The sequence below is a fragment of the Schistocerca cancellata genome, chromosome 4, assembly GCF_023864275.1.
Source record: "Schistocerca cancellata isolate TAMUIC-IGC-003103 chromosome 4, iqSchCanc2.1, whole genome shotgun sequence".
In the NCBI taxonomy this organism is placed as follows: Eukaryota; Metazoa; Arthropoda; class Insecta; order Orthoptera; family Acrididae; genus Schistocerca; species Schistocerca cancellata.
Genome location: NC_064629.1, coordinates 836,958,272 through 837,238,476, shown reverse-complemented (window position 1 = coordinate 837,238,476; position 280,205 = coordinate 836,958,272). Strand labels below are relative to the sequence as shown.

Below are 280,205 nucleotides of genomic sequence, written 5' to 3'. Positions count from 1 at the left end.
TTATAAATATTTATTGTGTATTCTTGTTTTTTGGACACCATCGAGGGTCTCCTTACTATGGATCTATTGGAATTAAAAGTACATCTAATCTAATCTACTCTCTGACCATCAGGGTACCTTGTTACACCTTAGTTTAGGTCAAACACATGACAAGTTGTCATCTACTTTGATCTACAGAAGGCTCATCAAAGACCCTAGCAGTACTGACATGTTTAAAAATCTACTTCAGTCTTAGTCCTGGGATATTGTTTACAAGTAAGATCACACAGACAAAGAAACATCACTATTTCTTGACATACATGGTCATCATTTTAATATTGCCTTCCCATAAAAATGAATCAAAGTACAACACTCAGCTGGGAAAGCTCATAACCGGTGGATCACAAATACTATAAGAATGTCATGTAAAACCAAGAGATCACTTTATGAGTAAAGTGTAAATACATATGATCCAGATTTATGAAGTTTTTTTAAAGAAAGGTTCTTTGTAAAGTAAAAGCTAAACAAAATTATTAGGAAATAAAGCTTACATAAATCATTCAAGTAACAAATGTAAAGCCATGTGGGGTATTGTCAGAAAAACTTTATGAATTGATGACGAGAAGAAAACATCAGAATCTCTTCAACATAATAGCCAACAAATAACACACACCAAACACATTTTTGATACATTACAAAACATTTTCTGGAATAGCTAGCAGTGTTTCAGTTAGTCACTCTCCACCAACAAAATCTTTGCCTCCAAAGTGTATAAGATCTGACAAATCACGTTTCCAATTCTTACAACTACGAATATTACTTCTCCCAAGCATATACAGCCTGGAGACTGCCTCATTTTGTAAATAAGAATATGCATCTCTTTTAAAAAGATGTAATTATTATACGAGGTGCATTCAAGTTCTAAGGCCTCCGATTTTTTTTCTAATTAACTACTCACCTGAAATCCATGAAACTGGCGTTACTTCTCGACGTAATCGCCCTGCAGATGTACACATTTTTCACAACGCTAATGCCATGATTCCATGGCAGCGGCGAAGGCTTCTTTAGGAGTCTGTTTTGACCACTGGAAAATCGCTGAGGCAATAGCAGCACGGCTGGTGAATGTGCGGCCACGGAGAGTGTCTTTCATTGTTGGAAAAAGCCAAAAGTCACTAGGAGCCAGGTCAGGTGAGTAGGTAGCATGAGGAATCACTTCAAAGTTGTTATCACGAAGAAACTGTTGTGTAACGTTAGCTCAATGTGCGGGTGAAACAGCACAAGGATTATGATTTGCCAAAAGTGAAACAGCACACGCGCAGCCCTTCCCGGATGTTTTTGTTGCAGTGCAGGAAGGAATTTGTTCTTCAAAACATTTTCGTAGGATGCACCTGTTACCGTAGTGCCCTTTGGAACGCAATGGGTAAGGATTACGCCCTCGCTGTCCCAGAACATGGACACCATCATTTTTTCAGCACTGGCGGTTACCCGAAATTTTTTTGGTGGCGGTGAATCTGTGTGCTTCCATTGAGCTGACTGGCGCTTTGTTTCTGAATTGAAAAATGGCATCCACGTCTCATTCATTGTCACAACCGACGAAAAGAAAGTCCCATTCTTGCTGTCGTTGCGCGTCAACATTGCTTGGCAACATGCCACACGGGCAGCCATGTGGTCGTCCGTCAGCATTCGTGGCACCCACCTGGATGACACTTTTTGCATTTTCAGATCGTCATGCAGGATTGTGTGCACAGAACCCACAGAAATGCCAACTCTGGAGGCGATCTGTTCAACAGTCATTCGGCGATCCCCCAAAACAATTCTCTCCACTTTTTCGATCATGTCATCAGACCGGCTTGTGCAAGCCCGAGGTTGTTTCGGTTTGTTGTCACACGATGTTCTGCCTTCATTAAACTGTCGCACCCATGAACGCACTTTCGACACATCCATAACTCCATCACCACATGTCTCCTTCAACTGTCGATGAATTTTAATTGGTTTCACACCACACAAATTCAGAAAATGAATGATTGCACGCTGTTCAAGTAAGGAAAACGTCGCCATTTTAAGTATTTAAAACAGCTCTCATTCTCGCCGCTGGCAGTAAAATTCCATTTGCCGTACGGTGCTGCCATCTCTGGGACGTATTGACAATGAACGAAACAATGCGCATGATTCTATCTCTTTCCAGTCCGGAGAAAAAAAATCGGAGGCCTTAGAACTTGAATGCACCTCGTATGATCATTACGCCTGTGACATTCATCTTAGAAACTGTTTAACAAAAATATGCAATGCATATTCTGTCCTTTGTAGTGCATGTTTATTTAAAAATCAATGTAATAAAAAATTATATGCTCTTTGAACAATTACCATAACTAGTATACCATATTGTGAACATGATTTCATGGGTAAAGAAATAAATAAATTTTGAAGCTTATGCTGTGCAAGTAGAAACAAATTTTATTTCCATTTTTTATCAAGCTTTAGGTGGATGCTCAGGTGAGATACACCAAACAACACCTTATAATCAGGAGTTCATTTATTCACATCTTAACACTAGTGGGGCTTACACAGAACTGAATGGCAGAACTACACAAAGATAATGTTTTGCTCAGTTCAAAGATGATGCTCAGATCCATACTGGTGTCGATCTCATCGGCGCCACATAGCACCACCACCACCACGACCCCCCCCCCCCCTCCCCAGTAAGGAATACTTAATCCTGAGAGGTTGGGGGGGGGGGGTGATTATGGCGTCGGCAGGGCTGGTCCACAGGAGCCGGACCACGGTCAGCACGACAGCGCCATTGGGGAGCTGTGTGGGTAGATGTCGTGAAGGAAGCTCTGGCCACCAAAGCTGGAAGTCGTTCAACTGCACAGGGTGTCATACTGGGCGTGCTGGTCATGCGGCGGCAGGTAGGCCTGCAGATTGCGGGAGGAACGGAGCAACGACAACGATGTCTCCGGTGGGCGTGGCGAACAAACGTAGCATGTCCAGGTTGACGTCGGGCGAGAGGGGAACTCATTTCACCAGGTGGCAAGGAATGGCGGAGGTTGTGTCATGAGCACTGGATGAAGGGAAACACATGATAAACGGTGTGTCATCATGTAGTATTATAGAGGTTTCATGGATTATGTCCAGGGGGGACACGTTCAAGTTGGGGGGGACATGAGAAACCTCGACAGGGCAAGGCAGGCGACAGGGGAGAGGTCGAAGGGACCGCAGAAGGGCCCAGCGGCGAGGGCGTGATTGTAGGTAAGCTCAACATGGGGAGCATGTGATCACTCAATGGAGTGCGTGTGACCAGAGTAGAGGGCGAGGTCGGAGAAGAGCTTGACTATTGGAGCTGGAAGTCACTCGACTGAGTGAGTAAGTCCGACGTGGAGGGAGTGGTCGGAGCGTCGTGAGCCACGACCGTGAGTGGCATGGTCGTGGCCTGGGATCGACATGAGCAGGCTTAAGTCCATTGAGAGAGACTGTGACAGCTGAATCTTTCACCTGGATGTCATAGGTGTTGGCTGAGCGCCGGAGAACTCAGTACAGGCTGGTATGTGGAGGTTGGAGGAGAGCACGGACAGTATCATCTCGAAGCATAACGTACTCGCAATTGTTCACAGATTTCGGACCGTGAACCTTAGGACAGGAATCGCTGGCAGGCAGAGGGATGTGGAGGTTGATGAAGTGGCGTCTGACGCGGTCCATGAAGGAAAATAAGTCAGACTGAGGGAAAGAAGCGGAAGGGCTCACAAGTTCGCCAGGGAGAACAATGTTCTGGCCGTATACAAACTCGGCTAGTGTGCCTTTGAGGTCTTCATTATAGATCGCACAAATGCTGAGTAGCACAAGGGGAAGGGCCTCTGTCCATACAGAGGTGTGGCATCAAAGAGCCGCCTTGAAAGTGTGGTGCCAGCACTCAACTAGCCTGTTAATTTGCGGGTGATATGCTGTGGTATGGATGCGCCGGATGCTGCAAATGTTACAAATCTCGTTGAACAGATCTGACTCAAACTGTCTGCCCTGGTCAGTCGTGATGATAGCTGGACATCCAAAACGCGATACCCATGACTCGACAAAAGCTCGAGCAACAGTTTCTGCCGTAATATTGGGGAGGAGGACAGCATCGACCCAGCGAATTGTTCGGTCGATAGACAAGAGAAGATAACGAAACCTGTAAGAGGGGAGGAGAGAACCGACAATGTCAATATGAATATGATGGAAACGCCCCGGAGGAATCGGAAAGGCGCCGAGGGGGGGTGAAGTATGCTTGTGTACTTTGCAGCATTGCCATGTGACGCAGGAGTGTGCCCATTGCTGGCAATCCTTCTTGACATTTCTCCACACAAAGCACTCTGCTACAAGACGGGCGGACGCACGAACACCGGGGTGGGCTAAATTAAGCTGCGCATTGAAGACAGCTCAACGGAGTGTGGTCGGAATGAGGGGGCATAACGTGCCCGTACTGTCGTCACTCCAGATCTCACCAGAAATGCCAGGAAAGGTGGTGCGGATGAAGTGTAGTGAAGAGGTAGAGTCTGAAATCAGGTTTTGTGTGTCCTCGTCAGTGGGTTGGAGGTTAGGCAGTTCAGAGAGGTCTAACAGTGAATGAACGGCGTCAACTCATGAAAGGAAATCAGAAACTATATTGTCAGCACCCTTTATGTGTCTGACATCGGTGGTGAACTAAGATATGAAGTCCATGTATCTGAAACAGCGAGGAGGTGGGTCAGCTGGCAGGTTTGAAATGGCCGCAGCCAGGGGTTTGTGGTCTGTTAAAACATAGAAAGGGCATCCCTCAACATCGTTCTTAAAATGAATGATTGCGAGCAATTCCCTGTCAAACGCGGAATATTTCCATTGTGCATTGGTGAGCTTGCGCAAGAAGAACTGCAGAGGCGAAGTTTGGCTGTCGACTGTCTGGCTAAGGACTGCGCCGATGGCAGTATTGCTCACATCTGTGGTGATGGAAAGCTGTGCATTGGCATGAGGATGCACGATGGTGCAGGCCTGGGTAAAAACATTTTTGAGGGCAGTGAAAGAGTCAGTCATAGCAGGGGTCCATGGAACAGGCAGAGATTCAGAAGTGTTGGTGCCTGCCAAGGCGTGCATCAGTGGAGCCTGAATCTCCGCAGCCCAAGGTAGATGACGGCAATAATAATTAACCGTCCCCAGAAAGTGCTGGAGCTCTTTGAATGATGAAGGTCTGGGTAAGTTTAGTATTGTTTGTACTTTCTCAGGGGGCGGTGAAATTCCATTGCCAGAGACCCGAAAACCAAGAGAAGTGACAGCGGGTTGATGTAGCTGCAATTTGTACTGGTTGGTCTAGATAACTGCTGCCGCAAGTGTGTCCATAACAATTTGCACATGTCGAATGTTGTCCTCAATGGAGGAGCTGAACACAAGAATGTCATCAAGATATCGAAAGCAGAATTTTAGTTTGAATAGCACTTCATTGATGAAGCGTTGCCAGGTCTGGGTTGCATTTTTCAGACTGAAGGGCATGAATCGAAACTGAAATAACCCGATTCGGGTGGTGATTGCTGTCTTCTCGATGTCTTCAGGAGCCATAGGGATCTGGTGGTAGGTCCTATTGCAATCCATGATAGAGAACGTGGTCGCACCTGCGAGGGAACTGGTAAAGTCGGCAATGTTGGGTATTGGGTAGGTGTCCATAATTGTTCGTACTTTTAGTCGACGGTAGTCTCTGCACATGTGCCAGGACCCATCTTTCTTGGGTGTCATATGAATGGGCATAGACCAGCTGCTCACAGAGGGTTCGATGATGCCAGAGCTTAGAAGTTCATAAATCTGCTTTTTAAGGTCGGAGAGGCGCTCGGGTCAAAGTCGACATGGTTTACTGGAGATCAGGGGGCCTGGCGTGAGGCGAAGCTTGTGAACCGTGCCATTGGTGACGACAGAAATGTTGCCCGCAGCACGGGAGGCGGTTTGTTTGCAATGTGAGGCGGGCGAGGCGAAGTCGTGGTGTTCGGAGCCACTTGGCGGATCCCACCGGAGCCGAGGTGGCAAAGTATCCCAGGAGTCAACGTGACAAGATGGCCGCTGGCCCGAAGCAGTGGCACCGTGGTCAGGTGAGCTCGGTAGAGCTTGGGAAGCATTAGTGAGTCCATTGCCCGGGGACGCAGCCTGTGGCCGTGCTGTCGCGGTCGAAGCGCTAGGCACGAGTGCACTGTTCGTGTTGTCAGTGGGGGTCGCACGGCGGCGTGCAGGAGCCGAAGTTGCATAGTTTGAGGAGCTGTCCGTGAGGGGAGCGGTAGGAGCTGTCAGTACGAGAACACATGACGGTCGTTGCACATGCGCACTTGTGTCTGGCCGAGTGTCAAATGCTGCCGTGTTAGGTGGGTGTGTGGTGCTGTGGAACTGTCAGTACACGTTATGGTAGACTTGATAGCACAGTTGTGAGGGGTAGAGGGAGGTAAGCAAATGGAGGCTCGATTGCTGGGACTGCAAGCAGATTCGGCATACTTATTGACCTTGCTCTGTCCTTACTGCAGTGTCTGTAATTCCTTTGCTGCATCGGATAGCTGGAGCTGAGTTTCGTGGAGCCGGAGGGAGAGCTCAAATTTTCCCTTGGGTAGGCGAGCAATGTTTTCAAGCTCAACAAGGCACTTGTGCATTGTTTCTTGTAACGTCATCGACAGAGCCGAGCATGTACGGATAGGATGAGGCCGGACCGACGGGTCACGGGAGGGGGTTTGCTCGACGGAGCACAGGGGAAGTGAGTATTGGACGGTTGATGAAACACGGTGTTTCACATTAGCTCTGGTGAAATTTTGTGGTGTTGCAAGAAGTCAATGCCTAGAATAGGTTCCTCAATATTGCACACTAAAAAAGTCCACTCGAGTTTACAGTTTGCGGAGAGTGAGACAACGTGGGAGGTTGAACCCGAGCATTGTAGTTTAGTAGAATTCACAGCTTGCAGTGAAGTATGATGAGGGCGGATGTTCGACAACACTAAGGATGTAGGCAGCAGCGAAACATCAGCGCCTGTGTCCACTAGGAAAAAGTATCCCGACGAAATGTCTTTAATATAAAGTCGTCCGTAATTATCCGATTGTTCCCGGACAGATTGGTGCACTGGGAGGTGCCTGTCATGTTGTGTGCAGGAGGTGGCACCTGGACCTACTTGCGATTGGCATTTGGGAAGCAGCAGGGTGGTCTGCAGTTCTGTGCCGCCTCACCAAACTGTGTGTGGAAGTAACAGTATGGGTAGTGGGGCTGCATTTCCTACGGAAAGTTCGTTGCTGGAGGCTGTGGGTGAGGTTCAGTGGCCGCAGCCGGTTTGGTTGCAGGCGGGGGCATGACTGAGGGCAGAGGCGGTGACATCCCACCTGTTTGTATACTGCGTCCCGGAGCAAACGGAACAGTCAGTACAGTGCGGCCCTGGCCACGGGACGAGGAGCCTGAACCTGAGAGTTGCCAGATAGGCAGTGGCTGGCGAAATAGAGCAGTGATGCATCATGTAGTTTGTCGGCAATTGTCATTCATTGCTCAACAGGTACAGGAGACCTCTGAGCCATAGCAAAGTAGTTTATCTGTCCAGATGGCGAGGAGAGCTGTGTCAGAGAGTAGATCGTCGCTGACCAGGGCCCGTAGCCGTCTCCAAACTTGTGAAGGTTTGTCATTGCCTAGCTGCTCGATGTGGAGCACTTGCCGTATTGCTGTCTCAGTTGAGTGCACAAGCCGACGTACAACTGTCTTTTTGGCTAGAGTGTACCGGGTAGCTGAGTCTGGGGCGTTGACCAGGTCAGCAATCAAGTCCTCCTGGCCGTGCAGGTGGGTGATAAGGCACAGAAATCTGGATGATTCGTCGAGTTTGAAATGGTCAAACACTTCATCCACAATTTTGAACCAGGTTGTTGCCCTGTTGGGATTAAGCAGTGGCAGCATCAGTAAGTGTTGTAGAACGTTCGGAAGAACAGGGTGAGTGGAATTCATCGGGGCACTGCCTGAAACGAGCTGTTGTTGCTGCAGTATTCCAGGAGAGTGTGTCTCCAGGGTATGTGGCGATGACGGCTGGTCAGGTGGCAGCGTGAAGGTGACGTGTTGTGGTTGAGTGCGATCTGTCGCAAAGCGGAAGGCCGACGCGGGTGAGACACCATAGTGTGTCAATTGCGGTTGTGGAAGTTTGACACGTTGCGGGTGTGTTCGGATTGACATTTCGTGGAAGACCAACGTGGATGAGGCACCTAGATGTGCCGAGAATGGGAGCAGAAGCTCGACTGGAGCCGGTGCGTGGGCGACAGGTGAGAAAAAGTTCAAAGTTTGAGAACGCGTGCCAGTCCACAGAAAACTCGACATGTGATCAGAGTTGGAGCCCCCTGCGTTGCAGGGAGGCTGCAGATGTGCAGGCTGACCAGAAGCACAGTGAGGAAAATGATGTCGAATGTTTGGCGGAATGTGTGAATGCTCACTGTTCATAGACACTTCACTCAAAACGGTGTGTGGTTAAGGTGAATGTCGTGGCACAAAACACTGAGGCATAACAGTAGGATGGAGATGGAGGTCAGGAACAGATAACAAGCCATTGTTCCTGTTGCAGGCCGAGGCATTGAAGCAGGAGGGCATGTGATGATGCTGAACCGAGGCAGGCACGGGCATGGTCGGATGCTGAGGAGGTTGACCTGTGGACAAAGCAGTTCCGGCCATGTGGCAGGAATCCGCATGGTTCTGCACAGATTGTGGCATGGCAAACTGTTGTCCTGGTGGTGGTAGGTTATCCAACGAAGCATTTTCAGAAACTGGCATTGATCCCGCACTGCACGGAGATCCGTAAAAGGTAATTGCACCATCGACGAGGGAGGGCACATGTGGTGGGAACAAAGGCATCTGATAGCCAGAGTCATGCACACTCCTAACCTCACTTATTGTTGCAAGCACGCAAACGTCTGGCGAAATTGGCGTAATTGTTGAGTGAGAGGCATTGTGTTGCAGTCCTGGCGGATGAACATCACCCACAACATGATGCATGTTGATCACAAAATCCAGCATTAGGCATTGGGCCGAAGCCATTGTTCGGATGTTGTGTTGATGTAATACACGTGAAAATAATGGACATGGAGGCCGCGGACACAGTAAAATGGTGAAAACGGAAGACGTTACAACTCGGGGTCACCAGTGAGGTGGATGCTCAGGTGAGATACACCAAACAACTCCTTATAATCAGGAGTTCATTAATTCACATCTTCACACTAGTGAGGCTTACACATAACTGAATGGCGGAACTACACAAAGATAATGTTTTGCTCAATTCCAAGATGATGCTCAGATCAATACTGGTGTCAATCTCATCGGTGCCACAAGCTCATTTATCTTACTGTTGTTTAATATTATGTTGCATCACATCAGTAATAATAAGAAGTTAGGGAATCAAAAGTTTAATAAACAAAAAATAAATTCAGAAATGCTAGGATTATTTCTGAAATACAAATTGTAAATGTCTACAGAACACATCTATAGTAAATATATCATATATCTAGATTCTAGGTTATGAACAAGATCAGAATATGATGCAGAACTAAGACAACACTAATGCTTACAGCATTAAATCACATTTCAAATTGAATTGTAGAAGTCTCATTGAAGTCATCAGAACATCAAAATATGTATACAAAAAACTCCTCTAACAACAAAATAAAAATAATTTGACAGGCACTATGAAAGAAAAGTAAAAAGAAAGATCCACAAACAAAATTAGTACTGTGCAGAAGTTACTTTAGATGTAAATAATAAACTTTTCACAGATATTTCACAAATAACAGATGCTTTTAATAATCTTTTTTTCATTAGCAACACATAATTTAGGTTTGATTGTTCCTTAATGGAGATCCCACAGTTTACAAGAAGCAATGAACTCCAGTTCAAAAAAATATTTGTCCAAAAGCTAGCAAAGTTTTTGGTCTTGTTCACGTGCCTGTCACTGACTCAGCACCTCTGCTGTCTGGTGAGTTGTTGCCTTTACTCCTAAATTATTTTCAGACAGATAGTGTGTCGGAATTAATAAATCAGAAATTACTACCACTGTAAATATTTTGTAGCTTATCTAAGTTTTTTATTTGTATGTTGTTTTGATTTTATTTAATCAGAGAGCCAAAAGAACAGTGGTTTAGCCCCCTTTTGCCCACACCAAAACTAAGTTTATTGTGCAATTTCTATCCTTGTCATCCTAGTAAAGCCAGCCAGTACCCTTGAAGCAGAGTAGGAGAGCATTTATTAGGTCTTTGTTAAACACAATCTCTTCAGGAATTAATGATACATATATTTTGTTGCTTTTGCCTCCATTGCTTCACATTTGAAGATTAAATGTTGCGCAGTTTCGTCCAACACACCACATAGTTTGCACTTAGGAGCTTCTTTTTCTGTACTCATTGTGTGTAAGTGATACCTGAAGTTCTCATGGCCATTCATTAGAATTCATCATCATCATCATCATCATCATCTTGAACATATTCCAGCCCCAGGCTGGGTCTGTTTGGAACATAAGCCTCCCCATCTAGTCCAGCTTTCCCACCATATTTCTGTGTGCACTCTGGTCTAGTCCTCACCTCTTTTTTTCAACAGATTCCTCTACATCTTTCAGCCATCTACCCTGTGCCCTGGGACTGGTACAGCAGCTATGAATGCCCTGTAGGATAGGGTGACTAGACATACCCTTTTTAACACAGCTGTTCTTTTTTTTCTGTGCCCCGTTGTCCCACAAAATATTCAACAGGACACCAAATGTGACATTTTTTTTTCATAATCAGGAATAACCTTATCTATTTTCTGCTTCATTTTGGGTTTTTATTTATTTTTAAGCCAATTTAGTGCCATAGACATAGTTTTTAACATTTTCTTGAATCTTGCTTCGTTCTGAGTGCAAAGATATGAGGGGAGTTGTGAACAAAAGATTTTCCATCAGCATGCTCAGTGCCAGTGACTGAAGCAACAGCTTCACGATTTGTATCGATTATTTGCTACTGCAGAAATGAAGGATGGATGTAATAAGTTTTAATTAAAGAATGTTAGGAGCTATCAATGTTCAATTGTGTTTGAAGTTATGAATTAGCTATTCATGTTAGATGACATAAATTTGCAGTAGATGCAACCAACATGATGTCTTTGGACTGTTAGGCTTTTACAGACAACACTGAGAAGTAGGAGGCAGTTTCAACACTGGATTCAGCAAGCTTCAGTGTGTGCCATTGTCTGTTGTTTGCTGTGTGTGAAACTAACTTTGTGCCCATGAACATGGGGAAGAGAAAGTGTTTTTTCTTGGAATCCTTGAAAGAAGAGTTCCTTTTCTTAAAGGAAACCAAGAGTATGAAGGTAGAATGTACATTGTGTTGTTCAGTTTTTTCCATTGAACATAGAGGACCTGACGATATAATGCAGCACATAAGGAAAAGGAAGTACCTGTTGGCAGTTTCTGCAAGAACTTCTATCAGCATAACTTCCTCTGTAAGTATGAATAAACTAAAAACATAGGAGGATAAACATTTTGCTGCAAAAGCTGGGCTGTTTGCGTTCCATACCGCAAAACACAATCATTCTTTCTGTTCAATGGACTGCTCAACTCTTCTCATCGAGACCTATTTGAGAAGAAATTCGCATGTTCTAGCACAAAATGTGAGTCAATTTTAGTGAACATTTTAATACCGTACACAATGCGTGAAGTTCAGTCAGAACATAAAGATGCTGAATATGTGTCTGTGATGATTAATGCATCAAATCACAAAAGCTTATAGCTAGTGCCAATTTCTGATAGGTACTTGATTCCTACCAAAGGTGTTGAGTGCAAAGTAATATGTCTTCAAAACACTGATGGAGAAACAACTGAATTATAAGCTAACTATATTCTGGATATTTTAAAAAATATAATTGACAGCACTGTCATATTTTGTGCAGATAACTGTAATACCAAGTTTGAGGGGTACAAGATGGCAGGAACAAACAATGTTTATTCCAAACCGAACAGTGTTCTCAAGATTAACATTCAAGGGATTGGTTGTGTAGCTCATGTAGTACACAATGGAGTTTAAACAAGTGTAGACATTCTTCCCATTGACATGGAAACAACAGAGAATAACATTTTAAATTATTTTCACATTTACATTTTGCATGTGGAGGAAATGAAATCATTCTGTGATTTCTTTTATACTGAATACAAGCAAGTTCTAGGTAGTGTTAAAACTAGATAGTTGTCATTATTGCTAGGAGTTTAAAGAGTTATTGATATGGATGAACCACTGAAATCTTATTTTCTGTCTCAGGATAGGTGTCCTACATTGCTGAAACAGTTTTTTGAGAGCCCACAGTTACTTCTTTGGCTTCATTTCACGCAAAGCCAGTTGAACATGTTTTCAAATTTAATCCAGAAGTTAGAAAGCATCATGATTTCAGCTACAGAATCAGCTGAGGAGTTAGAGCTGCTTAAAGAAAAAACCAGTAACAGGAAATTTAGTAAATTTCAAACTTCGGTTATTTCTTCAGTTTTAATTAACTTGGTACAAGAAGGTATTTTCACTCAACAAAATACGAGTTGATTACCACCTACAGGAAAATTAAAGAGACCTTTGGAGAAAAGAGAACCACTTGCATGAATATCAAGAGCTCAGATGGAAACCCAGTTCTAAGCAAAGAAGGGAAAGCAGAAAGGTGGAGGGATTATGTAGAGTGTCTGTACAAGGGTGATGTATGTCAGGGCAATATTAGGGAAATGGAAGAGGATGTAGATGAAGATGAAATGGGAGATATGATACTGCGTGAAGAGTTTGATAGAGCACTGAAAGACCTAAGTCGAAACAAGGCCCTGGGAGTAGACAACGTTCCATTAGAACTACTGACAGCCTTGGGAGAGCCAGTCCTGACAAAACTATACCATCTGGTGAGCAAAATGTATGAGACAGGTGAAATACCCCCAGACTTCAAGAAGAATATAATAAATCCAATACCAAAGAAAGCAGGTGTTGACAGATGTGAAAATTACCGAACTGTCAGTTTAATAAGTCACAGCAGCAAAATACCAACACGAATTCTTTACAGATGAATGGAAAAACTGGCAGAAGCCAACCTTGGGGAAGATCAGTTTGGATTCCGTAGAAATATTGGAACACGTGAGGCAATACTGACCCTACGACTTATCTTAGAAGCTAGATTAAGAATAGGCAAACCTACGTTTCTAGCATTTGTAGACTTAGAGAAAGCTTTTGACAATGTTGACTGGAATACTCTCTTTCAAATTCTGAAGGTGGCAGGGGTAAAATACAGGAAGCAAAAGGCTATTTACAATTTGTACAGAAACCAGATGGCAGTTATAAGAGTCGAGGGGCACGAAAGGGAAGCAGCGATTGGTAAGGGAGTGAGACAGGGTTGTAGCCTCTCCCCAATGTTATTCAATCTGTATATTGAGCAAGCAGTAAAGGTAACAAAAGAAAAATTAGAAGTAGGTATTAAAATCCATGGAGAAGAAATAAAAACTTTGAAGTTCGCCGCTGACATTGTAATTCTGTCAGAGACAGCAAAGAACTTGGAAGTGCAGTTGAAAGGAATGGACAGTGTCTTGAAAGGAGGGTATAAGATGAACATCAACATGAAGTAAATGAACTATTAAGTGTATGGAATATGTCTCACCATCTCTTATCAGATCCAAATTAGCTTTTTCCATTCCTCAAGTTTCTTGGATACAATGTTATTCACACATCCTATCTCATTAAATAATATATTACCAATCTGAAATGTTGCATCTGAATTTACTGACTTAAGAATTTTCTGACAATTTAAAAGTTCAGCCAAAAAAACAGAATTTTTCAGTGCTATTCAATGAAATGATTTCAGAGGTTGAAATGGAGAAGTCCACTTTTCTAAATAAGTCTCAAAAATGTCATAAAATAAATTGGTATGTTGTTGTTGTTGTTGTGGTGGTCTTCAGTCCTGAGGCTGGTTTGATGCAGCTCTCCATGCTACTCTATCCCGTGCAAGCTTCTTCATCTCCCAGTACGTACTGCAGCCTACATCCTTCTGAATCTGTTTAGTGTATTCATCTCTTGGTCTTCCTCTATGATTTTTACTCTCCACGCTGCCCTCCAATACTAAATTGGTGATCCGTTGATGCCTCAGAACATGTCCTACCAACCGATCCTTTCTTCTAGTCAAGTTGTGCCACAAACTCCTCTTTTCCCCAATTCTATTCAATACCTCATCATTAGTTATGTGATCTACCCATCTAATTTTCAGAATTCTTCTGTAGCACTACATTTCAAAAGGTTCTATTCTCTTCTTGTCTAAACTATTTATCGTCCATGTTTCACTTCCATACATGGCTACACTCCATACAAATACTTTCTAAATCAATACTCAATGTTAACAAATATCTCTACTTCAGAAACGCTTTCCTTGCCATTGCCAGTCTACATTTTATATCCTTTCTACTTCGACCATCATCAGTTATTTTGTTCCCCAAATAGCAAAACTCCTTTACTACTTTAAGTGTCTCATTTCCTAATCTAATTCCCTCAGCAACACCCGACTTAATTCGACTACATTCCATTATCTTCGTTTTGCTTTTGTTGATGTTCATCTTATACCCTCTTTTCAAGACACTGTCCATTCCGTTCAACTGCTCTTCCAAGTCCTTTGCTGTCTCTGACAGAATTACAATGTCAGCGGCGAACCTCAAAGTTTTTATTTCTTCTTCATGGATTTTAATACCTACTCCAAATTTTTCTTTTGTTTCCTTTACTGCTTGCTCAATATACAGATTGAATAGCATCAGGGAGAGGCTACAACCCTGTCTCACTCCCTTCCCAACAACTGCTTCCCTTTCATGTCCCTCAACTCTTATAACGGCCATCTGATTTCTGTACAAATTGTAAATAGCCTTTCGCTCCCTGTATTTTACCCCTGCCACCTTCAGAATTTGAAAGAGAGTATTCCAGTCAACATTGTCAAAAGCTTTCTCTAAGTCTACAAATGCTAGAAACATAGGTTTGCCTTTCCTTAATCTTTCTTCTAAGATAAGTCATAGGGTCAGTATTGCCTCATGTGTTCCAACATTTCTACGGAATCCAAACTGATCTTCCCCAAGGTCAGCTTCTACCAGTTTTTCCATTCGTCTGTAAAGAATTCGCGTTAGTATTTTGCAGCTGTGACTTATTAAACTGATAGTTTGGTAATTTTCACATCTGTCAACACCTGCTTTCTTTGGTATTGGAATTATTATATTCTTCTTGAAGTCTGAGGGAATTTCGCCTGCCTCATACATCTTGCTCACCAGATGATAGAGTTTTGTCAGGAATGGCTCTCCCAAGGCTGTCAGTAGTTCTAATGGAATATTGTCTACTCCCAGGGCCTTATTTTGACTTAGGTCTTTCAGTGCTCTGTCAAACTCTTCACGCAGTATCATATCTCCCATTTCATCTTCATCTACCTCCTCTTCCATTTCCATAATATTGTCCTCAAGAACATCGCCCCTGTATAGACCCTCTATATACTCCGTCCACCTTTCTGCTTTCCCTTCTTTGCTTAGAACTGGGTTTCCATCTGAGTTCTTGATATTCATGCAAGTGGTTCTCTTTTCTCCAAAGGTCTCTTTAATTTTCCTGTAGGCAGTATCTATCTTTCCCCTTGTGAGATAAGTCTGTCCTTCCTTACATTTGTCCTCTAGCCATCCCTGCTTAGCCATTTTGCACTTCCTGTCGATCTCATTTTTGAGACGTTTGTATTCCTTTTTGCCTGCTTCACTTACTGCATTTTTGTATTTTCTCCTTTCATCAATTAAATTCAGTATCTCTTCTGTTACCCAAGGATTTCTACTAGCCCTCATCTTTTTACCTACTTGATCCTCTGCTGCCTTCACTATTTCATTCCTCAAAGCTACCCATTCTTCTTCTACTGTATTTCTTTCCCTCATTCCTGTCAATTGTTCCCTTATGCTCTCCCTGAAACTCTGTACAACTTCCTGCCACGACCCGATAAGCTTATCACTATGATGTCAGGAGACTGTTTATCTCTCTCGTGAGGCAACAGCATGCTCGTTCGACTCGAGGCAGCCGCACACTGCACACAGCCGTGCCGTACGGGAGGAGAAGATACAGTCGTCGGGCCAGGATCCCAGGATCCCAGTTTGTAGGTTGTAAGATTAATTTTTCTTGTACTACAAATGAGGTTGTGACTGGTAATTCATGGATGACCTTGGCTATAGTAACAGGTAATTGTAGGCATTTGTAGGTTGTAAGATTGATTTTTCTTGTAGTACAAATGAGGTTGTGACTGGTAATTCATGGATGACCTCGGCTATAGTAAGAGGTAATTGTAGGCATTTGTAGGTTGTAAGATTGATTTTTCTTGTACTACAAATGAGGTTGTGACTGGTAATTTATGGATGACCTTGGCTATAGCAAGAGGTAATGAGAAGCCTCTTGCTGGGCTTGAGTCATACTATGACAGAGACATTATTGCATTCAGAACTTTTGCAATTGGAGTTGTTAGAGACAGGAATTATGGTACATGTGTTGTGACCACAGACAAGCCATTTTCATTGTACACCAGGAATAGGAGGAGGATTAATGCTAATGAAAGAGTGAATATTTGGTGCAAGATTGAAACGCTCCATGTGTTTACCAAATAATCAGTTTGTGGATGATGCAAGCAAGCCAGTAACATGAACAATAAATGCTTGGGCGCTTTGTTGTCCTAAATGTCAGGTTTTTGGGCGTCTAGGAACATGCAATCCACAGAATCATAATAGGTCAAGTTGTGGTCATGGTGGTCATCCCCATGGCTGAGGAAATGTACAATTTAGTGAGGGAAATGGCAGGGGAGCAGGCGCAGCCACCCAACCCCACCCCCAGTAAGGGCAGTCAACCCTACAAATTACTGAGGTTTGAATGAGGTGGCAAATGTGATTGTGAAGGGAGAAATGCAAGGAAAACTGGCCTGAATTTCAGTGTATACAGGTGTCCAGATATGTTTAGTGTTTCTTTCTCCTGGTGACAAGTGGCCATTAAAACCATCCCATTGTTGTATTAGCAGTTTGGGTACTGAAATAATAAATCCTGCAGGTGCACCAACAGTTAAGTTGACAATTAATGGCACCACTTACAAGTCAGAGACGGAAGCTATGTATAAGGCACAGAAGGCCTGAGTTTGGCATCATACTGGGAAATGATTTCCTGCACCAGCTTGAAGACATGACCGATGTCTGGTCACTCACTGCAAAATTTGGTAAAGTAATTCATAGTAGTTGTGGTGATACCACGTCATGGACATGAGAAAATCTTGGGAAGGTGTCCATTCCCCAAAATTCCAATACCATGTTTATACTGGTTTCAAAGTCAACCACCCCTCTAGCAAGTTCTCTGGCTGAGAGTCATAATGAAAGAGCATGAAGGGGCTATCTTTTAGGTTGATCTGCCCACCTATAATGAAATTCTCGACAGAGTACAGGTGCATGTGAAAAAAGGCCTGTGTAGAGCAGAAACCTTGGGAGAGAAAATAATAATTCCTGTGTGTCTAAACAATTTTGGGATACGAGACATAGCATTACAGAGAGGAACCATTCTGCCCAGTATGCAAGAAGTAACTGAGATTGAAGAATCCTTTCCCAAAAAGGGAGTTAAGAAAAGAAGAAAATTATTACCAGCTTGAGAAGTGTACACTATCACGCCACTCCTTATGCAGAAATTGCAGAATAGTTTGTTCCATTTGACTGAGTCTGAGCAAAGTTTGTTATAACCAGTTTTAGAAGAGTATTCATTGTTATTTGAAGAGATGTAATGCTTACCAGGAAATCCCTACCAGAAATATAGGGCCAGTTTCCCAGAAACTGTACTGAATTCCATATCAGTTAAAAGGTGTTGAGGGAGAAACAACCCAGCAACAACTTGTTGCAAGAACTATTCAGCCATAAGCCACCCCTGGTCAAGTACAATTGTAGTTATACCTAATAAATCAATCAATTGCAAAAAGACCTATAACTACTGCTATGTATTGACAAAACATTGAACAGATTACAGAACTGTAAGATTTCACTAGCCTTGATATGCACTCTAGCCATCATCAGATTCTGATAGTTCCTCAGAACCAGCCAAAAACAGCTTTTATTTACTTTCTGGCTTGGACAATCCTGGCTTAAGGTATGCACCTGCCACATTCTGTGATTTTCTGTTAAGAGGTCTGAAACTCGCTACCCGTTTGGTCTATTCAGGAAATATTACAGTGTTCTCTCAAACCACTGAAGAACACACAGAATGATTGAGAAATGTATTTGCCAACTTACAGAACATTCATTTAAGTTTGAATATTGAAATAATTATTTATTGGAAGCAAGGGGAAATTACAAAAATTCAGCACCTAAATTACAAAACTATACATGATTATAGAGTGATGCTGTTATTGTGGTCTTCACTTTAAAGACTGGTTCTATGGAACTCTCCACACTAGTCTATCTTGTTAAAACTTTTCAATACCAGCACAGCTACTGCATCTTACATCCATTTGAAATTGTTTTTACTGTATTCAGCAGTGGCAACTTGTGCAAACTTTTAACAATGTGCTACAATGTGGTGGCCTATAGCCTTTTGACTTATGCGGGTAGAAATTGTAACTAAATTGAATATATTAATTTAACATACATAAATTGAACTGTTTAAATATATTAAAATTTTACAGTTAATCATTTAACATTGTGAGGAATAAAATTAAATGGGGAAAATAATGGAAGGCAGAGGGAATCATATCCATGCCAACATATCACCTGTCATTGCTTTTAACCACTTTCCTTCTTTTTTCAGTATTAAAAGATTTATTTACATTCTAGGATATAAACACAGCTATTAGTTCATAAAAAGTTACAGGTGTAAGATAACCATAGAATCATATGTGAATCGTGAAAACAGGACCACTAAGGGTCTACCGCAAGGTCTATGATTAAACATTTGAACACCCACACTACATATCTGTTTGGCCACTAAACTAACAAATATATTTTAAGAATAGAGGTTGATAGCATGTCTTAATACTTTAAATGTTCATGCCATTATTTGTAGATGCATTAAAAATGTTGCATCAAGAGCTTGTACATAATTACACAAATAAAAAAAGATTTAGCAGTCAGAAACATCAAAACAAATTGCGCATCCAGTCAGTCATAAAAGGGCTCCTCAGATGCAATGTGATATTCTCAAAACATTTCATTACCTATCACTTACAGTCACTACTGAAGCTGTAGTGCTTAATAGAAAAGTCCACCTGTAATGCAAGTATTTACTCACTTTCCACTCCTTTCAGTGTACAATACAAAGCCATTGCAAAATCTTTCATATACTTTTTCTCTTATTTTTGTTCACATATTAAAACATTTTTTTTTCATTTCAGGAGATATATGCAGCTATTAATGCATACAACATTTGCAAATGTCAGAAAAACCTACAGCGATGGGTAAAGTGCTTATGTTTAGGCCTCTTATGGAATCAGCACCACAAAACTGTACCATAGGTCTATGATCAAACATCTGAGCATCTCTTAACATATCTGTTTGTCTACTGAGCAAATAAATATTGTTAAGGAAAGTCACTGATGGCATATTTTAGTCTTTAAATGTTCGTGCTGTTCTCTGGAAGTACATTTAAACAGTGGGGCATCCCTAGTTTGCAAGCTACTGCAATCAAAATGTGGACCAGGGAACACTCAGTTTATGTTAGAATTAACTGAAGAATGCAAGCCTTTGGAATTGTTAAGACTTCTTTTAGGATAATACACTCTCTTAGAAATTGAAAAAAAATGAAAAATCATGTTTAACAATCAAAAACAACAGAACAAAGTTTATTTCCACTCAGTCACAAAAGGGAACTGAAATTAAGTATGATGTTTTTGAAACAGTTCATTACTCAAACTTAGAGTCGCCCCTGGAGTAGTCACATTAAATAGAATATGAGTGTCCATATTTCACATGTTCACTTGAGTTCCATTTCTCTCAGCTAATAACACAAGCCATTTCATATCATCTATATCATTCTGCAAGCCAATACCCCCCATGCCTTATTGAAATTGTGCTAACAGATTCATCGCTATGCCTATATTTCATGCTGTCATTGGTAATCCAGATTGTCTGTTCACAAATGCTGTTATTTTTATATGTTTTGCATATACACTATTCACAATATTATCCATTTGAATACGAAGAACATTGAGTATTGTTACTTTCTATTGCAACAGTCAGAGTTAGGCTTCATCTGGTGGGTCTGGTGGTTAATCTCCTAAGGAAACATTAGTTTCTTCATCAGTCTTTTTCTTGCAGCTCGTGAAATTCCTTGGGATGTAACACAGAGATTGATGCAATATCATTGCCCATCTTTCCCTTTTCATGTTTCTTGATAGTGGAGACTGGAGTTTGGGTTTATCTTCTCTGCTTCTTCGCTGCTTGTTTTGGACAAGGTGCTGTTATTTGTTTGTGCTTTCACCAGGAATATTAAGAAGACTGTTACAATATAGAAGGGGTTCTGGTAGCATGTCCATTTTGCATTGATTTTTCCAACATGGTGACTTCATCGCACGTTGATGTGTCATGGCATTCACTTTGTGTGTGAGGAGGAAGTTCAGGTCGGTTACACCAAACAACTCTCCCATTTTTCAGTAGTTTGTTTATTCACCTAAACACAAGAACTGACATGGCAGAACAAAGCAAAGATAATCTTAGCTTAGTGTCCATAGACGATGCTCGGAGTCTAGAGACAAACGTATATCGATGCTGGTGTCGACCTCATCGGTGCCACATAGACACCCCCCCCTCCCCCCATAGTAAAGAGTACTCTTTAGAGGCCGGGGGGTTGTGGGGGGGGGGGGGGTGACTAAGGTGTCAGCAGGGGTGGTCCGCGGGAGCTGGACCACGGTCAGCTCGACAGCGTCGTCGGGGAGCTGCGTGGGTAGATGTTGTGAAGGAAGGTTCGGCCACCGAACCTGGAAGTCGTTGAAGCACGCTGGGTGTCGTACTGGGCATGCTGGTCGTCAGGCGGCAGGTAGGCCGGCGGTTTGTGGGTGGAACGGAGCAACGACGACGATGTCTCCAGTGGGCGTGGCGACTACACGAAGCCTGTCCAGGTTGATGACAGGTGAGAGGGGAACACACTTCACCAGGTGGCAGGGAATGGTGGAGGTTGTATCATGAGCACCGGATGAAGGGAAACACATGACAAACAGTGTGTCATCATTTAGTATTATACAGATGTCGTGGATTATGTCCGGGGGGACAGGCACAAACACCTCGAGCGAGGGCACGTTCAAGGTGGGGCAGGTGGGGGGCGTGAGAAACCTCGACAGGGCGTGGCAGGTGACGGGGGAGAGGTCGAAGGGACCGCAGAAGGGCCTGGTGGCGAGGGCGTGATCGTAGGTAAGCTTGACACGGAGAGCATGTAATGACTCGATGGAGTGCATGAGACCAGAGTAGAGAGCGAGGTCGGAGAAGAGCTCGACGATTGGAGCTGGAAGTCACTCAACTGAGTAAGTCCGAAATGGAGGGAGTGGTCGGAGTGTCGTGAGCCACAACAGTGAGTGGTGTGGTCATGGCCTGAAAGGGGGGCAGAAGCGGGCTTGACATGAGCAGGCTTAAGTCCATTGAGAGAGACTGTGACAGCTGAATCTTTCACCTGGATGTCATAGGTGTTGGCTGAGTGCCGGAGAACTCAGTACAGGCTGGTATATGGAGGTTGGAGGGGAGCATAGACAGTGTCATCTTGGAGCATGACGTACTCGCAATTGTCCAGAGATTTCGGGACGTGACCCTTAGGGCGGAAATGGCTGGTGGGTGGAGGGATGTGGAGATTGATAAAGTGGCGTCTGACGTGGTCCATGAAGGAAGGTAAGTCAGACTGAGGGAGAAAAGCAGAAGAGCTCACGAGTCCGCCAGGGAGAACAATGTTCTGGCCGTATACGAACTCGGCTATTGTGCCTTTGAGGTCTTCCTTATAGATTGCACGAATGCCAAGTAGCACAAGGGGAAGGGCCTACATCCAAAGAGAGTCGTGGCATCAAAGAGCCGCCTTGAATGTGCGGTGCCAGCACTCAGCTAGTCCGTTAATTTGCGGGTGATATGCTGTGGTATGAATGCGCCAGATGCCGCAAATATTACAAATCTCGTTGAACAGGGCTGACTCCAATTGTCTCCCCTGGTCAGTAGTGATGATAGATGGACATCTGAAACGCGATACCCATGACTCGACGAAAGCTCGAGCAACAGTTTCTGCCGTAATATTGGGGAGGGGGATAGCCTCGACCCAGCGAGTTGTTCGGTCGATAGATGAGAGAACATAACGAAAGCCATTAGAGGGGGTAGAGGGCCGACAATGTCAATATGAATATGCTGGAAACGCCCAGGAGGGATCGAAAACGTGCCGAGGGGGCGGGGTGAAGTGTGCTTGTGTACTTTCCAGCGTTGGCACGCGATGCATGAGTGTGCCCATTGCTGGCAATGCTTGTTGATATTTCTCCACACAAAGTGCTCCGCCATGAGGCGGGCAGACGTACAAACACCGGGGTGGGCTAAATTATGCAATGCGTTGAAGACAGCTCGACGGAGCGTGGTTGGGATGAGGGGGCATAACGTTCCCATACTGTCGTCGCACCAGATCTCACCAGAAATGCCAGGGAAGGTGGTGCGGATGAAGTGTAGTGAAGAGGTAGAGTCTGAAATCAGGTTTTGTGTCTCCTCGTCAGCGGGTTGGAGGTTAGGCAGTTCAGAGAGGTCTAACAGCGAATGGACGGCGTCAACCCATGAAAGGAAATCAGAAACTATATTGTCAGCACCCTTTATGTGTCTGACATCGGTGGTGAACTGAGATATGAAGTCCATGTATCTGAAGCAGCGAGGAGGCGGGTCAGCAGGCAGGTTTGTAATGGCCGCAGCCAGGGGTTTGTGGTCTATTAAAACATAGAAAGGGTGTCCTTCTACGTCAGTCTTAAAATGCTTGATTGCTTCGTAGACTGCGAGCAACTCCCTGTCAAACGCAGAATATTTCCGTTGCGCATTGGTGAGCTTGCGCGAGAAGAACTGCAGAGGCGAAGTTTGGCCGTCGATTGTCTGGCTAAGGACAGCGCCAATGCAGTATCGCTCGCATCTGTGGCGATGAAAAGCTGCGCATTGGGATGAGGATGCATGATGGTGCAAGCCTCGGCAAGAAGATTTTTGTGGGCAGTGAAAGAGTCAGTCATAGCAGGGGTCCATGGAACGGGCCGAGATCCAGAAGTTTTGGTGCCTGCCAAGGCGTCCGTCACTGGAGCCTGAATCTCCACAGCCCAAGATAGATGTCGGCGATAATAATTAACCATCCCCAGAAAGCGCTGGAGCTCTTTGAATGACAAAGGTCTGGGTAGGTTTAGTATTGTTTGTACTTTCTCAGGGGGCAGTGAAATGCCGTCGGCATAGACCCGAAAACCAAGAAAAGTGACAGTAGGTTGATGTAGCTGCAATTTGCTTGGTTGGTCTCGATGCCTGCTGCTGCAAGAGTGTTCATAACAGTTTGCACATGTTGAATGTTGTCCTCAACGGAGGAGCTGAACACAAGAATGTCATCAAGATATGCAAAGCACAATTTTAGTTTGAATAGCACTTCGTTGATGAAGCGTTGCCAGGTCTGGGTTGCATTTTTCAGACCGAAGGGCATGAATCGAAACTGAAATAACCCGATTGAGGTGGTGATAGCTGTCTTCTCGATGTCTTCAGGTGGCATGGGGATCTGGTGGTAGGCCCTTTTGCAATCAATGACAGAGAACGTGGTCGCATATGCGAGGGAACTGGTAAAGTCGGCAATGTTGGGTATGGGGTAGGAGTCCATAATTGTTCGTACGTTTAGTCGACGGTAGTCTCCGCACATGTGCCATGACCCATCTTTCTTGGGTGTCATATGTATGGGCGTAGACCAGCTTCTGGCAGAGGGTTCAATGATGCCGGAGCTGTTCAGAAATCTGTTTTTTAAAGTCGGAGAGATCCTCAGGACAAAGTCAATGTGGTTTACTGGAGATCAGGGGGCCTGGCTTGAGGCAAAGCTTGTGAACCGTGCCATTGGTGGTGACAGAAATGTTGCCGGCGGCACAGGAGGCGGTTTGTTTACAATGTGTGGCGGGCGGGGCAGGTGAGGCGGAGTCGTGGTGTTTGGAGCCACTCGGCAGATCCAATGGGAGCTGAAGCGGCGAAATGTCCCAGGAGTCAACGAGACAAGATGGCCGCCTGCCCGAAGCAGTGGCACCGTGGTCGGGGGAGCTCGGTAGAGCTCGGGAGCCGTTAGTGGGTCCGTTAGTGGCAGCACGGTCGCTGTTGAGACGCTTGGCGTGAGTGCACTGTTTGTGTTGTCAGTGGCGGTCACACGGCAGTGTGCAGGAGCTGAAGTTTCATAGCTTGAGGTGCTGTCCATGAGGGGGCAGGGAGGAGCCGTGAGTTCGGGAACAGGTGATGGTTGTCGCGCATGCGCACTTGTGTCTGGCCACGTGTCAAACGCTGCCATGTTAGGAGGGTGTGGTCTTGCGGAGCTGTCAGTACATGTTATGGCAGTCTTGATAGCACAGTTGCGAGGGGTAGCGGGAGGTAAACACATGGAGGCTCGATTGCTGGGATTGCAAGCAGTTTCGGCGCACTTACTGACCTTGCTTTGTCCTTGATGTAGTGTCTGCAATTCCTTTGCTGCATCAGAGAGCTGGAACTGTGTTTCGTGGAGCCGGAGGGAGAGCTCGAAGTTTTCCTTATGTAGGCGAACAACGTGTTCGAGCTCGACAAGGCACTTATGCGTGGTTTCTTGTAACATTGTTGACAGAGACAAGCATGTAATGAAATGTGTCACTGGGCAGGGGGGTTGTTCAATGGAGCACAGGGGAAGTGAGTCTTGGATGGATGGTGAAACACGGTGTTTTGCACTAAGTCCAGTGAAAGTTTGTGGTGCCGCAAGAAGTCAATGGCTAGTATAGGTTCGTCAATTTTGAACACTAAAAAAGTCCACCCGAGTTTGCAGTTTGTGGAGAGTGAGACGACGTGTGAAGTTGAACCCGAGCATTGTAGTTTAGTTGAATTCACGGCTTGCAGCGTAGTATGATGAGGGTGGATGTTCGACGACGCTAAGGACATGGGCACCAGTGAAACTTTGGTGCCTGTGTCCACTAGGAAAAGGTATCCCGACGAAATGTCTTTAATGGAAAGTCATCCACAATTATCCGGTCGTACCCGGACAGAATGGAGCACTGGGGGGTGCTTGTCATGTTGTGTGCAGGAGACAGCACCCGAACCTACCTGCAATTGGTGTTTGGGAAGTAGCAGGGTGGTCTGCAGTTCCGTGCCGCCTCACCAAACCGTGTGTGGAAGTAACAGTATGGGTAGTGTGATTGCATTTCCTGTGGAAAGTTCGTTGCCAGTGGTGGTGGCCGAGGTTCAGTGGCCGCAGCAGTTTCGGTTGCAGGAGGGGGCATGACCGCGGGAAGAGCCGGTGACGTCCCAGTTCTTGTTTACTGCTTCCCGGAGCGAGCGGAACGGTTGGCACAGTACGGCCCCGGCCGTGTCCAGCCACAGGGCAATGAGCCTGAACCTGAGACTTGTCAGGTAGGCAGTGGCTGACGAAGTGGAGCAGTGATGCATTGTGTAGCTTGTCAGCAATCGTCATTCTTTGCTCGACAGGTTTGGAGGTCTTTGAGCCAGATCAAAGCGGATGTGAGGAGATAGTTTATCTGACCAGATGGCGAGGAGAGCTTTGTCAGAGAATAGACTGGCACTGATCAGGGCACGTAGCCATCTCCAGAGCTGGGAAGGTTTGTCGTTGCCTAGTTGCTCGATGTGGAGCACTTGCCGTATTGCTGCCTCAGTTGAGCGTGCAAGCCAACGTAGATGTGTCTCTTTGGCTAGAGTGTACCAGGTAGATGAGTCCGGGGCATCGAACAGGTCAGCAATCAAGTCCTCCTGATCATGCAAGTGCGTGATGAGGCACAGAAACCTGGTTGACTTGTCGAGATTGTAATGGTTGAACACTTCATCTGCAATTTTGAACCAGGTTGTAGCTCTGTCGGGAGTAAATGGCAGCAGCGTCAGTAAGCGTTGTAGAATGTTCGGAAGAACAGGTTGAGTTGAGTTCGTCGGGGCACTTTCTGAAATGGGGCTGTTGTTGCTGTAGCAGGGTGTATACGGGGACAAGGAAAAAAAATTCCCGGATTATTTCCGGATTTCTCCCGGATATCCCGTTTAAAAAATACGCTTTTTCCCGGGCGAAAATACACTTTTTCTGTGTTAACTGACAGATTTTCCGTAGATTTTCCCTCGGAACTGCAAAACTTATCAATTCTTTGAATGGTTAACGTTTTATACAATCGCGTAGAACTTCCCGAAAAAAAAAAAAGACGGGCAGAGAAGTTTTGGAGAGACTTATAACAAAAAAAGAGACCTTTGATTTGCAGCAACATATACGTTGCATATTTTCGTATTACGAAAGTATAAATTCGAATTGCACCAAACACAGCGCGTTAGTTTCCGGAGCGTTGCAACTGAGGTTGTGATGTCCTTTTGTAAGCGAGTCATATCTCAAGCCACGAGGTCTCGCCAGCTGATGACAGCAGCTATTCAGAGCATAGGACACGTGTTATAGTCAGCCAATAGCAAGATCACTGGTTACATAGCGCGAACACGCAAGAGGAAAAGTTAACAGTTTACATTAATGTACACAGTACCGTATATCTACAATAAAAGCTAAGCTTTCACATATAATATTAGTCTCTAAGATTAACACGCTACAACAGAAGCTTAGCTTTCACATGTAATATTGATCTTTTTTGCGTGTGTTATACTTTAAGATACATCACACACATGTGCCAGTAAATTTAATATTATGACATAAATGTCTCGGCTCGAAACTCTTGTAAGTGGCTGGTCCTCAAACTGTTCAGTTTCGAACGCTCTGTGGTTTAGATATCCATCCCACTTTCTCACACGTAACATAATTCATCTTGCGTAAAAAGAAATTTACTTTGAAAGTAACGTTTTTCTAACCACCGTTCGCAATACTATCCGAAGACTGTTAGAAATAGGTTCGATTTACCAGTTTCCAGAGAGCACCAGAAAACAGGCATTATTGTGCGTGTGCAACTGCAGTGGTGTAGGAAGCCAGTATGTTCGTGTTTATAAAGCACTAAAAGAGCTTATATTACACCATAAAAGAAACAGGGCATCAGAGGGTACTCCAAAGAGCATCGGAATTTCGTAAACCATACTAAAATGCATAATTCGGCTTGAAGTGCGAATTGCCTTTTGCCAGATTCACAATGAAGTATGTCCCATCTGATATTAAGCTTTTCAGTGTGGTTTTTGGGATGTAAGTTTTCTCGGAGTACCAGTACTCTACGATCTCATTTTTGGTTCTTTATTATGGCATAATGCCATATATGGCAGAAAATGATAACGTGCACTTGAAATTCAGCGAAAAGTTGGAACTAGCCAATACTGTAGAATGAAACACTTCGTTTCAAGTAAAATGATTGCCTCAGCGGAAAGATTAATAAAGCCAAATTTCTTTAGCAAACTTGCTAAAATAACTTCACTGTTCTGCAAGGCGATTAATGCTTGACTGCTACTAACTTGGAAATAAAATAAAATCAGAAAACTGAAATTAATAATATATTTTTGCTCTCCATAATTATGTGAATGTATTTTAATTCACTTGATAGCTCCCCCGCCACAGAAATCCGTTTGGTTTTCATTTGACTTGGGAGCTGTACACGAAGAGAAGCAGCGAAATCACTTAACGTAAACACGCGTCACGTGGAGGTTAACCCCCTCCCCACTACAACTCAGACAACTCTGTGCAAGTGTGAATCTGGCAGCTAGGGCGCGTGAGAAAAATTTTTCTCGTTTGCATCTGGCTGCTTGCTACTGCTACAGACACAGCTAACAGCCAAACTTCAAGTAGAAGGAGAAGGTACTGCTTATACGGGAGTCAAATGCGCATGCGCAACAGACCGCTGGCAATTGGTCAAACGAACCTAATGTGAACAGTTGTGACGTCATGCTCATGCCAAGCAGTTTATTGTTACGAAGAATTACAGTCTGCGCCCTACGGCCTTTGACATATTTTTGCTATTTGCAAACGCTTGTGCGTGCACGGTTTTTTGTTGTAAATTGCACATTTCCTTTGTCACTAAAGTTTTATTTTTTTCCCTCTCGTTTATATTTTATTGCTGCAGTATCATTCTCCAGTAGCAGGATACAATAACATTCTATGCTAGAGAATCAATTCTGCAGCCAAAATTTAAAAAAATTAACTGAATGCTAAAACAATGAAAAATTCCCGGAATTCCGAAAAATTCCCGGGTTTATCCCGGTTTTCTCCCGGATGAAAAAATTCCCGGGTTTTTCCCGGATTTCCCGGTTGTCCCGGGTCGTATACACCCTGTGTAGTATTCCAGGAGAGTGTGCCTCCAGGGGATGTGGCAATGATGGCTGTTCGGGAGGCAGCGTGAAGGTGACACATTGTGGTTGAGCGCGATCCGTCACGACGCGGAAGGCCGATGCGGGTGAGACACCATAATGCGTCGATTGCGGTTGCGGAAGTTCAATACGTTGTGGGTGTGTTCGGATTGATGCGTCGCAGCAGACCAACGCGGATGAGGCACCGAGAGATGCCAAGCACGGTAGCGGAAGCTCGACTGGAGCCGGCGCGTGGGTGACAGGTGAGAAAAAGTTCAAAGTTTGAGAACGCGTGTTAGTCTGCGGAAAGCTTGATTTATGATCAGAGCTGGGGCCACCTGTGTTGCAGGAAGGCTGTGTAGGTGCGGGCCGTCCAGAAGCACAGTGTGGGAAATGATGTCGAACGTGGGATGGAATGTGTGAAAGTTCACTCTTCATGGTCACTCCACTCAAAACATTGTGTGGATAAGGTGAATGTCACGGCACAAAACACTGAGGTGTAGCAGTGGGACAGAGGTGGAGGTCAGGCACAGATAACAAGCCATTGTTCCTGTTGCAGGCCAAGGTATCGAAGTAGGAAGGCAAGTGCTGATGCAGAACCAAGGCAGGCACGGGCGTGGTCCGATGCTGAGTAGGTTGACCTGTGAACAAAGCAGTTCCAGCCACATGACAGGTATCCGCGTGGTACTGCACGGATTGCGGCATGGCAAATGGTTGTCCTGGCGGTGGTAGGTTGTCCAACAAAGCATTTGCAGAAATCGGCATTGGTCCCGTACTGCACGGAGATCCATAAGACTTAAGTGCACAGTTGATGAGGGAGGGCACATGTGGTGGGAACAAAGGCATTTGATAGCCGGAGTCATGCACGAAAACATCCGGTGAAATCGGCGTAATTGTTGAGTGAGAGGCATCGTGTTGCAGTCCTGGCAGGGGTACAACGCCCGCAACATGATGCATGTCGATCACAAAATCCAGCGTAAGGCGTTGGGCCGAAGTCATTGTTCGAATGCTGTGTCGATGTAATAAACGCGAAAATAACCAACGCGGAGGTCGCGGACACAGTAAAACGGCGAAAACGGAAGACGATACAACTCGGGGTCACCAGTGAGCAGGAAGTTCAGTCGGTTACATCTAACAACACTCCCATTTTTCAGTAGTCCATTTATAAACACATTCATAAACACATCAAAGGCTTACAAAGAACTGACATGGTGGAACAAAGCAAAGATAATCTTAGCTTAGCGTCCAAAGACGATGCTCGGAGTCTATAGACAAACGTATATTGATGCTGGTGTTGACCTCATTGGCGCCACATGTGTAATCGGAGTACCTGTATTCAGTGTTTTTACAGTCACCACCACTTGCACTTCTAGAGGCACATCCTGATGTTCCTCTTGCCGTACAAGGGCAGTGACAATGATAGAAGTTTCATCTGTTAATTTACTTTTATTGTTTGCTATGCAGTGAAACTTTGTTGTAATATATATCAGACTGAAAATATATCAATCTGCAAGTTCTTCTGGGTAGATTCTGAGGGCTAACATTGTTTCTGAAACACAAAAATAACTTTCCAGGCATTAGAGGCTATGGGGAACAAAATTATCTTTGCTGATGATAAAAAACACTATAATCAAAGATGGAGAAATCAAATGAAACTATCAAGGATGAATTAAATTGGTTAATATTCAATAAACTAACACTGAAGAAAAAGTAACAAAAAGGATGAATTTCAGGTTAAAAAGGGACAATAATATTGTCACATTAAATTTAAATGATAATGAAATAGACAGTATAACAACCACAAACTTCTTTGAGATGAATATTGACAGTATGAAGAGGAATGAATGTACAAATATACTGACAAAGAGAATGTCATCAAAATATGGACATAATTTTCAAACTGCAGGGAAGGGACATGAGTAGAAAAACTACAAATAATTGTCTCACTTCAAAGGTCTGTTTAAATACACACACTATGAGAATACCTAGATACTGATCAGGAATGTTAAGAAAAACACTAGTAATTATTAAACTAACTGCTATATCAGCACTCACATAAAAAGCAGAAGACTCAACTTACATTAAATGAAACCAGCACATTTAAAATCACAATTGAAGTGTACCTTTCAAATAATACACAGTCAACAATTATTTAGACAACACACACAGCAGGAGTTGGTCATAATGCAACAAATTCATAATAAAACATGTGTAACATTTTATAATGCAGTTCCAGAGTATAAAGCATCTTGATGGAAATGTTCACAACAAAATTATGTGATGGGTGATACCAACTCATCTTAAACCTCTGGGCTCTTTCTCTCACACATTATGGTGGGGTGTTTCACCCAATTTGTAAGACAGATAAATGGGATAGTATCAAAAATGTATTGGAAACAACGCCATTTCGTTATTATCTTTATTTTATTGTTTTTAAACTGTGAGGCATTGGTGGCATTAATATAACTCAAAATATTAATCATGTGTTTAATAATATTGGAATACTACAAATAGTACTTTTATGCAGAACAGGTATTAGCTCTGGCCATGGTGTGATGGTCAGGTTTGATTTTTAAAATTTGCAACAATATAAGAAATGAGTACATTTAAACTTCAATGAGTTTGTAAATGTAACAGATTCAGAGAATAAAGAGAAGCCTCCCTAATTGTGAGATGAGAGAATGAGTGTAATTTGGCAGTAGCTGTAACAACTAAGTGAATGTGATGTTGATTGTTAGATTTACGAATGAAAGCTATATATTGTCATACAAATATTAAAACAATGGATATGCATATTTTTGAGAATGATGTTATAAAATATGCTCTGCTATTAAATACATCTAGTCTCAATTCTTTGGTTATGTTTAAGCACACACATTGGTTATTTGACATCATTATCATCATCATCAACTACAACAGCAATAGCTTGAGAAAAGGCAGTTGTTTGTTGCACTTTTCTATGTCATATGTGTGTTTGCATACTTTTACATTTTTAGTTGTGTTACTAGTTTTGTTTTGTGTATAGTGTTATTGACTTGTTTATGCTATGATGCTCAATAGCCTGTGAATAGTTATCATGAAATATGCTAATGAAGACATCAATTCTCCTTTATATTCTTTTATAAAATCAGCAGGTGTAATTGAAACTAAGATTGTAAGACAAATTATGCATGTAATCAAAATAACAACTCTTAAGTGGAAATGGATGTGAATACTGCATTTTACACTGATGTCAGATGTCTTTCAAATATAGGCTATTGCAGAGCATGTGTTCTTTCTCTTAGATTTACAAAATCTCGACTTTTTTATTATAAACAAAGCAGGAAAAGGAACTGAGTTTTATTAAGAATGCTAAGCAACCCAGAAGCACTGCTGAACAACTGTGCGTATCGATCTTCATCATCTGTGGTGATAATCTGGAAAATGTCTTTCAACTCGTCACATTTAAGATATACTGTCTGAACAGTTCATGAACTGAAATTCCAGAGTGTAGTACATGTTTGAGGCAACCTGAATCCTTTATTTTCTGAGTTGTGTTCTCTTTGAGGACTTGCTAACTGTTCTGATACTTTTAGAACAATGTAACAGTGCCAGATTAAGTTTATAAGTGTAACCACACAAAAATCCATCTCATGGATGCTTCTGTTTGACAAAATTACTCAGGCTCCATCATATGTTTGGCTCACTATTTTTTCAATAACTCCCCACACATCAGGTGCATTGAGTGCAATTTCTGATAAAACCCTGAGGAATTTTGTCACCAGAAACATTGTTGAAACCAATAAACCATAATTGTGGTCACCTTATGTACAAAACCTGAGAGTAATACTCATTTGTGACTTACAACAAACATTAGGTGTTTCATCTACTTGCACTCAAACAAACTCACGACTGTAACTCTTCTTTAATGTGACCATTAATGACATCGGTATTCATTTTGAATTATGCTTGATGCTTTTTTGACAGAGAAGTGCTCTGCAAGTGTCCATGAATGAACTGTTCCTGTGTAGGCATAAGTTCTAATAATTAAAGGTAATTCCCTTTGTTGTCAGAATTATCTTCAAAGTGTCCTCCAAATGCAAGCTCTTGCTTTCCTAAGAAGCAAACATCAATAAATATCTTGATTATGAATCTATTTTGTCTGAGTCACATTATGTTTCATGGCTAGAAGTTTGGCTCCTTCAGAAATTGAATTTTCAATTTGCCCATGACCCGACAACTGAAAACTCTCTTGATTCTGAAGGTCCTTTCTTCAGTTTTGGTGTTCCTTGTCTTGTCTGTCAATTTTTTTTAACCCCGGACCCACCTAACAAAATATATGTGCGGCAATACAATTTATTTGTTAGAGCAAACTTTAAGCCAAAGATACTTTTTATACCCATAAAATTGAAATGTTCTGTTTTGCTTCCCGTCAAGTGTCTAAATGTGGTGCGAATTGCTTGTATAAGCACATTTTGTTTTGTAATTCCAGCTTGAAAATGGTTTGTCATCTAATTCACAAAATAAAGACACAAGTGTTTCCCCTGAACAAGCCATAATATAATCACTTACATTCACTTATGAACTATTAAAACAAATTTTGTTAAACCAGAACTGAACAGTGTGCGAAATAACCTAGAGCTGAAGCAAGCTTAAATACCACGTCCTTATGAAATACGTGACTGCCTGCCGCCCTGTCAGCTGCCGCATAGGAAGGAAAGGCTATTTCTAGAAGCCTCCAGTGAACTGTTAAACTGGATAGCATGCATAACACAGGAAATTCTGATCTGATGGATAACATACAAAACAAACTTACACTGTTTTCAATGGATTGTTATGATCTAACTCTAATAGTAAGTTTCCTTCAAATTTTTGTTTAGGCTCAGCCTCAGAATCATCTGAAGAACTTTGCCACTACTCACCTCTCTTGTAAGGGTCCAGACTGACGAGCCATACTTACATATCAGGTGAACAAGGGCTTTATAAGGTACCTCCTTCATAGCCTCATCTCTTAATATAATCGGATGACCTGCTGACCTATTTAACCATTGACACTTACATGACAAATAAATTTAATGGATTGCCTTTGATATGTATAAAATTCTCATCTTTGAGACAAAAGGTTACAAATATTCTAATTAGTTTTGTAACATCATACTCATAAGACAAATGGTACTCTGTTTTGGCTACTATTAAATGAAATTAATGGTCACAGTTAAATACAGGGAGATTATTAACAAGGGAACCTCCCCATCACACCCCCCTCAGATTTAGTTATAAGTTGGCACAGTGGATAGGCCTTGAAAAACTGAACACAGATCAGTCGAGAAAACAGGAACAAGTTGTGTGGAACTATGTAAAAAATAAGCAAAATATACAAACTGAGTAGTCCATGTGCAAGATAGGCAATATCAAGGACATTATGAGCTAATGAGCGCCGTGGTCCCGTGGTTAGGGTGAGCAGCTGCGGTGTGAGAGGTCCTTGGTTCAAGTCTTCCCTCAGGTGAAAAGTTTTCTCTCTTTATTTTTGCAAAGTTATGATTTGTCCGTTCGTTCATTGACGTCTCTGTTTACTGTAATAAGTTTAATGTCTGTGTTTTGCGACCGCACCGCAAAACCGTGCGATTAGTAGACGAAAGGACGTGCCTCTCCAATGGGAACTGAAAACATTTGATCGCAAGGTCATAGGTCAACCGATTCCTCCACAGGAAAACACGTCTGATATATTCCATACGACACTGGTGACAGCATGTGCGTCACATGACAGGAATATGTTGTCGACCCACCTAACTTGTAAACTTGGCGAATGGGTAAAAAGATTATTCTACCCTGCCCAATTTAGGTTTTCTTGTGGATGTGAGAATCACTCCCAAAAAAGTGATGAAAACATAAGAGTTTGTCACATAAACTGCAACAAATGAATGCAACAGTTTCACAGTCGCACAATTTTCCCTGTGCTCTGTCAAAACATATGTTTTGTTTCGATGTTTGTTTAGGTGTAGCGTCCCCATACTACGGCACAGTTCCTCGCATCGGACAGACGGACGGACAGATAATAATTGTCTGAAAATAAAAAAAATTAAACTTTTCACTCGAGGGAAGACTTGAACCAAAGACCTCTCATTCCGCAGCTGCTCACGCTAACCACGGGACCACGGCACTCCTGAGCTAACACTAACCTTGATGTTACCTATCTTGCTTATGGACTACTCAGTTTGTATATTTCACTTATTTTTTTCATAGTTACACACAACTTCTTCCTGTTTTCTTGATTGATCTGTGTTCAGTTTTTCAAGGCCTATCGACTACGCCCACTTATAACTAAATCTGAGGGGGGTGCGATGGGGAGGTTCCCTTGTTAGTTTTAATTTGTGCTGATGTTTTGGTCAGATGATAACTGTTGTCAGTAATTATATCTGTTGACAGCAGCTATCATCTGACTAGTGTCTATAACAGTACTGAAAGTTTTATTAATTAGTGTAATTATCTATTTATTTTATACACCATAACTTTGCCAGTGTTAATCATAAAGAATCTTATGAGTGCTGGTAAACTCGTCTCATCAATGTGAGCAAAAATGTGTGCTCGTACTTTTCCTAACATTAAAGCATCAATCGTAGCTCTTTCCTCTCTGAATGCAATGGACAGCATTTTCTGAAACTGCAGCCACTAATGAACAAACAAAGTTATCCGACAGTTTTTCCATAAAATGTAACTTCACCCAGAAAGGCACTGCTTGGCACACAAGTGTCGAACTCCAACTAAGGTAACCACTTTCATTCACGCTGAGCCCCTTTCTTCATTCACGCTGAGCCCCTTTCTTCTGCCGGGTGATCGTTTGCCATGCTCCTCCTGTAGGTACCACAAGCTTTCTACCAGTGTTATGACATCCATATTAAGTTCTCAGTGTAACTGCTACCTCTGGCTGTCTCATCACATGTGCATTTTCCAAATAAGATTGTAATCTTTCTGTAATACTATACTTGCAAGTGTAATTATTTAGTGTATCAGACCATATTTTGCTAAACTCTTTTTGGATATGATTTTGCAATACAATAAAAAAGATTTCAATGAAACTTCCTGGCAGATTAAAACTGTGTGCCGGGTCGAGACTCAAACTCGGGACCTTTGCCTTTCGTGGGCAAGTGCTCTAACAACTGAGCTACCCAAGCACGACTCACGCCCCATCCTCACAGCTTTACTTCTGCCAGTACCTCGACTCCTACCTTCCAAACTGTACAGAAGGAGAGCTTCTGTAAAGTTTGGAAGGTAGGAGACGAGGTACTGGCAGAAGTAAAGCTGTGAGGACAGGGCATGAGTCGTGCTTCGGTAGCTCAGTTGGTAGAGCACTTGCCCACGAAAGGCAAAGGTCCCGAGTTCGAGTCTCGGCCCGGCACACAGTTTTAATCTGCCAGGAAGTTTCATATCAGCGCACACTTCGCTGCAGAGTAAAAAATCTCATTCTGAAGATTTAAATGACTTATCATCATTCCATTCTCATATATATTTGTTTTACAGTTGAGAACTGAACTGCCAATAAAATGTTTGTAATAACAAACAATGGAAGATCCAGTATGCGATAAGGACAATATTATGAAATGGACTGATTGCTATTCACCATATGGTGGAGATGTTTAGTCGCAGACAGGTACAACATAAAGACTGCTAAACAAACAAGCCTTCAGTCTTCTGCAGTAGAAAACACACATTTACACATACACAACTCACAAACGCACATGACCACTGTCTCTGGCTGGCAAGGCGAGGCAGTCTGGCCTTGGCAGTTAGAGACAGTGGTCGTGGTCGTGTGTGTGTGTGGGGGGGGGGGGGGGGAGGGGGGGGGGCTCACGGGTGTCCTCCCTCCTCCTGACCCCTACTCCACAAGAAGGCCTTTTGGCTGAAAGCTTATTTATTTAACAGTCTTATTGTTATGCCTGTCTGCAACTCAACATCTCCACTATATGGTGAGTAGTAATCTATACTTTTAATAATATTGTCAAATGTTTGTAATGTTTTTAGTTGTCCTCTACATTATAAAACTGTTTCTATACAATTGCAATTGAAGTGATTAAAGCAAATCTTAAAAAGAAACCTCGTAATTCATTTTTTATAGTAAAATATGTTTACATCTTTTAATTTTCAATTTTTTTGTGATCTGTTGTTCTCAAAATATTCAGATGTTAATTTTGTAACAAATCAAGGCAGAAAACATATGGTTTGTCCTACATTTGGGAATTGCCATCTTAAATGGTTGTTGTATAGAAGTGTAGTACAACACACACGTGAATTTCATGCATGCAAACAAAATTTCAGTTTCATCAAATAACAGGAAATGGTGGAAATACTGAGTAAAAACTTTGAACAATGAAGACATTATTACACATATGTGCAATTAATAAATGGTTTAAGAAACAAAAAGGGGTTGAAATTATTGTCTACTGAGTAAAAAGGGTGTGGGGGGGGGGGGGGGGGAGGAGGCTGTTGTAAATGTTGTATAATTCATATCAAACTAATGGAAATATATAATTTATGACTCTGACATGTATATGTACTCTTTTTTTCCAGCAATATAATATTAATGTACCATTCATGTAAAACATGTACATATGCCTACATAGTCAACATATTTAATGCAGTATTAAGTCTGATACAGCCAAAATATTTGCAAAATGCAAGAAGATTCACTTCACGTGGATCCTTTAAATATCTCAAATAACAGGTATGCATAAACTACATATTCAGTTTAATCAGTATCAGAAATATAATTTTGTCCCAAGAAATATATTAAGGGACTGTCTTTAATATCAGAACCCAAGTAGAAGTATCAATAATAATAATAATAATAATAATAACAACAATAACAACAACAATATTATTATTAATAATAATCATCATCACAATAATATAATAATGGGTTTTAAGCCCACAATTTAAGTATTCAGGAGAATTTAGAAGGGGGGAAAAAAAGGACAATTACTCATTAAATTGTGAGTACATGCTTTTGTAATTTACTAAGGAAACAAATGCGGTACAAATACAGAAAACATATTCATTCAGAAAATAACTACTTCCACACATATTTGTAATTTACAAACAATAAATCATCTCTTCACGATTTGAAGTTACACAATCCTTTCAGTGCTTAACACAGTGATGTGCGTTTCTATTGATTCACAAGCATATTTTCACTCAGTGTACAGAAATTTCAGAATCTGAGTAAAAGAAATGTGAAGATGCAGCAAAAGTAGTCAGGTCATTATCGTGCAGGCAGCACCATGTAAAGTGGACTGTTGACCCTAATATATCACAAGCAGTAAGCTCAATATTTTTGCACACTTCCAGTAAATCTTTGGAGCACAACTGATAATTACTACATGAAAATTTATGACAACAGAGCCATATTCTCACACATTTGTGTATTGTTCTTCGCAATATTAATTTGTTATGAAGCAACTGTTAATCGTATCCAAGAAAAGGGCACAAAAATTGAGTACACAACTACACTGAAACTGATTCCACACATCTGACACTGAGCATTAAAAATATGTGTCACCAACCAAGTTAAATGAGAATGAAAACTTTATTAATGTTTTATGTCTTGATTTGTAAGTACGACTTCTCCTTTATATTTGAGGTAATTTCTCATGAAAAATAACAAAATAAAATACAAGATGTGATACATTAGTAGTAGCAGTACAACAGCAACAATAAAAATTACAACAAATCATAAACCTTTTATACTTTGATGAATAGCCACATGTAATACTGTTATGTAACTGCTTAAATCACATGAGATGAGAGAGAGACAGAGAGAGAGAGAGAGAGAGAGAGAGAGAGAGAGAGAGAGATGGGTACAATTTTAGGAGAAAAGAAATGTTAAAGCTTATATTCCCCCTTAATTAGCACCTTGTCAGAAAAAAAAAAAAGTTGGACATCCGCAGACCCCAGACACAACAGTAAAAATAATGATATTAATAGTAACACTAGCAGCCACAATAAAGATAAATTTAAGAAGTTAGTTTTAGCTGTCTGCACAAAGTCTTTGAATTATCTTTCTTCGTTCCGTTTCTCTTCTCCGAACCACCAATAACAACGACTAGGCATCTTTCTTCATTCCTTCACCTTATACATTAATGAGCACACTTTAAGGCCATCATGTTTATCCGCATAAACACAATATTACACCACATTTTAGTGGTCACTGAACCCATTACCTGAAACACATATGAATGTAAATAGTATGGCAACCTTAAATCAAAAATGAAACTGCTCCTTAGTCATCTGTTAATAGAACAGTCACACAAAGAAGGTATATATGGTAAAACTAGAACAAACTGTGAAAATCCAGTGAACTCGTAAATCATCAGTGGTACTGGTTTAGGGGCATCAGGGAAAATCTAAATCAGTGATGTATGGATATTTCAACCATGCTTCACCTGGGCACAAGTTCAGCAGCTTAACATTGTTTTACATTACTGGACAGAAGAAGAGGAGGCAACTGCCAAGGACTGATGCTCACCAAATGTATGAACTCGACTACAATGTTACTGGACTGATTATCAGTGAAATACAGATATGATAGCTGAATTAAATAATGATGAGAGCACAGACGGGGAAACTGAAAATGCTGAATGGTTGGAGAAGACTGCCCAGTTTAATGCACATGGATACTTTAGTTTATAAAGTGCTGAAATGCATACTTTAAAGGTTGTTGTAAGTGTAAAATGGAACACAAATTTTACAGTAAAGGTTACGACTGCTGTCCAGATGGCACTAGAACATTTTGCCTAATTAAAAATGCAGGCTCTCCTCAGATCTCTCATCAATATTACCATTATGTTGTCTTATCCTGCCCCACTTAACTATCTCAATGCAAGTCAAGTGTAGTGGGAGGAAAAAGGAGCACAACTGTCTAGCTTTTTCTTACACACCTCTTAAGTTAGGTTTCTGACTGTGTAAAGTTCCATAATTTCAAAATTCATACAGAAAAGCTGTAATGATCATAAAAAAGGTTACATACTTTTAGGAACTGGGCATAATGTTCGATGCTGCATTGTACATGCATAATTGAGTACATTCTAGTCACATTGTCTTGGCAATAAAATTCCAAGGACAGACATTTCATTCAGGACAGTTTGAATGGATGCTGAAAATTTTGAGTGAGAATCATAAAGGAAGAGTAAATACAATGAGGTAATACAAAAATTTGTTTAGCATTATGAGAAGCTGATATTACAGTGGTGATTACTGTGACGTATTCAAGCCTGATACACATTTTGCAGCCTACAATACCAATAGGTCTTGATAATTGAGTGGCTCACGGGAACATAGCGGTAAATTCCACTGCTACGTGTTTTGTGTTGTAAGGCAATCAGCACTACCTATGAGCAGCAGAATTTAATATACCAGGAAAAAGTTGTAATGCCAGTGGCTGCCTGCCATGGGAACATGACGCTAAGCAACAGGTAAAACTGCTGGTGCTAAGAGGGATATGTGTACGTCTTCTCGATTATAGCCACATTTGATGAGTTACAACGAAACGAAGATGTTCTTAGCGATCCTGATATTTCCAACGAGGATCCTGAGTACATTCCCCATGACTCAGATGACTCATACGTACACTATGTGATCGAAAGTATCCAGACACCCCCCAAAACATACATTTTTCATATTAGGTGCATTGTGCTGCCACTTACTGCCAGCTACTCCATTTCAGCGACCTCAGTAGTCATTAGACATCGTGAGAGAGCAGAATGAGGCACTACGCGGAACTCAAGGACTTTAAATGTGGTCAGGTGATTGGGTGTCACTTGTGTCATATGTCTGTACGCGAAGATTTCCACACTCCTAAACATCCCTAGGACCACTGTTTCCAATGTGATAGTGAAGTGGAAACATGAAGGGACACGTACAGTACAAAAGCATACAGGCCGACCTCGTCTGTTGATTGACAGAGACTGCTGACACTTGAAGAGGGTCGTAACGTGTAATAGGCAGACATCTATCCAGACCATCACACAGGAATTCCAAACCACATCAGGATCCACTGCAAGTACTATGACAGTTAGGTTGGAGGTGAGAAAACTTGGATTTCGTGGTTGAGTGGCTTCTCATAAGCCACATATCAGGTTGGTAAATGCCAAACAAAGCCTCGCTTGGTGTAAGAAGCGTAAACATTGGACGACTGTGCAGTGGAAAAATGTTGTGGGGAGTGACGAATCACGGTACACAATGTGGCAATCCGATGGCAGGGTGTGGGTATGGCAAATGACCGGTGAACATCATCTGCTAGCGTGTGTAGTGCTACCAGTAAAATTTGCAGGCGATGGTGTTATGGTGTGGTTGTGTTTTTCACGGAGGGGGCTTGCACCCCTTGTTGTTTTGCATGGCACTATTACAGCACAGGCCTACCTTGATGTTTTAAGCACCTTCTTGCTTCCCACTATTGATGAGAAATTCAGGGATGGTGACTGCATCTTTCAACATGATCGAGCACCTGTTCATAATGCACAGCCTGTGGCAGAGTGGTTACACGACAACAACATCCCTGTAATGGACTGGCCTGCACAGAGTCCTGAGCTGAATCCTACAGAACACCTTTGGGATGTTTGGAACGCCGACTTCATGCCAGGTCTCACTGACTGACATCGATACCTCTCCTCCGTGCAGCACTCCATGAAGAATGGACAGCCATTCCCAAAGAAACCTTCCAACACCTGATTGAACGTGTGCCTGCGAGAGTGGAAGCTGTCATCAAGACTAAGGTTGGGCCAACACCACATTGAATTCCAGCATTACCGATGGAGGACACCACGAACTTGTTAGTCATTTTCAGCCAGGTGTCCACATACTTTTGATCACATAGTGTATGTAAATTTGCAAAACCGTTGAACAAAATAGCAAGCGCATGTACATACCATTGTGTTCCTGAAATGCATGAAATACACAGTTATTGTTAAATGGGTGCTGTGGAAGGCTTGATGGATTGTGTATATGCATATTTTTTTTATCATTTATATTTGTACCAATGATAATAGTAACAACAGTGAAGGAGATCGAACTGACCTTAACATTGAGCAGTCTGTCACTGTCTCAGACGCCTCTCATGAGAGGGCAGAACAGGTGAATACCTTCTCTAAAGACTGAGATGCACCTTACAATGGGAGTTTAAGCAGAAGAGTCACAATACAGGTGAAGAATATGTACCTTATTGTGGAAAAACTGTAGATAAAAGGGATGTAAGACCTGACTGCCACTGTCTTCTTAGATTTTTGGAGAAAGTAGGAGGAATTTCTTTCAAATAAGACACTTGAAAGAAACTTTTGTCTCCAGAAAGAAGACTTTTGTTGACCTGGCTATCAACCCAAGGAATGTATGTATGTGGAAGGTGACTTCTGAATAATAATTATCTTTATTTATCAGTGACACATTTGGTCATGGCATCTCGTGCAAAGAAAGTTTCACGAAATGTGGGAGGCAAAGCCCAGTTCCTATTCTTTGATTAAAATACTACAGACCCAGACTCACTGAAGAGAAGAAAGCTGTCACTAAAACCAACACATTTGGACAATGGCTACATGAGTAATGTGAGTCATGAGAGATTAAGTACTTTCCAGTAATGAGCTATACAGTTACGTCTTGTAGTAACTCCGTGTAAATATTATCATAGAAAAGTTTGTCTAAAATAAGATTCTCTAAAATTCATATTATCTTGAATAACTATTTAAAATTTATATAATTATGATAATTTTGAAGCTTTAACATGAAATTCCATGAACTATTTTTTACTAAGGTTTACTAAATTATTTTATTACTACTTGTTGGCACTTGGGAATTAGTTGTGTAATGGAGTCGTCACACATTGTGATGCTGTAGAAAGGAGACAGGGATTCCCATTTAGTTCACAAAGCATCTCTGTAATACTTGGGTGCTGACTGAATGTACCGGTAACAAATGTCACAGCACACTTCTGAATGGCTTCGATGCCTTGCTTTAATTCAACCTGGTGGAGATCTGAAACACTTTAGCAGTACACAATGTGAAGGACAATCAAACAATTTAAAATGAAAGATGGTAAAATAGTCATTTTAAACTGAGTGAAAGTCCAAATCCACAATAGCAGTACTCAAGAATGGGTTCCACTAGTGTTCTACTTGTCATATCCTTTATGGATGAGCTACACTTTTCCAAAATTCTCCCAGTAAAATGAAGTTTGGAATTTGCCTTCCCTACTACCAACCAGATGTGCTTATTCCATTTCATATGTTACGTCTAGATATTTAATTGATGTGACTGTGTCGAGCAGCACACTACTACTTGTGTGGATTCTGTGCTCTATAAGTGTTGGAAATGGCAGATTTATAGCATACTGCTGTCCTGACCAAGGCTCTACAGGATGTACTTTACCACTTTTTCCCACCAATCTATAGTTGCTTTTTCTGACATGTGACTGCATTTTGTTGGCATCTGTGCTGACTGCTTTTTAGAGTTTTCTGTTAATATGAAATCCATTGTGATAACAGAAAAGCAAAACTTTTGAGTTTGAGTTAAAATTGGAACTTATTTCTATAGTGAACACAATTTCTGCAAATGATCCTAAGTGTTATAGTTTCAAGAAAGTGTTTTATCTATCTTGCAGTCTAAGAATTTTAAATTTTATATTTCAGCAATTATTTGATCATCAATGAAAGACATTTCTATCAAACAGTTTGGTTAAATAACATTACCAAGCACTACAGCCAGTTTCAAGTTCTGCCACTTGCGTAGTACACGATAGCTTCTCACATTTTGTTCATGTTTGCGCTCATACAGTTAAACCATAATTGGTACAATGAAGGACAGTATATCACATTACAAGAGGGGAGCACTAAAATTCTGTTGGTGTGCAGAGATTTATTGTAATCTGAATATGTAAAAAGCTACAGTACCTAGAAGTTTTTGTAAATGTCATCAGCAAATGTTTAATAATTTTTTGTTATTTAATATACAATGGAGACTAAGCACTCATACTGTAGCTCTTGGTGAGGTGCTTTGATTGATAGATTCACATGATTTGTAGCATGACTAATTCAACTGTGAGACACAGTTTAATTGGATTTTCATTGAAAATTAATATAAATTATCACAGAAGACGAATATACATCCAGCAAGGCGGTATGCATTGTCAGAGAGCATTACACACAATAGTCAACTTTTAGCTTTTAAGATTTACATTTTTTATTGTGTGTTTTAACTATTTGTTTATAAATTTGCACAGTCTTGCCCATAACTCGTGAACTATCACAGATATCTTACTTCTGAATAGTGCATTGGAAAGTGGAGTAAAAATTGAATCAGGAAGTGTTGCCACATCGAACATTGTTGTAATATTTAATGGCAGAAAGAGTATTAACTGTTTCCAAGCACTGCAATGAAGTTTTGGAATTCTTAAATCTTAAATGTTGGGTGAATTATTGCACTTAGAATTAAATACAATATATTGATTTGGAATAGAATTTTAGCATGCCTCTAATGGCACATACCAAATCAGAATGTTACCTATGTATGTAGGCAGGTAAAACTGCAAAACTCATTAAAGTAAAGTACATTTGAGATTTTCGGTGGAGGTGTGGAGCGACGCTATTTATGGTGACAGCCATCTTGCCTTAGGAGAGTGGTGTAAACTGGTTGAGGCAGGACCTGTGATGGTCAGGAGAGTGTTCAAAATAAGTTCATGTGAGACTCAGCTAGCCACGTTTGTTTCGAAAGATAGAAGTTTTTTGGGTTGTCAGTAGTGGAACTTAGAACAGTTCAGCACCAGACTGGATTTTGGATATATTTCTGCTAGCAGATTGGCAGAACTTGTGATTTTTGTGTACAGACTCTGATTCTGTACACTGATCTTGGACTTTGACTCAGTTTGCCTAAACTGGACTTAGAATATTTCAATTAGACATAGTTTAGGTATGAGTTGGTACACGATTTATTTTCATTTAACGTTTAGCTGAGAACACAGAGTGCTTTTTCCAGCTGTTTTAATTCATTTAATTTTACATAGCAATTTAACTAAATGCAATATTGGGTTCAAATGGCTCTGAGCACTATGGGACTTAACATCTTAGGTCATCAGTACCCTAGAACTTAGAACTACTTAAACCTAACTACCCTAAGGACATCACACACATCCATGCCTGAGGCAGGATTCGAACCTGCGACCGTAGCAGTCCCGTGGCTCCGGACTGCAGCGCCTAGAACCGCACGGCTACTGCGGCCGGCTGCAATATTGGGGGCTCAAGCCACTGTTAGTTGGTTTCACCAGTATGCGAATTAAAGAATATTTCTAAGACAATAAACATTATTTACTGAAAATTTAAATATTATGTTGTAGATAGTTATTTTGGAGGTTTTGTACCTTGATAAAATCTAGTTACATTTGTCTTGCTGATTAATAACATCAGGTGCAAATTTATTTGTCTATTTTTAAATTAAAGTGCACATAGAGGGCAACACAAGTATCACCTCCAGGAATAGACAATGAGAGCCAGTGTAAATTCATTCATAATAACAGCCATCACTCTTCTTGTGTCACAATTACGGGCTCATCTGGGACAATTAGGGGCCAATCTGAAATTCAGTTTGCTAGGCAACTAGAGCGGAAGGCTAGGTTGACTAGGTGCAAACTGTAAGTAAAGAGTTAGGATTGTGAGTTCACTTTGTTTTCATCAGGAACACACATCCAACACTGGTAAGTAGCAGCGGGATGTTCGTGGCAACACAATGCAGTCCATGCTCCGAGGGTCGTGGCTCCAGTGCGCTACAACACAACATGACGCCACGAGGTCACCAGCTCCACATCGGCCCAGTGCAGTGCAGCTCATGCACTGAGGGCCCATCTCCTGTGCAACATTCATTCATCAGCTTCACGCAGATCCAGTGTAGCACCCTGCACGATGCACACAGCCATCAACGTCACACCAGCAGCAGCACGACAGTGGCAGACAAAAGTTAAGTGTGGGCAGCATTCGCTACTGTACTTACTTTATGGTTTGCAACTTGTTAGCCATGGCAGACAGTATCCAGTAATCACCCAGAGAGTGTGACTGCAATTGAGTAGGTAGTATGCGAAACCCTACTAGGTCTGTGGGAAAAGAATGTAAATTCTTGGTGGAAAATGTTAACTTGGGAGCAGGAAATTGGCAGGAGCACATGCTACTTATTATGCAGAAACTAGGAGTATTTGAGGAAATTAACACTAAAATTGAGGTATTAAAAAAATCAAAATGGGGAAATTATTCGCAAACTGGAGGGAATTAGTATGCAGGTTAGCAATGTTGAAAAAAAGCTGGCAGATTTACTTACTGCTGTGGAGAATGATTTGGGACAGAGAACACATTCTGTGCAGACAGAGTGTATGAATAAGGCAAAAGAAATGGAGTCTGTGGTGAAATTAATGTCCGACAGCATAGGCTGTGTGGTTCAGTGCTAGACAGAGGCAAAAGCAGAGCTACACTCAGCGAAATGTGAGACAAGTGGTCTGCATAGTGCTGTGCTTAAAGAGGCAGAGAAAAGCGAGAGGGAGCTCGTGTCCATTAAGGTCATGCTGAGTAATATTGCTATGAGTCAGGGAGAGGTTACACACATCATTGTTAGCTCCGAACTGAAGTATTTTAATGGGGAAGGTAAATACCATGTGGTGGATTTTTTAGTCTCCTGTAACAACTGTTTTGTCAAAGGAATGTTTGATGAGGTGAACAGCATTTATTAGTTACATTGCCTTTGAGATGCTACTTCTTAAGAAGTATTGGGCTGTAGGAAAACAAATGCAACAGCAGAACAGGTTCCTGAATAGGATGTATTACAGCAGAAACCAATGGAGCATGTGAGACTTTTACGAGTGTGAGCTGTTGAAATTAGTGCACTTACACATATTGTTGGGTACGTTCACAGAGATTTCAACTCTGAAAAGGAACCTGCCAGATTATTTGCAGTGGGATTTGGTCCACAGCTCTACGAAAATGATAGCATTCTTGAATCTGCAGAGTGGATGGACAGTGCAATGTATTACCAGAACACTGGGACCTGTAATGCAAGGATTAATGGGAACAGCTGGAGAGATAGGAACTGGCGGTATGCTGACCAGGAGCACTTCCAACATGATATTAATAATTTCCAGCTGAATTCCCACAACCGTGGAAATCAGCCAAGCATAGAGGGCCAGAAAATAATAGAAAATGCAATAATGGGCAGAAAAATGGGAATAATCAGTGGCAGCAGCCAGGAAACTAGATTGTGGTCCATGAAGGGAGGACTTGATATGACAGAAACAGGATCAAAGATGAGTTCATGAGAAGGCTCAATGATATTAATGATCATAGGGAAATCAGTGTTCAACATGGATACAGTATAGGGATGTGAAGTATTGTGGAGACACTGGAGGCAGCACAATTGTAAATTTAGAAAGAGATGGAGGCGGAGAACTGAATCTGTACATGTTGATTCAAATGTTTTATTGAACTGGGAATCTTGAGATGATGATGATGATGATGATGATGATGATGTCAGTTCAGCAGCACTAGAGCTGGACAGTAAGAGTGAAGAAACATTAACAGCAACAAACAGTAAAGACAATGTTAATTTGTTTGTGTACTGGGCTGAAACAGTTCTGCTGTTAGATGTTTGTGCTACCAGCATACAGTTAAAGGAACCTGTCTTGGCAAAGGAAGCAGTGGTCAAGATTGCAAAGAGCCTTGCGTGTGCTGATGTTTTATTTGCTGAACAGCAAGGAGCTGCAGTAACTATTATTACAGACAGGGTGAGCGGCACAATGGGGTCTGACGAGTGCAAATTTAATAGTAATTTAAGCACTGCAGACAGCCAGGATGAGGTTAAAATAAGTTATTATTGATGATTTGTGTTCTGATTGGCTCAGTAAAGAAGAGTGCAAGATCCAGATGAGTGATTATATTCCACAGACCAGATTTGAAAGTAGGTTGTTACCAAATAAGTGGGAAACTAAAAATTTAAAGTAGCAATAAAACTGTGGATTGAGCAAAAGTCAGCCAGAGTTTTTTTGCTGCTTTCGATGAGATATATAATGATGATGATGACGATGATGATGATGATGATGATGATGATGTTGCACGTCTGCTTGTGTCTGTGTATATGCGGATGGATATGTGTGTGTGTGCGAGTGTATACCTGTCCTTTTTTCCCCCCTAAGGTAACTCTTTCCGCTCCCGGGATTGGAATGACTCCTTACCCTCTCCCTTAAAACCCAAATCCTTTTGTCTTTCCCTCTCCTTCCCTCTTTCCTGACGAGGCAACCATTGGTTGCGAAAGCTAGAATTTTGTGTGTATGTTTGTGTTTGTTTGTGTGTCTATCGACCTGCCAGCGCTTTTGTTTGGTAAGTCTCATCATCTTTCTTTTTAGATATGATTTTATTGTAATTGAGAGAGAGAGAGAGAGGGGGGGGGGGGGGAGGGGGCAGGGAGAGAGAGGGGGAGGGGGGAGAGAGGGGGGGCAGGCAGCTGCACATGTGTTTGTCTCTGTCCTGATTAGTTTTCTGTTGTGTGAGATTGGTCTGCCAAGGATGGGTTTTCATAACCTCACCTATGGGGATGTGTTTAGATTTCAGGATCAGATAGCTCGTGGGATGTGTTGGGTTCTTTGGTAAAGAATGGTCTGGCTGAGAAGGTCCATGGGCATCGAAGAAATGCTGGGTGCACTGAGCTTGGACTTTGACACAGTTTGCCTGAGTCTGATTCAGAATATTTTGGTTAGACTGAATTTAGGTATGAGTTGGTACATGATTTATTTTCGTTTAACGTTTGGCTCATAACACAGTGTGTTTCTTCCAGCAGTTTTAGTTTAATATTTACATAGCAAGTTAACTAAATGTTACATTGGGGGCACAAGCCACTTTCTAAAGCACTTAACGGAGTACTTGGTTTCACCAGTCTGTGAATTCACAGGCTACGACAGTAAATATTATTTACTGAAAATTTAAATATTACACTGTGGATAGTTATTTTACATATTTTCCACCTACATTACAACCTAGTTACAATTGTCTTGCTGGTTAATAGTATTGGGTGCAAATTTATTTATCATTTTTAATTTAAAGTGCACATAGAGGGCAATCCAAAAGTACCATCTCCAGGAATAGACACTGAGAGCAAGTGCAAATTCATTCATAATAACAATCATCACCCTTATTATGTCACGAAGTACTTATTTTACCACGCAGCCTGGTGTAGGTGATGTCTTTCTTTGGACTAACTGTGGCTGTGGTTCTCATACAGAATAAATCAATATCTGATCAGCCTGTGACAAATGTTTACTTTCACTGGACATCAGTATCAGAAACTGCACGCACTGCATTTTGTTGCTATTAAACAATACTCTATTTCCTGTACACCATAACCTCATGTTCTGTAGTACCCATTTCCTAAGTTGTTTACACCACACTCACCACATTTCACAATGGTGTTTACGTCATTTGCAAATAAGAAAGTTTTTGAAACATCTGTCATATTTAGTAGCAGATCACTGTATGCATAAAGATGGCAATGGAGCTACAACAGAAGCCTGTAGTTGCAGCAGAATAACCTATTACATGATGAAGTATTTTGCATTATTTTACATGTATAACTGAAACATAATTTAACAGACACATAGATGTATAATTTTTATGTTGAAATTGTAAAACTGTTTCCGGTAATGAGGTCTCTTGTCTTGAGCTGAATAGAGGTCAAAACTTGAGGCTTCATCAGTTATGTGACAAGTTTGCCTGCCACCTCACAGACCTGCAGTACATGGTGGAATCTTGTAGAGTTGTTAAGAATAAAACAGCCGTGCTATATCTAAATGTATATGTAGATGTAGATCAGCTGCAGAAATCAGCCCTGTATCATTTAACATCAGATGCAACTGCTCAAAAAGCATATTACCTGTTGAATGCAAATGGAGGAGACTTTTTAAGGTTAGGTGAAACTCACAATTTCCTGATGAAAACCCAACATCTCTAGTAATAGCACTGCCTGACAAAAAAAGCTGAAACACACAGGAGATGTGGCCAGATGTCAATGCAAGTTCATACACCTACCCAGTCAACCACATCTTACCACCACAAGGTAGAATCACCGTATTATGCACCAAACACATTGTAACCCCTTCACATCTGCAACTGTCACCTGAAAACAAGTAATGAACTTCCTGCACCATAGGTCAGAGACTAGCACCAGCCAGACTAAGAAATTAACAATCCATATGTAGGTTTCCATTAACAACAAAACACAAATGGCTGTGTCTGGACTGATGCCATGACCGGGAAGCATGAACTGCTGCAAATGGTGTCGCATTGTATTCCGTGATGAATTGTGGTTCTGCAATATTCCAGATGACCCTTATCGGTGAGTATAGTGTCGACCCGAGGTCCGATTCTTCCAATGTTTTGGAGAGGCACTGTGATGTTACTTCTGGTGTTGTTGTGTGGGGAACAATTGAGTAAGACTTCAGGTTGTGGCTGGCAGTGAGTGAGGGAACTCTGACAGCACAACACTATATCACCTGTCTCCGAGAAAACAGCTGTCCTCATGTAACATTAGAAGCTGAGAGAGGGTTAAAACTCACATTAGCATACAGGGAAAATTTTAATGACATGTGGAACTTTCAAATTAGATTAGATTGCCCTGAAGATGGAGTATTTATGGTAAGAAGCAGAAAAATTAGGTTTACTTATGTCCAACATGAATTTGGCTGAAAACTCATATGGACAACAGAAAATGGCAGTGGTGGACTTAGATTAATAATCCAATGTTTCTAATAGCCACTTAACCAAAACACATCAGTCACAGAGTCATTCAGAGATAGCCTAAATTTGATAGGCTGGAAATATCCCAACCATAGTTACCTTCAATCACTTCTTTACTTTTGTTAGCCTGGATATGATCTATCATCTGCAAAACTCTCAAACGCCACTTGACTTGCAGCATCATGTTAAACAACTCCAGCAAATCAGGAGATGGACACATTCTAAATGCATAAAATACATACTTCAGATAGATATTTCTGGAGCTGCCACTATGTTTTGGAATAGGCAGGTGCCACCAACATTAAAATAAAACAAGAACAAAATTTCAAAAGTTGCTGACTTTGGAGACTGAGAGATTACAGACCCCAAAAGTACAACACATGGAAAAGAGAAAGTACATGCTGTTCAGATTGCAATAACAAGTTGCATCTGGAAGGTAGGTTGCAGTTTCTTTGCTACAGCAGAAATGCTTCAAAAACAGGTCATTTTATCAAAGCATATGCATCAAAACTGGGAGGACATAATTTATTTCCATACTCATTCTCAGATCTACAAATTAGATTTGCAATGCAAATTTAAAAGCGAAAGAGTATGGTAAAAAAAAAAAAAAAAAAGAAATCATAAAACAGCAATTTTTCAGCATCTGACAGAAATTGTGCTTTGCAGATTTAGATCCATGGTATATAAAAAAAAAGTTTTGAAATTAACTGGTTTCTACTTCCCTGGTCAGAATGAGTACACAGTGTCTAAGATAATCATGTACCACTGGCTATTAAAATTGCAACACTGTGAAGGTGCCATGCAACAAATGTCAAATTGGCATGAAGTACTTCGTGCTCAGACATGCAAATTATTAGGATTTCAGTGCAACCGCATCAGGTTAAGTAAGAGTTGTGGTGTCTATATTCTGTGTATAAGGAATGATTAAACTGTGAGTTTTCCGGTCAGAAATCACATTTGAATGTTGGCTGTTTGTTAGGAACACCATGTTATCATCTGTATAAGACAAACAAACTTCGACCAACATACGTCAGAATTCAACAGCAGCAGTATTACAGCATATTAAGAGTGCAGCTTTTAGTTCCATGATATTGCTGCTTGCATTGCTTGACATCTATGACTGTCATGTAACAATGGAGTCTATGTATTCAGGAGGGACCGCAAAAAAATGACAATGTTCACTCGGCTATTCCGGACTGTACAGCTGTTGAAGGAAATGTGATTGTTTGCAGCGAGACAAATATCTGGTTGAACAGTGTGACTACATCTGGAACACAGTGGACTGCAAACATGGTGACAGGGGAGAGGAGGAGGGGGGGGGGATGTTTGCCAACAACAGGATTGGCAGCAAAGTTTTCAGATGAGTCCCAATGCTATCTACAGCAACAGGATGGACGTATCGATGTTCAGTGCCTCTGAGGAGAACTAATGTTGCCAGACTGCATCTGTCATCATCATTTGAAGCCAACACTTAGCAGATGGTATGGGGTACCACTGGGTACACAATGCTATCACCTGCTTTTGAATAGCCCTTTAATTTGGACAGCATCCATAACATTTCTGATGAGTTAATGCCAGAGGTCTTGCTCTATCTTCAATGTCTCTGTTACATTATCTTTCAAAAAGATAACGCAAGACAGCATATTGTCCTTGCTATCTGATCTGCTTTCATACAAAGGGTGTGCAACTGTTATTGTGGCCAGCATGTTCTACAAATGTCACCCACTGAAAATATCTTGTCACAGTTTGCCGAGACAATGGAATGCCACCATTTACCTGTTTACTTTTTCTTGTCCAGATTTATAAAACACTTCTGAACTTGTTAAGCAGTGTATATAATTATTTTTGGTGATAACGACTAATAAGGTTGAAATGATCTAATGCTAAAGTGTAATTAGAATTAAAGAATTGAATATATGCAGCAAATATGTTTTCTTGCAAAATGCTTGACAGAAAAGTGGAGCATATCAGTGGCCATACAGAGAATGTGGAGTGTTATTCCAGACAGACATAAACAAAAAAATTTTTTAATCTTTCTTGAAGGTAAATTAAGACATTCTGAAAAATAATTAATAAACAGTTTGAGAGGTTTCTATAACTTTTTGGGATTATGTTATGAAAGAAAACAAAAAATTTACTTTCCCATTCTGAAGAAACTCACGTTTCAAACTTAAATTTAAACACTTTAAAGGCAATTTCTTATCTGTTACTCGGTGTATACTAAATACTTGTTTAATTGTGCTTTGGCAACTCTTTACCTGAGAGTAGACAGATCTAGTCTCATTAACAATTGTTCTTCAAAATGGCTGAACAAAAATTAATGTTCAAATGTCAAATTGAAAGCTAGTATGTTAAAAGCCATTACCAATTCAGTAACAAGTGAGATTAATACAGAGTTTCCTACAGTCCATGGATACATAACAGACACACTTTATCTCCCACTGAAGATTATGAGAAACAATATGCCATAATGGGTAAAGAATAGTGGAACTGAGGACGTGTGCAAAAAAGAATGTGTTTACATTCTATGCACCCTGTTATCAACAGTTTCACATTTCAAACTTGGGTAGTTTAAACAGCTTACTTAAATGCAACAGTATATTTTCAATGCCTGAAAACTGATGCACACAGAAATTTTAACAAAAAACTCTTTCCCTGTCAAAAATTCAAGTCTATCGCAGAGTGCAATGCATTTAATACAGGCAGTTATCCCTTCTTTCTAAATTTGTTTCCATACCACAACACAAGATCTCATATGACACATAAATATATCCAGTACACACACATGCAATTCACAATAACATTTCAGTACTTCTAAGAGAACTGAGAACAATTAGCCTGGCACTCTTAAATATAAAGAAATACAAAGTGTGTTACCTGTGCTAAATGTGGATCAACTGTAGAAGCCTGCACAGAAGTATCAATGAAAGGAAGCCAATATGACCACAAAAATATAGAGATGAGTACACATCAAACCACCGACCAAATGAAAGTAGGGCGAATGGCACTAAGGAGTAACCCATAAAAACGGATGTATATAATTTAAGTATAACCCACACAAAGGGATACACTGTCGGTGACAGAAGTACTGTTTTTACTTTTTCATGTCGCCGAAGCAAACTTGTCACCTGAAAATAAATAGGACTGTTTTAATTTTGAGCACACAACCACAGAAAAAATATGCCTTACAATGCTACATAAACAGTCAATCAATAAGTGACACTTTCACAGCAAACTAAGAAGAAAAGCACAGATTCAGATTCTTTATTTGCCACTGACCACATACAGCAGAATGGGATTCCTCAGCAATACCTAGTTACAGTTGCAATCAAAGTATTAAAATTAATGTTCATATTACATGTACAAATGAAGTATCTTTTGCTCATATCATAGAATTCTTTTATACTGTAACACAGATTTTTTGTTAGCCAGTCACATAATTTGAATTTGAATTTTTTATATGGCAAGGATCGAGCAGTGACAGGAAATTCGTTAAAAATTTTGAGACTCTTCACTTTACAGGAGTTTCCTGTTATTGCTAGGCTGTGCCTTGGGATGTCAATGGATGACTTATTTCTAGTGTTATGTTTGTGAATTGTTTCCCTGATAACAAATTCTTTAATGTTGTTCTTGACAAAGAGTGAAGACTCACAGATGTACAGATTCACCACTGTTAGTATGCTAAGCCTGATACAAAGCTAGCAACAGTGCTCTTGAGGATCAATCTTGCATATTACAAGGACAGTTTTTTTTTCTTTTAAAATCTTACTGATATGAGGAGAATCTACCTACATGAGTAGACCATATGATATATGTGATTGAAAGAGTATGAAATATGACATATGGAGATAAATCCTCCTGACCTTATCTCTCTGTTTCCACATGATGTAGGACACTTGTGAGATCTTTTTACAGATTTGGTTGATATGCTCGTCCCAAATGAATTTGACATCAATATCTACATTCTTAGACAGTCCTAACATAAGCATTTGGGTTTTGTCTGGATTATAAACAAGTTAACTGACTGCAAACCAATTTAATGTAGAGCCAAGAGTTTCTTGCATATTCTTATCAAGAGCTGGGATGTCGTGATGCAAAGTAAGTGCAGTTGTATCATCAGCATAGAGATGACAGGCTGTGATACAAAATGGGACAGGTCATTGACAGTCACAATGAAAAAGAAGGGGCCAAGGACAGCACTCCATGTAACACTTGTACAAATTTCTACTAACAAAGGAAACTCCCCATCACACCCCTCTCACATTTAATGGTAAGATGGCCCAGTGGACAGCCCATCAAAAACCGAATGCAAATCAAGCATGGAGGGGAAAAAAGGGGGGTTACGGGGTTGGACTGCCAAGCGACAAGTTGGCAAACTGTGTTCAAACTTTCCTCATGCCAATGCCCCCCCCCCCCCCCCCCTCTTGGCATTATTCAAATTTGTATCTGCATCCTGTGTGTAACATCCGTTTGCAAGAGTGAGGTGTAGGGAAGGGACCTGTTGTTCAATCCTAAATTGAAGAACATAACATTCAATATGCTTTAGCCATGTTTGAAGGAAATCAAAACAATCAAGGAATTGCTGACAGCTGCTGAAACATACACTGAAGAGCCAAAGGAACTGGTACACCTGCCTAATATCATGTAGGGTCCCTGCAAGCACCCAGAAGTGCCACAACACAACTTGGCATGGACTCAACTAATGTCTGAAGTAGTGCTGGAGGGAACTGACACCATGAATCCTGTAGGGCTGTGCCTAAATCCTTAATAGTATGAGAGGGTTGAGATATCTTCTGAATAGCATGTGGCAAGGCATCCCAAATATGCTCAATAATGTTCATGTCTGGGGAGTTTGGTGGCCAGTGGAAGTGTTTAAACTCAGAGGTGTGTTCATGGAGCCACTCTGCAGCAATTCTGAATGTGTGGGATGTCACATTGTCCTGTTGGAATTGCCCAAGTTCATCAGAATGCACACTGGACATGAATGGATGCAGGTGATCAGACAGGATGCTTGCGTATGTGTCACCTGTCAGAGTTGTATCTAAATGTATCAGGGGTTCCATATCATTCCAACTGCACATGCCCCACATCATTACAGAGCCTCCACCAGCTTGAATAGTCCCCTGCTGACTTGCTCGGTCCATGGATTCAAGAGGTTGTCTCCATACCCGTGAACATCTATCAGCTTGATACAATTTGAAACGAGACTTGTCCAACCGGGCAACATGTTTCCAGTCAGCAACAGTCCAATGTCGGTGTTGACAGGCCCAGGCGAGGCGTGAAGCTTTGTGTCATGCAGTCAACAAGGGTACACGAGTATGCCTTCGGCTCCGAAAGCCCATATCGATAATGTTTTGTTGAATGGTTCACACACTGACACTTGTTGATAGCCGAGCATTGAAATCTGCAGCTATTTGTGGAAGGATTGCTCTTCTGTCACCCTGAACAATTCACTTCAGTTGCCGTTGGTCCCATTCTTGCAGGATTTTTATCTAGCCGTAGCGATATCAGAGATTTGATTTTACCGGATTTCTGATATTCATGGTACTCTTGTGAAATGGTCGTAAGGGAAAATCCTCACTTCATCGCTACCTCGGAGATGCTGTGCCCCATTGTTTGTGTGCCGACTGTAACACCATGTTCAAACTCACTTAAATCTTGATAACCTGCCATTGTAGCAGCAATAACCGATCTAACAACTGCACCAGACTCTTGTTGTCTTGTGTAGGCATTGCCGACTGCAGTGCCATATTCTGCCTGTTTACATATCTCTGTATTTGAATACGTGTGCCTGTGCCAATTTCTTTGGCGCTTCAGTGTATGTTGGTGAGGATGGCAACACACTGTTACATTATAGGAGTTGTGGAGTTAACATTATAAAATAGCACAAGAAAACAATAATTTGCAAACTACAGCAAAAATGAACGTACCATCACAGTTCAGTTATTATCTGATAGAGCACTTTATACATCTTAAATATATTAGATGTAGGAAATCCCCTCATCAGTGCTACCTATTCGAAGCTACAAAAAAATTCAGTGTAGTGCTTGAGATGTATAGCTATAATGACAGCTTCTGAAATAATGTTCACAAAATCTAAACACGCTTTCTTGCAACAAGGCTACATAGACTGCAGGGGGAACTTCTCTCAAAAATGGTATTTTTACAGGCTGTGTAGAAAAAGTTGTGGGACATGTAATTTTAATAAGTGTTGTATTTACTGATCAACCCTTTTGCTGCTACAGATTTGCTCTCTGCATTCTGCACTGAGGCATCTTTTGTTATGGCTGTACAGCTCACAGAATGCTGGTGCCTGAGCTGAGAGATGACGTTCCAGCTGGTATGAAATACTTAACACTTGATTTTTCTAAAATTGTTAAGTGAAGAAATTTGATTTTTGCACATCTTACAGCCTTATATCTTGCCTTGACAAAGAACTGATTTCTTTTTGTTATCCATCATAGCTACTGTGCTGAATTAAATTAAATAAACATTGTGTGAAGTTTTAAAGGTTTTGCAGATGTAAAAATGTATTGTGTAGAATTTGCATATGGTTGACCTTAGCTCATACATTGCAGGGAATGAAATGTAGATAAGATATCGAAATTTCATTTAAAACAGAGAGCAGAATGATATCTCATTTTGGTTTTTATATTCGATGGTTTGTCACCCGTGACATGCTCAGTTCTGTCCATACGAACTTACTGGCTACTATGAAATACTTATAATCTGATTTTAAAAACCTATTAGATGAAAAATTTGATTTTGCACATTTTACAGTCTGACTTCTTTGCTTGATAAAGGACTGAATTTCTTTTTATTATACACCATAGTTTCTGTGCTGCATAAAATTAAGTAAAACATTGCATTACATTTTAAAGATTTTGCAGAGAAAGAGTTAATAAATGTGTTGACATCTGTACCTCGCAAGTCAGCTTACAGTGTGTAATAGAGGGTACTTCCTGCACCACATTTATTTACCCCCTTTCCTGTTCCTTCCACGAACGGTGTGCAGGAAGAATGATGTTGCTATTGCCCAATTTTGTGATGAAAGCTCTGTTACATCTAAGTCTATTTATTATTTAACTGGATGTTTTTTCTTTCTCACTTTTTATTCCTGTCAACATGTTATTTTTGTTTTCCTCTATTAGACATCTGATTTCCTCTGCTGTTAGCTCTGTTATTAGTCCTGCATTGAAATTAGAGCTGTTGTTCCTCTCTTGTAGTTTCATTATGTACTCATTTCCTGTTATCAGATTCTCCACTGCTTGCATGCAACTTGTGTGTTGACATTGTATTTAGGTCCTCTTTCTAGCATCTTTAGTTCTTGTTTTCTGACTTGTATATCAGTGTGGTTGACCAGTCATATCTGGAATGTGTGGTTTGTTTGCCTACCATTTCCAACATTAGCTGGTGTGTTATTTTTTATAAGTGGGAGTAGTTTTTGTTGTTATTTTCCCTACTTTATTTCCATTAGAGTTTCTGTGTGGCATTGGATTGTATTAATGATGTCTATAAATATTTCTGAGATATTTATATCATTCGCTAGTTCACGACGAAAGTGCAAGGATGAGCATGTCCATCTTGAAAAATAGATATTTAATTTCATGTTTTAGCCAGCCCACTTCTGCTCTAAGCTTAGCATGTTGTGTTGCAGGTGTCATACTGTTTACAGTGACATGTACATATTTAGGTATTACTTTATGAGAGAGAGAGAGAGAGAGAGAGAGAGAGAGAGAGAGAGAGAGAGAGAGACACACATACACATTTCATATCATGATTCATCAACCTCACTGACGGATACGCAACTGAGTGCACAACGATTCTACTGCCGCCAATGTACATTTCATCTACGGGCCACAAACATAAGATAAGAGAAATTTTTCATAAGAGGTTGCTAGATTTTATAGAAAAGTGCAACATATTTATCAACAGTCCAACAAGGTTTTTGAAAAAGGCGATCAACAGAAACAGCAATTTTTGAATTTCTAAGTGAATTGCTCCAAACATCTTGATAGTGGAGAAAAAGTAACTGGCATATGCCTTGTTCTGTCAAGGCCTTTGGCATCATAGACCATATCCTATTGCTGCAGAAATTTGATAGTATTAGTATCAGAGGTGGAGAGTGTAACTAATATTTCATACAGTATCTTGTTTCCTGTGGGACACTTTCTCCCAATACTTATTTTGATACATTGTTTGGTAACCTTGCTGGACTGCGATGGGGAAGCTAACATAGATCCGACTATCACAGACTATGTTAGCTGGGCAAGGCACTTGTTTGACACACCTCACCCTGGTAGATGCCTCCGCCACAGGCCATGTCAGTGGGCAGTGAATAAAGCTGTTTCTGTTCCTGTGAGAGAAGTGTTCAGTCATGGGATGTGCACAGTCTTACTACAATCACCATGTTGTGTTTCTGGATTTCTGGTGGTTTACTACTGGACTGTTATTCTTAGGCCCACAATAAACTTGGCTCCAGTTTCAGTTCGTATATTGGCTAGCAAAGTGTATAAGATTATTTGTTTGTTCCTGACAATTGTACAAAACTCAGGCTTGTGAAAGTTCACAGCATGCCTGTTCTTCTGTCACTCATGTGAGGCTAGTAACACTCATGTGTCACTAGTGAAGACACCATGTAATATTAAAATTGTGATGGGGCTTAAACCCCCGTATGGATGATCAATTACTTTGTTACGGTTCCTGGGATTTTGGAGCTGTGGTAGTAGGAATTAACACTGCAACAACAGCAGGAACAGCAAAAACAGGAGTATGAGCTCCTGTTGAAGCACCTAAAGCAGCAGAACGTGGCACCTGTTCCACCATCACCTTTGTTTGCAAGCTCTGACAACTCAAAGATTTTCGGTGTCCTCTAGTTGTGATTTGTTTGACATAATGGTCAAGTTAAAGCTTCTTATAGACTCCAGTAGCCTAACATTCACTGATAATTGCAGTTTGCCAATCTTACATTGTCATCATTAGATATCAATTCAATCACTGCCGTAAAGACAGTGGGTCAATCCTATTCAGCCTAGGTATGCCATCTACAAGAATTCAAATGGCCATCCAATTTTAAATGTCAGTCTTTTGAAATATCTTATGAGGAATGACAGATATAAGATGTGTTGGTGTGTTTGGCACAAGATCATGAAGTCCGTGCTAAAGTATGAAGCACTTCAGGTCCACAACTAAGTGACATTTTTAAATGAGTTCAATCTTTGGAAACAGAATCGGCAGCACAAAGAGCAATAATTCTGAAATATACAAGAATCACCAACATCTTATCCCTTACACACTGACAACAGCTCATTATTGTCTTCTGTAGTAGACATTCAGTCATGGGAAAATATGCTGACAGCATTTAAAAAAGTATTTGGTGATTTGATCTCACCAGCATCAATAGTTACTCACAACAAAGAGTACACAGTTTGCCATCAGTTGCAGTCAAGAGATAAACCAGATGTCAGTGATCACCTTGTGGATACATTTTCAACAAGTGCTCCTTACAGCACATGGATATGTTTCTCGGAAAGTTCTCATCTTCACAAGCACAGGCAATGCCCACACCGTGACATTACGTGTTCATCTTGCAAGAAGTATAAGCAGATGGCAACAGTAGATTTCAGCCTCCCAACAGTATTGGCAGATGATGCCAGCATTCAAGACAGCAGAGAAAAATCTAAGCAACCTTTGCATTAATGGAGAGAATAAGGAATTTCAAGCTGACATGTGAAATACTGTGTAATTAATTAATGCCGACACATTGATTCTCCAACTCACTATAAAATGCTGCAATGAGTGGTGTCATACGGCTATTATGCTATTTCACTGTGGGGTCAAATCACCCTCTTGGGTAGGTAAACGCATATTTGTAGAAAACTAATATTTATTATTGTAGCTTTGCCAGTAGAAATAAACTGTTTTCCCTAGATATCTTTACAGTGTTTGGTTTCCAGATTGAGGCCTGCATTAAAGTGGTGTCCAGAGAATCCCATGTTACATTTTTGCCCTTGTTTCTCTACAGTCGTCCATATAGCCAGTTAAGGTGGAGTTGGGTAGGCTACATGGCATGGTGGGGGGAGAGGGGGGGGGGGGTTATATCACATATTTATTCCAGCCAGTGCGTTGTGCTGGTGGTAATAAAAGACTAAACAGTGCAATAAGAATTTGTGGTGATTTCAAAGCTGCTATAGACAATTAGTCCAACACTGATCTGCAACTGACACCTTGCATGGAAGAATTTCCAAACAAATCAATTGGACTGATCCATATTTACAACTGCCCCCTGATGTGAAGATAAAGCAAATACAAAAGAAACCATCTCAAATGTATCGATGTAATCATTTGCATTTTGGGTTGCAAGAGCTCCTCTCAACATATTTTACATATTTTAAAATTATGTGGAGCAATTAATAAAGGATACCATTTACTGTGCTGACTACCTTGACAACATTACTGTAACAGGCACTGCAAGTCAAGAATAGTATTTCAGTGGCTGTAAACCAGTGGCTTATGCTGCAAGCTGGATAAATGCAGTTTCTTTAAGCTGAGTGTTAAACACATAGGCCACATATAAAGCAAGGAGAGGCTTAAGCCCATACCCTAGCATGTTACAGCAATAGACAACTTATCAGCAACCAAGAACTTAAAATAAATTCAAATTCTCCTCAGTCAAGGTAAATTATTACAATAAATTTATTACAAATAAAAGTCTCAAATCTTCTTCCTGACAGGCCACACTTGCACCTGATCAATGGGTCACAATTCCTACTGGTAACTCACAGCATGACTTCAGTGCTGACTATCACATAAAAATTCTGATGGCACATGCTAGCTAACTACTTTCGATTAAAATATGTTACTACTGACTCAAATTAATTTTAGAGAAGAAAGCATCAGGATGATAAGAGGGTTAAGAAATTTCACATATACTGAATCTCTATAGAATGAAATTTCAAATAATTATGGATCACAAACTGCTCATTTCTCTCTTCAGACTACAGCCTATGCTTTCGGTAAAGATAGCACAATGGTTCAATTGATAGACTTTATTCTTGAGCAACCTCCAGTAGAACATCCATTTCAAGACCACCTCTCAACATGGAAATATTGACTGGACTGTATATCCTATGGCCCCAATAGTGAGTCTGGCAAGCAGCTGGTAGTCTGTCTTTAACAGACATCAGCATATGGTGTACTATAGAAGAATTCTCTATTACTGCTCAAAAAGTAGCCTAGTCTACAGAGTGAGACCCACTACACTGCAATGTACTACTGCCTGTTAAGTATGGGCGCCTGGAGCAGCTACCAAAGAGATCAAAGCCAAGTTTTGAAACATACTTTTCACTGTACTGAAGGTTCAATGCAGGCATCCTGTTATTGCCTATGGAGTATGAGGAACACAAGACTGTCATCCTACAACCGCTTCGGGCACAGATCCTTCAGTGATTGCAGAGGTCACATTGAGGAATCTACAATTACATCTACACTGGTCCGTCAGAACATTATGACCACCTACATAATAGCTCGTATGTACACCTTTGGCACAGATAACAACGATGATGCATTGTGGCATGGAGGCAATGAGGCCTTGGTAGTTCGCTGGAGGGAGTTGACACTGCACACACAAGTCACCTAATTTTCATAAGTTCCTGGGACGGGGACGATGAGCTCTAATGTCACATTCAACTGGGCTCAGATCTGGTGAATTGGGGGGCCAGCAGATCAAATGGAATTCGCCAATGTGTTCCTCAAACCACTCCATCATACACTTGTGACATGGTGCATTATCTTTCCAGAAAATGCCATTGCCATTGGGAAACATGATCATAGCGAAGAGTTGTACGTGGTTTGCAACCAGTGTACAACACTTCTTGGCCATCATGGTCCCTTGCACGAACTCCACTGGATCCATGGATGCCCACGTGAATGTTCCCCAGAGCATAATGTAGCTGCTGGCAGCTTGTCTACGTTCCGCAGTATATGCGTCATAGAGCTGTTCTCCTGCAGGAAGACAGATTCATGCCATCCCATCAGTATGATGATGAAGGTATTGAGATTCATCAGATCATGCAATGCTCTGCCACTCTGCCAATGTCCAGTCCCGATGGACATGTGCCTACTTCAACCATAGTTGCCAATGTCATGGTGTTAACATTGGTACATGCACTGATTGTCAGCTGCGGAGGCCCATTGTTAGAAGTCTTCAGTGCACTGTGTGTTGAGACACACTTGCACTCTGCCCAGCATTAAAGTATGATGTTAGACCACAGTTCGCCGCCTATCCTGTTTTACCGGTCTGCCCAGCATATGTCAGACATCTGTAATGAGGGGTGCCCGCCCAACCCCACAATGTCTGGACATGGTTTCAGCACATGTTGAAGACACTCATCACAGCACTACTTGAACACATGACAACTCATGCAGTTTCTGATGTGCTTGTGCCAAGCTTCCGGGCCATCACAATCTCCCCTCAGTCAAACTCAGATACATTGCACGCCTTCCTCATTCTACACATGGAAGGTACGCTTACTGATACTACTTGCCCTCTACGTGTGTGTGTGTGTGTGTGTGTGTGTGTGTGTGTGTGTGTGTGTGTGTGTGTCTGACTAGTCATATCTTGCCAGGTGATCCTGCTATCACCTGGATGGATTTATAGTAATGGTAGGTTGGTGGTCATCACGTTCTGGCTGATCAGCGTACATCTTCTATCATTTTCACCCTTCCCTGTTCCATTTGTAAATAATGTACAAGAAGAACGATTATAGTAAACTTCCATATGAGTTCTAATTTCTCTGATTTTCTTGTCATGGTTATTTTGCAAAACACATGTGGGATGAATTAATGTGCTGCCAGACTTTTCCTCAAATGTACACTCTCAGTACTTTAACAAATCTCTCATAGTGGCTGCCACTAGAATTTGTTGAAATCTGTAATGCTTTCGTGCTATCTAAATGATCCTATGATGAAGTGTGCCACACTTCATTGGATCTTCTCTATATTACCTTTAAATCTGTTGATTTTGTCCCATTCAGAATAACATAATGCATTTTATCTCCTAGAAAGTCCTGAATCAAGTCACAAATCTGGTACTATAAGCTGTTAAGCTCATACTTCATTCACTAAATGACAGTGCAAAACTGTACTGAACGGAGCCAAGGAACACCACATCAGACAAACAGAGCGAGCTGTGATTTGCGAGATCTCTGTGTATGAAATCAGTGTTGGGTTTCATAAAGGAGATTTTCGTTCTCCAGAAATGTTATGATTTGTGACCACAGAACATGTTAAACAATTCTACAACAGACTGACGTCACTGATACATGCCTATAATTATGTGCATCATTTCAATGACTGCTCTTGAAAACAGGAATGTGTTGTGTACATAGTTCCGCGTAGTCAGCGCATACACAACTTTCCCACTAGAGCGCGCCCCGCTAAGCACAACAGTGCAGGCGCAGCGCTCGTCCGTCTCCGCACTACGAGATGGCGCTGTCAGAGAGACGGACCAAATTCTTCTTCTGCTGATACGCGTATTAATATGTAATGCAGCCAATGAGATTGCTGCTAATGCAGAACCTTTTCTCCTCGCAGATCACACTCGCGCAGTGATACCTGAACGTGCGAGGTATTATAATGAGTGTACAGACCTCCGATTAGTCAGTCTGCATTAGTCTGTACCAGTCTATAGTCAAGTTTCAGTCTGTGCCTAATAAGATTATCATATTCCAGTACATAGCCATGAAGATAAATGTATAGACACTTTGTCAAGTATCAGAGTTATGTGAGAATAAGATTAATGTACCAAGACCAAAGGAACTTCAGATTGTCGATTGTAAATAGCATCCAGAATCAAGTTAAGTCATTTTATGCTTGTTAATATTTTAATAAATATGTGTGAAAATTAATCAAGTTCTGTTTAATGTTGGTCACCGTCAATCTGCTACTCTAAGCGTGCAAGTGGCATTTCTATCGTCTGACCTAACGGCAGAAGATAAACACGCCACCATAAGACCACGAGACATTTTGCTGACACTCGCCTACTTCGTTAGAGCGACAAGTCAAATAATCTGATGGTGTGTGTACCAAAGGTCTTACAGTACGCACACCACAGAATGACTTGTGGTTTTTTCCAATCGCTTGGTCCCCTTCATTGCTGCAGCGGAAAAATGCACTTGCTCATCATCAAGTTTATTGGCCAGAAGTTGACGGTAAAAAAGAAATAACAGTGTAGGCCTTCAATTCATGTGCTCTGAATAATGCTGCCTCGGGGAAGAATTTTTTCCCTCGGCCCGAACTCGAACAGCCTCAGAAGCAGGTGCCTACAGACTTCACACATCCATTTGCAGGAACAGAGTGGCTGTTGATGATTGACACTCTTCTCAATTTTCTGTATGTGTGACAATGTGGCTGTACCACCACACATCCTACAAGATGGTTCCTAATCAACATTTTTACCACTGGGGAATCCCCCACACAATAGTTTCTAATTATGAGCTGCACTTCACCTGTTCAGACTGAAAAATTCTGTACATATGATACAGCCTTCAGTACCCGACCAAAACATTCAGAGTCCAAATAAGCAATATGCTGTTACTGAAAACAGCTGTGGAACTGTGACAAGCTTCCTTGTATTGTATCAGTCAATCTCCAGTAAATGTCACAGACCTGCAGAGCTGCTGCATAGGTAAAGGCATTGTTCTTGTTTCAAGTTGCTGCACCTGATCCAGTTAGCCCAGAGAACAACACAATGCATATATTATTGTTTAGACTCACATATTTGACGAGAAACCAGAGCAGGCATAGGGTCATGGCGTCTCAAGGATCTCACATGTATGAAATCACAGCTAACTAGAATCACCTGACCCATCACCATAATCAGTTGCAGCTATACAGGACGATTTTGTTTATTGGGGACAAACTGCTGGAAATGATCCCTGAGATGATAAGGAGCAAAAAAAGCTCATATAGACATGAGACCAGAAATGTGTTCCACAGAAGGTACACTCACTTGAAGGTGTTGAACACCACAGAATATGCCTTCGGTATTAGCACCAGGCAGGTGGCCTGCCAGCAAGAGGTAAGGCAGATGATCGTGTGGGACATTTTTCAGGACAACTGCCACTATCACTTACAACTTGTGCAAGCCTTTTCATCAATGGACTTGCCTCCGTGAAGACAGTTTTGTTGCCAGTTCACCACACAGGCCGCCACGGTGTAGGGATTTCTGTTATCCACACTATTCACAGATGAAGCTATTTTTACAATGGATGGTATTGTCATCTTTCACGACACCCACCAGTGGGCAACAGAGAATCCACACAAAATAGTGGCACCAGTTTAGCCCCAATATGATTATTCGTGACCATTTATTGAGTGTGGAGCTAAAACATTACTACAGATAGAAGATTCCCACTTGCCTGGTATGGTCTCATGTGTGCTCTAAATCACTGAACCTACAATGTCAAGGATCTTTTATATCCACCTTCAAGTGGGTGTATTTTCCTTGGAATGCATTCCTGCCCAATATGCACAATGAAGCAGACAGTGCAGCAAGTGACAGTCTATTCACTCTTTATGATGGCTTTAGTTACAACCTGTGTGCAGTCCAACCTGCTATAATTTTGCATTTCTATTTGTTTATAATAAGACTTATTTTCAAGCTCATGAAGAACTTTGGCCTTAATTTCTGATTGTGTTGAGTCACAAAATGTTTGGAACACTTTTTCTCTCTCCTGACACTCTTTCCTAGACTGGTTTGTGATTGATTGCAGCACAGCTGCCCTCTTCAGTCACACACATGACTAACAACTGAAGAATTCCGTAGGATTCAAAACACTGTACATTATTCAGTAATTAACATTTCAGCTGCTAATAAAATGCATGTTCTTTTAAATAGAAATGTGAAAAAGCAAGATTTGTGATGTATATTATAAGACACAATAACTTTTAAAAAGGCACGCTAATGCTGAGTCGCTCATTTACGGAAGCTATTTAAAAGTGCACTGAAAACTATTACTATATTTGTGCACAATCAAGAGGAAAGTCACATGCAAATGTTTTAGTCAAACACAATAATAGTAATACATTAAACATTTTGGTTATGACTTATCAGTCAGTATCAAGCAGTAAGTCAATTTTTATTTATTTTCTTAGATTCTTTTCAATAATGATTACCACATAGCTTGAAATGCTTAATAGGGAGCTCATACAAGAATTACCATTTCCATATTACATCTTAACCACTGACATCTTTCAAGACAGCAAGAATATAAAATCATTAAATTATAGATATATATCAATGAAAACATAATGTAACTGGAAAGGTAAAAAATCTACTCACCAACTGGCCACAGGAGCACACACACCTACAAAGTTTATGGAAATTTGCAAGCTTACAGAGCTAGTGGGTCCTTCTCCTGGTGGAGGGTCTGAAAGGAAAGGAAGAGGGATGAAGCAAAAGGATTGGTGAGGTTTATGAAATGGGAGGAGTTACAGAAAGTTGGAGAAAAAGAAAAAACGCTGAGTTAGAGGAGTCCATTTCCTAAGCCTCACCAGTCCTTTTCCTTCATACCTCTTCCTTTCCCTTAACCCTTCCATCAGAAGGAGGAGCCACTGGCTCTGAAAGCCTGTTTATTTCCAAATCTTTTATATATGTTTTCTCCTGCTGCTGCTTTGCAAGAAGATTTTTCATCCATCAAATTATATTTTATTTTCAAACACTGATTATTTTTATTGTTAAATTATAGGTGTGTTATTTGTGCACACAGCAGAATATATGAAATCAGATAAACATGCTGTAGTATCAGATTTATAAATTTAAAGGGGAGATTATGGAACATAAGTTACAGAATTCCTATTAATTTTATGAAGAGCAAGAGGTTCATCAAAGTCTAAACTTATTGACTTCTGAAACCATATTACAAATAAATCAAAGTAATTCTCTGAGTCATGACCTAATCCTATAGATAAAATGAGAACACAGTTTTAAAACAACACCATATAAACATACAGTACATGTACACATACATAAGTGTGTGTGTGTGTGTGTGTGTGTGTGTGTGTGTGTGTTTTTAAGTAAGTAAGTGAGTGAGTGCGCAAGGGTCTTACTTCTCTTTCAAACTGCATGATGACAAATTCCATAAAGAAGCAGGCATAATATCCTGAGTGCAAACCATGCCAAACAGCTAGGAATGTAAGCGTTATGGCGTAAGAAATTGCACGGCTGCCAAGGAACTTCAGGCGCCTAAATATGTACCTGAGCACAAAAAGCAAAAAGGAAAAATGTTTTAGAAAAGCAAAAGAATATGAAATAAAAAATGCTGACTATTTTCTAGTATGTGTAATAAGTACAAATAACAAGAAATTTATATTTCAGCTCAGTGAAATACACTACATGACCTCATTAAATAAAAGGTGTCAAAAATGTAATCTACCGACACTAATTACACTACTGTTATACTGACCAACAATTAAAACTAAAATACCTACTTAAAATTTACTCACGTTCCAACCCATAAATTTGTGTTAATGTTGAAAGAGGCTATGAAATCACCGAATTTAGTTGCGTTTTCATACACACTCAAGCTAACATTTTGACATCCATCCCATTTTACTATACCTTCTGGAGTTTTACCATTGAAAGTCAGTCCTAAAACAAAGCAAAAATGGGTGGAAATAAAAGACAGTGAAAAAATTTTAATACAATGAAAACATCTTTTCTTGCCCTTTTTTAAAAATACAGGTAAAGTAGCTGGATGACTTGTTTCTAAAACTGGAATATAACAAAAACTAGTAGAATTCTTGCATATCTACAATAATATAAAACAAGTATAAACTGCATTATTCAGCCAGATAATATTAGGGTATGCAGTTCACATATGAAATAACTTGCATGTAAATACAATGGGATTTTGTTGTTGTACAAAGGGCTCAGATGTACTGTAGTAATACAATATTTGAAGGTATGGATTAAACTGTTTTATTCAGATATATTTGTGGGGTCGAGTTGTAATCACCAGTATGTTGTTTCAAAATACTAAGAGGATATAACGTAGTGCAGTATTATTTCTGATATGAGAGCATTCCCTTGACTCAACCTGAATTAAAGAGAAACCTTTATGATAAATTCTTTTAAGATACATTAAAAATGACAGATAAAATGTGAAGCCAGACACAATCATTCATTGAGATTCTTTCCCATTCAACAGTGCAGCTGGCACTGTCGAGTGTGCAGCTCTATCACCGGCAAAGTTTCAGTTTGAGGTCATACTGGGACTATAATTTTTTGCCAGCTCCAATGTAGATGTGTTCTCACTTGAAGGTTTACATTGTAGGCAATAATGCAAAACACTCTGTGCAGTACAAATCTCCAACACACAAAACTGCCCGACAAATTAAAACTGTGTGCTAAACTGGGAATCAAAACCAAACCTTGCCTTTTACGGGCAATGCTCGTACTGACCGAGAATAGTTAGTGATCGGCCCCCACAGCTTCAATTTTGCCAATAGCTCTCTCCTACTTTCCAAACCACATGGGTTGTACAAGGTAGCTCAGTATGTGGTTCAAATGGCTCTGAGCACTATGGGACTTAATGTCTGAGGTCATTAGTCCCCTAGAAACTAGAACTACTTAACCTAACTAACCTAAGGACACCACACACATCCATGCCCGAGGCAGAATTCGAACCTGCGACCGTAGCGGCCGCACGGTTCCAGACTGTAGCACCTAGAAGCGTTCGGCCACCACGGCCAGCGGTAGCTCAGTAGCACAGTTGCCTGCGATAGGCAAGATTACAACTGTCCAGCGCACAATTTTAATCTGCCACAAAGGTTTTAAAACAGCACACACTCTACTGCAGAGTGAAGTATTACTTCTAGAAACAAACTGCAGGCTGTGGTTAAACCATTTATCCACAATATCTCCACTTCAGGAGTGTTAGTCCACCAACTGCAAACACCAGTTTTTGCTTCCAAGCTATGCTTTACACACAAGCACACATGCTGCCTCTGCCGCCCCCCCCCCCCCCAATCACAATGATCACAATGTATTTGCGTATATATCGCAAAAGAGAGAAAACTGCCAAGATAATAAAAGGTCTACAAATAAAACTTCTTCAATGTCACTTGCTGATCTCCATTAAAAAAAAGATGACATGGAAATCTAAATTTTAACACTTGTTTTTTCTCTCACAAATATAGGGACACACTCACAAATAAAGCAGGACTGAAATGTACCCCACATGTATCCATAAATATGTGGCACCATGGAATCAGTGCTGCACATGGCACCATGGAATCAGTAGTGCACAAACTCCATGTGGTGGTATAGTGGTATACCTCCAAATATGGAGAAAGCTACACGTAATGATACTGAACTGTATGGAGGTGAGACAAATATAACTTCATCATGACACATGGAGTGAGAAGAATCCCACACAGCTCCAGCTCACGTAACTGACCCTCTGCTTAAGCAGCTCATACTGACACATGTCTGTTCTGTTATAGTTTGAGCACCAGAATATTGTACTAGATGTGGTACTACTGCAAGTGAAATACCATTGCTGCCATCCAACCCAGCTCATCCCGTCTACAACAGAAAAGGGGGGAAGATTGGAAAAGGAGATCAGCTGTGTTTTTTTAATGGTGTTACCTTGGTATTTGCCTATAAGCAATTTAGGGAAAAGATGGTGAACTGAAGTATTTTAAGGAGTGTAGGCAATAATTCACCAAACAGTAAAAGTGTTGAGTTGCTGAAAAGCAGATAGATGAGATTAAAAACTCTGCTAGATTCCAGAAGCTATCAAATACACCTACAAACACAAACACGCACATGTGTGTGCTACCAGCCACCAGAAAACACACACGCGCGCGCGCGCGCGCGCGCACACACACACACACACACACACACACACACACACACACACACACACACATGCAGGCACACATGCCTGTACGTTTACACTGTATCACCACAATTATTTTATAAATGAACGACACAAGGTGGTACAGTTCAGCTGAGGTGACTCCACAAACAAGTCACAAACCTCCATGTTTCAGCCTTTGTTCATGAAGATTTACTACATGCTATTATGGCAGCATAATTTCACAGTGTTTCATTTAAATGAAAGGATATTTTACATTATGCATCTAATGTGTTTAGTAGAACATAATGATACAGACGCTGTTAATGAACTGTTATTTCAATTGCAACACTCTGCTTTATTCCACGTTCATTACTGCTGTTGTTGATACGTACATGCAAAAAAAAAGTGACTGCTACTACACTAGACCCATCCAGCCACATCATGATACCATATACATTGCCATAATGGAGGAAGATATTTCACGTAATATCGTGCAGTTATGTGAAGGGGCATATCACACATTCACTTCTCCAACCAAAAGAAAATGTTTCTTACGAGAACAAAACCCCAATATGACCTGAAGCAGGATTTGAGATTCTCTGCATGGATGCTAGGACCTTACCCATTTGGCAACAAGGACTATATGCAGGCTTCTCCTTTCCATACTCTCTGGTTGTGATTTATGCTGAGCAATCTTTTGCTTCTACCAGTTCACTGTAAATATTCTCTCTCTCAAATTTTTAGGGCAACCACACAAAGTATTTACGAGTAATGGCATCTACATTGTCTATATGAGTGAAGATTACCTGATTCTCAATCAGAAATTGCATTTGACTGTTGTTTGTAAGAAGATCATGTTGTTGTAGTAGTTGTGGTCTGCAGTCCAAAGACTGATATGATGCAGCTCTGCCAGCTAGTCTATGTTTTGTAAGCCTCTTCATCTCGAATAACTACTGCAACCCACATCCCTTTGAAACTGCTAACTGTATTCATGTGCTTTACAATTTTTAAATCTCACAGTTCCTTCCATTACCAAGCTGACCATTCCGAGATGCCTCAGGACATGTCATATCAGACAATCCTTTCTTTTAGTCAAGTTGCGCCATAAATTTCTTTTCTCCCCAGTTCAGGTCAGTATCTCCTCAATAATTATTCAATCTACCCATCTAATCTTCAGCACTCTTCTACAGCAGGGGTAGTCAACCTTTCTTACTTACCGCTCACTTTTATGTCTCTGTTAATAACAAAATTTTCTAACTGCCCACTAGCTCCATGGTAATTGCGATTTATAAAGTTGGGAAGTGACTTTATTTCATACAGGTTATAAAAAGAATTACAGCTAATTAAAGTATATAATAATAGTTAGTTATCAAATACTTTATGTCAAATTCTTATGAAAACCTAATGAAAATACTTTTAAAACCCCAGCCACGTACTGCTCACCATGAAAGCTGCAATGCCCACTAGTGGGTGGTTGGAGCCAGGCTGACCACCACTGTTCTACAGCAACACATTTCAAAAGTTTGTATTCTCTTCCCATTTGAACTGCTTCTTATCCACATTTCATATCGATATAAGGCTACCCTCTGCACAAATAACCTCGGGAAAGACATGCTAAGACTTACATTTACAAGAGATTTAAAAATTTTCTATTCTTCAAAACTGCTTTTCTTACTATTGCCACCCTTTATTTTGTACCCTCTCTACTTTGTACTTTGCCCTTCATCAGTTATTTTTCTGTCCAAATACCAAAAATCATCTACTACTTTCTAATTTCCTAACCTTCTTCAACTCTTATGATTGCAATCTGGTTTATGTACATGTTGCAAATAATTTTTCACTCCCTGTATTTTATTGCTGCTACCTTCAAAATTTTGAAGAGTGTAGTCCCATCAATCTTTTCAAAGGCTTTCTCTAAATCCACTAATGCTACAAACGTTGGTTTGCCTTTCTCCAACCTATATTCAAAGATGAGACACAGGGTCAAACATTGCCTCGCTTGTTTCTATATTTCTACGGAACCCAAACTCATGATTGCTGAGCTCAGCTTCTATCAGGTTTTCCATTCTTCTATGTAATAATTTGTGTCAATATTTTGTAATCATGACTTATTAAAATATAGTTTGTTAGTATTCACACCTGTCAGCACATACTTTCTTTGTAATTGGAATATTAAATTCTTCCTGAAGTCTGAGGATACTTCCCCTGTCTTATATATCCTGCACACCAGGCTGGCCCTCCCACGGATCGCAATAAATCTGAGGCAATGCTGTCTACTCCAAGGGTCTTGTTTCCACTTCATCTTTCAGTGCTCTGTCGAATTCTTCTCACAGTATTATATCTTACCTCTCATCTTCACCTACTTCCTTTCTCTTTCTACAATGTTGCCCTCAAGTTTGTTTCCTTTATACAAGCACTCTACACAAGGTGTCACAGAAATGTTGCGACAAATTTTGAGGGGCTGTAGAGAGTGTCTTGAGGAACAAACTGGGGATCTGAATCTGTGTCCGGAATTGTCATCCAATGACGCTATAGAATGTCGAAGTTATAGGCACTGGTGCCTCAAACAAAGCTATCCCTTTGTCAACAAATGTGACTTTGAACAATGACAGACTATAGTTGGAACATCTCATAATTCTGTCTGTTATTAAGTGATTGTGACCGATTGTCACAATCACCAGTGGAGAAGATGGAACTAGCTGCTGCAGAGAGGCCTTGTATCCTACGAATGTGATGATCTGTTGCCTTGGTGGATGTTGGTTTGAGACACAGGTTTCCATCAATAGTTTATTTTTCTCCTGGAACCCTCTACAACCTCCAGTTTTATTATGGTATACAGTTTATTTTCCTCCTGGAACCCTCTACAACCTCCATTTTTATTATGGTATACAGGAGAAAAATAAACTGTAGATGTAAACCCACATCCAAAACCATCATCCATCGAGGCAACAGAGCATCACATTCATAGGAGACTAGGCCTGTCTAAAAGTATCTAGCTCCATTTTCTCCACTGGCAATTGTGGCAATCACTCGTGAACACTGAAAAATAAACAACATTGCAAGATGTTCCACGTATGGTTCATCAGTGAACAAAGTCATGGTTGCTGCTGAAGGTGTGGCTTAGTGGAAGACGTCAGCACCTATGACTTTGAATCTCTGTAGCATCATTGGATGACATTTCCAGACACGGGTTCCTATCCTCAATTTGACCCTCAAGACCCCCACTACAACCCCTCAAAGTTTATCGCAACACTTCTGGGACATCCTGTAAATGTGTTTCCCTTCTCTGCTTAGAACTGGCTTGCCATCTGAGTCCTTGATATTCATACAGCTGCTTCTCTTTTCTCCAAAGGTTTCTTTCATTTGCTTGTAGGTGGCCTTATTTTTCCCCTAGTCATGCACGTTTCTACAGCTTTGCGTTTGTCATCTAGTCATTTCTGCTCACCCATTTTGAAGCTTCTGTCAATCTCACATTTTAAATGTTCGTATTCACTTTCATCTGCTTCATTTTTATATTTTCTTCTTTCATCAATTAAATTCAATACCTCCTATGTTAAGCAAGAATTTCTACTAGGCCTTGTCTCTTGACCTATACTGCCTCCACTACTTCATCTCTCAAAGCTACTCATATGTCTTCTATCGCATTTCTTTCCCCTGTTTCAGTCCAGTATTGCCCCACACTCCCTCAAAAACAACCTCTGATTCTTTAAATTTATCCAGGTCCTATCTTTTTAATTTCCTACCTTTCTGCAATTCTTTCAGTTTTAATCTGAAGTTCATAATCAGTACATCATGGTCAGAATCAAAATCTGCTATAGGAAGTGTGTTACAGTCTAAATTTTTTTTTAAATTTGTATCTCACCATTATATAATCAATCTGAAACCACTCAGTGCTCCCAAGTCCCTTTCAGTTATACAGTCTTCTTTTCTGATTCTTAAACCAAGTATCAGAAATGATTAAATTAGGTTCTGTGAAAAAAATTCAACCATTTGGCTTCCTCTTTCCTTCCTTTTTCCTAAGTCCATGTTCTCCTACTATTTTTCCTTCTGTCCCTTTTCCTACTATCAAATAGTGGGGGATATTTTACCCAAGACGACACCATCATCAATAAGCCACATAGTAGAGATCTATAGCCTGAGGGAAAAAATAATGGCTTTAGTTTTTCTTTGCTTGCAGCTGTTTGCAGTAGCAGCACAGCAAGGCCATGTTTGCTAATGTTACAAGGCCAGATCAGTCAATCATCCCGACTGTTGCCTCTGCAACTGGTTTTCAGTTATACCAGTTTTTCCATCTCTAGTTTCAATTGAGCATAAAAACCGCTCAAAATAACTGGTTTCTGAAACAACCAATTTCCAGATTTTTTAATTGTTATTATTTCCAGCAACAAAATGTAGGCATTGAACAACGACTGAAAAATTCTAAGACTCCCTCAGACTTTTGCACCATACTTTTCAAGGTACAAAGACCTAAAATATCACATAAAATAGGTAAATATAAAACTTAGTCCATCCATTGTTCTCTGCTGTTTTTGAAACATAGTGAGGGCTTGAATACTACAAAAAATTCACCAGTATTCTCCTACTGATTTTAAATTTTTAAATCTCTGTTTGTAAGCAAAGATCGTACAACTAACTGGGCATTGCAAATAGACAATGCTAAAGGGTGAAAACTGAGGTTGGAGAACTCTATTTTTTGTATTAAGATAAGCAGATAAATGCAGATTATCTATACACAGGCAACAGATCAGCTACTTTCTATTTTTATTGAAAACTACGGTTGAATTGTTAAGTTTTTAATCTATTATTGTTGCCCTAGCTACCTTCTCTTTTACTATTTCATAGAAATGGAAGTCAAATAACAAGATTAAGTGTTAAATTTATTGTGTTCTATTTCTTTTATTATTTTGAATTAAAAACCAGTTTTTTAGTCAAACATATGTTTTTACTTTTTAATGGGACTTTGAATACAATAGATTTTTTTGCTGACAAAACCAAAAATGTTCTTTCAAGAAATTCAAGTGAACAATTTAGATAGTAGGCAAAAATAACATTTACCAAGAAACATTACATGGCAAAAGTTAAAATTTCTCAATAATGAGTGTCCAATATGTCCATAAATATTTGTTTTATAATGTACTTATCTGGAAGTTGAGTCCCTTCATCAGAAACAATATCATCCAAAGACGACACCGATCTTTCAGAAGCCACGGAATGTCCAACCAAACTCATTTGTTAAAAAAATGTTTAAAAAAAATTAGCACTACTAATATGGCAAATTGCTATACTGGTTTTATATACCCATTATCAGTAAAAAATAAAACAATGTTATAACTTAGACCAAACAAATACCAAAAAATACCTGCCATTCAGACCTAAAATACAGGTATTGGTTTATCCTATCCTCACTTTGCTACCTTCTAAAGGAACCACAGGTTAGTCTGGTCTCCTCACAGATACTCACCCATCTGCACCACTGCCCTTGCACCTACAGTATGGCTACCTGTATTGGTGAGGGATGCAAGCCACCTCAACCTGGAAGGTCTATGGTTCATTGGGGGAAGATCAAGTTATTCCTCATCTAAAAGGAGACATATCTGCCAGGTCATAATTTGACAGCAGCAAAATCTTGTGTCATTGACACTGCAGTTTATCGATATTGCTGCCTTCATTGATTAGCATACCACAACTGTTAACCACAGATTCATGAGGGCTACACTCAAAGCCAAACAGGGTCTCAATAACTCCAACTGATTAGTGCCAGAGAGGACAGAAATATTTTTTGTTCAGCTGTGCAGGATTGTTCAGCCACATCACATACCTACAGCCTAGAAATGGACTTCTTTATAGTGAGACAAGTACCCATATGGACAGTACGAATACATCTAAGTACCACAGACTGTCAGCACAGTAGCCATTGTAACAGCAGAGAGAGATGTGTGCCAACAGTGGTGCACCCAATGACAACACTGGGCATAGAAGTGGCACCACAACGTCTTTTCAGATGAGTGCTGGTACTGCGTACATCATCACGGTGGATGTATCAATGTGTGGAGGTGAACACTGCCACATTGCATTCAGCATCACCACATGGGGCCAGCATCTGGTGTGTTGGTATGGAGGGTCATTGGATACACAGCATGTTTTCTCTGGTTTGCATAGTCCTCTGAATTGGACAGCAGGCACCACATTTCTGATGTGTTAAGGCTGATGCCTAACCCTAGGCTCGAGGTCTGAATCATGCTACCTCTTGACAGGATAATGCAATACGGCATGCTGCTTGTGCTGTTATGACCTACCTCAGTACAGACAGCTTTAAGACTGTTGCCCCATATAGCACAATTTCCATATCTATTACTGACTGAAAAATTGGGTTATCAACAGACTGGCACACTAACACTCACCAGCAACTACAATGGATGAACTCTGGCATACAGTTGAAGTTGTATGGAATGAAATACCCAAAGCTGTCGTCCAAGCTCAGTTTGACTTGATGCCCAGCAACTGTTACTGACAGAGGTGGCAGCTGGGCATACTCAATTTTGCACCCCGCAACTTACTGGCCGTGTGTGTGTGTGTGTGTGTGTGTGTGTGTGTGTGTGTGTGTGTGTGTGTGCGTGGTCCGGGGGGGGGGGCAATCTTACCTTATTTACAGAATGTAGAGTACATTAAACTTAGCTACTACTTTCTGTGTTTGTGATGCGCTTATCATTTGAGAGGGAGGGGGGGGGGGGGGGGGAGAAGGGGAGTGTGGGAAGGAGAGAGGAGAATAATAATAAAAGATTTAGAATACTCAAATAGCAGCAAAAGATTTGTCAGTCTTTCCTTTACTTTATGGACAACTAGGATATTCATATACTACATAAAGACAACTCTGTCAGTATTGTAGATCTATAGTCAAAAGAGACTACACCTTTACTGAAACTGGAAGATGCCACTACTAAAAGTAGATACCATACAACAGTTTATGAACAGATGATGATGTTTGGTTTGTGGGGCGCTCAACTGCGTGGTTATCAGCGCCCGTACAATTACCCAATCTTTTGCACAGTCCAATTTCGCCACTTTCCTGGATGATGATGAAATGATGAGGACAACACAAACACCCAGTCATCTCGAGTTTATGAACAGTGGAAGCATGCGGGTAGTCCTTGTAGCTAAGTAAGTAAAGTGTAAGCCTTCATACAGAGAATCTCAAATCCAATTCCAGGTCAGAGAGAGGGTTTCGTTGTTGTAAGAAACATTGTCTTAATTCCTTTTCATTGGAAAGGAAAAAAAAAAAATATTTCCAGTCATATTTAATAAAATTTAGATGACGGGATGCTTTTCCATTTCACGTAATACAATTACCCTGACCTAAATCTGGAACCAGATTAGAATCATTTTGCTAAATTAATGGTGAAATGCATTTGAGAGGTCTCAGAGTAAGTAGCGACACACTGCCAATCTTAGTTTTGGATTAGGGTGTTCCATAGTCACTTTCACTGTGATTTGGGTTTCTTCTTTTGCAGATCAAGCTGGAATTTCCATTTCTTCCTAGTGTGTGTGTGTGTGTGTGTGTGTGTGTGTGTGTGTGTGTGTGTGTGTGTGTATGTCCGTCCGTCCCTACATGCATGCATCCCCCCCTCTCCCTCTCCCTCCCTCCCTCTCTCTCTCTCTCTCTCTCTCTCTCTCTCTCTCACACACACACACACACACACACACACACACACACGCAAACACACACACACATTGCTTGCACCTAAAATTGCAACGTTAGGAAGGATAGTTCAAAAGTAGAGTGGCATGCACATAAAGAAGCTGCAGCGTGAAACACTCTGCGTAGAGAGATAGAGAGAATACTTTGTGGCATTGGCAGTGTGCCCTCTGTCCCTGTCCCACGTTCCATTGTCTAACCTGGTATCTCATAATGCTATTATGAGTGCTACGCTGGGCCATTGTTTCCACTTCTGACACTATTTAGCAGAATTTATATGCTTGGTAAACTATTGCTGTTACTTATTAATATAATATTGGTCTTGTCTGCTTTATGCCATCCATAATGAACACTATAGTGGCTAAGTAACATCACCATACCTAAACTACTATTAAAATCAATGCTAAATGTCCTATGCTTGCAGACAGACATGGCAGACTGTCATTATTGGCTGAGGCATAACTTGGTACACTCGCCTTGCCACTGCACATCACCCCACCATCAATTTTCCTATATGCACACTACTATAAGATAGATAGGGTGTCACTACTTGTTCCTAGACCTCTCCAATGCAGTTTATGACTAAATACCCAAATAATATCCCAATCCAGTTCCAGACTGTAGGTCAAGATAATCACACTATGTGAAATGGAAAAGCATCCCATCATCTAAATTTTATTAAACAGGATCCAAATATTTCTTTTCTTTGACTGAATATTGCAATATGGAGCCAATTGTTGCAAAACACTCTGGGTTATGTTTCTAAATATCATTTGCAGATGCCCTTACTCTACCACAGGATTTACAAAAGCCACCTCTCTGATATTCTAAAGGTTCTCCACAAGTTTGCACGATTAATAATATCATTTACAAACATTTGGGCAATTTTACTGTGATTGTTCTTGATCTCATTTACAATAAAATGATAGTTTTTCCTCCAAAGTTGAAAAGCCGTACAATCGTTTGTGACCAGTTTGCACTTGAACAATCGTAGTGCTGACAGATTTCTCCTGTGGCGTTGTTCATTTCAACCTGCTCCAATGTTTAAATGTGTAAACCTAACTGTAACAGTTAACCCCATTCGGATTCTGCTTAACATGATAGATGTATCTAGTATGTAAACTAGTTACTTTTGTGAGATCTGTTTATTTTTCATTGGAGAGTGAATGGATAGAGTTAGTGAAGGGTTACTTGAAATGTGTTAAGAGGTGTAATGTTATTAAGATGTTTCCTCACTAACACACTTTCATTCATCTTGTGGCAGAAATCACATCACATTATTCACACAAAATTTGCTAAGAAAGACAATGAAATGTGATAATTCTTGAATCCTATCAAACAGACATCAATAAATACACTTCCTACTAAGCAAGACGAGTTTATTCTCAACACGAACTGTGTGTCTACAGAACTTCCAATATTTTGACAGGAACCAGTGGTGAGAATTACACTTGCAAATGACATATGGCCTTAACCGGCTCTTTAACATCTTCACAAACGAAGTCATCACATTATGTAAATTGTGTTTCATGGAGACTTGTGTACACATGCTTAACCATTGCTAAAAGTATTACATTTGTGAGACTCACCATTCTTACTGTAATGAGTTACTGAATTAGAGACACCTTCCTAATTGAGAATAGTGCTCACTTGAGCCTCAGTGAAGGTGACTAATCATGGCATACACTGTAATCAGGGCAAAGTGCTTCATAACTAAGTGCCAGCTACAATTAATAGAAGATGGTAAGTGCTTATCCTTCTAGGTGGAATTAAAGATGAGTTCAACAACAATGAGGATGAATAATCTCAGGACTAGGTTTCCTTTCTTGTAGTGTTCACAAAAACCATTCTTGACACAAATCTGGAGATGACATAGTGGTATTTTGTTCTGCTGAACATACAGGTCTCCAGACTGAACAAATGAAATACTTGTACACAATCCACAAGCAGATAATTGTATCATTTGTCGACGAGGTACATTGGCAAGTGTACCAGCTGTGCACGAAGCCACATTTCAGGATTGCTTCTATTTTCCATTACCAGAAATGCTTTTATTTTCCTCCCATTTTCCATAATGATGGAGAATTGTGAAGAATACTTGGAAGAGTTAAGATATTTTCTGGTTTCTTCAAATAAAACTAATTCCTTAAGATAAAAGTTAATGCAGTATGAGAATTTTGTTATGTATTGCGTACACACTACTCAATCTGTCTTCTGGAGGAGAACAGTCAGTCTTAAGATGTTTGCTCTGTCTAGAGCTGTAGTTTTCAAAGGTGACAATAGTATTTACTGTGTGTGTGTGTGTGTGTGTGTGTGTGTGTGTGTCAGTTATATTTCTGCACTGCAGCACAGATGCAGGATAGCATGGATTACATACACTTAGTATTGTGGAACAGAGATGAATGAAAGAGATTGAAAACTGTGGCATTAAACTGGAAAAAACTGTGTGCACACTTTTCCTTGGCTGATATTACTGAGGTGTGCAGAGTTTTGAAGTGCAGTGGGAGTAATTTCTGCCTTTCTTACACAGTCATGGTACTGATATCTATGCTTTGTGCTGAACATCTATAATGATCAGTCAGAACATTACGTCAACAGGCTTATTATCCACATAAGCCCATCCAGGCAATAGCAGCATCACCTGGTGAGAAATGACTCACAAGTCACACACATGCATGGTGCATGTACTATCAGTGAGTGTGCTGTCCATGTGTAGAATGGGGAAGGCATGCAATCTGTTTGAGTTTAACCAAGGGCATATTGTGATGGCCTGGAGGCTTGGCATGAACGTTTCGGAAACTGCATGACTTGTCGGCTGTTCGAGAAGTGCTGTAGTGAGTGTATTAAACATGTGGCAAAAGAAATACCAATAAAGTTTAGTCCAACTTCATCTTAGACAAAATTTTAGCAAATATTATGTATAAATGGCTTCTTAACCATTTTCCCATAAATATTACATTATTCAAGTCACAGGTTGGATTTCTGATAGTGACGAGGTCATCTGCACCTAATAGTATTTTTTCTTTCAATGTAGTCATGGACAACACTATAAGGGAAGTTCACTGACAGTCAACAGTGGACGATATGAAAATCTCAGTGAATGCAGATGGTGTGATAATATCAGAAGACAATGAGCAGAAACCAGAGGAACAACTAAATATGTGGCACAGCATGATCGAAGAATCAGTCAAGGAAATATGCTTCACAAAATGTGAGATAGTGAAAATCAGCATGGAAAATAAATAAACGGAGGCTGTAAGTTTCAATGACAAAATTATTAAAGAAGTATATCCTTCTAATATCTAGGAAGTAAGCTATCCAGGAAAGGGGACAGCAAAGAAGAAATTTCGGAGAGGATAGAAAATTGCTCAAAATTTTATTGTTTCAGACATAACTGAAATTTGAAAATACCTACCACAGAAAAGACCATAATACAGAAATCATGTTATTGACCAATTTTGACATATGAATCAGAATGTTGGACCTGGAGACAGAAATATGTGAGTAGAGTACAAGCAACAGAGATGTGCTTTCTATAAGGGATCCTGGGTATGACAATAAGGGGCAAGATAAGAAATAAAGCAATATGAAATAATCCTCATACCAGTCCTTTAAAAGAAAATATGCACAGAAATAGGACGCAAGGATTCAGTCGTGATAAAAGAATGGGAAAAGAAAGAGTACCAACAAGAGCTCTGGAATGGACAGAACCTGGAAGAAGACCAACTGCAAGACCACAAACAAGAGAGAGAGAGAGAGAGAGAGACCAGGTGAAGGATGATGTGAACTCAAGAGGATGGCAATGGGAGGAAATGATGAACGGCAGACTGTGGGAGAAAAGAGAAGCTTGGAAGAGGCTTTGTGAGAGATGAGCATAAGCAGAAATGTTTATGCATAAGCAGAAACGTTTCAGGAAGAAGTAGTATTTTCCATGACTGTCAAAAACATTTGAATGTGCGAATCATAACATTCTTTTTAGCAAATTATATTACATTATCATGGCATCACAGACCATTTCTTAGCATAATTAATGGGTGTGTGTATTAATGATATTAGACTATGCTTGTGCTATGAAATGTTAAACTCCTGTCCATCTTCAGTGCAATAATATGGTCAATATAAATAAGAATTCCTAGAAGTGACTTGATGTTATTGAAGCCAAAATTATAGCTCATCAAACTTAAAATTATAACAAAAGTTTGAAAAGCAACTGCAACATATTAATCTAATATCAATTTCCATGTAAGGATTTCTCAGTGTTCATATAACAGACTCTGTTTACAAAACTATGTTGTGATATGACTATTATATTAAGACAGTACTGACAATTTTGCTTTTCTCAATCCAAAAACATTTACACAATACAGTTTCTTTAGCAAGGCAAGTGTTTTGCAATTCTTGCATGTACATATCTGCAGTGACACTAGAAGTAAAGAGGGAAGAGAAAAATGTTAAGAGTGTTTCACATTCTACTGATATGGGGTCATTAGAAGTTGAGTAGGACAAGGATGGGTATGGAAAATCAGTGACGCCTATTCAAAAGAAAGATCTAGGTCATCACATGATTTAGACAAACCATGGAAAACTATACCTAGATATTCAGGCAGGAGTTTGAATGATACTCCCGCTGGAACTAAATCCAGTGTTTCAATTTTCAATTGGTTACATTCCATTAGGCATCCTGTTTATCATGCATGTAAGAGTGTATATTCATTTTCATAGCTTATGAGATTGGCACGTAACTTTAACTGGACAAGTTGAGATCATTTGCAATACATTATACACTATTATGCAAGTTGTTCTCATTTGTGAGACACACCTACACACAATATTTAACTCGCTCATCACTGTCACAGACAATGTAGAAAATTAAATAAAAACCTATACTTTGGCTCTGTAACATTCCTCCCCTATAAAGCGCCACAAATCAGATTGTCCAATACTGATTCAATAGCTCTGATAACTTTATGTCCCATCTTATAAATTCCCTCTACCTCGCACGCAATAATATCAAATCTCATCGATGAATATAGGCCTATTACAAACCTTGTTTTAGATACAGCAAACTGTAATAAACATTAGATGTATAATGCACCCTTATAATCTTACTCATAAAAGGCAGTTGGATTCTGATATAAACACAAAAATAGATAATGTTAGGTACTACTATAAAATGTAAGGGCATTTGGTTTCTTATCATTGCTGTCTAGTAAAACCTTCTTGAAACATTGCTCAACAGCAAATTACGGTGCTCCTCAATGTTTAAATTAAATATTACCTACTTCTATAAAGCAACTAATAAATCCTGAGCTTTACTCACCGAATGAAATGCAGACACCTTCTGATATCAACCAACAGCAGATATATTTACAAAGCAGTATTTTTCCCCATATTCCAATGATTACACATTTCTTCCAAAATGTGTGACCCTGCAGGCACATGGACATGTTTTATCAGATACAAAAAAACACAATATCTATTATTTTATTTATTGATCATTACCTTTCTTCTCTTAATGGTGTAAATTACAACAGATTTACAATAAATGCAATCAACACAGGGAACACTGGATTTTATAACTTTTCTGAAGGTGTGTGTGTGTGTGTGTGTGTGTGTGTGTGTGTGTGTGTGTGTGTGTGTGTGTGTGTTTAGGAGGGGTGGCATGAGGAGGAATGGGGGGGGGGGGGTACAGGAGGGGAGGTTACAACATCTAATGAATCTCTTAATATAGTAGCCTCCTCCTAATGAAAGATTCACATGGAAAACAGATACCACAAGAGACGAAGCTAGCACTGGACTGGATTTGGTGGTGGTTGGGGGGGGGGGGGGGGGGGGGGCAAAACTGTGGAAAAAAAGGTTGGGGGGGGGGGGGGCAAGTCCGAGCTATCTCCTGTTATACTCCAGCACAACAGCAAGTTATGTATTTAGAAATTTCTGTGTTTGATTCACAGTTAATTCTTGAATTCTGTGACTGATTTTCTATTTAAGAGGTGTAATCTCATGTTTTTTAGCCATGAAGTGTAGATTCGGGCAGTCTGTAATACAGCTGTCATTTCTTTTGGACAGTCAGCTACATAGCTCAGTAAGGCATCAGGCTACATTGGTGACACCTCACGAGGGTAGGAAGTTGCATATTTAGCAGCAGGGTTTGAGCAGGGACAGGGAAACAGCAGTTTGTTAGCTATCAGGAGTGTCAACATTAGGCATGTTATGGAGCCTCTTAAGGAAATAGCGTTCAGGGCTGTAAAGAAAACCAGCTTGCACTCGGTATATCATAGTTGCAGATTTTGGACCTGCTTTATCAAGTGCTACCTGGGTAGCAGAGTACTTGTTGAGTAAACATGGTTTTTTTAAGGCTAGACAGTAGTTTGAGGTACTCTGATGAACACTCACCAGTCAACACACAAGACAGTGTTCAGAGTAAAGACACTTCGATTGCCAAAATTTTATCGGTAAATTGTTGAAGTATTCGTAACAAAGTTCACAAATTTCCTGCTCTACTAGAATTTTCTCACACTCAAATTATTGTTGGAACTGAGAGCTGGATGAAACCCAAAGTAGAAAGCCTAGAAATATTTAACAAATCATGAGACGTATATTGGAAGGACAGATTGGATGCAACAGGAGGGCAAGTATTCACTGCAGTCAATGAAAATATTGTTTCTATTGAAGTCGAATTTGAGTTTGACTGTGAAGTTACCTGGATGCGTGTAACAGGTTTAGGTGAAATCAAGTTAACTGTTGAATGTTTCTACTGGCCTCCTGATTCCAGTATGATAGTCTTAGAGCCATTCCACGGAAGTCTAGGCTCAGTAGCACTGAAATATTGAGATCATGCAATATTGGTTGGAAGTGACATTAGCCTGCTGAGTATAGACTGGGTCATCTACGAATTCATTACAGGGGTAAGGACAGACCATCTTGTGAAGTACTTTTGAGTATGTTTCCCGAAAAATGTCTTGTGCAGCTAGTTTGAGAACGCACACACAATGGAAATACTTTAGACCTTGCAGCTATAAACAGGCCTGACCATATCGACGGAGTCAGTATAAAGGCAGGTATTAGTGATCATGATATTAAAGTGATGATGGTTACTACAGTTAATAAATCAGTCAAGAAGTCTAGGAAAGTATTTCTATTGTCTGTTGTGAAGCCAAAATACAACTGTTTTGTGGATTGGCACACACAATGTTACACTCTCAGTTGTCAAATGTATGGTATTTTTACCACAACATGTCTCAGGATTAAATTATCCCACTATCAAGTGCTTAAAGCTTCTATGCCATCTGGCACCACCAAAAGTAAAACCCCAGCAGCAAAAAACCACTGTCAAACACAAAACTCTTCCTAGAACATCTCTTGTTAGCATGTTATACTCTCAAGGTACAATCGTCAAATGGGTGTGTTTGCTGCTAGTACTTTACTTTTGATGGTGCCTAATAGCATAGAAGTTTTAAGCACCTGACAATGGAATAATGTAGATCTGAAACATGTTGGGTAAAAATATCACACATTTGACAAATGGTGGCGTAAAATTCTTTGTATCGAGAGCATTTTCACTAGACACAGCAGGTAAACAGTTACTAGAAATTCACTTAGACAATGTTGACGGATTGCAAATAGTGCTGTGGAGAAGTACGTACCGAGTAAGTTGATTAAGGACCAAAAACACCCACTGTGGTTTTTTAATCAAATTTGGAAAATCGTGAAGAAGTGAAGACTGTTGCAATCTCAGTTCAAAAGAGAATGTGCAAGTGATGACAGGCAAAAGTTAGTGGAGACTCATGTGTCTGTAAAAAGATCAGTGCAAGAAGCATGAAAGATCTACCACCATCATACCTTAGCAAAGGATCTTCCTGAGAACCCTATCTAAAATCGCTCAGCAGGTCAAAGACTTCTATACAGTCACTCACTGACCAGTCTGGTGCAGCAACAGAGGATAGCAAAAGAAAAGCTGAAGTTTTACATTTTGGATTGAAGAAATCGCTCACACAGGAGGATCATACAAACATACCTTCATTTGACCATCGCACATACTCCTGTATATGGAGGACATGGTAATAGGCAACCTTGGTATACAGATGCAACTGAAAGTGTTGGAAACAAATAAGTCACCACGTTCTGATGGAATCCCAATTCAGTTTGACAAAGAGAACTATATGGCACTGGCCCCTTAATTAGCTTGGATTTATCACTTATCTCTCGCCCAGCACAAGCGAATGGAAAAAGCACAGGTGACTCATGTATACAAGAAGGATAACAGGGCAGATCCACAAAGTTACAGACCAATATCCTTTACATTGGTTTGCAGCAGAATACTTGAACATACCCTCAGTTTGAAGATAAGTAATTTCCTTGTGACGGTAAAGCTTCTGTTCACAAATCAGCACAGTTTTAGAGGCAGATTCCATATTCCTAGATTTCCAAAAAGCATTTGACATGGTACCCATAACAGACTGTTAACAGAGGTATGAGCATTAGGGATAGGCTCCCAGATACGTAAGTGGTTCAAAAACTTCTTACGTAATAGAAGCCAGTACGTGTCCTCAACGGTGAGAGTTCATCAGAGACATGGGTATCATCAGGAGTGCCCCAGGGAAGTATCACAGGACTGCCATTTTTCTCTAGATACATAAATGATCTGATGAACAGGGTGAGCAGCAACCTACGGTTGTTTGCTGATGATATTGTGCTGTATGGGAAGGTGTTGAAGATGAGTGACTGTAAGAGGATACAAGATGACCTACACAAAATTTCTAGTTGGTGTGATGACTAGCAGCTTGCTCTAGATGTAGCAAAATTAAGTTAATACAAATGAGACAGAAAAACAATGCCATAATGTTTGAATACAGCATTAGTAGTGTGGTGCTAGATGCAGTCGTGTCGATTACATATTTAGGCGTAACACTGCAAAGTGATATGAAATTGAACGAGCACGTATGAGTTGTAATAGAGAAGGGAAATGGTTGATGTCTGTTGAAGGTGAATGGTCAACTTCAATTTACTGGGAGAATTTTAGGCAGGTGTGGTTCATCCATAAAGGAGACCGCATATAGAATACTAGTGCAAGACATTCTCGAGTACTGCTCGAATGTTGGGGGTTTTGCACAAAGTCTAATTAGAGGAAGACATCGAAGCAATTCAGAGTGGACTGCTAGATCTGTTACCAGTAGGTTTGTTCAACACACAACTACTATGTAGGTGTTTAAGGAACTCAAATGGGAATCCCTAGAGGGAAGACGATGTTTGCTTTGAGGAACATTATTCACAAAGTTTGGAGAACTAACATAGGAAGCTGACTGCACAATGATTCTACTGTTGCCAATGTACATTTTGTGTAAGGACCATGAAAATAACATAAGAGAAATTAGGCCCCTTTTGTGGAGGCATATAGACATAAAATTTTCCCTCACTATATTTGCGAGTGGAACAGTATAGGAAACGACTAGTGGTGGTACAAGGAATGATCTACCACACACTGTGCAGTGTCTTCCAGAGTATGTATTTAGAAGAATATGATAAAATCAGTTACTATCCCCATCACTTTCTTTCTGCCCCAGTTGTGAAGCCAAAATGTTGATTTATTTGATATATATGTTTAGCCAATTCTTCAAAAGACATGCGAGTGCTGATCTACTTAAAACACCTCCCTTAATAATTCATGGAGATGTTTGCAGATCAAACCCTGCTTTACAGTAAGCATAAAACACCAAACTTGCCATTAGCTAAAACAATAGCAAAAGCACAACAAAAACTGAGTTCTTAGTTCTTGGCAAAAAAATAAAACATTCTTAACTATAAAAAGGTATGCTAAGGCCAGTACAGTGTAAGCACTGTTTATTGGTCTGTCATCCCCATGATACAAAAGTCATGTGCTGTACAAGCCTGCCCTGTAAGAGGTATAGTAAGGGTACTTACTTTTGATTCACTGCCCGGGATGCAATAATGCACAGCCAGGCTGATTCTTTCAGTAACTGTATACCATGCTTTATGTTTGGGAACAAAAATGCTTGACACAAAATCAGGGCTGTAAAATGGGCGGAACAGTCATTCCTGGACCTACTGAGGAATTTTGATGCTTATCGCTGTGAGATACAGGAATTGTCACCATGCTCTATGACAGTAGGCACGTTGTGTCTAATCCCTGCTTCAACCTGAATACACGGATAGAGAAATTGACTCGGTAACACTATCAATGGTGAGCATACAAACATGTTATTAATAAAAGTCCCCTGCCACATTTTCTGTCTCTATGCACAGGCTAATTTCAAGAACTACTACATGGATTTTGATACAGTTTTCACCAACAGGCAGACTTATTCATGAGGAAGGCTTGCATAGGAAATTTATTACTGCTAAACGAGAGGAGTCATCTGGCCATAGTTAATTAGTGCTCCCATTGTGAAGTCGGGGCAGGTCACAACTTATTCATCAGCAGGATGAGAACCAGAAGCTGCTACTCAACACCCTCTAACCACTTCTTCAAAGCTTACTACAGACACAAGCAACACAGTAATTGCCAGTTTTTCCTTCCTTGGATGACGCTGTAGAGGATTGAGAAGCCAATGAATCAAGACTACTGAAGTATTTACACACATTCAAGGTAACTGATGCCAGTCTCATAAAATCTTTGTTTTTGTCTTCATCAAAACATGACATTTACAGACTACTGAGCAAATTGGACCCCTTATATAAGCCTTCAGACCTCACATTTTCAAATATTCATTTGTTGCTGACTAAATATTACCATTGGCATATCCATGCAATTTCCTCCTGGGTAGCATTTTACCCATGCAAGAAACAGCCAAACCAGACTCATCAAGAATGGGCCTCAGAGTTGGAAGGCTTCGGGCGAAAACATTATTTTGTTACCCCTAAAGTAAGGAATCATATCTACATCTACATGATTACTCTGCAATTCACATTTAAGTGCTTGGCAGAGGGTTCATCGAACCACAATCATACTATCTCTCTACCATTCCACTCCCGAACAGCGCACGGTAAAAACGAACACCTAAACCTTTCTGTTCGAGCTCTGATTTCTCTTATTTTATTTTGATGATCATTCCTACCTATGTAGGGTGGGCTCAACAAAATATTTTCGCATTCGGAAGAGAAAGTTGCAGAAGAAATGATCAGGGACATGATCATCTGGGGCACTCCATCAGGGATTTCCAGCAGGAGGCACTTCAACTCAAAGAACCATCATTAGGACTTAGCACAAAGCTTTGAAGTGACCAAAGCAACAGGCAAGAGAAACTGGAGTCGAGGATCAACATAGCAGCTATAACATCCACGACAGCAGTCAAAGGCCACACTAGTGGGGATTTGGACGTAGCAACAGTACAGGAGGGATGCTGTACTATTAACCAAAAACGTCCTCCACCCCACTCAAGCTGATCAAACTGGTCTTTGGTACCGAAACAACTGCCATCATGTCTGGATTGTTTTAAGAAACATCAACATGAAGGCTGTCCTGACAGATGGGCCTACTGCCAAAACTGTTCTATCAACTGCCATTTAGCTTATGTATGTCCTAAGTTCTGTTAGGCAAGACAGCCTCCTGCACAACGGATGGATGTTAACTGGTGGTCACTGTCGACCATCAAGAGACCTCCAACAAGCTTTTCGAACTGTACGCAGAGCTAGAGACAGTTTGCCGGGTTTCTCAGGACCTGTTCACCCCAGAATTCGATACCGCAAAGGATTTTGACATGCATATAACACTGAAACACAATAGACAGCCTCGATACTTCTGAGCACACACCATTCCTTTAGCTCTCAGAGACCAAGTAAAGGAAGAATTGGATCGCCTAACTGCAATTGGAGTTCTGGAACCTATTCTTTCTAGTCAATGGGCTACCTCATTAGTCACAGTGTGAAAACCATCAGAGACGATCTGCCGGTGTGACAATTTCAAAGTAACTTTCAACGCCCAATCAGAGACTGAGACATATCCTATTCTGAAGCCGGAAGAATTACTGACGAAATTAAAAAGTGGAAACTTCTTCTCTAAAATAGACCTAGCAGATGCATATCTCCACCATCCCCTTGATGCAGAATCTCAACAGCTGCTTACACTTAAAATGCCACACAGGCTTTATTATTTGAAATGCCTAATGTTTGGTACAGCAAGTGCACCTGCTATTTTCCAATAGTTTTTGCAACTATTAGTACGAAAAGTGGATGGATACATTAACTATTTACATAACATCATTATAACAGGGAGAACAATGGGCAATACCTTCGCAGTCTGAAATCTTTATTCAGCATGTTAAAGGAGGCTGGCCTAAAATGCAGAAAAGAAAAATGTTGTTTTTTTCAGCCTGACATTCAGTAAGTCAGCCACATCATTTCCAGCTTGGACATTTGTTCTCTGGATAAACATGTCAAAGCCATAATCAAACTTCCCAGACCAACAATGCTTATGCAACTTCGTTCCTTTCTGGAAAAGATATTGTATTACTGAAAGTCCTTACCCGCAGTAGCAACAGAAACTGCCCCCTTGTCTCAGTTATGCAAAAAAGTGGACACCAGCTTGCGAGCGCACCTTCTACAGGTTGAAATCCCAGTTTTTAATGGCCCTGTGCCCTGCACGTATTGATCCAACAAAGCAGACAGTTAATGCAGTGGCTTCATCTCATACGGGCGTTGTAGCAGTCCTGGCACACAGGGAGGCTGTGAACGTACAAGCTGTTGGTTGGTTTGGGGGATGAAAGGGACCAGACTGCTACGGTCATCGGTCCCTTTTTCCAAATACAAAGAACACCCACAGAGAATAAAAACGAGGAACAGAATAGATCACAGACGATACAGAACAAGAGAAACTGAGACAAAGACAAGACAAAACGAACTAAAACCACACAGAGTGTGACAGTGGTTGGCTGACCATAGAAATAAAAAAGGGAAAGCCAACCACTTAGAAACACATTAAAAATCAGTTTAAAATCATAGGCCAAAGGCCAGAATCAACACAAAACAATAAAATAAAACAGAAACACTCAGATTAAATGATAAAATCCCCCTGCCCGAATAAAACGTAAAACTAAGTCAGCCATAGTGGAGTCGTCTGTTAGAAGGGCAGGGAGTGTATCAGGCAGCGCGGGGGCAGGCCATCAAAATGTGGGCCACTGTCAAAGCTGCCCCAAATCGACATAGAGGAGGGTCCTCCCGGCGCAGTAAATAACTGTGTGTCAGCCGGGAGTGGCCAATGCGGAGCCGGCAAAGAACTACTGAGTCCCTGCGAGTGGCTCGCAGGGATGACCGCCACACAACTGTCGTCTCCTTGACATCACGGAGTTTATTGCGCGTTGTCAGTTCGCGCCATTCATCGTCCCATAGCGCCAAGATTTTGCGGTGGAAGACTGCCCGCAAATCAGTCTCTGGGAGGCCAACGTCCAGAGATGGCTTACTGGTGGCCTCTTTCGCCAGGCGGTCAACATGTTCGTTACCCGGGATACCGACATGACCGGGGGTCCACACAAAGACCACAGAGCGGCCGCAACGGGCAAGAGTATGCAGAGACTCTTGGATAGCCATCACCAGACGAGAACGAGGGAAACACTGGTCGATAACTCGTAAACCGCTCAGGGAATCGCTACAGATAACGAAGGACTCACCTGAGCAGGAGCGGATATACTCTAGGGCACGAGAGATGGCGACCAGCTCAGCAGTGTAAACGCTGCAGCCATCCTGCAAGGAACGTTGTTCGGAACGGTCCCCTAGAGTGAGCACATACCCGACACGACCAGCAACCATCGAACCGTCAGTGTAAACAATGCCAGAGCCCTGATACGTGGCCAGGATGGAATAAAAGCGGCGGCGGAAGGCCTCTGGAGGGACTGAGTCATTCGGGCCCTGTGCCAAGTCGAGCCGAAGGCAAGGGCGACGAACACACCATGGGTGTGTATGCAAAGTAGCCCGGAAAGGAGGTGGAACAGTGAAAACCTGAAGCCCAGAGAGAAGCTCTTTGAGGCGGACTGCTATTGTACAACCAGACCGGGGCCGACGTTCTGGCAGATGGACGACCGATCGCGGGAACAGGAGACGATAGTTTGGATGCCCGGGCGAGCTTAGAACATGGGCAGCATAAGTGGCCAGCAAACGTTGGCGCCGGAACCACAGTGGAGGTACACCTGCCTCCACTAGTACGCTGTCCACAGGGCTGGTGCGGAAAGCACCAGTGGCAAGGCGTATCCCGCTGTGCATAATTGGGTCCAGCACCCGTAACGCAGATGGGGATGCTGAGCCATAAGCCAGGCCCCCATAATCCAGACGGGACTGGATTAACGCCTGGTAGAGCCGCAACAGGGTAGAGCGGTCGGTGCCCCAGGGGGTGTGGCTCAAGCATCTCAGAGCGTTTAGATGCCGCCAACACGTCTGTTGAAGCTGCCGGATATGAGGCAGCCAAGTCAACCGGGCATTGAAAACCACCCCCAAAAACCTGTGGGTCTCCACCACAGCAAGGAGTTCATCGGCAAGATAAAGCCGCGGCTCAGGATGGACTGTTCGGCGCCAGCAGAAATGCATAACGCGGGTCTTGGCTGCCGAAAACTGAAACCTACGCGCTACAGCCCAAGACTGCGCCTTACGGATAGCGCCCTGTAGCTGACGTTCAACAGCTGCAATGCCAGTAGAGCTGTAGTAAAGGCAGAAGTCGTCAGCATACAGGGAAGCGAAGACAGAATTTCCCACGGCCGCAGCAAGCCCGTTAATGGCTATTAAAAACAGACAGACACTTAAAACAGAACCCTGTGGCACACCGTTCTCCTGGACGTGGGAGGAACTATACGAGGCCGCGACTTGCACGCGGAAGGTACGACACGACAGAAAATTGCGGATAAAAATCGGCAGAGGACCCCGAAGACCCCATCCATGAAGCGTAGAAAGGATGTGATGACGCCATGTCGTATCGTACGCCTTCCGCATGTCGAAAAAGACAGCGACCAGGTGCTGACAGCGGGCAAAGGCAGTACGGATGGCCGACTCCAGGCTCACCAGATTGTCGGTGGCGGAGCGGCCTTTACGGAACCCACCCTGAGACGGAGCCAGAAGGCCCTGAGACTCCAATACCCAATGCAAGCGCCGGCTCACCATCCGTTCAAGCAACTTGCAAAGAACGTTGGTGAGGCTAATGGGACGGTAGCTGTCCACCTCCAGAGGGGTCTTTCCAGGTTTCAAAACGGGGATGACAACGCCTTCCCGCCATTGCGACGGAAACTCCCCCTCGACCCAAAGACGGTTGTAAAGATCGAGAAGGCGCCACTGGCAGTCCACTGAAAGGTGTTTCAGCATCTGACAGTGGATGCCATCTGGCCCAGGAGCGGTATCAGGGCAAGCAGCTAGGGCACTGCGAAATTCCCACTCACTGAATGGAGCATTGTAAGATTCTGGGTGGTTGGTGTGAAGCGAAAGGCTCCGACGTTCCATCCGCTCTTTAATGGAGCGGAAGGCCTGGGGATAATTCGCAGAAGCGGAACTCATAGCAAAATGCTCTGCTAAGCGATTGGCAATGACGTCGGAGTCAGTACAAACTGCTCCATTCAGTGAGAGCGCAGGGACGCTGGCAGGGGTCCGATAGCCGTAGACGCGTCGAATCTTGGCCCAGACCTGCGAAGGAGTGACATGGAGGCCAATGGTGGACACATACCGCTCCCAGCACTCCTTCTTGCCTTGGTGGATAAGGAGGCGGGCCCGCGCACGCAGCCGTTTGAAGGCGATAAGGTGGTCTATGGAGGGATGTCGCTTGTGACGCTGGAGCGCCCGCCGGCGATCTTTAATCGCTTCAGCGATCTCAGGCGACCACCAAGGCACAGCCTTCCGCCGAGGGGACCCAGAAGAACGGGGAATGGCAGATTCGGCGGCAGTAACGATGCCGGTGGTGACCGATTGAACCACTGCATCAACGTCATCAGTAGAGAGAGGCTCAAAAGCGGCAGTGGAGGAGAACAAGTCCCAGTCAGCCTTATTCATAGCCCATCTGCTAGGGTGCCCAGAAGAGTGACGCTGTGGTAGTGACAAAAAGAGCGGAAAGTGGTCACTACCACACAGGTCGTCATGCACACTCCACTGGACAGACGGTAAGAGGCTATGGCTACAGATGGAAAGGTCAATGGCGGAGTAGGTGCCATGCGCCACACTGAAGTGTGTGAAGGCACCATCATTTAACAGCAAGAGATCGAGCTGTGACAATAAATGCTCAACGATGGTGCCTCGACGTGTTGCCACTGACCCACCCCACAGAGGGTTATGGGCGTTGAAGTCGCCCAATAGCAAGAAAGGTGGCGGCAATTGGGCTACCAGTGCAGCCAGGACATGCTGCGAGACCTCAACATCCGGTGGAAGGTAAAGACTGCAAACGGTAACAGCCTGTGGCGTCCACACCCGAACAGCGACAGCCTCTAAAGGTGTTTGGAGAGGGACAGACTCGCTGTGCAGAGTGTGAAGGACATATATGCAGATGCCACCAGACACACTTTCATAAGCCGCCCGGTTCTTATAATAACCCCGATAGCCACAGAGGGCGGGGGTTCGCATTGCCGGAAACCAAGTTTCCTGCAGAGCAATGCAAAGGAAAGGATGAAGGCTGATAAGCTGGCGGAGCTCAGCTAGATGGTGGAAGAAACCGCTGCAGTTCCACTGGAGGATGGTATTGTCCATGGCGGAGAAAGGCGTGACGGGACTGGGATGGCAGATTACGCCGCTGGGTCACCTGCTGCCTCCGATTGAGTACCCGTGCTAGTGCTATCCATGGCGTCTGAGGGACTGGCGAGATCGAGGTCCTCAGCGGACACCAGGATCTCCACCTCGTCCTCAGACACAGAGCTGGAAGGTGGCGGTGGGGTGGCTGCCACCGCGAATTCCTTGGGCTTAGAGCTCTTCTTCTTGGATTTCTCACGCTGCTCCTTGGGTTTAACTGGCTGGGAGGGCTTCACCGATTCAGTCTCCGGGACTGAGGAGGATCGTGAAGCCCTTCGACCAGCTGATTGCGGGCACTTACGCCACTGTCGGTCGTCAGCCTTCCCACTGGTGGAAACCTGGGAAGGGAGGGACCCAAGGGACCCCTTGCGAGCATGAGAAGCCGAAGAAGTTGGACACTTCTCCGGCTTAGAAGCAGGGATGGACGTCCCTGATGGGGGGGATGGTGTTGCCCCTGAGGTAGGTGGCGCAGGAGCAACCCGGTGGGTAGAGCCCCCCCACTGGCAAGGGGGCAGGAGGAGTTGTACCACTCAGCGATCCGGCCGGAAGTCGCGAAACTGATGGGGCGAGCACAGGTGTTGTAGCAGCGGCGTAGGATGATGTCATTCTCACGGGATGTAATCGGTCGTATTTCCTTTTGGCCTCAGTATAAGTCAGTCGGTCCAGGGTCTTATATTCCATGATTTTGCGTTCTTTCTGGAAGATTCTGCAGTCTGGCGAGCAAGGTGAATGGTGCTCCCCGCAGTTGACACAGATGGGAGGCGGGGCACATGGAGTATCGGGATGAGATGCGTGTCCGAAATCTCGACATGTGAGGCTGGAAGTGCAGCGGGAAGACATATGGCCGAACTTCCAGCACTTGAAGCACCGCATCGGGGGAGGAATATAGGGCCTGACGTCACATCGGTAGACCATCACCCTGACCTTTTCCGGTAACGTATCACCCTCGAAGGCCAAGACGAAGGCACCGGTAGCTATCTGATTTCCCTTCGGACCCCGATGAACGCGCCGGACGAAATGTACACCCCTGCGCTCTAAGTTGGCGCGCAGCTCGTCATCAGACTGCAAAAGAAGGTCCTTATGGTAAATAACTCCCTGGACCATATTTAAAGTCTTATGCGGTGTGATCGTAACAGCAACATCCCCCAACTTGTCACAAGCAAGCAACCGTCGTGACTGGGCAGAGGATGCCGTTTGGATCAGGACCGATCCAGAGCGCATTTTTGACAAGCCCTCCACCTCCCCAAACTTGTCCTCTAAATGCTCGACGAAGAACTGAGGCTTTGTGGAGAGAAAAGACTCCCCATCAGCTCTCGTACAAACTAAGAATCGGGGCGAATAACTATTACCTCCATCCTGAGACTTACGCTCCTCCCACGGCGTGGCTAGAGAGGGGAACGTTTTCGGATTGTACTTTTCAGCATTAAATTGAGCCCGAGAACGCTTAGAGACTGCTGGCGGCTGGCCGCCAGCGAGAGATGATGTACCACGCTTCATTGTGGGTCATCCGTCCTGATGCCACCTACTCCGACCAAGGGCCCTCCCCACGGGCGCCACCCAGCCGCAGCAATAGCCACCTGGCAGGATGTCCATTGCCGGGAGTCCTGATGCCCCAGGGAGACGGGCATCTACTCCTTGGCATACGTGGGGAGTTAACGGCGCAGGCATCAGTAGAGCGATCCCTGTGTTGTCAGGGGGCTACAACCAAGAGGGTACATGGCGGCCCCACCACAACGGACTGGCTACCGTGCTGGATCTTAGGTGCAAAACTGTCCAAGGTCGTCGTCGCAGTTAAAAGAAACACTGCAGAGTGCAGCGTGGGAATCGCACCCAGGGACGTATCCTCGCCCAAGAGATGGAAAACGAGCGGGACACCATTGCAACGACGAAAAAGCCGGCTAAAGGTCTCAATGCACGACGGATACAGTGCACCATGTAAGGCGCCCTTCCCCAATTGGCTCACTCTTCGGAATAATTTAGAAAGATGGAGGTCAAACCCGAGAGGGGACCATCACATAAGGCCGAAACATTTGAGACTCCTTTTAGTCGCCTCTTACGACAGGCATGAATACCGCGGGCTTATTCTAACCCCCGAACCCGCAGGGGGGCCGTACAAGCTGTGTGGGGAGATAAGAGCGGCAGTTCTCCGCCACAGAGTACATGGCTGGCAGTTGCTACGGGGTTGTGGTGAGCGGCTAGCGATCACACGGCCTTGGAAAATCCCGAGCGGAAGCTTGGTGGGGGAGTGTATGGCCACGTTTGTGTACTTGGAGGAATTTACATGCCAGAAAAAAATTGATAAAAAACAGAACTAAGAGTGACACAGAGGTGTGAGTTGGCACTCATGAACAGAAAAACATGTAAAGCTAAATTATCTACACACACCACAAAAATATATAATAGTTTAAAAGTTACTGTTGTCTTAAAACTTGTAAATTTATGAAAAGTCAAAAGCTAATATCTCAGCAATGCTTTAGCCGATTAATATGAACAAACTGTTTATGGGTGCAGCTTGTAGAGCTGCATTGAGCAATCATAGCTGATTTAAAGAGACGAAGCTGGCAGCAGCATTCTAAAGTTTAAAGAGATAGGTGAGCAATTAAGAATGTATTTTTACTTGTTTATTTATGTTTAGTATCAAAAATCCAGGAAAAGCAAAATCACGCCACAAGAACATTATTTGTGAAAAAACGGTGGCAGATACAAAAAATTGGACTTTAAATTGTTATTGCCCAGAAAATTTCCATATTTTTCAATTTATCATATGCATTTTTGTGTTTAGTTTTATAATATCCATAATTTTTTTTTTGTCAAACATCATTTTGAGTTAGGCAGTTGTTTCGAGGGCAGCCATCTTTGGGGCAGTTGAGTTTGAGCAATGCTAAGAGCAGGATGTGCTGCCCATCTGGGGTTAGCAATGGGCTGGTAGCCACAATCGGAAACAAGTATGTATGTAGCAATGTTCGAAAACAATCAAGATGAGCACAATATAGTGGTTTAGGACAGCAGACAATGGAGTATTTTGTGAACTGTGAACAGACTGTCAAGTGCTGTGATCGTGACATATGAATTTTATAGTGAAGTGTTGTAGCATCAGTTATTAATGGCTGCGCTTACGAAAAAGCCCCTCGGACTGCATTTTTAACTGTTTGATCAATATACTGAAGACTATTCATGGAAAAATAGAAATAAACTACTTGTTCAAATTATAAATCAATGTGAGATCCTCAATATTTAAAATTTCACTGCAACAACTGTCTGCATTTTTTTAATTTTATTTTATTTAAGCTTGAAAACTGAGTTTACAACAGATGTGAGCTGGCACCGTATGAGGAAAAATGTAGCCAAACATTGAGAATAGCCACATCTCAGGGGCTGCTCAATTAAGCTGAGTGTTGAGTTTAACAAATATATACATTTTCGTACCATAGCTTGTGGGGGCTCGATCCAACTATTCAATCTAAACTAACTTTTTTAGCAAAAATCAGAGAACTGCACCAACATCAACCATATAAATATTTTCATTATTTTCAGCAAATATTTACAGTGCATAGTGCCCAGTACCATTGTAAGGCAGATGGCTTTGAGCACCCTGTGGCTTATGCATAGAAAACAGTGACTGACACCCAACGTGCTGGCCATCATCTTTGCATTAAAAAATTTCACATTTTTGTTTATGGCATAAAGTTTCACCTTGCCATGGACCATAAACCACTGATCTCCTTATTCAGTCCAACAACAAAGATTCCAGACACCGCCTCCAGTGCTGGGCTTTATTTTTGATGCACTACCAGTATGAGATTCATTTCTGCAACATGACTGAGCATGTCAATGCTGGTGTCCTCTCCCACCTTCCATGGGGACCTGACCCAGAGTTCGACAAAGAAGAAATTCTGCACTTTTACATTGATGAAGAAGCAGAAGCTGCCATATATCCTTTTCCCATTACCAGCTCCAGGGTTGCAGTTGCAATGGTAATGACAAAATACTCCAAGTCCGAAGTCACATACTTCATGGATGGCCCGAATGCAACCTCATATGGCTTTCGCGGCATTCTGTCAGTTCTTTAATACCTGCATTCAGCTCATGTTGATCAATGTAGTAATTCTACTTGTTTCTGATGAGGGACACCCACGAGTAGTCATTCTTTATTCTTTACATCAGCATGTCCTGCAACTATTGCACTAAGGTCACTGAGGGATATCCCAAACTAAATTTCTGGGTCGCAGATTCACTTATTGGCCAGGCATGAACCAGGAGATTGAATGACTCACCTAAACACATCCATCCTGCTAGAGCCAGCAAGCAAGCAGCCCCATGACATTCATTTACTTCTTGGTCACCATGTGCTCGTCCTTGGGAGCGGGCACAAATTAATTTTGCTGGGCCAGTGTTTAACGCAATGTTCTTGATATTGGTTGATGCTTACTCCCAATTTCGATACATAGTACATGCAATGCTACATCGACCACCAACACCATAACAGCCTAAGAAAAAGTTTTTGAGATTGAAGGTCTGCCAGAAGTGCTTGTAATTGACAATGGTCCCCAATTCTGTAGTGAGGAGTCTCATGGTTTCTGTGCCCAACATAGCACTTGCCACATTCCATTGTCCCTCTTCCATCCACAGTCCAATGCAGAATCCAAGAGGATGGTCTGCACTTTCAAAACCCAGATGAAGAAATATCTCCAGGATCACTCCACTGATGCATTGGTAACAACTTTTTTTTTTTAGCAGTTACAGATCCACACCCATTGGAGACAAAAGTCCTGCAAAAGTTCCGCCGTCAGACACCTTTGTGTGGACGAAAGGATTTGGCCAGCAACCAGCCCGGATTCTGGGAACAACAAACCAGCACCACCAGGGCCGGAAGGGCTTCGGGGTGCCACTTCCGGACTGGGAGGGCCTGCTACATGCCAATCAACTTCATCCCAGACTAGTTTCCCAACAGTTTATTCCGTTCCCCTCTCTGCACCATCATTACCAGTCAACTAGTTCCCATCCTACCCCAGGCCACCCAGCTAGTGCAACACTAGACATATACATGGTTTCTGCCCACAGCCAGCTGACCAAAACCACACCCCCAATGAGAGCGATTTACCCCCGACATCGCCCAGCCCCAGAGGCTACCCTTCCCAGACTACAAGATGTCCCCAGGTCAGCAACCACGGGTAATTCTAGATGGAGATGAAGACATGCCACTGGCTCCACCTGCTCTGCTGCCAGGTCCACTCCACACAATCTTCGCCCCCCCCCCCCCCCCCCAGGGCGCTTTTGTCCATATGCTCCTGTGCCCTGAGCCACCAACACCGCTGAGGACTTGGAGGAGAACCCCATGCATATGGCGCTTATTCACAGCAGATGCTTCCCCGTTTCCCCAAGGGGGAAGGGGTGCGGTATCAACCACTATTAAATCCCTGCACTGAGAAGCGGCGCTCTCCATCATGTGCAGCTGAGAAACACATTGTTGGCTGCACTTCTCCATGGGCAGCCTACTGATAACATCGCAGTGAACCCAGCCACTGACTCCATTAGCTATGGAGCCTTATTTAACACTGCTACTGACGCCTACAAGCCAGTTCCCACCGTGCTATGTCCTACTCCGCAACTCGAAAGTGCTATGCCGTGGTGGACCTGCTATTCGATGTTGATCTGGCTGCTGTCTGGTTAGAATCCAAATGCTATACTGGAACTTGGACTTCACCGTTCACTGGGCTTATTATGTCAACGAAAGTGTGAATTCCACCGGAATTCTGCACTTCACTTGTGCTTCCTGGACATATTGGTATAATCACTATCAATTTATATAATTTTCCATGAAGTGTTCATCTACAACTTGGTGCTTGGTAACAGAATTATCTGTACCAACATTGTGTCAATAAACCATAGAATGGTGATATATTTATTGTTTTATTTGTGGCTATAACAGATATCTGCTCAGTAACAAGTCCATCAGGGACATTCCAACCCTTCTAAAGCAGCCCAAGTCAACTGTTGGCAATGTGATAGTGAAGTGGAAATGGGAAGGAACAGCCACAGTAAAACCAAGACCAGGCAGACCTCATGGACTGATGGTCAGGGACTATCTAGCATCACAGAGGCTGGTTTTAAAAGAATCAATTGCAATCAGTGGAAGGAATCACATATGAGTTCCCTAGTGCTAGCAGCACTCCAATCAGCACAATGGCTGTGCATAAGAACTTAAAAACGATAGGGTATAATTCCACTGAACAGTGGATGACTGGAAACGAGTGATGAATCATGCTACATCCTGCGGCAATTCAGTAGAAGGGTTTGGGTTTGGTGAATGCCTTGGGAATGTTACCTATCATCATCATGAGTAGTGGCAGCAGTCTCTCTAAAGAAAAATCTATAGAAACAGCAACTACTGCACAATACTTGTAAATGAAGCAAAGGACCATAGACAGAGAGATGCTAAATAAAACATGTTTGGCTGTCAAAAGGGCAATGTGTGAACTCTTCAACTATTACTGTAACAGAATCTTTAGTTTTTTAATCAGTTCTTGGACATTATCATAGCTTTAGTTTAAATCTATGATGAGATGCAAGGCTGTACTATCTGTACTTCTCTTACCAGTACAACATAAAAGTATACACTGATACAAAATGAGAAGATTGAATATAATCAGGTGTCTGTTATAAAAGCAAGCTTATGGCTACATACACTAATAGTTTTACAAGAGAACATTACAATCCGAAATCTTCTACTGAAAACAAGTATTTCTTTATTATTGAATGCTTTATTTTATTCTTTAAGGCATTTAAATTAGCTCTCTTAAAATCAGATGGTAGTCTATTGTTTTAAAAAAGTGAATGCCCCTATTGTATGTGGACTGCAGTCTGCAGCCTTTTTATTACAGTTATGTTCTAGACTTAGTTTCAGAAACATTATTGCTTGTAGGATGTACATAGAGTAGATGGTAAGTATATTATACTTTCTGAAAATATCTCTGCAAGGCTTTCTCTTGTTTACCATAACTACCACCCTTACTGCCTTTTTTGCAGTCTAAACAACCTGTCCGTATAGAGTGGTGGTGCCCCACACCACATCTCAATATCATACTGTAAATGTGGATTTATCACTGTAATATACACTGCCTGACAAGACAGTGGAGTATCCAGAGGACATAGTCAGATGTCAATGTAACTTGTACATGTACACATGTGTACACCATCAGTTGGTATGTACGAGCTGATACCCAAAAAAACAGGAATAACAAAGCTGTGGGCGGAGCTTGTGTAGTACACATTTCTGCCACTAGGCGTGTATAGCACAATTCATTGCCAGGTCAGTGCCAGCTGCGTTGTTGACAGGACTTGTTCTGTTCATCTGTAGTGATTGTTTTTGCTGACGCTGTTTTGTTCTTGTTTCATTTTTTATGATGGCAAGTTTAAGGGAACAATGTGCAGCTGTGAAATTTTGTGTTCTACTTGATAAAAATGATGCTGAAACTGTTTTAATGTTGGAAACAGTTTACCAAGATGAAGCTATGGGGAAAAAATCAAGTGTACAAGTGGTTTGCTCCATTTAAAAATGGCGATCATCGATTGATGGCAAACCTCGTTCAGGACGTCCATCAACTGCCTGAAACATTCAGAGTTTTTTCCTCCAGGTCAGACCGCCAATCAAACCTTTTATTTTGAAGTTTTAAGAAGATTGCGCGACACTGTTCGTCAAAGAAGATCTGATTTGTGGCAGACAGGAGACTGGTTCTTCCACCACAACAACACATTTGAAAGGGGGCATGAAAGGACATTGATTTGACAATACTGAAGAAGTCACACACCAGCAGCAGCCAGGCTAGGTAATTACTGTCCCACGCATAGGCTGCCATTAACACCACACAACAAATGGCTGCATTTGAAGAGGTGCCATGATGAGGAAGCATGAACAGCTGATGAAGGGAGTCGTCTTGTGTTCAGTGATAGAGCATAGTTCTGCACTACTCAAGATGATGATCATCTGTAAGTGTAGCAAAGACCTGGGGAGAGATCCCCTTCTTCCAAAATTTTGGAAGATGCACAGTGGTGTTACTCCTAGAATCATGGTGTTTACAGCCATCACATATGACTTCAGGTACTGGCTGATAGTGATTGAGGAAGCTCAAACGATACAACAGGATGTCACGAATATCCTGTGTCAGCATGTGTTACCTCTCATAACACGGTATCATAATGCCATTTTTTAAATAGGAAAATGCTTGCCCACATAGGCACATGTCTCTGTGAATGGTCTATGTGATTTAGAGGTACTCTCTTGGCCAGCAACATCACTAGATCTGTCCCCGACAGAACATGTTTTGGGACAGCTCAGATGGCAACTCTGTCCCAGTGTCAGTATCCAGGGTATCAAAGACCAGTTACAACAACTGTGGGCCAGCTTGCCTCAGGAGAGGATACAACAATTTTATAATACCCTTCCCAACTGCAAGTGCATGCATCCAGATCAGAGGAGATGCATCAGCATACTGATAAGTGCACTCATACTGCCAAGTTCTTTGTAAAAATTGACTCGATTATGTAATCACTGTAATACTGTCACATACACTCTCAACCCTTGAAGTTTCATGTCACTGATTTCATTTTTTACTCCCCTTCTGTACCCTTAACTTCTTTTTGTCAGAGAGTGTATTTGCCTTAAGGTTTCAAGGTTTAGGATAGCTCACACCCATTTTAGTAAGCACATATTTGCACTAACTTTCTAACAAACATGATCTATATGCTCCTTTCATGACAGGTGTTTGTCCACAATTGTTAAAAAAATGTTTATTTGTATAGTTGAGTGTCAAGGAAGTGTAAATTGAGTAATATTTATATTTAGATTATAGTTAAGCATGGCTTGCATTGTCACTGTCTTCTCCTTATTTACATGTAGTTTATTTGGAATGAGGTAAGTAGACGGAATACTGTAACTGAATTCACTACTGTCCGCAGCATTTTGTGTGTCATTGCCCCAGCTGATAAAGTATGTTTCAGCCGTATAGCTTATGATGTTGGAATTTTGGGGATCCATTAAATCACTAATATCCAAGTAATAAAAAAGGGACTTAATATACTTCCTTGATGTATCCCACACTGATGTAAACTGTAGACTGATTTAGTTGTTAACACCTATTCATTCCTTTTATGAGTTAACACATTACTTTTTGTCTGTGACATGGGCCTAAGTAGTTTTAAGGCTACTCTCTCGTCCCCTATTCTTGTAGTTTATGCAGTAAAGTGATATGTTCACAGAATCGAAAGCTTTGCCAATATCAAGGTAAGCACCTGTACAAATTTTCCAGTTTGTGTAATTAATGATATTGGTCTGTAGTTTTTTTGTCAGTTTTTATTCCTTTTTTATACAGCAATAGAATCAAATATAAATATTTCAACAGGTCAGATAATTCTCGTGTATTAGAGGGTAAACTTATTCTCTTCTTCATTTCTTTAGCATGCTATTTAAAAAAAGTTTTAGGTCAAAGTTTTGAGATGACTGCTCTCAGTAATGCCATGGATGAACATAACTGGAGATGATTGATTGAGATGCACATTTCTGAGTTTTAAGATTACCGTATTTACTCGAATCTAAGCCGTACTTTTTTTCCGGTTTTCGTAATCCAAAAAACGGCCTGCGGCTTAGAATCGAGTGCAAAGCAAGCTGAAGTTATGAAAAATGTTGGTACGTGCCCCCACAACTAACTTCTGCCATCGAATATATGTAGCGCTACGCAGTCATGCTTTGTAGGCACAAAGATAAATACTGGCGCCAAAACCTATGCGTCAGTAAATAAATTTTTTAAAAAGAAGTGGAAGACGAGCTTTTTTTCTCCGCCGCGAGTTTCGACCACTGCATTTTCATACATTATCCAACGAAGTAAATACAAATTCCGTATTGTTCATCTTCGAATGTGGGCACAATTTCAGTGTACTACGAAAATCTGACTGGCAAGACTGTTTGGGATGTTTGTCAATATGGCCCACTCTACGTTCTGAATTTTTTCCTATCTGTGAGAAGAGATGGTTGCTAATAGGAACCTGATGAAATTTGAATCACATACAGTATTCTCTTCACCATAAGAATAATATGAATATAAACATTTTGCCATGTATTCTTTCGTGTTTGCTGCTATCTCATTTAAATCCTGTCTGCCTAATAAACTACGAAACTAGAGTGAGACAACAGCAATCGCGGAAGAATATACGTATCGTGTCATGTTTATATTCATATTATTCTTATGCCTAATAGTGATGCAGTCAGAAATGAAGCACGGCAAGTGACTAGATTTTTAAATCTAAGATGACTAATTTCTGTGCAGAATTTGATGTAATAAAGAAGCGGCCGCAAAGATTTTCAAACAGAGAAAAATTTTCGCCTAACTCTCGTTCAGAACATGTTCTATCATACGCAGTCTATTATTTGATTCTTGTTGATCATTATCAAAGAAAGCAGCCGTGTAAGTAACAACAAATAGCAGTCTCTTGCCATTGTTTGGCTAATGAGAAGATTCCTCTCTTTTTTTTTTAATTGTACGCGGCGGTAGCGCGCACAAAAGCAAGCCATGCCGCGAGCCGCGACAGGCCGTAAACACGCACTATCAGAATGCGACAAACAATGAATGACACAGTGCAGTAATGCATTTTCAGCTTAAGAGTGACGCAAACCCCTATAACAAAGAAAACAGCACTCAGATCAAAGCAAAATAAGCAATCGATTCAAACCAGACGAAGCACGTGAAAAAGGAAGGGTACCCGTATAAATACGGACGGAGAGCCTGACGCATAGCAATGGCTACGTGGTAAAGCTTAACTGCTAAGCTTACGACTCGAACCAAACTACTGTAGCTGTATCGTCATTCATTAGATCTAAATTGTGTCTCATATTACAATGGACCAACTTTGTTTCGATTTGGAGGTGCGGCCTAAAACTTTTCTCTCCCCTTGAATTTCGAGTCTCGAATTTCAGTTGCGGCTTAGATTCGGGAATTTTTTTTTTCCTTTATTTCGAGTCTCATTTTTCAGGTGCGGCTTAGATTCGAGTGCGGCTTAGATTCGAGTAAATACGGTAGTCAAAGGGTCCCTTCATTTCCAGTAGTTTTTATTTGGTCAAAAAACTGTAATTCATTACACATGAAGTATCTTTCATGTTCTTTCTCTGCTCAGTGATTTCAGGAGGGAACTTCTCACCTTTATAATTTATAGCTTTCTTTAGTTCTTTTACTACAACAAATACTTCATTTAGTTTTATTTAACAGCTTACAGAACTACTTCCATTTAACATTCAGTTGCATTGTAGACTGTTTCTCATTTTTCATCCGCTAATGCACTCTTTAAGTTTATCAAGATTATATTTTTCTTTTACATATAAACAAATCACTTTTTCTTGTCTGTGCATTCCCTACATTAATTTATATACTACAGCAAGGGCTCTGTGGCCAGTTATTACCACCTTAGTACAACTAGGTCACTCGGTTTTTTGCACTTCTGAGTTACCTACAGGACACTTGCCTACTTGATGTGCTCTATTCAATGCTACAAATGGATATACCATAGGATTTACTGTTGGGACACAACGCATTTCAACAAATAGGTAAGTGTTAAACCAGTGAGTATTTCTGTGCTACAAATAGATATCTTGGGTTGGCCAATTTTGCCTTACAACAAAATGCCAATGATGAAAGAACTATAATGCTAGAAGTAGGTATCATGAGCTATCTAGTTGTAACACTTAACCAGTGTACAACACTGAGATATTTATGTAGCCTATGTGTCAATGAAAGGTTGTCAACAATGTTTGCTGAGCACTGTTTTCCCCCATTCTTTAAATGTTTTTTAACTTTGTGTTGTAAAGAGTGAAGAAATCAGTCACCTTTGTTTGATTTCGGAGCTCTCTCATAGTGTTAATGTTTAGTTATGAGTTCCAGGGGGCAGACAATGTTGGAAGCTCTTCTAAAAGGAATTTAGAGTCTCATACTGCATGTAATTTCTTCTGAAGTACCTTGATTTTGAAATCATATTTCTACTCTCTCTCTCTCTCTCTGTGTTTGATATTCTGTAGATACTAAGTGGAAACAATAAAAATTATGCTTTTAATTTATTGTGATGTTTGTTAAACCGAATAGTAAGGAATGTTTTAAATATAAAATAGACAATATATTAAAACATATTTCTGTTCTTCTGTAGGTAGCAATGGTTCTTTGCATGTCCTGAGGGGAAAACCACCCTAATCAGCCACTTTTCCTTCTACTTTGCTTGCCAGTGACAACAGTCTTAATTCAGATTCACCACATTTCCCCTCCTATTTCAGAATAACAACTGTCATCTGATGATGAATCAGATGATGAGCCACAAAGATGAGCGAGTGTTAGTTTGAAGCATTTAAAGCCAACTGACGCTAACAAAGTAGAACACGAGCCATTGAAAAGAGCAATTGAAGACAACATTATTGGTCTGCAGCCTTTTAAAGAATGGAATTTAGAAAGCATAAAAGGTAAACCTTAAAGAACAATCTGGAATAGAAAAAAATTAAAACATCAGGAACAGTGGTCTAGAAATGTTTCCAAAATCAGACGGCAGCACAGAGAATCATATACTTCATCCAGGAAAGCGCATGTTCCTGTAATATGCATGAAAGAGCCATGTCAAAATGACTGAAGAATGAAGTGTTAGAAAAAGTTCACAGATGCAGAAAGGCTGAGCATTTTTGAAATACAGAGACATGTGGGAGAAAGAGAGCCTTTCCCACAGCAATACAGAAATAATCTTTAAAAAGACATGAACACAAGCAAATTCAAAAAGTTACTTCACTGTTACCTTCTACTTACAATGAATTCAATTCAGTAAGACCATGTTTTTGAATACACTTGGAATCTGTAAATGTGCTACATATATAATGACGAAGGAAAGAACATCCAAAAACACATATGAAGAAGACAAAAGAGGCCATTATGTAAAAAGTCACTTCTCTAGAACTCTTGGATAGTGTGAGGAATCACAGTGAAAGCTTTACAGTAGCTGAATCCCACTATTGTCATTCTGGGACAAAAAGAAAATTCTTAAGTCCACCACTTAATATCACACTCACGTATGGTACAATTCAGCACATACAGAAAATGGGCTTAAAGCAGCCAAACCCCATTTTTATGGGAACATATTTTCATACGAGTACAACCTTAGTTTGAATCACCCCAAAAAAGACAAGTGCCATCTACGCACAGCCTACACTACCACTGGGGTCTATGAAGATGAACTTAAGCCTAATTATAAGGCTCACATTTTAGCAAAAGACAGGGCTTGAGACGAGAATAAACAAGACACGAAGCGAGCACAAAACTTAGATAGAGCTTTTGTAAGTCTCAACTTTGATCTTGAGCATGTTTTGCTGGCAAAAATTGACACCACCAGGATACCAATTCACCATGGGATACCAATTCGATTCTACACAGAGTACGTGAAAGAACTTGCCCCCCTTCTAACAGCCGTGTACTGCAAGTCTCTAGAGAAACGGAAGGTTCCAAATGATTGGAAAAGAGCACAGGTAGTTCCAGTTTTCAAGAAGGGTCGTCGGGCAGATGCACAAAGCTATAGGCCTATATCTCTGACATCGATCTGTTGTAGAATTTTAGAACATGTTTTTTGCTCGCGTATCATGTCATTTCTGGAAACCCAGAATCTACTCTGTAGGAATCAACATGGATTCCGGAAACAGTGATTGTGTGAGACCCAACTCGCTTTATTTGTTCAATGTGACCCAGTAAATATTAGATACAAGCTCCCAGGTAGATGCCATTTTCCTTGACTTCCGGATGGTGTTCGATACAGTTCCGCACTGTCGCCTGATAAACAAAGTAAGAGCCTACGGAATATCAGACCAGCAGTGTGGCTGGATTGAAGAGTTTTTAGCAAACAGAACACAGCATGTTGTTCTCAATGGAGAGACGTCTACAGACATTAAAGTAAACTCTGGTGTGCCACAGGGGAGTGTTGTGGGACCATTGCTTTTCACAATATATATATATATATAAATGACCTAGTAGATAGTGTCGGAAGTTCCATGCAGCTTTTCGCGGACGATGCTGTAGTATACAGAGAAGTTGCAGCATTAGAAAATTGCAGTGAAATGCAGGAAGATCTGCAGTGGATAGGCACTTGGTGCAGGGCACGGCAACTGATCCTAACTTAGACAAATGTAATGTATTGCGAATACATAGAAAGAAGGATCCTTTATTGTACGATTACACGAGGGCTATCCACAAAGTACATTACATTTTGGAATTAAAAATAAATAAAGTATTGGAAAGTTTTATTATTATATACAGATGAAAGCCACACTTAAATACTACTTTTCTATATCGTTGCCATTTAAATTAAGGCACTTATCATAGCGATGGACAAGCTTGGAAATTCCTTCGTCGTAAAATTCGGCCGCCTGGTTACCTCTACTTGAAGCTGTGCATTGTCATCAAAACGCTGCGTAGCCAACCACTTCTTCATTGCTGGGAATAAGTGGAAGTCGCTCGGTGCCAGGTCGGGACTCTACGGTGGATGAGGAAACAACTCCCACTTAAAAGATTCGAGAACTTCACGAGTGACATTTGCCGTGTGGGCCCGGGCGTTGTCGTGAATCAGCAAGATCTTTGAGCCCAACTTTCCCCTGCGCTTGTTTTGTATTGCTCTTCTGAGGTTGTGCAGAGTTTGGCAATACCTTTGAGAGTTTATTGTAGTCCCTCTTTCCAGGAAATCCACAAAAATCACACCTTTTCTGTCCCAAAATACAGTTGCCACGTGGTTGAAGGCACAGGCGGCCGAATTTTACGACGAAGGAATTTCCAAGCTCGTCCATCGCTACAATAAGTGTCTTAATTTAAATGGCAACTATGTAGAAAAGTAGTATTTAAGTGTGGTTTTCATCTGTATATAATTAAAAAAAATTCCAATACTTTATTTATTTTTAATTCCAAAACGTAATGTACTTGGTGGATAGCCCTCGTATGATAACGGAACAAACACTGGTAGCAGATACTTCTGTAAAATATCTGGGAGTATGCGTATGGAACAATTTGAAGCGGAATGATCATATAAAATTAATTGTTGGTAAGGCAGGTGCCAGGTTGAGATTCACTGGGAGAGTCCTTAGAAAATTTAGTCCAACAAAGGAGGTGGCTTACAAAACACTTGTTCGACCTATACTTGAGTATTGCTCATCAGTGTGGGACCCGCACCAGGTCAGATTGACAGAGTAGATAGAGAAGATCCAAAGAAGAGCGGCACATTTTGTCACAGGGTTATTTGGTAAGCACGATAGCATTACAGAGATGTTTAGCAAACTCAAGTGGCAGACTCTGCAAGAGAAGCGCTCTGCATTGCGGTGTAGCTTGCTGTCTAGGTTTTCAGAGGGTGCGTTTCTGGATGAGGTATTGAATATATTGCTTCCCCCTACTTATACCTCCCAAGGAGATCACGAATGTAAAATTAGAGAGATTTGAGTGCGAACAGAGGCTTTCCAGCAGTCGTTCTTTCCGCGAACCATATGCGACTGGAACTGGAAAGGGAGGTAATGACAGTGGCACGTAAAGTGCCCTCCGCCACAAACCGTTGGGTGGCTTGTGGAGTATAAATGTAGATGTAAATGTAGAATGTTTTGTTTTATAAGCAACAACTGAAATCTTAATTTTATGATGTATGACGTAAAATCAAAACAAGGAGATTGTTCCATGTAGTCGAAAATAGATGGAAAATTAATAATCCCTCAGGTAGCAAGCTGTTTGTATAAATACCATATTTACTCGAATCTAAGCCACACTTGAGTCTAAGCCGCACCTGAAAAATGAGACTCGAAATCAAGGAAAAAAAATTTTTCCGAATCTAAGCCGCACCTGAAATTTGAGACTTGAAATTCAAGGGGAGAGAAAAGTTTTAGGCCGCACCTCCAAATCGAAACAAAGTTGGTCCATTTTAATATGAGACACAATTTAGGTTGAATGAATGACGATACAACTACAGTAGTTTGGTTCGAGTCGTAAGCTTAGCAGTTAAGCTTTACCAGGTAGCCATTGCTATGTGTCAGGTGCTCCATCCGTATTTATACGGGTACCCTTCCTTTTTCACGTGCTTCATCTGGTTTGAATTGATTACTCATTTTTCTTTGATCTCATAAGTGCCGTTCTCTTTGTTATAGGTGTTTACGTCACTCTAAGCTGAAAATGCATTACTGTACTGTGTCATGCATTGTTTGTCGCATTCTGATAATGAGTGTTTACGGCCTGTTGCCGCTCGCGGAATGGCTTGCTTTTGTGCGCGCTACCGCCGCTTACAATGAGGGGGGGGGGGGGGGGGGAATTGTCTCATTAGCAAAACAATGGCAAGAGACTGGTATTTGTTGTTACTTACACTGCTGCTTTCTTTGATAATGATCAACAAGAGCCAAATAATAGACTGTGTGTGATAGAAGATGTTCTGAATGAGAGTTTAGCGAAAATTTTTCTCCGTTTGAAAATCTTTGCAGACGCCTATTTAGTACATTACATTCTGCACAGAAATTAGAGTCATCAAAGATTTAAAAATGTAGTCAATTGCCGTGCTTCATTTCTGACTGTATTGCTATTAGGCATAAGAATTATACGAATATAAACATGACACGATATGTATATTCTTCCGCGTTTGCTTTTGTCTCACTCTAGTTTCGTAGTTTATTAGGCAGACAGGATTTAAATGAGATAGCAGCAAACACGAAAGAATACATGGCAAAATGTTTATATTCATATTATTCTTATGGTGAAGAGAATATTGCATGTGATTCACAATTCATAAAAGTTCCTATTAGCAACCATCTCTTCTCACAGGTAGGAAAAAATTCAGACTGTAGAATTGGCCATATTGACAAAAACCCCAAACAGTCTTGCCAGTCGGATTTTCGTAGTACATTGAAATGCTGCTACATTCGAAGATGAAAAATACGGAATTTGTATTTACTTCGCTGGATAATGTATGAAAATGCAGTGGTCGAAACTCAGGGCGGAGAAAAAAGCTCATCTTCCATCTTTTTTTTAAATTTATTTACTGACGCAGAGGTTTTGGCTCCAATATTTATCTTTGTGCCTGCAAAGCAAGCCTGTGTAGCGCTACATATATTCAACAGCAGAAGTTAGTTGTGGCGGCACCTACCAACATTTTTCAGAACTTCCGCTTACTTTGCACTCTATTCTAAGCCGCAGGTGGTTTTTTGGATTACAAAAACCGGAAAAAAAGTGCGGCTTAGATTCGAGTAAATACAGTATTTCAAATCCCTCCCTGCAGTGGTAACCCACATTTCTTGTTTTAGCTATGGAGGACAGAATATAAAAAAAGAAAAAAAAAAAGAGAGAGAGAGAGAAAAAAAGAAAAATGTTCCTGCGATGTGCTTTACCACTGTTTAGGAAATACCATTGATTTACAATTCATGGTTGTTGGTCATAGTGAATGCGACTTGATTCATTTGGCACTCACTACGGAACAAAAAAAAAAAGGTCAGAAAAATGAACTACCCTGCTGAATGGAAGACTTCTGCCAGAAGTGCAAGAAGAAAGGGTGACAAACTTCATGTTGTCTATGAAATAGCCCACAAGATAATTATTGATTAGAAGTATCATCTGAATCACTGCATGACCATTAGGATAGATGATGTGAATGGGAAGGGAGTCAGATGGTAGAGGATGTGCCGGGTAAACTTCACAAAACAGCACCCATTTGCTATGCGAGTTTAAAGAAAACTTTGACGAGGACTTTAGAGCTCTGGACTGTAACAAGAAAATAAGTAAAATCAACATCATTGTCAGACACCAAATCTTTGTATACATCTGTAAAAAAGGAAAACTACAATGATTTTATATGCCTTTTCAAGTCAGTGCTTCCTTGCACTATGATCGGAGTATTGGCCATCTCACTAAAACCTACTACATCACGGATATCCAGAATGCTGTGAATAATAATAATAATTATAATTATAATAATAATCATAAGATGCAGTGAATGAATTCTGAGAATGGCTACTGTTTTTGAAATTTTGTGATATGTCTGAAGGTGAGTGAATAACAATGTATTTCAGAAGATTCGAAATTGTAGTGTATGATGAAAAGAATTCTTACATATCTCAAAATTACTTTGGAAACAAATATGTTTATGATAGGTAGCAGTTGGTTTATTTTGAAAATTGCAAATAGATAACTCATCTGGACCAGCACAACAAATAAGTATCTCCTTTTTTTAGTAAACAGAAACCAATGCTGAAAGAAAAATCAGAAAAAAACCTGAAGTACTGACCTTTTCACACTGAATGAGTATATCATTTCAGAACTATTTCCAATACTGTGTTTACAGTGAGTATTTTTCAATAACAGCTATCTAGCCGTTATCCTCGTCAAGAGTAGTCTACTAGTTTCAAACATAGGTCTTAATTTGAGGAAGAAGTTTCTGAGAACATACGCTTGGAGCACAGCATTGTATGGGAGTGAGACATGGACTGTGGCAAAACCAGAACAGGAGAGAATAGAAGCATTTCAGTTGTTATGTTACAGAAGACTGTCGAAAATTAGAGGGGCTGATAAGGTAAGGAGCAAAGAGGTTCTCCGCAGAATGAGTGAGGAAAGAAATATATGGAAAACACTGACAAAAAAGAGGGATAGGATGAAAGGATATTTATTAAGACATCGTGAGAACATGATCATTGTATGTCTGTATATCTATAGTAATTCTTACAAGTTCTGTTCTTATGTAATTATAGTTACAGCACTGTAATAAGTCAATATACTATGAGACTATGGTGATGTCTCCAACAAACAACAAAGGTTTTTTGTATGATATCTTTTCCAGTAAGTCCTCTAAAAGTTAAAATAATTCTTCAATCTTGCTTCCAGGTGACCTATACAGGGATGGTAAAATGAGGCAGTTTTCCCTAGTTGGCTACTTAGCTGTACCTCTTGTAAAATGTGGTGACTGCCCACAGTGGAAATCCCAGCACTACTGTTGTCTCCTCCCCTCCCACACTGTCTGCGCAGGTATGGGCTAAGACATTTTGTGCGCAGTCTAACAATTTGTAGGGATATGAAAGAGAATGATCATACAGGCTCAGACATAGGTAAAGCAGGAAGACTGGAAGGCTACAGTCAAAATGAAATCGGTCTATCAAGGAGGCTGGTTACAAAACACTATTGTGAGGCATCTTAGAATATTTCTATAGAGTTGGTACCCTTCCTAAACAGCATATACAGGTGATAGCAATCATATATAAAGAAGGACAGCATGGATGGTGTCAGGTTTGTCATGGAGATGCTGAAAAATCTGAACTTGCCAACATTTGAATATAAATGCCAACTAATCCACAAAAGCCTACTTGCAAGTTTTCGAGAACCAGTATTATGTAAGGAATCTACAAAATGTACCACAACCCTCCATGTACTGCTCCCTTTGAGGCCACGCAGATGTGATTAACTTAATTACAGTGCACACAGAAGCATTTAAGCAGTCATTCTTTGCACGTTCCATCCACAAATGGAATGAGAAGGACCTTAAAATGTGGTACAATGGAGAGCACTTCACAGTGATTTGCACAGTAAATGTGGAAGTGGAACCAAGTGCCATCTTTCAAGACAACATGTTAATTAATGTTCTCTTAGATTTATTAAGTGATGAATAAAATACCTATACTGCCAAAATACATATAATGTTCATCTTTCTGATTTAAAATTAAAGCATCACGCTCAGTTTTGTCCCAAGGGTGAGCTGACAAGGTCACCAAGATGCCCAAACTTAGTGGTTTGAAGTTATCATTTAATTTTGAGAATTGCATCAGTGAGGATTTCTATTATTATGAACATTTAATCAGTCTCAAGTCTTCTGGTCTTGTGGATATCTTCATCCATTCAGATAGCAGAGTCAGCATTAGTCGTAGTTGAAGATGGACTGATCAAATTTGGTCACACATACCTACTCTGCCTTCCTGCAAACATATTTTATTCCCATCTGATCATCAGCAAAGGCATTACACTCTCACCGCACACAGTAATATGCTTTCTTTGAATCATATACAACTGCTCGCTCGACAAAAGATCTGTAACCAAAGACTGGATAGTTTTATAGATCACATTAACATTCAAGAAATGCAGTAGGAGTAACCCAATAAATTACATGTCCATATCATTAACACTGATATGCAGCTGGATTTTGGAACATATAATGTGTTTGAACATTATGAATTACCTCAAAGAGAATGGTCTATTGACAACAGTCAACACGGATTTAGAACATACCGTTCTTGTGAAACACAACTAGCTCTCTACTCACACAAAGTGCTGAGTGTTATTGACAAAGGATTTCAGACTGATCTCATATTTCTACATTTCCAGAAGGCTTTTGACACTGTACCCCACAAGCGGCTTGTAGTCAAATTGCGTGCTTATGGGATATCGTCTCAGTTATGCGACAGGATTCGTGGTTTCCTATCAAAGATCTCACAGTTTGAAGTAAGTGGTGGAAAGTCATTGAGGAAAATGGAAGTAATTTCTGACATTCCTCAAGGTAGAGTTATAGGCCCTCTGCTTTTCTTTATATAAACAATTTAGGAGACAATGTGAGTAGCCATGTTATGTTGTTTGCAGATGATGCTGTTGTTTATCGTCTAGTAAAGTCATAAAAAGACCAAAACAAATTGCAAAATTATTTTGAAATAAGATCTGTATGGTGCAAAAATTGGCAATTACCCCTAAACAATGAAAAGTGTGAGGTCATCCACATGAGTGCTAAAAAGAATCTGTTAAACTTCAGTTACACAATAAATCAGTCAAATCTAAAGGCTGTAAAGTCAATTACAGACCTATGGATCACAATTATTAACAACAAAAATTAGAAAGAACACAAAGAATATGTTGTGGGCAAGGGAAGCAAAGACTGTGTTTTACTGGCAGAACACTTAGAAGATGCAACAGATCTAATAAAGAGACTACCTACACAACGCTTTTCGGCCCTCTTTAGAAGTACTGCTGCAAGGTGTGGGACCCTTATCAGATAGGATTAATGGAGTACATTGAGGAAGTTCAAAGTGCAGCACGTTTTGTATTATTGAGAAACAGGGGAGACTGTCACCAACATGATACAGGATTTGGGGCGGACAACATTGAAACAAAGATGTTTTTTGCTGCAGTGGAATTTTCTTGCGAAATTTCAATCACCAATTTTCTCCTCCGAATGCAAAAATATTTTGTTGACACCAAATTATATGGGGAAAAATGATCATCATAATAAAATATGGGAAAGCAGAGCTTTCACAGAAAGATATAGGTTTTCATTTTTTCTGTGCACTGTTTGAGATTGGAATAATAGAGTATTATTGTGAAGGTGGGTCGATAAACCATCTGCCAGGTTAAGCATGATTTACAGGGTATAAATGTAGATGAAGATGTAGATACCACATTATAACATGGGCTAGCCAATAAACATGGAACTGAAATCTCAGGTCATACAAATAGCATCATAACTGGTTTCAACATCTTAGAAAGTAGTCATTAGATGGCATTAGAAGAGAGGCGAATTGCACTGCCTACATAAGCGATTTGTGATCACTTTAGGCAGTATGCCTAGTCTGTTTTAAAATTTATCTACCAACTGTTATTAGTAATTAACAGTATGGTCCCAGTATTTCTTGTATCTTCATTTACTGCCCTCCTCGCATGTGGCAGGTACTGAGGTACCAGCATACCTACTAGAACTACGAGGGTCACTCCAAAAGAAATGTACACTATTTTTGTAAAAATACGGTTTTCATGCTGCATGTGTGAAAGTTTTACAGTGTGTAGATACATCCTTCCTGCTTGTTTTCAAACTTGGTTCAACCTGTTCCCATGAGTGGCACCGTCACAGCATGTCTTCAAGGTGACTGCTATTTGACATTCGTCAGAAGCAACATGCTGTCATAGAATTCCTGTGCTGTGAAAACGAGACAGTGGGAAACATCCACAAGAGGTTGAAAAAGGTGTATGGAGATGCTGCTGTTGATTTCAGTACAGTTAGTCAGTGTGCAAGCAGGTTACGTGATGAAAGCGGGCACAGCAATATTGAGGATTGTCCTCACAGCGGCAGGCCTCATACTGCACACACTCCAGACTATGTGCAGAGAGTTAACAAATTGATGACTGCATCACAATGAATGAATTGTCATGCTATGTTGGGACAGGGAAAGGAAGTGTTTGCAGAATACTGAAAGTATTGGCGTTAAAAAAGGTTTGTGCCAGGTGGGTTGCCAGGATGTTGACAGTGGCCCACAAAGAAACAAGAAAAACAGTATGCAGCAAACGTTTGGAACAGTACGAGAATGGTGGAGGTGAATTTCTTGGAAGAATTGTACCAGGTGATGAAACATGGCTCCATCATTCCACAACTTCCGCTGGAAAAGTTATGGCTACGGTGTTTTTTGATTCCAGAGGACTCTTGCTTGTGGACATCATGCCAAATGGAACCACCATAAATTCTGATGCATATGTGACGACACTGAAGAAACTTCAAGCTCAACTGAGTCATGTTCGACCACATCGGCAAAAGTAGGATGTTTTACTATTGCACGACAATGCACGGCCACATGTCAGTCAAAAAACCATGGAAGCGATCATAAAACTTGGATGGTCAACACTGAAACACCCACCTTACAGTCCTGACCTGGCTCCATGTGACTATCATCTCTTTTGGAAACTGAAAGACTCTCTTCATTGAACAAGGTTTGAAGATGATGACTCCCTTGTGCATGCTGGAATTTTACCATGCGGGTATACAGGAACTGGTTCCAAGATGGCGTAAGGCAGTTGAGAGGGATGGAAATTATGCAGAGAAATGAAAATATTGTTGCTAAAGGATGTATCTACACACTGTAAAACTTTCAAACATGGAGAATAAAAGATGGATTTTAAAAAAAGTTGTGTCCATTTCTTTTGGAGTCACCCTCGTACAATGCCTGGTCAACAGACTATTGTGAACATGTTACAATGTGTGTGAGAACTTGATTACAGGTTCAATACCTGCAGAATCAGCAATGGGAAACACTTGTTATGAAACACATGTGTTTCTCTGTATGTACTGCAAAGCACATTACTTTTTATTTTGGTACTTGTATATTACATCTTTGAGCACTACATTTATGTAGTGAAGTTGTGTAAAAGACACCCATTCCCCATCACTCACTTCTGATGTGGCTCAGGTACACTTGGCCAGCAGTTTTCTCACTTGACTTGATGTGAGTGAGCACTTGCGGACTGTTAATCCAACAGACATGTGGACTACTGTATGTGGCTAAGGAAACATGGTGGTTATCTATGTCACAACGCAGAGCGAGGTGTAGTGGTGAGTAAAGGAAGCACATCCCATCTGTGACTGCAACTTATATGTAAGCAGGTACAACCAAGTGAGTCCCGAATGGTCATATGCACCAAGCATATTTCTGAAGCTGTGCTGCTTGCCTTTATGGAGTAGTCATTAGTATCAATTGCTATGCCACTCCATCCAAGAGTTCAATTCTGTTCTGACTTTGCTTTAGTTTCTGTAATACGTTTGCATTCAGTACTAAGTGTTGTACTTCCTTTATGACCCTAATTTCCAATTTGGACTTGACTGTGCTTATGTGATGACACTACTTGGTGGAAACACTGGGTACTCCTAAACATCTACATCACTATGGATCTAACAGGGTGACATAAGAGCTCACACCTACACACACAAGAATTGGAATCATTGTTACAAAGGTCTGTATATTCAGAAAACCAATGGATCACAAGCAAACAGTGTGTCAGCTGTACACCAGACATCCATCAGTGTTTTCCGGAATGGCTGGTCTGGACCCAATAAAACGCCTGAAAGGATTTGACCGAGTTGCCAAATACAACAGGCAGGACACTATAACGTGTTTAGAAAATGTGTACTTCCACTTTAACATCACAGTCCAGCAATGGTGTGGGAACATTGATTGCAAGTCTGTTTAGTGGAAGAAAAATTGAAGAACAGGACCCAGTGTCTTGGTGTTACAACACAGTCGTATGTGCAGGATGTTTTGGCTCTATGCAACATTGTGAATATGAATATGATAGTAGCCAACAAAATCTCACATTTGATGAAAGGAGACACAGAAGACATGTATCAAGTTGTTCTGTCTTTTTTAAAGGATGTGAAAACAGCAGCAGCATTCATCAAATGGTGCCAGCACATTGACGAAATGCAACAGAAGAGAGTCGGATGAAAGCGGTATCACCGACTCCTGACTGTGGTCCCTATGGCAGTTGTGACAGACCACAATGACCTCATCTCTCACATATGCCAAGTAGTACAAGAAGAAATACTGCCATTTATGGCAGCCAGAAGTGTCAGACCAATGTCAATCCTATACATCAGGAGGTAACAGAGAATGTCGAAGAAGAGGTGTCTTGATCTTTAGCACCAATCTCAGCCACCAGTGAAAGAAAGAGTTTTCAGCAGCTATTACACCCCAAAATGTCAAACACCATAACAGTCAGTTGTGGCAGTCAACTGCAGATGATTAAAATCAATCAGCGGGATGCCTTGGATGAGGTTGCTCCACAACGCACCACAGCTGTACCCTTGTTGTATAGATGTACCAGCCACACTCCTAGCTGCTGAATTAAGGAAAACTATGTGTGGCGACAATCTATGAAGGTGAGGCTGCCACAGATGAAAATCCTCCGTGGACTACAACAGTTACTCCAATGTCAGAAAGTCTCATTGACATCATTATTGCTGGCCAACCTGTCCAGGGGCTAGTTCACACCAACACTACCCGGGACAGGATAGGTGCAGTTCTAGTACAAATTCAGGAAGTTGCTGAAAGATAAGAGCTTATGCTTCAATAGTACACTATCCAAATTTATGATGAAGTATTCTACAACTGAAAAAGAGTGCCTTGTATTTGTATAAAAGAGAGTATGATCAGGTGAAGTGGAAATGGTTGCTCTTCATCCCAGCTCATCTACGGCTAGGTAATTCTAAGTTTCTACATGATGCTCCAAAACATGGTCACATGGTATCCATGAAGGCTCTAGACAGAATCCAACGCAGGTATCACTGGCCAGGTCTTTATTGATCTGCAAAGACATCATATAAGCCACTGTAAGGAATGCCTTGATGGAAGCATGTGCCACAGTTAACTCTGAACATCACATAGCAACTGAGGACCGTTCTCACAAAAGTCAACATCGACAAAAAACAAAATTTCCAGGGAACACGTTTTATTGAATTACTTGCACCGTATATACAGTAGATATCTTACAAAATTGAATTTCACAAATAAACTTTAGATACATAATATAATGGCGGAAAAACATTTCTATGGGTTTTTCAGTTAGAAATAAAAAAAAAAGTAAAAATCATTAATCTTTTCCAAAACAACATCTACTGATTAATTATTTTGTAGGCATAATGTTCTAGTTTATTTTAACCTATTGAGCTCTTTTGACACTCAAATGGTTTCTAGGTTTCATTGTAGCTGACTGATCAATGTACTTGAAACTGTCTATGTTAGTTTTTTTTCACTTCAACAATGATCGGAGAGGAAAAGTATGTTGTTTTGACTTTGTAGTTGGCACTACTTTGTTTTTATGTTTTTATTTTTTATTTATTTTTTATTTTTTTTTGTAAATAAGGGCTCTGGCTTCAGGCATTCTGAATGTTAGTTTCTCTTTTATTAAACTGTTAGCAGTGGGCTTCAAATACTCACATACCAAAATATACTTATTTTATTCTTATGACTAAGAAAACACACCTTGACAATAGAAAATAAACGAGGAATCGTCAGACACAAAAAAAGGTAAAACATAACATCAGCAAAATTAGGTTCGTAAACCAAAGAACAATATACACACTTTCCATCATTGTCCAAAGTCTATGCCTACCACCACACTGCCCCTCGAATGGTAGAGCAGAGCTAGAATGTGTGGGTATTGATAATGCAATTGTCAGCCTGCTCTAGCGAAAACTGCTGGTGTCTCTGGTGCTTTCTGTGGGCATTAGTTGAGGTAAGGGTGACACTGTGGTTGTGTGACCAGTTCAACTACAGGGTTGGTTCGAATTCGTTGATCTGAAGCCCGATGTTTCCTGTCATTGCGTGGAGGCATCTGGTGTCACCAAATATGCTAGTTTGACCTGTTCCAGTGATACCATCTGTGCCTTACCACTGCATATTATTTGCACCGCATATTATGTGTTTGAGTACTTGGAAAAGTCTGTAGTATGGTTGCTGTAATGGTGTACTACTGCTTCTGTCCTTAGCATCAGGTTTTAAGATTTTTGTGGACAAAAACTTTCTGGTCTCAGTGGCGGGATGCTGGTGAAAGGTGCAGCTTAGAGATTTTGATCTTGACTTGTTGCAGTAAAAAATAGACACTAATTCAACTGACAGCTGTTGTGCTGAAAAAAACTTGATGGCAAGCAAAATGTCTCGCCATAAACCATTCCACTATAAACGTTCCAATGTCTGGTTTGAAAGCTGTGCGGGCACCCGATAAGACCAGTGGCAGCACAATGATCCAGCTGTTCTCATGGCTCTTAACATCCTATGGCAGTACTCTATCATCATGTTGCTTATGGGATGGTAGCTGGTAGTATGATGGTGTTTGAACCTATCAAACTTGGGCAGTTCAAGGAGTAATGTCAACTCAAATTGTCCCATTGATCTGTAGTGACATGAGCTGGACAGCCAATATGGGAAATCCACATCAATGAAAAGGTTCTTGCAGTTGTTTGAACTGAGATGTCACTGATTGGTGTTGCCTTGGCCCAAGGAGTGTATCTATCAATAATGGTAAACATATATTGATATACCTCTGAAGGTGGAAGCGGGCCTACAAAATCTGTGTGTGTATGGAAGAAATGACCTGTTGCTTCTGAAAATTTTCCCACTGGCTTTTGTATATGTCTAATGCCAGACCTCCCTTTTTTTTTAATTGAAGTTAGCTGACAGGTATCCCTGCTCAAAGGAAGTACCTCTAACAAAATAATCACCTTCAAAGGAGGTCAAGTGTCCAAGTAGTGAAGGAATTAGCATATTTCATCAAAATATAAGAGGTATTAGAAATAAAGTTAGTGAACTCTTTATAGATGTTGACTCTGAGACTATTGGCATATCAGAGCACCAGTTAAATAATTTGACAATTCAGAGGCTTCCTTTAACAGGATACAGATCAGCTGGCCGTTTTTTAAAGGAGTTCTTTGTGGAGTGGGGGGAGTAGCCATGTACGTAAAAAATAGTATTCCATTTGAGTCCATAGACGTATTATGGCACTGCAGTGAACAGGTATTTGAATGATGTGCAGGGACAGTTGAATTTATTGAAACTAAACCCCTTGTTGTTGTTATTTATAGGTCCCTTAACTCTGACTTCAGAGTATTTCTGCTCAAGCTAGAGACGGTTCTTGGTTCACTGTATAGGAAGTATCAAAAATTAGTTATATATGGTGACTTCCATGTTAATTTAGTATGTGATTGTGCAAGAAAAAGGATTTTGGCAGATCTCCTAAATTCATATGATCAGATGCAGATTGTGTTTTTTCCAACCATGATGTAGGGGAAGAGTGGCACAGCCACAGACAATATTTTTATTCATTCTTCATTACTAGATAGGCATTCTGCTAGTAAAAAGGTCAATGGCCTTTTGGACCATGATGCACAAATTTTAACACAAAAAGGTTTTCATACTCAAACAAATGTTATACATAATTACACTCTATGTAGAGAAGGGGGAGGGGGGGGGGGACTGAGGTATCTGCCCCAGGCAGCAATTTCAGGGGTGCCAAATTCATATTCTTGAAAAAGGGGGGGAGGGGGCGGCAGAGAATATCACAAATCGCCTAGCATGCAGCATCTATCGATTATTCACATGATTTTGCAATGCACCCCAACTGGTTTTTGAACACATTGTAAGTTGAGTTCTGAATGAATCATAAGTTGATTTTTGAGTAAGTGCATAGTGTCGTGACGTCTCTGCCACGGGAATCCCCATCACATCTAGAAATAAAAGACTTTCCTGCAGACAAAAGGGGATGCGGTTATACAAACTGAGTCGAATAAACTTGAACTGGTGACTGCCAATTGCTGTTTGTTAATATGCTTTATTGGGTGTGCAAATGATCAGTGTTGTTACATTTATTAGCAAAATTCATAGATTCAGACTACCAGAGTGGAGAGAAAAGGCTAACAGGAATGAAAGATCACATATTATCTTCGCAGTGTATCCAAGAAGATGAAATTTTGACAGAAAATTTTTGCCAGATCACTAGCCCGTTGTACAGCTCCCGGTCAGCAGCCGCTTAAGTTCTAGTCTCAGAATAGTGCAGAAAACACGTGGTACGAACACATAATAATGCCTAACCGGAGAATAAATGGTGCATACCTGAACTGGTGATTCTGGCAGGGTCAGTGAAAGTAACCAGAGAATAAGTTTTGCTAATGGCAGGAATAGTTACAGAACTCATGATGACAAGATTTTTTCTTAGAATGAGGAAGGATAAGAAACAGGGACATCACACAAGCTATGTATGGAAGAATATAACAATTCCAAGTTTATATAAGAATTTCGTTCTACTACTTTTCAATCTCATGCTTGAGAAACTGGAGCATAAGAATGAGACACTAAACAATTTCCTAACATAAAACTTTTTGTTTATAGTAGGCCTAATAGCCATTTGATACTGGTACTTCGTGAATTATAACCAGTTGTATTGTTTATGTAAATGAGGTACATAAAAATGACCAAAACAATTTTGCTTATTTGGCATGTGTTACAATTGCTGCAGTATCAGAAAGGCCTATTTAGTTTTATCTAGCAGACAAGTGACAAAATAGACATAATCAAATCAAGAAACCACACCAGTCTCGGATACTATTTGTATTAATGGCTTTTTCAGTATTGGACAATGACATTTTGATTTTTCATGCAGCAAAATGTTTGACGAACTCTGATGAGGTAATAGACTCTTTTGCAGAAAGGAAAGCACTCCGTGTAAAACTGCAGCAAAATTAGAGAGAAAAAAAAGTTGAGACCTAAGGATTGAAGAAATGTGTACTGTGCTGCTTGTCTCTCATCTTTACTGGTTTAGTGTTTCCAATATTTAATTTTATGTCACACAAAAGACAAAGTTATTAGCTAATAGGCAATAAAGAGTGCAAATTTACTGAAGAGTTCTTATTCTGCTGGTCACAAATAATCTCACCCAGTATTAATTGAGAGGTTTTTAAGGGTGGTAGGATGTGAAACAGGTCAACTGGGAGCAGGAGAGGCACCATACGAGACTTTATATTCCACTGTCCTGAATATAGGTTTGATGGCTACCATTACAAAATCCACAGGTCTGAATTCCACAGAGCGAAATAGAGTGATGTGCGATAGAAAAATGTTGTGTGAATGTCTTACATTTCCCCAAACACATATGTTTTATACATCAAACTCTCCAGAAATACGTGCAATACAAAATGAACGTATTTTTGAAAAATCGATTTTTTAAACAAAATTTGATGTTCTATCTCAAATGCTTGAGAAGGAGGCATGAAATATCATAGATCTGGTGCTGAGTATACTGCTGCATCCATTATCTATTAGCTACCACAAGAATTAAAATATCTTAGCAGTAATCCAAGCACTTTCAAGTCAAAACTGAGGAATTTCCTCATGAGTCACTGCTTGTATTCTGTCAAGGGGTTCCTTGAAAAATGAAGCTGATTTCTTGTTCTATTGTTGATTATGTTTATATAAACTTATGGCTTGTCTTTTTTGGGTCCACAAACATTTTATTTTATCTTTTATTACATTTATGTTGTAATTTCATGTACTGACTCATTCCACAGCCTTCGAGACTTTGGCCTCAATTTGGTCCAATGGAACTAGATGTGTAAGATAAAATAAATACAACAAATTTCTCTGTTATTATCTTCATGGAAGTTCAGCACTGGGATACCATCAAATACTGATAGATATTGCATTTCAAGAACAAATACACTGTGTGGGGGTAAAGACGCTTCACAACAAATAAGGTCTTTGGTAACTATTGATCGCATTTCTTGGTGCTCCAGGGCAGTTTAATTGTTTCGCAAAGCCTCCTTTAGCTGTTTCAAATGGTTCAAATGGCTCTGAGCACTATGGGACTTAACTGCTGAGGTCATCAGTCCCCTAGAACTTAGAACTACTTAAACCTAACTAACCTAAGGACAACACATACATCCATGCCCGAGGCAGGATTTGAACCAGCGCGGCTCCAGACTGTAGCGCCTAGAGCCGCTCGGCCACTCCGGCCGGCTCTCTAGCTGTTTGCCTGTGGCTTGTGCTGTACTGAGCTGATCATAATTTACTGTACAAGATATGGCATCAATCCTGGGATGGGGAGGGGAATTATCAGTGACTACATTTTTTGCTTCTCTTATCTGTCTTATGTGTGAAAACTCACTAATGGGCTCTAGTTGGTGAAATTGTCGGGGAGAGCAATGTTTCTTGAATTTCTTAAAAAGTGACCGCACTTGGTTTGTGGTCCAGATAGACTACAAATGGTCTGGCTTCTACATATGAATGGAATCGCTGCACAGCTTCATGGATGGCCAGCAGCTCTCGGTTGTATGCTCTCCAATTGGTTTGTGCCTACATCAAGTTTCTGGGGGGAGAAATCTAAAGGTTTCCAACACTTCTCAACTTACTGATGGAGGGCTGCCCCAATAGCCTGCTGGCTAGCATCTACCACTGCCGCTAACGGTGCATTACAGACTGGGTGAGACACGAGAACTGCTTTTTGTAAGTGGGTGTACTGCATCTCTGGTGTCCACAACAGGAAGTCTTGTCTTGTGGTGTTGTTACCTGTCACTGCTATTGTCAGTGGTGCCTGTATCTCTGCTGCTCCCAGCAGGTGTCAGCAGTAGAAGTTAATGATCCCCAGGAATCTGCTGAAAATTCATTGGGTGTCAAACACTGCATGGAGGTGTCTCTTGGAAAACATCAAAATATCATCTATATACACTCATGGAAATTGAAATAAGAACACCGTGAATTCATTGTCCCAGGAAGGGGAAACTTTATTGACACATTCCTGGGGTCAGATACATCACATGATCACACTGACAGAACCACAGGCACATAGACACAGGCAACAGAGCATGCACAATGTCAGCACTAGTACAGTGTATATCCACCTTTCGCAGCAATGCAGGCTGCTATTCTCCCATGGAGACGATCGTAGAGATGCTGGATGTAGTCCTGTGGAACGGCTTGCCATGCCATTTCCACCTGGCGCCTCAGTTGGACCAGCGTTCGTGCTGGACGTGCAGACCGCGTGAGACGACGCTTCATCCAGTCCCAAACATGCTCAATGGGGGACAGATCCGGAGATCTTGCTGGCCAGGGTAGTTGACTTACACCTTCTAGAGCACGTTGGGTGGCACGGGATACATGCGGATGTGCATTGTCCCGTTGGAACAGCAAGTTCCCTTGCCGGTCTAGGAATGGTAGAACGATGGGTTTGATGACGGTTTGGATGTACCGTGCACTATTCAGTGTCCCCTCGACGATCACCAGTGGTGTACGGCCAGTGTAGGAGATCGCTCCCCACACCATGATGCCCGGTGTTGGCCCTATGTGCCTCGGTCGTATGCAGTCCTGATTGTGGCGCTCACCTGCACGGCGCCAAACACGCATACGACCATCATTGGCACCAAGGCAGAAGCGACTCTCATCGCTGAAGACGACACGTCTCCATTCGTCCCTCCATTCACGCCTGTCGCGACACCACTGGAGGCGGGCTGCACGATGTTGGGGCGTGAGCGGAAGACGGCCTAACGGTGTGCGGGACCGTAGCCCAGCTTCATGGAAACGGTTGAGAATGGTCCTTGCCGATACCCCAGGAGCAACAGTGTCCCTAATTTGCTGGGAAGTGGCGGTGGGGTCCCCTACGGCACTGCGTAGGATCCTACGGTCTTGGCGTGCATCCGTGCGTCGCTGCGGTCCGGTCCCAGGTCGACGGGCACGTGCACCTTCCGCCGACCACTGGCGACAACATCGATGTACTGTGGAGACCTCACGCCCCACGTGGTGAGCAATTCGGCGGTACGTCCACCCGGCCTCCCGCATGCCCACTATACGCCCTCGCTCAAAGTCTGTCAACTGCACATACGGTTCACGTCCACGCTGTCGCGGCATGCTACCAGTGTTAAAGACTGCGATGGAGCTCCGTATGCCACGGCAAACTGGCTGACACTGACGGCGGCGGTGCACAAATGCTGCGCAGCTAGCGCCATTCGACGGCCAACACCGCGGTTCCTGGTGTGTCCGCTGTGCCGTGCGTGTGATCTTTGCTTGTACAGCCCTCTCGCAGTGTCCGGAGCAAGTATGGTGGGTCTGACACACCGGTGTCAATGTGTTCTTTTTTCCATTTCCAGGAGTGTAGATGAAACAGAAATTACGTCACTGTAGCACTTCATCTACAAAACACTGCATGGACTAGGCAGCCTATTTTAGACAAAGAGGCATGTGTAGATAATCAAGAAATCCAAAAGGGGTTATCACTGTGGTCCTGAGGATGTCTTCTTCTACCACAGGAATCTGGTTATAAGCCTCTTTAGAGTCAATCACACTAAAAATTGTGGTTCCAACTAATACAGTCATGAAATCCCTAATGTTAGGGACAGGGTAGCACATTTAAAGGATGGTAATCTCTGTAGGACCTACAGGTGCTGCCTTTCTTTTTACCAGAAGTAATGATGATCCCCTCAGGCTGTATGATCTGCATATGAAACCTCTTTGTAACATTTACTCAAATTCCACAAAAAGTGACAATCTCTGTGGCTGTTGAGAGACTGGTTGGCCGGGTGTGGTCTTAATATGATGCAATGTGGTATGCACTACTTTACCTACGTGGGTGATAACTTTCTGTCTGGCCTCTCGCATAACAGAATTACAGGGTGAGGTGATGGTGTTAGTAGTACTTTTGCCTTTATCACCTGTGACCACGTCACTACCCATCTTGATCTCTGCCACCCACAGGTTTATTTTCAGTCATTGGTGGTGACTGAAACCCACTCCCAAAATTGACTCAATGACATTTGCTAACATGAATCTCCATTTCAACCTTCGATTGAGACCCAAGTCAACTATTACTTCACATTCATCATATGTTGTAATGGGCAAGTGGTTGGCTACAGTAAGGTGGAGAGGCACACCCACTGACACAGTTCATTCTGTCTGTATGGTAGTGTAGTTGTATTTGAATCAATAAGGCAACTACGGTCTACTTGCCTATGCAACATATACAGTATGAACAAACATGCTTGATTCACTGTGTGCGTGGCCATTGTCGATTTGTCACTGATCACTGGGCCAATATTGAGCACTGCCTCTTAGTTAATTTTGGTTATGTCATCAACTGTGCATCCACAACTTGATGGCTCCATTTGTGATTTGGCACTGCTGTGGAATAGAGTGGCCTACAGCAGACCACTGATAACATTTGGGATGCACACGGAGTTGTGCACCTTGTGGCCTGACCAACAAAATGCCTGTGGTACCAGCACGCTGGGTATTGTTGTTTACCCCGTGTTGCTTGGCCACCTGTTTGGTTCTGCTGGCGGAATGAGTGACTACTTCAACACTTTGCCTGGTGTGAGTCTGCTTCTTGACTGCCAGTGCCAATAACTACTTCTGAAGTGTGTTCACCTGACACTGGATGCATTGGAGCTGTTTGATAATGTTTGTTTGCTGCTCATGTCATATAGCAGCAGTCTCACCTGAGCTGATGTCATTAATTGCTTGCATCACCACTGAGTTGTTTACCTGTTCCATCAAAGTATGAAGTTCGTCTGCTACTGACAATAAAGAATTAATATAACTTTTCTGAAATGTTGCCATGGCTGTCCTAACCGGTTATGACAGCTGTCTTAGCCAAACACGACATAGTGTTGCATCCAACATTGCTTCTTTCTCGATGATGTTTCTTAGGTGGCGCCAGAATTCTGACAGTGTTCTACCGCTGATAAGTTCAAACTGGAATACTTGCTGTGTGTATTAGTCCATTGTTTTGCACATCTGGTTGACTAAGGTGTCCCTCAAGTGGAGGAAATTGATGTTGCGAGAGTGGGTTTAATATAATGTCCGAAACCACTGTCACTGCTTGGGCATCTAAGTTATTAACTACCATAGTGAATTTTGTGTGAGCACTAGTAACATTGTTTTGTGTGAAAGCAAAGTCTAACATTGCAAATAACACATCTGGTTTTTGGCACACAAATTGTTTGTCATATTTGCAGTCTGTCTCACTGCTTGCTGGAACAACTTAATGTCAACTTATGTTGCAATCCAAGTTTGGTGATCACTAATCTGCTTTTTCAGGTCTTCCTGTGGTTATAAAAGCCGTTTTTTCATTTTAATCCATTTAAAGTTGAGATGTGAAGTCACTGACTTTGGACATAATGCACATGTAACCTAATAAGCTGATTTTATTCTTATGATTATGAAACAAGAAACTGCCAGAAACTAAAAAACAAAAAGAAAATATAACATCAGCAAAGTTAGGTCGGTAGAAGAATAACATATACAATTTTAATCATTATCCAAAGTTCCTTGCAAGAGACATCATTCTGAAGGACAAAACACCCTGTGGGATGATCTCTGATTGTGGACAAGTTTTCTGGTAATTGTACGTTGTGCCATCACCCACAGAATAGCTGCCTACTACCCACAGACAAATGACCTCACAGAACACTTTAATAAGATATGAACAAATATGATATCAATATACCTTGATGTCGAACAAAGAGACTAGGATACTACACTGCCTGTTGAGACAATTGTATACAACGCAGCAAAGCTAGACACTACAGGATTCACACTGTTCTTTCTGCTCCTTGCGAGGCCAAAATGACAATGGATACATTGTTCCCATTACAACCAGAAGATACTCTGGATGACTACACAAAACACCTCATCACCAGTGTTGTGGACTGACAAGACAGCCAGTCCACAGTGACGGGTAACCGAAAGGCACGCGTTTAATTCACGCAGGCTTGCTTAAGTCTGAAACAGGATATGGAATGAATGCTATAAAGAAAAGTACGTAGCTGCTAGAATACTTAACTTTAATTCCATCATTGTGGTACATCGCTCTTGACGATACAATTGAGAGTCTTTAAATACAAGCACTGAAAGGCTAATGGCGCCTTGCTAGGTCGTAGCCATGGACTTAGCTGAAGGCTATTCTAACTGTCTCTCGGCAAATGAGAGAAAGGCTTCGTCAGTGTAGTCGCTAGCAAAGTCGTCGTACAACTGGGGACGAGTGCTAGTACGTCTCTCTAGACCTGCCGTGTGGTGGCGCTCGGTCTGCAATGACTGACAGTGGCGACACGCGGGTCCGACATGTACTACTGGACCGCGGCCAATTTAAAGCTACCACCTAGCAAGTGTGGTGTCTGGCGGTGACACCACAACCAAGACTGAAGAAGCAAGACAGTTGGCTCGCATATGGACCCTGGGTGCCCAAGAGATTGAACAAGAACACTATAATGCCAAGCACTGGTCAGTGAGATACAGATCAGGAGACTTGATAAGGATTTTTACGCCTGTGCAGAAAATGTAACTATCAGAAATGTTACATAAGTGCTACTTTGGGCCATTTCATGTACTTTGTCTCTTGTCAGATCTCACACACCACTTTGAGGATTATGATCCTTCATCAAGACGATAAAAGCACAGAGATGTGGACAACATACTCTGTATGTAATCCTATTACAGTACTGAGGTGCAGATCTATGATGGGAGCTTCTTGTTCAAGGAAACTAATGACCCGTTTGATGATCCCAGAAGTTCAATGAGAGGGGCTACCTTCAATGCTCATCATAGAGCAGAGGATGTGACGAGTATCCTCCTGCAGTACAGAGGACCCTTGACAACATCTAGATCTAAGGTGCTGTTGTCGGCTCCAATGAGAAAGAACTCCTGAAATAGCAATGCCACAAAGTGTGCAACAAGCCTTAAGGGGAGTGGTTAACATCACTGGTTGATGTGCTGTGGGTCGACAGTTCTACCTGCATCGCCATAAAATATTTGCTGTTTAGTATTAATCATTTCTGTAAGGTTCTCAAAACTACTTCTGTTAGTAACAATGGCAAATCCAGGTTGGAATAACGAAAATATTATGAAAAGGATAGATTGCTGCTCACCATATAGTGGAAATGTTGAGTCACAGATAGGCACAACAATAAGACTTCTAAACACACACACACACACACACACACACACACACACACACACACACACACACACACACAAATGCAACTCTCAACTTTAACAGATATGAACACTGCCTCTGGCTGCCAAGACAATGGTCACATGAGTAAGAGTTGCATTTGTGTGTGTGTGTGTGTGGGGGGGGGGGGGGCCTCATTCAGAAGAAGGCCTTTTGGCTGAATGTTTACTTGTTTAGCGGTCTTTTTGTTGTGGCTGCCTGCGACTCAATATTTCCTTGTGTTTGTAATAAATGCACTTTCATTGCTAAGTGATCTACTTCACTTAAAACCTCACTTTCAATTTTGGAGTTGATTGTGGTTAGGACGTAACAACATGGCAGTGTCACTATATTGGTCATTAAGCGTATACATACTGACCCACATGATGTTGATCACTCACTCACTCCCCCCCCCCCCCTCTCTCTCTCTCTCTCTCTCTCTCTCTCTCTGTGTGTGTGTGTGTGTGTGTGTGTGTGTGTGTGTGTGCCTGCCTGCCTGCCTGTCTTGTGTGCACACTGTGGCTGAGTGAAAAGCACACAGCTTGGCCATATGCCTCTATTACACCCTCCTCCTCTGCCTTTTGACATATTTGTTCACATTTAGTGACTTTTAATTGAAATAAAATGTCATATTTGCTGCCATATTCTCCAATCTCTGAGCCTCTTTGGTGTACGTGACAACACTTTTGACAGGAGTCACTTCGAGTGCAGCACAGTCCCCCCCCCCCCTCCACTAAAAGTATTTTGAGTAACATAATAAAAATTAAATCGTCAATTCTGTAATCTACAGATGAGCAAATATTAATTAAATGAAACTGATTTTTTTTCTCTAATAACATGGTCTTTTTGTAGATGTTACACAAAACAGTGTCTTCTATTAAGAAGAGCTGCAGAATGACAAAAAAATACACAGAGAAAATTATAGGACAATTTCATAGAGCTATAATTTTCCACTTTCTAGGGAAGTTCAAAATTTTAATTTTGATATTTGAGGGATGAAGTAGTGAAGGCAGCAGAGGATCAAGTAGGTAAAAAGACGAGGGCTAGTAGAAATCCTTGGGTGACAGAAGAAATACTGAATTTAACTGATGAAAGGAGAAAATATAAAAATGCAGTAAATGAAGCAGGAATACAAACGTCTCAAAAATGAGATCGACAGGAAGTGCAAAATGGCTAAGCAGGCATGGCTAGAGGACAAATGTAAGGATGTAGAGGCTTATCTCACTAGGGGTAAGATAGATACTGCCTACAGGAAAATTAAAGAGACTTTTGGAGATAAGAGAACCACTTGTATGAACATCAAGAGCTCAGATGGAAACCCAGTTCTAAGCAAAGAAGGGAAAGCAGAAAGGTGGAAGGAGTATATAGAGCGTCTATACAAGGGCGATGTACTTGAGGACAATATTATGGAAACAAGGCCCCCGGAGTAGACAACATTCCATTGGAACTACTGACGGCCTTGGGAGAGCCAGTCCTGACAAAACTCTACCATCTGGTGAGCAAGATGTATGAAACAGGCGAAATACCCTCAGACTTCAAAAAGAATATAATAATTCCAATCCCAAAGAAAGCAGGTGTTGACAGATGTGAAAATTACCGAACAATCAGTTTAATAAGCCACAGCTGCAAAATACTAACACGAATTCTTTACAGACGAATGGAAAAACTAGTAGAAGTCGACCTCGGGGAAGATCAGTTTGGATTCCGTAGAAATACTGGAACACGTGAGGCAATACTGACCTTACGACTTATCTTAGAAGAGATTAAGGAAAGGCAAACCTATGTTTATAGCATTTGTAGACTTAGAGAAAGCTTTTGACAATGTTGATTGGAATACTCTCTTTCAAATTCTAAAGGTGGCAGGGGTAAAATACAGGGAGCGAAAGGCTATTTACAATTTGTACAGAAACCATATGGCAGTTATAAGAGTTGAGGGACACGAAAGGGAAGCAGTGGTTGGGAAGGGAGTAAGACAGGGTTGTAGCCTCTCCCCGATGTTATTCAATCTGTATATTGAGCAAGCAGTAAAGGAAACAAAAGAAAAATTCAGAGTAGGTATTAAAATCCATGGAGAAGAAATAAAAACTTTGAGGTTCGCCGATGACATTGTAATTCTGTCAGAGACAGCAAAGGACTTGGAAGAGCAGTTGAACGGAATGGATGGTGTCTTGAAGGGAGGATATAAGATGAACATCAACAAAAGCAAAACGAGGATAATGGAATGTAGTCGAATAAAGTCGGGTGGTGCTGAGGGAATTAGATTAGGAAATGAGACACTTAAAGTAGTAAAGGAGTTTTGCTATTTGGGGAGCAAAATAACTGATGATGGTCGAAGTAGAGAGGATATAAAATGTAGACTGGCAATGGCAAGGAAAGCGTTTCTGAAGAAGAGAAATTTGTTAACATCAAGTATAGATTTAAGTGCCAGGAAGTCGTTTCTGAAAGTATTTGTATGGAGTGTAGCCATGTATGGAAGTGAAACATGGATGGTAAATAGTTTGGACAAGAAGAGAATAGAAGCTTTCGAAATGTGGTGCTACAGAAGAATGCTGAAGATTAGATGGGTAGATCACGTAACTAATGAGGAAGTATTGAATAGGATTGGGAAGAAGAGAAGTTTGTGGCACAACTTGACCAGAAGAAGGGATCTGTTGGTAGGACATGTTCTGAGGCATCAAGGGATCACCAATTTAGTATTGGAGGGCAGCGTGGAGGGTAAAAATCGTAGGGGGAGACCAAGAGATGAATACACTAAGCAGATTCAGAAGGATGTAGGTTGCAGTAGGTACTGGGAGATGAAGAAGCTTGCACAGGATAGAGTAGCATGGAGAGCTGCATCAAACCAGTCTCAGGACTGAAGACCACAACAACATTTGATTGCATGTGTGATCAACATGAAACATGTACGTTATTGTTGTCCTTGGAAAGTATGGCAAATTACCAACTGATTGCAGCTGGTGTGTCCTTGAATATGTCAAAAGGTGTAATACAGTTTTAAGACTGACAGGTATTTGGATAGCAAGATATCAGTATGCAGGTCCAGCCAATTGTTTCAGAAGGTCTGAGAGTTCCTAAATTGCCACTCTCCAGGTTAAGTGGATTGGTTTTGCATTGACAGTAATCAGTATCTCTTGCATATGGCCAACAAAATTTCAATATGGGACTTTTTGCCACAATGTTTCATCAAGTAAAAAGTTTACACGACCTACAGTAACATTTTTACAATCAAGAAGCATGTTGTTTTTCTAACATACATGCAGATTTGAAATTTGCATTAATGATATTTAGGCAGGTTCAATTTTCCATTACGTCACAACTGGTCTGTCACAAACAACATCAACCTATTGCAACATCTGGTATATAAAATAAAGAATCAACTAATTTATGCCAACATGCATGTGTAAAATGAATACTTAAAAAAGTAAACTGATTCTTACAATAAATGTCTGACTCATCAGATAGCTATCTGGCAGGTATGTAGAGCCAAGCTGATAGATTGCAAGATACAAAAATCCCAGAGCACATCTCTTACGCCCCGCAGCCCAGCAGCTTGATAAATCTCCGGTCTCCTATTAAAGAAAAGAAAACAATATGTCACTAATGAACAATCATGCTACTCCAATTTAAGTCAGAATGAACAATGATTTCTAAGAAGATTGTACAGAAAGGGTCAAAGAATGCAATACAAAATAGTGCATGAGAGAGAATGAAAAGTTTGAACTCCTCATAATTTGCTACAATTATGTGGCATGAGTAATGCATCACATGCTGAAGTACATGAATTGACTTTCTATTTTAACCATGCAACAACATTCCCAATTTTCAAAACAAAAGCTATTAATTTCTACACACTTGTATCACATTTCACTAAAGAATAGTTTAGGGGTGTCATGCTCCATAATTACATTCTTTACTGCACTAGAATGTAGGCATTATTTAGAGATCAGATACCACAAAACTGAAAAAAATAATATACATTAGGTTTTGATTTCTTATCTATTTAAATTCATCACTAGTTAACTAATTCAAGGTGGAGAGATGGATCATAGTTAAAATGACAGATGGTGCTAGGCAAGAAATGATCCTTTAACATTTGAGTGGTTTAAAGGACACCACAGAAAAAACTAAATTTGCACATGTGTACAAGAATTGAAACCACATTATTCCCAATTATACTTCCTGTTGGGTATGCCACTTTACTCTGGAGCCAAAGAGAGATGGTAGCTATCCAGACTGTACATTTCATTTATATTAAATATTACTGAAGGAACTACACAGACTATCCACTTGGCATTTGACAAACAAAGGTGCTGGAAACTAATATAGTTGCCACCCTGGAAATACACTGAGTCTACAAATAATTAGTCATGACAGCAACATGCACAACAGTTATGCAACAAATAATACTGTTATGTAACCTCAAAAAACACTACCAAAATTGCTTTAATGAACAAAAGTTACAGTTGCACATTATAAATCAGATGCAGGATGGATGTAAAAGCATACTGAATTTAGCTACAATTTGAAGCCAAGCAACCGATTTTTTACAGTTATCGATATGTTTGCATACGAGCACAGCGACAGAAAGTACAAAATTCAAAGATAACACACGAATACAGTTTGTAGCCAAAGAAAAGTGGGCACTACAAATGTAAATAGTTTGCACAAAGTAAATCATATAATATGCAAAACAATTAAAAATAAAATAAACATAGCCCATTTTCAGAAAACAATGATCACCTTCAAGCAATGGCCCTGCATATTACACATCACTTGACCACATACACACATGGAGAGAGTGTCTTGGACAACAATGTCAACTTGTAACGCCACTTCTAGCTACAATGCTGTCCTCCTCTCAATCACATAAGTTATCATAGTGGTGCATATACCACTTTGACAGACAGGTTTCCACCTTAGTTCCCTTTGTTGCTAATACAAACAAAATGGAGGAAATGCTGGAAATATGAGTCACATGCAAGAAATGTGTGAATCGTGGTTGTCCTATTGGAAGAAAACATCTCTCTGACACTGTGGTATCAGCAACACAATGAGGTGGATGGTGTTCTGATACACCCTAAAGTGTACAGAAATGATGACGGGCCACTGCCTCATGTATTTCAGTAGATGCCTCTCTTCTGGTCAGTACCATGCTACCATCACAAATTACTGTCTGTCATGTCAAGATAGAGAATGCTCTCATCACTAAACATTCCACCAACTGTCTCTCTTACAACATCAAAGGTACATTGTAAAATGATTAAATGTGAGAGAGGGCTTATGAGGAACCACATTCATTTGTAGCCCAACTTCCTGGAAATTCCCAATGACTATAGGTGGCACTCTGTAAGAGACATTTCACCACTTTATGCTGCAGTTACTGTATAAACAGCAACAGCTGTTTATCCGATGCAGTTACCCATGTTTGAATCTGCATGGCACTATCAGCCAGAACCACAATCACAAGCTTGGAAATCTTTTTTGCACCACTAGTAGCAATAAATGATACACCTCTGGCACTTTGCATTGAATGTGGAGCACAATTTCCTGGAATGACTATGCAGCCAACAGCTGGCCCACAATAAAACTTTGCAGATACTCAGTTAAATGCACAAATTTTGATTGTGGATGCCATCCGGAAATGTCTATAGTGTTCCCTAACAAAGTATAAGACTCAAAACAACAAAAACACTTCAACAAATGAAATACAGTTTTTATTGGTTCTGTGCTTTCATGCTCAGTATGCAGTTCCTACTATGTCAACAGCATGGCGATCTGAAACATTATCTTTACTGCTCCAAGCAAACATTGTATTTCTACATCATGCTGGCTCTAGGTGCTCATTTTTCATTTTCCACTAGCGTAACAATAAGCAACTGAATTATCACAAATAAACACAGTAGATTTAAAATTGAGTGCCTGACATTATTGATGGTCTCAACATGTTTACTGGTATTTGGGCATGCACAGGATCACAAGTTTAGGTAATTTACGTCTTCTTTGATAGTAACTACAGTTTTTCCTTTGTTACAGAATGATTATAAAATACCAAACCTCAACTGCTGTTAAATTAGTGTTGCTATCTACTTACAATGAAGCTCTTATTAGATAAAACACTGTGGTCCTAATCATACAAAAAGGCAGTCACTTGCTGCCACAGTCAGACAACTGATATCTGAATGAGATTTTCACTCTGCAGCGGAGTGTGCGCTGATATGAAACTTCCTGGCAGATTAAAACTGTGTGCCCGACCGAGACTCGAACTCGGGACCTTTGCCTTTCGCGGGCAAGTGCTCTACCATCTGAGCTACCGAAGCACGACTCACGCCCGGTACTCACAGCTTTACTTCTGCCAGTATCTCGTCTCCTACCTTCCAAACTTTACAGAAGCTCTCCTGCGAACCTTGCAGAACTAGCACTCCTGAAAGAAAGGATATTGCGGAGACATGGCTTAGCCACAGCCTGGGGGAGGTTTCCAGAATGAGATTTTCACTCTGCCATCTTAATACGGTTGCTTGCACTACAGTATTACAATTCAAACTTACTGAACATAGATTCACTTGGGATATTCACTGTTCAACTTCCATTTTAATGGAAGGAAACTGGAAAGTGTAAGCTGATATTCTGCAGTAACTATCAGTATTTAAAATGGGAGAGTTCATGTATTATAGTTAGTTCTGTATTTGCACAATTCACAAAAATGAAAGAACTATGACACCTAACTAATTAAGGAAGCTTCTATAAAAGATAGTAGTTACTTTAAGAAAGTAGTTTTAACAGGAAACGTACAGTCACAATGAGTCCTACCATAATGAAACCAATGCACTGCTCCATAATCCGAATGGATATATGTTATTTACAGTCAAGGAATGAATAGCGATATCCAGAAGACATAAGATACCTCACAGCATTACAGTGGCTTACTTTTATAATATTAAGCATAAGTGACACAAAATACTTTGGTTGAAAATATACAGTAACGCATATTGTGACACTTCATATAAAATGACAGCACTCAAGAGATGGCCAGAAGCTGGCTATGAGATGAGCTTAATATGTCATCTGACTGGCTGCAATACAGTCCTTTACAAGGGATTTCAATAAGTTCCAACATTCAACCTAACAGGAACCGACAGTAAGCAATAAACCTCTGTCTTGTATCTTGATCTTCCAAGGTAACTAATTAAGCAATCGTCATCTTGACTTGTATGGACAGATATTTTTATATGCGTATATTTGTAAATATTAAAATAATAGAGGAATTAAACAACTAGTTCCTGTATCTTTAGAATTTCATTATTTACATTTTAGTGTGCTGCTTTTTCTGTTAGGAAAAATGAGGATGAAAGAATCACTATTTATGAATTCATTGTCAAAATTCTCCATAAAAAGGTGCCACATAGAAATGTTGACAATAATGCATAATACTACACTTTTTGACTGAAATTGCAGAATCTTCAAATTATGGAAGTTATATGGGGACTGACAGGATATAACAAGGACATAATAAGGAAAATTTGGAATATTTTAAGATTCTGTACCAATGTTACAATGCATGTCAGATGACATGATAGACAAGGAAAAATTAGGCATACCACAAACCAGAACTAGATAAAGTCTTTAAATACAGAAATTATTTAAGAGAACAACACATCACAGAACAATGCCTGATATACAGGGTGGTCATAATTAAAGTTAAACTTTCAAAACGCTGTACAAATAACACCAGTGGTCAGAATGAATTGCAACGGAATATTATTGAAGAAGGGGTAAAAGTATGGCAGAAGAAAAAAAAAATTGTGTGAAAATTGATCAATAGATGCGCTGTATGTGTCATAATACATAAATGAAAACACCTGTCATGCGCATGATCCATAGAAGTTGGTATAAACACGCCGGGTACATGTCTTTTCCTCTTTTCGCGTCTGCGACGTTCGCCATGACTCTGTCAATGCAGGATCACACTCTGCTTGTAAAGATGTATTACAAGAATGATGACAGTGCACACGTCGCTCAGCAGAAGTTCTGGAAACTGAAGGGTTTGAAAAAAGTCGTTGGTCCAATGACTGCCATGGGTCTGGAGAAAATGATTCAGAAATTAGAAAAGATGGGTTTTTTTGGTGTGCAACCTGATAAGGGGAGGAAACGAATTGATTCAACATCAGTGGAAGCAGTGGCCACAGCAATGCAGGAGGAAATGAGTGGTGGTGTGTAAACGTGTATGATAAATACAGTGACACTAGGGAAATTTCAAGTAAGCAAATTCTGAAGAAATATAATATATGCTCTACTGTCAATAAATGACACGTTGAGACTGCTCTAAAATTACAGCAATTATTAGTGTTTTTAAAAGCACATCAAGCAATATATTTGTTGTTTTGAGTTCTGGTACAAGTACTTTATATTCTCCTTTGGTGTAAGGCACTACTGCACGCTACAATTTGAATTACTATGCCACGAAAACAAATTATGAACATATATAGGGTATGAGATAAAGAATGGTAAAAATTTTGAATAAGCACTTTTTGGCAAGGATAAGATAATAAGTTCAGCCCAAAACCCTCATATTTCAAGGTAATAGGCCTCTGGTACTGTGAGACACATCACTAAGATGCATGGAAGAGAGGGGGTTGGGTTGTTTTGGGGAAGGAGACCAGACAGCGAGGTCATCGGTCTCATCGGATTAGGGAAGGATGGGGAAGGAAGTCGGCTGTGCCCTTTCAAAGGAACCATCCCGGCATTTGCCTGGAGCAATTTAGGGAAATCACGGAAAACTTAATCAGGATGGCCGGACGCAGGATTGAACCGTCGTCCTCCCGAATGAGAGTCCAGTGTCATGGAAGAGAGAGAGAGAGAGAGAGAGAGAGAGAGAGAGAGAGAGAGAGAGAGAGAGAGAGTTTTAGGTCAAGGTAGTGAGGTTTATTCAGAGAAATGATGTCAATGTGTACATCTTAGTCAGTATTGTTATGTCAGCCTGAGAGAAAATAAGCCAGATTGTACACAGTCAGTGAAAAGACAGCCAGTGTGATCAACAGACACTGTATGTGTAATCTGTGTCACAGTCATGTTATACATCAGATGTCAAACAGTTATTTTATTCTTGTGAGAGTATTCAAAGTGGCTGACTATAATACACCAACAGAAAGAGAAACTAAATAGGTGAATCACATGTCAAACTGGATTTATGATGTTTTCTGATGCATGTGAAAAGCTAGTAACAGAAGGTTCTTAATGCAGTGCTATTTTGTATCTTCCATTGAAAGAGATGGAATTCATTTCAAACAGATGCTTTGATAACATACAAGTGAATGAAGTATAGAAATAGGACATTTCTAACATATTAAGAGCTGACAAACTGCCTGTTGGCTTTTGTCTCGGGTTCTTCAGCCAATGTTTGTTTAATTATTTTTCTGATGTTTCACCAGCATGAGTGGCTGGCATTGTCATAGCTGCACCCTCCACTGCTGGTGGTGAAGCATTAACAATGCCAACCATTCATGCTGGTGAAACATCAGAAAAATCACCAAACAAACATTGGATGAAGAACCTGAAACAGTCAACAAATGGCCACAAAATCCTTAACAATTTTGTATATTAAGAGCTATGTTCAGAATATGAAAGATCAATTATATACAATGTTATATTCTTCTTGTTCTGAGAAAGAGCTGTTGATATTTGGAACATTATTTATTTGGCACTCTGTAAATGTACAATAAACTTTCCTGCTGAATCCGTAAGTCCTCCATAACTGACTAATAATGAAATTCACAGGCCAGGGAAAGGCAATGTATACTAGCTACTATAGAATCATGCCCAGGAAAGCAGTACAGCAATCAAAACACTCTTCAAGTTGACAAGTTCTTCACTTTTAATGCATTAAAAAAGTGCATTTGCAAACCACTACTGTGGATAGTAAGTAGGAGTGTATCACCAAGTCATAAGACAACTGTAACTTCTCTATATCTAAATATATCGTATGACACAAGAAGGGAATATTCTATGCGACCACTGAATAACTTGAGTGCCTCATATCCCTTAATACTATTTGCCATGAGTGAGATTTCGACTGATATGCAAATTAGTCTGTGCCATTTCCATAGCTTAATGAACATTTTTTGATATCACAAAGTTCTGTGTCATCATAAAACACCATTATCACAACACAAAGATATGAAAACTGTACCAAAATTGGTAAATTACAATGATTAATATATGATTACAATGCTGTGAGAATCCCCTCAAAACCAGAAGATAAATGTAGATACTAAATAGAACAAAACATTCATAGAGTTCACATTCCAAATTATTCAAACATTTTAAAGAAACTCATAAGCATTTCAGTGGCACTCACGAAGGGTTCAGATTTATTTTTGTTATTAGGAAAACTGTATAATAATACTTCAATTTAAAAAATCCTAGCATTAAACGATAATATGTACTATCAACTTTGTATGAATAATGTGATGCGATTATTTTCATACAGATGTACATCAGTTCCCTTTTTAATTTTAGATTATTCAACTACATACAAAACTAACACATTTTACAGATAACAGCGGCAGCACCTCACCCCAGTTTTGCTTAACAATCTCAGTGAATGTAGTATGTGCAAGAACATGCAGAAGAATCACCACTAACATGACACATTATGATTTACCATTCACTCCTCATCAGAATTTTGGATTCAGGAGAATCTTCTGCATGAGACACACTATTTAAAACCAGAGTACATCAAGCACCAGCAGCCAGAGGAAAAAATGAATTTTCTCATGACTCATGATATGGACATCATCACAGTGGCCAAATCGCTGTGTACTAGGTATCAATCATGATGGAGTTTCTCTCTCATAGATACTGGATGCTGTTGGATGATTGTACAATCTCAGTAATTTTACACATGTATCTGCAGAGAAATATGTGGAAGTTGGAGTGTTACTACTACATGATCTAACTAAGGTATCTGCAAATGATTCACATGCACACCAATCCCATAATACTTGAAACTAAAAAAAAACAGTGGCTTTCTTCACAGTTAATTGGTAACACACTTACAGTCAGAGGTAGTTATTAAAACATGTATTGCTTTATATATGAAGTGGCATAACTTTAATGATTATTGTTGTTTACATCATAAGTGTTAATGCTTTATGGGGCATTTAGTACAAAAAAAAATCTATTATTTCAGTTCTTCCACTGTAATGTGAATTGTTACTCCCCATTGTCCACAGAACTCCATAACTTATAAATGAGAAATTACTTGTGTTGTGAGATTGAACTGCTGTAATTTGAACATGTACAAAGTACTCTCAATGACAGTTATTTGGTAACATGTAAATTTATATCTGTTGCCTTCACTGTATATAAACTAATCTAAGCAGTACACACTTGACTGAAGTTTGTGTTGTTAAATTTCAAAAGGTCATGTAAGACACGTTTATGTCAGTTGATGAATTCGTAATTGGTAGTACTTAAACAACTATCACAAAGGTGTTAGCTAACAAAAAACTGCATTTCATGCAAGGAAAGACATATTATTTTCTACTGAGAACAATTCACAAAATGTACTGATCAGCTCACAGCAGAATTTGTGTGGGAATGTAACTAAAATAATTTTTTATGTAAATTTTTTCAAAAATATTGGGGTCACTGTAGAGGCTGCATGCACACGAAAATGTATGAAAGAAAAGTGAAGGAATCAGTCACGGTAAGCATCAATAAACAATACAGACAATATGAAGATGGCACTAATTCATTTCACAACATAAATAAAACCAACAAAAGCACAAATGAGTGACAACAGATACTTGAACAATGTACAGCATAAATAACAGAAATGAAATGCACAGAAAATTGTGCAAAGCCATCATACAGCAAGTACTATCACTTAGAAAAATTGTCACTGCTTTTTACTGTATGCTGCAATCAATGAAACATTAGGGTAAGTAGTTTCTACAGACCTGAAAGTAACTATAATTTCTGAATAGCAAGTGAGAAAGTGTTCTGATAGAAACTGACATACAAGCATTCAAATTACAAAAATATAGTGAATCTAACAGTGATTATGTACGTAAGTCATAAATTGATACTAAATTGTTTTTGTTATTGATACTAGTGACCACAATATTCAGAACATTCAGCAGCTCACTGTTCAAGCCTTTGGTGGTGCTATTTATTACGATTGCCATGTTATTATCATTACTTTAAAAAAAGAAAAATACAAATACAAATAAAAAACACAAAAAACCAGTAAAAGACAGCCTAAAAAGATATTTGGTCATTGTTATGAATTGTTACCAACAATCGTACATATCTAACATGAGAAAATAAGAAACAAATGTTAACCATTAGTAAACAACAATAGAAAAGGGAAAGTACTAAACTGGGTCAACTGCAACAAATACTGAACTATGTGGATGGACATAAAAATTAGGTTTCGACAATGTCACACGTCATGATAAAAAAAAAAGGGGGGGGGGGGAAATCAAAAATTTTATCATAACCTTTCATCCTGCTTCCCCTTGACTTCATGGAAAGTCATTGATACCCTTTCCATTTTTTATTAGCTGTTACATTTCCACAAATATGTCTTTGCATTTCAAAGTTTTTAATCAATCCCTTCACTACCTGTTATCTGGTTCAATTGTGTATGTATGTATGTATGTACAGATCAAATTGATAACTGTACAATATTACATTACATTTTTACATAAATTTAAGAAGGCAGCTCCAAAATGGTAGATAACTGTACAAGCTACACTATTTCACAATTTTACTCAAAAGCAACATCTGAAAGAGCAGTAATTCCCTAGCATTTCAAAATAAATTCTTTTTTTAAACAGTTTGGTATTAGGTCTTGTGTGAAACAAGAGTGTTGAGACAAACTGAAATTATAAATGATTTTATCATCATAGGCCACATTTTAATGTTTACTCCAAATTTTCATATTTTTTGGTCTCCATTTGGTTTATCAATTAAAAAAAAAATAGTTAACATAATTACAAATTTCTCTTTTTTTTTGTAAGTTGCCTTGCAGTCTACCTTATTATATCCAACTGGAATTCTGTATAAACAGTTTTACGATTTTGAGAATAAGCTAAGGCCACTGCTTCCGATCAGGAAATCCATTTTAAAGTCTTAGACTGGCACAAATTTTCAACTGTCACTGCATATTCATCATACTGCAGGTTCAGCATATCTGAATGATTTGAACTGATATCATTTCATGTCAGTGTCAGTAATATTGACACAAGAGATGGAACATGTCCAAAATGTCACATTGTATAATTTTTTCCATAAATCTAATTTTCTTATAAGTGTCTCTATAGTGTTATTTTAAAGAAAATTTGCTTCATTTCTGTGCAATGAACTATCCCATTGAAACATTACATTATGAATATTACAGTTCAGTTTAACTTGAGGTGAGACCCATGTAGCGCTTAGGTCTGCCTCAGATAAAGTGTTGTGCAGAGCATGAATTTCGAATAAAAATTTGCTATAAGCACATTTGGGACTCTAAATTTTCATCGATGTATCAGCTATGAAACTTTTGTATATCACAAATACAGATCAGGACTGGACTGATTTTAATTTAATATTACATCTCAAGGCTTGAAAATTGTTATTGTTATCACGTACCTGGCAATTATAAACTTTCAATAGCACTATAGAACAACTGTTCATCGTAGTTCTGATTTAGGCTGAGAAAATCTGAACTAACTTTATGAATGACCATTCATTACTTTATTGTGCTGTTGTTAAGCTCTTAAATGTTGAAATTGTTTTGCGATATGTCGATACATGATATTTTCTGATCAACTTATTCAAATATTAAGATCTGTGTGTCAAGGGCTTTTTTCTTCATGATTATATGATTCAAAGGAGGCTATATAAACTATTTTTTTTTCTTTGAAGTGAGTGAAGTCTGCATTTATAAAGTTAGAACCACAAGGAAATTTCCAAATGGTTCTTTTACTAGAAGTAGTTTGGGAAGGTCTTCTGTACTCTTCACCAGATTTGCCAGCAAAGACGGGAAAAGAAAGATAAAGGACTAACTGACACCTTTGATATCATTTTGCCAACTCTCAACAAATCTGTCACCCTTCCACCAAATCTAGACATTGGGTTACATCACAGACCAGTCTGTCATCAAAACCTACACAAAAAAACCACACAAAACAATTATTCTAAGTGTTCTATTCTCCTTCTATAGGTGCACATATTACATCGCATGCCACATCATTATGTCACGGAACAAAACTGACATCTGGTATTAGTAGGTTTAAGGTAATCATATTACTGCAACTGCTTTTATGAACCCTTGAAGAAGAATTCTAAATATGAATTTCACAAATGCCTCAGTCTTTTCCAATGCTCATGAAAGACCCCTACCCCTCAACTTAGGGGTGGGGGGAGAAGCATGCTGTACTTCGTTAGAGAGCCACTGCCTAAAAACAGTAGTAGTAGTAGTCTTAGCCTCTACCTAAAAACAGTAAAGTCAATGTACATTCAAATTTATCATGTTCAAGAATTTCCCTCAAACATACAATCACTTCCAGGACAACAAATTATACCAAATAAAACAATTTTGTTAATGGCAAGCCTTTTACGAGCTTGAATTTCTCCAATTTTACAGTCATGGACTTTTCCTAAGATATCTGTAGGAGGCAGTAATACGTTGTTTGACTCATCTTAAGATGCACACTTTCGGGATTTTACCTGTAATCTTGTTCTGTGGTGCATAAAGCCTCTTGGAGCATATACCACTGTGAGGCTTTCATGCTTAAAAGAGCCTGCGATGAATCACACTGTTCTTGTTCAGATGGTTGGTCGATTTGGGGGAGGGGAACAAACAGAGAGGTCATTGATCCCATTGGATTAGGGAAGGATGGGGAAGAAAGCCAGCCATGCACTTTCCAAGGAACCATGCCAGCATTTGCCTTAAGTGATTTAGGGAAATCATGGAAAACCTAAATCAGGATGGAAGACACGGGTTTGAACTGTCGTCATCCTGAATGCGAGTCCAGTGTGCAAACCACAGCGTCACTTCACTCAGTGTGTTCTTCTTTGGGTCTTCTCTTTCTCTACTGTTAATTCAATCTGATAAAGATAACAAACTGTCAAAAAATACTCAAGAATACTCCTTCACAGGTGAGTTACAGTTCCTTAAATTTCTTCCAATGACTTCCAGTCTGGTAACTAGCCTTTAAATTGCTCTAGATACACACTCCTACACATTTGAAGAAAATTTAATAGCCAAGCAAAGCAGTTACAAACTGCTTCTTCTTATCGCCAAATATGAGAAATTTTAGTCCTACACATTTAACAGTTGCAGTTGTTTCCAGTGACAAATTATTAATTATGTAATGACACATCAACAGGTGTTCCCCTGTTTATGTTACATTTGTTGATACTGAGAGCAAACAGTCATTATCTGTAGGTCTTTCTCCATTTCCTTACAATTTTCTGGCACAGCAACTTTGCAACATATAACAGCCTTACCTGTGAACAGGCCCATGGAGCCTATGACATTATTCACCTGGTTCTTTACATATATTGGGAACTGTAGCAGTCCTATAACACATCAATGAGTTACTTATGTAGCAGCTTTTATAGTTCTATTAGGTACGATTTCAATCCCATCACAAAACAGATTTGATATTCTTTATGATCATATGTTATTCAAATAAGTGACAATGCAGAACTGCACAGAATGTCAACCAGAATGCAAGAAACACAGCATTAACCTGGGCTTCACTACCTACTGCCTTCTAGATCACATAACCAAAATGAGTAAACCAAGTTTCACAAAATCTTTGACTGCAGAATTCGTGTTGACATTCAGTTTGAAACCTACATGGAGATTTTTAGGCTTCACTAAAACATAATAATAAGTAAGCATAAAGTTTGTTTCATCATTCTGAAACAGAATGATATTGACGAAACAGGTCTACAGTTGCTTGCATCTGTCCTACAACCTTTCTTGAAAATGAGATAGACCTGCACCTTCTTCCAATTGTTTGGGAGATTTTGTAGCCAATCATCACTTATTTTAGTATCAGTTACTTTGGGTTTTGTAACAATTCAAAGGAGGACCTGTATTATGATGATCTAAAATGAAGTAATTTTAAAAGAAAAATTTCGATCTTTTGATTTTATTTATGTTAAACTCCATTTCGGAGACAATACGATAATGGCAAAATCTTTTCGGGCTTCCATAAGGGTGACTGTACTGAAACTCTGTGAAGTTTTGATGAGTATTACTCTCATCTTCTTCTGGAGAAGCGTAAAGATGTTGCAGGCACCTGCACCTGCACCTCCCCCTCCCCCCCTTGCCGAGTGATGGCGGTATCTCCATACCCCTTCCCCCTAGTGCAGCGCTGGTGACCTGTGGTGGGAGCCATAGACTCCTGTTCAACTTTTGGTGCATTCAATCTCGATCTGACTCATGAAGTGTCAACTGCTGGGCACAGTCTTGGCATATTGCTGCTAGTGCAGGAATACATGCTGAACTTAGCTGGTAAGCTGGTGGCTCTCACCCCCATTGACAATATTGTTATGGAGCCTTATCTCAATTGATTCTTTGATAATGCTCTCTCAAAACCCACCAGATTGGCACAACATCTTTGTTTTCTCAAATTCAAAGCATGTCACTCACTGAGGGTGTGTTCTGCCACTGCTGCTATATCTTTATGCACCAGAAACATGCATATAATGTGTTACATGCAGCATTGCGAGATGCAGTGCTGTATTTGCCTGGAGACCATACTCAAAAGGGATGCTATATATACATATGGTAGTTGTAGTTTGTCCTTTACAGATTCAAGCATATCTTTCATTTTTCTTTTGGCGGCTGAAAGATGGCCTTGACACCCCCCACCCACAATTCCAATAATTTTTACTGAAGGAGTCCCAATATTTGGGGTAAAGATGAGCTCCTTTTCTTCTTTCTCCATCTCTCTCTTCTTTGTGAGTGGCTGTATCACTTATTTTCTTTAATATACGTTTAATCTGTTCTTTTCTGTATCCGCTTTGGCGAAACACATCTGTAAAGCGTTGCAGCTCAGCTGGGAGGTTGTCTTCATACCAAGTGCCACATGCTTCGTGAACTAGAGTCATTAGAACAGTATACTGCTTCACCTGATAATGACAGCTTGTTGCATGAAGGTAGAGATCTGTGTTGTCTTCTTTCCGTAGACTGCATGTTCTACAGTACTGTCTGATTTTCTTCTTCTTAGAATGTCCAAAAATGGAAGACACTATTCTTCTCAAGCTCGATCATGAACTGTGTTTAGATGGATGCTGTGAATTGTGTTTAGATAGATACCATTCAGGTAGTACGGGAACTCGTTCAGGGACTCTGTGCCATGTTCCCATGCAATGAAGGGGCCATCCCCATGATGGAAGAAATGTTTAGGTTTGAGCCATGCACTTTTTAGTGCCTTCTCCTCAAAGTGGCCCATACAGAGACTGGCAATCCCAGGGGCCAGTGGAGAGCCCATGATTACTCCACCAACTTGTTCATAGTCCACAACTGAAGTAGGTTGAGGAGAGTACATGTTCCAATAGGTTTACTGTTTGGAACCCAAAATGATCTGCTAAGAGTATCAATATATCTTGAAGTAGTACTCATGTGAAAAGTGATGTTACATTGAAGCTCATTTCAGAAGTGACGTTAGATCCCTGGCCACTCCATATATGAGTACATTAATGGTATTGAATACACGTCACAGTGAGACATTTTCTTTATGAGTTTTAGACAGTCCATACAAGCGTGATGGTGCTTGACTCTTTGGATACAGCCACTTCATGTCTTCTTTCATTAGAACTGACTGGTGAAGCAAAGCTATTACTTTTCTTGGCATCCTCAGTGTTGCTTCCTCCTTCAGCTTCATGTAGGCCAGATCCTGAACCACAGTGATTATTTTCTGGTGGTAGCTCGCAATAGAACTGTCACATTTCCTTTGTTGTCACATAGAACTACCATATTTCATCTTCTCTTGGCAATCTTAGTACTCCGTTCTTCTGTTGCCGTATCTGGTTTTGGAGATCAGGATTTGTTGAAGATCCTGCATGTTTCCTGCATAATTCCCTCCACCCTTCCACTGGCAGACCACAAATTACCTAATCAACACTGCTAATAATGTTCTGTTCCACTACTGTGTTTGGAACAGCAGCGAAGTTCAGCCCTTTGGAAATGTCCAACGCTGTAGTGGCAGACAGTTCTTTCTTCATCAGGTTGAGAATTGTTCAGATGTCACTGACACCCTGCGCCATTATCGGAGTTCCTGCCAACCTCCTTCTTTTCATATTCTCTAGCATTACTACGCTATCCATGGCCAGACATCTCTTCCAGCTGGCCGATCTGTTGCAGATGGACTTGGTATAGTCAACAAACATCTTGACATCGTAGAATTGTTTATTGTGATCATTCCCTGTTAAGAATCAGGCCTTTTCTATTATTATTTGTTATTTTATATATGTGTCAATCTGCAGTTGGGATTGAGTCTGTTGCTCTTTTCAAGATCATATTATTGTTTCGTTTTGGTGAGTCCATTTCTATTCTGCTAGCACAGATACTTCAAACCCTACCATAAAATTACAAAGTGTAGAAATTCACCCGGAAGATCAGTGCTTTGACAATGTAACCAACATTTAAGCCAATGTCACATGCAAGTTGAACAACATCCCAAAGAAGTACTTTTCTGACAGTTTCACATTGTATGAACATTCTGTGCATTTTACTCAAGTAGGGAAGGCTATGTAGAACATCCAAAGCATTAAAACCACCATCTTAACAGTGTAGTCTATTTTTTTTTAATTAATCCATCTTGTAACTTTCTGGATAGATGGAGTACGTCAGTGATTTAGGGTAATAGTTTTGAGGGGCCCAATCTGCTGTTCTTATTGCAAATGCATATAACACATGCCATGTTTTAGACACTGGAGTAAACTGTGAGTAAGAGCAAACCAACTTTAGTTGCTAATCCTGTACAGAACCTGAAAAAGAAGTTTAGTGATTTCAATTCTTCCAAGATATAAGGAGATCTATGTTACTCACCTCTGTAGTTGTACAACTACGAGGGTGAGTCAAATGAAAATCTTAAATATTTTTTTAAATATAATATTTATTGTGCAGAAGTGGTACAAAGCTGTATCACTTTTCAACATAATCTCCCCCACGCTCAATGCAAGTCCTCCAGCGCTTACAAAGTGCATAAATTCTTTTAGAAAAAAATTCTTTTGGTAGTTTGCGCAACCACTCATGTACTGCGTGGTGTACCTCTCCATCAGAACGGAACTTCTTTCCTTTGAGTGGTCCAAATATATGGAAATCACTTGGGGCAAGGTCTGGTGAGTATGGTGGATGAGGAAGACACTCAAAATGCAGGTCTGTGATTGTTGCAAATGTTGTACAGGCAGTGTGGGGCCTTGCATTGTCATGTTGCAAAAGGACACCTGCTGACAGGAACCCACGTCACTTTGATTTGATTGCAGGCCGCCGATGATTTTTTAGGAGGTCTGTGTATGATGCACTGGTGACAGTGGTCCCTCTAAGCATGTAATGCTGCAAAAATGACGCCTTTTTCGTTCCAAAAGAGAATCAGCATAACCTTTTCTGCTGATGGTTCTGTTAGAAACGTCTTTGGTTTTGGTGATGAGGAATGGTGCCATTCCTTGCTCGCTCTCTTCGTTTCCGGTTGATGGAAGCGAACCCAGGTTTCATCCCCAGTAATGATTCTTGCAAGGAAGCCATCATCTTCTCGTTCAAAGTGTCAAAGAAGTTCTTCACAAGCATCAACACATCATTCTCTCATGTCAGGAGTCAGCTGCCATGGCACCCAACTTGCAGACACTTTGTGAAACTGGAGCACATCATGCACAATGTGGTGTGCTGACCCATGACTAATCTGTAAACATGCTGCAATGTCATTCAGTGTCACTCGGCAGTTTTCCTTCACTATGGCTTCAACTGCTGCAATGTTCTGTGGAGTCACAACTCGTTGTGCCTAACCTGGACGAGGAGCATTTTCCTCTGAAGTCACACCATTTGCAAACTTCCTACTCCATTCATAGACTTGCTGCTGTGACAAACATGCATCACCATACTGAACCTTCATTCATCGATGAATTTCAATAGGTTTCACAACTTCACCACACAAAAACCAAATAACAGAACGCTGTTCTTCGCTGGTGCAAGTCGCAAGTGGGGCGGCCATCTTTATACTGATACTGCGACAGTATGTGTGCATCTGCACTATGCTGGCACCAACAGGCCATTCGGCACACTATTTGTAGCACGCTTACCAACTTACAGGATAACAGCGTGAAATTTCAATTTGTTATTACAAATTTAAGGTTTTCATTTGACTCACCCTCATAATTACAATACCATCTCCTGTTTCCCCTTTGAAAAGAGTACATTTGAAGTGGTTCATTTTCTGCATTCATTTTTAGTACCTGTGTTGTCAGTAACTGTTCAGGAACTACATTTTGTGCCATGGTCAGTCTTAACAAATGATCAAAATATGTATGTTTTAATTAAAATGTTTGCTTGCAGCTCCACTGCTTTCTAAAGATTTATTATATAGCAATAGCGTGACTGTTTTATACAAATCATCTTAAATGGTTAATTATGTAATTTTATGCTCACAACACGCTTTTTTCCTCTCTAATGTCAGTACTCTTTTATAAAAATGGAAATGACATTCAAATAATTTGAAAGCCCCCTCAAACGCTTCATTTGAGTCGTGTGATGCCTGCGATGTCACTGGCTAGCTAGCTGCTCCTACTGTCATAATGCTCATTCACATTGATGCCTTGTTTTGGAATTTATATTTCAGAAAATGGGTTACAAATGGTGTGTAGTACTTCAGTGTACACATACAGCTGTAAAAACTCCTGAGAACTTGAAACTTGCTGGCAGATTAAAACTGTGTGCCGGACCGAGACTCGAACTCGGGACCTTTGCCTTTCGCGGGCAAGTGCTCTACCGACTGAGCTACTCAAGCACGACCTATGCCCCATCCTCACAGCTTTACTTCTGCCAGCACCTCATCTCCTACCTTCCAAACTTTGCAGAATCTCTCCTGGAAACCTTGCAGAACTAGCACTCCTGAAAGAAAGGATATTGCGGAGACATGGCTTAGCCACAGCTGGGGGGATGTTTCCAGAATGAGAACTAGTTCCGCAAGGTTCGCAGGAGAGCTTCTGCAAAGTTTGGAAGGTAGGAGACGAGGTACTGGCAGAAGTAAAGCTGTGAGGACGGGGCGTGAGTCGTGCTTGGGTAGCTCAGTTGGTAGAGCACTTGCCCGCGAAAGGCAAAGGTCCCGAGTTCAAGTCTCGGTCCGGCACACAGTTTTAATCTGCCAGGAAGTTTCATATCAGCGCACACTCCACTGCAGAGTGAAAATCGCATTCTGGAAACATCCCCCAGGCTGTGGCTAAGCCATGTCTCCGCAATATCCTTTCTTTCAGGAGTGCTAGTTCTGCAAGGTTCGCAGGAGAGCTTCTGCAAAGTTTGGAAGGTAGGAGACGAGGTACTGGCAGAAGTAAAGCTGTGACAACGGGGCGTGAGTCATGCTTGGGTAGCTCAGTTGGTAGAGCACTTGCCTGCGAAAGGCAAAGGTCTCAAGTTTGAGTCTCGGTCCAGCACACAGTTTTAATCTGCCAGGAAGTTTCATATCAGCGCACGCTCTGCTGCAGAGTGAAAATCTCATCCTGAGAACTTGTTTTTGAGTGTTCCAAAGAACGAGAAGATGCGTAAAATGTGGATGCAAAATGACACCATGTTGATGCACAAGTTCTCCAACTTAATTAAAAATGTCTAGCACTCTGAAGTTAACATTAATTTACCTCTGAGATACATTTTACCACTGTTACAAAGAAGGATAGCGTGATTCAACGAAATTAAACTCTTGGCAAAAATTATACTTTCACCCTACTTCGAATAACATAAGACAATATTCAAAGATTGCTGGTTCGAATCCAGCTCAAAATAATATTTTAAGTTATTTGTTAAATGAATCGACAGTCCTGTCATACGAAAACCAAATCACAATTACAAAACTTCACTACACTGATCAGAGAAAGAGTATTATTTTGTTTTCTTGCCGTTTACAAGTGCTTACACTTGTAATTGTTGTTCACAAACATCATGTTCAAAAAGATATTTCCTAGTTAATGGAACCACACACTCTTTACTTTATTAGAAACAATGTTTCTTTTTTTATCATCACAATGTCCAGCAAGGATTGCTATTGTTTGAACTTTTGAAGTTTCATTATCTTACATAAAGATGAAGTAAGTCTGCTTCAGACACTGATGTTAGTTTACACTCACAAACATCGCAGCTCTTACGTTTGTGTTACCTGCATGTTGTACATACTTTATATTTCTCCGTATACAAATCCTCGTCATACTACACCTCTTTGTACTGTGGGCATACTACTAGCAATGCTTTTAAAAAAGTGAATAGTTTATACAAAAAGTAAATACATTTATCCTCAGTTGCCCACTGCTCAGATTAAGATGAATTTGAATCTATACTTAATACATCCCACCATTTAAACAACTCCTACAATGAGTTCATGCTAACGCTATTTATGTATTTCATGTAAAATTTTTAAAATAAGCAACTGTTCCAAGATTCGACCCTGTATCCTCTTCACTTTCAATTACATGCCCTATCCGTTGCGCCAAGAATACTTTGATAAGAGTTGTTTCCCCTGCTGAGTGCCTTATATAAAGGAAATCAGCATTAAGATTTGCCAAAAATAATTTCATTGTGTTTTGGGTCATAGTTCATGACTAACAGTTGTCAATCTACAATGAAGCACCAAAGAAAATGTTATACGCATGCATATTCAAATACAGAGATATGTAAACAGGCAGAATCCGGCACTGTGGTCGGCAACACCTACATAAGACAAGTGTCTGGCGCAGTTGTTACATTGGTTACTGCTGCTACAATGGCAGTTTATCAAGATTTAAGTGAGTTTGAACGTGGTGTTGTAGTCAGCACATGAGTGATGGGACACAGCATCTCCAAGGTAGCGATGAAGTGGGGATTTTCCCATACAACCATCTCGCGAGTGTACCATCAATATCAGGAATCTGGTAAAACACAAAATCTCCGACACTGCTGTGGCTGGAAAAATATCCTGCAAGAACAGGACTAATGACAACTGAAGAGAATAGTTCAATGTGACAGAAGTGCAACCCTTTCACAAACTGCTGCAGATTTCAATGATGGGCCATCAACAAGTGTCAACATGCAAATGGTTCAACAAAGCATCATTAATATGAGCTTCCGGAGCCAAAGGCCCACTCATGTACCCTTCATGACTGCACGACACAAAGCTTTACGCCTCGCCTGGACCCATCAACACCAGCATTGGACTGTTGATGAGTGGAAACATGTTGCCTGGTTGGAAGAATCTCGTATAAAATTTTATCAAGCGGATGGACATGTACGGGTATGGAGACACCCTCATGAATTCATGGACCCTGCATGTCAGCAGGGGACTGTTCAAGCTGGTGAAGGCTCTGTAAGGGTGTGGGGTGTGTGCAGTTGGAATGATATGGGACCCCTGATACATCTAGATATGATTCTGACAGGTGACACATACATAAGCATCCTGTCTGATCACCTGCATCCATTCATGTCCATTGTGCATTCTGATGAGCTTGGGCAATTCCAACAGGACAATGTGACATCCCACACATCCAGAATTGCTACAGAGTGGCTCCATGAACACACTTCTGAGTTTAAACACTTCCAATGGCCACCAAACTCCCCAGACATGAACATTATTGAACATATCTAGGGTGTCTTGCAACGTGGTGTTCAGAAGAGTTCTCCACCCTCTCGTACTCTTACGGATTTATGTACAGTCCTGCACGATTCATGGTGTCATTTCCCTCCAGCACTACTTCAGAAATTAGTAGAGTTCATGCCACGTTGTGTTGCAGTGCTTCTGCATGATCATGTGGGCCCTACACAATGCTAGGCAGGTGTACCAGTTTCTTTGGCTCTTCAGAGTACTTATAAGATACACATCTATTTGCAAAATTTCTACAATATCTTAGTTTTGAGCAGGTTTATTGATGTTGCAGGGAGCAGGGAAAAGAATGTCCATTGTTGCACATATTGCCGCTCAAATTGGGTGGACCATAACACATTATCTTTCGGAATGTTTCTGTGGTGTCACCGCCAGACACCACACTTGCTAGGTGGTAGCCTTTAAATCGGCCGCGGTCCATTAGTATACGTCGGACCCGCGTGTCGCCACTATCAGTGATTGCAGACCGAGTGCCGCCACACGGCAGGTCTAGTCTAGAGAGACTCCCTAGCACTCACCCAGTTATACAGCCGACTTTGCTAGTGATGGTTCACTGACTACATACGCTCTCATTTGCAGAGATGACAGTTTAGCATAGCCTTCAGCTACGTCATTTGCTACGACCTAGCAAGGCGCCATATTCAGTTACTACGAATGTATTATGAACAGATAATATTGTGAATCATGTACCGTCAAGAGCGACATTCATTATTAATGGATTAAAGTTAAGTATCAAACTAATTACGTCCACTTTCTGAATTCTAATTCCTTGGTATGTTCCAGACCTCACGTCAGTATAGTCCTTCCCTCCTCACGCCAGCCTGCGTGAACTAAAACGCGTGCATTTCGGCCTCCCCTAGTAACACGGTGTTGGCTCTTCTGCCAACACAACAGTTTCCAATATCAGTGCTCACAAAATTCCTTTCTATTGTTACTTAAAACTTGTAATTGTGTTTTCCATCACTAAATAGGCAAGCTGTTTGCAGAAATCTATGTAAAAAACTACTAAGTTAGCTTTGTCTTACTCCTAGCCTGTGATGTTACCAATGCTTCAGCCAATAGCTGAGCATTTTTGATGATGTGACCATATATTGATAGTTAATGATTTGTAAGCTTTTATTACAAAAAAATAACAAGTCTCTTGTGACAATATTGACAATATATGCTAATTGAATGTTATAATCACTCAGAATAATAAGTCTGAACCATATTTTTAACATAAGAAAGTAGCCTATTGCTTTTTATCTACTAATTTTTTAATATCATGCCAAACATACACTCTGCCATCATTAGTTATCCCACTAAACACCTTGTTTTAACAACTTTATCAAATATTCATTTAAGTTACAATTTTGCCGTGTGTGTGTTGTCACAATTAAATGTTTGAAATATGATGCAACACTATGCTTGTCTAATTCGCTGAACATGCACATTTTTATGATTTTTCAGCATTCTTTTGCAACAACTATATCGCAATCAACAATTCCAGTCTTTCAACTTGCTGAAAATAGTCATGCTTGTTTCCAATAGATCTAATACATGATGTCCCACTCAAAAGAGGCCCCACAAACAAACATTTGCTTGAATTACACTTAAATGCTTTGCATAAAAATTGGGAATTTAAATGAACATGTTATACCATGTTCAGGGGGAAATAAAGGTGAATCACAAAAGGTGCTAAAAGTTACTGTCCTCAACTTGTAAACACAGTTGAACATGATGCTGCAGATTCTCAAAGGTTGCTGCCAGAACCTCTGCTGCCTGGATTTCACAGATGATGTTCTCTTGTATATCTTCCAAGTTGTGTGGTTTGTTGCTGTAGATCGTGACTTTTAGGCCACTCTAGAGGAAAAAGTCAGGTGGTGTTAAATCAGGTGACCTTGGGGGCCATAGTCTTTTCGAAATCACTCTGCCGCAGAAAAATTATTGGACCTCAGCCATGGTTACTAGAGATGTGTGGCTTGTGGCACCATCCTGTTGGTACCTGCTGTGGTACATTGTCCAACTAGTTCACAAATTCCCAAAACATTTCAACGTAAACTGCACTTGTCACAGTAAACTTGAAAAAATTTGGTCTGATAATGCAAAACGATGATATTGCACAAAACACGCCAATCTTTTGTGAATGCAGGGGTTGCTCGACCAGTCCAAGTGGATTTTCATTACACTACAAACGTGTATTCTGAGAGTTCACATAGCCAGAGAGGTGGAACCATGCCTCATCACTGAACCATGGGTACTGCAATATTCCTGGCCCCTGACCAATAAACCGCTGAGACCAACAGCAAAATATAATGTGTTTGTCTTTGTCATTGACATTCAGTTCCCGAACAACTGTAAACCTGTATGGATACATGATGGCTTTCTTCGTAGCTCTGTGACATTCGATATTCCTGAGATAAATGTCGAACAAACTTTACATCAGTTACTTTTCTTCCAATAGTGGCAACCGTCCCCCGCTGTGAAGATCCAACTTCGTTCCACTGCTCTCCATCTTATTCACTAACTTTTGTATGCAGCACTTAGACTGCAAATGCTTGTCACCACACCGCTCAACAAACATTCACTGATATGTCTTAATGGAACTAGTAATCCAATATTGTTTCACAAGATACACACACATTCTTCGACACAGTAGCAATACATTGTCTCTAAACATTGAGCTCCAGCCACAGCAATGTGTCAAACAATGTTGCAGAGTGCAGTGTTGCCACGTCACACATCAGGGTGCAATTTCAGCAGAATTGCTACACGTTTGTGGAGCCTCTTTTGAGTGGAACACCCTGTATAATTCAAACATGGTCCATCTTCTGAAGTAACTGAGGCTTTCGTCATAAGCCAGTGGGTGATAAAAAGATTTCTGTTTGAAGGCTATATAGTCCAGAATCTGTATGTCCATCAGGCAAAATCTGAGCAGTGAAGCAATCATCCCCCAGATGCACGAGGTTGGAGATACCCATTTGGTAAAACACTGTGTCCTGCTGGGTGAAGAAGTCCCTAACTGCCTGCTTTCCACATCCTTGTCAGACAGGAATTGTTGACACTTCAAAGCTTTTTCTAAGGAACCAAAGGCATGACCATCACATAAAGAGATATCAGTACTATAGGGTGGTTGCTCAAGTATCTCGCACTTGAATTGTCATAACTTCTGCATTACAACATTTGGGATCTGGAGACATGCATTATCCTGAAGCAGCAGCACCATTCTACAATGGCGGTTATTGACAGACATGCTGCCTCATACACATACTTCATTTACATATGGATGTCTATTGGTGTTTGTCCTTTGGCAGTCAAGAAAATAACACCACCACACTGGTCCTGTTTGGACGCATTTGGTAATAACTTTGCCATAGCTTACATTTCCGCTTTTACCACATGCACGTCGGAAAGACACCAACACCACATTAAACCCTTGTCTACATGTATTTGCTTATATATATCCATATCAGAGTCGATCTACGTTGCAAATGTGGTATCATACAGAGATTGCAGTGATGTAACAAGGTCAGCACCTCACATCAATACCACAGAAGTTAACGATGTCTTGCTGCATTCCACAAAGACCATTGGGAGGCGCTGGTGAAGCCATGCCCGTGCTGCAGTGCCACTGCACCGAGATCAATGTACATCCAAGCAGAGGAAGGCTTTCCCAGTCCATGTCCTCTGAGCAAGAAGATAATGACCTCTGATCAAGGAGATAACATACTCCAGTTAGAACACATACGTTATTCATGTTACAGATGGAACTGTATTTTCAAACTTTGTACCTCTATACTTCGAGAGACGAGTTTAGTAGCTCTGTGCATCAAGTGATGCTTTAATATTCAAAGACAGCTTTAAATATTCAGCTTATTATTGTGGCTATAGATTGCATAAAGTTGAGTAAATATTTTTATCATTCTTTTAATAAAGTGAACTAATATTTCACATACCGTAGTTCTGATCAACCACCTCCCAGAGCAATCAAAGATCCCACAGTTATGAGCAGATGACTGTAGTTTTCTCAAGTCATAACAGCATATATGCTGCAGCAAGGCCCTCAAATGAAAACATTTTGATTGCCCCTTATACTATTAATGTGTATAAATGAACAAAAAGTTATTTATTAAGCGACCAATAAAACCAAGTTTTTGAAAACAGCCACAAGTCGCAATTTGCATTTTTTCAACTTGTAGCTGTTTTCAAAAACTTAGTTATTTACTATTTGCAGTAGTCAGAATACCATAGACTTGAGCAGCAGCTTTTAATACTAAAAACTGAATGCAGATAATGATAATGTCCTTTATAAGAATATCACAGACTTGAGCAGCAGCTTTTAATACTAAAAACTGAATGCATACAATGATAATACCCTTTATACAAGTAGTTTTTTTGCTGTAAATAACAAAAGCAATGTAGCATAAAAATCATTATCATCATCACATTATTGGTCATGTACTTTTAAACATCACACTTAAAATACAACATCCTAAAACATAAAATCAAACGTCTCTCCTCAGCAGAAAAAGGAGCAATTAATTAGAACTTAGAATCATTAACACATTTCCCATGCTAACTGGTACACCAAATGTGAATAGCATGAAGAAGTATAGGCTCTCTCTCTCTCTCTCTCTCCCCCCCCCCCCCCCCCCCCCCCCACAACAATAAGAGTCTTATTGTACTTTGTAGCATTTCATATGGTTGAGTTAAGTTAACTTAGAATTTTCAGCAATACCATAAAATACTGAGGAATATTTCCCACCAACTGGTGAAGACGCCATTACAGGAGGATTATTGAGATGGTCAAAACCAAAGATTATGAGTGATCTACGCTCTTTTTGAAAACATTTGGAAAACTGAAAAGATTCCAGAAGAGTGGAAAATGGCATTAATCCTCCCATTATATAAAAAAGAAGGCAAACAAAATGTTGACAATTACAGAGGACTATCACTTCTGCCAGTGGCACACAAGATATTATCAAAAATCCTCCTCAACAGAGTTGAAGAAACTTTAGACAAACTACTGGGAGAATATCAGTGTGGTTTTTGAAAGGTAAGATCCTGCACAGACCAGATTTTTAATTTAAAATCAATAATTCATCAAAAAATGTTACCCGGAAAACTTTAACAATATCGTGTATCGGGTTCAAGAAAGCATTTGATTCTGGAGACAGAGAAACACTGGATATCATCATTAGTAAATTCTATCTAAAGTTAAATTTGGGTCAAGGGCACCTGTATGATAGTTGGGGAGGGGGGTGCTGGCTAGACACGGGGTATGGAGTATTTTTAATATTTTGGAAGATAATGACGACTTGTTGGTAGCTATACCAATGTTCCAATTCTGACCCTGTTAAAAACCTGTGTAATACTGACTTTAAAACAATTTTATTGTAAGAAAAGCACCTGACTACACTATATTTTTCTCATTCCCTGAGAGCTAGGCCCCACACCGTCTGAAATAAAAATGGGTTTTAGGTGAAAGGACAGCCTGTCACCTTCACTGTTAACTGTGTTTTGGGAGAAAAATTGTAAGAATCTGGAATTTGGAGCTACAAAATCTCAAAACTGAACCAATAATTCTGGGAAGGCAATCAAATGGAATTAAAGTTAAACTGTCTGCCTTTTGCAGATGATTTTGCAATACTTTCACAAAATCTGATGGAAGTAGTTACTGAAATACATCTTCTGAAAAAAATAGTGAATAGAACTGGACTCGAAATTTCAGATGAAAAACAAAATTCATGACAAATATTTAAAAAATGCAACAAAACACCTAGACACACAAATATGTAAAACAGAGCACGTTACTAAATTTAAATATCTTAGAGAAACTGTACAGCGGAATGGACTAGAAAAATTTGCGATGGCTGTAAGAGCTAATAATAAGGAAAAGAGTATGTATGGTTTGATAATATATATATAACAGGAATTGCAAGTCTAGAAAAACAAAACTAAAAGACTATACCACAGTGGTAACCCAAATGTTTGTGTGAATGCTTAACGATGAACTATAAGCTGCGCAGAATAGGGGTATTTGAAAGACGGATCATCAGAAAAATAATGGGTGCAATACAAACTACAGATTGTTGGAAAATGAGAAGTAATGAAGAAATCTATAAAAATAAAAAAATATCGGAAGTAATGGCAAAGTGAAGATAAATCCTCTATGAACACTTCTATCAAATGAATGTGAATGTGCTAAAAAAATGTATTTATGGAAAAGAAAGAGACAATACCGTGAATCACAGAAGTAAAAAAAGAACTGAAAAGAAACAATATCAGAGAATTGAAGATAACAGAAAGAAACCTTTCTAACAATAAAATACTAAATTTCCAAGGCAGAAGAAATACAAAATTTGGAACAATATGGACAGAAGAAAGAAAATGACAACATGGGGAGAAGATGAAGGACTACTGGAAAAATAGGAAACAACGAAAGAAGAAGAACTGAAGTTGTTACATAATCCTACTTGGTCAGTATGAAGATTAAAAAATGCTAAATAATCCTACATTTATGGACTTTCATTATACTAAATAAATAAAAGGACTAACAACAATTCACATGAAGGAGGGAGGAGAGGTGGTAAGTAGAAATAAACTATAACCATGATAAATGCATAATTGTATATTTTTAGCAACATACAGACATATCACTTTGCTACTTAATCTTTCACCAAAGTTGAGAAGTAAATTTTCAAAACAGCATATTTATTTTTACCTGATCATACTTCCCTTTCACAAAATTCAAATATCTCCTCATTGGAAACTGTGGTCCGACAAGGAAACTCCCTGGGAAGTAGGCATGTGCTGCAATTTCCAGGAGTGATGGCACATGTTGTAGTGCAGTCTCCCTCTGATTCTTTGGCACGAGCTCCTAGAAAACATAATAATAATTGTTGCTTTGAAATTGCTAGTAATGTGATGCTCTTGTTTCACTCTGCTCAATTTTGGTTTGGAAATAGTTTTGGCATCAAGCTCTATCTTCAGGCAGATGGTTCAGTGACAAAGAACATTCTTACACCTAAAAAGCATAGGCTCAATGCTTAATACATGATTTTCAGTGCTTCCATAACCAAGGGCACCAAAGTGTTTGGTGTTTCAAGAGGGACCATATCGAAGATTTATATAGTCTACAGGGGCAACAGAAAAATATTGCCCACTAAATCACAATGTGTATGGAAGTGTGTGTTAAATGATCATGACAAGATGGTTGCCAAAGAGGACTTTGATGAAAAATAAGAGGACGACACCTGCAAAAGTCACTGCAGAACTGAATTCGCACTTGTGAACCCTGTCAGCACCAAAACATCACGGGAGCTCCATAAGTTTGGAATTGCAGAGTGAGCTGAAATTCCCAAACCACACGTCACTCAGGCAAATGTGAATACAGGAAAATGTGGTGCCAAAGCCAGGTATTACCTGGACAGCAGAGCAATGGAAAAAAGTCATTTTGTCAGACGAGTCTCGTTTCACACTGTCCCCAACTTCTGGCCGAGTTAATGTCCCACGAGTTAAATGTGGCGGAGGTTTGGTAATGATTTGGGCAGCCATATCATGACATTCTAAGGGTCCCATGGTTACTCTGCAAAGTGGCATTACTGTCAAAGATTATGTGTAAATTTTGGCTGATCAGGTCCTTTCCGTGGTACAACATTTGTTCCTCAATAGGGATACTATGTTCACACGGCTCACATCGTCCAGGTCTGGTTTTGTGAACACGAGGATGAAGTGTTGCAACTCCCATCTTCACCACAGTCACCAGATCTCAGTATTATTATATTATTGAGCCTATAGTTTTATACAAACTTTCCACTAATTTACAGGAAGACTGGTAGAAGATTCCTTTGAAAATAATACATGAGCTGTATTTACCCACTCCAAGGAAATGGGAAGCTGTTTTGAATGCCAATGGTTTTCCTACATTGTATTAGGCATGGTAATGTGTTGCATTTCTGCTGTTCCCATATTTTTGTCCACTCCGGCATATGTAAATAAGTAATTTTCAAGAAGCTAACTTATAACCACAATTTAACTGAAATGAAAATAAAACAGCTACAGTAATCGAAGTAAAATTGTGCAGCATTGAGAAAAATGGATTCTCTTGTTAATTTTTTTTTTTTTCCAGTCAGTCTGAAAAGTACCTCCAACTGTTCTAACAAGGGATCTCCCCATCGCACACCACTCAGATTTTGTGGTAAGAGGGCTCAGAGGAGAGCCTGTCAAAAACTGAATACAGATCAAGCATGAAAACAGGAAGGTGTGAGATATACCTTCTTGCTCAATATAGGTGTTTATATGAATGTGAATGTGATCCCTCCCAAGGAAATGATGAAAACATAATAGTTTGTCACATAAGCTGCAACAAATGAATGCAACAGTTTCATCTACCACACAGTTTCTCTGTGCTCTGTCAAAATATAAGTTTTTACTGTTTTTGAAGTTGTGTTCCTTTTGGAGGTTTTGAGAGCTGAATTCTTTTGTTGTAACATACTTCACACCTGTTTATTTGTTGTTTCCACTTCTGTGCTATCACTATTCATCACATTTATATAATGACCACTTATCCAAGACATCGTTGCCATTTCAGGCTGCTTTTTATTACACCTCTTTTTCTTTTGGACCACTCACTGTTTCTATTTTGCTCTTTTTTCCCCACAGTTCAATACACCTTCTTCCTGTTTTCATGTTTGATCTGTGTTCAGTTTTTGACGGGCTATCCACTGGGCCTTATTACCATTCAATCTGAGGGGGTTGTGATGGGGAATTTCCCTTGTAAGAAGACACACTGTAACTGTATCTAAAATTTTCTCAAATTATGGACTAATACAATATTACCACATACAAAACTTCAATATTATTTAACTTGACAGTTGACTTAATACCAGTGTTTATTTCAGTGTAATGTAAAGACTGAAGTCTAAAGGAGAAATGTGTCTAGCAGTGGGTGTAAACTAGGTGGTGGTGGTGGTGGTGGTGGTGGTGGTGATATGTTTGCAAATGAACAATACCCGATACAGTAACACTGAAAAAAGTAAACTAATGGTCTGAACTACAGCTGATAGATGGAGAATGACAGGCATACAAAACATGGAACTATACAAAGAGCTGTAACATATAAAAGTAACAATATGTATTAGAATAGACTGCTACTTATGACAATGAGGAGGCACTGACCAGCAGACAGGTACATTTAAAAGTACAATGTTGGACATTATTTAGATATCAGACAAAGTCCTTTACCAGATGTGTTTCTTCATCCAATGAAGAGCTAAATAATACAGAACAGTCCACTTTTAGATATGCCTGTCTGCTTGTCAATGCCTCCTCATTGTTGTAAGTAGCAATCTGATCCACTTCGTAACACTATTGTTATTCCAGCCAAGACTTCATTTTTCATAACAAATAAAAAGTTCTTACAGCAGAATGAAAGCACTAGTACACAGAATGTCATCAGTATACTTAGTGTGTAACTGTCTGCTCCTTGTAGTTACATGCTATTTATATATGAGCTAAATTCTTAGCAATGGAATTCTTTTCTGAGAAGCATGTGCTTGATTTATAGATATAAATTCCAAACCACAGAAACCACTACAAGAATAACAAATAAAAACAGTCATCAGATTTATTTTAAATAACTTCAGTAAATGTAGTGATTCTAGCTGCACCTTTTGAGAGTATCCATTAACTGGTATAACAACATTAACAAAAACAATAGCAATTACTACATAAAAAGTTCTAACTTTGAACAGGAACTTACAGACCTAGACATAAATTTCAATTAAAAGAAAGAAGAAGAAGAAGAAAAATAGAGATCTGAAACAACTTACCAAATATTTAAAATAAATCTGAAACACACTACACAGCAAACAGATAATTAAACAACACAGAGTACACGAACATGTTATTCTAATTAGGAACATAACGAAACACATGGTCATAGAAGAGATACAACTTATTTGGTGATGGAGTAATACCAAATAGGATAGAATGAAAGCAGTTTACGTGTCTCAAACACATTTGAAAACATAAAGATGCTATCGGCATCAAGTGTCACTGTCATAGTGTCGTGCACACATGGCAGACCAGGCTGTCCCTGGCGGCCACCTCAGGTAGTTGTGGGCACACTGTTTGAATGTCAGCATGCACTACGCTTGCCATAGTGGCCCAACTTATGACTGATGTGGGTGGTAGGTACGGTAACCTCCTTTCTTGTGGAGGGAAAGGGGGGGGGGGGGGGGGGGCAAGTGTCACCGTCCACGATTCTGTGACTGATGAGATGTCCAGTGCGGTGCCAGGTGCAGCAGCCAAAAGTGTGAGAAATTCCGAATCCATCTAAACTGGTGTGTATGGACAAAAGTAAGTGAAGCAAGTGCACCCCCAATGCCTGTCGAGCCCAGTGCTATATGGATGTCAGAGTCTATAACAAGGGATGCTGGCATGGGCATCAATGATGGTGTACTGGAGAGGGGAGGTTCTGGCATTGGAGACGTGGCTTCCACCCTACTGATGGCAGTGACTGCTCAGCACAGTGGGAGGCAATGCCACCGGCCACAGAAAGCAAACCTGCTGTCAGTTCTGACGAATCACACACTGACAAGGTACGTGGGTACGACCAGGCCTGCTTGACCCTGGAGTGCGCAGGGCCCACAAAGAACAAGGTGTTGGGCCCATGGGCAAAGGAGGGGACCCTGTGCCCATCCTGGGAGGGAACTGGTTCCGGTGGCATGCCACAAGTCGATCTTTGGTGCAAACCATGAAGATGTGATGGGCGTACCTGCTGTGGAAAACAGCCAGAATCCACTTAGGGCACTGTCTAAACATCCTGGCCCAAACTGTTGTGCTAGGTGCAATGTCAACAAAACCAGTGGTGATGGGAGATGCCTGCTGAGCAGCAAGAGGATGAGCAGTGTCCGTGGCTGACGGCTGCACAGCAGCTCAGCAGGGCTCTTGGCCTCAATTGCCACACTCCTGTAAGAGCTTTTTTTTCCCCAAAATAAAAACAGTGACAGCCTCCTCGGCTGGGAAACCTTTTACATACTTGAACATCTATATTTTAATCATATGGACAAAACATTCTGCCTTGCCATTCAACTGTGTGTGGAATAGTATGGAAAGGAGGTACCATGATGTGGCGAATGCCACTTGTGCGTACAAAAGTCTTTGAAAAATTCTGCCACGAACTAAGGACCATTGTCCAAAACCACAGGGTAAAGTAAACCTTCTATAGAGAATACTTTCAACAGGGCACTGACAGTCACAGAAGGACAACGAACGACATAGGAGAAACGAGAAAAAGCATCATTTGCCAATAACCAGAAAATGTTTAAAAATGGACCAGTGAAATCAATGTGGACTCTTTTCCAAGGTTGTGTAGGGGCTGGCCATAGCAAAAACGCAGTGTGTGGCATCACCTGCTGATCCAAACACTTGTAGCAGGCCATGGCAAGGTGTTCCACTCTTCTACAACGCTCAGCCAAAAACATGGTGAAATGCCAGTGGTTTTGCGCAAGAAATCTTCCAGTGATCCTGATGTCATAAGTAGAGGACCTCCAGCCATAGAGCCACTGGAATGCCAACACAGGAAGTAAACCCTTCTATGGAAAAGAGAATAATGTCATCCAAATTCTGAAGCGGGTCTAATGCCTGGCCAGGCAGAACATCGGACCATCCATGTTGTATGAGGCACATTCAGAAAATAAGTATACTGAGACGGGCTCTGGTTGTTTTTTCTTTCTTTTTTTGTTTAGTTTTTTGTGGGTTGGTGACCCTGAGTGGTAGAAGGGGATCCCCTGACAAGAGTGAGCATTGCAGGAACATAGTAGTATGTAAATTCACACTGTAGTGGAAAGTTCCACGAAAGATGTTGGTAAGAAATCCTACCAAATTTTTCTGCAAAATAAAAGTATATGGCGAAGGTGTTATGAACAGAATGAGTGTGTTTAAGTGGTGCAGGAAGTTTAGGGGAGGCACAATAAACATTCATGACAAACAGAGGAGTTGAATACCTTCAATTTCAACTGATGAGTTGAAACACAAAAAAATCATGGAAACTGTTTGTGAGGAATGCTGACTCACAGTGGATAAAATTTCTGCAATGTTTCCACAACTCATCAGAAGTCCTTTACACAAGACTCTCACAGAAGCGCTGGGATACTGGAAACTGTGCACAAGATGGTCCCAAAACAGCTGAAAGAGCAGCACAAGAAAAATTGGGCCAATAATGCCCGCTGGTTTCTTGAGTGAATTGAATTAGAAAGTGAGGATTTTCTGAGCTCTATTGTGACTGAAGATGAAATGTAGGTGGCTCATTACTCACCAGAGACAAGAAAACAATCATCACAGTGGTGTCACACCAATTCCCCATCTGCCAGAATGTTCAAACACAAAAGGCATCATTTCGGTTGAATTTCTGCTTTTTGGGGGGGAAAGGGGAGGGGAGATCAATGCACAACAATATTGTGAGACCCTAAAAAACTCAAAAGGAGCATTCAAAACAAAAGGAGGGGAATGTTCATGAGAGCAGTGAGCTTGTTGTATGATAACGCACATCCTCACACAGCCTTTACCACCAAGGCGCTCTTGGACTCATTTGGCAGGGATGTTCAGAATCACCCCCATATCATCTCTCCTCCCTAAAACACATGAATGGAATTAAATTTTCAACTGACACACAGCTGCTCTGAAGTGGGGGAAGGAGTTGGAGGGAGAGTTCTTCTAGGAGGGCATAAGAAGTTTATGCCACAGCTCACTATATGAACTGAACGGGATGGCAATTATGTGGAAAAATGGTCAAGTGTATCAATAGTATCCTGTATTTTTTTTTTTCAAATACACATTTTCCATAAAAAAGATATAAAAATCTAATACACTTATTTCCTCAACATGCCTCGTATCGTGCGTATGACCTGCTCGAGTACTGAATCTGTCTCCACAGCAGAGGAACTGGTGGTGGAAAAGCCATCTACAAGATGTACAACTCTGCTTCCACCGTTTGGCAATAGGAGGTGACAACAGTAAGTAGCGGTCGAAAGAAACAGATCGCAGACGTCAGGCAGTTAGCTTGGACCTCGGTCAACATACCCTCATTCAAACATTATTCGGTTTGTGTCTGCATCATAAAGTTGTTATTGATTGAAAATGTCAGTTTACGAGCCTAATTATCATCATTTGCGGGAGGTGTTACTGTTTTGTTTCAACATGAACAAAACAGCGGCTGAGTCTCATCGAACGCTCTCAAGTACGTATGGTAAGGATGCTATTGGTGAAAGAATGTATTGTGAGTGGTTTCAACGCTTCAAGGATGGTAATTTTAACATCGTAGATGTGCACAGTGGTGGAAGAGAGAATGTTTTCAAAGATGGAGAATTGGAGACATTGCTGGGTGAAGACTCGCATCAAACACAAGAAGAACTGGCACGACTAGTGGGAGTGACACAGCAAGCCATTTTAAAACGTCTCAAGGCTATGGGCACGATTCAGAAAGAAGGAGCTTGGGTCCCGTGTGAGCTGAGAGCAAGAGACATTGAACAGCGTTTGTGTGTTTGTGAACAGTTGCTTCTGAGGCAAAACCGGAAGGGATTTCTGCATCACATTGTGACCGGGGACAAAAAATGGGTTCATTATGATAACCCTAAATGCAAAAAATCATTGGGATATCCCGGCCATGGTTCCATGTCGATGGCCAAACCGAATATTCATGGCTCCAAGATCACGCTCTGCATTTGGTGGGACCAGCTCAGCATCGTGTACTATGAGGTGTTAAAACCAAGTGAAACAATCACAGGTGCTCATTATCGAACACAATTAATGCGTTTGGGCATGGCATTAAAAGACAAACGGCCGCAATACAGTGAGAGGCACGATAATATGATTTTGCAGCACGACAACGCTCAACCTCACGTTGCAAAAGAGGTCAAAACATACTTGGAAACGTTAAAATGGGAAGTCCTACCTCACCCGCCATTGCTCCTTCTATCACCCGTTTAGATCAATGGCACAGGGACTGGCTGACCAACACTACCGATCTCATGAAGACGGCACAAATTGGATCGATTTGTAGATTGCTTCAAAAGATGAACCTTCTTTTTTTTTTTTTTTTTTTTTTTTTTTAATGCAAGATTCATACACTGCCCAAAAGATGGGAGAAAGTAGTAGCAGTGATGGAAATACTTTGAACGATACATGTGTAACCATTTTGTTTCATTATAGCCTCAAATGTTGGGGAAAAAATGGCACAAGCAAAGTTGCACACCTTGTACCACATGCCTTACCTCCATATCCAGTTGAAAATAAAGCAGTTTCTCCTGGTCAAATGAGGGGTCAGGGCCCATGGGGACCTGGGAAAGAGCATCCGCGTTCGTATGTTGTGACACAGGATGAAAATGGATCTCATAAATGAACTGAGACAAGAACAGAGCCCAACACTGAAGACAAAGTGTGGGTTTGTCCAGTAAGGATGCCGGTTAGACAGGGAAAACAAAGGTTTATGGTCGGTAATTAAATAAAATTCTGCACCATGCAAGAGCACATGAAATTTTTTGAGGCATAGACAATAACAAGAGCTTCTTTTTCCCCTGATAACAATGTTGCTGAACTGAGTTGAGCATTTTCGATGCAAAGGCAATAGGCTGTTTGCAATCATTTGCATGGTGATGGGCTAGTACTGCTCTCACTCTGTACTGAGACAGAACCATGGTCAGGACCAGATGCTTGCTGGGTCGAAATGATGCAAGACAAGGCGTGGAGCGAAGACTATCTTTAAGCTGCACAAAGGCATGCTCATAGGCTGCAGACCAAACAAATGGAGCACTTTTCCAAAGCAACAGATGCAAGGGGTGGGTGATAGTAGCTACTCTGGAAATAGCATGTCACTTTGTTGAGGAATGCCTGAAGCTCTCATAGATTAGACTGACAGGACACAGCTGTAATCCCGGCGAAATGTTGTTCCATGTGGCGTATGCCCTGCTGGGAAATTTCATGACCCAAATAAACAATGGTAGGCGGGAAAAAGTGAGACTCAGGGAGATTACATTTGACAACCCCACAGCCTGTAGAACAGCAAACAAAGGACAGAGGTTACATTGGTGATCCTCTGTGGTAGAATCTGTCACAATTACATCATCAAGATAGTTAATGCAATGAGGGACAACCATCATAACCTGTTCTAAAAAACACTGAAAGGTGGCAATCGTAAATTGCCTGAGAACAGGAATCTACTGTTAGTTATAGCTTACCAATTGATGCTTGATGCATACCAATTGGGATTCGATCGTGGCAGAGATCTGCCTGTTGAGTGGGGACACGGTGACTCCCACGTTGATTTATAGGATAATTGGCTTATCCGTCACATGGACTTCAATGAAAAGTTTGTACTGGCCTGCATACAATGATGAACACAATGACGAAACAGTACGAAATCGACGTCCAGTGACTCCTGCGATAACTCCTGTCTGGGTAGAGATCGACATACCACTGCTATGTGGTGACCTTTTTTTTTTTTTTTTTTTTAAATGACAAGAGGCCACCCACTCATGCTGTATAAAACAAGAGGGGCACAACATAAGAAGTGGCATTTGCTGTTCCTGCATATGATGTGTTTGTCTGTGGCAGTCCGGATGGCTTGTTTGTACTGTGGCTACCTCCTCTTCCCTCCAGCATGCTAGGCTCCATGCGCCAGAAATGCATGCTGTAAAAAATGACGACATCACTCCAAGCCTCTAACTGGCACTACATGGCACAGGAGACCTTGAATGACTGCAATATTCGAAACCTCTTCTAACGTGGGGTCTTCAAACTGAAGGACATATTACTGCACTCTCTTATCTGGGCCAAACAAGTTATTGAATCTCTGACCACTGTATCTGCATAAGCCTCCAGAGACTTAGCTATGATGAATCGACACTTACAACTGAGGTCATGAAAATTGGCTGCCCAAAATCGATATATGATTGCTGCAGCTGTTTGCGACATTTGTAGAATACAACACATGCAGCAACCACATGTGTATGCTTGCGACGATAGGGGGACAGCAAACTACACATATTGTCAAAAGAAAGTGATGCTGGTTCTTGCAGAGGAGCTAACTGGCACAGTAAGTTAGGGGTATCCACGATAAGAAGCATGACAGATCTCCATGTCGAGCACCCGGAACACCAGGAAATTTTGGCAAAGCTGCTTCTCATAAATGTCCCAGTCTTCCACAGATTCATTAAAGGAGGGGAACAGCAGCAGGTGAACAACTGGTGGCTGAGCCTGGGTCAACACAACCAACAACCGTTCCAACATGGCCACTGCTGTTGTTGCAGAAGTGACTGAAGTAAAGCCTTTTGACTCTTGATATTGTCATTTGCATTATAACTAGGAACACAAGAAACTGCACAGCCATAAAAGAGATACAATTTATTGGTTCACAGAGTGGTCTCAACATGAATACAATGAAAGTCATTTACATGTCTCTAACACTTTTAACATATGAGGGCCAGGAGGCCAGTGCATGCTCTTAGAAAGGTGCTATCCACATCAAATGTCACGGGTGTATTGCTGCATGTGCACGACGGACCTGGTGATGGCGGTCAGAGACTGGGCTGCTCCTGGCCAGCTGCCTTGGGTAGTTGCAGGTGTGCCATTTGAATGTCGGTGCGCATTGTGCTTGCCGTAGTGGCCCAACTTACAACTGCTGAGTGATACTGTGTTTCAAAATATTTTATCCAATACCTATTTTGGATGACAATAAATTTTTTAATGTAGGTGCGTTGAATATCTGACTCATTATGAAGGCATATACTAATACAGATTTCTTTTTCTTTTGCTAAGGTAGGGAAGTAGTGAATGGTATGAACTGCCACGCTCCTAACATCAGACAAAATGCATGTATGTTGTGTCCTTTGCAGTGTTGTAATAACACTGAGCTGTGAATTCTGCACTCTCTTCAATTTTATTCTTATAAATTTTGTAAATACATTTAAGTATTAGTTATGATCACCCACGTTCCTATCTGTACATTCACACGTTTATATCCCGAGCATTTAGTAGTTATCTTGAACAAACATGCAACAAGAAAAACTATCAAAGTGAGATTGCTAATTCCGGGAGGATCAAATTTTTATACATAGTTCTTTCAAGACACTTTTGTTCATTACAAGCTCAATGTTGACCAACACATTTTGAAATGTAGCATTATTAAATCAATATATATTTGTCTTTTCACGGTCAAGATCAATTAGAAAGGCAACCATTCTATCTCATGATCTGTTACATTTAAACAGCTAGTTTACTGAAACACGCCAGCATCAGTATCTATAGTGCAATATCCACAATTTCTTCAGTGATATTAATTGAAGATACGTTTTCTAGCTAAGTTGACAATTCTATTTTGCGCACAATACTTTAACTATTCTGGCAGTACTCTTCACTTAGCTACTGAGTCATCAGCAATATCTGGATGAAAAAGGGCCTCTTTATCTCTCACTACAGTGAAGAACCTACTTTCTGATTCACTTTTAACCGACCCCACCTAAAACTTCCACCTTTACTCAGTTGACATTCACCAACTGAAGTAATTTTAATGAAAAGAAGGATGCTTGTAAAAAAAAGTTAAAATTAAAAACACCACAAAATTAAGTGGAAAAAGTGAATAAATTCTTTGTGACAGAAGTGGAAAGCTATCTGCAAATTGCACTGAGATGACTAAAAAACTAAATGTCTAACATATAAAACTATCAGGATAAAGTGAAGTGCTGCTAATCTCTGTACCATATGCACTCAGCACATACAATTAGCTCTCCAACAGGACTGCAAACAGTACCACAAACAGTTAAAATATGACTTCATACACCAGCAAATGTGGATGAACTCTAAATGCTCCTACACTGGTAAGAGACAAGATATGTATGAAGGAATGATGGAAGGAAGATTAAGAGTTTAACATCTTGTTGACAATGAAGTCATTTGAGAAGGAGCAGAAACTTGGAGTATGAAAACATGGGGAAGGAAACTGGCTATCCCCTTATCAAAGGAACCATCCCATCATTTGCCTGTAGCGATTTAGGGAAATCACAGGAAACCTAAATCAGGATGTCCGGATGTGGATTTGAACTGTCATGCCCCTGAATACGAGTTCAGTGAGCTAACTACTGCACCACCTCACTCAGTGCGTACACTGGGGGTGTAAATGGAAGTGCATTCTACAGAGCAGTTAGGTGATTTGTGGAAAATGCAGAATTGTTGAGAAAAAATATTTAAGTACTTAATATACATGTTCTAATGTGCACCAAAGAGTTCACTCTTGTATCTGACAGTGATTCAGATTCCCCGCCAAACTACAGTATCAATATGGAGCCTACATAATGTGGCTGGCAAGTAGAGACAAGTAGAGGCAGTCCCTCATGGCTCCACAGATGGTGTGCCTATTATACTCTCGGCTTGTGCCATCTGGTGGAGTTCTGCACTTAATTACGCAAGCAAAGTCACATACTGCCGCTTGTCTCTTATCACCTGAAGCCTTCAGGATGTCTTTCATATGATGTTTTACAGTTTTTGCTGTTTCCGTATTCACTCTGGACTGATTTTGTACTCTTACGATGACTTTGCTGTGTTTTGGACTCTGCTTTTAGCCAGTCATTAACTACAGGAACTTAGTTGTTATCAATCGTTCTGAACTGTCATTTGTACCATAGTGTCACAGTGTGCCAAGCGATACTGAATTTTTTGCTACCCATGTCAAATAGGATAGTAAATTCATGATTTAAGTATTTATATTTACAAGTGCCTAACACCATACTCACCCCCATTTAGATGTCACAGGCAAAGTATTGGAGCCTGATGTCCCATTTTTTATGGGAGACTCTCTCAACACTGATATTTTTGCCAAAAGTGAAGGAAGGTACCAACTATGATCTTATTTAAGGAACAATTCAATTCCTGGCACCTCCTCAGATTTATTCTGAGGTAGGGAGGTTGGGAATGGCATCCTCTCGAGTTAGATACAATGTAAATTAGTGAAGTGTGCTGGCATGAAAAACAAGACCTCTGGTCACATGAGTAGTGGGTTATAAATATGAAATAAAAGAGAGGCACTGCAGAAGTAGGTCTAGTAATGAACAAGAACGTACGAATGTGGGTAAGCTACTATGAACAGCATGGTGAACACACAGCAGCCAAGACAAAAAGAAAGTCAACACCCAACAAAGTAGTACAAGTTTATATGCCTACTTGCTCTGCATATGACACAATTGAAAAAAATGTATGATGATATAGAAGAAAATATTCTATAGTCAATGGAGATGAAAATTTAATTGTCATGGGGACTGGCACTAAATAACAGAAAAACGAAAAGAAGGAAAAATCGTAGGAGAATATGGACTGGAGGAAGAGGAAGCCACCTGGTAGAATTTTGTACAGAACATTGTCTAATACTGCTAGCACTTACCACTTACTTGGGTAAAGTGGGACACGGGAAAGTTTCAGGCTTAAGGCGGGCCCTCTCCAAACACAAATCTACTGGTAAAGCAAACACAGACAGAAGAGTTTCAACCTCAAGATGATTAATTCAGTTAGATTATGTAATGGAAAGACAAATATTTTGAAAGAATATTTTAAATTACAAACATTTCCAGGGGCAGGTGTAGCCTCTGGGAGAAACTTACTGGTTACAGACTGCAGATTAAAACTGAAGAAATTGCAAAAAGATGGGAAGTTAAAGTAGTGGGACCTGCATAAATTGAAAAAACCACAGGTTTCTGATGACATGAAGGATTAGACAGCAGCTGACTGAAAAAGGAAAAAAGAATACAATCGAAGATAAATGTGTAACTTTGTGAGATGATATAATGAAAAGAGCACAGAATCAAATAGTCAAAAAGAAAGTCCTGGTACATATATTTGGAACACACACGAGATACAGACTATATTTGGATAACTCATGAGATACAGACTCTAATTGACACAAGGAGGAAATTTAAAAATGCAGCTAGTGAAGCAAGAAATGGACTACAGACAATCTAAAATATGAGACTGACAAAGTGCAAAATGGCTAAGCAGTATGGATGACTACGGGAAAGTTAAATGTTACATACAGGAGAACTAATGCAACCTTTGGAGAAAAGAGAAGCAGTTGTAAAAATATCAAGAGCTTGTGCATCAAGCCAATACGTACTAAGCAGAAAGGGATAAGCTGAAAGGTGGAAGAAATATATATAGAGGGCTATACAAGGAAAATGATCTTGAAGGCAATTCTATAGAGGAAGTAGATGAAGATGGGATGAGATATACAATACTTTGAGAAGAATCTGAAAGAGCACTGAAAAATCTGAGTTGAAACAAGGACCCCAGAACACGACTTCCCCTCTGAATTATTGAGCGCGTTGGAAGAGCCAGCCACAGTAAAACTACTATACCATGTGTGCAAGATATATGTGGCCAGTAAAATACCATTAGACACTGTGAATATAATGAGTAGTTCCATTCCAAAGAAGGCAGGTGCTGACAGGTGTGCATATCAGCAAATTACAAGTTTAGTAAGTCATGGTTGCAAAATACTTACACAAATTATTTACAGAAGACTGGAAAACCTGAAAGAAGCCAACCTCAGCAGTCATCAGTTTGAGTTAAGGAGAAATATAGGAATCTGTGAGGCAATACTGACCCTTTGACTTATCTCAGAAGATAGGTTGAAAAAAGGAAAATATACATTTACAGCAAGTGTAGATTTAGAGAAAGCTTTTGACAATGTTGAGTGGAATATACTCTTTGAAATTCTGAAGGTAACAGGAATAAAATACAGGGAGTTTGTATAGAAACTAATCTTCATTTGTAAGAGTCAAACGACATGAAAGGGAAGTCAGATGGGGTTGCAGCCTGTACTCGATGTCATTCAATCTGTACACTGAGGAAGCAGTAAAGGAAACAAAGGAAAAATTTGGAAAAGAAATAAAGTTAAGGGAAAAGCAATAATAACTATCTGGTTTGCCAAAGATAGTCCAAAATGCATTACGGTGTAAAAATAATCAGAAACCTCTCTGTTCCAAGCTCGTGGTTTCCAAAATTGTACATGATCATCATCTTAAGTTCTTTACACTATTGATCAAACTGGACAAATTCATGTTTTCCATACAAAATTGGTGAAGTAATTAATCATACTAGCTATGCCATCACCTGCTTATGCCACAAAAATTCACTATCAACACATTACTCACTACCCAACTCCATCAAAAATGTACCCTTTTTCTATTTTCAAATAAGGTCAGTGGGTCAGTGTCTTAGAAACACTTTTTTTTGTTTCTGTGACAGTCATAAGTCAGTAACACAACCTCAGAAGGTGAAATTCTGTTAATCAGCTCAGAAAGGTGTCCAGTTTTTTGATAGACATGATTTCTCTTACATTCCACATTCAATCACTGAACAATGGTATTTGTGGGAAAAAATGGTTCAAATGGAACCTAACTAACCTAAAGACATCACACACATCCATGCCCAAGGCAGGATTCGAACCTGCGACCGTAGCGGTCGCGTGGTTCCAGACTGTAGCGCCTGGAACTGCTCGGCCACACTGGCCGGCATTTGTGGAAAACTGTATTATTTGTTAAGAATAAAGACAAGATGATTCCATGGGGGAAAAACACTGCCCACATCACAGGGATAACAGTTTACAAGTGTACTAATCTCTACTGTCCACACCCTACATTGGGTGGTACAAAATTAAGATAAATTTTATATCCTGCTTGCACAAAAAATTTGCCACACAAGTTTTGCTTCGCAGGTGAGGTGTTCCCATGGAGGAAAAGGAAAGAAGAATAAGGTATAATGTCCTATCAATGGTGAGGTCTACAAAGATGGAGGTTGGATGAGGATGCTGCAGAAAATTAATCTTGGCCTTTTTGAGAAACCACACAAAACCTTAATACACGTGGGCAGAAAGGGATTTGACAATCACTTACATGTGTGCTAACCACTGCATCTCTCATGTAAGAGATAATTTATGGAATTAGGAGTTTGAAATTATGTTTGTATATGATATCCTTTGCTATAGCTTTGAACTGTCTGACTACAGTGTACTGTTTAAAAAAAACTCATACAGCTGGCAGTAAAAAGAGGTTTTTATGCCTACTGTCATCCAATAACACTTGTTCATCAGTGCAATTATTTTACATGTTGCCAATTATGAAAAACTCTGTTGCTGAGTGTAAGGGGCTATGATTTGCACACAGTGAATACAAGCAGTGGGGGCTCAAAATGACTGCACTACAGGCACAGGTATGAAGACTTTTGTTGTCATTCAAGTTTCAAAAAGTATTAAATCTTGTGCTTTTCATTTCATGGGGTAACGTGGCCCTGCAGGGTAGTCATTTTTAGTTTCGGTATAATGTCAGCACTTTCTTTCTGAAAGCATCACAAATGATGAATTGTTAAGTGAAATCACTGATGATCAGGTCATCTTTCATAATTTTCCCTGTCTTTATTAGTTCTTTTATACCATTTCCTATACACTGAAAAAAATAGCAAAATACATAGTACGAGCTAATCACATGATGATTCCACACTGTTTGCAACTGAAGAAGATATTGGGTATAGAAATACTTATACAAACACTGAAATTTTGCATGAATATGATGGTTTGCAACATTACTTTAATCCTCAAAATGGCTCTGCCATTTATTGTGTACACATGTTAAGATACACTAGCTCATCACTAATTTATTAATTTTTGATCAAAGCTATTCTTGCAAAATCTGCTTATCACTGGTAGGTAATGACTGACAGAAATGCTTTGAGGTGTCGATGCACACTGCATGTTACGAAGTATCCATACACTCACCTGAACTTCTAATCAAAGTTTGTACACGATCTTTCTGATGTAAACATACTACCAAGTGAAAATGGTTTCCTATGAAATGAAACAGCACTCTTCATAAAAAGCCACAATGGACATCAATGTCAGACTTTCATGTCTGCCGAAACAGTCCATACATATCCAGTGATCAAGAGTCTCAGCAGGCCAATACATAACACCACCAGTACATATCTACTGTAAAATATCTAGTAGTAGTTGGAGTGACCTTAAATGGAATGACTGAATAAAACAAATAGTAGGAAAAGCAGTTGCCAGACAGAGATTTACAGGAAGAACCTAAAAGAAATGTAACTCACCCATGAAAGGAGTAGCTTACAAAAAAATTTTTAGTTTGATTTTGAGTATTACTCATCACTATTGAACTTGTAGTAGTAGGACTAATAAAGAACTATTAGGTAGGACTAATAGAGAAGATCCAACAAAGAGCAGAGTGTTTTGTCACAGGATCATTTAAGTCAGCGCAACAGCGTTACAGAGATGCTGAAGAAACTTCTGTGACAGATGCTACAAGAGAGGCATTGTGCGTTGCACAGTGTTTTACTACTGGAACTCTGAGTGAGTATGTTCCAGGAAGAGTCAGGCAAAATATTATTTCCTCCCACACACATCTCACAAAATAACCACAATGGAAAAATTTGAGAAATTGGAACTAATGCAGGTGGAGATTAACCGATAATCATTCTTCCCACATGCCATTTGTGAATGGAACAGATTGGACAGGAGGGGGGAGGACAGGGGAGGATCAGTTAGTGGTACCAGAAATACCCTCTGCCAATCACCATCAGGTGGCTTGCAGAGTGCTGATGTAGATGCAGAACTATAAGTTTTTAGTTATGAACTTGCCATTTTGAAAAAGTACAGTGTGGATGTTTATTAACACAATGCTCATTTGCACTCTCTGCTGACAGTCAACGGTAAAAAAAAGCAGTAAAAATACACTCTTAATTAACTATCACAGCATACCACATCAAGTAACAAGCACTCTGAACCCATCCACAAGTAACAAGAGCACACTATAACTTTCAAATAGGTACACTTCTATCAGAAGAATTAGTCATACATTGGAAACTGACCACTGTGCAAAAAGTCTTCTGACTAGCCTGCAGTCCAACGCATAGTGTGTGAAGTGAGGCATTTGGTCAATCTGGTTTGCAACTTAATGGTTATCTGCTTAAGACAGACATCATAATCACGTCCTTGCACCTCATGGTGCTATCAACAGATATTACGTCTGAAGTTCTTTGGTCCAGGAGGCAATTTGTCACAACCATTTTTTTCAGTGTTCAATAATCTCTGGATATCAGCATTATTAACAGATGTGTCATCAAGGGCAATCCGTGAATAGGTTATAAATAATGTTGTTAGTAATACGCCTTCATTAGTCACAATACTTTATTTTCCTGTTGCAATCCAAGTTGTACATTGACTTTTGTAAGTAGTGAACATTAATAGATCTCAAACTTTTTGCACTAACTTGTTACACCAGTAGCACACAAGTACCTGACTATGAAGGGAGCTTGTTTAGTACAAGTAATGACCATTCTGATCTCCCAGATTCTCCTGTCTGTGGCTGGTAAACAACATTATTGTTTGGATAACATTTTTCAGGTGCAATTTGAAAAGTTTTGTCACTTTGAATTTGGAAAGACTCACAAATGTAACAAATATCCATATTTAGTGAAATAACCAGCAACCAGTTGTACAAAAAAAAGTTTTATTTCCTTAATCAATTCAGGCACTTCGTGGCCTTCTTCAGAAGTTTACAACTATAAGAAGGGCAGTAACTATAAGAAGGGCTCTAAGAGCCTGAAACTGGTTCAAATGGCTCTCAGCACTATGAGACTTAACTTCTGAGGTCATCAGTCCCCTAGAACTTAGAACTACTTAAACCTAACTAGCCTAAGGACATCACACACATCCATGCCAGAGGCAGGATTCGAACCTGTGACCGTAGCGGTCGTGCGATTCCTTTGTGCAACTGGTTGCTGATTTTTTTCAGTAAATACAACTATAGATGCTGAAGAAATACTTCTATCTCTTGGATATGAACTGCACAGGAAGTACGAGGGCGAATATTGACACTGTATCTCTGCTACTATACAGCTGTTCATAAGAGAGGAAGATCAATGCCTCCACTCATGGGGTATCTATAACCTGTCCCCATTTCATGTATTTTCTTCTTTTCTTCATAGTCTCTTTTTCTGTTAACTTTCAGAACTGTCTTAATCTGACATTCTGAATAACCGTTTCACATTTTCTAATTATCTACATTTTCATAACCATCTATTTTTTCTGAGTAGTAGTATTCTCTGGTTCATTTTTGAATTTACGCTTTGCATTAATGTATGTGGATATGGCAACTACACATTTTTTTGTTCTGATTCTTTAAAACTTGAAACAAACCACTATTAGGATATCAGGATTGAAATTAGAACTTTTCCGTGTAATGTATTATTCATTTGTATGCTCACTCTTACAATTTTTTTATGTTTCATTAATTCTTTCATTTATAAAATTTCTAATCAGCATTCTGTAAACTAGGTATGACTTGTTCCGTGACCAATTACTAGTGGCTTGCATGGTCCCACAGAACTTGACAGATAAATAATAATAATAATAATAATAATAATAATAATAATAAAGTCAACAGTCTGATGGGTCACTGAAGGTAAGGCTGTTGGAAAAGTTTCAGTGTGCATCACGAGACAGAAGAATCCAAAGGACTGTCTCTACTGCAATTTAATTTTCATCTTGATACACCAGCAGCAATGTTACAGGTGATATAAAACACAGCTTTATTATGAGAGTGTTCTGACTGAATCATATGATAAGATGTAGGATCAATCTGACTTGGTCAATAAATTTGGTTCCATCAAGAAAAGAATGGTCAGAGGTTGTGTTTAAGGCATTGCAACAATTGATAAATTTGTATATAACTGTTCTACTTGTCTTGGCAAATTGCATACCATGTAACTTATAGCAGCTTTTTCACTGTAGAACATAAGAAAATACTTTTATTATTTCTAGAACTTTTTGAATGTACAAAGAACATAACTTTACAATACTCAGTTTGCCCCTGCCCCCCCCCCCTTTCTAATGACCAAAAACAATTTCACATGCTAAAAATTATCTTGTTAGTTTGGGGGGGAGAGGGTTAGTGAATGCTTGTAGTACACTCAGTTGACTAATAGTATTAAAATAGTTCAAAGTACCTTTCTGGACCTCACACAACTAAAAAGTGAACTAAAAGTCATAATACATAGAGTCCGACTAGTCCTTGAACTAATGAAGCACGGCAGGCATTGGAAAGCTTGAACATTAAGCAATGTTTCACATCGACATGCTTTCAACACTTTGGTACTATCAGGTTTGTGTCACTCTCATATTCCAGGCAGCTGAGATCTTCATGCTCAAACACAGAATGTTTGCTGAAGTGTGACAACACTTTTCAGTAACAGGGTTGGAAATGGTCACTAGCCCACAGGTTGAGAACGGCAACAATCTCAAACTTCCAACATGTAATTTCTGAATGAGTTCCCTGACTTACTCACTATTCAGTGCTATCCAAGTGGAATATGTATTTATGGAATCACAAAGATGCAGCAAGCACTGTCCTCAGCATGTGATTAAGGCACTTGTCATTAGTTTTTACTTACACCTAAATGAGCCCCTTTTTACTTCACAAATCAAGTTTGATATGGTGCACAAGGTGCAAAGTTTTCAGTCAACAGTGTAACACAGTACTTGTAAAAGAACACATTAATGTCTGATTATTTTAAAACAAAAATTGAGGGAGGTGGGGGGAGGAAGGTAGTTCACACAATAATCTATAAGTGGATACAACATTGTGCACAGTGCCACAAAATCAGAATATCCTACTTTAAATTGTAGTGGTTTTTCAGTACATACTCAACTCCCTTCATCCCCTTGCCACTGGCTGCTCTGGCTCCAAGAGGTGGTGTGCTTTTCTGGCCATATACCTGGTATAATGGTATCTTATACTTGTCATGAGACATATTAATCTAGATTACAGAACACACTGAGGCACTGATGGTTATCTGGTCATTCTTTCTTAGCTCCATGTAGGAATGGAATAGGACAAAACACACTAATATTGGTATAAGTTACGTGTGTGTGTGTTTTACAGTTTATGGGCAGTCAACAGCAAGCTTATCAGTGCCCTTAAGAATAGTAACAGAAGCAAATGCAGTTAAAACTGTTATAAAATAAGTCAGTTCTTACATAATTACATTAACTCTCTCCCTATCTCCCTCACAATCACCCGGACAATTGCAATACCTCACATCCTTCAAGATAGGGCAAATATGGATGGAAGTTCTAAAACTGTCAATTAAAACACAAGCAACAGAAGAGGAAAACTAAAATAATGATTCAGGAATATATGGATAGCTGATCACTTAAAAAAAAAAAAAAATAAATAAAATAAAACTCTGATGAGCCAGCCAACCTGATAACATGTTCAAAGCTACTCCCTAAAATTTTAAGGAACGAGTCCGGCAATGCACAGAACCTTACAAATTCTACCACATTTGTTTCATTATCATTTAAAATAGAAGGCAAACCTATTGGTACAAATATGTTCGTAAATCAGCTGTTGCTCTCTTGTGAATATAAAACACAATCTATTAGGCAAGAAGCCATGTATCATAGGGTTGTGTATTACATGGAGACGAGTGAGGAGGTACGCGCCATGGACAAGCTGTTTACTAGGCACAACCTATTGTCTATCACTTCCAGCCATTCTTCTTCCCATCCGTGCATGACTCTGTATCTCAGCAGTGAGGTAATACTATGTAGTGGGATGGCACAATGACCTATCTGATTATCACAACATGCCTCCTTCACTGCTGTATCTGCCATTTTGTTTCCCCTTCATATCCATGTGCCCTGCAGAATGACACCTCCTTCCCCTGCCTTTAAAGGTGGAGTAAGTTTCATGGATATGCTGCACTATTTTATCTGCTGGGTACAAGTTTTTAAGGTAAGGGAACTAAGGGAGTCAGAATAGATGAGGAATTTAGCAATCACAACACATCTCATCTGCTCCAGTACCCTCAAGATTGTGTTACAATTCAGCATTGAACACACTGAATTTTTGAGGTAGCTGGATCTTGAGGGCACAATCAGTGAAAATGACAGAGCAGCCAACAGAGGTGTCCTGTTTTGGCTCATCCGTGAATACAACTATATAGCTTTGGTGCTCATTTAAAATGCCATAAAATATTGCAATAGGAAATGGATGTAGGGATGCAACCTCTTCAGTACTGCACTAAATCTAAAATTACTCTAGGCTTCTGCAGTAACCAAGGTGGCAGTCAGTTCCGAATCTAGATTTGCGTTTGTACTTGCCCCACACCAAGTGACTCCAGTACATGCTTCATGCAGCTCCAAAACAGTCTTGTTGCTAGCGGATGATTTAAGAAAGGACTGCCACCTTATGGTGAGTGATGGTTCCCCAGCCTCAGTACAGAAACTAGATATAAGGTTGGTCCTGCAAGAACTTGGGTCAGCTTGTTCCCATCATAGTGTATAACATCAATAATCTCACTGATCCATACGCTGTGCACCCATAGTCTTGCTGTGATCTTGAAAGCCCTATAAGACTGGAGTTTAGCATGTCTGCTTTCCAAGACCTGTGGCTAATGCGCTTTAAGATATCCAGTGCTTACTGGGACTTTGCAATCGAAATTCACCAGTTCCTTATCTGCCCTTTTCATTTTATTTTGTACATTAATCACGTCTTCTTGAGCACAGTCATCTTTCAGCTCTTCTTTGAGAATGTCTATAATATCCCTATATTCAAAGTATATAGCTCTGTTGTGATGGTGTGTTCCACAAGGCATTTAGCTGCCTAGAGGTTTGTTGCTTGTTGGGAACTACATGTTTCAACCAACAGTGTACCATTACTCAACAGCTTTATAGATTTTTAAGGTACTGCCAATGTCCTCTAAACCCTTTTGAATGTAGCAAGGTGAAACTTCATCAAAGCTGCCATATTCTTATTTTCACTATTAGCAACATATTCTCTCTAGCTACCTGTGTTCTGTTACTATAGACTGAAGTATTTGGAGCAATTCCCTTATCAGGAGGACTGGCTACGGTGGACCATCTCGTTTGCTAGGTTGTTGATACCAACCAGCAGTACACTCGTTCTACTGAGAGGTGAGAAAAGGTCCACCCAAACAGCCCTGCTTGCCTAGATAAGTCTTATACAACTGAGGTGCAGCAGGTGCTTAAGTGGTTGCCTGCTAATCACTGTTCCACATCAACAGCCATGCATCTCACTGGCATGCAGCACATCTTGACATTGAGATTTTTTTAAATTCTTTTTATTTATTTATTATTTTTTTAAATGAATGGTTATACCATGTTCACAATCCAGGCAGTTAAACCAAGATCCCCATTCACAGTGACATGCAACGTTCCACAGCCATGCTGCACAGTGGTTGCTGAAGCGTGCCCAACACTTTTGGTTACAGAGGACTGGCAGCACTTACCAGCCCCTGTTTAGGAAACTCTGTTCTGCCATGACCATAACCAGCAAATAAAGGCTGAGCTCTCCAGTGTGCCGCCATCTAGAATGACCGGGACACATGTGGCTTTATCAAAAACACAATGGACAAAATGAACATTACCCCCACAATGTACCATCTGCCTTGCACTTGCCTTAAAAAGTAATGTGTTGAATACATATGTGTTCTGGAAGATTTCTGAATCAACATAACTGAAGATGAAATCAATTCAGTTTTTTGTAGTGTTCTTTTTCAAAATATTAATTTCATTTCAATTTACCGAGTAATTAAGAAATACTTTTCTAAGGAAGTATTAGTTTTTTCCATTTATTTTGCATCAGTATTTCAGTAGTTGATATAACTTCAGTATTAATAGTCACAATACAATTATTCTTCATTCTTCATAGAAACAATGAACTCCAACATGTTCAAGAGAAAACCTAACAACGTGGACGTCTAGAAATGAAAGTATCATTTAGATGACATTAAGCAATGCTCAGTTCACTAATGTAGCTGACATCATCCAATAACATTTGTTAATACAAATACTGGAAATAAGAAAGAGGAAAGAGGGACTGACAACAACTAAGGTGAATGATGTAATGTGAGAAGAGGTATCAGGTTTAACTAACAGACTTTCCTCAAGTCTAAACACTTACAGTTACCGTATTTGAGTTCTTTGGTAATACACTTTGATTATTACATTATTGCAAACACATTCACCAATGAGATTATGCAGCTCTTCTTTGTGAACATTTATACTCTACTAGCCAACATTATGAATTTGGTACAAGGTACATAGTGTATAGGACTGATTTTCTCTCCACCTGTTCCACCACACTTAGTAAGCACGTGGGAAGATCAACAGTGCCCTTCTGCACACACTCAAATTTCCCTAATTTCAATCTCATGGCCATTACACAAGATATATATTGCAGAGAGTCACATGTTCCTTTACTTGTTTTGGAGTGTAGGCTCTTATAAGCTTCTGAATAATCTCTTAGAAAAATATGCCACCTTTCTTGTGAAGCCCCCCCCCCCCCCCCCCCCCACTGCAATTTTTGGATGATTCCTGTGACTTTTATGCCGACTACATGAATCCATGACAAAATGTGCAGCTTTTCCTTACATCTTTTCTATCTCCTCTATTAACACAATTTTATAAATATCCTAGACTGTTAAACAACTGGACAAACGAAGGTTTTTAAGTGATCTTGTTGTGTGTAAATTATGCTTCATGGGGATTCTTTTCATAATTCTCAGTCTGGCATCTCCCCCTTTGTCATTTGTAGATTTCCGTGGTGTTTACAAATTAAATCACTTACGGCAAACTTTAAATAATGTAGGAGTAAAGGAGAAGTCTTGAGACATCAAAAGGCACACACAAAAGAGAATGATACTTGCTAGCTTTTGGAATAAATCATCTGAGGAACTACAGTACAAAACAAACAAACAAAAAAACACACACACACACACACACACACACACACACACACACTCACTCTACATTGTGTCAGCTAGATGGGTTCTCAACACCTACCACAAACATCCTTCGCTCCAATACCGGCTTTTCAGAACTACATGCATGGGAGTTATCTTTGCAACACATTCTTCACTCTGGTAATCCTCCTGGCTTCAATCTCCGCAAACCCACTTCTCCACACCCTCTACCTAACTGTTTGCCCTCCCTCTGTCCAATCACCCCCTCCTAATCCACACTTCCCTGTCATCATCATCGTGCGATGCAACTCACCGCCTCTGGTACCACATTCTACCAGGAATTTCTACACTATGTTCATGACACCCATTCCTAATTACAGGAAGGGTGAGACTAGTCACTGAGCAATTAGGCAAACAGTATTGAGACTTTTTATTTATTTATGCAAATTACTTTATCAATTATTTATGTTTGGGATCAACTGTCAGTCTTTGCAGCAAGTGCTTTTCATATGCAAGTTTTTGTGAATTTCAAAACAACATTCTAATGACATTACCTTCCTGTACACATCATCCCCTGCGGACATCCTTAGAGATATACAAATGTTATCTGTCTACTATGCTGTGTGGGCAGTTCAGCAAATGTTCTACATTCAGTACAGTAATTACATTGTTCTCAACAACTGCAATTAATATTTTCAACTCTTAAAGATTTTTGTACATTTTAGATCCAGACAGTTCAATTTTTTGAGGCTGTATTTAGCAATCACGAAAGTTACTCACACTGCTCATTATTTATTCAACACACACACACACACACACACACACACACACACACAGAGAGAGAGAGAGAGAGAGAGAGAGAGAGAGAGAGAGAGAGAGAGATTTCTTTATCACTTCTACAAGAAAACAAGAAAGAACAAAGTGCAAATCAAGATACTTCATGCAGCATATATATATGCCATTTGAAAAATTATTACTCGGTGTTTCACACACTGTTATATTAAGTGTTGAATAAAAACTTGTGCGCTGTTGTTACACACTCTCAGGGTGTTAATGCTGTATGATTATGGTACTCACAGAAAATTAGATAATTTCACTGAAACAGATAAAACAAATGAAACAGCAATCAGAAACATATTCAAACTCCTTTGTAATAAATATTGAGAGGAGCTGAGACAATGCACTAAATGTTAGAACACATTCTTCACTACATAAAAAACCAACTTATCTATCCATTCTTAATGAAATATGAAAGCGTCATTTAAAAATGCGTCATAGCAAAACTTACATCTAGAGTAAAACAAACTGATGGGTAAGCCAGTAGGATTTGTTTTATTTATAGATGAAATTATGTCAGTTAGTTTTGTTTCCGCATAAATATCATCAAAGCAGAAAAAAACTTGTAATATGCAATCACTGAAACATACAACGCAATATGTAGAGTAATGCAACATCTCTCAGACAAAACAGATACAGAAGTGCTGTGATGTGGCTCCTGTCATCACAGGAACAGTTCACCACAGTGTTATTGTGCTTTTCTTCTACTGCACTTAGTGAACCCATTAACAAGGTGTGTAATCTCTTCATCAGTAAAGCTACCCATACTGCTGTGTACCACTGTTAATGAACTAACACTGATAGAAAACCAAACATGAGACATAACCAAGCGTACCGAATACAAGGATGAGGGTAACAAGTAATGCTGGCATTACTGTCATTAACAGAAAGTTGTTTGAGTTAATGGAACACTTTTTTTTTTTAAATAAGACACAGTACATACCATCATCAACACTTTGCACTGTTGTGCAGATTTTTCATTGCAATACAAATAAAAATGGGGGTAAAAACTAAATGAAATGAGATATGTGCTCACATGTAAATATATATCTGTGTGTGTGTGTGTGTGTGTGTGTGTGTGTGTGTGTGTGCGCGCGAGTCGGCACGCGCGCACGCGCGTGTGTGCGATTCTCCTTCTCCATGCCAATCACATAATTTTTGAGATCTTATTTACTAGAAAATCTTTATTACTGGGCAACAATGAAGTATAATGAAAAATGCCTTTTGGAAATATGTTAAGATGGAATTTACCTTTTCATTTCATCTTGCATTTTGTAATATATTGTGTGTACATTTCAGATGAGTGATACTGACTGACCCAAACTGTTTTGGAAAGATGCTTTTCCTTTTCTCAGGTCATCATCATAGTCAGGCTTTGAATTTGTGCTTTCCCTTTTCTCAGGTCATCATCGTATTTAGGCTTTGAATGTGTGCTTTTCCTTCTCAGATCATCATCGTACTCAGGCTTTGAATGTGTTATAGAATCCTGAAGTAATAATATTAGAAATATTGGTCTATATATTGGGCATCTGTTCTTTTTGTTTTTCATATAAACAGCAGTCACTTGCACAACTTAACAGCCACTTATGACTGTGTGCAGCTGACTGACACAAATTAAGAAAGCAGGATACTCAATTAAAAAATAAGTTTTGTCACATTTCAAAATATTTCTCTGTGACATTGAATCTGATTTCTATAAAAAACAACTTGACACTTTTTGCAGAATTCATCTGGTGGTAGCACAGTATGGAGGTTCTGTGTAATTTACTTTGAAATTAGGAAATACAGATTTCAATATTCCTACCTCTGTTATCTGTTCATTGCTGGGCTGATCAATAAGAGACCTGATGGAAGCTTTCACACTGCTAAGTAATTTTACAGAAGACCAGAAAATTTCTGGTATGACTTGCAATATTTCTGAACAGTCAAGTGCACTTAAGAATGTCTATGTTTTATTATGTGCTAATGTACAGTATAAATTTAAGTTACACAAGATAGAAATTATGGTATATTATGTCCAACTTTACAAAAAGAAGCAACAAGCAAAACCAGTAACAAAACAGAAAAAACTACTCTGCTCTCGGTATGTATGTGAGAGACTACAAATGGTATAATTATGTCTGTTACCTCATTGGTTTTGCTTGTTGTTTCTTCTGATTCTGTAAAGTCGGAAGTAATACACCATAGTTACCATCGTGTATCACTTAATTTATAACGTGGACTGGCACAAATTGATTGTGCTCATAAATAACATAATGCTAAAATTGCAACAGCTTACGATTCAATGTAAAAATACTGCTGGCCTGTACCTGTCTTAACGAGGCGAATAATTCAGTACTGTACATATACACATATAAAAGTACATGACACTAACCTACATTTGTGGAGGAAAGAGGTATAGACTTGGGAAAGGTTCAAAAGAAAGGACATTAGGATGGGAGAGATCCACTTGGAGTGGAGATGAGGGCATAAAAAGATGAAGGGGAAGCCATCAGACAGAGTAGAAAGTTAAAGATAGTACAGCTTTGTTCTAGAGATGATGAGGGCAGAGTGAGAAGTAAAGACTGATTATGAGGAAGAGGATGGAATTATGAGGCAGAAAAAGAATAACATCAAGGGGAGGAAACACAACAATGAGGGTAGAACAAAGATAAAAAAGTAAAAGCAACATTTATGTAAATGAAAGGGGGGATGTATTAATGGAGGTTACGTCTAGGAGCATGTGTTGGAAAGAAAGTTCCCATCTCTAGAGTTCAGGGCTAGTAGCATCAGGTCAGAGGATCCAAACGATCTGTGCAGTGTAGCAGGCAATTAGGTTTCTTGTGTCACGCAACAGACGATGTTCAGCAACTGGGTACTGGCCATTCCCAAGACAAATAGTTGTTCTACGTCTAATTACGCACTCAGTAAATTTAGTGGTGGCAATTCCCATATAAAACGCTGTGCTCTGGACACTAGTTAGCTGCTAAATAACATACCATATTTACCTGATTATAAGACAAGGTTTTTTTCCCAAATTCGTCATTTGAAAAATACAGGGTCATTTTATAATCGCAGATTAAACTACTGCTGCTGAGGTCAACATTTTCACATTGTATATTAGAGTCTTACATTTATAGGGGTTGTCTTACATTTGGAGATGAAGCTTTGGCTATTGAGGTCACGTGCAGATTTATTTTGAAGAATTCAGGAGGGCAGGGCTCAGCAAAAGATACTCACATTCCAACAGCTCTAGATTTCCCGATACATCGAAGCACTTGATACAGTACTGATATTGCTCAATCAATCACGTGACATTGACCAACATGGCATTTTTGCAAGAGATACAGGAGAAACTATGAACTAGCAACTACAACAGTCCACTCAGATTAAAATTTTCACAATTTTGTGAAACACAGAAGGAAATATCATTAAATTCTATCATCTTAATAACTTTCATTGTATCTGAACAGGCTTGCAGTAAACATTTTCATAAATGTATGGATAGCATATACAAATATTAATGCTGATTTTCAAGTAAAGGTAACATTCAAACATGGAAATTTTGTCCTCCTAAAACATTAATTGATTCAGAACCCAGATCAATATTTTATTTGGTAATGAGGGACTGTAATGATTTACTAAGTGGATTCCACATGAAAGAGTGAGTCACTGTTCACGTATTAGAATACTGGGTAAAAATGTTACCAGCTTTTAATCAGCTTTAAAACATGATGGTGACATAAGATGAAACAAAAAGGAAAATTAATCCAGAATGAAATGATTAACAAAAGAAATAAATCATATTAAACTGACTGTAATTATTATCGCAAGAATAAATTACAGTGGCATTACCCGTCATGGAGATAGTACTAACAGACGACACTAGATTGTGTGACAAGCAAAAGTTTGATAATGAGACTGAATTGTAATAGCAAGCTTTTAATTATGTAGCAGTTTGTGCTGTTACATTGATCTGCTCACTAGAAGATATTGCAGTTTTCACAACTGCTAAAGCTCAGCACTATGCAAGGGTTGGAAGGGATACAGTGACATCAGTTTGGCTGAGAGCTATGATGATTGCGGGGAGGAAAACGGTGAGAGAGCAGCAAATTTCATTTTGTTGGCAACCATGAGAATCTATACCACATACTTTTGGCTTTTTATCAACATCGACCATATTTACACAACAGTTTGCCTCAATCCATATGTAGTCGGAATTGAACTGATTTTAAAATGGAGAAATACTCATTTTTGCAGATGTCAGTAAAAGTCTAGATAGGTACCAGTGGCGTACTTACGTGTTTCCTGCTCCAGAGTTGTCAATGCTTGCCGTGACGTATGACAGGAATGAAAGAGGGCATGTCAGTTGGTTCCACACAGTTGATGAGAGAGGGCCAGGTACACGATATGTTTGGAAGGAAGAGACATTGTAACATTCTCACATTCGTACAGAAGTTAAATCTGGTATATATTCAGAAAAAAGGCAGCTGTGTTCTCAGATCCCACCATAACGACAACCTCAGATATAGCAACATATTCAGAAAAAAACAGCTAAATCTTTGTGGCACTGAAGATATAAATTTCACATCTGTGATATTAGGATGGTGGTGGTGGTGGTGGTGGTGGTCATGGTGATTATGATTAAAAATAGTGATACCACAGACTACAGGGTTAGTAAGCAAAAGAACATGGTCCAAACATTAATGTAAACCATTTCTTTTTGTTTATTTTATTTCTCCTAGTACAATCAAAATGTAGACAATCACTAAATAGCATTGGCTTAGAATAACAAGTATGATGTTAACTTTCTGGCAGATACTTTGTCAATAAAATAGTTTATAAATTTGATTAGTCAGAATATGTTACAAATAAATTTTTCTCGATGAGCCTCTTTAAAAAAAAAGGGGGGGGGGGGTTAAATTAAGGGTGATCTTATACTCAGGTAAATATGGTATGTGGTTTTTCAAGTTGCTCTGTGTGTGTTGTTGGTGCATGTGTGAGACAGGTTTTACCCACTACCCCATAGTTCAATACAGTGAAGCAATGGAAAGGGCCACAGCCGGTCCTGCAATATTGGAGCAGTAGCCTGCCTAGAACAAATCAAGTCCCACACGAGAAATAGCTAGCAAGATGAAATACAGCAAGAAGATGAATCTAAGAGTAGATGTCAAGGACTTTTTATGTTTGTAGAGAAATGTTAATGAAAAATGAAAACAGTCACTTATGGGAAGCAAGGGAGAAATCTTCTGGATAAAAGAGTTATAATTTGATAAATTTTTTATTAGCTATTATATCAGAATGATACAACAAAGGAGTAAATTAAACACACTCTAGTGAGGGTGGCGAATTGAATCCCAGCAAGATTTCGTGTGCTGGACCATTTAAGTTAGCACTCAAGTATAGGCAAAGCCACACTTCCTTGGCAGCACACTTTGTAATGTATTTACATTGGAGATGACGCAGTTTGTTGTAGTCAGTTATAAAGCCACAGATTATGATAAAACGGTGTATTTAGTTTTGTTAAAAATTACAGTCAGTGTCAGTTCCAAGATATAAGAAAGTCCTTCAGATTTCAGCGATATTCTGATCCTGAATGAAGAAAAGCTAACTACAATTACCCAAGTCACATTTTTGTTAAATTTCATTCTAGGCTGAACTATCTTTTGTAGACACAAAACAAAGTAATTCTGTTTATGGAAGTGGTGAAACCCAGCACAACATTGACTTGAGAATGTGTACAGACTGTATGCTTTCCATGTGTAGACACCTGTAATATACATTCACTTGAGTAAACCTCTGGCAGTGTAAATATAGTATTCAGGTAGGTGGTCAATATTCACTGAGATAACTTGCACTTCACCCTTTTCCTTTTCTTACTAACCAGGGGGAAATATGCAACTGCTGAGATATCTGTGTCGTGGCTTGATGGTTCTTTGACAAAGACTGCAATGCCCACAGACTGTGTAGGACATTCAGAATCAGAAATATTATAAGACTATGATGGAGTGATCTGGTGGCTTTGTATTTGCTTGAATCTATAGTTATTTTTAACTGTATGCTTTACCTTTAGTACAGAAAAGCATAAATTCATGTTCTTTTATATTATTTCCTGAATCTGCCTTTTGGCCATATGGGATGGCCTTCTGTCCTGTGTAACATCTCTTCCAATGCCCACTGTTTAGTGTTTGGTTGGGTTTATAAGTTTTCAGATCGGAACATTTTGAGAAGTGCACTGGCAATTGCTGGTGTTTGTGCTTGCATCATTTGTCAAGTCTTTCTGAAAGTTCTTCTGCCAATGTGAACAAAACAAAACACATACACATGTTGTAATTTAAAATTTCTGATTCTTTTACTTTTCCACATACTCCATACAATATGGATGAGAGAATAATTAACATTCGATTGCACTTATCTTTAGTACAACTTTCACACTATCCACATGCTGTATGGTGCTTAAATTTCATCATGCTGTTAGAACTTTCAATCTTTCACATGATTTAGAATGTAGGACCTTCTTTAGATTAAGACAGAAAGCCTACCTAATGTACCCCAGAAGTGCAAGTTTGTTAGAAGGCAATACAAACACTGCTGTTTTCTAAAGCTTGCCATCAACTTTCTTCATAATTTTTTTTTACCCCTGACAACATCCATTCTCCTTTTCACAATTTATTGCACCTTTGTATTGTTTTGTTTGGTTTTAGGGCACAAAAAACAACTGGGGCCATACGCACCCAAGTCAAAACTAGAGAATGCAAACATAGAGAAGAGGGAAATGACTATATGTCAGTCCCAATGGACAGAAAAGGAAACAGCTACATAAGACATGGGGGGAGAAAAAAACAGCATTAAAAAATGGAGGTCCAAAACTAAGAATTAAATGGTCTTCACCATATTCCTTCAGCGGCGATGGCTAAAAAGGCAGTGCGCAATATGCAGCCGAGTTAAAATAATCTCCTCCCGGCGGGAGGGCTGAGAGAAGGTCATCGAAGGCGCCAGGAGAGGCTTTATAAGCCCAAGCTTATTGCCATGAAGGGAGGACCACTGGCAATGCCAAAGAGACACCATCTCCCGGCAGACGGCAGCGCAGAGATCACTGGAGGGAATAGAGGTACTCGTGGGCTGAGGTACGAGGATTGCAGCCTTGGCAGCAGCATCAGCAGCCTTGTTTCCTGGCAGACTGACATCACCAGAGACCCACAGAAACATGACATTGGCTCCACCAAGAGCGAGCAAGTGACAGTTTCCTTGGACCCGCTGCACTAAGTGATGAGCAGCGTACAGCGCAAATAGAATTTGGAGGGCGCTGAGTGAGTCTGAGCAGAGGACACAATTGGGAAGGCTGTGTCACCAGGTGTACTCTGTGGCCTGATACAAGGCAAAAAGCTCGGCTGTAAATACTGAGGAGTGCGCCGGAAGTCGATATCGAAAGACACGAGTGCCAATGACGAAGGCACACCCGACCCCATGGTCAGCCCGAGAGCCATCAGTGTATACAAAGGTACTATCGCTAAGTTCCACACGAATGTCGTGAAACTGAAGGCGATAGACCGAGGCTGGAGCAGTGTCCTTGGGAAGCAAATGAAGGCCAAGGTTAACTTGAGCCGCTTCACAAAGCCAAAGTGGTGAAGGGTTCACAGCCACTGGGAAAGTTGCAGGTAGCGTGAAGTTAAGCCGCCGTAGCAAGTGGCAAAAGCAGACTCCAGGAGGTAACAGAGAAGAGGGACGAGCCCCATACTGATGGTCTAAGGAACCATCAAAGAAGGAGGCATAGGAGGAGTGGCCACGCATGGCAGACAAACGGCATGCATACCTGCTGAGGAGAAAGTCATAGCAGTAGAACAGCGGTAGTTCAGCATACAGACTTTCAACCGGGCTGGTGTAAAAGGCACCCGTGGCCAAACGGATGCCATGATGATTGACAGTGTTGAGGCTGCATAAAAGGGATGGGCATGCAGATGCATAAACAAAGCACCCATAGTCAAGTTTCGAATGGACAAGGGACTGGTACAAATGGAGGAGGGTGGTTCAATCAGCACCCCAAAAAGTACCATTGAGGACCCTTAGGACACTGAGGGACTGCGTTCCGCAGGCTGCCCGGTAAGAGACATGGGTGGAGCAGAAGAATTTCCTATCGAGCATGAGCCCCAAGAATTTTGTAGTGTCAATGAATGGAAGGGCAACAGGCCCAAGGTGTAGAGATGGTGGGAGAAACCATTTGTGCCACCAGAAATTCTTATAGACAGTTTTGTCAGTGGAAAATTGAAAGCCATTGGCAATGCTCCAGGAGTGAAGATGATCAAGACAGCGCTGAAGATGCCGCTCAGTGAAACAGGTCTGTGGAGAACTGCAATAGATGACAAAATCATCGACAAAACGGGAGCTGTAGACGCTCAGCGAGAGACAGGCCATTATAAGGTTAATGGCGATAGCAAAGAGGATGACGCTCAGGAGGGGACCCTGAGGCACACCATTTTCCTGATAAGGCAGAACCCACACGCACCCTGAAAACTCAATCCTGTAAAAATGCCCAAAGAAAACAGGGCAGGCCCCCACAGAAGACCCACGTGTAAAGAGTACGGATTATACGCTTTCTACAGCAGCTGTCGTAAGCCTTCTCCAAACCAAAAAATATGGCCACAGTCTGGGATTTCCGCAGAAAACCATTTATGACATGGGTGGACAAAGTAACAAAATGGTCAACTGCAGAACGCCATACTCAAAATCCACACTGTGCATTCGTGAGTAAATGGCGTGACTCGAGCCACCACACCAGCTGGGCATGAATCATACGTTCCATCACCTTGCAAATGTAGCTGGTAAGAGAGATGGGACAGTAGCTAGAAGGAAAGTTTCTGTCCTTACCGGGCTTAGGTATGGGTATGACGGTGGCTTCACGCCAGCATCCAGGAAATGTGCCCTCAGCCCAGATGCAGTTGTATGTGTTAAGCAGAAAGTGCTTGCCGGCAAGAGAGAGGTGCTGCAACATCTGAATGTGGATAGCGTCAGGCCCTGGCGCGGAGGACTGGGATGAACTGAGAGCACAAGCTAGCTCCCGACAGTGAAGGCGGCACTGTAGCACTAACGATTCAGATAAGAGAAGTGTATTGCTCGAGCCACCTCCACTCGTTTCCGATGGATGAAGGCAGGGTGATAGTGGGAAGAGCTCGAAACTTCCGCAAAATGGCAGCCCAAGTTGTTGGAGATAGTAACAGGATCTACGATGACATTGTCAGTGACTGTCAGGCTAGAAATGGGGGAATGGATCTTGGTTCCAGAGAGCCGTCTGAGGTTGGCCCACATGACAGAGGAAGGTGTGGAACTGTTAAATGGACTTGTGAATGAAATCCAACTAGCTCTTTTGCTATCCCGAAGAACTTGACGACACTTTCAACACATCTGTTTATAATGAATACAGTTTTCCAGCGTAGGGTGGTGGTTAAAAATGTGGAGAGCATGTTTTCGTGTGCAAATTGCATCGCGGCATGCCTCAGTCCACCACAAGGGACCGGGACATGACATGGTAAAGAGGGAGTGGGAGGAATGGAACTATTCTGCAGCAGGAAGGAGAACATTGGTGAGATAGTCTGCCTGGTCATCACAGCTCGAGAAATCTTGTTATGTGAAGGTCGCCAGGGAGGAGTAAAGCTGCCAGTCAGCCTTAGTAAGCTGCCGCTTGGGCATGCATGTGGATGGTGTAGGCATCAGCAGACGGAGAGCAGACGGGAAATGGTCGCTCGAGTAGGCATCAGTAAGAACGGGCCATTCAAGACGATGGGCAAGCTGGGCAGTGGAAAAGGATAGGTCCAAATGGGAATAGGTGTGCGAGGAGTCAGAAAGGAAAGAAGTGCTTCAGAGTTGAGGCAGAAGAGGTTTATTATGTGCATTAAAGTCACCGAGTAGCAAAACCTGTGGAGGTAGCTGCCCAATAAGCTGAAGGAAGTTTGCCCTAGTGACATCGAAGGACAGAGGGACATAAATGGTACAGAGGGAGAAAGTCAGGTGGGGAAGGGAAAGGCCGAACGGCAACAGCTTGAAGTCAGGTAGCCAGGGAGATGGGCTGACTATGAAGGTCATCCTATATGAGCAGCATAATGCCCCCATGAAATGGGATGGCGATCTCAGGGGGAAGGTAAAAAAGAATTGGTAATAATGTGAAAGCTCAAAGCAGTCTTGAGGGTGCGATTTCGTTTCCTCAAGGCTGAGTACAAGAGGATGCTGCGATGCTAGAAGCAGCTGTAAATGCTCTTTGTGTGACTGAAGGCCCTGAATGTTCCATTGGAGGACAGTCATAAGGTGTAAGAGATGTAGGGGTGTCAACTCGGTGGCCACCAAGGGACAGCCGGTGGAGAGTCACTACTACAGGGCACAGAAGCAGGAGGATCCTACTCCACGTGGTCCACAGAAGCATCGGCATACTTGTGTGGTCTGTCTGTGGAGCCCAACACAAAAAAACTGGGCAGGATCTTCGAGGTGGTGAAGGAGAAGACCGTTTGTCTCTAGCGGACTTCTTCAAGCCCTTCTGGTTAGAGGAAGATTTGGGCATTACTTGGCTGGAGGGATGGAGGAAGTCTTCTCGGGAGTACTCCTTCTGTCCTTTCCTGCCTGCCGGTTGTGTAATGGGTAGCTTCGTCCCTTTAGGCCAGAGTATGACCATTTGTTTCACAGTGGGATGGGGGGACGGCAATGCTACCTTGACACTTCACAACCTCAGAGCCAAATTTTAGGTCGCATATCTGCATGGCCATGTCCTTCACGGAGCGAGGGGTAACAAGAACTGCGAGCTACTGGGTAAGGCACTTCTCCTTTACCTGAATCTCTCGAACAGCCCAGGAGGAGGTGGCATGGTCGCCATTGCAGTTGATACAGCGGGGAGAAAGAGGTGGACATTCACCCTCGTATGCATCCCTGCCACAGGTTATGCATGTGGCTGGGTATCGAGAAGACATTCTAGTGTGAAGGTAGCCGTGGAGAAGCGAGGCAGCAAGTAGTAGTTGTGCTTGAGAATCGGAAGGTGTCTCTAAAAGCACAGTGCCATTCTGTAAACGAGAGCAGGATTTCACAGGGCCAGCAATGGCATCAACACCTTTCTGAATAATAAACGGATTGAGCATGGCAAAGGACTGACCGTCTTCAGTACGTGATACCACAAGGAACTGTGGGGCAGTGGGAAGGATCTTCGAATCAGTAGCATCATTACATTTACGTTTCGTCGATGTGGATGGATATGATGATTGACTCACCGCGAGGAAACCCCCATGATTGCCAGTGTCTCTGATGGCACGCTCCTTCCAACTGGGGGCCCCCTTCACAAGGGGGTGCACCTACCTTAGGTGATTGTTCACACCTCAGGACACAACCGCCTGAACACCCGACGGAGGGACAAATGGGCAATCTGAGAAGGTTACCACTCAGGCAATCACCCCTCCCTGGGCCTGGCTTGTACCAACCCTACCTGTCGACCCGGGGCTGGGAATTACGCATTACCCAGTCACCTATTACGCGTCAGATGCGTGGGCCGGCCTTCAGGAGAACACAGGGAGGAAGAAGAAAAAGGAGGACCCTCAAACGCCAAAGTGGAGGAATGAGAGGAGAAGGGAAACTAAGAAAGGAAAAGGGAGCCAAAAAGAATGTTGAGACTGTTTGCAGGTCAGTGACAGAATGCAGAACATTCCCAATAATTTCCCAGACATGTTCCCCAAGGGAGAGGAAAAAGAATAGCAAGAGGATAGACATACAGCATGGAAGAGAAAAAGTGCTGCAAAGGCTGCAGCTCCGTGGTAGCCAAGCACAACCCCGCCAAAAAGTGGTGAGCCCCCCTGGGGGGACACTTTTGTAGGTTGCAGCATGTTTCCTACAGTTGAGTGGGTAGTGCATTAACTGGATAGTTTCTGAGGCGTTTTTTTTAAATTGATGTGGCTTGGTGAAAAGTATCTAAGGAGGACTCTAATTCTCAGTCTTATGACTGAATTTGCAACAACATGCAGAGTCATAGGAACGTGACAGATTTCTCTAAAATTACCACCCCCTGCCCCCCTCCTCCTTCCTGACCAATTAGAAACATACTTTGATTTTTAATCTGAGCTGTGTTAGTAAAATCACCAATGTCTTTTGTTGGCTAGTGATCTGGGGATCAAAATCATGACTACTTTTAGCAGATAAGGTGTTAGTACTACCTAAAAGCCCATCTGTAGCCACGGGGAGTTTTTAATGAATATTAGTAAGATCCAGATAAATCCCCACAACAGGCTAAAGCAACAAGATTATATGGAGTCTTACATTCTTGAGAAAGCTCAGCACAACTGGAGAGTCCCAAGAACCACAAGAATTCTCTACAAAGAAGGTAAAACCTAATAACAGGGATGCATAGCTCACCTTAAAATTGGGAATTTTATTCATGTTTCTACACTCCTTATTATCCAGGTATCTGAGCCAAGAACCACACTCTTTTAAATGCATATTGCACTGTCCCATCAAACAGTCACAGCTGAAGAACACACAGCATTTATGTTAACCCTTTAATGCTGGTCATTGCTGTATGGTGTGGCCTCGTCCGTGTGAGAGAGCTCCACTGTACAGAGAAATGATGTGTCAGCGAACGGACGCATGACACAAGACTATGTGTGATGAGATAAAGTACATTTTTCCCATACTTCTTTTGGATCTGGAATTTTGACTGGTGTGGGCTACATTAGAAGCACATATTTTGTTGGTTGTTATGTTTTAACTTATAAATTACTGCATATTATTATTTTTCATACAACATGTATAATTAATTTTGTGTAATGAAGGTGAGTTCACGTAACTACATCTCCACTCTGAACAAGAGCATCGAGCGATGCTCAACAATAAAAAAATGCACCCCATATTGTGTGAAGTGTGAGTGAGTTACTATTTTTTTTGCATGATTATTGGTGTTCAGTTTTATTTCGTACATATTATTCTTACTGTATGATTTACTGTTATTATAATTTTATTATTTCATTACATTATCAATCTACAGTCTAGACACAGAAGAAAAATAAACAGTAATATGACCGGAACTGATCATTTCAATAATGGTGTTTTAATGTATTATAAACATATTGTCAGCAAATGAAGAAATAAAAGAAGAAATTGAAACTTTGACTGGCTAGATTACACTTTATAATTTTACATTCTACATCTACATCCATACTCCGCAAGCCACCTGTCGGTGTGTGGCGGAGGTACCTTGAGTACCTCTATCAGTTCTCCCTTCTATTCCAGTCTCGTATTGTTCGTTGAAAGAAAGACTGTCGGTATGCCTCTGTGTGGGTTCTAACCTCTCTGATTTTATCCCCATGGTCTCTTCGCGAGATACACGTAGGAGGGAGCGATACACTGCTTGACTCCTCGGTGAAGGTATGTTCTCAAAACTTCAACAAAAGCCCGTACCGAGCTACAGAGCGTCTCTCTTGTAGAGTCTTCCACTGGAGTTTATCTATCATCTCTGTAATGCTTCCGCGATTACTAAATGATCCTGTAACGAAGCTCGCTGCTCTCTGTTGTACCTTCTCTATCTCTTCTATCAACCCTATCTGGTACAGATCCCACACTAGTGAGCAGTATTCAAACAGTGGGCGAACAAGTGTACTGTAACCTACTTCCTTTGTTTTCGCACTGCATTTCCTAAGGATTCTTCCAATGAATCTCAGTCTGGCATCTGCTTTGCTAACGATTAATTTTATATGGTCATTCCATTTTAAATCACTCCTAATGCCTACTCCCAGATAATTTATGGAATTAACTGCTTCCAGTTGCTGATCTGCTATATTGTACCTAAATGATAAAGGATCTTTCTTCCTATGTATTCGCAGCACATTATACTTGTCTACACTGAGATTCAATTGCCACTCCCTGCACCATGTGTCAATTCGCTGCAGATCCTCCTGCATTTCAGTACAATTTTCCATTGTTACAACCTCTCGATACACCACAGCATCATCTGCAAAAAGCCTCAGTGAACTTCCAATGTCATCCACAAGGTCATTTATGTATATTGTGAATAGCAACGGTCCTATGACACTCCCCTGCGGCACACCTGAAATCACTCTTACTTCAGAAGACTCCTCTCCATTGAGAATGACATGCTGCATTCTGTTATTTAGGAACTCTTCAATCCAATCACACAATTGGTCTGATAGTCCATATGCTCTTACTTTGTTCATTAAACGACTGTGGGGAACTGTATTGAACACCTTGCGGAAGTCAAGAAACACGGCATCTACCTGAGAATCTGTGTCTATGGCCCTCTGAGTCTCGTGGATGAATAGCGCGAGCTGGGTTTCACACGACCGTCTTTTTCGAAACCCATGCTGATTCCTACAGAGTAGATTTCTAGTCTCCAGGAAAGTCATTATACTCGAACATAATACGTGTTCCAAAATTCTACAACTGATCGACGTTGGAGATACAGGTCTATAATTCTGCACATCTGTTCGACGTCCCTTCTTGAAAACAGGGATGACATGTGCCCTTTTCCAATCCTTTGGAACACTACACTCTTCTAGAGACCTACGGTACACCGCTGCAAGAAGGGGGGCACGTTCCTTCGCGTACTCTGTGTAAAATCGAACTGGTATCCCATAAGGTCCAGCAGGCTTTCCTCTTTTGAGTGATTTTAATTGTTTCTCTATCCCTCTGTCGTCTATTTCGATATCTACCATTTTGTCATCTGTGCGACAATCTAGAGAAGGTACTACAGTACAGTCTTCCTCTGTGAAACAGCTTTGGAAAAAGACATTTAGTATTTCGGCCTTTAGTCTGTCATCCTCTGTTTCAGTACCATTTTGGTCACAGAGTGTCTGGACATTTTGATTTGATCCACCTACCGCTTTGACATAGGACCAAAATTTCTTAGGATTTTCTGCCAAGTCAGTACATAGAACTTTACTTTCGAATTCATTGAATGCCTCTCGCATAGCCCTCCTCACATTTCGCTTCGCGTAATTTTTGTTTGTCTGCAAGGCTTTGGCTATGTTTATGTTAGCTGTGAAGTTCCCTTTGCTTCCGCAGCAGTTTTCTAACTCGGTTGTTGTACCACGGTGGCTCTTTTCCATCTCTTACGATCTTGCTTGGCACATACTCATTTAACGTATATTGTACGATGGTTTTGAACTTTGTCCACTGATCCTCAACACTATCTGTACTTGAGACAAAACTTTTGTGTTGAGCCGTCAGGTACTCTGTAATCTGCTTTTTGTCACTTTTGCTAAACATAAAAATCTTCCTACCTTTTTTAATATTTCTATTTACGGCCGATATCATCGATGCAGTAACCGCTTTATGATCGCTGATTCCCTGTTCTGCGTTAACTGTTTCAAATAGTTCAGGTCTGTTTGTCACCAGAAGGTCTAATATGTTATCGCCACGAGCCGGTTCTCTGTTTAACTGCTCAAGGTAGTTTTCAGATAAAGCACTTAAAAAAATTTCACTGGATTCTTTGTCGCTGCCGCCCGTTATGAACATTTGAGTCTCCCAGTCTATATCCGGCAAATTAAAATCTCCACCCAGAACTATAACATGGTGGGGAAATCTACTCGAAATATTTTCCAAATTATCCTTCAGGTGCTCAACCACAACAGCTGCTGAGCCAGGGGGCCTATAGAGACATCCAATTACCATGTCTGAGCCTGCTTTAACCATGACCTTCACCCAAATTATTTCACATTTCGGATCTCCGTCAATTTCCTTCGATACTATTGCACCTCTTATAGCTATAAACACGCCTCCCTCTTCACTGTCCAGCCTGTCTCTGCGGTATACATTCCAATCTGAGTTTAGGATATCATTACTGTTTACGTCTGGTTTCAGCCAACTTTCTGTCCCTAGTACTATATGGGCGTTGTGACCGTTTATTAATGAGAGCAGTTCTGGGACCTTTCTATAGACGCTCCTGCAGTTTACTATTAGCACATTAATACTGTTATCCCCTGTTGCATTTTGCCTACTCCTACATTGCCGCGTCTCAGGAGGCGTCTTGTCGGGCCTAGGGAGGGAATTCTCTAACCTAAAAAACCCCCATGTGCACTCCACACGTACTCCGCTACCCTTGTAGCCGCTTCCAGCATGTAGTGCACGCCTAACCTATTCAGGGGGACCCTACATTTCTCCACCCAATAGCGGAGGTCCTCCAACACTCCCCTGTGGCACACCTGAAATCACTCTTACTTCAGAAGACTTCTCTCCATTGAGAATGACATGCTGCATTCTGTTATCTAGGAACTCTTCAATCCAATAACACAATTGGTCAGATAGTTCATATGATCTTACTTTGTTCATTAAACTATTGTGGGGAACTGTATCAAATATAATATCGAACTGCTTAAAAATTTTGTTTTGTATTGTAGTGAGAACATACTTTCACTGGTCTGTCATATGATGGGCCTTTTCATTATTGTATGCTTTCATAGGTCCATTATACAACTTGTGCTTAAATGGTTAACAGAAAATTGGTAGCAGTGACCAGCCAGCAACTCAGCAATGACTGGATTTGTCAAACCTGAACCTGGAGATTTCTGGTGAAGCTCCCTATGGTGCTCACCATATTACCCATGGAGACAAAGTGGCAAGTGGCTCATGGGACACTATGGACATGATCATGTGATCATAACCATGGACACAGTAAGGACGGAAATAGTGCATCCTGAAGTATGATGACTCATCAACATCTTACCAAGTGATTTATCAGTTTATCCATTGATCATTATTTTACTTTTACCTTCACAAGACTTGCGATTCAAAAATATATATGCTGGTGCATTATCAATTCTTAATTATTTCTGGAAAGATTTTCAACTATTGTTGTTCCTGGTTGAAACACTAATATGGACTTCCTTGATATTAGTTTTTAACACATAAATTTATTGGCAAATGACACTATGTTTTCTATGATCTGTTTGTAAGTTATATCTTCTTAAGACACATATAAGTGTCTCACAGCAAAAGAACACTGGTCTCAATCGAACAGTCAGTATTCCCAATTCTATTTTTTAATGTATTTGGTGTGGAACACTGATTTGCACCTGGAAAAATAACAAAGAATCTAGCCTTTTCCTAAAAGATGACACTAAAAGCACATTCTTATCTGTATAAGGTAGCATTTCACACTCCTCTTCTTCTTTTTTTTTTTTTTTTTTTTTTAAATAGGAGTATTTCTACCTTTCACTTCAAGAACTGTAATAAGGTAGAGAAAGTTAAAATTTCTAAACGCAGTCAATATGGCTGATTATTAATTTTTTACGAAAATTTTTCTCCGTTGTGACATCCATAGCCCTACTACAATATAACACTTTCCATAATAGAAAGATAATTCTAATTTAAGCATTACTTACATCAGGCTTGGCCCCATCATAAATATCGAAGACCAAGCCAATCAATCTTAATGTTAGGACACACTGAGCCATTGTCCATTTAATATCATATGTTTCTGTTCCAGTCAAATAGTACCCTGAAACAAATTAAAAACAATACAGACATTTACTAACACATGAACTGCAAAATCTGCATATTAAATTAGAGGGAAGAAGGCAACCACTTGCTTAACCAATCTGGCACAGTCGATGACATACCACAGCAGTTCTTATTATCATAATAAAAAGTTACACGAAGAAAGGAGACTTACTTATTAAATTAACTCTAAGGTTCCATTCATACTGTGCATGTAGACAGGCTGGGCCACAGCAGGCCAAATGAAGCAGCTTAGGAACAAACATAGATTCTGCAAACAAATGTCATGTAAAACCCAGCTCACTCCGTTTGTCAATGAGACCCAAAAGGGAGTGCACAGGGGTTGATATTGTGTTCCTTGACTTCCAGAAGCTGCCCAGTACAGATTACAAGCATACAGAACATCATTCCAGCTTTGTGATGGGACTGAAGAGGTCCTACCAAACAGAACACAGTAAGCTATCCTCAATGCAGAAAAATCTTCAGACGGTAATTTAGTGTATCCAAATGGAGTGTTATAGGACTATTAATTTTCACAATATACATGAATGACCAAGTGGATAACATCAGAGACTTAATGAGGCTGTATGCATATGATGCTATTGTACTTAGAGAAGTCACAACATTAGACAATTGTAGAAAAATGCAAGAAGATTGGCACGGGATTGAAGTTCGGTACAGGGATTGGCAGTTGATCTAAACATAAATGAATATAAGGTACTCCACATAAACAGGTGGAACAACCCAGCACTGTATATGGGATACTCAACAGCATGGTCATCAACACCCTTATAAGACGTCAGCATGCCAGTCTCATCGGGGAGGTTGGGGTGAGGATGGAGTGGTCGATGGCTGGCAAAGTTGCTTATAATGCATTAAAATTGACTTATCAATTGTAAAAGCCGCTGTCGTGATGCACTGAACTATGACACAGAAAATCCATTAACAAAAATGCTTAACTGCCTGGACAAGCTACCCACTCAAAGCATACTAAACTCCCCTCCCCTGGAATTTACGTATGAGACCCAAAATTTAACGGAATTTGACAACCCATGCTACACTGGTGTTGGCTTCGGCAAGGGTGGTGGGCAGATCTCCCATCAAACAAAGGGTTGCCCCTATGTCAGTATAAATAACGTAATAGTTAAAACATACTGGATCGAAAGTGTTAAACTACAAACTTCACAGTGTGGTGGATATTCCCGTTGCAGGATGAAACTATTTGTTAATGGACTGTGTCTTATTCACAGTTTGGTGAGCAGCATATCCTTCCATTTGAGTGGTTGGCACGAAGTCCGCCATACCTGTGTGGTTGGTTTAATTGCTCACAGTTTGGTTTTTACCACTTCCAACCATTCGGTTTCCAATTGATGCATGTTGCTGTGTCAGATGATTGATTGATTGATTGGTTGTTTAAAAGAGGGGGAGGGGGGGGGACCAAACTGGTAGGTCATTGGTCCCTCATACCGACTGCAATAATTCCACAAGGATGGGAGTAAAATAATCGAGACATACGAAACACAGCTGGGAGAAAGGAGAAAACCACAAGAATGGCACAATGGCAACAAACACTAAAATTGACAAAATCCGGCAAGAAAACCAGAGAGATGCAAGAAACTTGGAGAAGAGGTCAAAACAAGAGAGCAGTTTACCATGACTGGCTGACCATGAGAATAAAAAGGAGAAGCCAGCCACTCTACAACGCATTAAAACCTCCAGGGTGGAGGATACAGAGGGACAAAGGACATGCGCTAAAATTTAGATCAAACGATAAATCACACCCTCACGAATAAAACGTAAAAATAACTCAGCCGATGAGGCATTGTCATATAAAATTAGCGGCAACGAGTCCAGTAACCGAAGATTTCGTCGTTGGGCTGTCAAAGTGGGACAGTGCACCAGAATATAGGCCACTGTCAACTGGGTGCTGCATCGACACCGAGGCAAGTCTTCACGGTGCAGAAGGTTGCAGTGGGTCGCCCAAGTGTGGCCAATGCGGAGCCAGCAGAGAATCACAGAGTCTTCGCGAGAGGCCCGCATGGAGGAATGCCACACATTCACAATCTCCATAATGGCACGCAGTTTGTTGTGCGTACTGAGATTAAGCCATTCCGTCTCCCAAAACCTGGCGACATAAAAATGAACGCATGTCAGTTATTGGAATGCCCATCTCCATAAGCGGTTTCCATGTAGCCTGTTCGGCCAGCCTGTCAGCAAGTTCGTTCCCTGGGATTTTGACGTGTCCTGGGATCCACACAAACACCACTGAATGACCAGACCATTCCAGGGCACAGATGGACTCAGGGATGGTCACTACCAAAGGATGACGAGGGTAGCACTGGTCGATAGCTTGTAGGCTACTCAAGGAGCCAGTACACAGAAGAAACGACTCCCAGGGCATGAACGGATGTGTTCAAGAGCACGAGATATGGCCACCAGCTCAGCAATGAAAACACTGCAGCCATCAGGCAAGGAATGCTGTTCAATTTCTATGGAGATACAAGAAGCCAATGTGATCATCAGCCCTTGACCCATCAGTGTAAACCACTTCGTGGCCTCGACACATGTCAAGATTCGAGATGAAGTGACAGCGGAGAGCCATAGGATGAACTGAGTCCTTTGGGCCATGTGAAAGGTCCAGGCAAAGCCGTAGCCTAGGTGTACACCGTGGAGGTGTACGCGATTGGACCTCGAGTATAGGTGGTAAAGGCAAGAACTCCAGTTCAGATAAAAGGGATCGGACATGAACTGCAATTGTAAGCCCTGACCTGGGCCACTAATGCGGGAGATGAACTGTGTGTGGGAAATGGAGACAGTAATTCGGATGTGCAGGAGAACTACGAACGTATGAAATGCAACTGGTGAGCAGCTGTGCACTCCTGACCTGCAATGGAGGGACTCCAGCCTCCACAAGGAGGCTCGTCACCAGACTTGTCCTAAAAGCTCCCATCACTAGTCGAACACCACAGTGGTGCACTGGGTCGAGTAAATGCAACGCTGAGGGTGCTGCCGAACCATAAGCCAGACTCCCATAGCCAAGGCAGGATTGAACAAGGGCTGTGTATAGCTGCAGCAGCATAGAGCAATCTGCACCCCAGTTGGTGTTGCTCAAGCAGCAGAGGGCATTGAGGTGCTGCCAGCACTTCTGCTTAAGCTGACAAAGGTGAGGAAGCCAAGTCAATCGGGCATCGAAAACCAGTCCTAAAAATCGACATGCCTCCACTACAGTTTGTGGATCGTCACTGACGTAAAGTTCCGGTTCCGGATGAATGGCACGATGCCGACAAAAGTGCATAACACACGACTTTGCGGCTGAAAACTGAAATCCGTGGGCCAGAGCCCATGACTGTGCCTTGTGGATGGCTCCCTGTAGGCACCACTCAGCAGCACCAGTACTGGTGGAACAGTACGAAATGTGGAAGTCGTCTGCATACAGGGAGGGTAAGACGGACGGCCCTACAGCTGCTGCTAGACCGTTAATGGCTACTAAAAATAGAGATCCACTCAATATGGAGCCCTGCGGGACCCCATTCTCCTGGATATGGAGGGGGGGACTATGGGAGGCACCACCTTGGACACGGAAAGTACAGAGCGAAAGGAAATTCTGGATAAAAATTGGGAGCGAGCCTCGAATACCCCACTCGTATAATGTACCAAGAATATGATGTTGCAATGTGGTGTCATACGCGTTTCGTAAATCAAAAAAAGATGGCAACAAGGTGTTGGCATCTGGAAAAGGCTGTTCGGATGGCAGACTCAAGGGACACAAGATTATCAGTGGTAGAGCTACCCAGGCGGAAGAAGCCCTGGCACGGAGCCAGTAGGCCACGTGACTCCAGGACTCAACCCAACCGCTGAAACACATACATTCCAGCAGCTTACACAGAACGTTGGTGAGGCTGATGGGCTGATAGCTACCCACATCAATCGGATTCTCATAGTGCTCACCTGACAGTGCGATGGAAAGACGCCATTGCACCAGATCCGGTTGAAGATCACGAGGAGATGTCGCCTGTAATCAGACGAGAGATGTGTAATCATTTGACTGTGGATCTGATTGGGCCCAGGAGCTGTGTCGGAGCAATGTGCAAGGCCACTGAGGAGCTCCCACTCTGTAATGGGTCATTACAGGGTTCACTGTGGTGTGTAGTGAATGAGAGAACTTTCCCTTCCATCCGCCATCTGAAAGGGCAAAAGGCTGGGGGGGTAATTCTCCAACGCAGAGACACAAGTGTAGTGCTCAGCAAAGTACTAGGCAATCACATTTGCGTTGGTAGATAACACGCCATTTATGTTAACACTGGGGACACCTGTTGAAGTGTGGCGCCCAAAAACTCGTTTGACCTTTGCCCAGACTTGGGAAAGTGACGTATGGCACCCAATGGTCGAGATGTACCTCTCCAAACACTCCTGGTTCCGCCTTTTGCTAATCTGGCGAACGTGGGCACAGAGCTGTTTAAAGGCTATGAGGTGCTCCAGGGAAGGATGCCGCTTATGCCACTGTAGAGCTAGCCGATGCTTCTTAATTGCCTCAGCGATTTCAGGAGACCACCAAGGGACTGTCTTTCACCAGGGGCACTCTAAAGAACAAGGCATTGCGTTTTCCGCCGCAGAAACGATAATTGTAGTTACCTTCTCAACCCCCACATCAATGTTACCATGAGGGGGAGACTCAATGGTGACAGCAGAGGTGAAGGTTTCCCAGTCTGCTTTGTTTAAAGCCCATCTGGGCAGGTGTCCGTAGGCCTGATACCGGGGCAGTAACAGGAAGATGGGGAAGTGGTCACTACAACACCGGTCGTCTTGTGCTCTCCAGTGGATAGATGGGAGAAGGTCAGGACTGCAAACCAAGAGATCAATGGGTGAATATGTGTCATGTGCCACACTGAAATGTGTGGTGGCCCCAGTATTTAAGAGGCAGCAGAGGTCGAGTTGTGACAGTAAATTTTCAACGTCTCTGCCTCGGCCATTAAGAACTGTACCACCCCACAAGGGGTTATGAGTGTTAAAATCTCTGAAAAGTAGGAAAGGTTTAGGGAGTTGATCAATCAGTACAGCCAATGCGTTCAGGGGTGCTGCACCATCTGGGGGAAGATATACGTTGCAGACAGTTATTTCCTGCGTTGTCCTTATCCTGACAGCCACAGCTTTAAGAGGGATTTGAAGGGTCACAGGTTCACTGCATACTGAGTTCAGGACATAGACACAAACTCCACCTGACACTCTATTATAGTTGCTATGGTTCCTGTAATATTCCTTATAGCCATAGAGGGTAGGGGCCTGCATTTCCGGGAACCAGGTTTCCTGGAGAGCAATGCAGAAAGCAGGTGTAAAACTTAACAGTTGCCGTAGCTCAGCCAGATGATGGAAAAAACCACCACAATTCCACTGGAGGATGACATGAGACTGGGAAAGCATGAAGCGTGCAAGGAGGCAGGTTATGCCTCAGGGTCACCTGCTGCCTTCGACTGAGTATTTGTAGCCATTTCTATGGTGGATGAGGCGTCAGTGAGATCCAGGTCCGCAAGAGACTCTAAGATCTCCACTGCATCTGCAGATGCAGAACTGATAGGGAGTGGTGGTGTTGGGGCCACCACAGGGTTCTGTTTCTTAGCAGACTTCTTCTTAGTTTGCTTGATCTCTCGCTTCTCTTTAGGGGCTTGCTGGGAATATTTCTGTGAAGCAGCTTCAGTCAGAAAATGAGGCTCTTTGTCCAGCAGCTTTTGGCTCCTTAACCCATTGGCAAGTGTCCGCCTGGCATTAGTGGAGACCTTGGGAGAGAGGGCCCCAAGGGACCCCTTCCGCACGAGAGAAGTCAGAGGAGGCTGTTGCTTCTCCGGTAGGGGGGAGGGGACCAATGTCCCCTGCGTTTGGGGGGCCTTGCTCCCGAAGTAGGTACTTTGGGAGTAATGGAGGAAGATTTGCCCCCTACCACCAAGGGGGCAGATGTATTCTGGTGGCCCGGATGGCCCATTGTTCATGGCACAGAGTGAGGAACCACTGGCACTTGGGAGGGCAATGGTGATGTAGCTGCAGCATATGTTGACATCAACTGAATGGGGTGTAATCTTTCGAATTTACATTTAGCCTCTGTGTAAGTCAACTGGTCCAGGGTCTTGTACTCCACGATTTTCCGCTCCTTTTGGAGTACTGAGCAGTCTGGTGAGCAGGGGAGATGGTGCTCTCCACACTTGATGCAAGTGGGAGGTGGCGCACATCGAGTATCCAGGTGCAGTGGACATCCACAGTCTTGAAGACATGTGCCCCAACTTCCAGCACTTAAAGCACCGCATAGGGGGAGGGACGTATGGTTTAGAGTCACAGTGGTAAAACATCATCTTGACCTTTTCAGGCAATGAATCACCCTCAAAGGCAAAGATGAAGGCACTGGTAGCAAACCTGTTGTCTTTGGGTCCCCTGTAAACGCGCCGGATGAAATGAACACCCCGCCATTCTAAATTGGCGAGGAGCTCATCGTCAGACTGCAAGAGGAGGTCACGATGGAAAATAATCCCCTGGACCGTGTTGAGTCTTTTATGGGGAGTGACAGAAACAGGAATATCACCCAGTTTGTCACAGGTGAGTAACGCCTAGGCTGGGACTGGGGATGCTGTCTGAATCAAGACTGCACTGTTTCACATCTCGGGCAACGCTGTCACTTCTCTAAACTTATCCTCAAGGTGTTCAACAAAAAATTGAGGCTTTGTAGGTAGAAAAGAGTCCCCATCGGTTCTGCTACAGACTAAAAACCGAAGCGAATATGACTCTCTCGGTTCTGTAGCTCTACGTTCCTCCCATGGTGTAGTGAGGGAGGGAAACAATTTAGGGTCATACCTATCGGCATTGTATTCTATCTTGCCCTTCTTAGAGACTGCTGGTGCCATATGGTCACCAGCAAGAGATGGCTTAGCCACAGCAAAGGCCAACTGGCAAGATGGCTGTTGCCGGGAGTGTGCTGGTGCCCCAGGAAGACAGGCATCTACTCCTTGGCATCATAAATGGGGAGTTTACAGCTCAGGCATCAGCAGTGGGATCCCTGTGGTGTCAGGGGGCTACAACCAAATGGGTACATGATGGCCCCACCATAACGGACTGGCTACCGTGCTGGATACTGGGTGCAGAGAAATCCAATATTGTCATGGGGGTGAAAGAGGACAGGAGACAACGGAAGCAGATGACATACCCTGGAAAGTGTCCTCGCCCAAATAGTTGAATCGCAGGCGGAGATGCAGAGCCATGACAAGAGAGTCAGGAGATCGAATTTAAGGGCACTCGTGCACCACGTACGGCGTTCCTCTCCATATGGCCTGAACTTCTGTAGAATTTTAAAAGTGGCAGGTCAAACCATAGAATGGAACGTGAACTCATATGGCCGAAAAGTGAGACACTCCTTTTAGTCACCGCTTACAACAGGCAGGAATACCTCGGGCCTATTCTAAACCCCTGGCCCGCAGGGGGAGGACTGCATGGAAGACTTCCGCACATTCATAGTCTCAATGACACGCAGTTTGTTGTGCGTACTGAGACTATGCCATCTACCAAAGCCGAAAAACCTGGCGACATAAAAACAAACACAGGTCAGTTATTGGAATGCCGATCTCTATAAGAGGAGCTGAAGAAGACTTATGCTTCTCCGGCTGAGAAGTGGGGACTGATGTCCCCGATGGTTGGGGGGGTGTTGCTCCTGAAGTAGGTTGTGCAGGAGCAACAGGGAGGAAAGTGACCCCCCCCCCCCACCATCAATGGGGCAGGTGGAGTCTGACGGCTCTGAGAGCCAACTGTATTCAGCAGAACAGAAGATAGTAGTACCGTTGTCGTAGCGGTGACCTAGGTTGATGTCATATTCACAGGATGTAGCCGCTCATATTTTCTCTTAGCCTCACTGTAGGTCAGTCAGTCCAGGGTCTTTTATTCCATTATTTTCCTTTCTTTCTGGAGAATCCTGCAATCTGGCGAGCAAGGCAAATGGTGCTCTCCACAGTTGACACAGATGGGAGGCGAAGCACCGTGAGTATTGGGATGTGAAGGGCGTCCACAATCCCGACAGGTGACACTGGAAGTACAGCGGGAAGACATATGGCGGAACTTCCAGCACTTAAAGCACTGCATCGGGGGAGGGATATGTGGCTTTACGTCACAGCAGTAGACCATCACCTCGACCTTCTTGGGTAATGTGTCACCCTCGAAGGCCAAGATGAAGGCACTGATGGCAACCTGATTATCTCTCGGACCCTGGTGGACACGCCAGATGAAATGGACACCTCGCTGTTCTAAATTGGTGTGCAGCTCATTGTCAGACTGCAAAAGAAGGTCCATGTGTAATATGATACCCTGGACCATATTAAGCTCTTATGGGGTGTGATAGAAACAGAAACATCCCCCAACTTGTCACAGGGGAGTAGTAGTGCCCATGACTGGGCAGAGGATGCTGTTTTGATGAATACTGACCCAGACCACATTTTTGACAAGCCATCCACTTCCCCAAAATTGTTCACTAAATGTTCCACAAAAAACTGAGATTTCATTGACAAGAAAGATGCCCCATCAACTCTCATACATACGAGGTACCGGGATGAATAAGCTTCATTACCATCCTTAGCCTGGTGTTCCTCCCATGATGAGGCCAGGGGGAAGGGGGGACAACTTGGAGTCGTATTTCTTAGCATTGAAGTTAGACCTTGACCGCTTACAGACTGCTGGTGTTTGACCACCAGCAAGGGATGACGTACTACGCTTCATGGCGTGTCATCTGCCCTGATGCCACTCACTCTGACCAGGGGCCCTCCCCGTGGGCGCCACCCAGCCACAGCAAAGGCAGGATGGCCATTGCCGGGAGTCCTGATGCCCCAGGGTGACGAGTATCTACTCCTTGACATACATGGGGAGTTAACAGTGCAGGCATCAGCAGAGTGATCCTTACAACACACAGGGCCATGGTGGCCCCATCACAACGGACTGGCTACCATGCTGGACATCAGGCGCAAATGAGTTAAGAAGTCCATCATCATCGACAGCGCAGAAAGCGATACTGCACAGAGAATGGAGGAATATGCACCCAGGAGGGTGACCTTGCCCAACGGCTGGAGAACGAGCGGAAGTGCAGGTCCACGTCAACGAAGGATGCGAGAGGTCTCAGTGCATGATGGACATTATGCACCATGAAAGGCGCCCTTGCCCAATTGGCTCGCTCTTTGGGAAAATTTTGAAAAATGGAGGTCATACCTTACAGGGGACCATCACATAAGGACTCCTTTTAGTCACCTCTTACGACAGGCAGGAATACCTCGGGCCTATTCTAACCCGCGGACCGACAGGGGACTGTGTCAGATGAGATGATGGCATGCAAGTGAACAGAACATCAAAGTAGAACACCATCCCTACATGCTTCTTTGGCTTCTGTGTTTGTTGCATCATTTCCCTATATCGTGAGCTGCTCAAGTACCCACAAAAAGACCACTTCTGTGCCTTGATGTGGGATCTGTTGTAAGGTGTCATGGAAGATCTGAATCATCTAGTCTAACCAATCACTGGAATCAGTCACTTCTATTAAATATCAGGGTGTGTGTGTGTGTGTGTGTGTGTGTGTGTGTGTGTGTGTGTGTGTGTGTGTGTGTGTGCACAAAGCAATTGAAAGTGGAATGACCTCCTAAAACTAATTGCAGGTCAGGCAGATGCCAGCCAGATTCACTGAAAGAAACCTCAGGAAGTGCAGTAAACCCACAGAGGAGGTGGCTTACAAAAACCTTTTTTGATTGATCCTTTGAAAGTTCTAATTAGTCATCAACAAACTGCATCATATGTGACTGGTAAAGGAAACAGAGAAGATCCATGGAAGAGTGGCATGTTCTGCTCCAATGATGAATCCCTCAACAATTACACCAATAACCTGACCAGTGCTTTCCTCTCCCGCAACTATCCTACAGACCTTGTCCACAAACAGATCTCCCGAGCAATACATTCCTCCCCGTCCAACAACAATGTTCCTACCCCCAGACCACACAGAAGCATCCCCCTTGTCACCCAATATTATCCTGGCCTCGAAAACATCAACAAATTACTCCGCCAGGGATATGACTTTCTCAAGTCAACCCCTGAAATGAGATCATCCCTTGACAAAATTCTCCCCACACCACCCAGAGTTGCCTTTTGTCGCCCCCCTAACCTCCGTAACATCCTTGTTAAACCCTACAATATTCCCAGACCACCTTCTCTACCCAGCGGTTCCTACCCCTGTAACCGACCCCGCTGCAAAACCTGCCCCATGCATCCCCCCACAACCACCTACTCCAGCCCCGCTACTGGTAAAACATACACAATTCAAGGCAGGGCCACGTGTGAAACTACACATGTCATTTATCAACTGACATCTCTGCACTGCACAGCCTTTTACATCGGCATGACAACAACTAAACTGGCTGAGCGCATGAATGGACACAGACGAACTATCCGCCTAGGAGATGCCCAATACCCAGTAGCGGAGCATGCCCTCCAGCATAATTCTAGGGACCTAGGAACCTGCTACACCGTATGTGCCATTTGGCTTCTCCCACCCAACACCAGTCCCTCTGAACTGAGGAGATAGGAACTTGCACTCCAACACATCCTTTCATCCCGCCATCCCCCTGGACTGAACCTACGTTAAACAACCTCACTCCCATTTACTCTTCAGTCTTCTCCTCTTTCCCTTTCCTCTTTAACCATTCACGCATCTTTTCATCCTACATAGTTGTGTTTATCTTTATACTATATACCTCTTTACTTCTGTATGCATCCTCTTTGGTTTGAAGCTGGCACAGTACTTACAGTAGAATATCTTTGGCTTCCCTCTGACAACCATGCCTCCATCCTTGCTACCCTCCCTATTTTCCTTTCCCTGTTGCTTCATAGCCTGGGTTGTGAGTAACTGAATCTCCTTTCCCTTCTTCCCTTTCTTTCCCCTCTCTCCTCCCTGATGAAGGAACATTTGTTCCGAAAGCTAGGAATGTAATTTTCGGTTCTGTTTTATGTGTATCTATCGGCTGTACTGAGCTGAGGTAAGTACTGGCCAGCCACTCTATCTCTTTGTTAGTATTTGTTTCACATCTTTATATGAGATTTTCCATTAATCATTTAAATCATGAAATTCTGCTAGACAAGCTCAAGTATTGTGGCATGAAGGGGACAGTGCACAAATGGTTTAATTCGTACCTAACTGGAAGAGTGCAGAAATTTGAAATAAGTAGTTCTCATAATATGCAAAGATCAGCACATTCCTCAAACTGGGGGACTATCAAGAATGGGGTTCCACAAGGGTCAGTCTTGGGTCCTTTGTTGTTCTTAATATATATTAATGACTTGCCATTCTATATTCATGAAGAGGCAAAGTTAGTTCTCTTTGCTGATGATACAAGTATAGTAATCACACCTGACAAATAAGAATTAACTGATGAAATTGTCAATACTGTCTTTCAGAAAATTACTAAGTGGTTCCTTGTAAACGGACTCTCACTGAATTTTGATAAGACACAGTACATACAGTTCCGTACAGTGAATGGTATGACGCCATTAATAAATATAGACCTTAATCAGAAGCATATAGCTAAGGTAGAATATTCCAAATTTTTAGGTGTGTCCATTGATGAGAGATTAAATTGGAAGAAACACATTGATGATCTGCTGAAACGTTTGAGTTCAGCTACTTATGCAATAAGGGTCATTGCAAATTTTGGTTATAAACATCTTAGTAAATTAGCTTACTACGCCTATTTTCACTCGCTGCTTTCATATGGCATCATATTTTGGGGTAATTCATCACTGAGGAATAAAGTATTTATTGCACAAAAGCGTGTAATCAGAATAATAGCTGGAGTCCACCCAAGATCATCCTGCAGACATTTATTTAAGGATCTAGGGATATTCACAGTAGCTTCTCAGTATATATACTCTCTTATGAAATTTGTTATTAACAACCAAACCCAATTCAAAAGTAATAGCAGTGTGCATAACTACAATACTAGGAGAAAGGATGATCTTCACTATTCAAGATTAAATCTAACTTTGGCCCAGAAAGGGGTGAATTATACTGGCACTAAAGTCTTTGGTCACTTGCCAAATAGTATCAAAAGTCTGACAGATAACCAACAAGTATTTAAGAAGAAATTAAAAGAATTTCTGAATGACAACTCCTTCTACTCCATACAGGAATTTTTAGATATAAATTAAAAAAATTAAAAAAACACAAAAAATGAAAAAGTTGTTATATTAACTTAAGTATGTTGTTAAATTAACTTAATTATGTCATGTATTGGAAAATTTGACTCGTTCCACATCATTACGAAATATCGTATTCATGATCCATGGAACTAGTATTAATCTAATCTAATCTAACTTAATGCAGCAAAAATGTGATTCAACTGAAGAGCTGCCATGCTTCCATTGATTGACGGTTGAATGCCCATAGTCCCATGCCAACTGCAGTCGTAACTGATGGTATCACTGGGTCAACATGTGAACACATAGGGGTGATCTGTTGCAGAGCTCCATGTTCAACAATGAACGGTGTGCTCTGAAACACTTGTGTGTGCACCAGTGTTGTGCTCTTTCAGCAGAGAAGCCATAGATCACCATCTATCCTACTTTAAAGAGCAGACAAGCCTCTGAACCCCACGATCTGTGAAGACTCATGGACGTCCCAATGATTTAGTGCCTTTTAGTAGTTTCAGTGTCCTCCTACCTCTTTCTGTAGCTGCTCATGACAGTAGCACGGGAACATTTGACCAGCATCACCGTTTTCGAGATACTCATTCACAGACTCTGAATAATAATAATAATAATAATATGCCCTTTGTCAAAGTCACTTATCTCAATGGCAGAAGTTGAAAATACCGCTTCAGTTGTAAAGTTTTTTTATTATCACAAGACCAGTTTTGGGCTCTTATAAGCCCATCTTCAGGTGTCGTAACTTGGTGCTGTGGACCCTGAGCACCCCAGTGGACATGTACTAGGCGCGGTGTGCTACCTATGAGTGCACAGGCGTGGTGTGCTACCTATGAGCGCAGAACAGGGACTCCCTGTTCTGTGCTCATAAGTAGCATACCACACCTAGTACACATCCACTGGGGTGCTCAGGGTCCACAACACTAAGTTACAACACCTGAAGATGGGCTTATAAGAGCCAAACTGGTTGTGTGATAATAAAAGAACTTTACAACTGAAACGGTATTTTCAAACTCTGGTATAATGCTCAGTTGCGGATGTTCCTCCAATAGAATTGTTTATCTCAATGGATTTTCCCATTTACGGTTCATATCTTCACTAAGGGGATCCACCATCTGTGTCTGCTCCATTTACATACTTTTATTACTCTGTTAAATGCCCACAATGCCACCAGGCGTCATCCAACGTCACAGTGGGCAGTGGTCATACTGTTTTAACTGATCACTGTAGTTATTTAAAGGTGGTCAAACAGGTGGTTTTGTGGACACACTATAACAGAAATGTGGCAACACAATAAGAAATAACAAATAACACTTATTGTGAGTATGTTACAAAATGGTACCTTGGCACAGTTTGGCACTTAATGTCCTTACTTGATAGAATGATACCTAAATAACTTTGCTGTCTTTTGGAAATCTACGATATTATCCTATAACTGTTAGTAATTTGCAGACACTCTCTTAATGGTTCTAGTTCTCTATAAACAGTGGCTGCTAAGTCAGAAGGTAGTCTTCAGAGTACTATAATGGGCTGACTGCAGGCACTGAACTGAACTGTCTAATTGCTGGCTTTTAACTGTCTGAGTGCCTCCAGCATGGCATGTTTTGGTACCTGTCAGTGAAAAGATTTCCAAGTGTGCCAGTACAAGAGAGAAGCAATGTGCTCCGAAGTTGACAGAGTTCCCTACTGGCTGACCACACTATCGGCAGACACATACAATGAGCTGAAGGAAGAAGCACAAAAGCAGGAGGTGGCCTGGGTTTGTGAGTGCCATCTGGATGCTTCTGCACAACAGAGATGCCAGGCAAGTTGTTGGGCCTGTGTGTTGGTGGCCTTTCACAGTATCTGTTATGTAACTCTTGCTAGGTGCACAACGCTACCAAATGGTATCGCCTGGTTGATCATGACATATATTATGTCATTAAGAGCAGAAATGAGGTATTATTAGAAAATGCAGTAAACTGTGATAAAATATACTTGTTCTTCATCTGAGAGATGTGCTGTACCATCTGAAGAAACCAGAAGAGAATATATCATAGAAAAAGCATAGACAGTTCATAATTCTACAGATGATACACTGTGTGTATAAATGATAATGCTAAATGTCAATCAGATGATGACGACAATGATGCCAACACACCTTATGGGAGGATATCAGTGGATTCTCTTATGCACAATTACAGCTTACATCCATAAAAGGATTATTTGATGAAGAGAGAAAGAAGAGGGTGGTCTTTGTTTATTTGGTCAAGTTTCATGGCTGAGTGATTCCCAGATTGTTGAAGAAATTTAACATCTACTCATGGTGATCAGTGAAAGAAAATAATGGATGGAGAATATGACTCCTTCATAAAAATAAAATGTGGTCATTAGTAGTCATTCCTCAAAGAAAACCGGTTTTACCTTTTATGTGGATATTTAAAACAAAGGTAAATGACACAAGAGAAATAAATCAGTACAAGGTAAGATTAGGGTTAATGGATGCACTGAGGGAAAAAGTACTGATTATGATGAACTCTACTTGCCAGTTGTAAGGTACCGTATTTACTCGAATCTAAGCCGCACTCGAATCTAAGCCGCACCTGAAAAATGAGACTCGAAATCAAGGAAAAAAAATTTTCCCGAATCTAAGCCGCACCTGAAATTTGAGACTCGAAATTCAAGGGGAGAGAAAAGTTTTAGGCCGCAACTGCAAATCAAAACAAAGTTGGTCCATTGTAATATGAGACACAATTTAGGTCGAATGAATGACTATACAGCTACAGTAGTTTGGTTCGAGTCGTAAGCTTAGCAGTTAAGCTTTACCAGGTAGCCATTGCTATGCCTCAGGCGCTCCGTCCGTATTTATACGGGTACCTTCCTTTTTCACGTGCTTCGTCTGGTTTGAACCGATTGCTTATTTTTCTTTGATCTGATAACTGCTGTTCTCTTTGTTATAGGTGTTTACGTCACTCTAAGCTGAAAATGCATTATTGTACTGTATCATGCATTGTTTGTCAATGTGTGTTCACGACCTCTCGCCGCTTGCGGCATGGCTTGCTTTTGAGCGCGCTAGCGCCGCTTACGATTTTTTTTATAAAAGAGAGAGAGAGGAATTGTCTTATTAGCGAAACAATGGTAAGAGACTGCTATTTGTTGTTACTTACACTGCTGCTTTCTTTGATAATGATCAACAAGAACCAAATAATAGACTACGTATGATACAAGATGTTCTGAACGAGAGTTTAGCTAAAATTTTTCGCCGTTTGAAAATCTTTGCAGACGCCTCTTTTATACATTACATTCTGCACAGAAATTAGAGTCATCTTAGATTTAAAAATCTAGTCAATTGCCGTGATTCATTTCTGACTGTATCACTATTTTTTCGCTGTTCTCACACACTAGTATCGTAGTTTATTAGGCAGACAGGATTTAAATGAGATAACAGCAAACACGAAAGAATACAAAATGTTTATATTCGTATTATTCTTATGGTGAAGAGAATACTGCATGCGATTCACAATTCATAAAAGTTCCTATCAGAAACCATCTCATCTCAGAGGTATGAAAAAATTCAGTACGTAGAATTGGCCATATTGTTAAACATCCCAAACAGTCTTGCCAGTCGGATTTTCATAGTACATTGAAATGCCGCTACATTCGAAGATGAACAATACGGAATTTGTATTTAATTCGTTGGATAATGTATGAAAATGCAGTGGTCGAAATTCGGGGTGGATAAAAAAGCTCTTCTTCCACCTTTTTTTAAAATTATTTACTAACTCAGAGGTTTTGGCGTCAGTATATGTCTTTGTGCCTGCAAAGCATGCCTGTGCTACATATATTCGACAGCAGAAGTTAGTTGTGGCGGCACCTACCAACATTTTTCAGAACATCCGCTTACTTTGCACTCGATTCTAAGCCGCAGGGGGTTTTTTGGATTACGAAAAATGGAAAAAAAGTGCGGCTTAGATTCGAGTAAATACGGTACACTTCAGTATGTTAGCTATTTGTGTTGACTCCTAAATACAACACAGGCACGGGTCAGATGAGTGCAGTAAGTGCATTTCTGTAGGAAGACACTCACACTGAAATTTGTGAATCACAACCAGCAATATACTCAGAAGGTACCAAAGTATAAAGTCTCTGTATTGTTTGGAGCAAGCTAGCTGGCAGTGGAATCTGAAGTTGAATAATATACTGCTTGAAATAGGACTTGCAACATTAAGAATGGATTCCTGCATGTATTGTTCTGGTGGGAAATCAATAATGTAATTCCTTACACTGTGCATACATGATATACTAACTTTTAGTGGCCATCAGTAAAACAAAGAACAACTAAAAGAAAAATTTTGCATGAAAGATGAGGTAAGAATTATGAAACAGGAGTGATGAAGTTAGATCAAAAGAAGTATGTCACTGAAATATTTAATCTTTTTATATTGTCAAATTGTAGGCCTGTTTGAACTCGCACTAAAAAGAATGGCAAAATTTGATAAAAATCCAACTGAAAGAAGAGACAACATGCAATATACAGACATACAATAGAATGTTCACTGTGTCTTGCACAAGTGACAAGCTCAGATATTTCACATGCTATAAACAAATTAAGTTAATAGTGCAATGATCTGCAAAAGCAACAATGGCTCAGAATGAAACAAAATCTCAGGTGTCTACAGGGAACCAAGTATTTGCAACTGTTTCACTAAAGCAGACTTCACAAAAATAACTGGATATTGTGATTCAAACTAGCCAATGATCCTATACACAGGAGGTTCTGTACTGGTTTTCTCACTCCGCAAAGGCAATATTGCATTGGAATTCGTGCAAACAGGGATCACTGTGTCAAAAATCTATGGATAGCACTCATTGAATCCTGGCTGTTATTTTGACTGGGCCAGAGGTGGGAATCTTCCTACATGTCGGTTAGGGAGCCTCAAGATAGCATAACATATCACTGAAACTGGTTGCTTAACAAAACAGCAATTGGTAAGTTAAATGGCTAAAAGATGTTTTGAATAGACATTCTGTACTGATTAGCCGAGGTCCTGCAACCATCTGTATACAGATGGACATACAGAGACATCTGCACCAGTCTTTAATTTTGGATCACAATATATTCCCTGTACTGTACAATAAGTTGTAGGCAGATCATTACATCACACTGTTTACAATATAGCAAAGTTTGAATATTTGCTATTTGCTCAGCAGTAAACATACTGCAAACACTTGACTGGGATTGTTGTTTATGGCCTCCATCATGCAAGAACACACAATGCACTTGATCACTGATTTTATGTAGGTTTAGAACATTTCTGAGCTGGGATAATCATGGAGAATAGAGATAAACAATTCTTGGTAAGTTTGGGAGCTGTGGGACCTGTCCTCTCTTTGGAGTCATTATGTAGGATAAGGCATATCAAAGGGCAGGCTATTCACTGAGGAGCTGTGCAAGGACGATAGCTATGCAAGCAGTTGAGCAAAAGAAGATGAATAACATTTCTCAAAATCTCCAATTGGTCTGCCAATAATGTGGCAGTACATGTCGAGTCAGAGCTGATGGTTTTGAAACAGGGCTGTGTGACACGGGTTTTTGGAAATGTGATGGAATATTGTCGCTAAGAAATCAAAGGATGCTGAGTTTTGCTCCTGTCTTTCATGTGGCATACCTAGAGTTGCCATGTCTGGAGTCTCACGAAAGAATGCTCTTCAACCACTTCTAGAAGTAGCTCTAATTAGTTTCCCTTAATTACAACTCAGGAGTAAGATTTGCTGACCTATGACAGGTGGCTGAAAAAAATATATAACAGAAGTTATTTGTTGTGTCTAAACAAAAGTAGGTAACTTCACTTCATCCTGCTGGTGTGTACTAGACAAAATGAGGATGCTCCAAGTCGGCAACACTGCACTGTTAGTTAGTTTTACAAGGGCAAGGGTTCACAGGGATGATAAAAAAGTAACAAAAATCTAGCATATAAACAGGTAGGGTTGCATCTTTGGTATTTCTGCCAAAGGCACAAGATACCTTGCTGTGACCCTACCCTGTATCCCCTTCTCAACCAATGACAATACATTACAAACAGATTTCCTCCAACTACATTATGTATTCTTTCCCTGAAACTTCTTTTTCATTATTGCAAATAGATATACTTAAAACTCTTAAACATAGTACTTCACAAATCCTAATTTACCTGCAAGAAGATACAGCATAGTAAACGTAAAAATACTGCACACAGATTCCTTGGATGCACCAAAGATCTGCAGGAAAATATAAGTTCCGAAGACGGCCATCATAGAATGCATGACATCCTCACCTGAAAATTGATACCAAAATCTCAGTAAAGAAACATTTTAAGAAAGTTATAGCATGTTGTATATTTAGAGACAGCACATCCAATGTTAGTAAGTACACAAAATTCAAAGTATAGTTCAGATAAATCATTAGCACCAAAATACCAATATTCTAATACAAATATTTGGCAATTAAATTTAAAATAAGTTATAATGAACAGTGAATAAAATATTCCACAATTTTCTGTTTAGAATGTATAATAATGAACAGTTGTGCCACTGATGAATTTGTATGAAGACGAGGGGAAATAAAGATACAGCCAGTCTAATGAGCAACTTACAAAACATTCTATTGAACTTAACAAAATTAGTTACTTCGAACATCCAATTACACAACTTACACAGACTATGTAAACAGTAGAAAAAACAACTAACATTGAAGAAATACACTTTCCCTAATATCATTTCAAACAACTGTCATCAGGGTATCAAAATTTTACATTCTCCATATGATTCGTTCAACCCTCACATTTTACACAAGAGCAATATATATACATGATGCATGTACTCTTTTTGACATAATTACACTTTTCTTAGCAGTTCTATGAAAACTAATCACAACAAAATATTTCTGGAAATCATTTCAATTAAGGCCTGCAGAAGTATCTTTGAGTAAAGTAGGGCACTCATAAATCCAAAAGTTTGGGTAGTAATAATAATAATAAAATGCCCCTCTCCATGGTTGATGGACATTATACATAATGTAAATTACACGAATTGAAGTACATGCCATATATTTGTCTACAAGGTGCTACATAATATAATAGATGTTTTTGAATTTACTTTGTTGCTTTCACTATCTATTATAAACATACAGAGTGAATGAAGACCTCAGGCTATGCTGCAAGCCAGCTAGTACTATAACCATTCTTTTGTATTCCCATTCGTTTGCTTTGTCAGCTTAAATAAAATTGTCCCCTCCAACTAATCTAGACTGTGGACTGCATTACATATCAGTTTGTCACAAAAGCAAGTGTTCCCAGGCTAACAATACAATAGTCAACATGGCTTGGGAGCCGTAAAGGATTATTATACACATTTTATTCCGTTTAGTGCGATAACCAAACAATAGTGTCAGTTCATTTACTCCGTACTGACTGCAAAAATATCCTAAAACAGTCCAGGAATGAAAAAGACCTTCAGATTTGGAGTCTGACAGTTATTTACCTGTAACCTAACAATAACACCGACTATTTTGTGACTGCAAACACAGTAAGGTGTGGACTGAACTAGGACTTCAACAATAAATACGTAAATAATTTGCGGGGGGTCTACATTTTTCAAGGACAGCGTTTGGTAATCCCGAATGCAGTCACAAACCAGTATTCTGTAGGTTTGCAGCACCTTCTTCGATATTTGGAGATCAGAAACATCGAAATGAACGTTGTCGCAAGACCACTAGTTCTTTTCCTGCTTGACAACGCATGATCGACACTTCTGCGCTTTTAAAAGTATGTGAGAAGAAACATAGGCAGATTCACAGCTTCTTAAGAAAGTATCTGGATTAGAATATGCTAAACGCCACAATTAGGCTTCATTAATGACAACAGTAACGCATGCAAGGTCCATTAAAATACTCCATATTATTAATGAACAAGCAGATTATAAGCAAATACTTGCCATAATTGAAATATGCAATAATTAATCCGGCGACAACAAAGAATACGTGCCGCAGAGTCTCAGACATACTGCGAACATAATGGTGATAAAAGGCAGCTACTGGGTACCCTAAAAAAATGAGAATTATTTACTTCATGGAGCATTTTGCTTCGTCAACAAAACGTAAACATTATCAGCGCGCTAAGCACCAAATCAACAAACCTGCAAGTAACGATATAACCAGCCTTAACGCTGGTTCCGGGGCACCTAAATGATAGGCTATTGATTCCAGGATGTTCATCTTATTTGTTAATAAATAACACTTAATAAAATCTTTCGAGTACGACTGGACAAGAACACAACAATAACTTCACCCTGAGGACACCATAACATGACTCAAAACACAACGCCAAAGATCAACAAACTGGTCAACAGTTGATATACAACCAATGATGTAACTCATACAGCATTTTACTAACATCACGGTGTCGGTAAAGACTGTAAGTATATGTGTTGCCGAGAATCCAGGATATCCTTGTCGTTGAGAATATATGTGCGAGTGTAAATCGTAAACCAGAACAACGAAGATTCTTACACTTACTTATTTATTTATTCACCCAAGGATCATGTCACAATTATGTAGGATCTGTCAAGGTAATATACTGCCAACCAATTGGCCAAAATATAACATATGGTATACATAACATGCTTTAAGAGGATAGAACAGGTAGCCTATGGGGATGGGAAAGGTGGCCACCTGCCACCTTGATTAAGGAACCACCCCGGCATTTGCCTTAGCAGTAGGTTGACGGAACGGAATGTCAAAAGTTCCACAATGCATTTCAAATGGCGACTTTGGGCATTCACGCAGACCATCACCTGAACGGAACGGGACGGAACGGAATGTCAGAGTCAACGTTCTTCTGGAAGCCTGTATGGACACTGATGTGAGTGATGGTGTCATCGTCTACTACCTTCGGAAGTTAAGGAATTTTTCTCTGCGCTCGCTCACTTTGCAGTAGTGGATTCTGTGCTGTAGAGTTCCTTTAGTCTTCATTTCATTAATCTGCGTTGTTTTCGTAAGACACAGACCTCATAATCTGGAGGATGGGGTTGGTCTATCCGGCTATCCTTATTTGGGATTTCTGCTGTCTTTCTAAATCACTAAGGCATATGCTAGTACGGTTCCTTAATCACGATCACAGCCAAGCATGTTTTATCCTTCGACACCATCTGTCCTATCCTCATTAAGAATGTTATGTATTCTGTGTGTCGCATAATTTGAGCTACAGGGGTAATTATTGATTTAAACTCCATTACCTTAACAATTCCTGAATTTCTGTATCACTGTGAGGTGGTCCTTGGATGGATAAATATAATAATGATAATAACAACGGTAAATAACACAATGCAAGTATGCCATGAATGCTTGAATATTTTTTGCATTGAGTATTCTGCATAGTTAAATGGTGATGACATTGTCTTTGGTAAAATATTCTATACATAAAATTGTTCCCCATTCAGATCTCCAGGTGAAGACTACTCGTGAGGATACTGTTATCAGGGAGAACAAAACTGGCATCTTACAGAATATAGCGTGAATCGCTGTATCCTTAAATCAGGTAGGAGGCTTGTAGAAATTAAAAATGGATAAATTGAAGTTAGATATAGTGGGAATTAGTGAAGTTTAGTAGTGGAAAGAACAGGACTTGTGATCAGGTGAGTACAGGTTTATAACTACAAAATCAAATAGGGATAGTGAGGAGTAGATCTAATAATGAATAAGAAAACAGGATTGCAGATAAGCTACTATGAACAGCAGAGCGAATGCATTATCATAGAAGCGATAGACATGAAACCAATACCCACCACAATAGTACAAGTTTATACGCCAACTAGCTCTACAGATGATGAAGAGATTGAAAGAATATATGGAGAGTTGAAAGAAATAACTCAAATAGTTAAGAGAGAGGAAAATTTGACTGTGGTGGAAGACAGGAATTCGATAGTAGGAAAGATAAGAGATAGAAAAATAGTAAGGGAATATGGACTATGGGAAAGGAATGGCTTTGGGTACAATTTGTTCTTGCTCACTCTGCATTGAGGAACCTGGAGTTGCATGTATTGTAACTTTGGTAATCACTATTGATTTATAGGTCTCCACATTTAACTCTGACCATCAACACACATTTGCAACTTTTAAAATGGGGGCTTGCAGTGGCCCTTGTTGTGCAGTCCATCAGGATCCCAGTAGCCCTTTTCTGTAATGTAAAAATTTCATTTAATCAACTATTACTTTCACCCCAAAATACTATTCCATGAGCTACAAGGGACTGGAAATAACCAAAGTAAGTAATTCTAGTACCTCCTGAGGAGCAAACTTTTGAAATGATTGTCAGAGCAAAGTATCCCAAATTGAGTTTCTGGAAGAGTTTCATTAGATTGTTTTTACAATTTAAATCTTGGTTAACGTATCTTCCTATTAGTTTTGTACATCATATTCTTTCCCATTCATTACCATCAGGTACAAGTTAAAGTTTCAGTTGCAATTAATGTTTTCCCAAACTGAATGTAATTTGTTTTCTTTATATTAAGGGTCAGCCTAACTATGAATGCATGGACTTCATGACTTGATCAGTTGTTGCAAAAAGAGATTCCTTAGCATCACTCACTATTACACAAATGGTATCTGCAAAGAATGTGATCTCAGCTGCAAGTGTAAGACCTGTATGTCATTTATATAAATAAAAAACGAAAGAGGACCTAACAGACTATATTATGGTAGACCTGTCTCAACTTTCTTTGCACTGGGTACCTATCTGACTTTATGATTAGAATGAGCTGGTGTGATTTCCACAACTTGTTTTTTGTTATCCAGAGTTGATTTGAAGCACTTGTTTTCCACCCCTTTAATCCTGATTGCTTCTAGCTCATCTAAAAGAATTTCATGACTACCAGTATCAAAAACTTTAGAAAAATATAATTAAGTGATATAACACTATTATTACTTTTTAGGTTCCTAACTTATTTCATTTGTGTAATCCATAACTGCTCTTTCTGTACTTCTAATATGCAATCCATAATTGCTGTTTCTGTATTTCTGACTCTTTGAAAGCCATGTTAACTACTGTTTAGTAGTTTTTGGTCATTTAAGTATTATGTGATTTGATGTAACATTAACCTGTGGTATGCTTTAGAGAAATCTGAGGAAGGATGTGGGTTGATAGTTTTCAAATTTATACCAGTTACCACTTTTGAATAAAGGTATCACTTTCAAAATTTGCTCTCCCTCAGTAAATGATAAATTAACAATATGTGCCTGGGACTTTGCAATTGATGAAGCAGTTTGCTTTGCTTTACAAGTGACCCTAAAATTTCATCTATGCCTTCTAATATTTTGTATTTGTGGCTCTTAGTCATCTTTACTAATTCATGCTTAGTAACTGGAACTAAGTTCATGTTATATGCAGGTATACAATATTTAAGTTCATCCTAATTTCTGAAGTTGAGGTCTACTATTTGGTAAGCATTTATAAAGCAATCATTTATATAATTTAGTTGTTCTTTTTTCTCAATATTAATGGTATCAGTGTTTGTAAGTAAGATTTCCTAGTCATCATATGTCTTCCCCTGTTCCTTTTTACAATTTCTTACACAAATTTTGATTTATTGCCTGAAAGTCTTATTAAGCTTTCATTTCTCAGAAAGTTTGCCTTTACTATTACTTTTCGATATATTTTCTTCATAGGCTTTAGAACTGTAAATATTCTATAGATCGTGGATCTATGGATCTCTTCATTTGAGAACTGTGACATTTTAGAGTCCTATAGGAATTTCTAATACTGTTGTGATCCAGGGACTAGATATAATGGCCTATTTGGCAATCTCATTTCAAAACTGGTCATGAATACTAAAGAGAAAGCATTCTTAGTAACTAATTGTTGAAGTACTTCTAACCAGGATTTATTACTTAGACCATTCATAAAACCTATGCAGTTTTATTCAGAGAAACGTCTCCTGTAAGTAAGATGTACATCCCTTTCTTTCACGGTTATAGCTGGAATTGTAAGGATGAGGGCATTGTGATAAAATATCCATAAACCAGTATAAATCATTTTCATCTTTGCGGTGTCCACACTTGAAAATATATTGTCTGTAAGGTTTTCTGATCTATTTGTTATCCTTATGTGATTCTTATCGTTGTTCCCACAGATAAACAGTAAACATTATGCCCAGTAGATACTCTAATTTATTGATGAATATGTCTAAGCAACCTGCGATTGATTCACCTGATCTGAAGAAAGTTTTATGCAAATGTTCAAAGGCTACAATGAGAATCTTTGCAGGTGACCCATAATGCATTACAAGACAGCCTATTCTGAAAATCTACCTTTTCTCAGAAGACTACTCAAAGATCACAGTGATATAATCAGGTAAATTCAGGCACATGTGGAAGTACACATGCAGTGATTGTATCTATACAAGAACAATTAGTACAGTGCATAAGGTGGTAACTGATACTGAGACAAGATACTCCATGTCATATTACATTTAGCAAGGTGTGGATGTAAATGTATATGACTGCAGATCTGACTAATACAAGAGATTGTAATTAGGATAAATACCAAAAAGCGTAAAAGAAAATATGTGCATTTCTGACCTATAAGAAACAGTCGCATACTACCAGACTAAGGACCTTTCACCTTATAAATACCAGTATTTGCAGATCTCGACAGTTTTAAATAGGAAGCCGCTTTGCGCCCTGATATTATCAAAAGTGCACATGAAGATGGTTACTTGTCTGCAAGTTCTGTGGATCATAACGGTGACCTCTCGCTATGATATGCAATGATTCAGTTTTACAATAATAGAACATCTTCTCAAACGAAACTATGATAACATGCTGGCCATTTAAATGGTTACTTAAGTTTTTTTTACATGCATAGAGTGCAAAAAATGATCTCAGAGACGATGAAGTGATATCTATGATCCTTAACTGAATTGAAATTGTTTCATCAGTGATGTCGCATGGCGAGATCATACACAATTACATTTATCCGCCAGCCGTGGTGGCTGAGCGGTTCTAGGCGCTTCAGTCCGGAACCGCGTGACGGCTACGGTGGCAGGTTCGAATCCTGCCTCGGGCATGGATGTGTGTGATGTCCTTAGGTTAGTTAGGTTTAAGTAGTTCTAAGTTCTAGGGGACTGATGACCTCAGATGTTAAGTCCCATAGTGCTCAGAGCCATTTGAGTCATTTTTTTTTTACATTTATCCTTCTTCCTACCAGTACATCCACAAACTCTGCAGATTAGTATACCAGATTCCTGCACTCTGTCATATAACTAACAGCCTAGATATTGTAAGAGCAGGTGAGCTTCCTGCCACCATTTGAAAAGCAGTAGCCAGCAGCAAGTCGTACTCTTAGCTCAGTTATTTGTTTCATAGTTTAACACTTAATTTCTTTGCATGTTTTTGGGTACTTGCATAGTTTAATTCATAAATTTCGGGGGTATTACAGTATTTGAGAGTTGTAGGATCGCGTTTTAGTACCTGAATAGTGTAAATTCACGTAGTCATCAGTCATCTGTTTTTGTTTTGAACGGCCAGTGTCGGTTGGTCACAGCCAGTGAGCTCCCTGCTGACTTTGGATAAGCAACAGCCAGCAGCAAGTCGTACTCTGAGCTCACTTATTTGTTGCATAGTTTAATTCTTAATTTCGTTTCGTGTTTTTGGGTTCTTGCATAGTTTAATTCATAAATTTCGAGCGTATTATAGTATTTGAGAGTTGTAGCATCGCGTATTAGTACCCGTATAGTGTAAATTCGCGTAGTCATCAGTCATCTGTTTGTTTTGAACGACCTGTGAGATAAAAGAGAAGAAAGAAATTGTTAGGGATGGATAGAGACTGCGCCTGTTGTGGACGGATACAGGGGGAATTGGTCACCGTCCATAAACTTGGAAGCTGCGTTGGCCGAGGTCGACAGGCTCCAAGCTGTTGCCCTGGACCGCGGTAACATTGGGACACCTGAGGCGAGCGCTTTGGCGCCTCTGGACCCTGTAGCATCTCCTGGGATCTCTGATGCCACTGCGCCCCTAGATATACTCAATGGCCATACCAAAATAATAATTGGCTCCTTCTACTGACCCCCCGACTCAGATGATATAATAGCTGAACGCTTCAAAGAAAACTTGAATCTCATTACAAATAAGTACCCCACTCATATAGTTATAATTGGTGGAGACATCAATCTACCGTCGATTTGTTGGCGAAAATACATATTCAAAGCCGGTAGTAGACAGAAAACATCTTCCGAAATTGTACTAAATGCTTTCTCTGAGAATCACTTTGAACTTTTAGTTCATGAGCCCACACAATTTTAAATGGTTGCCAAAACACACTTGACCTCTTAGCCACAAATAATCCTGATCTAATAGAGAGCTTCATGATGGACACAGGAGTTAGTGAACACAAGGTCATTGTAGTGAGGCTCAAAACCATATCAACCAAAGCCACTAAAAATAAACGCAATATATATATATATATATATATATATATATATATATATATATATATATATATATATATAAAACAGCAGATAAAAATTCACTTGATGCCTTCCTATGAGAGAGTCTCCATTCCTTCCAAGCTAATTATGTAAGTGTAGACCAGATATGGCTCAAATTCAAAGATACAGTATCGACAGCAATAGATAGATTCATATCGCATAAGTTAATAAGAGATGGGACTGATCCACCATGGTACACAAAACACGTCAGAACACTGTTGCAGAAGCAATGAAAAAAGCATGCCAAATTCAGAAGAACGCAAAATCTCCAAGACTGACTAAGTTTCACAAAAGCTCGAAATTTAGTGTGGGGGTCGATACGACATGCTTTTAATAGCTTCCACAATGAAATACTGTCTCAAAATATTCTAGAAAACCCAAAAAGATTCTGGTCGTATGTAGATTAAACCAGTGGCAAAAAACAGTCAATAGCATCACTGTGCGATAACGATGGAAATGTTACTGATGATGGTGCCACTAAAGCAGAGTTACTAAATACAGTTTTCCGTAATTCCTTCACGAAAGAAAACGAAGAAAATATTCCAGAATTCGAAACCAGAACAGCTGTTAGCATGAGTGACACAAAAGTAGATATTTTAGGTGTTGCGAAACAACTCAAATCACTTATGAAAGGCAAGTCTTCTGGTCCAGATGGTATACCAATCAGGTTCCTCTCAGAGTGTAGAGACACAGTAGCGCCTTTCTCAGCAATCATATATAACCACTCACTCGACGAAAGGTCTGGAAAGTATCACAGGTCACACCAACATTCAAGAAAGGAAATAGGAGTAACCCATTGAATTACAGACCCATATCTCTGACCTCAATTTGTAGTAGGATTTTGGAGCATTTACTGTACTCGAACATTATGAATCACCTTGAAGAAAATGGCTTTCTGATAAATAACCATCACTGATTCAGAAAAAAACGTTCTTGTGCAACACAGCTAGCTCTTTGTTCCCATGAAGTAATCAGTGTCAGATCGATTCCATATTCCTAGATTTCCAGAAGGCTTTGGATACCGTTCCACACAAGCGACTATTAATCAAATTACATGCATATGGAGTATCGTCTCAGTTGTGTAACTGGATTCGTGATTTCCTCTCAGGGAGGTAACAGTTCGTAGTGATAGACGGTAAATCATCCAGTAGAACGGAAAAGATATCTGGCGTTCTGCAAGGTAGTGTCATAAGCCCTGTGCTGTTCCTGATTTATATAAATGATCTAGGTGATAATCTGAGCAGCCCCCTTAGATTGTTTGCAGATGACGCTGTAATTTATCGTCTAGTAAAATAATCAGACGATGAATTCCAATTACAAAATGATCTAGAGAGAATTTCTGTATGGAGCGAAAAGTGTCAATAAGCACTAAACAAAGAAAAGTGCGAGGTCATCCACATGGGTACTAAAAGCAATCCGATAAATTTTGGGTATACGATAAATCGCACAAATCTAAGGGCTGTCAATTCGATTAAATACCTAGGAATTAAATTATGAACAACTTAACTTGGAAAGACAACATAGATAATATTGTGGAGAAGGCGAACCAAAGACAGCGCTTTGTTGGCAGAACATTTAGAAGATGTGACAAACCCACTAAAGAGACAGCCTACTTGTCCGTCCTCTGCTGGAATATTGCTGCACGGTGTGGGATCCTTACCAGGTGGGACTGACGAAGGACATCGAAAAAGTGCAAAGGAGGGCAGCTCGTTCCGTGTTATCGCGCAATAGGGGTGAGAGTGTCACTTATATGATACACGAGTTGGGGTGGCAGTCACTGGAACAAAGGCGGTTTTCTTTGCAGCGAGATCCATTTACGAAATTTCAATCACCAACTTTCTGTTCCGAATGCGTAAATATTTTGTTGACATACACCTACGTAAGGAGAAATGATCATCATAATAAAATAAGAGAAATCAGAGCTCGAACGGAGAGATTTAGGTGTTCTTTTTTCCCACGCGTCATTCGAGAGTGAAATTGTAGAGAAGTAGTACGAAAATGGCTCGATGAACCCTCTGCCAGGCACTTAAGTGTGAATTTCAGAGTAACCATGTAGATGTAGATGTAGATGTGGCTCAGAAAGAATAAGTTGTCAGGACAATATGATTTATCTTTCAAATTGAAATGTCCCCTTTGAAAAACTTATACACGACTGTGCTTAAACTGACATACAATATTTTTAGCGCAACGCAATCTGACTTTCAAAAATCCCTACAAAAGAATGGCTCTGACTAACATTAACCTATACTTTTCACAAATCACTTACCTCACAAAAACCCTCGTCACTCGAACCACTGCAATACGGCGAGCGCCACCACTGCCAGCTTAATAGTGTTGAAAAATCATAATATACATAGCAGTTCATAATATCCAGTATTAAAAATTTCAAAACTCCGCCATCTCTCTCCCCACATCCACCACTGCTGGCGGCTCACCTCCAACTGCGCAACGCTACGCGCTGTTCACATCCAGCTGCCGCTGCCCAACGCTACAATGGCACACAACAATGCAAACTATCCACAGACTGCACACAGCACAGCCAGTGATTTTCATACAGAGCGCTACGTAACGTTGCCAATAAGAAAACATAAACAGCCTACTTACATAGCCCCCATGCTCCCCACAAAAAATTTTACAAATTGTTTTGGGCAGTGGCCAATAATGATTTGATAAAATTTTTCATAATTACAATGACAAAGAAATCAAATGCACACACTTATTGATACAATGTTGGTCAAAAGCTAAAATTTTCTCACAGTCCATAAAGATAGTCCTGATCATTCATCATAATAGTAATTACAGTTTTTTTTCACAAAGTTTCATTAGTAAAAGCAATTGCACACAGAAGTAGTGGATTTCCATGCAGTCTTGAAGAAGTAGTGTTGTCCTTCCAACGGAAAGTCAGTGCTGACTCTTGACATGCTGACAGGTAATGGGCCACAACAGAGCAAACCCACAGCAGAGTCATTCGACGTTTTGAAGAATATTGGTAGGTAGGTCATCAGAGAGTAGACCCACTGTAGTCCTGGTAGAGATTACGCTATTGGTGGGCCACCAGAGGTGCAGACCCACTGCAGTCCTTGTAGAAACAATGGTATTGGTGGGCCATCAAAGATGCAGACCCACTGTAGTCCTTGTAGAGATAATGGTACTGGTGGGTCATCAAAGATGGAGACCCGCTGAAGTCCTTGTAGAGATAATGGTATTGTTGGGTCATCAAAGATGCAGACCCACTGTAGTCCTAGTAGAGATGGGCAGCAGCCATCTGTTGTGACTGTGCAGGTGCACAATCACCATTGAAGAGTCTTGCGGATAATAGAGCAAGTCCATAACCACCACTTGTGCACTCACAAAGTTTTTGGAATTGTCCTTAGAACCAGCAATGCTGTTATCCAGTCCCTTGCTGAATTATTAACACACGTGCAAACACTAACAGTCCCTACTTCTCACATATTGTGCATTACTATAACCAACAGAAATGTGTGCATTGAAATGAATGCTTACAAGTTACTTAATTTGATGAACTGGTGTCAATTACAATATTATAACATGAGAATACAATTACAAAGGTACAAAGTACATCATTAAAAACATAACAATACAGATAACATTTGTAGTGATACAGGCTTTACAATAGAAATAACATATACATCAGTGTTACAGGAATTATGACATGAGTACATACATAAAAGATCAGAATAACTTTCAAAACATCAACTTCACACATGAGCATTAAAACAAAACAGAATAAATAATGTCTAAACATCTTTACAAAGAAAATAACATATTATCAGAAAAATTCCAAAACATAACTCTTATTAGCTAAACACATTAAGACAGGATGAACACAAATACACAAGGGTACACAAACATATAGCGGAATAATACAAAAGGAAAGGACAGAGTTTGTTTTACTGCAGTATTTTGCAAACAAAACTTTCTTTACTTCTTGGAGATCTCCCATCATTCATCATTATTCCCAAAAAGTCCTACCTATACCTGCTTTCTGTATTCTATTCATATTTCTTTCAAAATAATTATTTCTCAGCGTACAATACTCATTTTGGCCCAAATCTTTTACATATAACTTCGCAATGCATTCTTTACCTATTCTCCAAAGTCAGTTTCTTATATAGTCTACCCCTCTTAGGCTAACTTAAATCTACTGAGCTCAGATGCTAAACTAAGGAACGAGGCAATGCAGCAGCACAAAACAATTAACGCAAACAGCAATGAAAAAAAAATGCAGATTTGCGAAGCAAGCAGCATTATAGAAATTAGCAAAGCAATTGCAATATTACAACTAATATAAGGCAATGTGCAGCAAACAAGAAAAATAAATCAGTAGTAAACTGGCTTAGAAGAGTAACACAAAGTCAAATTCAGTAACACTATGCCTGGCAAACAGCAGCAGTAAATGCTATGACTTATACCTAAACATGACAAAGCTCAAGCAGAAAAAATAGTACACTAAAGACAACAATGCAGATAAAGGAAATGTATAATCACATCTTAATGGCTATGTAATTAAAGTGGTGCACCACAAGAAGTTATTCTACAAAAAAAATTACCAAGTAGTTGAAAAGAAAATTCCGTATGCAATTCCTGTGAAGGGAAATGTCTTTGTGCTCCCCCATTTTTGGGAAATGTATTACAAAATTAGTATTTACTGGATCTGTAGACAGAAAATATTTATATTAGTACATCTATAAAATTCTATTTTAACCAATGCTGCAGTGCAGCTAGAAACTAGATATTAAAAAAAATGAAAATATGTACAAAGGAAGGCATGAAACATCATTCATTAGCCATATGGTATTTCATAAGGTAGTAAAAAATCTCTTAACTATAAAGACAGTAGTCATAATCAGGTGTATAGACATAAAATATTTCTCGTCATTTCATTACGCATTTCAGTAAATCATAAATTAAGAGCTCCACAGTGTCATCATATGTTTTCAAGTTTGAGTGTGTCGTATTTGTATGAAATGTCCCCTTAGAAAAAATTGTACAAGACTGTGCTTAAACTGACACACAATATTTTTTAGCGCAAAGCAATCTGACTTTCAGAAATCCTTACAAAGGAATGTCAATAGCGAGGATGAGGGCCTCCCTTTTTTTTCTACCTGTGCCTCTGAAAACGCCCACACTAATGGCTTTTTCTCCAGGCGTCTGACGCAGCTGGGTGCCCACGACGCATTACGTGCAGGTGGTCACTTAACTTTCTTACGGAAATATTTACGACAGCAGTTTCCGCTACAGTGACAGTCTCATATAAAAATATTTCACAGGTCAAGAATTTGCGATACAAAGCTGTAGAAACAAAATGCTGTTGATATAACAGTGTCCAAAAAATTTTCGTCGGCATTGTAATACATTCACGCATTTACATACATTTCATAACTCTTAAAGTACGATTCTTGGTTTCCAACAACCTTTCCCACAAATCAGAGTCCCTAACCACTACTCATTATTCATATACGTATTCGTCGACACTTCTTCAATATTTCATCATAACAGCTACGTAGCATAATCAAATAACTCATATAGCATCAGCTTATTGATCATAAACATACCTCAACAGCATAATACACATCGTCGTCGTAATAATAAATCATAACAGATCAATCACATCTCAAAATCGTCGTAGCTTTCTGCAATAATGTCAAAACAAAAAAAAAAATCTCTGTTCATTTCAGTATTGTCATCTACCTGAAACGTACTTTAAAAATCATGATCCCATACCAAATATATCATTCAAAGTCCTCATAATATCACAATAGGTCTGGAAAAAAAACAGTTCACAAAGTACAGACAAAATATAATTCCATAAGTGTGAAGTTACCCAACTGTGTAGTTACGTAAACATTTGTCACTGATGTAATAAAAGAAATGTTTATCTCTCAGTTAAATGATCAGATAGCTGTGTAATTTGTGTGTTAGAGAATTATGGTACCGATGCGTAAAGTTGTGTAAGCAAATACCATATTAGCTAGGGCTCCTTGTGCTTGCCAAACACATGGTACACAAAGTAAGCGTGTACCCCCCTGAGGATTAATGTAATTATACCCTCAGGTGTTACAGATTACAGCAATGGAATGAAATGTATCATGGAAAACTTTCTTTGTAATTCAAAAATCTTTAAAAGTAAATGTTTTAAGTACAAAATTAATCACTGAAATGCGTGTCCTGTAGCGCTAAATGTGCGTCTTGTTGTAAGATAATCTCTGTGGAAGTGTCGTAGTTATTTTCCTCCGAAAGCTAAGTTCTGCAGAAGCCAATGTACTTACCTCATGGTAAAGAAAAGTTAAATGCTTTGCGTATAGATATCTTAGTTATTACGCTTATTGTTGTGATGAAGAAATTACTGTGCTGTAACGTATTGTTGTGCTACGGAAAAGGCTGTCTCATTGTAGCTATACCACAAAAGTTACTACTAAAACATGTTTTACTTTCCAGAATAATTCAGAAAAACTGTGCATATATAAAACAGAAACACCGCAAAAGCAACATTGTAAATTGTCACTCATTAGTAACGTCGTGATATAATCGTGTAGCTGTCACATAAACTAACCACTGTGTCATCTGGTATCTCTCAGAAAGTACTTTAATTCAGAATGTATTTTCAACTAAACCAAAATGTTGCATTAAAATCTCATTAGCAGTACTGGTAAATGTTCTAAGTATGTGAACCTTATAGTCGTTACGTAACCGTGCAACTAACAAGCAAGAATGCACACACACAATAACATTGTGACGTCTGTTCACAATAACAATGCATTCGTAATTTCTGTTTAAATAAGTTCTCTTGGTTCTTTACTGGATATTTAACTTCAAACATTGTTGCATGATAACAGTTTCTAAGTGTGACAAAGAGTACTAGTAACGTGAAGCGCAAAAATTTTATAGCAAAGACTAAATTAAAAAACAGTTTATCTCTCAATAAACGGTTTTACATGTGAGATGTGGTGTAACCCTTTGCTCTTCTCAGTACGCAGAGTTTCAACTTGAATGCAATTATCATGCGGTATTCGTCCGTAAAGAATACTGGAATTTTGCTCAAGGTTAGCATCAATGTTATTTTTCCCTGAGCCAGCGGGCGCAAGTGGCTGTCTGCGGTGCGAGTCATTGTCTGTTTCTTTGTTGGCGCGCATCGTTATTGGGATTAGGAGACCTAACTTCTACAAATTCGCCTTGCCGAGAGGGCCCAGCCCTGTTTAAATCCCGCCAGTTCTGATGAAATTCACGTCTGTCGTTACGATCACATCGTCTGTCGCCATGTCGGTAGTTCCTGTAGTTTCTTTCTTGTCGGTTAAGAGGTGGAGAATTTCTCCCTGAATTACCACTGCACGGTGGACTGTTGCATCTGAAGTTATTCTGTCTCCCGTGATAATAATAGTTCTGGTTGCCAAATTGTCTGTTTCTATGATTGTCTCTGTCATATTCATTACTACGGAAATGCGATCTTTCTCTGTAACTATTACTCTGCCAGTGGTTGTCATATGGGTGGTGTCTGTTTTGGTCACGATTTACGTTGTAAGAATAGGCTTGTCCTGTCCAGTTATTGTTTCTGTCGTCACGGAATTGTGACGGATGTGACCTGTAGTGATTGTTTTTCTGTTTTCGCATCCCGCGACTGTCTGTGTCAATTTCTAATTCTTGTAGGAGTCCCTGAAAAGCTTCAATGTCGTCTTTGCAACGCCCTGCCAAAATAATATTTCCTGAATGTTCAGGCAATTTCATTAAGCAAATGCGGATGAGTTCTGAAGGGCTGTATGGGTTTGAAAGATATTGATTCTTACGCAACATGTCTTCAAAATATTTCACAAGACTGGAAAATTCAGATTGTTCGAAATGTTTCATCATTATGATGCTATGTTTTACTCGGTCTTGTGTAGCTTGAGACCAATATGCTGAGAGGAACGCATGGTAAAATTCTCCTTCACTGTGACAATCGTGAATGACCGATCGCATTCTTAACAGCTGGTTCATTCTCCAAGTAGCCACACATAAATTCTAATCTGTGTTTTAATGACCAGTTGGGAAGAAGACAATGAGAGAATTGATGGAGCCACGCTTGTGGATGAATGTCGTTGCCAGAATTCTTAAATGTTTTGAATTTACGTGCAGTAATGAACAGCTTATAGTCAAAATCATCGTGTCGGCGAGTAGCATATCGGTGATTGTTACGTCGTGTCGGCGGTTCCATCTCAAAATTCGGTGCACCTTGCCAATTTCTTTCACAATTTCCGAAATGCCCTGTGTTATTATTTTATGGCTTTTCCGTATTTCTAAGTTCCTCTTCCCGTGCTGGAGCGCGAGTGTCCTCTGAAATATGAAATTTTTGTATTACTTGTGCCAACTGATCTTGTATTTCCCGGATTTCTCTTTTGTATTGCGTATTAATTTGATTCTGATTTTGTTTGAATTTCTTAATTTGTCCATACTCTTCTGTGTCAGTGACGGCTACAGGTCTTGTGTCACTCAGACCATCATCCACCCTTGCAGACAAGTTAGCGAATCGATCCGAAAGCTCGGCTACTTTCTCCGATAGTGTACTTATTTCCTCAGTGTGTTTTTCTGAACCAAGCTTCAGAGCGTCCATTTGTGTTGAAATCGTATCTACTGTGTCCTTTAAGTTTTCTTGAGTTTTTGCAAGTTGTGTAACCGAATCGGCAGATGCAACTGAGTCAATTTTAGCTTGCAAGGTGTCGTGATTTTCATGAACAATAGTTTGGAGTTCTTTTATGGCTGCTTCGTGATTCTGTAATGCGTTTTCATGCCGCGAAAAAATAGGTTGAAAATGCTCACAAATTTGTGTTTTTACATCATTACAGACTTTTTGACATTTCGATTCAATGTTATGTAACTCAGTAGTTAAATCTTCACGTGTTTGTTCAAGCTTATGTTCCACTGAGTCTAACTTTTGAAGCTTTTGTTCCATTGTGTCTAACTTTTGAAGATTTTGTTCCATTGTGTCTAACTGTTGCTGTGTTTGTCTCTGATTTTGTTCCATTGTGTCTAACTTTTGAAGATTTTGTTCCATTGTGTCTAACTTTTGAAGCTTTTGTCCCATTTGTTGCATTAATTGTAATAACAATGCACTGGTGTCTGAAACATGTTCCTCAGTGCTTTTCGGCAGTGAATTTGCACCGGCAACATTCACATTTTGACAAGCGGAAAATGTGTCTTGACTCATTTGAGAAAACGGTGAGAACCCAAAACCTGAGTCCACAGTATTTGCAATATTGTGTTCTGTCATTCCCGATTCCTGAGGCGAGCTGCCGCCGACCGATCGATCGATAACGCTTCCCTGTTCACTACCTGTTTCACTGTCTACACCATTATTTGACGCCGACTCCATTTCCCTATGCACAGTTACCAGAATATTAGTTAATTCATTACATGGTGGCGTTAACACACTGCTTTCGTCTTCACTGTCATTTCTCAGTTTACTTTGGAGCCCAGTATCACGTTTTTCACACGCCATCATTGTCACAATATTTCACACGACAACACAGAAAAGCACAATTTGAAGAGCAAAAACAAAAGAACACACTAACATAGCACTGAAAATAATATCTCGTTAATTGCAAGCGCAGCCGCGAACCACTTGGTGCAAATCCACATGCATGCCACAACTGTTCTACTGTACAACAATGAAAGGCTGCAACTACAAAGGAAATTCTCTCTATAATCGCGCGCCAGCAATAAACAAAAGCTACACCAATTACGCAAACTACAAGAAAAAAATCAGAAGATTCCAGTGAGGTATCCTAGGCCAAGGGTCGACATATGAAACGTCCCCTTTGAAAAACTTATACACGACTGTGCTTAAACTGACATACAATATTTTTAGCGCAACGCAATCTGACTTTCAAAAATCCCTACAAAAGAATGGCCCTGACTAACATTAACCTATACATTTCACAAATCACTTACCTCACAAAAACCCTCGTCACTCGAACCACTGCAATACGGCGAGCGCCACCACTGCCAGCTTAATAGTGTTGAAAAATCATAATATACATAGCAGTTCATAATATCCAGTATTAAAAATTTCAAAACTCCGCCATCTCTCTCCCCACATCCACCACTGCTGGCGGCTCACCTCCAACTGCGCAACGCTACGCGCTGTTCACATCCAGCTGCCGCTGCCCAACGCTACAATGGCAGACAACAATGCAAACTAGCCACAGACTGCACACAGCACAGCCAGTGATTTTCATACAGAGCGCTACGTAACGTTGCCAATAAGAAAACATAAACAGCCTACTTACAAAATATACTGTTGCAAAAAATGCCGTCGAAAGAAGTTATATATCGTATGCAAGTCAACTGGTAGTTTGATTGGATTATGTCAAGTTCATATCACACAAACTGATTCTAAAATAACAAGCGAGCATAGGTTTTGTAAAATTGTATATAGTTATAATTGAAAAGTGCAGTATTGTCACATTGTAACCAGGATCAAGTCCAAATACGAAAACTGACTTGCCAGTGAAGTACAACACTGGAAGCATGGTTATTGTGAACATCAACGTACGGCCAGAACAGAAAGAACTGAACTCCTGGATGGATAGTGCTGTTATTTATACAAGCATCGAATCTAGAAACATTACAAATGCAAGAAATTACGAGACCATTCCAGAAATGATAAGTGCTAAATAACAAATTATTGCTAGTGTTGGGTTTCAAGTGGCGACCCACAGCATGCCAACCAAAAACACTAATCATTATGCTACTTTGCATGGTGTACTGCATGGGTCATTGTTCCCTCTCTGGTTGCCGTTTCGGAAGTTCTCATTGGAACGACTACAGCACCCTTGATCTAGATCTTGTCAGTGGTCCTCTGAATGGGAGTACCAGAAGATATCTGTTTTCTGGCCATGTTGTCACATCCTCTTCACTGTGACGTTCATCAGAGGTAGCCCCTTCCATCGGAGATTTTCGATCGTTGAGCAGGTCTTCAGTTATTTTGAACGAGAAGCTCCCATCCTCAATCTGCACCTCAGGACCGTAGTTAAGGTTTGATACGGAGAAAATGGACGACGTCTGTGCACTTTTCACTTCTGGATGCAGGACCATCATCCTCGAGTTTCTATGCGACGTCCTACAAGCGACAAATGATATAGTATTGCTCAATTAGAGCTTTAGCAACTTTTCTGGAGTACCACTTTCCATATAGGTGTCAAAATCCATTCCCAGTCTCCTGGCCAGTATGTTGCTGACCAGCGATTGGCTTTATAGCGCTCTCGATTTTATCTTGGGCGTCCAGTTTCCTGCTTATTCAGACCTGGTGGTAAGGTGTTGCTCATAGTCATCCTCAGTATTGTCCAAATGGAACAAGAACAGTGTATCCAATGACACACATCGACAGCATATCTGTCAATGTCTCGATAAAGCGTTCTGTGAGACCATCATATGTGGATCGTTGGCAATCGCCTTCATGTGAGTGATGTCGCAACATGAAATTGCCACCAATAATAATCTTGACTGGAAAGCTTGGTCAAGATCATATATCATTACCCAGGGTGCTCCATGCTTCAGAATAATGTCTTCTACAAAGAAGCTTGCAAATTCTGGAGCCTTGGCAGTTGGCACAGATTTGGTGACAGCCCAGCAGGTAAGGTAGTCAGTGCAAACTATCGTCTATCACTTTCCATTAACTTTTGGAACCTCCCTAAGAGGTCATTTCAAGTTTGATTGAATGGTGCTGATACAGACAGAATTACTGGTGGTAGATGCCCTGGAGGTAATCAGGGCATGTGCTTACATCACTTGAATTCCTTGCAGTGGTTCACATAGTGCATAATGAACTGGTAGAGACTTGGTCAATGATACCTGTTTCGGATTCTGCATAGAATCTTCACGAATCACAGGTGATCAGATGTAGGAGCATCGTGGAATAACTTCAGCATAACTGGCGATAGGTGAGCGAGGATGATGAACAACCATTTCCAGTCCATCGGGTCATAGTTTCTCTTATATACTCTTATAACTGGAATTCTCCTTTGGTTGGTTCCTCATTCTTCAAGGCTTCTATGTTTTTCGGCATGTCTGGCTGTTGCCTCTGTTCAGCAGTAGTGTCATTTAATACAGTGATCTCTGAGATTTCGTCCATGCTGCGAAGCTCCATCACAGGATTCATTGAAAAGCAGTCGATATCCTTGCTTGCCGTCTGTGTTTGTACATCACTGAATTCTCAGTGACTATCCTGTCAGTTGATTTCAGCAACCCACGCTACACTATGAAGACAAACCCACCACACATAGCAAAACATTTGCACTATTGTTCCTCTTTTTCTCCTCATGATTATCAGATTTGTGCCCACTGTACGACTATAAATTGAGCGCTGAATGCATTAAGAATATAAGCAGTTTTTATCGGGTTTCTTGTGACTATAAATCCTTTCACATGACCAGCCAAAATAATAGATCCTGTGACGCTACTCCCACTAATTTTTAGGCTCTGGAATCGATCCACAGGCACAACATGAACCTATACTCTTTGATCTAGTGTTTCTGTTTCTATGAATGTGACTGGTTACTCATTCAGAAGAATCGGCGAGTCACAGTGATCTGGCGACCGTATTGTAGATAATTATTTCATCTCGCCACGCAGGTGCAATTGGTACCATGAGTATTGGTCTCAGATCCAGACCGACAGGGGGATTCTACAACAATATGTTTTGCACACTTGACCTAAAATATGGAAATAATATTTTGTACCACTTTTCTTAGTGGAAATATTAGCAATGAGATATGCTTACAACACGACAATGTAGCAGTTCACACTCAGTGTCTTGGGCAGATGGAGCAGACGACAGTCCTCAGACTTCTTTATACCTTTGGGACAGAGAGCCATGATCTTAGGGGCAGATGTGGGCTCTGAGTACAATTTATTGGGTATGAACTACAGAATAAAACTAAAGAAATTCCAGAAAGGTAGGAAATTAAGGAGTTGGGACCTGGACAAGCAGAAAGAATAGATAGTTTCAAAGTTAACATCAGGCAGCGGTTGAGTGAAACACAGGAAAGGAATACAGTAGAAGACGAATGGTTAGAACTGAGAGATGAAACAGTGAAGGCAGCAGAGGGTCAAATAGGCAAAAAGACAAGGTCTAGTAGGAGTCCTTGGGTAACGTACGAGAAACTGAATTTAATTGACAGGAGAAGGAAATATGAAAATGCAGCAAATCAAGCAGAAAAAAGAGAATACAGATGCCTAAATATGAAGTTGAGAGAAAGTGCAAAATGGCAAAGCAGTAATGGATAGACAAGAGTAATAAAGCTACAGACCCATGCATGAGTATGAGAAAGATACATGCCGCCTGTCGGAAACTGAACGTACCTTTAGAGAAAAGAGAAGTACCTGTATGGGTAGCTCAGATGGCAAGTTGGTACTAAATATAGAAGACGAGCTTGAAAGGTGGAAGGAGTATATAGATGGTCTATATTAGTGAAACAAACTGGAAGACAATATTACATAGAGAGAAGAGGGTATAGATGATGAAGAGATGGGAGATATGATACTGCATGAAGAATTTGACTGGTCACTGGTAAGCTCAATTGGAAACTCAATGATCTTGTTACATGAAATTTAAAAATATATTTCATAATAGTGAGGTAATACATGTGACACTAAGCTGATTCGACTGTATTGTGCGTGCATAAATGTTGTGCAGGCGGGGCAGTTAAAACAAGATCAGGTAGCTGTCTACAGAACGACTAGTGACACATTTCCATTGGCAAACTGGCACTTACACTGCCTGATAAAAAAAGTGAAGCACCCAGAAGATATGGTCAGATGTCAACGTAATTTTGTAAATATACACACAGTCACCAGGTATGTCAATCATTGGAGTTGCAGTTCCCTGCAACAGAACAGGTACCAGAGTGCATTCGTGTTGTTCATCCTTAGTGTTGTTATCAGGCCTAGTAGGATACATATGGGTTACGAACAGTGTCAGATGTTGAGTAATTAAGGACGTACGGATGACGTGAATTCTTGTGAGACAGCGTTGTCAGAATATTACAGACTTTGAAAGGTGCCTCATTCTGGGTCTGCGCTTGGTCAGCTGGTCAAATCGTGTCATATCCAGATTTTTGAGGCATTCAGATGTGACAGTGGCTCGATGTTGGACTGCATGGGCAGCATACTCGTCATCGAGGTTCTGGTGGAAAACAACTCACCACCAAAAAGGGTGGTCACCATATTGTACACGAGCACATCGTAACCCCTTCATATTTGCACCTCCCATCAGAGAACAAGTAATGGACTCCCTGCAACATTCTGTGTCATACCGCACAACAGGTCAGAAACTAGTAGAAGCCAGACTAGCAAATTATCATCCCACGTGTAGGCTGCTATTGAGACCACAACACCAACGACTGCAATTGGAGTGGTGCAGTGACAGGCAAGTATGGACTGCTGATGAATGGTGTCGAGATTGTGTTGAGTGATGAATCACTGTTCTGCACTACCCTGAATGACCACCAGTGCGAGTGGTGGCGATCTGTAAAGAGACCTCATTATTACAATGTTTTGGTAGTGATTGAGAGAACTCTGATGGCATAGCAGTACGTCACAGGCATTCTGTGTCCTCATGTGTTACCTCTCATGGTACAGTATTATGGTGCCATTTTTCAACACAAAAAAGTTCATCCACACATGGCACATGCCTCTGTGAGCTGTTGGAATGAGTTTGAGGTACTCTCTTGGCCAGTAAGATCCGCAGTTCTGTCTTCAATAGAAAGTGTGTGGGATTAGCTCTGATGCTGACTCCATCCCAATGACAATATCCAGGATATCGAGGTCCAGGTACAACAGTTTGGATCAACTTGCCTCAGCAGCGGGTACACCTACTTTATGACATCCTCTCAAACCGAATTAGTGCCTGCATCAAGGACAGTGGCAATGGAACGTCATACTAATAAGTGGGCTCATACTGTCAAGTTATTTGTACGTTTGACTGGATTTTGTAATCACCTTAACATCACATGCCCTCTCAGCCGATGAAGTTCAATTTCATTTCCTCCTCCCCTTCTGGGTGCTTCACTATTTTTGTCAGGCAATATAGTTACGGCGTTGGACGCCCCACAAACGGTTATAAATCACGAGATGCTCACACATAATGCTAATGACAATTTTTGCCATCGAGTAGTGACACAGGAGGGGCGTCACTGGACTGGGAGGAGAGAAATGCAGACTGACAGAGCGCCTTAGGTGCCTGAGAAGACGGGAGAGCGTCTTGTAGCTAATTGGTTGTGTGCAAAAGCATGTGTTTCTTATTCTGTTGTGTTCCTTCTAAGGAGAGTAAAACAGTGCATAACGAAACAATTTATATTGTGTTCCATCATTTATGTGCCATAATGGTACATTTACACGATATCTCTTCTCTTGTATGAAAGTGCAAATGTAAGAAAATAAAAGTTCATTCGTCAAAACTGGATGAACACGTGCAGTGGACGCATACAATCCACACATTTCCTCAGCTTTCTTGAAAACCACCTCAAATGTCACTGCTGATCATGGAATTCTGCTTCAAAAAACTGACAAATGTACACAGAGTGAGGTGGCACAATGCTTAACACACTGGACTCGCAGGCAGGAAGACGATAGTACAAAATCCATGTCCGACCATCCAGATTTAGGTTTGCCATGATTTCCCTGAATCATTTCAGGCAAAAGGCGGGATGGTTTCTTTGAAATGGTACAGCTGATTTCCTTCTCCATCCTTTAAACAACAATCCCAACTTGTGTTCCGTCTCTAATGCCCTCGATGTGAATGGGATGCTAAACCCTAATCTTCCTTACTTCCCTTTTTTGTCAAGGGTACCTCTAGGAAGAAGTGTTTATGCGCTGTGACATTTCTGCAGAGATAAGATTGTCGATAATTTTTCGTAACCTGGGTATTGATGATTCATATCAATGACTGAAATACTAGTTCTGTGTTCGAAAACAAGACATTGCTGTAATTGTTCCTGAATCCGCAAAATACAGTAGGGAGGTTCTTTGCTACTGTGACAATTAGTAACATTTTAATACATGTCACACAAACAAATAGTTACATAGCAGTATTTTCAGAGTTATGAAGAAACAGAATATCATCACTCATTTGTTAACTTACATGTTCGTGGAAACTGCTCTAAAATTGTAAAATTTCTGATAATTATAGACGATACTGACTCCACACAACAGGACGGCAACATCAAGAACAAAGAAGCTGGTATATTGGCATTTTGTGGGTGTAAGCATGGAATGTTAGATCCCTTAACTGGCTAGGTAGATCAGAGTATTTAAAAACTGAGATGGGTGGGTTGAAGTTAGATGAGCCAAAACATCATGACCTCTCGCTGAATAGCTTGTTTGTCCGTCTTTGGAACGAAATACATCACTGATTATACATATCAGGGATCCGACAGTTTGTTGGTAGCTTTGTGGAGGTATGTAGCATTAGATGTCTACGTGTAGATCATGCGATTAAAAATAACGGGCTACTGATTTGGATACGCGGTGATGGCGCCAGATAGCAACCCAGGATTTACATCAGGCTAATTTGGCCGCCGAGGTATCAACGTGAGTTCACTATAATGCTCCTCAAACCACATTAGCACGGTTCTGGCTCCGAGACACGGACAAGTATACTGCTGAAAGATGATATCACCGTCAGGGAAGTCATCAAGCACGAAGGGAAGCATGTGGTTAGCAGCTGTCAGCGTGTCTTTGATTACTAACACAAGCCATACGCAAGCGCAGGAGAATGTCTTCCTCAGCATAATACTGCATAAGCCTGCGCCCATGGCACACAACACGTTTCGAGCCGCCGTTCACCTCGATGACGGAGTTTGTGGAGACGACCTAGTACAGTAAAAATGTGCTTCAGCCAAACAGCCGACACGTTTCCATTGATCGACGGTTGAATGCCAATAATCCCGTGCCAATTGCAGTCGTATCTGACGGTATCGTTGGGTCAACATGTGAACACATAGGGGTGATCTGCTGCAGAGCCCCATCTTCAACAATGAACAAGCCTCTGAATCCCACGTTCTGTGAAGACTCATGGAAGTCCAACTATTTAGCTCCTAGTGGTATTTTCACTGTCCTTCTACCTCTTTCTGTAGATATTCACGACAGCGCCGGTCGGAGTGGCCAAGCGGTTCTAGGGGCTACAGTCTGGAACCGCGCGACTGCTACGGTCGCAGGTTCGAATCCTGCCTCGGGCATGGATGTGTGTGATGTCCTTAGGTTAATTAGGTTGAAGTAGTTCTAAGTTCTAGGGGACTGATGACCACAGCAGTTAAGTCCCATAGTGCTCAGAGCCATTTGAACCATTTTTTTCACGACAGCAGCAGGTGAACACCCGACCAGCTTCGCCGTTTTCAGATACTCGTTCACAGTTTCTGCGTGATAATAATTTGCTGTGAGGTTCTACGCATTGCGCGTAGCTGTACAGTGCGATAACACGCGTTCGCCAGCCGACCAGTCTGGAATGATGACAATTTGCTTGGTCAGTAGACGCACGTCCGGCCGCACTGCAACGGGGAGTACGCGACTGGCCGCCGTCCGCAACTGGCAGTATTAACTAGCGCGGCCTCGGCCGCCAATATGACTCTTTGCTCACCATGGAGCTTTTCGATACGGCCGTAATTAGCCGGTGTTAGGATGTCAGACACAGTGATGATGGGTGCGCGTAGCGTGCGTGTTTTATAATCCGCCTTTGTTAATAAAACTGTTTAAACTTACTTCTCGTGTTCGCGTATTGCCGTACCTCAAGGACCCACCGCTTACATATCCTGACAAAATATTCGTGTAATCATCATCCGGGGCAACAACACAGACTAACCCCCTTATACTGCCCTTGTTGAAAGTAACGTATATCAATGGATTTCCCCATTTACAGCCCATTCCTTCTCTATGGTGATCCCCCGTCCATGTCTGCTCCACTTACATACCTTTTTTTTACCGCTTCACGTGCTGGAAGCGCCACTAGGCATCATAAAATGTCATTGTGTGGAGTAGTCATAATGTTTTGCCTGATCAGTGTAAGTAGTATAGCTAGGAGGGTATGAGATCAGGGGCATTGTAGATAGGCAACGTGTACTACAAGGTAAGAGAAACTTTACAGCAGGGGCAACCATACAGTCCTCAAGATGTTCCAATTCTTATAACCAGTACGAGTACTGAACCTGATCCAGTTCTATCCTACTAATTTATGACCCTTATGCAAACAAACACATGTCACTTTCAAGTTCGCCACAACTCATCCCTTTCCCTGAGTGCCCACTTACACTCTTTCTAATGGAAACAATCCGCTGACTTGGGCTCTTAACTTATGTTTAGTTAGTCTTATTTACGGTTCTAATGTGAACAAACTGTGCACCAATGCTCTTGTTAGTTATTTATTTAAGTGACAGATGTTCGTCTTTCTGATGCCTTTCAAGGTGACACATTCCTCCTCTATAACCCCACACCTATTAAAGTCAAAAATGGCGGCTGGCTGTTTATCTGTCTAATAGTTTTCAAGTTGCCACCTCCCTCTCTCACTCCTCTCCCCTCCACCACTCCTCTACCCCAGTTGTGTGAGCTGAATTACTATGATTTATAATCTAAAAATGACGGTAGACGCTGTGACATTGCAGTGAATGTGTGAAAAATGTTGTGCATTATCCTATAAGATTAGATTAGATTATACTAGATTAGTACTTGTTCCATAGATCATGAATACGACACTTTGTAATTATGTGCAACGTGTCAGGTTAATAAAAGGTGTCTATACAAGATATTAAATACACATAATATCACATGACACTTAATATTTTCTTTTTTTTTGGTGGGGGTTGGGGAAATTACCCACTTACTATAGCCAAAAATTCATCTAATAAGTAGAAGGAGTTGCCATTAAGAAATTCTTTTAATTTCCTTTTAAATGCTATATGGCTATCTGTCAGACTTTTGATGCTATTAGGTAAGTGACCAAAGACTTCTGTGGCAGCATAATTTACCCCCTTCTGAGTCAAAGTTAGATTTAACCTAGAGTAGTGAAGATCATCCTTTCTCCTAGTGTTGTAGCCATGTACACTGCTATTACTTTTGACTTCGTTCAGATTGTTAATAACAAATTTCATAAGTGAATATATATATTGTGAGGCCACAGTGAAGATCTCTAGCTCTTTAAATAGGTGTCTGCAGGAAGATCTTGGATGAGCTCCAGCAATTATCCTGATTACACGCTTTTGTGCAATAAATACTCTTTTACTCAATGATGAGTTACCCCAGAATATGATGCCATACGAAAGAAAAGAATGAAAATAGGCGTGGTAAGCTAATTTACTGAGATGTATATCGCCAAAATTTGCAATGACCCTAATAGCATAAGTAGCTGAACTCAAACGTTTCAGCAGATCCTCAGTGTATTTTTTCCAGTTCAACCCCACATCAATGCATACACCTAGACATTTTGAATATTCTACGTTGGCTACCGATTTCTGATCGAAGTCTGTATTTATTAATGGTGTCATTCCATTTACTGTGTGGAACTATATATACTTTGTTTTGTCAAAGTTTAATGAGAGCCCATTTGCAGAGAACCACTTCATGAATTTCTGAAAAACATTGTTTACAATTTCACCAGTTAATTCTTGTCTGTTGGGTGTGATAGCTATACTTGTATCATCATCAAAAAGTACTAGCTTTTCATCTTCATGAATATAGAATGCCAAGTCATTAATATATATTAAGAACAGCAGAGGACCCAAGACCGAACCTTGTGGCAACCCATTCTTGATTGTTCCTCATTTGAGAAATCACCAGTTTTTTTTTTTTTTTTTGCATATTATGTGAACTGCTTATTTATTATGTGAACTGCTTATTTCAACTTTCTGCACTTTTCCAGTTAGGTATGATTTAAACCATTTGAGCACTGTCCCATTCATACTACAGTACTTGAGCTCATCTAGAAGTATTCCATGATTAAACAATCAAAAGTCTTTGAGTGATCACAGAAAATCCCAATGGTGACTTCCGGTTACTCAGAGCAATTAATATTTCATTAGTGAAAATATATATAGCATTTTCCGTTGAAAAACCTGTCAGGAAACCAAACTGAGATTTTCTTAAAACTTAATTTTTACAAAGATGTGAAGTCACTCTACAATACAGTACTTTTTCAAGAATTTTGGATAAGGCAGTCAGAAGAGAGATTGGGTGCTAGTTGTTGACATGAGACGTATCCCCTTTTTTACACAGTGGTTTAACAATGGCATACTTCAGTCTATCTGGGAAAATACCTTGCTTCAGAGAGCTATTACATATGTGGCTAAAAATCCCACTTATCTCTTGGGCACAAGCTTTTATTATCCACCGGCCGGTGTGGCCGTGCAGTTCTAGGTGCTTCAGTCTGGAACCGCGTGACCACTACGGTCGCAGGTACGAATCCTCCCTCGGGCATGGATGTGTGTGATGTCCTTAGGTTCGTTAGGTTTAAGTAGTTCTAAGTTCTAGGGGACTGATGACCACAGATGTTAAGTCCCATAGTGCACAGAGCCATTTGAACCATTTCTTTTATTATCCTGCTGGAAATGCCATCAATTCCATGTGAGCTTTTATTCTTGAGAGAGTTTATTATCTGCCTAATTTCAAAAGGAGACGTGGGTGGAATTTCAATTGTGTCAAATGGTGTGGGTAAGGCCTCTTCCATTAACTGCCTTGCTTCTTGTAATGAACATTTAGATCCTATTTTCTCTACAACATTTAAAACATGATTATTCAAAATGTTTTCGATTTCTGGCTTGTTGTTTGTCAAGTTTCCACTCACTTTGATGGTAATGCTGTCATCCTGTACTCTTGGTTGCCCTGTCTCCCTTGTAATAATAATCCAAATTGTTTTGATTTTGTTATCACAGGTATTAACCTCAGACATGGTGCACATACGTCTGGACTTTTTAATAAGCTTTCTTAATGTAGCACAGTAGTTTTTATAATATTTGGCTGTTTCTGGGTTATTACTCTTTCTTGTTGTTAGATACAGTTTCCTTTTATGGTTACAAGGTATTTTTATTCCTTTAGTAAGCCAAGGTTTTTTGCATGGTTTCTTATAATTGGATTTAACTACTTTCTTGGGGAAACAGTTTTCAAATTTTCTTACAAGTGTATCATGAAATAAGTTATATTTTAAATTAGCATTGGGTTCCTTGTACACCTCATCCGAGTCTAACAGCTGAAGATTTTCTCTGAAATTTCTAATTGTTGAGTCATTAACTGAACGAACAACTTTGGAGGGTAGTTTTGAATTACTGAATGGAGCTATGTCATATGCTGTAACTAGCTGAGCGCCATGATCAAAAAGACCATTCTCAACAGGACAAGAATTTATGTTTTTAAACCTATCTTGGTCTATAAAAGTATTATCTATCAATATGCTGCTGTCCTTTATTACCTGAGTAGGAAAATGAATGACAAATGTCAAATTGATAGAACAGAGCAAGACATCCAGGTCATTCTTCCTATTACACTCTTTCAGTGAATCAACATTGAAGTCCCCACAAATAATAATTTGCTTCCCCCTATCTGACAGATAGCACAACGAAACATCCAAGTTTTCCAGGAATAAATGAAAGTTTCCTGAAGGGGACCTATATACTGTTACAATTATAAAATAGCCCTCCTTCAGTTTAAGTTGACAGGCACATGCTTCTATATGTTGCTATAGACAAAACTTTTTGGTATCTAAGCTTTTTACACAGTGATAACTTTTGACATACATGGCAACTCCTCCCGGCACCTTATTGTCTCTACTCATATGTGCAGCTAGTTTATAACCACTGATATTTACCTTTTCCATATCAGACACAATGAGATGCTCAGGCAGGCTTAGTATATCTATTACATTATCAGATTCAATGTCATCTAAATAAACCAGGAGTTCATCTACTTTATTCTTCAATCGCGGAATATTTTGGTGAAAAATGGTAAAATTATTTTTTACTTTACTTTTGTGAGAATCTACTTTTTTCTTTAATCGACCAATATTTTAGTTAAATATGGTAACATTATTATTTACTTTCCTGTTGTGAGAATTTTGTGAGTTTTGGACCTCTTTAGCAGCTGACTGCCCAAACTTCTCATTGGACACTGATATTAGTCTAAAAAAGAGGTACATCCATGAGTACTAGTGTCGCCCCTTATGGATTTCGCTACCAACCCTGCCAGTTTACCCTTTCCTTTCCTATTGAGGTGTAGACCATGCCTTGTGAAATCCCCCTATCAATAGTTTCGACAGGAACCAATCCAATGTCTGACAGAGTGGCCACCCGAAGCAACTGATCCAAGTCCATATTTCCCCTCCTGACAGAGCGGTTCAACTAGGGCTGATTATGCCGCACAAAAGCAGGCACCAACCCATTATTGGTATGGGACGTTGCCAAGGCTATTTTTACCAGGTCACACTCAATACTGTAGCCCTGATCCCTGTTTATACTGATTCCCACTCCACCCACTATCATCACATGATCCTGCTTTGTGAAAGCCTTGCCCAAGTAACCTATATCCTCTACCACCGTTCTAAGACATGCACTTGGCTTGAAAAAGTTTGTGACTACTGGAGTCTCTTCGTTACTTAACTGTGGTAGCAAGGCAAATCTATTGGTTGTGCCAATTGGGAAACTGTCAGACACTGTCCTCTTTCTGTGGGCCCTGTTCCCAGCTACCACTTCCCGCCGCTGTTTACCGTCCTCCCCCCCTTAACTTCTTCAGTTCCTCCCTCGCTCTATCCAAATCAGCCTGAAGGGCTCTAATTTTCTCCTCCTGTTCAACCATAATCCTATCTCTTGAGCAAACCCTGCAAAAGGATGGAATAGTCTCGTTTGCTTCCCTAATCCCCACGCCACTACAGTTTCCCCAATGAAACCACGTGTCACAACAGTTGCACAAAACCTCGGAAGTAACTTTCATACTGCAGCTCACACACGTAGTATCCATGGTAGTTTGGAAATTAGTTAAGAGTCTTACTAAGTGATAACGAAATGCAGATGCAAAAGGACACTAAATATGTTGTGGAAACTAATATTTAAGTAAACTATTACCAATTGCACTTAAATTTGTGGTATAACACTAAATATACACAGTCAACAATTAGGCCTAAACAGCCGAATGTAACCAAACCGAACGCTTTGCGATTAGTGGAAGAATACGTAAATAAAAGAAAAACCTTTAATGGCAAGCTTGAAGAGCACACTAATGAACGTATTTAATTAGTTAATCTATACCAAATGCACTTAAGATTGGTGTACAACGCTAAGCATGCACACTCGAGAAAGTAAGGCAAAGCCGCGAAATATAAACAAAACGAAATTTTCGCGATTACTGGAAGAATACACAAATGAAAGAAAAACCTTAATGATGAGCTTTAAAAGCACCCTAATGAACGTATTTAATCAGTTAAACTACAGTAAATGTACTTACAATTGCGGTATAACGCTAAATATGCACACTCGAAAAATTAGGCCTACGCAGAAGTAAGTAAACAAACGAAATTTTCGCGATTACTAGAACACAACGCAAATAAAATAAAAACTTTTAATGATAAGGTTGAAGAGTACACTAAAGAACGTATTTAATTAGTTAAAAGTGTTCAACTACAATTAATTACAACCTAAATTACTTATCCTTTACGAGAGCTCTGTCTCCATACGTGCGGCCTTGTGCAGGGCAAACAGTGGCTGAAGTACCACACTTTAAGAATATCATGGTCACCCAATGGCACCCCAACATATGACAACCTTCTACTTCTATTTTTAGTTTTGCAGCAATTTGTAATAGTTTTGGGGCTATATGTTACAAGTTTCATGAAAACTTGTTCATTTTCTTCCAGTATTCCAAACAACCCACTTTTGAAGATCAACATTCAAAGACACATGTAGATTATCAAATAACCACAGTGTATTATTTAAAGAAATACACAATTGCTATGTACCAACTGTAATGGTCGCCTAGTCGTAGATATGGCTAATTGCTATAATCGCACTATTTCACTCCCATTTACGGAGCTTGTTAGCACTTGATGTTAGGTTGGCGCCATTAAAATGCATTGTGTTGTAGTAATCGCTGCTACTTGCTGGATCGCTGCTGTCTCTCGATGCCGATGCTGGCTCTACATCTGGTTGTCTAGGGTTAAAAACATGAGGTCCCGTGTTTTTTAATGTGCTTTTGATGATAAAGAACGAGCGAAACCAACAAATATGTAAACATCAATTATTTATTAATCTGGTGGCCATCTTAATTCCACTGTCCACCAAAGACCATGACTCAACACAAAGTAGTACTTCCGTTACATGTTCTTTGCATTGTTTATCCACCTCAAACAATAACACACAAACACACTTCACCAAAGTGACATTCTGACTGCCTCCCGACCGTTCTTGCTGCTTGTATTTATAACATTGTCAAAGAACTACTAAAAAGAGATATAGTTTACAAGTCACATGTACATCTGTTATCATAATTTGTGCAGAAAAGTTATTAATTTGCATCAAGTGACATAATTTAACATGTTATTAAAATGACAGACAGATTTGTTGACCTGACAGAATAATTCTTTGTTACAAAAAGGCCGTTTTTTAGAAGTTTGTCAATTGACTTCTCTAATTTGCATAAATAAGTAAATAGCATGAATTATTAAGAATTACATTGGTTTTCGTCTAAAATAGGATTGCTTACGTGAATACTGAGTGAAAACGCTCCTAGTGAACAAATAGGTTTCACTGGGTGATTTTTATTTAAGGAGATCCAAAATACCTAAGTTTTCCACTATTTTTCGTACTTCATATTAATTATTTAAGATGAACTCAGTGTTTTTACATGATGACATTTGCTGTATCAGTGATCAAGTGATATTAACTTTTGTGTGGGTCAGTTATTCAGTATAATTTAATGGGTTGACTGTTTATGGAGACATGTTATGCAATCATTGTTAACATACACAATACCTTTGCTATAATCATAAATACTCCTTAAACTGGTTGAATTTGGAGGGTATCGCATACTTCGGTAAAGTAAAGCCTTTAATATGTTCCATTACAATACCCCCCTCGGGTAATATCATTTACAGAACGTTAATGATATTAGCCGACTAGGACAAATGTGTCAAATGGTTAAAATTTGGAAAAGTGCTACTTTAGTAATTTTTTTGTTTTACTATGTATAATGTGTATGTATGCAATGACCGTTACAACGTTTCAAAATGACTTTTTCCTGCAAATATTTTAGTTGTGTTGTTTCAAATGCACTTTGTGTTATGTCATTCAGTATGACAGCATAATAAAAATATTTAGTAATATATGAAAGTAAAAAAAATGTTAATCTTTGCTCCCAGTGAGCCACATGGAAAATGATCAAAAACAGACACAAATGTATCACATGCGATTTTAAGACATAAAAAAATATATGTAAATTATTTCAAAGTCAGTTCTCATTGTGTCACAGATTAATCAAGATAATAGAAGGAACATAAGTATATTAAATAGATGGACAGGTCATATGTCCATAGGAAAATATTGCAACTGTCTGTTCTTTTTGAGCCACATAAAGGAAATGAAAACAAAGAACATAATTATAAGTATGGACATGATATATAAACACAAACACTAGAGAAGTCACATGTATGAATATAATATGCATTTGGAAAAAAAGAAGAGTTTTTTAAATATTGTCTCCCACTGAGACACAGTCAAGATAGTACAAGAACATATTAATACTAAAATTGGACACTTAAATTGCTCACAACATAACACAAACATCAAACTTGGTGAACATCTGATTAGTCTGTAGAAAATTGTACACAAATCTTATGCCTAAGAACACAATAGTATCAAAATGATGGGTCTTGCACAACAATTTTTACATTGTCTTTTATTTAGTGCAAGTATGTCCCATATTCAATAATACAAAAAGGAAAGTAATAAATGTTTGTCACCTCTTTGGGTGCATGGTTAAACTTGCCCATTGCAAGTAAAGAAGATGTCTCAAAATTTAATATTCAATGGTGACAATAAAAATATAAAAACTTTCTCTCAGAGATCTGGAACTTTTCCAGGGTCTGTAGGATGAGTGGTAGTTGCTATTTGACACACCCAGTAAAAACTTTGCTGATAACATGCTTTATGGAAAATGGGTAAGTAACTGTATTCAAACAGGGAAATGTGCTTAATCATGTTTATATGGTTTCAATTCAGTGATGTTTCTTAATCCAAATAACCTTCTTGATCTGGGAAAGATAAGTCTATACGCATTAGGATTTTATTTCAAATGGACCAATGTAAATATCAAAAAACTTTTTAAGTTCGGCTGACAATAATTTTGATTTCTCTTGTGTCTTGACGAGTACAAGGTCCCCTGGTTTGAACTGTGTAGCTTTTTCCTTGGCTGCATGTCGCCTTTTTCTCATTTCCCCTTGTTTTTTCATGGTTTCCCGTACACAGTCTTCTCTTTCTTGGGGTGACATAATTTTGCAAGGTGGATACTCTATGTTTTCAGTGAAGAAACTAGCGGGGTATTGGTTGTACATTATTTCGTGTGGGGAAAATCCAGTGGAAGAGTGCTGTAAGCTGTTCATTATTTCTTCAAAACTATTTATGTACTCTAACCAATTAGTGTGGTTCTGGCTACAGTAGGTTCTGCACAGTCTTCCAATCTCTCTCATGTATCTCTCAGCCGGGTTGCTTGACGGGTGGTAAGCAGATATTAAAATGTGTTTAATTCCCGTGTCTTCAATAAAAGTTTTCCAGTATTTAGAGGTGAACTGAGACCCATTGTCTGAAAGTATTGCCTTAGGTTTTCCCACAGTGTTGAAATAATTACTTGTAATTTTTGAAACTATCTGTTTGCTGGTAGCTTTCCTTAAGGGATAAAGCTTTATAAATTTGGAGAAGATGTCTACCATGACATAAATATAACTGTAATCCCCCCTTGTCTTGGGTAACGGTCCATAGATGTCAGTTGCTACGAGATCGAGTTTATTCGTGGGTAATATGTTCTGCATTATTCCCCTGGTGGTTTGGTTAGTCACTTTTACCCTCTGACATCTGTCACATGTTGCTAACTTTTTCTTTACTCTTCTGCTAATGTTGTAAAAATAAATGTTCTCCTGTATTTTCTGAATACACTTAGTGGTGCCACAGTGGCCAAAGCTTTCATGTAAATAAGTAATGAGCGTATCTATTTGTTGCTCAGGCCAACACAGTTTCCAATAGTCTAAATCCGGTTTAGGTCTTCTGAATAGTATCAGCTTGTGTACTTTATAATATGCTTCTACCTTTTCTCCCCCAGTTTTTCCTATGTAACTTTTGACTAGTTTCCAGTTGTCATTGTGGTTCTGAAACCTCCTAATGTCGTTACAGATTTTTTGTATTTCCTTTTCCTCTTTAATGCCCTTTAGATACATAATTTTGAAAATTCTCTCATCCTCCCCACTACTTCCCTCCAAATCACTTCCCAAAGGTAGTCTTGATAAAGCGTCTGCTACCACATTTTGTTTTCCCTGAATGTACCTCACTTCGTAATCAAACTGCTGGAGAAACACGGCCCATCTGGTGAGTCTGTTATGGTATAACCTGCACTCTTGGAGATAGCTTAATGCTTTGTGGTCTGTCTGTACTATTACTTTATGTCCCAAGAGGTAATTTCTAAATTTTGTATAACCCCAATGTATAGCTAGTAATTCCTTTTCTGTCACTGTGTAGTGTTTTTCATGTTTTTGAAGAATTCTGCTGGTAAATGCGATTGTTCGGTGTTCCATTTTTCCATTTACTTCCTTTTCTTGAAATAAAAGTACTCCTAACCCTGCATCGCTGCTGTCAGTAGCTAGCCAGAAAGGACTTGACATGTCTGGTCTATGTAGAAGTTGGCTGTTACATAGTTGCGATTTGATTTTGTTAAAAGCATCTTCACATTCTGGTGTCCAATCCCACACTACGTTTTTCTTAAGTAAGTTGTACAAACAAACTGCATTTAATGCTTGATTACTGATGAATTTTCTGTAAAATCCTGTGAAGCCGAAAAATGATTTGAGTTGTTTCTTGTTTCTAGGTGTTGGAAAATTTTCTATGGCTTTTATTTTGTTTTTGTCTGGCAAAATCCCTTGTTCTGTGATGATGTGTCCCAAAAATTTTAACTCCTCTAGCCCAAATTTACATTTTTCTAATTTTAATGTCATTCCTCCCTTTCTGAGTTTCATAAATACCTCCCTTAATAGTTCAAGGAGTTCTTCCCAAGTTTTCCCAGTGATTAAAATGTCATCTACATAAATGGTTAATTTTGAACTAGTTTCATGACCAAGTACAAAATCTAATGCTTTGATGAATTCCGCAACTGATACATTGAGACCAAATGGTACGACTGTATACTGATAACATTTACCATTATATAAAAAGGCTGTATATTTTCTCGAATCAGGACTAAGCTCAACTTGATGAAAACCAGCGGTGAGATCTAGGCTTGTCATATGTTTGACACACTCAAATTTACCTAACAGCTCATCTATACTTTCTGGGTGGTCGTTTTCTCTGATGAGATACTTGTTCAGATGTCTGGAGTCTAATACAATCCTAACGCTATTGTCTCCCTTTCTTACAATGACCAACGGATTGTTGTAGGCACTGCGACTTCTTTCTATAACTTCCCACTTTTCCATTTTTTGTATTTCTTTTTCCACAGCGTCTCTTTTTGCAAATGGTATTCCATATGGTTTTATAAAGAAAGGCTCATGAGGTTTTAACTGTAATTTACATTGAAAATATTTCACTCTACCAGGTCTATCATCAAACACATCCTGGAATTCCCATAATAACTCTTTTAATTTTTCCTTCTGTGTACTATTTAAGCTTTCAGCTTCCCCCAGTTTTTTCTCTACTAACTTCTCAAACTCGTGACCCTCTCCATCTTCCTCTAAGTTCTCATCCACGTAATAAACATCCTCATTTTCATGATACACTGATTGAATGTGGTTACAGCTGTCACCACAGTTTAAAATTAACAAAATCACTACACAGCTTTGTTGCGTAACAGGTTCTATAATACACATTTGTTTTGCTGTAAAATTAAACCCAGCATTCACTTTTAATATCCAATCCATACCTAAAATGAAATTTTCATTCAGGTCATCTACTACTAAGCATCCATGTTCAAAATTTAGGTTATCAATTTTAAAAGTAAGTAACACTTGTTTCTTAACTACCTTGCTGGCTCTGCCTGTAGCTCCTTTCACTTTTAATCCAACAACTGGCATCTCAGGAAAATGTTGAGAATTTCTGAGCTTATCTCTAAGTCTAGAAGTGATGGCAGAAACAGGACTTCCTGTGTCTACTAACACTCTTCCTTCCCACTTGTCAATGTTTACTTTAACATATGGACAACCTAACTCAACATCTTTGTCTATTTCTGTATTTTCAAACAATAGATCATTTTCAATTTCTTTAGTTCCTAAGTCTAATGTCTCTTTCCTACACTTAGACACATCCCTCTCTGTTTGCAAAGCATTGACATTTAAACATAAACCTTTGTTTTCATCTGTTCCTTTTAACACTGTGTTGTCACTTAACAACCTACTGTTTTCACCCCATTTTTTATAAAGTACACTACGGATTCTTGTCCACCATGTAGGATACAAGGTTGCACTTACCTTTGCTAATTCTTTCCAAAAGGCATCTTTGTTTATACAGTGTCCATAGTTGTTCCACAAAACTTCTAAAAACTTTTCCCCTTTTTCTTGAAAACACACATTTACATTCCATCCCTTTATATTTTCTTTAATATTATTATTACCATTCTCATAGATTAGTGTTTCATAGTTCCCAATAGGCAATAGCTTGTCCTCAGATACACATTCCCTAGTCTGCTTTTCACTTAAATTAACCTCATTATTACCCATGTTTGTCACATCACTTACCTTTACCTCATCATCACTTTTCAATTCTACAAATACTTTTATTTCTTCCTCCACACTCTCATCAATAACATCACTTGATTTAGGATCATTAATTAAATGTCCCTCTATTACTCCTTCCTCCTCCTCCACAACAATCCCATCTTCAGTTTCCCCCTATGTATCTGAATCTCAGCAATTGAGTCTTTGGCTCCATTAAACACTTCGTCATCCCCCTTCTTATCAAATAAACCCCCCAAAATAGATTCTATTTGTGGTGTGTCTGACTTGTTATTAACACCAGCATCTTTTTCAGCCCAACTATGGAACTCTGCAATACCTTCAACTTCTGCACTTTCACTAACTATCTGTTCTTGAACACTGTTTTTATTAACTGTATCACTTTTACTCATAGTATCCCAAAACCTTTTATTAAATTCTAATTTATTCATTCTAACAACATCAGTGTTTTCATGGTACTTACTCTTTACATTGTATCCTCTCCTTTTCCAGTTTCGGTTATGTGTTGTCCTATCATAATATTGTCTAGCCCCAAAACTACGGACATCTAGTGGGACTGTCCACCGTTTCCCGGCTGGTTCCCTCGGTCTGTCCATTTGTAGTTGTCGTTTTGTTCACTAGTTTCAGCAAACCCCCTTCTATCTTATTCTCTTCCCCAATACCTACTTCTATCATTCCTGTTATCTCTCCTCCATCCTCCCTCCTGTGTATTGTTTCTGAAATCATTTTCATATCTCCTATCTCCCCTATTTGGAGCATTATTTCCAGAATTTTCAAAGTCTCTCCTCCCATAATAATCTCTATTTACATTCCTGTTCCACCCCCCATACTGGTTGTTGCCAGAGCCAAAACTTTGGTTATTTTCTCTTTCCAAGGGCCTATCTAATCTATCTACAAATTTCAGTAACTCTTCCATTGAATCGTCTGGTCCATGGACCAATTCCCACTGCAGCCTCTCTGGTAACCTTCTTTTTAAAACATCAATTTGTGTCATAATATCAAAAGAGTTATTCAAGTGAGCAAGTTTTTTCAATTGATCTCTGCAAAATTTTTGCATTCCCTCTACTTTCCCTCTATTCAATGGTCCATTTAGAAATTCTGACTTTAATCTGGCTTGTATGGATTGTGACCAAAATTTGCAAATAAACTTAGCTTCAAACTCTTCAAAAGTATTCCAAGAATCATTATTCTCATTTGCCCAGGATAGGGCCTCCCCTTCTAGAAACCGTTTTACTAACTTAATTTTTATGTTATCTGACATTCCTACAACAAACATATCCTTACATTGGTGAATAAAGTTAATAGGGTGCAGATTTTCACCAGGAAAGCATTTCACTTGGATGTGCCCATACATTGTATTTTGATTGTAAATCGTTTGTTTGGACATCAATGCGTCCTCCAATTGTGTGCATTTAGTGTGTATATTTTCTACTTTTGTATCAACATTAGTGGTATACAGGTTGTATTCTTGTTTAAGGTTTTCTGATGTTTTGTCTATTCTCTGATCTAATCTTTTAGCTTCAGTATCTACTCTGTTATAGATGACAGCAATGCTGTCTGTGTTAGCTTGTATGTTTTCATTTAAACTTTCAACTATAACTTGAAATTCTTTTCTGAAGTGTATCAACTGTTCTCTAGTGTCCTTACTGAGGGTTGCTTTAATTTCCTCACACTTCTCATTGAGATGAGTATTTAATAGATCAAAATTTGAACTTACTTGTTCACTCGATTGTTTAAGTTGCGAGCTTATTTGAGTTGCAAAGGCTGCTAGCCACTCTGTTAAGTTTAATTGTTCACCATCCCCTGGTTCAATTTTTACATTTCCTACGATCTCATCCCTCTCAGGTAGAGACATGTTAACTATTAATTATTTTAAATGACAACAACAACAACAAAATACCTTGCTATATGTAGCTATGATGTCGTGATCGGTGTTCCTGTTGGTTTTGTTCACTTCTATTCGGTTTTGTCGAAGCTGAAGTCTTGATTGATGAATTCCATTGACATAATCCAGAAGTTAATCTTCCGAGCGCTGTGATGATTGTTTTTCGTTGTCGCACATACACACGTTTTTTCCGTTTGCCATATTTTCACTGCTGCCACACTGCACAAATAAACTAGTTTGGACTGCTAAGCACTTACGAATTTTATCGCTGCACTATTATCATCGATGCACTTAACGATCCCGGACGAGCCCCCTCTTTTGTAATGGTCGCCTAGTCGTAGATATAGCTAATTGCTATAATCGCACTATTTCACTCCCATTTACGGAGCTTGTTAGCACTTGATGTTAGGTTGGCGCCATTAAAATGCATTGTGTTGTAGTAATCGCTGCTACTTGCTGGATCGCTACTGTCTCTCGATGCCGATGCTGGCTCTACATCTGGTTGTCTAAGGTTAAAAACATGAGGTCCCGTGTTTTTTTATGTGCTTTTGATGATAAAGAACGAGCGAAACCAACAAATATGTAAACATCAATTATTTATTAATCTGGTGGCCATCTTAATTCCACTGTCCACCAAAGACCATGACTCAACACAAAGTAGTAGTTCTGTTACATGTTCTTTGCATTGTTTATCCACCTCAAACAATAACACACAAACACACTTTACCAAAGTGACATTCCGACTGCCTCCCGACCGTTCTTGCTGCTTGTATTTATAACATTGTCAAAGAACTACTAAAAAGAGATATAGTTTACAAGTCACATGTACATCTGTTATCATAATTTGTGCAGAAAAGTTATTAATTTGCATCGAGTGACATAATTTAACATGTTATTAAAATGACAGACAGATTTGTTGACCTGACAGAATAATTCTTTGTTACAAAAAGGCCGTTTTTTAGAAGTTTGTCAATTGACTTCTCTAATTTGCATAAATAAGTAAATAACATGAATTATTAAGAATTACATTGGTTTTCGTCTAAAATAGGATTGCTTACGTGAATACTGAGTGAAAACGCTCCTAGTGAACAAATAGGTTTCACTGGGTGATTTTTATTTAAGGAGATCCAAAATACCTAAGTTGTCCACTATTTTTCGTACGTCATATTAATTATTTAAGATGAACTCAGTGTTTTTACATGATGACATTTGCTGTATCAGTGATCAAGTGATATTAACTTTTGTGTGGGTCAGTTATTCAGTATAATTTAATGGGTTGACTGTTTATGGAGACATGTTATGCAATCATTGTTAACATACACAATACCTTTGCTATAATCATAAATACTCCTTAAACTGGTTGAATTTGGAGGGTATCACATACTTCGGTAAAGTAAAGCCTTTAATGTGTTCCGTTACACAACCCTATTTATCGATAAATGTTTCTCTGTAAGGAACTTAGCCATGCATTATTAGTGTTTTAAAAACAATTACCTACACACTATGACATCCCTATTAAGGTGCCTTAGAGGCACTCTAAGATTATAGTAGACTCGTAAATAATGATGGAAAAATTAAAAATCCTGGTAGAAATGTTGCTACAGAGATGCACGTGTAGCATAAGACATCGCCAAATTAAAACAATATTCCACACTAACACTGTTACCACACCACTGTGATACTAAGACAAAATAAAAATGATAGGAGGAGTCTTTGCATCATTGTTTCCAGGTCTCGCACACCTGTACCTATATCTACTACATCACTAGTTGCCACTGAGTAGTATATGTATGAGAGTTGTTTCACAAAGAGTATATATTTCTTTAAATTTTTACATTTAAAACCAAGATTTTAGTTTTGTTGATTCCCCCATTTAAAAATTCATCTACATCCGTGAATGAAATTTTTATTTATTTAAAAATTAAAATGCAGTAATTTTTTCTTTATAACTAAGTTCTCTGAGATTTCGTTCATCTATATCCATGAACAAAATTTTCATTTATTTAAAAGATTAAAAACCTAATAAATCTATTTCTCTATAAATAAGTTCTCCAAGATCGTGTTTCTCACAACCAACAAATGAAATTTCCGTTTTATTTTAGAAAATAAAAATGTAATAAATTCTTTTCTTTACAAACAAGCTATCTAAGATCGTGTTGATCTATACCCACAAACTAAATTCACATTTTACTTACAAATAATCATCTAACAAATTTCTCTCTTTAAAAATAAAATCTGTTAAACCTCGTCTATCTATACCATTGATTGAAACTTTAAATTACAAAATCAAATGTATGTTTCAACTGTAAAATTTTTAATTCTTAAAATATAACTTTTTTGTATAAATAAAAGAAAAATCAAATGTACTTAAAGCTGAGCGATTTCAAAACTCAGAAAAGTATTGTAAAGAGAAACGTGGATTAAGTTATGCTGATTTAGAGAATTATACTAAAGGAAAAGGTCATTAAAAATAACTATACAATATCTATGGGAATTCATTGATTATTTTCATATGAAAGAAAAGAAGAAGGGAGAACATAGATGTAAAAATATAGCACTTCAAACAATTTATAAAAAAAATTTAAAATATTATTCTAAACTCAGTTTAAAAATTAATCTATCTTTTTCTAAATCCTGTTGACAATGTTAATAATGGCGATAATGAACTGAATAAAAAATCTTTAAAAAATTTTTCAGATCTGTAAAACAAAAAATTTAAAAAATCATTTATAACTCAATAAACAAGGAATCACACTTGTGGAAGAACAGAAAAATATTTTTATAATAACGTTAACAATTTGAATAAAAAATTCTTTAAATGATCTTTGTAAAGTGCATAAAACAAGAAATTTAAAAAAAAACGATCCAAAATTTAATGAACAACCATTAATCGATCTTATCAATAGGTATGATTTTAATATTATTAATATCAATAATGAGAATTCTTTTTAAAATCTTCTAGTAGAGTAGAGTAGATAAATATCAAGAAATTTAACAAAAAATTATCTTCAAAACTTTTCAGGTTACCATTGTCTACATGATATTTTTTTAAAATCTCTTAACAAATTAATAGAAATTCTTCTGCTTTTAAAGAATAATAACTTATGAGATTAATATTGGCTAATTTTTTTGAATGAATTAAAGAAGTAATCACAAAATTTAAGAACATTTTAATACAAAGAAGGGCGATTAAAGTTAAAATGAAATTTTGTTGAAATTTTAAAAGGCAAGACGAAATACAGGAATTTAATTTTAAAACAAGAAATGAAGTTTTATTAAGAGCTACAAATCTAGAAGAGTATTATAAAAATACAACAAGAAAACTGTTACCTGAAATGGAGTAAATGCAAAGGCAAAAATCTAGTTGGTCTTTATTTTATGTAAATAGTTTACAAATTAGTCATAGTAGACACAAACTAATTTCTAGTTTTTCTTATATCGAATGACCAACAGAAATTGAAGATAAAAAGCTGTAATAAATATAAAAAAATTCCCATCAAAAATGTTTTCTTCAATTAATAAAATCATCTTTATATCAAGCAGATCATGATCGAGAAAGAGTTAGTCAATATAAAATATTGAATTAGAATTACAGGTAATTTTTGAAAAAGAAAAATTAATTTTTTTGTACAATTTAAAGATATTCCAAAATCTGAAAACAAAGTCAAATATTTCAATTAATGTTTATGCTGATGATGAAAAATTCGTTGTATATAGAGTTCACCATGTGTGAAATAAAAACAGATTAATCTTCTTTTGATTTGAGAAGAAAGTAATTCTCATTCTTCTTCTTTCATTTCACCCTATTTGTGGTATACTGAATCCATCATTTCTGTGTGTGCTGTTGTTTTCTTAGGGGCCAGTAATTCTTCATTCATTCTGATATTCATTTCCTGTCTTCTTCCAAGCTGAAAGGTTTGGAATTTTGAGTAGATTTTCATAATTGTTGGATAAAAAATTCATCTAGAATAATTAGTTTACAAGTGAGCGAATGCAATGGCATAATTTATACTTGTGTTACATGTTTAAAAGACTTTCATTGACAAAAAATTATTCAGTAGCAGAAATGATTGTAAACATCATAAAGTAGAAGAAATAGATATGCTAAAATAAGGCAAAAAAATTGCATTTGCAAATTATAAACATTTATCAAGACTTCCTTTTGTAATTTATGGAGATTTGGAACGTTTTGTAAAATATATTAATACTTATCAACTTGTCAACCAACTCTCGATAAAATGTATGTTAGTAAATATCAAAAACATATTTCATTTACAGTTACTTATTATGTTACTATTCTGAGGTGTTTATAAAATCCCATTATGTATACTGTCAAATACGAAGGAAAAAATTCATTGAAATGTAAAAACAAGAATAGAGAGAAATTGGTGAAATATATGACTGACATATTTAAATAATAATAGCAACTGAAGATAATTTTAATTTTAAAAAGTTCAAAAATTTGTTTCACTTGCGAAAAAGAATTTACTAAAGGAGAAAAAAGCAAGAGATTATTATTATTTAACAGGAAAAATCGATGAATTACTAATTATTCGTGTTATCTTAAAAATCAAAATAATAATTTTATTCCAGTTTATATTCGTAATTTAAAAATTGTGATGAGCATTTCTTTAGCAAAGAATTAGCAATAGATAGTCACAATAATAATGCAATTCCAAATAAAGTACAACAGTATGTTTCTTTTGATAATAGGGCTGAAGGTGGATTAACATTAAGGCTTTTACATAAGTTTAGCTGTATGGCCTCAAGTACTGGTAAATTACCTTCTAATTTTAAAAAAGAAGGTTTTAAAGACACAGCATTATATTTTTAAGGCGAATCATTAAATAATATAATAAAATAAGAAGTTTATCCTTATTGATACATGAATTGTGAAGAAAAATCAAAAGAAACAAAATCATCTAATAAAGAATATTTTTAATCTAGACTTAATAAACTAAACATTTCTGATGAAGATTATAATAATTCCGAAACCAGTTTCGAAAAAATTCAACATTAAAAGTGTAGATGAATATACAAAATTATATAATAAATCTTATGTTTTAATGCTAGCAGATATTTCTTAATATTATATAGATAAATCATTTAAACTCGATCCACCTTTGTATTTTACAGCAGCTGGTTTATCTTCAGATTCTGGTTAAAAACATGAAAATTTGAATTATATTTATTAGAAGCTTAAGATATGACTTTATTCCTGAAGAATGAATTCCACGTGAAATTTCTAAACGTATTAAATATATCTGAAATAAAATAATAAATACTTGAAAAATTTTGAACCAAATAAACAATGAAATTAGATTTCATATTTAGAGACAAATAATTTATACAGTTATGGAATTTGTCAATATTTTCCTTTTAGACAATTCGATTTGCAGAACTAAAAGTTTTTAAGACTGAAAAATACATGAGGATCATTTTAGAAGTTTATTTAGAAAACAAAAAAAATTAATTGATTTACACAAAGATTTACCATTAGCAAAACAAATAGGAAATAAATTATTAACAACATGAAATATTATTATGTTTTATATTATAGAAATTTTATGCAAATTTAAAACATGGTTTAAAATTGAGGAAAATTCATAGAATTTTATTATGTTTTACCAATCAGCTTTCATCGAAAAATACATTGTTTTAATACACAAATGAGAATAATTAAGCTAACGAATTTAAGATATATTTCTGTAAGATAATGAATAATTCTGTATTTGATATAAAAAGGTGAAAAACATTACAAATGGACAAAATATTTTATCGAAACGAAATTATGAAGTTATTTCTGTATTTTCAGAAAATCTAGTTGTAGTTTATATAAAAATATTAAAATTCAAGTAACCATTTTACATGGTAATTAACAGAAACATGTATGCTTTTCATTATAAATTAATGAAATGAAAATATGTCGAAAATATTGACTTTGTCATATGGATGAGAATAACTATATTTATTAGGTAATAATTCAAGATTTTTATAATCTTATGAAATGCATGATAAAAGCATTTAACAAAAGTGTTTATTCAAAAAAAGTATTTATGGAACTCAACAAGAAAACCAGAAAATTTAGGAAAAATGAATATTATGGGAAAAATAAGTTAGTGTATATTAGATTAAGAGCGAAAATGGATGATTATAAAGCAGAAAATAGAAATGAAGGAAAAAATAAAAATTGATTAAAAAATAAAGATACTTTTAATTATTATAAAAACTGCTTATATGCAAAATTAAAACAATATAGGAAAATAAATTGAATTAGATCATTTAAACACGAATTGTATACAATTGAATGTACTGAAATTGTGCAGGTTTTGAGTATACTAAACATCTTATATTATGATTTGTAATTAATACATTACAATATGGACACAATGAAATATAAGAATTAATCATAAACACTCCAAAAACATTAAATATTAAAAAAAAGTAAAAAGGTAAAAATTATAATTAAAAAATAAAAAGTTATAAATAGAATATAAAAATTTATTCGATGTCTGATTAGTTTTTAATATTTTTACTTCATTTGTTAATTTTGGATTAATTTTCAAATCCAATTTACAAGCAAAATTTCTACAAAACCATTCAACCTTTTGATAATAAATTTTTTTACGTTTCTGAAAATCAAAAGTTTTATTCCTTTTTTGTATGATGATAGTTACAGGTATGATTATATTTTGGAGAAATTTTAATGCCCTTTTTACAAGTTTTAGAAGTAAACAATTTTTATTCCAGTCATTAATAAGCTCTTTTACTTGATATGAATTATTTTCTCTATATTCTTTTTATTTCTTTTTTAGAGAAACTGTAAAAGTTATTTTTGGAGTGGTATAATTATTTCCTAATTTTTACTTCTTTTCTATTTCTTTTTCTTGATTGCTCAATGGACAAATAACTTTATTTTTGCATTCCATTTATAATAATAAAATTACTAGAACTTAAAAAAGATTAAAATCCAATAAAATTAGTTTTATACATATGGAGTTGTTTTTAGATCTGTCAATTAACAACAATAAAAATGTTTAAAAATTGATGAAAATAATAATCCAATGTTTAAAGTCAATGTTGTAGCAGAAATGGTGGAATGTAAAGACGCAAAAAAACCTATTAGAAAAACCAATGTCAAAGATAATTTCTATTATATTAGATAGTTTAAAAGTGGTTTGGAGGCACTCTTAAAAAGATACAAAAGATCTTCATCATTTATTAACGAATCATGGTTAATTTATTTAATGTTTAGAACATAGAAGATAGAAAATGTTTTTAAAAAAATGTAACTATTGATCTTTCACACTGAATTCGAAAACATGGCGACTATTGAACAAACATTAATGTTGAACAACACCATGAAGTTCAAATATGTTGTTTAAATAATCTAAATAAATTTAAGGATAATTACATCAAATAATCATAAGGCATCTATGATATAACGAATCAAATTTTGGTGAAGAAATGAACTAATAAATAATATTTTACCACACGTTGTTTCTCAAACACATTATTTAAGTTTAAGACATACTTTTGTTGTTTTAACATTAAATTATTATAACTTTCATTATGATATTATTCGAATACAATTTAAAAGTGTACAAAGACAAATAAATATTATTACAAATAGGAATCCAAGTTGTAAGGGATTTTCAAGAATTAATTATGTACCAAACTCAGCAAGGTTATATAAGCGAGTGAAAGAAATTTTAAGAGTTATTTGTTGTCGAAATTGTTTCAATACCTTGAATAATTATTGATGAGAACATTTGTGTGAGGATATAACTAAACTAGCAAACGTTTCTTAGAATGTAGAAATATATTTCCAATTAATTTTTTTTAAATTAAATTATAAGTAAATTCATAACTACTTTTGTATATAGATCAAATAAAGAAAATTCATTTAAACCAATTCATTCCTTTAATTCAAAAATTAAAATTTCAAATAATTCCAATACTGAATAGTTTTTAATACAATTATTTGAATATCAAAATAACTGAAGTTTCTTTAAAAACAAATAGGATAATGAATATTTTATTCAATATCAGATGTCTTAATGTTTCAATAAGTAGCTCCATTTAAATATAAATTTTTCAAATAATTAAAGAATTATTAATTTTAATTTACCCAACCATTTAATAGATAGTTTATTACCTTTCTTATTTCTAACTTATTCAACAAGATAAACATGTGGTAATATTTTTTTAAATTATTTTTCTTTTTCAAAAAAATTTCCTTTTACTTCTCCATCATTTTAATCCTTCCATTGAAATGTGATTGGTTTGGAATGAATAAAATCTTCAATTTGAAAAATTTCTGTTGACCTTTTTGAAAAATTCCTTTTAATCTACTTATTCTTACTTGAATGTCAATTTTTTGTTCAGTCTTAGTATATAAGAAATTTCTTATATTAACAATTTTCAATAATTTTTTTCATTTTCGTTTTGTTACATATTTTGGTTTATTTTTTATTGTTGATTGTTTTGTGTTATTAATCGTCAATTAATTTAGAAACTAAATAAATAAATTTATAATTTTCTTGTAAGTCAAATTTTATCGACATCTGTTTTCTTTTACTGTTCTATTAAATCTTATTACAACAGATCTTTTTAATTGACAAAAAATTGAATAATGATAATATCATTTTTCATCAGTTCTTAATATTCTTGATTATGAAATTCTATACAGCAAATTGTTTGTAAATTTCTTTATTTTCCTAACTTGAAACTTTTTTCAAAAGAATGAACTATATTTTACCTGTTTTATCTTGAACTGGAATAGCCAAAGCTATTTTTGAAAAAACCTCAATTACAGTTGTCAAATATCTGTATCTATTTTTTATTTTTTAGATACCTCTTATATTCCCAGAATTATTCCAACTAAATCAACTTGCCACAAGTGATCTATTCCCAAAAATATTACATTTATTCTTTTAAAATTTTTTTCTCATTTGCATGTGTCATCTATTAACAGATTTTCCACAAATATTTAACCCATTACCTACCAGATCTTTAAGAAATTTTCCTTTTTTGGATTTACAAACTGAACAAATATCTACCATTATTTCTTTTCCATTTTCAGTTAATAATGTTAAAGGATTATGTATTACACTAAAATTTTTACACTTCAAATACTAAATGTGTTTATGACTCTTCTTTTATATAGAATGAAAATTAATTAAACTTCATATTATTTTATGATATACAGTTAATTTCACATCAAGTGGAACTGTTTTAATAGTATCTTTTAACCTTACAGTTAGAAAACTTGATCCATCTATTATGGTTGTGTTAATAGTAGGAGTTATTTCATAAAGATTATTATAAACACTCATTGAAATATAAAATCATTCAATGTAATTCCATCTATATTTTGACCAGCCACAACAATCTATTTAAAAATAAACTTATGCTCGGAATTATACAATTTTGCTTCGCCTCTAGTAATAAAAGTAAATTCAGTTATTTGTTTACCATATACTCTATCTGTAAGATTACTTAACAGATGTAAATATTGAGTTAGCTGTGTTTTTGAGAAAAAAATCTGAGAAAGCTTTTTCTATTTTTTTTCCAAAATAATTCGATAGATTAGTTTTATTCAGCAGATTAATCTTTGCATTAAAATCTGTTTTATTAACATAATTATTCAACTGTGTTAAAGTACTTGTGTATTCAGGTATTGTAAGATATCCTTTTTCTCAGTATTGTTTAGTAGCTGCAGCATAACGATCGACAGGGTCATTTACGTCTTTTATTCTTCTACCTTTAAAATCAATATGACATTTAGTTGCTTTAAATATATTGCATAGTTCTTTATGAAATAGATTTATTTGTATTTTCAATTTTTGTGTTTATAATTACATTAACTGTTTCAGATGACACTAATTCTTTCTTTTATTATATTTATTAATTCTGCCTTTCTTTGTTGTTTATCTCATTTAAAAATGTCTGTTTATTAAATTTGTAATATCATGAAACATATGATTCATACATAATCGTTTTAAAACAATAGACACAGTTGACTACAAGTTAATTCGTTAAAATTTTTAATCTTTCGATATTATTATATAAATTTTATTCTTAAATAATTTACTAGTTATTATTGTATATTTTCTCCATACAACTAAAAAATGTTATATATTTATTATTATAATGACAAATCCAATGGGTACAAACATGATCTGATGTATTTGAATTTAATATTTCACATTCTAAATGTTTTGGTTTATCAGATAATTCATCAACTGTGAAAACACCATTTTATATTATTTGATTATGTCTTTTATGTTCTTATAAATCTTTATCAGCTTTTTTCTTGTTTGTAACTACATTTCCAATAGATGAAGCTGCTGAAGTAGCAGCAAATAAAAATCGTAAATCTTATAATAGTAATGGTAAAAATCCACATTCATATTTTCTTTCTTTTTTGTTCATTAAATGTGCAATAATTTTTTTCACAAAATGTAATAACAAATGTAATAAACAAATTTCCAGCAGTTTTTTATCTCTTTTTCTCGTTTGTGTGTGAGTTGAAATGATTCAGTACTATTTAATTGTTCATTATTTAATGTAACTTTAATAGATTTTGATTTAATTTCACCATTTGGTAGTTTAGTATAATCAACACTGAAGCTTTTCATTTATATTTACTATATGATCAAAATTGTCCGGACACCCCTGAAAACATACGTTTTTCATATTAGGAGCATTGTGCTGGCAACTACTACCAGGTACTGCATATCAGCGACCTCAGTATGCATTAGACATCGTGAGGTAGCAGTATGGGGTTCTGTAGAATTCATGGACTTCGAACCTGGTCAGGTGATGGGTGTCACTTGTGTCATACGTCTGTACATGAGATTTCCACAAACCTAAACATCTCTAGTTCACTGTTTCCGATGTGTAAGTGAAGTGGAAACATGAAGGGACATGTACAGTACAAATGCGTACAGGCCAACATCATCTGTTGCCTGTCAGACTGCTGACAGCTGAAGAGGGTCGTAATTGTAATAGGCAGAAATCTATAGGGACCATCACACAGTAATTCCAAATTGCATTAGAATCCATTGCAGGTACTATGACAGTTAAGTGGGAGGTGAGAAAACTTGGATTTCATGGTCGAGCAGCTTACTCATAAGCCACACACCACGCTGGTAAATACCAAACGACTCCTCACTTGGTGTGAGGAACATAAACATTGGACAATTGCACAGTGCAGTCCGCCTGCTTAGCTGGGTGGTAATGGCTCACCTTCCATACATGTGGTCCTGAGTTCCATTCCCGGCCATGCTGGAGGTTTTCTCCATTTGTGGATTGGGTGTTGTGTTGTCCTCATCATCATTTCATCCTCATCAATGGCGAGCAAGTCGCCCAATGGGGCGTCAAATGAAATAAGACTTGCACTTGGTGACTGAACTTCCACAAATGGGGCGTCTTGTCCAGCGATGCCATACACTCATTCCCATCTTTGTATAGTGCACAAATGTTGTGTGGAGTGACGATTCACAGTAAAAAATGTGGCAATCCGATTGCAGGGTGTGGCTATGGTGAATGCCCGGTGAAAGTTATCTGCCAGTGTGTGTAATGCCAACAGTAAAATTCGGAGGTGGTAGTGTTATGGTGCGGTCGTGTTTTTCATGGATGGGGCTTTCACCTCTTGTTGTTTTGCATGCCACTCTCGCAGCACAGGCATACATTGATGTTTTAAGCAACTTCTCGCTTCCCACTGTTGTTGAGCAATTCAGGGATGGCGATTTCATCTTTCAACAAGATTGAGCACCTGTTCATAATGAACGGCCTGTGGCAGAGTAGCTACTTCACAATAACATCCCTGTAATGGACTGGCCTGCACAGAGTCCTGATCTGGATCATGTAGAACACCTTTGGTGTATTTTGGTACTCCGACTTCATCCCATGCGTCACCAACTGACATTCATACCACCCCTCAATGCAGCACTCTGTGAAGAAAGTGTATTTTCAACCAGGTGTCAGCATACTTTGGATCACATAGTGTAGATTAAAAATCAATAATGAATTGTTTTATAAACACCATCCAATATCATCAACATTTAATCGAAGACCTAATTTTCGTTTTCCATACATTATTCCTCCAACAGCAATTGAAGCTATTTTTTCACCAATTGAAGCATACACTAATTGAAGCATACACTCTTTGAAAGTTCCTTTCAGATTAAAACTGTGTGCCAGACCAAGACTCTAACTCAGTATCTTTGCTTTTTGTAGGCAAGTACCCTACCATCTGAGCTACCCAAACATAACTCACGCCCCATTTTCACAGCTTGAATTCTGCCAGTACCATGTCTCCTACACGCCAAACTTCACAGAAGCTCTGTGAAAGTAGGATAGGAGATATTGGCAGAATGCCTCTGGCAGAAGCTCTGTGAATTTTGGAAGGTAGGAAATGGGATACTGGCAGAACTGAAGCAGTGAGGATGGGGCGTGAGTTGTGCTTGGGTATCTCAGATGATAGAGCACTTGCCCGTGAAAGGCAAAGCTTCCAAGTTTGAGTCTTGGACTGGCACACAGTTTTAATCTGCCAGGAAGTTTCATATCAGTGCACACTCCACAGAAGAGTGAAAATTTCGTTCTGCATACAATCCTCCTTTTGCACCTAAATGTAGTTTTATCATCTTCATGTCATTTTTCTAATTCTTTATTGACACGATAAAAATATCATGTTCTTTATATGCTGCATTTAGTCGATTTATTCTTTTAACTCCATGTACCAATCTTTCATTTACTTTAGTCCCAGGGCTACAGCAATTATAGCCAAGTAAATCGATTTCAAATGGTAAATTATTAATTAAATTATTGACTAATCCTTTTCCATGTTCCCTTTCCCAAAATGTATGTGGTAAATTATTCAAAATTCTAATAAAATATGATGTTCCTATTGGATAATTAATTTTAAAATCAGTCAATTTATTAGTACACATTTTTCCAACATTTTCTTTATAATAATTTTTATTTCCAGCTATTCCTTCACCATAGATAACTGTTAAACTATCAATTAACTGAGGAACGTCGTTCATCCAAATATATTCAACTGGTTTTTCTTAATATTTTTTACTAAAACTTTAGCAACTTCTTGAAATGAACCATTACTAGAAAACTTAATACAACAAGTGCTTTTATCAAATTTTTATATTTATTTCCTTTACTTGATTTTATTTTATTTGGATTATTGTCAGAATATACAGTATTTGAGTCGACGAAATTCTATCATAATTTTGTAAATCAACAGAATCACTCTCATTATTTAAATTATCCGCAGTAATTCGTCTTTTAGTTAAAGCTTCTTTAGACCATCTTTAGCTTCATATACCTTATTAGCAGTAGTTATTTTATCATAAATGAATTTAACTGGCAAATCATCAAAAATTTAAATTGACCATCAGGCCTTTATGTAAAAGTTGTACCTTTACTGTGATTGATAAATTTTGACAGTCTTTCAGTTATATTTTTAATTATTTATCTTTAACCGCTTCTTAGTGTTTATTCAATCCACTTAAAGTATAATCTCTTTTAACAATTTCATTATGTTTAATAGTAATACCATTAAATTGTTCTAAATAATGTTGATTATAATGAACCATTTGTTTTTCAGCTTATCTACTTTCTTCATTAGCATTTAACACATAATCAGTTAATCTTTCGATTCCTAGTTCATCTTGTTCAATTGCATCAAAAACAGGTTGATCTTCTTTTCTTAAAATTTTCGTGTTCTGTTTTTTACTTTTCTATTTCGTCCAGGTTTTTAACAACTTCTGGATCCAATTTTTAAACATTTATTTCGGTTAAAATACAGTAATAATTTTTATCATACATTCAACATTTTTGTGTTCCACATTTTAATGTTCAATGTTTACATTCAGCGTCTTTGTATTCATCATCTATGCTCAACATTTAAATTCATCTTTTTCCTATATTTACTAAAAATTTCCTTAAATTCAACAAATTTTCAATCACCAACTACAAATTCATGAAAAATATGATTTAAATTTGTGTCATCTCCTCTGTAAATATTTAAAAACTTAGATTCTATCTAAGTAATTGTTTTGGTATTTTTGTATAAGTTTGAGCTAACTAAAAACAATCTAATCCTTTATATCTTCCTCTAGTAAATTATTTTATATTTATATCTAGATTTTCAAGAATGAAGTCGTCAAAAACTGTAACGTAATTATTTTGACATTCATCTAACAAATTAATTTCATCATTATTTACAATAAAAGTAGAAAATTTTTGATTAATTTTATCTTTTATTTTTTCACATCTTTTCATAAATTCTTGATATTTAGATAGATGTAAGCTCTTAGAACAAATAAACAAATGATTAATTTATTTCCAATTTAACCATCCAGGTTCTAAAATATAATTATCAATCTTTAGTGTTGTTTTAACTACAACCACTTGGTCCTATTACTTTACACTGAATAGAATTTGGTAAAAGTTTACCATGTTTATTTTTTATTTCTTTTCTGGAATTTTTATTTTTGGCTATCGATCTGTCGTATATTCACATAAATTTTACTAATATGAGTGAGTAAATTTTCAATTTCATTCGTCTGTTCCGAATAAAAGATTAACTGAACCAATAAAGAAACTTATAAAAAGTTTTACTAGTTGGTTTTTATTCACCGTTTTTAACTCCTGATATTTGTATGAAAAATAATAAGTTATACAATAATGAAGAAGCTATAGAAATTCCTGTTGGTCAATAAAGTATGAAAAATTTGGAAAAATTATTTAATTTGGAATTCTGAGCTGTTACTTAAAGTTATATTAAATTATCTATGGATAAAGAAGATTTTATTCATCAAATTTTAGCATTTAATAATTAAATCATTGAAGCTAATGAAAAAGCATTCGCTAATAATGTCCCCAAAATTTTTCCATTTGAATCAATAAATATTAATTTTAATTTAGCTTATTAAACAGTTGTTAAAGATAATGATCATTTTCATAGGAAAACTAATATTATTTCTTCTTTTAAACCAAATTTTGAATTTGTAGGATCAATAATTTATGAACCATATTATCCTATAAAAATTAGAATTTTTGTCAGTATTCAAAATTTAAGAATTACTATAATGGAAATGATAATTTGATTGTCTTCAGTGGGAATTGTGTAACAGAAATTTTAAAAATAGATTAATAAATTTTTCCATTCAAACCAAGAAAAAATCGAGGGTTAACAATTTTGCTCATTTTCTGTTAATGAGGAAACAAAAAAATTATATCTTCCTTACAAGTTAACAGAAATTGACATTAATATTGGTGATGGTAGGATTCATCCTAATAATTCACAACTTTATCTGACACTTGAAGTTATTCAAACAGATGTAACAGATTTTTCAGCATATGATGGTAAATCGATTATAAAACTGATAATTGTGTGTTAAAATTATTTGATGCTATTACATTTAAAAAAGGTAAGTATATTATATCTAAAGTTGAACATCCATTAATTTCTTCATCAATTCCTATTCGAATAATTTTATCTCTATCAAATGATTTAACTATGGAAAGCCATATTCTTAACAAAGATGAAGTACTTTATCCATTAGCATTATTTGGTGGTTTTTCAAGGATTTTATAGAAATAATTTGGTAAGGAGTGTTAATAGGAATTTGCATTTGGAGTTCAAGAAATGTCCACAAGTTCTATTCGTTGATGAACTGTTAATAATGATAGTAATACACTTCTAAAGGAAGTTAAAATTGTTGTTTAAAGTATGGAAATTCGTGTTCCTGTCGTGGAATATGAACCAGAATATTCACTTGAACTAGAACTAGAAAGAATAAATATTTGAAACATTCCAATTTCTTTTTTGTACTACAAACAATTGAAATTGCTGGAAATGGACATTGATGGAAAAACACATTTTGAGCTAGATATTACTTATTATTATAATTCTGCTGTATTTGATATGTCTTACTTCTTTACAGTGTTTTCCAAACTAATCGAAAAAGTAATCAGTTAAATGACACTTCTTTATTAGATCGTGTTAAATTACAAAATACTTATGTAAAAATGGAAGTAATGATATTTTTCCTCAAGAACTATGGAATCTTGATCCACCAAATATTTTTTTAATATTTACAATGCTTTTAGACATTTTAAAATAATAACACAATTAAATACCGATTTAAATGTAAATCTACGCAATTTTATTCAAAATTATCCAGATTGTATAATAAATATTTCTAGAAGATTGAATGTTTTAACTACTCAGGAAACAACAATGAACTTATGTGTATTTTTAATGAAAAATACTTAAAGATACAATTTCATGTATAATTATGTGTGGTAACAAGAATTTAACTTATGATTCACAACATAGCATTTTAAATGAAAATTTTTAATTAAGTTATTTTATAAATTAGAAAAAGTTTCAGAAGTGTTAATTTCACATTTACATTTCCTTTTGAAATCTTTTCAGGAAGACAGAGGAAATAATACCTGGAAAATTTAGATTTTAAAAAATTAAAACATTTGATGAACTTTTCAATTTTCGAGTAATCTAAATTTTTTCTATACAAGTAAATGAAAAACAAAATGACCATGATTGGTTTCATTGAAAATCTAATAAGTGAGTTTAACAGTTATAATAATGGTTCTGCGAAAGAATTCACTAAAATATCAGAGCTGAAAAATAAATCTTTCAAATTTTCAAATGATGTAATTTTGGTAACTAAATAATGTCAAAAAGGTTTATTACTTCTAGATGATAAATATAAAATTACTCCTCCAGATCGTTTTACTAAAATCTTTTCAGAAGATGAAAATAAATTACAGAAAATTATTGGATAATATTTATCAAGGTACAAAATAAAATGAAGGTAAATCAGTCAATTTTAATGAATTTGAATACTTTTTGAATATTTGTATTTATTTTAATTTTAATTCTTTTGAACATTAAATTTTAATTGAATAAATTTATTTTTGAATTCAAAGAAAATTTCGCTTGTTGTATATAGATAAAGTCTTAAATGGTGGAAACAACAAAACTAAAATCTTATTTTTAAATCTGAGAATTTTTAAAAAATATGCTCATTGCACCAGAACCCTCTTACAAATACTACTCCACTGCACCAATCTCCACTATCATGTATGCTGGATGGCCACTACCATTTCTTATCTAATGGACACAGGCGAACTGCTGCATAGCAGCCATTGACTCATTACTGTGTTACTTGTGCAAATGGCTGTATAAACACTCTTGTAGCAGCGAGATCAGTAGACCTCTCTCTAGAGTCCTTCATGCAGGTGACCACAGTGAGTCAGCAAGCCACCAGTCTTAATATGTGCACTCTAGTAATTTTATGTAATCATAGGTACACATTCGAGATATTTCCAGACATAGGGCGTTGTTAACATTCCATCAGGCTGGGATATTTTTCTGTAGCAAGCTCTGGACTGTATTCATTTTTACTTTGGATGTACTATATGCTAAAAAACTCATTGTTCTCTGAGACCGGATTGATCACGTGGCACACCATGTATGACATTACTTTCTCCTTTATACATAAAGAGGATTTCTACACAGTGTTTAAACACAGTGAGGTCTATAACACATTACACATAAGTTCGGATATAGCATTCCCGTCTCGTTTTTTTAATGCACGTATGGATAAAGTTTATTTGTTGTGTAATATTATTTTACATCTCCTCAGATCACTGTCACAGAGCCATTCTAAATGTAGTAGAAATGGCATTTTTACCATGACCTCATGTTTTGCAGAGATGAAAGTGGATTTCGAACCCACCTGCCTTAGTCAAACAACTGCACTTCATTTCAGAAACTAACATTGAAAGATGGCGCCTTTTAGGCTCGGCCTGTCTTTCACTTTATTTATTCAGTCATGTGGACACATCCAATTAGGGCTTTCGCATTGAGTTATAAAGTCACTGTGATCAATATTATGTTTATTAAAGAATGCTGACTGTGATTGGGTACTGAATACATTGGTAGTTAATTGCATCGTAATTTATGGTGATGGGACAGAGCTTATGTTCTGTCAGACAGTTATGGCTGCAAGAAAGATAATCTAGAC

General features: G+C 39.6%; 1 protein-coding gene across 1 annotated transcript; it reads right to left on the bottom strand.

Moving 5' to 3' along the window:
* Window positions 1-36,973: 36,973 nt before the first annotated feature.
* On the bottom strand, window positions 36,974-224,156 carry LOC126184921 (lysophospholipid acyltransferase 5). The gene is made up of 11 exons (XM_049927590.1): window positions 223,955-224,156; window positions 223,754-223,861; window positions 221,974-222,096; window positions 203,494-203,609; window positions 161,223-161,378; window positions 134,117-134,248; window positions 83,036-83,144; window positions 67,663-67,807; window positions 67,267-67,414; window positions 53,035-53,285; window positions 36,974-38,580 (listed from the first exon to the last, which is right to left on the bottom strand). The coding sequence occupies exons 1-10, from the start codon at window positions 224,031-224,033 to the stop codon at window positions 53,040-53,042; spliced, it is 1,362 nt and encodes a 453-aa protein (XP_049783547.1). The 5' UTR covers window positions 224,034-224,156; the 3' UTR covers window positions 36,974-38,580; window positions 53,035-53,039.
* Window positions 224,157-280,205: the final 56,049 nt, after the last annotated feature.

What these genes read in the sequence shown, in the direction of transcription:
- LOC126184921 (XM_049927590.1), bottom strand. Translation starts at nt 224,033, where the DNA reads ATGAACATCCTGGAATCAATAGCCTATCATTTAGGTGCCCCGGAACCA. An exon ending in GGTTATATCGTTACTTGCAG is followed by an intron (nt 223,862 to 223,954) that starts GTTTGTTGATTT and finishes TCATTTTTTTAG; the next exon opens with GGTACCCAGTAGCTGCCTTT. An exon ending in TGATGAGTCAGACATTTATT is followed by an intron (nt 83,145 to 134,116) that starts GTAAGAATCAGT and finishes ATGTGCCTGCAG; the next exon opens with GGTCACACATTTTGGAAGAA.